The sequence below is a fragment of the Puma concolor genome, chromosome B1 (assembly GCF_028749965.1).
Source record: "Puma concolor isolate L17-30 chromosome B1, mPumCon1.1.hap2, whole genome shotgun sequence".
In the NCBI taxonomy this organism is placed as follows: Eukaryota; Metazoa; Chordata; class Mammalia; order Carnivora; family Felidae; genus Puma; species Puma concolor.
Genome location: NC_141670.1, coordinates 88407258 through 88651050, shown reverse-complemented (window position 1 = coordinate 88651050; position 243793 = coordinate 88407258). Strand labels below are relative to the sequence as shown.

General features: G+C 37.5%; 2 protein-coding genes across 3 annotated transcripts; one reads left to right on the top strand and one right to left on the bottom strand.

The window, feature by feature from the left end:
• Positions 1-363: 363 nt before the first annotated feature.
• Positions 364-126060, bottom strand: SLC7A11 (solute carrier family 7 member 11). Of its 2 annotated transcripts, XR_015250217.1 has the most exons (13): positions 125188-126060; positions 121049-121175; positions 116151-116266; positions 107821-107946; positions 104233-104332; positions 96642-96686; positions 69725-69848; positions 67731-67834; positions 66735-66831; positions 65077-65226; positions 63404-63581; positions 35353-35469; positions 364-602 (listed from the first exon to the last, which is right to left on the bottom strand). XR_015250217.1 is itself a non-coding variant. In XM_025921735.2 (12 exons), exons 1-12 carry the CDS (start codon positions 125462-125464, stop codon positions 52656-52658), a joined length of 1512 nt encoding a protein of 503 aa, XP_025777520.1. In that variant the 5' UTR covers positions 125465-126060; the 3' UTR covers positions 50196-52655. The 2 variants fall into 2 exon arrangements, 1 of the variants encoding a protein (XP_025777520.1); XM_025921735.2 differs by lacking the exons at positions 364-602; positions 35353-35469 and adding an exon at positions 50196-52723.
• A 36749-nt stretch (positions 126061-162809) lies between these two features.
• Positions 162810-170988, top strand: LOC112858826 (manchette microtubule inner protein 1). Its single transcript, XM_086702956.1, is given in 9 exon segments — positions 162810-162881; positions 169059-169145; positions 169148-169214; positions 169217-169283; positions 169285-169561; positions 169563-169729; positions 169731-170197; positions 170200-170776; positions 170778-170988. Coding segments are annotated over 9 exon segments (1992 nt in total).
• The last annotated feature ends 72805 nt before the right edge of the window (positions 170989-243793 follow it).

The following is a 243793-nucleotide window of genomic DNA, read 5'->3' as shown; positions in this document are numbered from 1 at the left end:
CCGGGGTGAGTGGAAAACATTTAGAAAAGCTTTGATGAAGAGCGATAGTGAACTATGCATGAATAAATGATGTACTAGTGGAATTGAGGACCACTTCCTATCTCGCCGCCTAAAAAGCTGTTTCAAAATAGTCACTAAAGTTGGGCTGATAGATTTTTCCATTAGGGGGAAAAAAAGAAAGTATATACTAAATCCAGCTTCCCCAGCCCTGGTAACAGCCTTCGATGTGATTATGCAAACAACAGATGCAAAAGGAGATTTTAGCCACACACCCACACACATAAAATGCACGAATACCTTCTTGTAGTTTTAGTAAGTGGAATAAAATATTGCAAGAGGATGGAATGATTGTGGCAGATGGTAAATGAGTCCCAGGTTTCAGTGTCTGGGGCAGCTTTAGCTTAGGCTCTGCGGTGTCTTTGATGGCTATTTAAAGGAACTGGAATTTCACCACCCATTAAGAGTACAGATCAAGCCTCAGCTTCACCTTGGTCTTCCGAGGCTTGTCTCTTTCCGCAGAATCTTCCAGATGCATTCTGTAATGACACTGTATCAAGCCACCGAGATCACCCGCCAAAGCCCAATCTGCTACCGGAATCTTCCTAGAAGAAAAGGATGTTTCATCAGAAGCAGTCATTCATCCTAGCCCACACCTCGCCTGCTTCTGATCTTACACTGTTAAAAACATAACACACTGGAGGAAGATTGTGCTATATTTCATGAGTGCTCTGTGCCGCCACCAAGGGACAGTTCCATCTGTTATTTGCTCTCAGCTTTGCTTACTGATAAAACAGGAAGGACAGCTTGCTGATGGGCTCTTTGAAGCAAACGGCTCCTCTCTTTCCTGCAATTAATGTTTATAAATTATTTCTACAGCGGATGGCACCATGATTTCAAAATTAGTTTCAATAAATTAAGGGCCTGCATTCATTACAAGAGTGGCTTGATTACAATGCAACTCGTAGAGTTTAGAACGCGCCCCGCCTTTTGCGAAAATTGCTTGATGACATCCAACACTGCCGTTAATTCTGTTCATTATCGACCCCTCACAAGAAGATCTCAAGATCATATGTTCTGTTGTTGAAACGTCATTTTGTTCAGTATATGCAAATGTCAGTTGTTCACGGAAAACAGGATTCAGGGTACTGCAAAACTTCAGACTCCAGGTTAATAGCCCTTAGGCTGTAGCAAAGTGAAATGGCTTATGGGAACAAAGCACAAATACGGGTGTGTTTGCTTTTTTGGACTGATTACTCAGTTATTCCAATCATCCAGCATTCTTTGGGTAGAGAAATAATTGTATATTTTCTGGCCTCTGCACTATTTTGAAAGGGATTTTCATAGACCTAGAATATAAATCGCTTTTTTTTTTAATTGGAAAACATTCTTTTACCTTGACTTGTCACGTTTCCTTTATTTCCTTGTCTCAATATCCATGACCAAATTTGCCTGCATTTTTTTAAATAAACTAATTATATTCCCCTTTTATATGGTGGTATGTTTTCTAGGAAATAGTGACTTTGAAATTTCTATTAGGCTTGTCACTTGAAAGTTTTAGACTAGGAAATTTAACTTTCCAAGCAACACCTACCAGTTAAAAGTACGAATAAGAAAAAAAAAATGGGCTCATGATTTCTGAGGACTAGCGATTGAGGAGAGAATCCTTTGAGCAATGTAACAGTCTATAAAGAGATTCTGAAAAGCCCAGGGAGGCCACTATCTCTTCATCTTTGTTTGAAACTGAGAAATAGAACTTTTGCAAGGAGGGGGCATCAAGAGTAGACAGGAATACCAAGATCGTTGGTTAAAGAAAATAATACAGCACACCCTGAAAGTATGACTCCCTAGAAAATATTACTAATGAATGAGTAAATAAAAGAAAGAATTACTAGAACATAAAGGTAGAAAAATAAGTAGGAAGCACCCTCCTACTATTAACAGGGTGTATTTGGGAGAAGTAATTTTGTATAAAGGAAACGCAGGCCAGTGGTGTTGCGCAATTTGTGACCATTTCATTTTATTTCATAATAACTCATGGAAGACAAGACCTGTGTTGCTTGTGCCCATTGCTCCGTGAGAGTACTTTAGAAAGCACAGCAGCTGATTGCACAAAATAAAATCTATTACATTTTTTGAAAGATTCACTTGAGTGGAATTTGAATTAGGACATTCTTGGTCAACGCCATCATTCAATGAGAGATAAGATAAAGCCCCTTGAAGACGGGGCCATACACATTAATAAGGAGCAGAAAAAACAAAACATTCAGAAGTTTTACTTAACATTAAATCTGGGTCATCCTTTTTTTTTTTTTTTTTTTCTAATCTTCCAAGTAGCCAGCTGTTCTTCGTAGTCTGGAGCGGTATTCAAAACGGCACTGATTGAATGAAGATGTAACGAGAAACTAATAGAACACAGTTGTGAAGAGACTAGGTAGAGTACAATTAGTTTTCTTTAAATGCCTTTCGGTGAGATTACAAGAAATAATTACCAACAAGGTAATGCTGTTGTTAAAAGGAACAAGGGCATTATTAGTCTATATGTGGTGAATAAGAACAATGACATAATTTTCCTATTGAATATAGTCATCTCTCTTTGGAGCAATTTAGATAATCCAGGAGCCATTGGAATGATTAGACATTTGACAAAACACTCTGGTCATTTTATAGTCCTCAAGTATTTGGGGAGATAGAAGTATTGACAAAGGTTAGAGGAGAAAATAGATTAATGCATACAATATGTTTCCAGGGATGGGGTGAACCCAGAGGATATACTAAGGAGCTCCTACCATGTAACAGCCAGCAAGAAGTGGTAACTCCGCATCTTTCATAATTCCTAAGAACACCCACATGAATAAAATTGAGAATATAATATGAAAGGCTGAAGTAAAATCTAGGGAAATGTACACAGGACCTGAAAGATTCCAGCCTTTTTTCTGAGTCTTTGATAAACATATATACTGTCATGTTTCAAACAGTTGATGGCCATCCTTCTTACAGACCTGTTTATTATGATCAGTCTCAATATTATTCCCTGTGATGCAGTTTAGAAAATAAATTTGTGCATTTAGTAAATGAACCAAGTCATAAGCAACTGCATTTTTGCTCCATAGTCGGTTGCTTTGATTACTCGTACACTTAACTAGTCAACTTTAGAAAGGAAAATGTTCATTTTCCTTTGATGGAAATCAAGTACTTATTTTTAGAAAACTAAAAACAATCAAGGCATCCATTGTGCTCTTTTCCCATGAAAGTTGACTGATGTTTAAGAGTGACTAGGACCACATAATGACTGGCTACTAGTAACAAGTGGCTTTCTTTCAATATGGAATTTAAATGAGTTTTTAATAATCTATTTTCAGAATATTCCATATTCTAATAAAGTGACATAGTGAAAATGGGCAGCACAAGAATAGTAATCAAGAGAAAGGCTAGATGTTGGGGCGCCTGGGTGGCTCAGTCGGTTAAGCATCCGACTTCAGCTCAGGTCACGATCTCACGGTCCGTGAGTTCGAGCCCCGCGTCGGGCTCTGGGCTGATGGCTCAGAGCCTGGAGCCTGCTTCCGATTCTGTATCTCCCTCTCTCTCTGCCCCTCCCCCGTTCATGCTCTGTCTCTCTCTGTCCCAAAAATAAATAAAAAAAAACGTTAAAAAAAAAAATAAAAATAAAAAAATAAAAAAAAAGAGAAAGGCTAGATGTATAAATAAAGGCGACATAATAAACAAAATTGTGTAGGCATTAAAACTACCTATCATATGGGGCACACCTGGGTGGCTCAGTTGGTTAGGCGTCCAACTCCTGATTTCGGCTCAGGTCATGATCTCGCAGTTTCGTGAGTTCAAGCCCGCATCAGGCTCTGCTGACAGCTTAGAGACTGGAGCCTGCTTTAGATTCTGTGTCTCCCTCTCTCTCTGCCCCCCCCCCCCACTCACACTGTCTCTGTCTCTCTTAAAATAAATAAATAAACTTAAAATTTTTTGTCTTAACTACCTATCGCTTAAATGGGTATTTTTCTTCAAAGTAACCTACACAAAAGTTATTACTCCAATAATAACTTTGTTCTAAGTATTTTTAAAACACCATTTTTGGAATCAACTCTGTACATAATACCAGTCATACAGAAAATCGGGCACTGTCACTTCCCGTATCCCATATCAAGCCATGGAAGAGCTTGAATTCCGCCTCCTCTTTCAATATATCAAAATAGATATTCTTTACTCAGACTAGTTACTGCCTCCTCATTTTATTGACAGAGCCATACAATTATATTGAAGAAGTAAAAAATAAAACTCTTAGAACTACTTATTTAAATACAGATTCATGGTTCCTAAATTGTTTTCATTCTAGTTTGCTGAATAGATGACCTGACCGCCCGTGAGTCAACCCACTAATCCACTCCTCCTTGACTATTGATCTGGTTACACGGGGCTACTCTGTATCACCAGATAAACATTTAGGAAGAAAAGTGGCCTACACTGTCCGGCCTAAATGTCACAATCTTGGGGATGTATTTTGATCTGCAATTGCCACTTTAAACCAGTTCAATACTAGTGCAAATTCCGCCGCCAGTTTGGGACTATTATCATTCCTGGCATAGTTGTTTACAATCCTAAGAATGGTCATGTTCCTCCATTTAGGAGGACAGCAGTCTGAGGATCAAAAGCTCTTAAATTACCAGAATTACATCCTGCCTTACAAAATGTTCTAAAATAAAAGGGCAATATTTAGTATCATAATCCCTCTCCAAAATTATCATTGCATTCCTGCCACTATTGTTTTCAACAAAATCCCTTGCCTTGGAAAGGATGGTGGCAAATGGGACTTTAAAAAGTTTGTAGGTTAATTGCATGTATTACATGTCTACTGTGCGCTCTATTGACATAAAAATAATTAACCGTTTCTAAAGAATTTGCTGTGGTCCAGGCACTATTCTTAGAGGTTGTATAATCCTCATTTCAGGCCTTGTAAAGGAACCATGCTGGGCCTTGTTTTAAAGATAAGGAGATCAAAGTTCAGAGAAGTTAGTAACTTGCCCTAGGTTTCCTGTCTAAGAAATGGTAGAACCAAAATTTAAACCCAGGTCTAACTCCAAAGTTTACGTTTTTATTAACTATTTCTGAGAGTTATATTTGACTTATCCTTGCTGTTGAAGTTTTAGTAGGAAAAAAATCTCAGTCTCTGGGAGCTAAAATATATAAACTGCTGTATATGAAAGTGTCTGTCGGCTGAAGAAACACAATTTAAACAATGCTTAAACCTGACACTAAACTCCACGTCCTATTTCGCGTTTCAAAAATGATTGAATAAATTCCTTTCCCTACTGGAATATCACCAGATTGGCACATGATATATCTGTAATCTACTGTCCAATCCCAAATGGCCAGAGGACAAAGGTTGCTTTCATGGCATTTCTAAGCCAAAGCTGAAAGGCCAAAAAATCACTGGAGAAATTTGCTTTGGTGAGATTTCGGTTCAATTTTATTCTCCCTTGAGGTTTCAACAAACTTCAGATAATCATCTTGAACTTGGTGATGAACCAAACGCAGATTCAGAGTATGGTTTTCTCAGAGGGTCAGCCCTTCCATTTAGAACACGGCACAGCTTAAAGTGATGAGCCAAATGGGTCAGATGTTCAATACTTGGCAAAAGCCTCAGCTGTCATATTGAAACAATGTTGACAAGATGGCAGGCTTTAAAATAAATCCCCCATGGAGGCTGTTGATATCATTCTCGCTTTCCCTTCTGTCTCCTATCCAGTCTCGCTACTTTCTGGAGCACATGCCAATCGGGCAGATCATTTACTAGGAACTACAAGGACTGCACAATATTCCAATATTTATTCCAGCAGCAGGTGCCAATCATGGGCGTATACATGAGGGGACATCCTTTATTCCCCTGCATGAAGTAAAGTGTGAGGCTTGATGCACATCTGCCCAAGCTATCAGAGGGCAGCCAAAGCCACCGCAGTCCTCACTCACCAGCTCTTAACCCTTTCCAGTCAATTTTATTGAATAAAGCGAGCACTGAGCACCATGAGTTTTTCTCCTAAACGATCCATTTTGGCAAATGCACTGAGAATGTTGATTAATTTCAGTTAGGTAGTAGAATCAATCCATCTTTCTGGTAAGCAAGAAGCTGGCTTACTAACTTTGAGTTACACATCATATAAGGGATAGAGATATGGATTAAGTAACTATTTGTGTGATAGCATTTCTTTATAATAAACTGATTTGGACTGCTTCAAATATAGCCTACAAGTTTAGCCCCAAGCATGACATTTAAGCTTTTAATTTCATGAACTTTCTCACATGTGTGCCCTAATCAATTATAGATAGAAATCTAGGCGCCTGGGTGACTCTGTCAGTTAAGTGTCTGATTCGTAGTTTTGGCTCAGGTCATGATCTCATGGTTTGTGGGTTCAAGTCTGACAGTGCAGAGCCTGCATAGAATTCTCTCTTTCCCTCTCTCTCTTCCCCTCCCCACCCCACTTGCATTCTCCCTGTCCCTCTTCTTCTCTTAAAAATAAATAAATAAATAAATAAATAAACATTTAGACAAATAGAAATATAGCCACACTGTGAGGAAAATTAACATTTGATACATTACTTCTCTGTTCTAAATTGATCATTGGGGTGCTTGAGTGGCTCAGTTGGTTAAGCGTCTGACTTTGGCTCAGGTCATGATCTCACTGTTCTTGGGCTCAAGCCCCACATGGGGCTCTGTGCTGACAGCTCGGAGCCTGGAGCCTGCTTCGGATTCTGTGTCTCCCTCTCTCTCTCTCTCTGCCCCTCCCCCACTCGTGCTCTGTCTCCCTCTGTCTCAAAAATAAACATTAAAAAAAATTTTTTAAATAATTGATCATCTTGCAGATATAAGAGAATAATAGGAGAATAACATAATGCAGGAGAAAAATACAGTGCCAGTAAATATAATTTGATATTAAGATGAGATTGTTTTAAATGACTCACATTGTCTTTGCCTTTACAGTCTATATAATTGCCAATCGATCTATTTTTCAGTTATGAGATTTTGAAATTGGTATGTAGATATTTCAGTAAAGTTATTGGGGTAGCCGAAACCACCAGAACATCCAGGTGAATAGCTTTATTACAATGAAAAGTTGGAAAACTACTAAAATGATCAAGGGGAACATTGAGAAAGCTCTCTTGCCTTTTTTTTTTCTAAGTTTATTTTGAAAGAGAGAGCATGAGCGGGGTGGGGCAGAGGAGGAGAGAGAGAGAGAGAGGGAGAGAGAGAGAGTGCGAAAGAATCCCAAGTAGGCTCTGTGCTGTCAGCACAGAGCTGGGCTTGGGGCTCCATCTAAAACACCTTGAGATCATGACCTGAGCCATGATCATGACCTGATCCGAAATCAAGAGGCCAATGCTCAAGGTGACTGAGCCACCCAGGTGCCCTGAGAAAGTTCTCTTATATTAACTCCACCTTTAGACTATTCATCTTATTAGTGTTTTCAGATTACTGCAACCACGGACAATGAAAAAGGTAGCACTTGAAGGGGCCACAAGACGATCTGAGTCAGTCATTTACAAATGGGTGAGAATGCTTCCTTCCAAAGCTACTGTCAAGGTGCTAAGAAGAGAGAGCAGGGGGTTGCCCACACCTGCTTCACTCAGAGCCACTCCCGTTCTCCTCCTTTGTGTTTTGTTTTGTTTTGTTTTGTTTTAAGCAGGGTCCTCTTGGAAAAATAAAATAGTATCACTAAGGGAAAAATTAAAAACCATGGAACCTGAGGGTATTATGGTAAGTGAAATAAGCCAGGCAGAGAGAGACAGATACCATACGTTTTCACTCATATGTGGATCTTGAGAAACTTAACAGAAGACCATGGGGGAGGGGGAAGGGAAAAAAAAAGTTACAGAGAGGGAGGGAGGCAAACCATAAGAGGCTCTTAAGGACTGAGAACAAACTGAGGGTAGATGGTGGGTGGGGGAGAGGGGAAAGTGGGTGATGGGCAGGGCGGAGGGCATTGTTGGAATGAGCACTGGGTGTTGTATGGAAACCAATTTGACAACAAATTATGTTAAAAAACAAAACAAAAAACCATGGATCTTGTCTAGGGTACTCCTCATTTTGTAAGTGACTAAACTGAAGCTGAGAAAAGTGAAATGATGAGGCCAGTGTCACCCCCCCCGCCCCTGCCCCGCCAGTTAATGACTGTGTCACCACCCCCCTTCCCCCCACCCCCTGCCCCACCAGTTAATGACCAGGTCAGAACAGTAGCAGCTCTCCCCACTTCTGACGCTAGAACACATCAGGCCCTTTCAGAAGACCACGGCTTTCCTCGTGTTGTTGTTTCTTCTGTCTACATTTCCCAATCCTCTTTTTCTCCCAGATGCACCCTACTCATTTTTCCAGCATAAATCCACAGAGCCCTTTTGGAACCCCAGCCAGTTTTATTCACTTACCAAAGTCTGAAGCAAAGTACTGGAGGGGTCTGGCTTAGGTGTGAAGGCAAATCCAAGGCTAGAGTGAAAATGTCACTTCATTTCAGGATCACCAGTACTATTGTGATCACCATGACTGCGTCACCATCAACATCTTCATCATCGTCCCCTATGTTACACTGCACTCCCTAGTGGTTTATTAACATGGATGTGACTTCACTCGATGACGGTCAACAAATATTTTTAAGTATCTTAATAAGCCAAATGCTAGGAAAATCATTATTTGTACTTTTAATTTTTTTTTTAATGTTTATTCATTTCTGGGAGAGAGGGAGAAAGAGTGAGCAAGGGAGGGGGAGACAGAGGAGCCAAAACGGACTCTGTCCTGACAGCAGTGAGCCCGAGGTGGGGCTTGAACTCACAAACCGTGAGATCATGACCTGAGCTGAAGTCAGACGCTCAACCGACTGAGCCACCCAGGCGCCCCTGCTTTGTGCTTTCAGATAGACTGCTTTGTAACCAGCCACAATTTGTTTGGCATGTGCAATGGCTCTCATAAAATCGATTTTTAAATCTTTTAAGTCATCTGTTGTTATGCCTCCTGTTGCTTTTTTTTGAACAGGGATGTGTTTATAGAAAACAATCTGCAGATTACTGGTTAACAAAACTAGACATAAAACCAACACCCTCAACCACAGAATCCAATGGCAAAAAGTTAAGAGCTAAAAGCAGAATCAGCTGCCGGCTGACTGCAGGAGTGCTATAGCCTTGAGTGACCTCCCTGCAGCTCTTGATGCTAATGATCATGCCCTCCTTCCTGAACCTTCCATCCCCTTTGTTTTATATATCACTGCTCTCTTCATAGCTCTTTGAAGCTTCCTTCCAAGTGCCATTTTATGGCTTTTCTGACCCTCCACATATTTTCATACTTTTGAGTATTTGCTCATGATCGTCTTTCCTTTCTTCCTCTCTGCTTGAACGTCTCATCTTCCAAGATTCATCTCAGATACCACTTCGTTTCTAAAGTCTTTCCTGACCATCCAGACTGGAATGATATGTTCCTTCCTCTTTTCTTTTTTAAAAACGTGTTTAGTTTTTCAGACAGGTAATTCATTCACATGATTCAAAAACCAAAAATATAAATAGGCGTGCAGTGAAGAGCCTGTTTTACACCACCGTTTTCTGTCATCCAATTTTTCTTCTTGTTGATTGAGTTTTGTGTTTCATAAAACACTTATGCATAAATAAGCAAAGATAAACATAATTTTCCTCTGGTTTTACAGAAATGCTGCATACTATACAATATGTTCTGCACACTGCTTTTTTCTCACTTAATGATAAATGTTTTGGAGAGCGGTAGTTTTATATTAATACATAAAGTACATATTAATACTTCATTTTCTTACAACTGTATGGTATTTTACTGCAGAGTTATTGCATGATGTACTTAATCTGTCTCCTCCTGATGGAGCTTTGTTTCTAATTTTTGCTATAATGAGCAATAGTCCTATAGCAATTAATAGCCTCATAATATGCCATTTTGCAAATATGGACTATTATACCTACAGAATAAATTGGAACTGATCTACCAGACAGTATGAAATTTTCATAAACATTTCCCATCGCCCCGTACATACGTGTGTATAGCAATTTATACCTTCTGAAGAAAGACGTGAAGTACACATTTAACCCATATTTTTGATAGCACAGGGTTATCAGACTTCTGTATCTTTATCAATCTTGATAGGTAAGAGATCTTATTTCAGTATAACACTAATTTGCATTTCTTTTATTATGATTAAGGTTGAGTACCTTTGCACAGTTCTAAGGATCATGTGTATCTTCTTTTTAATTAATTGTTTGTTTATATGATTTCCACATTCTTCTGCTGGGTAATCTGGCTCATTTATGGATGCTCTTTATATATTAGGGAAATTGGATCTTTTTCTGTTATATGAGCTACAAATGTTTTCCAGTTTGTGCTATTTGCTTTTAACTCTGTTTATAGTAACCCCCTTCATTCTCTAGCTGCCTATTAACCATTCATTTATTACTGAACTCTTATTATGTCATAAATGTTTCTATGTTTGCTATTATATAGGCACAAATATTGTTGCTATTAGGCTTTGGAAATCTCAAGAGCAGATATCGTTTCTTATTCAGCTGTCTTATTCAGGCCTCTCTTCATTACCACAATGCCAGGTGCCTAAAATTCAGCAACAAATTTTCTGTGAATGAATCTTCAGTGTTTGCTTATTTTTTTTCTTCTGGGTTTAAACTGATGCTAAATCGGAATGATTAAATTGGTGTTAGCTACATTTAACAGCATTTACAGCACTGCTCTGTTGTGGCTCTACATCTCCTTTCCTGATTCTATGATACTTGAAACAATTTTTTTTATATTTATTCACTTTTGAGAGAATGAGAGAGAGAACAGGGGAGGGGCAGAGAGAGAGGGAGACACAGAATCCAAAGCAGGCCCCAGGCTCCGAGCTGTCAGCACAGAGCCTGACGTGGGGCTCGAACCCATGAGCAGCGAGATCATGACCTGAGCCGAAGTCAGACGCTTAACCGACAGAGCCACCCAAGCGCCCTCTGTTCTGTGATGCTAAACTGAATAATAACAAGCAGCAATTATTTAGAAGACTGACTTCTATCTGGAGTACAATTCAAAAAATGTCATGACTGTGTGTGCGTGTATATATGTGTATGGGGTAGAGTGGAGGAGGCAGGCCCACATAACCATTTATGGTCCTAAATTTCTTTTTTTTAGTCTATAAAATAAAATAAAGTTTCATTTTTTAGTCTATAAAATAGGCTTTACCAGAGTAAAGCCTCCTGGCTTGGTCCTTTGTGCCAAGATCCCTAGTCCCAGAAACCTGTTTAGAAATGGTATCTTTGAAGTAAATTAATAGAAAATTCAAGAGATTAAGAGACCAGCCTTTCAATGAATCCAACATCAGTTAGAGCAAATCTGTTTGTTCTTTGTGTTCTTCCTGGCGTACCCTAAATACAAATTTTAGGATATCTTTTTATAGAAAAAAGTGAAAATTTGATTTTTTTTTTTGGATCAGCCACTTCTCATTTTATTGCTTCTCAAGTGTTTCTACAGTTGATTGAAAACACAGCAACTCCTCAGGCTGTCTCTAAAATAAAGGCTGTTATTTTAGCAGGGGTGGAAAGAAGGTATGGAACCCCCACGCACATGGTCATCCATAATTGTCTCTTTGGTTCAGACCTCGATGAGGAGCCAAGATGTCTGCTTGCTTTGTTTGGTTTTTAGGTCTCCGTGCTAGCCTGCAGTGGCATAAGAGCGTTCACCCTGACTCACCTTCCCTTTGTGTTTCTTTCTTTCTTTTTTTTTTTTCCCGCCACTGATGAGTGCACAAAAAATAAACAGTTTTCCTATGGTGCTTGATAGCACTCAAATGTGCCAGGGCGAGGACCCCTTTTCTAGAAAATGAAATAAAACATATGGAAGGAAACTAAGAACTCTTGTCAAAATTATTCCACTGTGAAATTAGTTACATTCCACAAGAAAATATAATCATGCCAAGGGTTTCTGTCTTCAGTGACTCTCATATAAACTGCAGCAGGGAAAAAAAAAATCTGGTGCTCGGCTTCATAAGCTGTCAGTGCCATTGGCTACCTAAACCCATTCATATTTGATTATTTTCAGTCCACTGCAACTTCTATACAGCCCTGGTGGATATTTCTTTGCTTCATTGAATAAAACATTCACATCAGTCTATGATTGTGTTGCCGTTGTCCTTGCTATAATTAACACAGCAGCAGATTAAAAAATACTACTTAAAATAACTGGTGTACAATTCACTTCCAAACAGAACACACATAAAAAAAGATTATCCAACAGAGAGCTGCCAAATGTACTGTAAACTGGAAGGGTTTCAATATCCTTTAAACACTCGGCTAGAAGCTAACTGAACCACATCTCTGCTGTCAGTAGAGCATGAAACTCTGAGATTTGTTTCAGTTTCCATCCAGTCTCTGCCAGTTAAAACTAAAGACTTCCACCGCGTAAATACATGTTTCCATTTTTGCTGGCATTGTCTGCTCTCTTTTATAAGCAATACATTTCCCTTTCAAGGATGCTTGAACCTTTTATGAAGATGACAGTCTGAAAGGCACTGTGGCATAACAAACTTCCTCACTTTCATCATCATCCTCATCACCACAGTCTTTCTGGTGCACACACAGTTGTGAATGGCACCGTAAAGAAAATCTAATAGACCCCATCCTTTCCCCAATAAGAGTGTATCATGGAAAACACACACACACACACACACACGCACACACGCACACATGCACCATCTAGAGAGGGAGAAATGCATGCAAACAGTAGACCCTGCTCAAAATCCTCTGTTGGACTCCCATTTCTTATCAAATCAAATACAATTTCCTCAGCCTGTCATTCAAAGACTTCTACTATATGAACCTAGATTATCTTTGCAGCCTGTGTTTTACCAATCTCCTGAGTGAATCTCCTATTCCTAGTAAACCAGATTACCTGCAGTTCCTGTATCATTGGTCTGGTTTCCATTATCTGGTCCTGCCTCCCAGATAAGCAGAGAATCAGAGTCCCAGAGTCAACTCATCCGAAGTATTGGTGCTGGCTGCCTGCTTCAGGGGAAGATGGGGAGAGGGATAGGGAGGAAGAGGTGCTCCTTGTAGTCTTATCACGAGGCAGCTAGCATGCCACTAAGGGCATGATCTGAGTCAGATCATCTCTCAGAGCTGCTGATAAGAAAAATCAGGCAGACATCTAAATAAGTTATGGGTTTAGATGAATGCTACAGAAATAAGGAGTCTGTGGTGGAACCGGGAGGACAGACGTAGGACAGGAGACATGTTTCAAAGTGGAGAGATTGAGACGCAGTCTAACACTGTATAAAGGAGAGGGGAAATGAAATGTTTTTTCCTACAGTGGCTGCTTCTCTGGGTGGCTCAGGACAGAGAGGAAAGAATGTGAGTGGAGCTAAAAGCCACTTCAGTGCTTGATACATTCTTTCTGCATGGAACATTGCCCCCCACTAGTCCCACGCACATCCGTGATTCAAGACCCACCTCAAATATCATCTCTTCCATGAAAACTTCTTCTACCCTCTCAAAAGAGGCCCTCTTTGCCTCTCTGCCACTCCATCAGACATGCTGATAATACTTGATGGCCTTCCTGAGGCAGATTGTGGATCACAGTCTTTGGCATATTTGTCTCATATCTTTACTATATTATAGGCACTACAAATTATGGATCTGCTCTTTGTAAATATCAACTGTAGCAACTACAAACTCTGACGTATAATCGTTGCTCAGTAAATACTGTTAACATTAACTAACATCTGGATGGGGAACAAATATTTGCACAATCTATGGAACAAGGAAAAAGGTATCAAGGTCCAAATATTTCTCTGGATGCTTTCCTAGTTGGCCAGTATCATTGGCATTCCTACAATATGTTTTATAGAGATAGCTGGATACATTTAGCTTATATTCAATATTTACTTACAGTTCCGCAGGGGCCAATTTGCTAATTTGTCAAAATAAAATTATCCACCATAATCTTAAGGGATATGGAAGATGTTGGAATAAATATTACCACAGATATATAGTAATGTCCACTTTCATATTCTCTTCAGTTTTTCTTGGCACAGCCAAGAAATCATTTCATCCCAACTAAAAGTCTGATACCAAGACTAATTTAGGTTATGTTTTCATTAAAATTTAGTTTGCTTTTCTTTTTTTTAATTTTTTTTTAACGTTTTATTTATTTTTGAGACAGAGAGAGACAGAGCATGAACAGGGGAGGGTCAGCGAGAGGGAGACACAGAATCTGAAACAGGCTCCAGGCTCTGAGCTGTCAGCACAGAGCCAGACGCGGGGCTCGAACTCACGGACCGTGAGATCATGCCCTGAGCCGAAGTCAGCTGCTTAACCGACTGAGCCACCCAGGCACCCCTAGTTTGCTTTTCTTAATGTAACAATCTTTTTTCACTATATTATCCCTTTATTAAGTTCACCATTTTGGAAGTATATGTTTGAAATCTATATTTTAAGGAAGGAAAAATCTCGCAGTATCCAAAATAAAATGATCCTTGAATGCTCCTTGTGTTGGTTGCAGAAAGATTGAGGATAAAATTTCAGCCAAGCTCCTAGCAAAGTCTGTTGGGTATTATAAAATATATTTTATGATTAAATATTACCCCCAAATTTATCTCATTTTTCCTACTTACTTTCCCATTCTCCAATTTTCTTAATTAATAAAAATGGTATCTTGGGGCACTTGGGTGGCCCAGTCAGTTAAGCATGTGACTTCAGCTCAGGTCATGATCTCACAGTTTGTGAGTTTGAGCCCCGCGTCAGGCTCTCTGCTGACAACTTGGAGCCTGGAGCCTGCTTTGGATTCTGTTTCTCCCTCTCTCTCTGCCCTTCCCCCACTTGCACTCTCTCTTTTTCTCTCTCAAAACTATATAAACATTAAAAAGTTATAAAAATAAATAGTATCTTATAAGCCCCTTTCAATACTTTTTATGTTAACAACAGTATTTATACTAAATACATAAAATTAAAGTGATCCACTATTATTTACATTTTGACATCCTGAAGTCATATATGTTACACAGAAGTATAATGTTATTATATAAGAAAGAAATTTACCCTTTTAAGTACATTTTCTTGAAAGTAGAATGAATTCAAAACCGGCTGAAAGGTTCAGGAAAAATCTGTTGGTCTCCTAATTTGCTCCTAACATTGAGGGAATCCATTTATTAATTTTATCTCTTACTTTCTCCTCTAAAGGGTAAGATAAATAAAACTTTCATCTGCCCATCTACCTTACTTTCATAATTCTAACATAAAGTACATATAAAGGTGAGAAATCTTGACTTTCAAAATACTCTGTAATAGTTACAGAGCTGAAAGATGGTAAGAAATGCAGAGTGGTCATATTCATTATAGAACTTGCTTTCCAAGGCTATGGGAGTGCATCAAGAAAATAAACCATAAATATGACACATTCTTGGCTATGCAGCACTTAAAAGACCCTTTATAATATGTAGTTATTCCACTAAACTAAGATGAAAACTTCAGATGTGGAGCTGATTTACAGCATTTTGTCAAACCTTTTTGACATATATTTTGCTTTTGTTAGTTCACATTTAATGGCTGATTCATTTCTAATTAAAATGCTCAAAGATTTGATATTTTGACTAAAAACAGTCATCGGAAGGCCAGCGCTAAATACGAAATTTCACCAACGCGAAGTCCATCCTTTTTTAATACGTGCAAACAAACTCTCCACGAGCCTGTTTATGAACTGGTTATTTACATGTGTGGAAAGTGAGCAAATGTTATATTACTGCTGACTCTGAGGAAGGCACTTGCTGTGTGGGCAGAGAACGTCGAAGCCATTTGTGAAGAGAAGAGTATGTCACCGAAATTAATGTAGTAGACTAGCCTCATAAGTCATCTCTGCCATTCTGCTCCACCATACTGCTGGCAAGAGTGGAGGTCAATATTCCATGCATTTAGAGCATACAGAGCATATTTATTGACTTCGGGACTCACATTCCCTCGTGTAGTCAGGATACAAGAAGACTCAGATTAAAAACTTTTTTAAGAAACCCATTATTCAAAGCAATGAATTAGCCATTAAACTTGAACAAGTATTTCAAAATTTTCCTTGTTTCTGAATGCCATGAGTCACCTGCCTATACAGAGGAGGTGGTCACCTACGGGCTCAGACTTTAGTGCCCTGGTATATGTTCCTCATCCAATGTGATAAATTGTTTTCTTTTCCATGTGTTCATTGAAGCGTGTGATCTTTTCATTTTTCCCCCAAATCCTTAAGGGAACACGCCTTTCCTTTGCTCAATTAGACTTAAGATTTAAACTCCAGGGCATCTCGTTGGCTCAATCAGTTAAGCATCCAACTCTTGAGTTCAGCTCAGGTCATGATCCCATGGTTGTGGGATAGAGCCACACATTGGACTCTGCACTGAGCGTGAAGCCTGCTTAAGATTCTCCCTCTCTCTTTCTCTCTCCTGCTGTCCCTCACCTCCTTCCCTCTGACTCTAAAATAGTAATAAAAAAAAATAACTCTTTACGCAAAGGAGTACTTTAAGCATTGCGGCCATGCTCACAAAAAGCAGAAAGTGAGGGTAGTACGTGAAGAATGTTAAAGAAAAGGAGACAATGAGAGTGTCAAAAACAAACTTCAAGTGATCAGTGTTTTGTTTCTGTTTTGCTTTTTACTAAAGGTAATGTGGACCCAGGATAAGGACTGGAGAACTTTTCGGGATACTTAGATTGCTAATTGCCACTTATAGAAAGTGATTATGACTGCTCATAAAAATAACTGATTATTGAACAAACGGACACTTTCTGGCCCTGTGAACCAGTTTCCAACAATGAACATATTCTTCGTACTATTTTGTTCCCCATAGATGCACAAAGAGTTGCTGTTTCAGTCTTCTTGCCCAGGGAATCAGTCATTCAGCACATCCATATGGTGCCCTAGATTCTATTGAAAAGTCAATGAATCATGTGGGTAAATGGTGGTGGACGACTTCTATGTCCTCATTTTCGCTCCCGTTAGTTGGGGTTTTAAAACTTCGGGTTGAGTTAATTTTGATTGCTAATTATTAGGTCTCTGTAGCTGATTAGAATTGTCGGGAAGGAGCTGAGAGGATGGTAGAAAAAAATAAAGCTGGGAAAAAACTCAAGGCTGGTACAGGGATGCAAGGTTCCTAGTGCTCTACAGAGATCTATGCATGTGAAACCTCTTTCGCAGAAGTCTTTGCTTCAGAGTCAAAGTACTCCTCTAGCAACTTCTTTAAGCTGATTAAAAAAATACTCATTGTAGCCACCATATGTTTTCACTCTTACATGGATCCTGAGAAACTTAACAGAAGGCCATGGGGGAGGGGAAGGAAAAAAAAAAAAAAAACAGAGAGGGAGGGAGCCAAACCATAAGAGACTCTTAAAAACTGAGAATAAACTGAGGGTTGATGGAGGGGTTGGGCAGGGAAGGGAAAGTGAGTGATGGGCATTGAGGCGGGCACCTGTTGGGATGAGCACTGGGTGTTGTATGGAAACCAACTCGACAATAAATTTCATATTAAAAAAATAAAAAAAAAATACTCATTGAGCACCAGTTACACGGGAAGCACTGTGATAGATTTTCAATTATGAAAATATTAAAAGAATATGATTGCCATCCTCACAGAGCTCGGGGTCCCCGTGAAAGTCACCATGAAAGCTGTATACCTGAATACACGCTACTATAATAACTGATGGAAGTTTACGAGTGCAATAGAAGAGGCTCGGGGCTCTAGATGGAAGGGCCAACTGGAAGAAGGAACAAAAGAGACAGTAAAAAAGGTAACATTGGAGAGGAGTCTTAAAAATGTGATTGGGAAATACAACGTGATTCTGACGTGTGAGAACCAGGGAATCCCTTCCAGTGACTCACTAACTGAAGGTACCATAATACAATTCTGGGTTTATGTTTCCATCCCCTGTGCGTTTAGCTGCTTCCTGTTTCTATTTATGCCCTGTTAGCTCGTTGGATGGAATCTTGCTGCCGTGCATTCATCATCCTTGCACTTCTTTTATTTCTTTATAATAAATGATTCAATTTCTGTAAACATATTTTCTCAAAGGGCTCTATTTCCCTATCATTTTATCATCTTTAGGCTCTTCCCTGACCATTTGTAAGCTCTTTAAATTCAGTGTAATGATGCTCTCAAAAGGGCAGAGGGATCAGACCCGGGGCAGATCAAAATTGGTTTTTGTTCTCCCCTATAAAGTATGGTTAAAATAAACATCAAGAAAATCTATGAGGAAATGAAACAGAGAAGAGATCTCACAAAGCCAACTGAAATGAAGCAGAGAGTAAGCCCTGTTTCTTCAGCTTGTTGAAGGAACACTATCATCGTGGAAAGGGTGGGGACCCTTCCACTGGGAATCTCTCCCACCTTTTCTTGTCCCTTGGCTTTCTATGTTAAATAAAGGAGCCAACTCTTGGCGCCCACCTCAGGCCTGTAGTCAAGTTGCATCCATGTGCTTGTCAAACTCCATTCCGACGGAACACAGGGGACTAATTTAGCTGCCGCAGCAGACAAGAAAGAGGAGTGGAGTTGCCGGAGAGGCAAGAACACATGAGTGTGTGGAGAGCTTCCAGAAGCAGGGAGCAGAAGGAATCAGGCAGAGCACAAATGTCACAGTCTGGAACAGAATCATCTCTGCATGTTCAGCATGCATTCACGACCCTTCCCTTCTGGCTCGTTTATTCTTCAGTAACTCCACTCTAGGAATTGATGCTGTATCACTTCCATTAGTTATATTTTTATTCACCCAAAACTACTTTTGCTCTCAACCCTCTCTTGGCATAAGAAACAGGATAGTAAAATGGCCACTATTCTCCTGAAAAATTGATTCCATCTTCAGTAGCTTGTTGAAAGGCTGACAATAATTCATTCCTAGCAGCCACTTCTAGGAAGTCAGGGAAGGAACAGCCTATACCGCTAAGAAGAAAGAAAGGTAATTTCTCTGTGACTTTTAAGTGTATGAAAAGAACAGTCTCTATTGCAGTATTGACTGTAAGCTGCACAGACAATACATTGTTTTGAAGATCGATTAAGCTTTCGAGTGTTGCTATCACTATTATTAATTGATGGCATTAGCAACTTACTACTTTACATGACATAAACCGAGCAATAGCAATAATCTAATAAGCCGAACTAAATTCGGTTATAATTTGTTCAGGTGATCTTAGAATGCTCATGAAAATGGAAGAAAAAATGGATATTAAATGGCATAGAAATCTAGGCATCCCGATTTTCATTACTACTACACTAGCAGAGTTGGACTTTAAATTGTCAAATTGTAGGGTAGACTTTGGTTCCTAATGTGTTCTAGTTTTCAAAAAGGTAAAATTTTCTTATGCTAAAATAGTCTGCAAATACTGGAACCCCCCCACCATCTTTATGTATCCTTCACACACACACACACACACACACACACACACACACACACCAAAACAAAAACAACCAACCAAGTTTATTTAACCCCTTTTCACATCCTTTGTTTTTTGCTGCCTACTGGCACAAATTTGAGCTGAATTTTTAATCTATCAACTTGAGCAAGTATTTTCAATCATTACCAAGCTAAGGTGAAGGTAGCTGAATGTGACACAAGCAAACAGAATGGAATAGTAGAAGCACCCAGAACTTCTGTCATCCTAAAGCAAAGGGGTCCGCTCTCACCCTATTTGTACCTCTTCATATTGCCTACTACTGTCTATGGCATGTAAGAGTTTCTCAGAATTTCTGGGTGAAATTGGTTAAAGGTAAGTATTGTGCTGTAAAGATACAGTAAATCACAATTTGTCCCCCACCCCTTTCAATACAGTCTCTTGGGAAGCAAGAGATCAACCTCCCTCTTCAGACTAAGCCTTGAGAAGTAGATTTGCTAAGGTAAATGTCAATAAGGCTAGTTCCAGGATCAAAGGGTTTTAAGTATGAGATCTGACCAGCAGTTTAGTCAAAATGTCTCTTCAAAGAGGAATAAGGCTGAGCAGAAAGAGCCCTGAGGTAGGCGTCGACTGATGGGACACTGCCCCGACTGTCATACTGAGTGAATCTCTCAAGAACTCCGGTTCTTAATTTACTCATCTGTAAAATGAAGCAAAAGTTGAACCCCAAAATCTATACATGTCAGGGTGGGATTTTCTAACTCATCTATTACTTTTCATCTAGTAAATGCACAAATAGAAGAAGTATTTTAACAGAGAGCTTTAAATTTATTTAAATTTAATAATGTAAGTATTAAATAATAATTTAATTATTTAATTAAATATTTAATTATATTAAATATAATTATTTAATTATATTCAATATAATTATTTAATTATATTCAATATAATTATTTAATTATATTATATTTAATCATAATTGATTATATTTAATTATTAATTAATTAATTATTGATTAATTATATTTAATTATTTAATGATCTCAATAACTGAAATAAAAATAAAGTGAAAATGGGTACCTTCATTTGACTCTTTGCCCATGGTCTTTTCTTTCTTCATCATTTCCTTCTCCTTTTTCTTTTTTCACCATTAGAACCTGTGGCAGTGTGTGTACGAGCACATCTGGTCCCAGTTGGGCTACCAGGAGGGGTTAGTTTCTTGGGCTTCCTGCAAGCGTCAGTCTGTCTGCTTGCACCCATACTTTCATGCTTTTTAGTAACTCCTTCTCTAATTCCCCAACATCCCTCTTCCAGAACATCACTCCCTCAGCAAAGCCCCCATATTCTTCCATAGTCTAATATCTTCTCTAAATTCTACTAAATCCTTTATGCCTAACTGAAAGCCAATTGGTACAATGGCGTTTTAGAGCATGTCGGTCTCCAAATAAAATCTCTGACGTTTTGCACCACATTTAGTCCCTACCTTTAAATCTCTTTATTCTCCATTTACTTTGAACTTCCCTGACGATGTAATACATGCAGAATCACTGCAAACCTACACATCTATTCTTTATACCACGTGGAAGACAAGGTCTTGAAGACTGCTTCCTGCTAAAAGGAGTACCTCACCCATTCTGAATAAGAGAACAGAATTAAGTATGAAATAGAAACACTTCTGGGAAGTTGTCTTCTAGGACCACTCGTACAACTATTCTGGAAGGAAGGAAGGAAGGAAGGAAGGAAGGAAGGAAGGAAGGAAAAGAAGCCAAAAAATGGCCATCATGTGGAGCTCCTGTAAATGTCCCCAAGATCTTCACATCAAAACTCATTCTTTCTCTTCTAAGAAAAATTATAATGAAATGCAGAAAATTCTAGGAAACTGAAAAATAGCTATGAAGAAAATAGGTGGTTAATGGAAGTCAGTGTAAGAAAATGTAAAATATATTTAAGAATAAAGCTAACACTGTATTTTGATTGGCAAATAGATGTCAAACTGTTAAATGGCACAGGAAACATAATCGCTGGTGGAAGTGAGGGAAGGTATGACTAACTACTTTGAAAGCCACTCTTTGACTTCTTTGTCCTATTGTTTTTCTAGTCCACTTCTAAATGGCAATACCCTATCAAATGCCCAAGTGCAAAAATCTGAGTTCAAATAATTGTCAACACTCATCTGGATTCTTTTTTATTTCATCTTACATTCCTAAATCACATTTATTTCATAATGCTAAACTCAAGCCAGATGAAATCCCTTGACAAAAGAATCGAACAAGTCCAAATTGATCTCTTAAGTGGATCAATAGAAACTTAACTGAAATGGATTGGGGATTTTATCAAACTTGATGTACTAGAACACTAATAAGATCACTTCCAATTCACACATATAGAACTAAATTTTCAGCACAAGTTGATCTGATTACTAAGGATGAATGGTCACCTTTAATAATGGATTAAGGTGGTAAAGAATTCTCTTTTGATACAAAAACACTAGTTTTTTTTAAACTCTTGGAGATTGCAGATTGCTTTAACTTTTCTTCTTATCCCAAATTTTACTCACTTCTTACATGGTCAGATTCAACCTTAGAATTGTTTTAATTTTCATAATTTCACCTGACTATTTTTGTCAGAAATATTTTCTGAAGCATTTCAGAGGAAATTGTGTAACAGCCAGAGAAGCCAGGATGATACAGATTGCTCCAGTAAACCACAACAACCCTAAAAGCAATTTGTAAAATAATGCAAGTATTAGCAAAGCTGTCAGTATGGCAGAGGATTATATGTTTGAAGTGTTAAGTGTGTCCATTCTATGATCCTTAATTTGATAATTCAGATACATATTCCTCAGAAGATCTGTTACATGTTAGGATTTATTAATATTATTCATAAATTGTATGCATGAAAACTTGGTAATAAATCTTCCATTTGTTTGGGGTAAAGATTTAATGTTGTGACGAATCAAAGCCAAAGATTGTATCTCTATGACAAAATACCAGAATCTACCTCCAACCCATTTGAAATATTGGAAGAGTCATTCATTTTAACTTCTATTTCTTCATTTCAACATTGGGTGACTAGCTTCTACAATTGTGTCAAGTTTTGACTACAGACTGTTTTGAACAAGTTTTACTTTTCTTCAAGAAAGAGAAAGCGTTGTCATGAAGTGCTCAGTTCCTGGGATATTTTATTGGACATTTTATCAGTGAACCCACGTGGGTATACCTTTCCTAGAGCTTTTTTTTCCAGAATCATAAAATAATGTCCCATGACCTAAAACCCTTGAGAAAATCAGTAACTCCTTCCCTTTCACTCTCTGTCTCTCTCTGTCTCTGTCTCTCTCTCTCATGCCCCCCACCCCTTCTGTGTGTTTCTCTTCGGGTCTTTGACTCTATTGACTGTATCTCTCCCTATATTACCTCTGTTATGCAAATAGATACAAAAATAGAAAACTTCTCTGTGCCTAAGAAAACATTCAAACAAGCAGCCAAGGCTTGGTATGTTGTTTCCTGCACTCTCTTCTGCTTACTGGTGGGTATGCTTTTGATTACAAATTCTTAAACACATTTATGCTTCAATAAGCAAGTAAGAAGAAAGGACAGGTAGTCTACTTCTAGGTTCTAGAACCTAGATAGTTTAGCTGGACAAACCACATCTAAAATGTTCAACTATTTGGTTCAGGATAACTCACACAAATTCTATGTTGGAGTGTGAGTCTGAAGCCCTGTAATCTCCAGTATTGTTTTGTTTTGTTTTGCTTTTTTCCCCTGGTGGTAGCTTCTCTGTTTATCTTTCCCCGGAAGTGCAAAAAAAATGGCTGATTTGTCTAGTGTAGATTTGGAGTATTTCTTGAGTGTGTCCCTAGCACTATTACCACCATAAGATCACACGAATATCTTTCAACACTGGGAATTATGAAAAGTATAAAAATGAACTAGATATTATATATACTCAGAAATGACCTTGAATTAGTTCTGATTTTCCTGATGCCAGTTTCTCCTAGCAGTACTTTTTATTTTTTTCTTATGTTGTTTTTTTTTTACAATTTTATTGTATTTTTTTAAGGCACAATAATTATTGTATTTTGTTCTGAATGTGACAGTAGTGAGGGGTTTGTTGTAAAGTAAAATTTGGAAAACTACAAAAATAAGAGAAATGAAAGCTCATGTATAATGCCACAAGACAGAGACAATCACGACATTTTAGAGAGAACATACTATGTGTTAAGTCTAAAAGTTCTGCAGCTAAAGTGTTAAATAGGAAAATAGGAAATTTCTTTCTACTTCTAGACCAAAGCACAAATAATGGCCACATGTTTTGCACAGTAAATGTAGGGAAAAGCCACCATCTCAAAAACAGGCAGAAAGATATTCAAGAGACAAAGAATAGTTACCTCAATTTTTATTAAGGATAATTGGTTCTATCCCATTTCACACACCTATCCTACCTGGTTATGTGGGAAAAAAATCCAAAAGGGGGAGAGTAGGTAAATATAAATGGTCCAGCCATCTATAAGAAAGAAGATGCTTGAGTTGACCCACAGCACCAAACCACTCTAGTTCAGCACAAAGAAATCCCCTAACCATTTTCAAGTGGATGATAACGCATCTTTGGCTTCCAGCAACATACCCTCTAGGGGCTCATTAAATGAAGTATTTCCATCTCTTCTTGAATCAGAAGTTAGGAGGTTGTGTGGCTAAAGAGGATTTGAGCTCCTTTGAGAGGCTGAAACCATAGCATAGGATGTGACTTGAGTATGGATGATTAAAATCGGAGTCGTGGTGAAAGTTATTTAATAGGAGATACTGGAAGAAATGATAGACGAGGTCGCTGTTTACTGTGAGATCAAATGTTATTACTTCCCCTTTTTCAGTGTCCTTCTTGAAAGAATGCTTCACATACTCACTCTGCTGAGCTTGGACTTTTTTTTTGGCCAATTAAGTGTGCATGAAGTGATGTGAGTGGATGAGATGCCGAGGCTCTAAGAACCTGTGTGTGGCTTGCCTTGTCTCTTTTCTCTCTGCAGTGACAACTTTCCAGAGAGAGATGTCTCCATCACTCTGAGTTCCAGAGGAAATACAAGAATACAACTAGTGCTAAACAGTGAAGGAGAAATAAACAGTAGCATAAGAGAAATAATAATTTATCATTACAAGTTAACAAGATTTTTGTGTTGTTCATTACCGCAAGGCAGAATAACCTCTTCTGATGGACACAGACCAGGTGCCAAAGCTTTCACAAAACGATGGGGGATGTAATAGAAGACACCAATAATGAGGGATAGAGCAAAACAGAGCTGTGAGAACTGAGCCTGCCAAAAAAGATTTTCTTTTTTACATAAGAGTGAAAGACACGTTTTTGGAAGCTGCACAGATTCGGGTTTTGCACTATTTGATTTTGATTCATACATGACTCTTATTCAACATAATATTATGAGAATTCTTCACATTTTAAATACTTTGGGAAAGCAACATTTTTAATGGTGATGTTCTGTATCATTGATTTACTTATTGTGCTAAAGATATTTAGGTTGCCTCCTATAATTTATCATCGCCAATGATACTATAAAACATCTTCATTTTGACACTCAAATTTTGAATGTAATTTTATAGCTTAGTTGACTCTAGATTTCACTTATTTAAAATATCTTTTTGTATTGTCCTTTGCATGAGACTGTAGCTCCTTATATGCACATATTATGTTCATTATTTTCTCTTAATTTCCCTTGATACTTATTCCAGTAAATTACACAGAGCTAATACATATAATAATTATAACTAGCCAACTAACCCAATAGAGCAAAAACATGTTTTTCTCTGACTCTGATAGGGACAACTGAAAGGATGGTGGACTGTTTTCTTAACAGTAGCTGCTAAATGGGTGATCTAACTGCATAAATGTTTACATGTATTTGAGGAAAGCTAATTCTAGCATGTGGACTGAGTTTTACTCTGCATTTGACATAGATGGCCAAGGTCTCATCAGAATTCTTTGGAAGACAATTGAAGGAAAACAGTAAAAGCCAATATTTTAATATATCCAATTTCCTATTTCTCTCATTCAATAACTTAAAGCTATTAAACAAAATGTGATTTCACAAAACCAAGGTCACTATGAATCCAATTGTGAAACAGAAAGGTAATGTAAATAAAAGAAAAACTAAGGTCTCTAAAATTAATCACCTGTAAATGGTACATATTTATGCAATCTACATAATTCTAAAAGGGGGTCAAGGGAGATAATTTAGCTTTGCTCAACTTATCTTGTATGCTATACAATTAAATCTACAGTCACCAAATGTAATGTATGTAGGAGACAGAGTGTGGGCAACAGTCAAAAATGATAGCCAAATTTCTGACATGAGCAATAAGATGAATGGTGACATCATTCTCTATGAGAGAGAAACCCACGCTGAGGGGTTTAGTTGAAGGGAGAAAAGTCTCATCTAGTTATGGCCATGCATAAAAATGTGTTTGACAAATGGATAAACACACATATGCACATCAGTGTGGTAGCAATTTCATACACTTATCAATCTAGTTGGTGCAGGCTCTCATTCTGTTCATTAGCTGGTTCCATCCTGAGGTTTAAACTTACAAGAGAACAGAAAAAGCAGTGGACAAATAGGAAACTGTTTACCAAGGCAGTAAAGTAGTGAAAATAAATGCTTACACAATAATATGCTTTAACTCATTTGGAGTAAGTGCTGGCCATTAACTATAGTCAAAACAGATACCATGCTGTGAATTACAGGGTCTTAAACATCCCTTTAACTGATATTTGACTTGTTAGAATGTAATGGTGGGTGGAGAGGAGACTATCACAATAAATAATAGAAGATAAATTCTAGGCCTGTCAGCAATGATTTCCTATGTGTTATTTTCACTTAAACACTGAAGGAAATGACAAAGGCATAAATAGAATGAAAGCCAACTTAATGAAGTCTTTTTTATACAGTTAGTAACACTGAATTTAAACCAGCTTCCAGACAAGACAATTTTGGCACTTAAATCAGACCTCAGGACTGGTTTCCTGGGATCAAAACTGAGATGCGCTGCCAGAATTGTCTTTCTTGGAATGTGTCAAAAGGGTCAATGTCTTCATAGCATCTACTTTCTGCATTTTTCAACTTGATGGTGTCTGTAAAGTCTTTTTCAATTTATAAGGTTTATTCCATAGTTTAAGAAGATGTGCTCCAGATTAGTGCATACTTAGTTACTTCAGAGTTTTGAAGGCAGCAGTAAATCTAACATAAAGAAACACTATAGACTTCCAAAGGTTAAGGGTCCTCCAGTACAAGGTTGTCTGCCTTTCAGCTTCTAAAAGTAATTCTATCCGAACTACCATCAATCTAAATTTACACTGTCACTGCAAAATGAAAGCAAGTCAAAGATTAGGGTGTGTTAACCTTCCATACACTAATAGTTGTCTATGAACAAAAGTTGCTTCAAGGAAGGCAATTAAATGGTACTGGATTAATCCATTTATTCAACCATTTTATTGAGGATTTATTTAATGCTAGACACCTTGCTAGACATCATGTGCTAATATAATCAAAATATTAAATCCATCTTCCTTGTGCCTCTTAGGAACCTGGATGTATGGCCTGAATCACAAACTCTAAAATACTAGTAAAGTCAAGGTCTTTCTCACAATTGCTAGGATTCCAGAGCCTTATTTTTTCTTGGTACCATCTACATCCAGACCGATCCATATCTGAAACTTAAACTTAGTTTTAACAGGAAATACACACACACACACACACACACACACATTGGCCTAGTCTCAAGTTCAGTAATGCTGTTAAACACGTAGTGCCCACAAATATAGAATGATATGGCAGAACATATAGCTTCACCTGGCTCCCCAATTCCCTCCGTCTCTCCCCATTAGAACATTCCCCTTTCCTGCACCTTCCTTCATCTCTCAGAACCAAAACAAATTATTTTTCTTGTTACATTCTTAATATCTCTGCCTATTTTACTGGAATGCTCTAACTAAAAACCAAGTCTCTCTCTAACTTGTGACACTCTATGTCTCAATCATACCTCTAAGTTATAGAGCAGTGTTGTTCAACAGAACTTTCTGCAACGTCGGAAGTGCTGGATATTCATCTTGTCCATAGAATAGCTACTAGTCATATATGTCTATTGAACATTTTAAATAAGGCTAGTAGTACAAATGAAGCCCTGCATTTTTATTTAATTTTAATTAATTACAATTTAAATAGCCATCTGTGGCTAGTAGCTCCCAGGTAGGACTGCACCACTCTAGCTGAAGTAAGCTCCGCCAAACAATCAAGTACTTGCTTACTAATTAGGGCTGTATTAGCAACCAAGTTATTAGGCGTATCTTCATAGACTTCATTTTCTCCATATTAAATATGCTACCCTCTTAATGAAAAAAAAATACAAAGGGCTGAATTATCAAACCAGACTTACATGAATTAGCATTTCAAGCTTCAGGGGCACCTGGGTGGCTCAGTCAGTTGAGCGTCTGACTCTTGATTTTGGCTCAGGTCATGATCTCACGGTTAGTGAGTTCAAGCCCTGCATCAGGCTCTGCACTGCTTGGGATTCTCAGTCTCCCTCTCTTTCTACCCCTCTCCCTGTTCACTATCACTCTCTCTCAAATAAATAAATAAACATTAACATAATTTAAAAAAAAAGAATTTCAAGCTTTAGTAATAATTTTGAGTTTTAAAATTACCCATGGCATAGGCAAAGCAAAGTGAAGTCTAAGATCCCTAGTGTGGCTCCCGGTGCTTCCTCATCATATCAAAATAACTTCTGGCCTTGATTATACATGAGGTCACTACTAATGTATGTTTTGACACTGCTTACACAGAAGGAATCTATTTTAATTATGAAATATCTGCATTTTATACTAAATAGGTTTTTTGACATTTCCTTGAAGCCATGCCCACACATGCATAGATTCCAATCTCTAAAACTCCACAGACTGCCATAAGCAATCATTGACAGGCCAAGTGGGAAGACGACAAAGCACCATCCAAGATGCAGTTCCAGAAGAGAAATGAAAATGAAATCTTAATATTGGCTGAAGATTACCTATATTGTGGAGACCTAGAGTTTTGATGTCCAATATGGAAGCCACTAACCACATGCGACTATTGAAATACCCCTTGGAAGGCGGCTAGTTCAAACTCAAATGCACTGCGAGTGTAAAATGCCCATCAGGTTGTGAAGATGTAGTCCCCCAAAAAAGTAAAATATTTCATTGATAACTCTTATAGTGATTGAATGCTTACATGAAAATATTTTGGATATATTTTGTTAAATAAAATTTATTCTTGAAATTAATTCCACTCTTGTTGTTACTTTTTCAACGTGACTACAAGGACATTTAAAATTACATATGTGGCTTGCTTTTTTAACTCATATAATACTTTTATTGGGCAACACAGGTCTAAAATGTCCCATTTCAAATACCCTTGGCCTATTATAGTACAAAGCCTCTTCGTGATAGCTTCAAATTCTCAGTATATTACATTTTCGTGGCACTTTTTTCAAATACCTCCTCCGCACACACTGTTTCTATTTTGCTCTACATTAGCTCAGCCAAAAATTCATAGCTTTTATCAGTTATTGAAGAGAAGGTTTTATAAGCATCGAAACATTATTGACAATTTAGGCAATTGTATGGCAGAGTTTTGTCATACAATCTGCCTTCTCTTTGCGATCTTTCTTTCTTCCTTGATTCTTTGTTCTTTCTTCTTTTCTCTCTCTCTCTTTTTGCCTCAGGAACAAGACATTTATCTCTCTTTCTCATGCATAGCAGTTTAGGAAGCATCCTATTTTGCTTGAGCATGCTTATGAGGTCTGTCGTCTCTGCCTGAAGACAGGCAGCGTTCTCCTTAAGACAAAGTCTAGTGAATACATTTCCCTTCATCTTTTTACACTTGGCAATCCAAAGGTGAAAGTCACTGGTATGATGTCGAGTGTGTTTACAGAGTAGAGAGGGATACACAGAGGAGTTAAAACAAAAATGAAAATAGAGTGTGAAAAGGACCATGAGAGATAAAGATGCTCTGAGAACCCAGGGGACCAATAGCACGCACCATCAATTATCCAGATTGATAAAAGTAATCAGTAGCCACACTGTTTTTGGCTACATTCACAGGATGCTCAGCCAAACAACCATGTGACATTCATCATTCACTCTACCTCAAACTCTCTACTCTAGAGGTTTTCCAAACATAAAGGCAGTTTTATCACAAAACCCCTTACTTAAATTAAACCCCATGAAAAAATATTGCAGACCAATAACTCAAATAAAAGCAGCCTCTCTGATTTTGGTGACAGGCTTGGAGTCCCATCTACTCCCTCCTCTCTCTACCATGAAGTATAGTGACACCTAGTGGGACTTTGGGGGAGCACAGTGTCAACACCATTGCTCTGATCTCTTGGCTGCCGAGATCCTCTCTTCTCCTGATGTTCAGTTTCTGACAAGTCCTCCCCAGCCAACACGGAGAGCCGCCCATTTTCCAAACACCTCTAAATGCTAGCTTGTCATTCTTGTGCTTCTCATTCTCAGTCTCTTCCTGTGTATTTTCATCCAACATGAATCCAACCCTGCTCTCTGGAGGCTGGGAACATGCAAATCTAAACTTCCAGTGCAGTTTTCCTCCAGGCTTCGGGTTCGGATAGCAACATACCTGCTGGAAATCTCCTGTTGGCTTCCACAGGCACCTCAACCTCCACGTGCTCCACGTGGAGGAAAAGGCTTTTCCTCCAGTATTCGCCATTTTATTTTATTAAAAAAAAATTTAATGTTTATTTATTCTTGAGAGAGAGAGAGAGAGAGAGCATGAGTGGGGGAGAAGCAGAGAGAGAGAGAGACAGAGAGAGAGACAGACAGTATCTGAAGCAGATTCCAGGCTCTCAGCTGTCAGCACAGAACCCGACTCGGGGCTCAAACCCATGAACCGCGAGATCATGACCGGAGCCAAAGCCAGAGGCTTAGCCGACTGAGCCACCCAGGCACCCCTTGTGTTCTCCATTTTAGTTGGTAACATTTCTTAAAGTGAGATAAGTTTAAACACCTGAGAGTTTTTACTTTCTTTTTCATTCATCCCACACCATGTTCGTAAGAGACCAGTCCTCTTCAATACTTTTTTAACGTGTTCCCTGCAGTGGACAGAATAAGGGTCTGCCAAAGACGCTTGCATCCCAGTCCCCGACACCTGTGAATATATTACCTTACATAACAAAACGGACTTTGTATATGCGATTAAGTATTTTGAGATGAGATTATTCAGTATTATGTGGGGGAGCCAGATCCAATGGGATCCTAGTCCTTACAAGAGGGAGGCGGGAGTGTCACAGCTGCAGGAGATGTGACAACAGAAACAGAGGTCAGAGCGATGCCGAGAAGTGGCAATGAGCCAAGGAATGCAGGAAAGCCAGGAAAGGCAAAGAAACAGAGTCTTCCCTAAAGCACCAGGAAGAACACAGTTCTGCTGACCTTGATTCTAGCTCTGTAAGACCCATTTCAGACTTCCGACCACCACAACTGTAAGATAACACGTCCGTGTGGTTTGAAGCCACTAAGTATGCAGTAATTTATTATAGCAGCAATAGGAAACGAATACATCCCCTTATCTCTATCTCTAAGTCCTGCTCCTTGGCACTATACATGTTGCACGATGGCAGTGCACATGCTGAAACGTTTTCCACAATCCCAACCCTCCCATGACCCTTTGTTCACATCACCTTTAATGCTCAGTTTATGAATCAATCCTCCAGGATTTCATCTCTATTCTCCTTAACTGGAATTCGGTGTTACTATTAAATGCTCCCCTAATGCCCACACATGCCTCTATAAGGCCCTTAAAATACTGTCTTGTATCTGTTTATGGGTCTCTTTCATCATCAGACTCTTAATTACTTGAGAAAAACTGTGCTTTATCTTTGACTACACAGCACTCAACCTGGCACATTGTGGTTGCTTATTCTTTGTTGAATGAATTAAATTTTTGAATTAAACTACATAATTTGCACATTTATAAAAATCATTTTCTAGCAAAGGGAAGGGACTTATTTAACAGCAAATTGAGGAACTATGATAGAACTAACAATATGGAGGAACTATGATAGAAACATATGCCACCAGTAAAAGAAACTTTAATGTATGTTATAAAACATCATTATTTATTATCATTCATTTATTATATCATTCATTTATTATAATCTGGAAAATTCAGCTAAGACAGGAAACGTTGTATAAAGCAAATCAGGGTTGCAATAGTCGATTTCCAGCTTAAAAGCGTAAATTACCTTTGCACTTGTATAATGGAGATAAGACTCCCATTTGATGAATGAAGGAAAAAGATTTTATTGGATAAATCAGTAATTTAAAATCCATATTCATATTGGAACTCAAATGAAAGTCAGTGAAATGATCTTCCGTTGCCACATTTATTTTATCATGTGGCTAAAAGGTTATTACAGGTAAATTGTGGAGAATATCTGGGGTACCTGAGTGGCTCAGTTGGTTAAGCATCTGACTCTTGGCTTTGGCTCAAGTCATAATCCCATGTTTGGTGAGATCGAGCCCTGCTTTGGGTTCTGCACTAACAGCACAGAGTTTGCTTGGGATTCTCTGTCTCACCTTCTGTCTCTTCCTCTCCCTTACTCACTCACTGCCCCCCCTCCCCCATCAAATAAATAAATAAACTTCTAAAAACTTTGTGGAGAATATCTTGTGATTCATATGACATTAGTACTTAAAAATCACACCACATGGAAACTTCCAATTATTAGGTTAGAAATTCTGCCAGGCAATCTGAGAAGCCAGAAAGGTTGTTATACACTTGGTTTTTCTCTGAATCCTCAATAATAGTAGTGAATTCCCTGGACAGTGAAATAGCAGATAGCACTAATCTATGGATAAAATAGATTAACCATCCTTATTCTTCTTTATTTTATCCTCTCTTTTATGAACCTCAGATGCATAAATGACTGAAAAAGTTGGGGTACTTTGCAACACGCCTTGACAATGATCTCACTGGGACACGCCATTCTGTCAAGTGCCTTGACATCATTTAAATTTCCTGTTAAATAACTTCCCTTCCTTTTTAAAAACCGATTTTAGTGGAACACAGTGTTGCCTTATTATGGTTAATTCACTCAAAACTATTCTCTTTTAAAAATACTATTGGGCTGGTCCTCGGTTCATGATCCTTCACCCAATCAGTGGGTGCAGTTCATCTCCTGTTTTTGTGGCCGCTGTCCTGATGTACTGTGCTTGTTATTTTCTGCTGTACCGACATCTACATTCCCCTCGCCTCCTAAATTTCCTGCTTAGAATGCTTCGCTGCAACCCAAGAGGGCTGGATTGTTGTTTTCTTCACTATCCTCTCCTTCCAAGTATTTCATACATGGCTTCTACTCAGGAGTTTCTTAGCAGGTTATTTTTAAGATATACAAACTTTTTTTTTAAAAAAATGTGTATTTACTTTGAGAGAGAGAGCATGAGCAGGGGAGGGCCAGAGAGAGGGAGAGAGAGAATCCCAAGCAGGCTCACACTGTCAATGCAGAGCCAGAGGTGGGGCTCCATCTCAGAAGCGTGAGATCATGATCTGAAACTAAATCAAGAGTTGGCCACCTAACCAACTGAGCCACCCAGGTGCCCCAAGACACACAAACTTTTTAAAGCTATCCGTTTATTATTGATTTCCAAATTTGCTATATTATTGTCATAGTCTCCAAGATATTGATTCCTTGAGATTTAGTAGGTTTTCATTGAGTCCCAATAGAAACTCAGGTTTTATGAGTGGTCCATGGATACTCAAAAGTAATATTTGCCTAATGGGTATTACATATATATAATTTTATATATAACATATACAACGAATTATATAAATATAATTATATGTAAATATATGATTACTTATACACAATTGTGATTTTCAAACATTTTTTTAAAGTTTATTTATTTTGATGGGGAGAAAGAGAGAGAGAGAGCGCGCCCATGAGCAGGGGAGGGGCAGAGAGAGTGGGATAGAGAGAGAATCCCAAACAGGCTCCATGCTGTCAGCACAGAGCCCAAGGTGTGGCTCAATCTCCCGAATGGTGAGATCATGACCAGAGTGGATATCAAGAGTCGGCTGCTTAACTGATTGAGCCATCCAGGTGCCCCATGATTTTCAAACATTCTGTATCTTAATGTCTTATGGGTTTGAACTAAGTAACTTCTGAGGAAGTGTTAAAATTTCCCACTAAAAATGGCAAAATAAAGGAAAGAAAGAAAGAAAGAAAGAAAGAAAGAAAGAAAGAAAGAAAAAAGAAAAAGGGAAACTCTGAGACCAAGAAACTAAGAGGAATCTGGAATCGTTAATTAGAAGTAAAGTCATTTTGGGGTACCTGGGTGGCTCAGTGGGTTTAGCCTCCAACTTCAACTCAGGTCATGATCTTGCAGTTTGTGAGTTCAAGCCCCACAGCTTGAACTTGTCAGCTGTGCTGACAGCTTGGGGCCTGGAGCCTGCTTCAGATTCTGTGTCTCCCTCTCTCTCTGCCCCACCCCTGCTCATGCTCTGTCTCTCTCTCTCTCTCAAAAATAAATAAACATTAAAACTTTCTTTTTAAAGAAGTAATATTATTTTTACTAGCTTCATGAAAGGATGTAGAAATGATGCCTGCAATTTGGCCTGAATTGCCTTACTATTAGCAGGACTTTTCAGTGGTGAGAGAATGCCACAAATTATGCTTCTACTCCTAACATCTCCCTGCAACTAGGTAAGAATTGTCCAGATAAACACTAGTATGTCCCGTGACCTATGGATATCCTAAAGAATCAGTAAAACTCATCATCAATACTCTTATTGATGGAAGTTTCTTTGCTCTTGCCCAGTAAGCAAGGAAATTTCAATACTTCACAAACAGACTAAAAGATAAAACTTTTGGCGTTTGGAGAATAGGAATAATTTTCAATGTTTTTGTTTAAAGACATCTAAAATGTGCCAAACACTTTGTATGTGACTTTCAACAAGTTATTTGACTGCAACTTACCTCAGTTGCTTCCTGATAATGTGGACCTCATAAAGTTGTCATGAGGTTTAAATGAGTCGGTATATACTTAGTGCTCAGAGCAGTGCTAAAGGCACACAGTATACGTTTGTTAAGCATTAATTGTTTTTATCTTATCTCTGGCTGCATTTGATTTTACTTCTAATTAACTTCCTATTTTTTTTCCAATGTCTTGATTTATTCATGCTCTATACGCATGTACATCTGAGTATGGGAGGGGGACCAGTATATATGCATCTACAGGAAACCTTTACGAGTTGGTACAATCTCTGGGCATTCTGCTACCTCAAAAACCATTTACCCCTTCACTTGTGAAGGGACTTGAGGGCTATTACTGAATTCTTCTTGGTGTTAAATTTTACAGATGTTACCTATAATTGTGACAAAAAGATTTGTGGCTTCTCAAGGTACCTGGCCAGACAAAAGATTTGGGTCTCTGTGGTTGGGTGGAGGTAGAAACTATGCCCATCAGTTAAATGGATGCTAGCTCACTTTATTGTCTGAGTGGGGCAATAGAATATGCTCTGCCACTGGGACAGCCTGATGGCTTTGGCTCCAAACTGGGCAGAACTGCTGACCGAGCTCCATGGCCAGACAGGACCACCAGCTTGGGTCTGCATATGCTCACCTCTGCCAACAGGAACACTGTCTGCCAAGGTCTGCGCGCCCGTGACTAGGAGCCTTGCTCCTCTTTTCCATCTCTAGCAGGTTTCCCTGGCGATCCCTCCCTGTGAGGCAAGACCTAAATGGGGCTCATAGAAAGCGTCTTCAGAACGCTGGTGAAACTGGGTTTTCCTTTTCCCACTAGAGAAATCATAGGCTGGGGCGGGGGGCGGGGGGACCCCCTACGTGTGGTGTGGCACTGACAACATCTATTGGAAAGTAGATGCAATCAAAACAAAATCAGTCCTCTTACCTTTCTAACGTGATTTTTCTTGGTTTTGGTCATCGAAGGGGCTGCGTCAGCCCCAACCTCAGGTTCTGGGATCTTCATAAAGGTGTCTTATCTATGGGTCGTTGCTAGTTGTTCTTTCTGTGAAGAGAACTTAAGTTGGGGCCACCTGTTTTACTATCTTGCTCTAATAAACATTTTTCACACCCAGGTTTCCCTTATCTGAAGTTTCATTACCAGATGTTTCTCTATGCACTTATAGTGATATATTGATTTCCTTAAAAGAATAATTTGATATCATCCAGGTGTGCCTAATGATAAGAAAAGGTTAATGTAGAAAGTCTATGATTATTAGTAAAACACTTTCTCAAATTAAAGCTCTCAGATTTTAGTGAGAGAATATTGAATCAAAGAACTGAAAGGGCAGAAGAAATTGAACAATGGTTCAATTTTGTAATAGGTGTTATTTATCACTTTTATTAAACTTTGTATTAGCCATGTGCTTTGCATTGACTAGGATACTCCTCACCACTCTTTATGAATAAGACCGATGACAAGTCTTATTTCCATTTTGTATTAAGAAAATACATTCAGAATCGCTAAAATGACTTGCCTAGAGCAACACAGAAAGTCAAAGAGGTCAGAGTAGAGATTCTGATTATCAAATCACTCTTAAATTTCAGGCTATTAAATCAAACCATTTCTTAGGTGAAGACAGGTTTTTTTTTTTTAATTTGTAAGTTAATCAGTCATTAAATATTTATTTTGTATCTGCTGTATAATTAACAATAAATGTTATGGTATGGAAAATATACAATGATTCTTCAGCCCTAGAAACTCATAGTAATTCAGCTTATATAAAGAAGAAAGATAAGCCACAGAAACATACAATTTAATACAGTATGTGGTTAAATGTAAAACTATGTGTTATAACTGTAAATGCACTAAAGGTCAAGAGTATTGGGCTTTGCATTGGTCCTTCAGCATCTGGAGGAGATGGTCCAGAGGGTAGAAGTTGATTTTCAATGATGTGTGTATGTGGTTTGCAATTTGAGAAAAGACATTTATGCTAAGCATACCATGCTTTTGGTTTACAAGAGTTAAGTCTGAGTAAATTCAAGGCTAGTAAATACAGAGGCGTTGATTGCATCATGTCCACTTACAGCAAAGCCTGTAAGCCAGGAAAGTGAGTCTGATCTGAATATGGAAGCCATCGAAGGTATTTCTGAAGGGAATAATATCGTCAAAGTGGCTACTGAGCAAGGTTACATCATTAGCTCTGCTAGAGTTTGAGAGGAAAAGTTTGGGATCAGCAAAATCTAGCTGATGAGCTTTCCAATAATCCAATAAAGTCTAGATTAGGATTGGAGATAAAAAGGCAGATGAATTAGAAATTCAGGAGAAAAAAACAACAGGTGTTTGTGCCTGGCTTATGGAGGATGATGACGAAGAAGAATCCTAGGGAACTCCTAACTTTCAAGTCTGAATGAGCTGATGAATAAAGGAGCATGGGACTGAAGTAGGCAGGTTTGGTGGTAAACTCCTGATTTCTTTTTTTTTTTTTTTTTTTTTTAATTTTTTTTTTTCAACGTTTATTTATCTTTGGGACAGGGAGAGACAGAGCATGAACGGGGGAGGGTCAGAGAGAGAGGGAGACAGAGAATCGGAAACAGGCTCCAGGCTCTGAGCCATCAGCCCAGAGCCTGACGCAGGGCTCGAACTCACGGACCACAAGATCGTGACCTGGCTGAAGTCGGACGCTTAACCGACTGCGCCACCCAGGCGCCCCTCCTGATTTCTTTTTTATGCAGTCAAATGCTCTATCCCTGAGTTACTACCACCCCCCCCCCACAATTTCTTTTGATGAAATGATTGGAAATTTGAGCGCATTTCCATTTATGAAGTGCTGAATTTGAGGTAGTGAAAGTTCCATCTGGATACAGCCCCTAAACATTAGATTACAGGCAAGAGCTCAGGTGAGAGGAGAGGATTCGAGACACACATTGTTAATATTCTTGGGGAGGCTGATAAATACCACTTCTCTTCCCCACCTAAATTAATAAATCAAGAAAACATAAGTCAAGATTTTAAGGCAGATAAGGGCACAAAAACATCATCTTTATTGCTGATACAGCTAATGTAAAAGAATGTGATTCATAGCTAAGGGCAAGTAGACGTTCTAATATTGAACTCTAGGATTAGAAAGATTTGCCCATCCCATTGCGGGCATTGTACCATTTTTGGGCTCTTCCCAAGGATTTCTGACTCTGTAAGGGCATGGAGCGGCATGCGGAATTAATGCCCTCTGAGATCAGGATGGCTCCCAAGAGAGAAAAGACACACACATAATTAGTATTGTTTTGTTTTGTTTTTTGTTTTCCTTTCCAAGCTCACCAGTAAAATTAGGACACGACTCCTTTAGAATGAGGCTAAGAGTGTTTCCCTAACATGGCTCCTTCCACATGGAAGTAAATATAAAGTATAAGAACAAACAACCTCTTCTCCCCTACCCCATCACATTTAGGAGTACTCTACATAGAAATGAAACTTGAGTTCAGAAAACATGTCTTTTGCACTTTGCACCCATAATCTAACTCAAGCATGGTGCCTAGAAAATGTCTGTTACTCAACGGATACTTTTTGATTGCATGAGCAAATAAAATTGGCAGTTGAAGATTATGTGACTTGATGGTTTTCCATTGAAGAAAATGTAAAAGGGAAGAGCATAGTTCCAGGGAGCAAGCTTGCACGAGCTGAGGAGGAATGGAATAAGGCAGGAATTAAAAGGGAAAACCACAATGGGAAACTACTGAGACTTTGGATCTAAGACGAATGTCTGTTTGGGACGATGACCCAATGTATGGTAGTCCATTGATGCTAGCCTCTATTTCTCATATTTTGTTCAAGTTGGCAGCTACCCTGGACCTGTGGTTTCAGGTATGTGGTAATTGTAAATATGTCCGGCGATGATTGCTGTATTGTCTTCTGCTCCCAGAAGCAGTCAAAAACATACTTTTCAGCCTTAAAGGTTGTGATGAAGTATTATATCCTAGTATCTAAAACTCTTTGGGCTGCAAGGAACAAATACCAATTCAAGTAATTAAAGTAAAAGAGGAAACATGATAAGGAAATAACCATGTCTTAAAGAATCTTTTATCAGAAATGCAGTTTGAACTGGAAACTACAAACTTTGAACTGGAAAGCTACAGGAAACCAGGCAACATTCTCTCTCCATTTCTTATCTGTGTGCTCTGTGTGACTATTATTTCTTATCTCTGTGCACTGTGTGACTATTATACTATTATAGTTCTGTTCTTCCAGGTACTGGCCTCTGCTATACAATACCTAAATTTATACATCTCTTCCAATCAAGAGGAAAACTCAAAGACTTAAATATTTTGTTGGGGTACTGTGGAAACCTTCAGGGCACATCCTAGAGCCCTCCTAGGCAGAGAAGAAAGTCAGTGCCCAATCCAGTTGCTGAGAATAGTCTCCAATCCTGCCTGACCGGCAAGCCTGGCCAGACACTCTGGGCAACTGTGGAGCCCACCCTAGGGCCTTTCTCAGGCAGAGTCAAACCAGCAGACTTGCCCGACTGCAGAGCTTAACCTCTGGCTTTGTCCGCAAGGGAGCCAGCGACCCCAGACAGACTTGGACCTGAGCCAACAGTATTTACCCATATAACCTGTGGTGTCTTCCAGGCACAGAGCCCAGCCAGTAGCTCCACCCAATCATGGAGCATAGCCAACAGTCCCACCCAACTATAAGGTACAGCTGGGAACCCTGCTTGACTAGGGACCCCAGGCAAAGGCCTTGCCAAAGAGTGGATCACAGCCAACTGACTGCCTAATCACAAAGCCCAGCCTGCCGTTCAGCCTGAACACAGAGTCTAGCTAGTGGCACCATCTGGCTGGGGAGCCTAGCCTGATGACCATAGATTCAAAAATTCTCAACAAAATACTAGCAAACCAAATTCAACAGCATTAAAGGATCATACATAATGACCAAATTGGATTTATTCTTGGGATGGAAAGACAGTGTAATATAAGCAAATAAATAAATGCCATAAACCACATTGGTAAAATTAAAGATAAAAATCATACGATCTCGATAAATGCAGAAAAAGCATTTGAAAACTGAACATCCTTTTATGATAAAAACTCTCCACAAATTAAGTGTAGAAGAAACATATCTCGGCCTATTAAAGGCTGTAATGTGACACACCATAGCTGTCACCTTTAATGGTAAAAGGTGGAAAGCTTTTCTAAGACCAACAACAATTCTCACCATTCTTATTCAGATTGGTACTGGGAGTTCTAGCCAGAGTAATTAGGCAAGAAAAAGAAATGAAAGTAATCCAAATCAAAAAGAAGTAAAATTCTTTGTCTGATGATGACACTGTCATACATTCAGCAAACTCTAAATACTCTGTCAAAAAACTATTAGACCTAATAAATTATAAAGTTGCAGCATACAAAATAACATAAAAATCGGTTGCATTTCTATGTACTAACAACAAATTACCTGAAAGAGAAATAAAGAAAACAATCCTATTCACAATAGTATCAAAAACAATACTTAAGAATAAGTTTAATCAAGGAGATGAAAAATTTGTACACTGAAAACCATAAGACAATGATTAAAGAAACTGAAGAAGACACAAATAAATGGGAAGATACCCCATGTTATTGGATCAGAGGGATTAACATTGTCAAATGTCCCTACAACCCAAAGCAATCTACAATCCCTATCAGAATTCCATATCAAATGGAATCATACCAAATACAATCCATATCAAAATTTCAATGGCATTTTTCTATAGAATTAGAAAAAAAATTCTAAAACTTGTGTGGAACCAACCATAATAGATCCTGAATAGCCAAAGCAATCTTGAGAAACAAGAACAAAGCTGGAGGGACAACCTGTCTTGATTTCACACTTTATTATGTAGCTTAGTAATCAGACCGTATGGTACTGGCATGAAAGCAGTTGCATAGACCAATGGAACAGAATCAAGAGCCCAGAAATACATCCATGCATATACGGCCAACTAGTATTTGACAAGGAAACCAAGAATGCTCAATAGGGAAAGACTATCTTCAATAAATAGTGCTGGGAAATCTGGACAATCACATGCAGAATAATGAAATTTAACCCCTATCTGGAACCACTCACAAAAATTAAATCAAGATGGATTAAAGACTTAAACGTAAACCTTGAGGCCATAAAACTCCTAGAAGAAAACAATAAAAAATAATTCTTGACATTGGTTTTGGCAATAGTTTTATTGCCAAAAATAAAGTGACAAAAGCGTATTAAACATGTGGAGCTCCATTAAGACAAAAAAGCTTCTGCACCACACAAGCAATAAACAACAAAATGTAAAGGCAACTTGTGAAATAGGAGAAAGTGTTTGTAAACCATATATTTGGTAAGGGACTAATATCCAAAATATGTAAGAAACTCCTATAAATAGCAAAAAAAAAATCCATTTTAATATCCATTTTTAAAATGGGCAGAGTACCTGAATAGACATTTTCCAAAAAGATACACAAATGGCTGATGGGTACATGAAAATGTGCTCATCATTCATCATCAGGGAAATGCAAATCAAAACCACAATGAGATACCACCTCACACCTGTTAGAATTGCTTTTTTCAAAGGGACAAGAAATAACAAGTATTGGTGAGGATGTGGACAAAGTCCTTGCACACTATTGGTAGGGATGTAAATTGGTACAGTCACTATGGAAAACGGTGTAGAGATTCCTCAAAAAAAAAAAAAAATAGAACTATAATATGATCCAGCAACCCCACTTCTGGATATAACCGAAGGAGATGAAATCAGAATCTCAAAGAGATAGCTACACAACCTGGTTCATTACAGCACTACTCACAATTGTTAAGACATAAAAACAACCTAAGTGCCTGATGGCAAATGAATGGATAATGAACATGTATAGTTGAAATTTGCTAAGAGAGTAAATCTTAACAGTTGTCACTGCGAAAAAGGTGGTAACTATGCAAGGTGATGGATGTGATGCCTAATGTTAATGTGATAATCATTTTCACAATATATACATATATCACAACATCACATTATATACATTAAACTTATACAATATTATTTGTTAATTATATCTTAAGAAGCTAGGGTGGGAGGGATATCAGATAATTCCCTGTTTTCCATGTAAGTGTTTTTAAAATGATATCAAATAATGTTTATTTTTCTAATTCTTTAAACAAAATTCAGGTTATCTTGCCAGGAAAGTCACTTGTCATACATTGTGAATTATGAAGAGTAGAAAAAACTAAAAATTCATTCTATTTCTATAGAACCAGGAAAAAATTGAAGTAATTTACTTCATTGGCATTTTTCATATTAAAACATTACATTCAAATGAAGAATTTTTTTTCTTCTAAGATAGTAACTCTGTTTAATAATATGTCATGCAAGGTATTTTTTTTAATATTTTCATTTGGGCAAAAAAATACATTTTAGAAATTATCACTAGGTTAAAAAACTATAGGGGTGCCTGGGTGGCGCAGTCGGTTAAGCGTCCGACTTCAGCCAGGTCACGATCTCGCGGTCTGTGAGTTCGAGCCCCGCGTCAGGCTCTGGGCTGATGGCTCAGAGCCTGGAGCCTGTTTCCGATTCTGTGTCTCCCTCTCTCTCTGCCCCTCGCCTGTTCATGCTCTGTCTCTCTCTGTCCCAAAAATAAATAAACGTTGAAAAAAAAAAAATTAAAAAAAAAAAAACAAAAAAAAAACTATAGCACCAGAAAAATATTTCTCAAAAAAAAAATCACAGATTGTCCTTGAGATAAATGTTGGTGAGCACTCAGCAATGTGGGTCGGATGTAATCTAACTTGGAGGAGAGGAGGGAAAACATGCTAAGGAGAGAAAACAATAAAATTTCTGGAAAAAAAAAAGATTTCCTGTATTTGTTGCTTATGTAATTCCTGCAAAGTGTATGTCTCAAGCTTATTATTTGGTGATATAAACTAATTGGATAGAATATAACAATAATAAAAAAGAAATAGGGGTGCCTGGGTGGCTCAGTCAGTTGGGCCTCCAACTTCAGCTCAGGTTATGATCTCACCTCTCCTGAGTTTGAGCCCCGCACTGTGCTAACAGCTCAGAGCCTGGAGCCTGCTTCAGATTCTGTCTCCATCTCTCTGCCCCTTCCCTGCTCGTGCTCTGTCTCTCTCTCTCTCTCTCTTTCTCAAATATGAAAAAAATAAAATGAAAAGAAGTAAATGGAAATGATTTTTTACTATTTGAAATGATTCTTTTCAGGGATTTTAGGAGAGGATAAGATTTGAAACTTTGGTAAACTTGAACGCTCATATTATAAGTGAATTTCATTTGTCTCTGCCATCTCCATTATACTGGGTAAAAACCAAAATCTTGAACATTGACAAATAAGTCCTCCACAATTACTTCTCTCTTAGAGGTGCATTATTGATGTCTCCGTGCTCTGGTTGCACTGGTCTTGCTTTTATTTCCTTAGACAAGCCCTACTTTTTCTGGCTCAGGCCCTTTATCACGCAGTTTGCTTTGCCTACAACATTCTATATCCAGCCTCCACTTTACCTGGTTAACGCTCACCCATCCTTCAATATCATTTCATACTGCATCTTCAGGAAAGCCTTCCCAACGTCCTAGGACTCGATCACATCTGGGTATACTGTTTATGGCACCCGAGGCCCTAATGTTATCAATACCTTTGAACGATTAGGAGAAAAAAGTAGCGCCCCAACTTCATGAAGCAGACACAATGCAAACTGCTAACCGTTTTCTATCTCTAGCACCCCTTACCCATTATATGGCTGGGGAGGTGCTTCTGCTCTCTCTACTTCCTTAAGCAAGAAATTCTGAAAGAAACGTAGCAATGTGGGAGTAAGAAGTAAACGTAAGTTTAAGGCAGAATCCAGAAAATGAAACAAATCTTTATGGTGTCTTTAGCCTTTAGGAAATGGAAGGAATGATGATCATAACATGTTGTTGTATAATTACAATGTTAATTACTGTGACAAAAGCAAGATTTTCTTATAAGAAAAATTAAAGTGAGAGGAAAATAACTGGCTTGCTCACACTTTTCTAGGGTTATACTCATTTATACTTAGTTATTTTATTATAGCCAGAGGGTATTTCAATTTTTGTAGTATTTAACCTGAATTAACAACTTTGAAGTCCTGCTTCACATCTTTCAGAGATTAATAAATCTTCAAAGCTTAAGTTTTAAAAGGTAATGAATCCTAATTACATTTTTTGTTTCTGAATTCTTTCAAACATCAAACATTTTTTGAAAGCATTATCCCATGCCTGCTGGTGACCAGGTGTTCTTAGGCTTAAGACTATAAAAACAACAAGATGGCTATGAAGACTTGATTGTCAAAGTCAGAGCTCTAGGAAGTCTGCAAATATAATCTTTAGGGCATGTGGAGGCACCCCATCCCAGCTTACGTATTGCTTATTACAGCTTATAAAGATCTCAAATCTTTATAAGTTAGACAGAGGCTACAAATTCAAGTAGAAAAATTTTAGATGTGTTTCAGCAGCAAAAGTCTTTGTGAACCTAAACCAGTATATGTAACAGCCTAATGAGCGTTTAAAAGCAAATTATTATACATTATGTATTCTCTCAATTTTCCATATTTTTTATTAAACATATATCCAGTCATATTCATTAATTTTAAAGTAAGTACATCTACATATCCCATAGGTTATATTTCTTTTCAAAATTGTTTAAATTTAACAGGCGCCAAAGTTATTAGTTTAATATTTTTATTGTTTTCCCAAAGCATTTCACCAGGGAAAATGTTACTCAATCTCCTGTGTCTACTTCAAAGAGAGTTTTGGTCATCAGAACTTTAGGTTCCTTTTGCTCTACATTTCTGAGCATTTTTTAAGTTATTATTATGAAAATAGAAACACATAAATAATATATATATATTATTGAAAATATAAAAGCCTAAATGTCTTTTCATAGGAAAAGTTTGTAGTATAGGTCATTTCACTGTTTATTTCCTCCATCAAGACTCACTTACATGAACTGGGGGTGGAACAGGGGGAGAAGAGAGAAAAAGAGAGAATGGGAGGGGAGAGGAGGAGATGATGAGATGGGAGAAGAGTGGAAGAGGGGACAGAGACTGAACCTCTCTAGTTTTCTTACATTCTGAAGTTAAGGTATTCCATAGAAATATTCTTTCCATAGAATCTAATGGATTACTTAAATTTAGAGGTAATAAAAAATGCATTTAAGAAAAGCTTATCATGAAACCTAATGAATAAAAGTTGTTCATTCATTCATTCACTGAATATATTAATTTAACATTGAATACCTATTATGCTTTAGTCAGTGAAAGACAAAAACACCAAACACACACACACACACACACACACACACACACACACACACACCATTTCAAATTTAGGCAGAGAAGGGAGTCAAGTCTATTGATTACAATGGTGTAATGAGTTCTACAAAAAAGGTGCATCCAAGATGGTGGAGGTATTCTGGGATCAGTCTTGGGGAAGGTTTCTGGAAGAGGTGACTTTTGGACTCAGTCTTGAACACTGGATAGAAATTTGCTATGTGGAAAGCAGAAGATAGGAATGGGGGAGGAAAATATAATTCCTGTAAGAATCCACAGTATGTCGAATGAAATAATAGCATCTTTTTGTTGCTGTTGCTGTTAAACTACTGATAAAACATTTACTATGGCTGCAGAGAATGTTAGAAGTGGTCATTTGTAGCTGGAGAAAGAAGGGTGGAAGATTATGGAAAGTCCTGCACTGTGCAGAGGCTTTTGGATTTTATCCAGCCAGAAAAATAAATAAGTAAATGTGAAACCATGGAAGACTTTTAATATATTTGTGTTTCAGAAAGAACATCCTGGGGCAATCAGAGTCAATGATTGATAAAGTCAATCATTAAAATGAACACCTTCGATTTAGTGGGATGTATACTGCTTTAAAATTAAAAAAAAAAAAAGCAAAGCAGGACTTTTATTATTCAAACTATAAAATGTTTATTTCATTTCTATTTAAAATATTTTCAAGTAAAAATATGGACAAAAATACATATATGAAGGTTGAAGCAACTAGAAGCATGACCGGTATGCATATACATAAATACAATTGAAATTAAATTCATTGCAAAATTGAGTGACATCATATTGCACCAAAATTTATTCCATCCAAAACACATGTGTCAAGACATGTTTCTACCAGATGAAAGCACTCTTATTTCATAGTATCTTACCACTTATACAAATAGCCCATAAACATCATCTGGCAGTGTGATTGCTGCAGCAGAACTCTCCCCAGAGGGAAATCATTAAACTATAGAAAAATTCATTTTATTTCACATATGATGCTTATATGATGGCATAGGCATCAGTGCCAGAGAACCTTAAGCAATACAACACAATTCACACATGAAAGTCCCTTTACACCATTTATATTTTTATATCAAATATCTAAATAAATCAGTACTCCTAATATGGTTGGAATACAGATGCAGAAAAGGAATTTTGTTATTTAAGAATTTATAAATATAAGACGTTGTATAAAATTTGTATAAAAGATGCACAAACCCCTCTACCAAGTTTTATCATCATAACGCCAGAGTGAAGAAACCCCACCACAGGTGAGGACCATTTAGGATATTGAGGCTCATTCTTCCTCAGCTGGATTTCTCTGTTCTTGTACTTTAGATCACCAGACCAAACCCTGTTCCCCCTGCTCCTTACTTAGAGGAATGGTACAAGGTCACGACAGATGAATTCCAGATTCAAGTTAAGGGATAGAGCTGGTCTGTAAATTACAATTTAAGCATAGATCAAAGAGATGGCTGCCAGCACAACCCTCCAGAGTATTCTACCATTTTTCACTGGGCTAATTGATTCCATGAGTGCAAATTATTGATGCTTGCCATAGAATGTCAGAGGCATTTAAATACATTCATATCCAGTACCTAATAATGTGTTGATACAAACATACCAACACACATATTTTCTACCCCTTGATAATTGAAGAAGAAGTCACCGTTACTAGGTCAGATTTTAACACAAAGCTCACTAAACCCATTTCCTATAAAGTAAATACAGATACACATACAATAAGAAGACGCAAAAAATTCATCATGAAATGAATTCTGAGTCGATAACTAAACACTATCTCTACCAGTGCATCACTACCATCTAATCCACTCTACGATAAGTAGAAAAAAAAAATAAGTTCTATGAAATCTAGAGTCAAATCTTCGTCAGAAAAGTAGGGCAAATTAAGTTCGCCAAGCATTCAGTATGAGAGGCCATTTGTCTTGCCTTTTTCTGACTTGTACTTATTATAAAACCACAGGTAGCCAACAGCATTAGTAAAACACAACTACATGTCTGCTCACCAATTTGGCACAGAGAGAAGACACTATGTTTCATGATACTAAGCAATGCGCTTTTAACACGACTGATGCGTACATTTGCAAACTTCTCAAAATGTTGAGGGTACCACTGAAAACTCATTACTATTGTATTGCAACCCATCTACAAAGAAATAGAAACTTGAGGCCCATGCCTGTGTTCAAAATAACATTGGCCCCAAATATCCTAAAAGAGTAAAGCCATATCTCACTCTCTGTACATGGATAGCGTCAAAAGAAGAATCTGGTTTTCAAGATGTAAGAATCAAAAAGTTTAGATCCAGATTTACAGCATTAGTAATAATCCTAAAGGGAAACTATTAGGTAAAAAACTTCTCCAGGGAGAGGATAAAAAAAAATACAAGACTACTTAAATTTTTTGGAGGATTCTTGTGGTTTGTGTAATAACCCTAGATATGTATTGTTCTTTTGCTTCCAAAGCAATTCAAAAGTGCTATATGGTAGTGTTTGAAATCATTAAAACACACAGTTTCATGTAGATCACCTCTATTCTGTGAAAAGCATACATTCATTTGAAACAATCTGTTTTATTTCCCCAAAGCATTATTTTACTTGAATATAATATTTCTTTATATTGCATTAGTCAGTATATGGAAATTTGGAATGAAGGAGAAATTCTATGGAAAGAATAAATCAGAAATCCTTTGAAATAAGACAGTTCAAACCTAGAACCAGGGAACCACATTGCATTGCCTCCAGGTGTGATTACAAATGAGCTTCTGAGCAAGTGCTGAAGACGGTTAATTAGTAGGATAAGTGAGGTCTATCTTCACAATCCTCATGCAAGTCAGATCCCTCACAACCCAACCAATTATACAGATGCAATACCCAAAAGCCTAATGTTTTCCCACAAGACTCTGTGCAAAATACACTGTCGCCCAAGGTGCTCAAAATACAGTCACTTCTGCAAAAGACGTAACTGTGCATTAGTCTTTTATGTTTCTCTAGCGTTCTGCATGACCTTTAGAGGCCTCAAGAGGTAATAAGGACTCGGCAAGCAAGTCTGCTAACCAATAAATTAATTCACTTGAAAGTCATGCTTTGAAAAAAGTCAGTAGTGTGTATGTTGAGGGAAAAACAAGTATGTTCACTTTCAAACCAGTGCACCCATCTGCATGGCTCTCAGATGCCTACTGCTCCACAGTTTTCTTGAGAGATTTATACCATAAATGTACCCTTGATCCAAGAGGTTGAAATACACACATGTAACAGATAACTATTTCATATAACTACCTCCCAGTGATATTTTAAAGCCAATGGTAACAAAGAGATGAGAAATGAGGACTTCCGGAATGTAAGCCACGTGGTAATTGTATAAATTCAAATTAAGACTCACTCCCATCGAAAGGATATCATGCCAAAATGTGACAAAATAAAGGAAATCATTGGCCCATTAAAAAAAAACCCAGAATGATTCAAAAATATCAAGCTAATATCCTTAGAAGTTCTAAAGAAGGACAATATCTCACAACATGGAAACCTGGAGAACTTTCTGTGAGACCATGATTTATGCCTTTGTGACTTTGTATAGGATCTAAATATAGGCCAAACATTTTTTAGAAACCAAATAATTTGAAAATGCAACAAAAAGAAGCAAGGATTATCTTCAAAAAAATGGCTCTTAAAATACCTTTTTAAGTGCATTAATAATACTACCTAGAGGTTACACTTTTAGGTATTATATATATTGAGATACACGTAAAATACTGTTTATGAGAAAATAAACCTAAAATACACTTATAGGTAATCAATTCTTTTACCTTATATGTAAAGTATGTAAACAGAAGCTGTCAAGATGACTCATTATCTACTCTATATCCATCACAAGCTTCTTGCCAGTTACACAATGTCATACTTTAATTCCTGACTTTGAATTGTTAGCAAGTAAAATGCGACTCTGTAAACATCATCAGCACCAACATACAGCATATCATGTAGGGTAAAATGAAGCACAATTACATTTAAGTAAAATCAGTCTTTTACTCATCTGCACCCAAATCCCAAATCTCTCGAGAGTTCTTTCCTAAGAGAGTTACAATGAAAACCCCACTCATTGTTTTTCTATCACTCAGAACTGAAATGTAAAAAAAATGTCAAAAATGAACTCCCTCCATTTATATCAAGTAATATATATTATGAGAAACTCATTTGTAGTTTTATATAGAGATACTTAAATTAACTCAAAACTTTATTTAAAAACATTCTATAAACGGCCCATGTTTATTTCTAACAGAAAAAATAATGGAAGTTATTTTACCTTACTCACAAGGATAGATGCAGATTTTGTAGGGCCAGAAATGTATATACTTTTTCTGATCTCCGTCAAGAAAATTAATGAGAAATTCTTAATGCAAAATTAGGTACAGACTTGAAAGGGGCATGTCTAAGTGAGGGCACTGAAGCTACATCCCATTAGCTACTCGGGATATCCACCTTTCCACAACAATTAACATCCAACAGTTCTCTGACTATGCTGCACAATAAATTACACCAAAATATCATCACTTCCAGTCACGTGCTATCTGCCATTTCCTGCTACTCTGACGTTCAGTATTCTATCTTTTTATAACCTCTACCTCAATTATAAGAAATCCACTATCGATCAAAGATGCCCCCTTTCTTGGTTAGCACTACATTCATCTATAAATAGAGAGAAAATAATGAGTTTCCTGATGACTGATTACAGTTCATAAAAAATTATGTTAAGTAATTATACTCGTGTTAACCATCTGTTAATCTATCAAATAGCAACTGGAGAAACAACTCTACTAGACACATAAAATAATCCCAAAATTTGTTTCAAGGTACATATTTTAGTGTTCAAGAAACTGCTATGCATTGCTAACTTAACCTAAGAACCTGTCCTACTTTTGTGCCAGCAGGGATGGGGCAGATACAGTATAAACACATGCGTGTATTTGTGCGTGTGCACACTTAACATTATGTTCGGTATGGAGTCTGCCATCTTTTCTATTCCAAGTCTTTAATCTCCTAGAGACAAGAACAAGGTCTACTTCTAGGTAACCTAATCATTTACAATAGTCCAGTTTTCTTCATTTGATCAAAGAAAAATCTCGGGAAAATAATCCAACATTTTTAAAAATGAGTCAAAAACATTTAGTGAAATATTCAAAATTATGTAAGGAGGATCAGTCCATTTTTTACTCAAACTGTTTTAGTTTTAGGAGTCTTCACTAGATCTGTTTAATTCATAATGAAATACTTGAGACTATGTTCTCCAAAGAGTATACATTTGAAAGAGAGTATATTAGTTGTCTTAAACTGTATGGGCCACTTTGACTTTTTGCGTTATAATAAATTCATAATATGTATATAAACATTTGAATATCCACACTGGTATAGGTATATTGCATATAATGGTTTATATATAATTCTCTCTATAAATAATTTTAAATATATGAGAAAGAAAATTTTATTTACCACAAATAAAAATATACATTTTAGTGTGCAGGTGAGTTTTCAACTAGAATTGGCTTGATGTGATACCATCTGAATAATAATTAATGAATATCAATTTGCTGATTTCGGAAACCTTGCATCTTGCTGTGATGTATCCTAACAGTGAGCTGAAGAACAACTTAATCTTCATCACTTTTAAAAAAACTACTGGCTGACTTTCTCTGTGGTTAAAACGTTTTGACGGTAGCATTAGAAATTTAACAATGCAAAAATTAGTTTTGAAAATTATGGAAAAAATAATGGATATGTATCCTAGTCAGTTTGTATAATGTTATACTAAAAAAAAATTTAAAAAAAGATAAACAAAATGAGACCTATATGCCACGGTAAGATATAGGCACATTATCTCAAGAATAATCAAGAACTACGCAAACCTCTCCATGAGATTTTATCAGTTTTCTTTTCATTAGGGAAAAAAAAAATCTCAAGAAGAGTTTTGTTTATATATATGGGCCTAAACTCTAAATAATAATAATAATAATAATAATAATAATTATAATAATAATAATAAAGGAAAATAAAGAAAATGTGTTTTTACCTCAGTAACAATATAGTGGGGAGAGATACAGACAAATGGATACAGGAAGCAGAGGCTACAGATCAAAATTTGAAAACCATATGGTAAGAGAAGAAGGAAGGAATTTTTATGAATTCACTTAGAGACCCAAACACAGGATTGGCTGAAAAAAAATGTCCATCTTGGATGTGTATTAAATGTTATCAAGAGCAAAAATTGAAATTAGTGAATTGGAATTGCCTCATATTATAAATCATAATTTCTACTTTGGTCAATTGTTTATGAACTATCAGCTCTTGATTATCTTAATCAGTGTAATTCTTTCCAAAATTGTTACTTTTAAAATTAAAGGATAAACATACTCAGGTATGATGGACTACTTGATCTTGGTTGTATGTAAATAATAATTTATGCTTTCTACCATTATTTGACACTTATTTGAAAATTCCACAATATTTTCCAAACTTAGCATTAAAACACCTGTCTGAATACACACACACACACACACACACACACACGCACACACTTTCACCTTTTGGTGAATTTGTTATCAGTTATCTTTTTTGCAAGTTGAATGATAATTAAGGTGAGGAAATTACTGACAAAGTTGAGATAAAGAATGGGAAATTTTTAGAAACATCAGTTGTAAAACTTATTTAACTGTGACATTTTCTTCCTCAATTTTTATGTAAATATATGCCTTTCCTAATTAATCTGGACAGTTATATCTGAAGAGATATTTTAACAGAATATAAAATATATAAAGGAAAGGTATAAACTGTCAAAATTTATCACCATGTAAAAATAACTATGAAATTTTTAAAAAATGTTCATAATTACTAACACTGCATATAGATGGGATTATAGTGTTGGACATAATATTTTGGGTATTTTCTTTCTTGGTGATTTCTGTCTTTTATGGACATGGCAATTTGAAGATTCAAAAATGCACATGTTTAGATATGTTATCAAGGGGCAAATTATTAGCGAAACAAGTGACTGTGCTTAAGATGATTTAATACCAAACTGAGTATTGCTTAGTATTAATACCAAACTGGTATTTAATACCAAACTGAGTATTGCTAAGACAGATGCTACATCCTTTCCTGATCAAATGGGCTGCCATGAAAATAAAGTGGCCCATAACCATGGAGCTTCCTGATAATGAGTGAAAACACCCTAACATCATCAATTATCAATAATTTTTAGACATAATTCCTGGATTTTTCTCATGAACAACAGCCCCTAGAAGCTCTTTAATGTATTCATTAAAATTGGGCATATCGCCCCTGCCCTTTGTTCAAAATGCTCTGGGTAAAATTCATTACAAGATGGTATCTAAGTTAGTATCTATGGGGAAGCAATACAATGCTGATGTGAAATAAATGTCTTCCTTTGCTTGGTCCATAATGATGACGCATGCCTTTTATCCCCCAGAAGAATAGAAAACACTTTTCACAGTATAGTCAACTACAGTATGCAAAAATTGTCTGTTATAGATCCCATATATACAGAAAACATCTTGGTGTTCAGTTTGAAGGTTCTTAGCCATATGTTATAAAGACCACTGAAGTAATGTTTCATGCAGTAGTCTTTTTCCTCTAACTTCATATAGGTATCAGGGATTCAAAGATCATGTGAGCTCATGGAAGGCTTGCATATCCACTTTCTATAACTACATGGAGTTATAACTAAATTTCTTAGAAACCAGTTTGAATACACTAAAAGATACGAATAGAAATAACTGATTCCTTTAGTCCATCACCAAAGTTGAAATCTTCTGGATTTTCATAAAATGAAGTGAAGATCCACATTTTGTTTCAGCCCTTTGGGCAGAAACAAGGCCAAGCATAGATTGCCAAGATTTCAAATGCATTAATTCATAATTTATGACAATCTTCTTCTGGTACAACTTCCAGTATTATTTGTAATGTTCTGGTTATTCTGTCTACAAAGGAATAAAGAAGAGAAATTAAAAATGTACAGAAATCAGAAATGTATAAAAACAGCAACATGAGAATTATTTGGGGTTGAATACTGAAAATACACAACCGCCTATTTCACAGAGCGCTTTCAAGAATTATTTACTTCATTAGAATCCCATCATGCTCAATTAATTTATTTGTCACTTCTGCAACTTCCCATGATGGCTTCTCGGCAAGAATACATTAATATTTTGTATCCAAATAGGAACTTTAATTCATAGACCAGGAAGCCGAAAATATTTTGAGGCAACAGAAGGAAGATATAAATAAACATTCAAAACTACACTTCATATTCGGTTTCAAATTGTTTTGTTGTTTTAGTACCTGTGAGATTACAACCAATTCCTCAGCAAAATCAAACTGACTCATACTGTAATGTCCAGTCTCAAACTTGTAGACTATTACTGAGTAAAACATCTTATGTCTCAGGGCTTTATTACTTCATCTGCAGAATGAGGGATTTGGGAGTGCCATCAGCAGCATGGAGGGCTAGGAAGTCCTAACACTTGCCTCTACACACACACACACACACACACACACACACGCACACACATGCACATACGCACGCATGCACGCAAACTGAAGAGACCCAAGAACAATAAATAAACAGCTACAAACTGAAGAAAACAGCTCAGGGAGATTTCCAAACAACAAAGAAAAAGGAACAAAAGTGTGGCAGAGCTCAAAAATTGATGTCTACATAGAAATGTAGAGAAAGCATTTTGCCTATCACCCCATCCCCAGTCAGAAGCTGGAGGACCCCAGCAAGCCTCATCCTGTGAATGACTGCAGCTTTTGCTACTGAGGTCTCCCACAGTCCTCAGTGATGCTGGTCCCAGATGATGCAGCATCCTAGAGTGCCCCCACTCCTCATCTGCTCCCTGAGGCTGGGGCTGCTGCTGAGGTGAGACTTGCCTTTGCGGGCTTTGGCTGTTGATGTACCTACCCCGCTGTCAAGCATTGGGTGCCACGGCACAGCACCATGCACTAAACTGGAACTGCCACTTTTCTTGGCCCGCTCTAGCCCCAGAATGGGGTTTTATCCCATCATTACTCAGGCAAGCTCCCCTCCATTAAGCCCCAACCTCAGAGTCCCTAGCTACTTTTTGGCTATCATTATTGGGACTGTGCTATTGTAGCCCTGAGCCCTCCCCTCACAACTCGCTCAGGTCAAGACTCTGAACTGTCATTGCTGCTCAGAGACGGACTCTTACTGTGCTGCCCCCTGCCCCCAGGTTCCAGGTCCTGGCTCTGATTCATCATTGCCAGGGGCACTGCCACTACCCTAAGTGTCACTCACTCCCTGTGTCCCAAGTTACACTTTGGCTACCATTACTGGGGCTGTTCCACTATTGCTCTGAGAACTCCCATCCCAGGACTCTGAACTGTCATTGCCAAGATGGGCATTTGCTTCCCTGACCCCTGTCCTGTGGGTTCCAGGTCACAGTTCTGACCTATCATTGCTAGGGGCACTGCTACTACCCTGGGCCCTACCCATCAAGCTTCAAGGCAGAGCTCTGATCCATCACTGCTGGGACAAGGCTACTGCTGCCCTTAACCCTACCCCCCAGGTCTCTGGTTGTAGTTCTGAAATGTCATTGCCAAGGCAGTGTTGCTACTGCTCTGTGCCCGGATCCCTGGGTCCCAACATGTGCCTTTAACAGACCATTATCAGAGTTATGCTGTTGCTATTGTGAGTGCACTGGTGCCAGAGTTGAGATTTTCACCACATCCTCAGGCTGTGCTACTACCGCACTTTGCCCCTCTGGGCCCAAGCCACCACTGCACTCTGTTATGCCAGGACCTTTGTCACTGCTGCATTCCCTCCTGCCAGCAGGAGCCACAGTTGGTGAACTTTTGAGACCCAGGTACCAGCTGCATGGGATATCTGCAGACGCCCACACTGTAGACATCAGTGCTACAGCCACAGCAAGCGCACCTATGCCTCAGGTTCCAGGCACGGTGGTCTTATCTGAGGATGCCAGCTCCAATGCTACTCTGGGGGCTCTGAGTGCCAGCATGTCAGACCAGGTGCCAAGGAAGGACTCCTTAACTAGAATTTCCTTCTGTGGGCAAAAAATCCCACTAAGGCTATCAGCGGACTTCTTGGCAGAAAACTTGCAGACCTGAAGAGAATGGGGTGATATATTCAAAGGTCTCAAAGGAAAAACAAAACAAAACAAAACAAAAAAAAAACCAAACAACAAAAAACTGCCATCAACCAAGAATACTTCATTCAGAAATAAAGAAGAGTAAATATTTTACCAAACAAAAGCTGAAGGAATTTATAACCGATAGACTTGGCTATAAGAAATGCTAAAGAGGGTTCTTCAAGATAAAAAAAAAATAGTAACATGAAAACATATGAAAGTGTAAAATTCACTGGTGAAGGTAAATATATAGTCAAACTGAAAATACTCTCGTATTGCGATGGTATTGTGTGAATGACTTTGAGATTTGAAAGGATTATGAGAGACTTCTATGAACCATTATATGCCAATAAACTGAATAACCTAGAATAAATGGATAAATTCCTGGAAACATATGGCCTCCTAAGATTAAACCATGAAGTAAAAAAATCTAAACAAACCAATACCAAGTAAGGAGATTGAGTCACTAATAAAAATCCTCCCAACACAGAAAAGCCTGGGAATAGATGGTTTGCACTGGCCAAACATTTAAAGAAGTATTAACACCAACCCTTCTCAAACTGTTCCAAAAAATTCTAAAGGAAGGAACACTCCCAAATTCATTTTATGAGGCCAGCATTATGCTGATACCAAAGTCAGACAAAGACATTATAAGAAAAGAATACCACAGACCAATATTCCTGATGAATACAGATGCAAAAATTTTCAACAAAATATTAGCAAATAAAATTCAACAACCTAATAAGAGGATCATTTACCTATCATTAAGTAGGCTTAATGAGATGCAAGGATGCAAGGATGCAAGGATGCATTAAACATAGTACTGGAAATCCCAGCCAGAGCAATTAAGCAAGAAAAAGAAATAAAAGGCACTCATATCAGAAAGATATAAAATGATCTCTGCTCACAGATGGTGATCTCATATATAGAAAGCTCTAAACACTCCACTAAAAATCTGCTAGAACTAATACATGAATTCAGTAAAATTGTAGGATACAAAACCAACATATAGAAATCAGTTGCATTTCTATACAGTAACAACAAATTATCTGAAAGAGAAATTAAGAAAGCAATTCAATTTACAATTACATCAAAAACAATAACATATTTTAGAAACAAATTTAACCAAGGAGGTGAAATACTTGTATACTGACAATTATAAGACATTGATGAAAGAGATTCAAGAAGATACAAATAAATGGAAATATATCTCATGTTCCTATACTGGAAGAATTAATACTGTGAAAATGTCCATATGACCCAAAGTAATCTACAGATTTAATACAATCCCAATCAAAATCCCAAAGACATTTTTCACAGAAATAGAAAAAAACTATCCTAAAATTTGTTTGGAATAACAAAAGACCCTGAATAGCCAAAGGAATCCTGAGAGAGAAGAATTAAACTGAAGGCCTCAAAATACTTGATTTCAAGCCATATTACAAAGCAACAGTAATCAAAACAGTATGGTAATGGCATAAAAAGAGGCACATAGGTCAAGGGAACAGAATAGAGAGCCTATATATAAATCCCTACATATATAGTAAACTAAGTTTTGACAAGAATGCCAAGAATGCACAATGGAGAAAGGAGAGTCTCTTTAATGAATTGTTCTAGGAAAACTGTATATCCACATGCAAAAGAATGAAACCCTAGCTTGGGCCCCTATCTTACGCCATTCACAAAAACTAACTCAAAATGGATCAAAGATTTAAGTGTAAGACCCAAGATCATAAAATCCCTAGAAGAAAACATAGGGGAAAAGATCCTTGACATTGGTCTAGGCAATGATAAGTCACTAAAAGTACAGGCCACAAAAACTAAAATAAATGTGGCTATACTAAACTAGACAGTTCTGCACAGCAAAGGAAATAATCAACGAGTTGAGAAGACAACTTACTGAATGGGAGAAAACATTCACAAATCATACATCTGATAAGGGACTACTATCCAAAATAAAGAACTCCTACAACTCAATAGCAAAAAAGAAAATAATCCAAATAAAAACCTGAATAGACATTTTTTTCAAATGTCATACCAAGGTATAGGAATGGCTAACAGGTAAATGAAAAGGTATTCAACATCAATAATCACCAGGGAAATGCAAATCAAAACCATAATGGGACATTACCTTACACGTGTTAGGATGTTTTTTTTTTTTTTTTCAAAAAGACAAGGGATAACCAATATTGGTGGGGATGTGAAGGAAAGGGAACCCTTATACACTACTGGTGGCAATGTAAATTGCTATACCCACTATGGAAAACATAATGGCAGTTCCTCATAAAACTACCTATGATCCAGCAATCCTATTCCTGGTGATTTGTGCAAAGGAATTGAAGTCAATATCTCAAAGGAATATCTGCATGCATACCTAAGTTAATTGCAGCATTATTCACAATAGCCAAGATATGGAAACAACCTAAGTGTTCATCAACAGAAAAACGGATAAGAAGATGTGATTATACACACACACCCATGTAAACACACACACAATGGAATATATTCAGCCATGAGAAAGAAGGAAATCCTGCCATTTGCAATAACATTATGCTAAGTGGGATGAGTCAGAGAAAGACAAATACTGTATAATATCACTTATATTACAGAATCTAAAACACTGAACTTGTTAAAATAGATGGTAAAAGGATGATTGCCAGAGTTTAGGGGGTCAGGGAATTGGAGAGATATTGTTTAAGAGTACAAACTTAGTTATGGAGATCTAATGCAAAACATAGTGCTTATAGTCGACAATATTGTATTGTAAAAATTTCTAAGAGACTAAATATGAACTGTTCTCAATAACAAAAAGAAATGACAAAGATGTGTCATGATAAAAGGTGTTAATGCTAGTGTGGTAATATTGCAATATATAAATGTATCAAACCAACACATTCTACATCTGAAACTTATACAATGTCATAACGTCAAGTATAACTCAATTAAAAAAACAACTTAACTAAAAGAAGAAGGGGCTTAGATTAGAAAGTAGTTCCCAAAATGTAATCACTGGACTGGGATCACTAGCATAGGCTGATATACCAGAAGTGCAACTTTTCAAAGCCTTATTCCAGACCTACTAAGTTGGAAACTGAAGGTGGGGCCCAGAAATCTATGATTCTACTAGACACTAAAATATAGAAACTAGCAGGCTGGATGATCTCTAAGGTTATTTTATCTTGGCAATCCTAGAACTCAGCAATGCTAGTTTCTCAGCGTGTTAGTTCTTGTTCATCTCTGATCTTTGTAATCAATCCCTACAGAACCTCTTCAAACTGTACTGATGCTGGAGCCTCTAGAGCCTATCTTCTTGATAGTTTCAGACCCACATCGTCTCTCATCCAGACATACAATCTTTCTCCCCTTTCATGACTTGTCAACTGTAATAGTCCCTTCCAAGCAGTATTTCATGTCACTGCAAAAGGTATATTTTTTATCCTTTGCTTTGCAATAGTGTTCTTCAAAGTTGTTTTTCTTCACGCACTAATTTTTATAATATACATTAATTATAAAGAGCCCAGCACAGTTCTGGCAAAGGGTAAACTCCATGTAAATTTTTCTTGAATAAATTACATTTGTTAACAGCCTATTCTACACTGAGATGTGTGTGGAACACAAGGGAGTGCTCAAGGGTAATAAAAATCCATGTTTATAGAAAAGGGAAGTGGTAAAATTACCTAAGAAAAATAGATTGTGGGAAGGTAAGTACCCATCAATAGAATGGGATATATGGCTTTTGTAAGCAGAGAAGGAACCAGGGCTATCTGGTAGGTTGAAACAGTAGGAGAGTTCAGGCATCTGCAATAGTGGATTGCAAAGCAGTGAGGTGAAATTTACATCCTCTCCAACTCTTCCTCCCATGACTGGCGTGTGTGTGTGTGTGTGTGTGTGTGTGTGTGTGTGTGCGCGCTCACTTCCATGCATGGGGGGGGGGGGCGGGGGGAGGGTTGCCTACTCACATTTATGTACTGAACAAAAGCCTTTTCCAAAAGTCTGTTTCTGCCTTCTGGGACCCCCAGCCCTTTGCTTTCTTAGACCTCTTACTTACCCATGTCACAACACAGCATCAGTTTCAGAGAAAAGGAGAACAACTTAGAGATCCTGATGCTTTGCTAGTGTAACATTCTCCTTTCTGAAAGCTCAATTTAGATCTTCTATTCAGCAGCACACAGAGGGGCAAAGAATCTGTCTTCTGGTTCTGCACACCCATTCCCTTCTTCCGTGTTCAATCAGTTCTGTTACATTCTCTCCTCTGACTCTCATATTCTCTCCTGGGATCTCAAAATTTGAATAATTGTCATCATAAAGGAGGTTTGGGCAGAAGTGACTGATTTTGGCCTGAGTAAGCTGTTAGAATTAAACCGTCTTTTCCTTCTAGGTCATCTACATCCATGGGGTCAGACAGAGATACTCAGCAGACCCAAGTAACCCGCTATAGAAGCTTCCTGCTTGCCCAGAAAAGCTGCAGAGCATGTGGAACTCAGCTGCATCCATGCTCATTTAAGGCTTTGCCTTTGGAGATAATCAACTCCATGACACTATCCTTTCAAACAAAGTTGAGCCAATGAGTCTGCATTGGGTGTTTTCAGTATCTGCAAGCCCCAAGAGCAAATAGCAATTGCAGTATTTTTAGCTTTACTTTTCACGTTCAGTCATTTTTGAAATCAGCTGAAACAACTAACCTTGGAAAAGCTGATTTACCCAAGAACACTTGGTACAAGTATGGGGACCTGTAGCCAAAACAGGCTAAGTCTGTGAAGTATTAGCACAAAACCAATCTTCTCCACAAGCCATAGTAAAAATAACAGTATGTGTGTTGTTTTTTGTTTGTTTGTTTATTTGTTGTTTGTTTTTGTTTAAAAAAAAAAAAACAGCTTCCAAAACATTTCTCATGCATGGTTTCATTTCAGCCTTACAGTGAAGATGGTTTGGGCCCCTGAGAAATGTAGGCAAGCTTAACTAATTTAAAATATGGCAATGCAGTCTTCTTGAACAGCCAATCAAATGCATTACACAGCTTTCAAGGAGGTATCATAAACGAAGCTATCGTGACAGACTGTAAGAAGCATCTGCTTTTAGAACCCCAGAATTACAAAGTCCTTGTCTACAAAGATGGACTAGGATCATTTTGCTGGTGCTCCCAAGTACCCTTCTTCGTAATCAAAGATGTTGCTTAAATACAGTCGCCCTCCATATCTTGCCCTGACAAGAGGAACCAACTTCCGGTCACCCCACTCATCTCAGCCCTGACACAGTTGGGCTGATAAATAGGGGCAGCCACGTAAAACAGCTGCTGGTGGCCCTAGCCAGGGCTGGCCACGTCTAGCTACCTCTGTATATTTGAGTATGTCAGTGGGGTGTCTGCCCCATTTTCCTTGGGTGAGAAGCTCATGTTTCTATAAATACATTTTAAAAAATGCCCAGAAAAATTCACTACTCTGTCACAGATGGCAGAAAAACATGTTCTGTGTATCTGACTATTCCCTTAAGAGCACATTTTCTTTTCACCCTAGGAATGCTATCAAACAAAATGTGGTTCAACACTGGCATCCTGTGGCCAGAGAAATTCATCAAATCTCAGAAAATCTCAGATCCTCTGGTTCTGAACATTCCTGGCTATCTGTACCGCGTGGCTTTTTTCACCATTTTCTGAAGGCTGTTCGGTCACCTCACACTGTTTGCAGAAGCACCTTAGGCAAGATGTATTTTGATCAGCTATCATCTCAGAAGGCTAACCTGTTCATGTATATTAGGGTGAAAATAAATGACAGCAGAAGGTCTAAAGAATGTTACCCAACAACAACAACAAAAATTTGATATCAAATCACAGATGCTCTCCAAGTTCACACGGAGTTTTTTTTCCTAATGAGGAGGCAGTTGGGAAAAGAGGCAAGGTAGTGGGCAAGACTCTGCTGTTTGTGTGTCTGTGTATGAGTGTTTTGTTTTGGCCAAAGGCGAGGAAAATACTTGCTATCGCAGCAATAAATATTATGAATTTTCTTTATTTTACTACAAGAATGCCGCCTAAGAGGAAAATCAAACAAAATTATGGAGGATTGTTGTTTTTGCTACTCACTTTCAAGGCAGCTATAAAGATAAAGGGTTACAAGGCTCACAGTTTAAAGGCAGAATTGCCATGCTCCCCGGTAAGACTTAATGGCATTTTTGAGATCCAAATAACCATTAGGGGACTACTGCATGGCGGCTGCTTTCACAAATGGCTACACTAAATTTGGAGTCCTTGGAGATGTTTGAAACATCATTAGAGACAGAAAAACAACAAAAAACTTCAGCATCACATGAGCGTGGAAAACCATCAAAGAGGGGTCAAGTGTGAAAAGTGGAGAGCTGGTATGCACTGACAAAGAAATGGTGCAAAATACGTGCATGTTAGCAACAGGAAAGGGCACTGAGAGTTGCCTGCCTCCCAACAGGAAGAACACAATCCCTACTATGTGGGGGAAAGCATGGAGTTGGCTCTTTCATCATGCTCCTTCTCATCATAGCCCAACTGTAGGAGTACTAGCTCTTTCTTCCTCAGTTCTCTGGCTTTTCCATGGTGCTCAGGGGTTTGAACTGTCTCTGGCCAGGATCTGAGATAGACCCAGTCCTCACAGTGATGAACGCTAATTCGTCTTAAACGTTGGTCATCAGGATGGTAGTTATTGTTCAACAAGATTCTTTTTCCTTTCAGAAAAGTTTCTATATTTGCTGCCTACCATGGAGAAAACGGAACTAAAAATATCCCACAGAAAACTGGTGTGATCTAACAAGAAATCGAGCTTAAATACCCTGCTAGACAATCAGTGTGCCCGTGTTAGCCTTGAGGAACCCAATTTTTATAGTAATACCTCTTCAGGGAATAGTGTTACCAGCTAGAAAACAAAATTCAGATATAAATAGCAGTGTAAGGTCTAAATATACCAAATACCAATTAAAAGCTAATAAAGAGTAGTATCAAAAGTCTATTTTAAATGGCTGACTTCTAAATGAGTTTCTCTAGCACGCTAGAGAGTCAATATGTAGACATATTATTGCAGGGGTTTTTTTGTTTGTTTGTTTGTTTTTGAGTTTTAATAACACTGACATTATTTGTTCACAATTTTACCAGAGATATCAGAAATCTCCCTGAACTTTTTACCAGGTTTTTAAAAATTAATTACAGTAAAAGAAGTAAATTCAAGCGGGTGAGAACAAAAGTTGTTTTCTAAACTCCCCTAACTCAGTAGCAAGAACATGGTTGTTCCTCTGGCTATCTTTTTCACTTCTCTCGTGTCCTTCAGGTGCCCACTCTAGAAAGACCATGGACTTTGACGTCCAGCAGATGTGGGTTCAAATCCTGGCTCAATGGTTTAAAATCTTTAACTCAAAAATAAATTCTCTGTCTCCCTGAGTCCTGTTTCCCATCAGACATAGGACTAATAAGCACCATCTCACATATGGAGCTTGTGCAAGACAGAACAAGATGAGGTAAGGAAAAACCTCAGTCAGCAGAGCCCTGACAGATAGGTAGGCTGTCAACAGAGGCTGTCCTAAGCACCCTTTCTATCTACTCTCCCCGATATTTCCTCTCCTATATTTCCTCTCCCCGCAATTTACCTGGTCCCTGAGACCTTTTAGGTTTTCCTCTTTAATATCTTTCACTTTCTCTTGGACCCTGCCAGCACCGTCCATGATCAGAGCCTTCTCAGTCCTTATGCAGGGTTACCGTGGTAACTACCAATCCTGGGCCCTTTCAGCCTTGACCCTCTGTAATCCATCCTCACTGTACCCACAACGATTTCTATAAAATACAGCACTGCCTGAATTTGAATTCTAGCTGGTCTACCTAATATCTGCATGACTTGGAACAAGTTATACGAATTCTTCTACTGTATAACTCAGTATCTGGAAAATGGAGATAATGATTTTTCCTACTTCAGAAGGTTGTGACAAGGATTAAGTAAGGACATATATGTGCTAACACATAGAAATCACAACATAAATGTGAGGTATAATTTGTCTCTTCATTGTTCTTGCTGTTCTTACGACCCTTTAGCGATTCACCATGCCTATGAAATAGGGTTGTGTCGTAATCATGATATTTGAGCCCTTTGTAGGGCTCTGCCTAACTCCCTATCCCTCAGCAAGAGCAGGTTATGCTATAGAATCAATAAGCTGAGCTCAAACCAGAGTAAAAAATAATTAGGTTAGTAAGGGATTCGAGAAAGCAATTAGGTCATTTATAGAACTGCTGATAAAATTCTATCTAAAAAAGCTCTCTTAAGAAGTGATTAGAGCAGCTCAAACTAAATATCCTGAAAGGATTGAGTGGCTCTACCCTAAACATCCTTCCTGCTTCTTCTTCTCCTAGTTCTAATTAACATGTAATAATGTATTTAAACTAGCAGTTACCTTACTTATACTTTTAAGGTGCATGTGTGTATGTACACATAGACGGGTCTTCTAGAATATAGTCTCTCAAGAGGTCCTGAAACTGTGTAAGAGTCTTACCTGACATTCTTCTAAACCACTTGGGCTTCTTGTCCCATATGATAAAGAGATAGTATGCAGGGACCCCAGTCAGAGTAATGATGAAACCGATCCCTGTACTAAATGGATCCGAATACAGGGAAAGGGCCACCATGAAGAGACACGTGAAGGAGAACAAAGCCGGGATGAACAGTGGCACCTGGAACACAGCACAAGGGGGAAAAAAAATCACTTCAAACAGTTCCAGAGACAGAAGATGGGTTCAAGAAGAGTGCGTCGGTCAAGTCATACGATCAGACGATCCCCACTGGTCGTGTGAGCAGGTTACAGGCACCATCCCACCTTACCGTAATAGCAACAGATCTTTAATAGGGCACAGAGAATGTAGCAAACCTACTCCCTTAAATCTTTTAAAAAAAATCTTTGAAAAGAACAAACCTAGGATGATGAAGTATGTTTCATGAGAGATGTTTTCTTTGAATTGTTTCACTAGTTAAGTACCAGTGTGACTTATGTTTTTGATTTTAAAAGGTTGGCTCTTTGATAATTATGATTAGAATCTGCTTGAATGTAGAGTCAAGAGCACGGGCTGCTTGTTACGTGTTAAAGCCTTTCAGTGCATATTGATTTTCTTTGGGAGACTCACAATAAGAACTGACAGGAATAAAACAGACCAACTCCTATTCAACCGCTAATAAAGATGTTGCCAGCATTAGGCAATGGATGTAATTAGAAACAAATTCTGACAACATGACTGACAACATTATCTGTGTTATTTCTTAAAAGCAAATAGATAGTGAGGTCAAATCAATCCATGAACGTTCAAGGCTAAAGGAGATGAGAAACATATTCATCAACTCTCGCCAAAGGAAATGCTTAGTCACAGTAAAGGGTATTCTATTAAGGATATGTTGGGGCGCCTGGGTGGCGCAGTTGGTTAAGCGTCCGACTTCAGCCAGGTCACGATCTCGCGCTCTGTGAGTTCGAGCCCCGCGTCAGGCTCTGGGCTGATGGCTCGGAGCCTGGAGCCTGTTTCCGATTCTGTGTCTCCCTCTCTCTCTGCCCCTCCCCCGTTCATGCTGTGTCTCTCTCTGTCCCAAAAATAATAATAAACGTTAAAAAAAAAAAAAATTTAAAAAAAAAAAGGATATGTTGATACAACTTCACCTTCCCTCTTTATTTTACATTTTTATTCCTTCTAGAATATACCTTCTAGAATGTATAAGAAGAGCAACATAACAAGTCATAACAACTAAGAATACTTAAAGTGCCTGTTTTGTAAAGCAGCATCCTTTTTAGAGTTTCAATTAGTGACAATTCCATATGTATCTGCCTCTGTCTTTCTCAGCATGGCTATCCACAGTTACTCAGCATAAAAACACAAGTATCCCATACTTTGAACACATCAGGTCATTAGACACATTCAAGAGAAAGCAACATGACAAATGCCCTATGTATCTACCACTTTTCAGAAATGTGACATATAAAGTTAGGCACCACACATAAACAACTTGCTGAATTATTTTTCCAAGCTAAAATAAATCCGATAAGAAGGCACTGCCTGCAAGAGTTAAGCATTTTATTCCAGAGGATGCTGCCCCCCGCCCAAGTTCCTCATCATCAAGTTATGACTAAGGGAGGACTAGGTATTAGGGGAAAGATTTATGTAAACCCATCAAGATTACTGAGGTTACCTTGAAAGGACGATGCATCTCTGGGCGTTTGTATCGAAGATAAATCAGCCCAGCAACCGCCAGCCCAATAAAAAGCCACCTGGCAAAACTGAGGAAATTCAACAGACTGTAGAGGTCCCCCGAGAAGAGCATTATCATCGTCAAGGGGTGCTGGGGGAAGGGGGAGAAAAACCACACTCAGTGAGTTAAGAGAGAACACAGCTGATAACAAACAATAACATCACTACAAATTATGATGATCTTTTTCCTGATTATTTATACTGATAATCTACCACACTGATATTCTGTATTTTCTGCTCTTATACTCCATTACGCACCAGTAGCGGCATGAGAAGAACACCATTACCACTTAATCAGAGAGAATTTTATGTGGATGTTTAGTTTTTAGTCGGTTTATTTATTTATTTTTTTCATTTGAGAGAAGAGAATGTGTTTTCAAAGAGTAAAACACCGGATAGTCAATGACTTAAATTTAAAGATCTAGAGACTGAGAGGATTGGTAAAGAACTAATGCCCCAGATCAAAAGTGTACCCAATTAGAAAACGCGCAGAGGGCTCTGTAAATGGTTTCTGAGAGGCCCTTGGCTATGCACATACATGAAACACAGCCACTTCTAGGGGATTCTGCCGTCTCCCGAATGCAAAATATTGACCTTTTCTTCCTCCACACTTACTCTGCCCGTGTGCTTGCCATGTGTGACCCTCAAGACTGCAGAAAAGAATGAGGCACAGAGATCAGCTTAGCAATGTCTCTGCAGCTGCACATGCCAAGGACAGCACCACTGATAGCAGAGGCTTAAAATGAAAGCCCTCTTCACCGAATAATACATTCTGTTCCCACAAGTGACGTTAACTTCCAGATTCGGCACAGAGAGGATGCATACTTTACAAAGAAATTTCAAGGAAACATTCTGAAACAGATTAAATGCATAGAGCAAAGTGTCCAATGTATTCTACTCTGCTCCCTGACAGCAGATTCCATTTGACAAAAATGTTACAAAGTAGTAAGTAAAAGTGAATATAACATTGCCAATGGGTATTTGAGGACTTTTATACCTTGCACAGTCTTCTGTACCCGACCCTTCACAACTACTTTTCTCTGCATGATGAATTCTATAACTCACATCTCAGGTTTGGTGCTTTTATTTCTTCCCTTTAGAGGTGCACTCAAATATTTCCCTTTTTTATCACAGAATCACTCCACTGTCTAGGATTTCATCCAATTTTGCCTCTAATTTTGCGTGCATTTCATTATAAGGGGCCTATGATATGACATCTTGGTGCTGTTGGACTGTGGCTTTTAGCTCCACTTTCAGTATGTAGAAATGGGACTCATTCTACATTCTTTTCTGTGAGACTCTGTGTCAATGACAGAAGCCAAGGTAATCACTTCCCTTAGACCTCACACATTTCTACAAAGGTGCAAAAGAAGTGATGTGGTTATTGTCCCATAGCATCAAATGCGCATCAGAAATACTGAATAAGAAATACTGGGAAGCGATGGAAAATATCCTGCCTCTCACTCTCCACCAAGATATATATAGATCCGATTTAGCAATGAATAGAAAGTAAAGCACTAGCTACAGTCTGGTTTGAATTCCTCTTTGCTAACCCATTATTCAAGCTTCTATCTAGGTATACTTTTTAATATGCATTACCAAAACAATAACAGCTGGCAGAGGAGTGTGCTTGCGGACATGAATCATGGAGAGGATTTCTGGAAGGTGACCCTCTCGAGACGCAACATAGAATAACCTGATGGGAGAAAAATGTGGATGGAGTTGACTGGATAATTGATCATTTCAAAGGGAAAAATCCAGAAACCTAAGAGAACACTTGCATCTAATTTTATACCATATGGTTTGTCATTTCTTAGGAGATTACTTCAGTTTCGCTTTTCAGATAAGGCAGAGACTCAAGAGAAATCTGACTTCGAATTTCAGAAAATCTACCAACACATTACATTATGCTTTGAGGGGAAACAATAGCAACATTCGACTCAGCATAGCTCTCCCTACATGTAAATAGCTGACGGTGAATCTAGTTCTAGATTCTTAGTATTGTATGCGTGCTGTCAATCCAATCCAGCCCAATACACACACCTACACACACATACGCGTGCACGTGCACACAGACATGCACACGTATGACCTTATATTTGTATTTTTCTGATTGGATTTTAATCTTATGTTAAAATAAAGGGGACTTTTGCATCAAAGAAAACAAAAGGGATGCACGTGGTGGGGTAGTGATTTCTGGCGTCTCTGGCTTTACTTTTTCTCTTGTCACCTTTAGAGAAACAGAGATTTTATCACCAGAAATAAAATGCTGTTGTTAGACTCTGTAGACATACTATAAAAAAAAAAAAAAAAAAAAAAAAGAAGAAGAAGAAGAAGAAGAAAAAGAAAAAGAAAGAAAAGAAAAAGAAAAAAGTTCCCTGCCAGGCTTCAGTGTAGGCTATGAGTAGACAAGCAGTGCCCTCTACTGGGCAGAATGAGACATGCTACTGATACTTGGACGAGGACTTCGATCTTACATGTCTCTTTAAAAACAACAGGTTTGGAGGCACTATTTCTTTTCTTTTTAAGCCTACTCTTATCACATCCAATCTCAAAAACAGAAATGCATTTCTGGAAATGCTTGAACTCGCTCACCTGGAGACAGCAAACACACCACCATTCATGGAGCCAAAGCAGGAGAGGGCAACAAAGATCGGAACTGCTAATGAGAAATTTCCCAGTAGCCGCTCAGAAAAGGTCTAGTGAGAGACAGAACGAAGCAAATTAATGCTCTGCCAGAAAGTGGAATAAAATGAAACAATTTAGTCCAAACTCGCTCTCTGACTTTCTTTTTTAGTCTGGTGATACGTATATGCTTTATAATCTTTTTTTGTGGTGAGGGTCAGGCTAACTTCTTAGACAATAATCAAAAGCAGTATCGTGGCATTGCTTTTTGCAAAACTATGGCCAAAGGTCTAAATAAGCACCTTCTCTCTACTTCCAAAAAGCAACGATCCATTTATTGACTCTTTATTAACTACGATGTCTATCATCTCTGATTCTGGTAAGTAAAAAAAAAGCTCGGTTCAGAAGTTCTCCCACTGGAGACAGAAATCCTTCAATGCCTTCTCTTCAACCTGGAAAGCCACATTTTTATAGTGAGGTACAAATGTACACTGAGAAGTATTACAGATAACTTGTTTCATATCCCAATCCTCCTGTTAGGACACAAAGTATAGTGAGAAATAATTGATGACTTAATCGCTTATCTCACCTATATACGAGCAGTTCCAAAAATCTTGTGCCTAGAATAATCACATTAGCTGAATCTCTCTGTATTGAGTCACTCCCTCCCTCTCAGGGATCTGCCAGTTCCTTCTGTGGTTTCCCATAAAAAGGCTAGAATACAAATACAAGCTTGAGAAGATCAAGCCACAGAAAATATGAAAGATAAACAAAACTTCCAAAATGTCCTTTCATGCCATAGTATATGCAACACTGCAAATTTCCATGAAGGATGTATTTTCAAAAAAAACCAAAAAACAAAAACCCAACAACCACTATGTGGGATTCTTTAGTTGTCCTTGATGCAGCTGGTGCTATGTAATTAATGGGACATGTTGCACTCAAAGAGTAAGTGCTGCCCTTTGTCTGGGAAGATGAGATGACTGACCCGACATTAGCAAACTTTGTACATTTGGTTGTCTGTTAGGACTTACAGCAGCGGCAAAGTCTTGTTTTAATACAGCGAACACGCACGGAGGTTCACACGAAATGAGATAATTTGTTCCCTGTGGATGTTGCCGATATGAGGTAATAGTGACTATTTTAAAAGGAACTGACATCTAGCGATGGGAAGTTATATTTTCACCCTTCATTGTTATGAGGTCACAAAGAAATGCTCCTTTACCAGCTAAGTTTTGATACAAAATAAAAGTATGTGTCACAGAATAGCATTCCTGTAACATGACCTTTGAGAGCAAAGATGGTCCTGAGGTCAAATAAATTTTGGAAAGTGTTGTAAAATTATAAGTATCCACTTCTTAGGGAGTTAAAATGCACATTAGCATCTTTAGTATTCTGAGAAGTGCTAGAGCAATGACATCTGCTTAACTTTGAATAACTCAGTATTTCCTAAAATTAATAATATCCCATTACTGGTATTCAAAAGGATAGACTAGAAAAAACAAATATGTATGGTCCTTTGGAAATTCTTAAGTGGTACTTTGGAAAAAAGATTTGAACTCAGCATTTGAAAAGTTTATGAACAGGAAAGAATAAAGAATAAATCACAATTTGCATGCCAGAAAATACATTCATTTAAGTTCAGTAACTGCCCACCTATCCTTAAAGTCACGTTGGAAAAGTATCTTCTATTCAACATGCACATGTGGAAATGTGTTTCCCAGCACGTATATGTGGAAATGTTTTACAGGAAATGAACAATGCAGGAAACCATATAGGACTTTGGCTGTCTCAGTTAAATGGAATTGCTAAGGTGTGTTCTAAATTTTTTATATACTCATTATCATTCAGGTCAAGAAAAGATTACTGAATTTCAAAACACTTTCTGCTGGAGGGAACTACTGTAAAATTGCATCAACTCATTAACCTAAATTCAAATTGGCATGTTCCCAACTTGGACTTACCACTGCCACTGCATTTGAAAGCAACAGCTCCTCAGCACTAATGGTCGTAAAGTAGGCCACATTTGTTAGCACGTAGCCGGTGGTGACGATGGCCATGGATATACAGATTGCAAGGGGGATGGTTCTGAAATGCACAAAGGAATTGCTTATTAGTCATCTTTTGTTAGTCATTCTCTGAAAGCAAAGACGATAGGATAACAGGCTGATTCAGACAAAGACTAAAATGGTATACACGATAATTACAGGATCTGTTGTTGTATGTGTGTTTTACTGGGGAGAAGTACTACATATTCCTCTGTAATTTGATAAGGTCCATGGGAGCAGATACTTCATTTGTCTTCTCTACTTCTCTACCCCCAGAACAAATGGGTCTATCCCATTCTGGTCCCCCGTAAATGCCATAGCAGTGTCTCTCACACTTGAGCATACAGCCACCTCCTGGAAGGCTTCTCAAAACACAGTTTGCTGAACCCACCTTGAGTTTCTGATTCAGTAGGATTTGCATTTCTGACAAGTTCCTGGGCAATTCCCATGTGACTGGCCAGGGGACCATTCTTTGAGAACCATGGTCCTCTATACCTCTCTAATACTAAGTTACTGCCTTGACACCTTTCTAACACTAACCTTCAGAAAGGTCTTTCCCATTCAGTTTTTCCCCTTCGGTAGCTTCCCTCATCAGCAAGTAAGTTGCACGCTTTTGGAAGCATGAGAGCAAGATATATCTCCCTTTCTCAATGATAGTAATAATAATTTTATATGTAACACAAAAAGCACAGAAGTGCCCACAATATTGACTTTGCACTGCCCTGCTGTGAGTTCAAAGGAAGCTGAAGATCATGAGTATCTATTAAAGCAACAGTGCAGATAATCCCATGAAATTAGAGGTGACATGCTGTGAAGTACATATGACTGGTCAGTGCTGACACTCGTGGCATCAAGAAGAACCCGGCACAAATGCAATGTTATGTCTTCATTTAATGCACTGGGAAAGCCAGGAGTTACTGACCCTAATAATTTGATTCCATGTTACCGATACACATTACTTGCTTAACATAATCACCTCTTCAGACTCTTTCCAGTTCAAGCAACTTAAACCTTCAGCTCCCTGCACAAAGGCTGATGGGTTTTTTTTAGCCATAGAGCTTATCAGCCCTCATGGAGCCTTAACCCTGCTGGGTGCCACTAATGAAGATCTCAATATAATTTCTTCCAAGATGAAAATACAGTTCGGAACTTGGAGGTGGGGGTGGGGGGTGGGGGAGGCAGAGTCTGCCTCCCTCCCCAAGCTGGGTACGTTTAGCACACAGAGACCCAGCTCATTATGCTGAACAGCACTATCCCCCGTTGAGAACAGGCAAACCTCACCAGTCAGCAACTGCCATTCATTATGCTGCTTGGAGCCTGACACTTCCCCTGATCCCCAAAGCCTTAAGCCTTGATGGGGAAACACATTGACCTCTAAATCCTGGCATCCTAATATAAAAGTAGCAGATGTTCCCTTTCCCCAGCGTGAAGAGGGTCCTGTGGAATTTTCTGTTAACACCATAACATGCATTGCTAGTTGTGATTGATAAATGCTACATTTAAGCGGAGGAAATCACTGGGCCAATTAGATATAAAGGAGTGAATGACATAAGACATATTAAAGATGAATTGTTTCTTTGAAAGAAAGGCTACATGCAAACGCAAAGGACTAAGAAGGCGAACGTGAAGGTAGATGTGCAGCTTTTCAACCACCCGCTATATTATTTTAAACTTGAGTCTTTTCCATTTTTATAACATCCCAAATGGTGTGTTAAGCTCTTTCTCTGGGGGAGAGCAGTGGGAGGGAGAAGGGGGGAAAAAAGATTCTCTTTTCCTTGCAAGAATGAGATTAAGAAGTGTAAAGTTCCTGTTAATAAAAATTGAGGTGACATTGTTAGGTGCAGAGGAGTCACTAACCTCTCCAGGACAGGTGGTACAGTCACATCATATGATGCTACAAATTAGCAGGGAGAAGGCAGTCTGAGATTTGGGCTGTGGCCCTCCCCACATAGAATCCAGTCTCTAAACTCTGCTCTTCCAAGGCTGCCTGTTTCCTGCTTAGAGATTATGGTATGTCTGAGGGAAGTTTTCTAAATTGACTTTAGCAGAAGGAACACTAAAAAAAAAGAATGCAACTTTTTTTCTCAGCTTGTCAACAACAAAAATCACAGCAATAGCTGCCGCCATTAACTTGGTGGGTATTATGTGCCCAGTATTTTATTAGGTGCTTTACATATTCGCCTCATTTTATCTCCCGAATATCCTGTGAGTTCGGAACATCATCACCATTTCATATGTGAGGAAATGAAGTCTTGGAGAGTTTAAATAACTGTTTGAGGATAGACAACTGGTAAATGGGAACCCAGAATTCAGCTGATCCATGCTAGCTAAAGTCAGAGCATTCTAACCACTAAAGCGTACTCTCTCTCATGCATGTGGACCCTCGGCCTCTTAACTGTTCATTTTCAGAGAAATCATAATTGCTGAATATAACGTTTATTGCAAAACTCTTCTCAAGTCTGTATGTCTCATGCAGTCATTGAAAATGCAGCTTTATTTACTATAAGGGTGGGGAAAAAAACTTATTCCATGATTTTTATAATTTTTCTGTACAACATGAACTGGAATGTCAAGTGAATGTTTTCAGAAGTTTCAGTGTTTAGAAATGGGGTATTTTTTTAGATTTAAAAGACAATAGAGGCTCACTTAATACATTTCCCTAGACAGGGGCACCTGGGTAGCTCAGTCAGTTAAGCATCCGACTTTGGCTTACGTCACGATCTCACGGTTTGTGGGTTCAAGACCTACGTTGGGCTCTGTGCTGACAGCTCAGAGCCTAGAGCCTGCTTCAGATGCTGTGCCTCCCTCTCTCTCTCTCTCTCATTCTCTCTGCCCCTCCTCCCTTCCCCCACTCATGCTCTGTCTCTCTCTCTCTCTCTCTCTAAAAAATTAAATAAGTAAATTTCCCTAGACAATTTTCATAGAAAAGGAGGAAAAGCAAGCATGTCTGCCAGAGAAGCCAAAATGTATAGATTATTAACAATTTTACTATCAGCTCAGATATACTATATAGAGACTAGACCGAAAAATCAAAGGCGCTTACAGCAGAAGACAAAAGTGAGAGAGGGTCCAACCTTGTGGCAATGCATAGGTCCAGAAGTAATTCCTCTCTGAGCAAATTAGGCCATGAGAGTTGGAGGGCGTGTGGCAAAAGAGCCACTATCTTCTGTCCTTAGGTTCCATTTCACTTTGACAAAGGGAAGGAGGAGAAGGGTTTGTGGCTGCCTTGGCATAAACAGCAATCAATTACGGAGGAAAGCAGTTGACGTGTTCAGAAGGGCTTGGCACCGTGTGGTTAACTCCTGAGTTTCAAGCATCAAAGCTTAAGAGCCACTGGGTGAGCTGATAAAAGCTATTAGGCCATGCCAGAGCAATCTTTCTGGAGGCTTTAGATGCAGAGGGCAGATAAGCACGGTTAGCAACTCCAGATTAAGGCAAATGGCACATGATAATAAAACGAATTAAAGGAACTAGCAGACCACTGGTATTTCAAAGCCTCTGTGTTCTTGTGAGGTATCCTTCAATTCTAAGTGCAACAAAAGCACTGTCTTTAAGCTGAAGAAAAATGACTCACACCTATGAGCTCTACTCTTTTTCAAATGTTTATGCATGTTTGTGATGCTTAACAAAACACAAATGTATTTTGAAGCGTTACTCCTTAAGACCTCTAGTCATTGTACATAACCTTCTCAATTAAGGGCCATTAAGTATGTGAGAATCCAATAATTTTATTAGCTGCACTTAGTTTTCAGCCAAAAGGCCTTGGAGAGTCTTCTTTTCCCGCGGGTTTATTTTAAATTGGCACCTATAACCAGTCTATGTCACACATGGATAAATATTTGTTTTATTTGAAATTGTGAAATAGAACTGTCTGGAACATCTGCTTTAAAATGCTTCATTCTAAGGAATAGACTTCCCCAGGAACCCAAAAGGTCCCCAAAGTAATGGCTGGTAGCTTACATTTGTGTAATCTACAAAGCACTGACAAATACATTTTATCTTCAAATATACACATGCCATTTCAAATCCTTTGTGGAATGAGAGTATAAACAAATAACAAACAAAATTCACAACAACCGAATGAAATAAGTTCCTGAAATGATTCCCACCATTTCCAAATGAGGAAACCAAGGCTCAGAAAGGTTAAGTGCTGTGGCCAAGGCCACAAAAATCCTAAGTGGGAGGGCTGCTACTTGAACCTCCCAGCTCCAAGTTTCACATTCACGGTATATCCTGCCATGATATCATGGCTGCTTTGTGCCTACTTTACCTCCCTGTACAAGATCCCTAGGATTCTTACATGCTGACAAAGATGTGTTATATTTTATATAAGTAGCACAAATATCAGAAGGCTGAATGTAACAATGCGACACATTTTAAGCCAAGTGTATTTCTTCATGCACCAAACAGTGATCACAAATAAACTTGCAAATAATGCAGCATAGAACGCATGTTTTAATATGCTTTGCAACTGTATGACAGAGCGTCAGAAATGACCATTGTTTCCAGTGCTTTACATTGGCTAAAAATAAAAACTCTTGCTACAAACACAGAATGAGTAAATCTAGCTTGATTCTCCAGATACCTGAGGATACCTGAAGGTTATAGGGATTTCTGATTTTCAAACCATATGAGTAATTCGGCAATCCCTTGAATTTGGGATAGTCCTAAAATTGTTTTATAACTTGATCAAAATCTTCTGAGATTTGTGTGAACCAAAATAAGTTTCACACAATCCCCTGTGTTGGATACACACAGTGGGGACCACAGAACTCACTGATCCTAGGGCATCTAAAATTGTCTTTGAGCCGTGGAACTGGGCATGATGACAGTCAGTTCTGTTAAAGCCTACTCTTTTGTGTTCAAGAATCTTCTACAGAAGTGATTGATGCTTCACACTTTCTACTTAAAAATCATTAATATTTTAACATGCACTTGTGACATGCAGGAGAAAGGAGGGAGGGAGAAAAGGAAGGATTAAGAAGAACAAGAAAATGGTAAACTTCTCAATATGTGAGATAGAAAAAAAAACTAAAACATTAATTTTCAGAATATTTTAATTCTATTAATAAACTATGCACTATTTATTTATATATAATTGAAACATAACTGTGATTCATCTCAACATCAAGTATTCGAAATTATATTAAGTACCAGGGGCGCCTGGGTGGCTCAGTCGGTTAAGTGTCAACTTTGGCTCAGGTCATGATCTCACAGTGTGTGAGTTCGAGCTTCACATCAGGTTCTGTGCCAACAGCTCAGAGCCTGGAACCAACTTCAGATTCTGTGTCTCCCTCTCCCTCTGCCCCTCCCCTGTTCATGCTTTTTCTCTCTCTCTCAAAAATGAATACACATTAAAAAAATAGTAATAATAAAAAATAAAATTATATTAAGTACCTTTTGATTCCAAGTTTTTATTTTAGAATCATACTTGCTTCACATTTTCTTTATAATTGCCCTATGAAGGCCTTGGAAGCTTTTCTGTAGAACTGACACAGAAATGACTCAAGCATCTCTTATTTCCCTTTTTTGTATCCACTGATCAATGAATTAATTAATTTTTGCTGAATCACTCTGTTTACACACTGCTGTTAATTTCATCTCACTCCTCAAACTTCAGTCATACGTTATGGACAAAAAGATAAGTAAAAAGTATACCTTAAAGAAAATCAATCCATATTTTTCATTCACATGGTTTTTCTTCTATACATTTTTATACACTCTCCCTGATTCCTGCTCATACCGAACTCTCCAAAGAGCCCTGGACACGTAATTGTACTAGCTGGCTATGTGATTTCTGACATTTCTAGCAGGGATTGAATTACAAATAAGTGTATTTGATAATTTTCCAGGACTCGAAACAATTAGATTACAGATGGCTGGAATCACAAATTCCTTTGTGTGTTTTCAATGATTTTGCCTCATTGTCGTTTAGTGCTATTGCTGTATCTCTAGTTATCCACTGTGAGTGGGAATCGGGCTGTTAATAACATGAAAGAAATGCACTTGAGGAAACATAGTAAGTAGTGGGGGGAAAGGTGTGGGTTGTCACTGAAAAAAAATGTAGCAAGAGGAAGAACCATGTTCATGTTCTAACTTAATGACAATTTCTGGGCCAAGGATGAACACAGAGATGTGACAAGCAGATTGTCATATAAAGGTACACGGCGATCCCACTGACTTCAGGCATTAAACACCTGCCCTCTGCTCCTTACAATAAGTATCACAGCAAGGCTATGGATGTTTTCACTGAGACACTTTAAATTTCAATACCGCTGAGGTCTAATCTAAATCTCACCATTCTCCATTGTCCACAGATGAAGAACTCCATAAACAGAAAGAGAAGACAGAGAGACCTGTAGAGAGATGTAAGAAATGAACAGACACAGATTAAAAGGCGGCAGGGCTGAAGAAGGCTCATGGGAAAATGTAAGGAGAAAGGTACAGCGAAACCAAATAGAAAAAAGAACATGGAAACTTACAATTCAGAAACATACGGTGATAAGCAATCAGAAGAATTGGTATAAGCATTTAATCCCTAAAAGAACCCTTCACTTTTTTATCCTATTAGAATAAATTCATCACTAAATAAAATTATTCAGCAAAATGTAGCTTGAGAGTAAATTTTCGTTTGCCTGAGTTTCATACAAAAAAAATTAACATTGTCTACATCTCATTTTTTTCTCATTTTCTAGAGATTTATGGTATGTCTTCTAGATATATTACAGTTATTAGTATTTATCGTGAGTAAGCATAACAATATTAGTAGGCACGTCTGAACGTACAAAACCAAAATTGGTTTCCAATAAGATGTTAGCAATTAAACTACCAAAAAGATACATTATTTAAATAACAATGAATTTCACACTGATGTTCAATTCTTATTTCTGTTACACTGTTTTTACAACCCGCCTTTTAAAATTTCATTATTTCCCTCAGGATTTGGCCTGACATACACTAGAAGAATGCAACATCTCAGTGAACTGTTCTATCATAACGGAGTTCCCAAGATTCAGATGTATGGCTGAAACATTTAACTCCCTACCACAATTTTGTGTCCCTCTTTCCAGAGCAGAAGTTATTCCCAAGAAGCAGCTACCCGGATAGGCTACACTTGCCAGACTCTCCTGTATCTAGGTGGGAATGGGACTCATTCTTGGTGTCGATTGATGTGGCAAGTAAAGGCCAAGGTGATTATAAGTGACTTGACCTGACACCCCCCTCCCTAATGGACAGCCATGTGCAGAGAATCCATACAGTGGCAAAGCCACACTAAGGAAGGAAGCGAGGTCACAGAATCAACATGTGTAGGAAAGCCCACCGGTTAGCGAGGGACACCAACTGGAAATCAAAACCGAAATTTTTGATGTTTTAAAGTCCTTGAAAATTTGTCATTTGTTTGCTGTAGCAGCTGGCATTGCCCTAATAAAGGAATGAAAGGCTGCTCATTATATCAAGATCTCAGTTAATTAGTTCATATAAGACTTAAAATTGGTCATCACCAAATTGTATCCTACATTATATTGTTGTATAATATATAAAATTAAGATATAAAATCCTTAAAATAAGGTCCCAAATTATAAAAATCAACTAAAAACATTCATATCTGAAAATAGTAGGATAGGGAAAATTCATCATTATTCAACAGGGCAAAGATAGACCCCACCGCTCTCTACTTTAAGATACAAAATCCCCTACACTTCTGCCAGTTGCCACCAATTCAACAAAGGTCAGAGCACAATTGCCTCTTGTTTTGACCAAGGACATATAATAAGACAGTGCAATGTTAAATAAATGTAATCTTATGCCAAGAACACGGCAACATAAAATAAATATACCCACTTTGGCATAGTAAATGGGAATTAGAGTCAAAACCCACTCAGGCCATAAACACATACCTTAGAAGGAACTGATACTATTTCTCTTACTCTGTGCGTAAGTCAGGTCCGGTCACACTTCTGATCAGTCACACGATAAGAAATGGAACAGGTCAACCTGGAAACGTTCAACCGTGACGAAAAACTACTGCTTCTACACCAAAAATTGTCTGCAACATTTCCGACCAACAGTGACAAAGCTAATTATTAGTAATAATTTCACTTTGATATCTGCTGGTCAGGTAGATAACTGAGTTTCCAGTTGGGTGTTCTGGGAGTCAGAACAGATACTGGACAACTGGTAAGATGACAGACCCCTCCCTGGTCTCACTTGCTTCAACCAGATCAGTCCTCTTTTACCTACTTTATGCATTGATATTCTGCCACACAACAGAGGCTTTCAAATAGTTTTAACATCACTGCTCTACAATCTACAAGTCAAATGATGTCTTTGGATCAATTTTTTTGGATCCAATACTGGCTTCTTAAAGTACAGTTTTGAAAATATATGAATTGGTTTCATAAAGGAGCCATATGTGACTGATTATATAGGTATGTGTAGACATATCCGACCCTATAAAGTTGAAAATAATTTTTTTACTGCAACAAGTCCCTATTTATACTCTTAGGGTGATTGAGGGAAAAATTCTTTTTTAAAAAATTAAGTTTATTTATTTATTTTGAGAGAGAGAGAGAGAGAGGAGAGCCAGGCAGGCTCCACACTATCAGCACAGAGCCCCACACGGGGCTCGATCCCACGAACCATGAGATCATGACCTGAGCCAAAATCGAGAGTCAGACGCTTAACCGACTGAGCCACCCCGGTGTCCCGAAGGAAAAATTCTTAGAGGAGCCAATAGCTATGGCCTGGCTTTAGTAAGCGGCAAATCCACATGGTAGGGCCACAGAGAACATGACACAACAACCTGAGGGAGCAGTAGGGAGAGGCAAGGATGAGAAGAAGTAGGGTTGAGGGGCTAAGTGCCTCGCCCGCTGAGAGAGAGAATGCGCCACCGTCAAGAAAGTGGTGATGAAGACGCCAGATTGGAACTGTTCACAGCTCCCTGAAGAGGTCACAGAGGTCCACAGAACAGCAGAATCGCCCGCAAGCCCTCCCTCTCCTCTCCGCAGGCTGTCTATTCACAAAGATTCATACGCTCAGCAGAAATGGAAATTTCATGATCTTTTATCTTTCTGCTCAAAAGTTAATCCCCTCCAACAATGAGCTTTTGTGCTTTAGTTTATATTTACTAGCGCCTTTTCTTAGGCTACAAGCATTCATAGGCAAACCTCTCACTAGGGATAATTTTTTCAAGTCAGATACACTGGGCAGTGACTGAGGGACTAGGAAAATTAAAGTCATCCTGACATTTACCCACCCTCTCCTTCATAATTTCTCTCTTGGCCCTATTCCCCAAATACCTACAACCAAGAAAAAAATTGTACATACCATCCCAGGTGTAAATTTTCTTTTAGCAACATCTTTTCTCTGGAGTTTTACCTTTGATTTTGTTTTAACTTCATAGAATTTTGAAAATTTTTCTGGACTCCAATCCTAAGGTGGAGTCTAGTCACATTCCAGTCACTATAGCAAGGGACTCAAGAGATCACTGGATCTCTCAAGGTTTAAACTTCCTTAACAGTTAAAGAGGCTATTGAGTTAATAGAGTCTAAAGTCCATTTTACTTGAAAGTTCATTATTCAACCACTTTGGCAAATAAAGCTAATCCATAGAGATTGTTTAACAGAACACTTTAAAAACTCAGTGGAACTCATGTACCAGAGCATTCTAAGGAAATGCCTGCCTTTGCCTTGTTCTGTCATTCAGAGGAAGAAATAGGATGCTGACTTTACAATCTCTTCTCCTGAACACTGAAGATTATGATTCTATTCTCAACCAGGAATACCAGCACATCAAAGCACCTTCCATCATTAAAACTTCAAAGTGTCAGCCTGGCTGAAAAAAATTGATCATTACAAAAGATCATTTAAAGAAAAAGTGGTCCGTCCATTCTTCCAGATTCTAAAATGGTATCTGTGGATCAGGTCAGACCTCTGGAAGGCCACATTACAAGGTCATATTATCCTAGGCACTCATGGAATGTCTTTGCAAGTCACTATATTTTATGCCTCAGCTTTTATCCTAACTTCATTGCGAACACAGTTTTAAAACCCATCTGAATTTTAGGAGGACATTTGTAGCAATATTGTCATTTGCATCCATCAAGCTCTTTATAAAGACTTCATTCATTTCATCAATGTTTATCAAATATCTTCTTTATGCCAGACATTGTAAGTACAGGGATAACGACATCAACCACAACAAAAAGTTTATTCTCTCGTGGATGGAATCTAAAATTCAAAGAAGACACAGAGGACTCCCCATCCCCCATTCTTAACATGGTTGCCTCCTTCCTGTCAGTTAGGCTCATACCAAGTCTCCCCCTCAGAGAAATCTTCCCTCCTTTTCCTAAGTATGCCTCCCCCAATGCCAGAACTACCCATTTCCTATCATTTTCAATATGAAGAAAAACAAAACAAAACGTCTTCTAACTCCTAATAGTTTTTTCAATATCTTTATGCATTCATAATACACCAAATCCTACAAAGAAATGGAGGCCATTCACTGAGCAACACGAAGTGTCCTCAAAGTATTGCCTCTAAATCTCTAGTGCAAACATTTTTTAGAGCTGTTGCCAGGACTGTTCGTCATCCTCAAAGATACCTCTGCTTTTTGTGTAGCTTGTAACCACATAGGGAGAGAGTTCCTGGCCTCCTTGGTTTCTGGGTTTTGTTGTTGTTGTTGTTGTTTTGTTTTGTTTTTTGTTTTTATTTCTTTTTGCTTTTTATCAATCTTTTATTTCTAAGACATGTGGTTCATTAAAACAGTGAGAGAAGGTAAGTATTTCGGAAGATACAACTTGGGATTTAAGAAATTTTTTGAATAGAATTTTGTTTACAATAGTGATGGGAGGACTCATAAAACTTATAAATTTAAATTCCTTCAACCAAACTATGTTATCATCTTGACTCTTTCTTTTACCTTGTTTTCACAGCCATGAGACCAAAACTGCACAATCCTCCCCAAAGAAGACTTGAAAAAAATTAATAAATCAAGCCATGAAGAGAAAAAAGGGGGAAAAAATGTTAAGAGGCAGCTTTAACACAGAAAAGAAATATTTATTCTACCAAACCCTCATGAGAATTCTAAATTATTAAATCTCTGAGTTCACCTGATTTATGAACAGGGTAACACAGCCCCTAGCCAAAATCATTTTTAATAAAAAGCAGGAAACCTCCTGAAGTTCATCTCAGATTTAATATCAAACACAGCAGCCACACATGAACATTTCCCCATAAAACACAAACACAGCACAGCACAATCTTCTGCCAGCCATCAGTAGGGCGTCAGCAATACAAACAAACAGGGTGTTTGAACCATGGGAGGGATCAGGCCTCACAATCTAGACAAGGCAGCCAATAGAAATGAAACACAGGCTGAAATGATGTCAATGAGGAAGGGAGAGGAGTTCAAGGAAAACTCATTTCTAAATATATTAGAGCAGTCAGCTCACACTTCTGGTCAGAACACTGAGCTTCCTGGTTGACTGTGACATTTGAGAGAGCAGCACAAGTGTATTTTCGTGTTGAATTTTATGCATAAATTTAGAATATACCAAAGGAATGGAAACCACCACGAGAAAACAAAGGCTAGTAATTAAATAATCCAACATTGCCATTCTCATCCTGCAAAAAAAGTAGTAAACATCTAAAAGATGCATAAAAATATGATTCAAATATTTTCCAACAGGTATTTGGTTCAAAGGTAAGAAAGATGTCAAGGGAAAAAAAAAGTATCTTATTCTTTTTCATGTATGTTTGCTTAGGAACTGTGTTTATTACCATGTTTATAACCTATGTGGTAAGGGATTTCTTCTCAGGAATATAAATTCAACTAGTTGGAGATATATAAAATAATTAACTTCATCCATATTTAAACCCATATAGGGAAGTTTCAGCAATTATAAGGATCACAAGGAAATGTTTTTTTTCATGTTTCCACTGATATTTCCATTAATGTTTTGGTATTTGATATTCAGTTAAAAAATATTCTGGAAAACAGAAAATCATTATAAAAAGTACTCTGTTAGTAGAGTACAGGGATTAAAAAAGAAAGGCCAAAAGGGGAAAAGTAAGACTCATATCACTGGCAGATGCCTTGTAGGTTACTTTAATTAGTTAGTATTTTCAAAATCTGAAAGAAGAAAACAAATTAATAATTATAGAAAACAAACAAATAATAAATATACAGGGAAGGAAATTTTGGGACTATAAAGGACTTAACCATACATGTAGAATAATTTGATTTAGGGCAAATTATATTGTAAAATAATGCTACCAAGATAATTTGAAAATTATGAACTTTAAATTTCTAAGAATGATACAGTTTTTCCTCATATTCATGAAAAGCCACCTCCGTATAAATATGTTATACTAATTTATTCAGGGAATTTATTATTTATATTAATTTGTTCAGAGAAAAAAAAGTAATAATTAAGGCCATCTTTCTGTCCAGATAACAATATTAAAACTTTCAGTAAAAATTGTATAGTAATTGGCTGATGTATCAATAGAAAGACAAGTAGAACAGAATAGATCACTTTGAAATACAACAGTATATAATGTAAAAACAATATATAACAATTGTCATACTTTATGAGTATTATAAACTAAGTAAGTAAATATCATAAACTAAGGGGTGATATGACTATTCAGTAAATGCTAGGATATTGGAAAACTGGCCGGCGGGGGGGGGGGGGGGGGGGTGATTTAAAAGCCTACATTCATTATGTCATGCTAAAGAAATCCATTCCAGATAAGTTAAAAGGCTTAATGTCAAAAAGAAGAAACAAACAGAAAATATGAGTGATATTTAAATGATCCAGGGATGAATAAAGATTTATGATATCAAACCAACATACAGAAATATTAAAAAACTCATATTTAAATGTAATCAATATAAATACATAACTTATTAAATTACTACATATAAATTCAAAGTTCTATAAGCTAAATCATAAAGAAAATTTAGTTACATGAAAAACTGAGGCCAAATTTTGCAATCAATATAATAAGCAATTAGTACCCATAATATATAAAGAATTCTGTTGGGGCTCCTGAGTGGCTTAGTCAGTTAAGCATCCGACTTTGTCTCAGGTCATGATCTCACAGTTTGGGAGTTCAAGCCCCGCATTGGGCTCTGTGCTGACAGCTCAGAGCCTGGAGTCTGTTTCAGATTCTGTGTCTCCCTCTCTGTCCCTCTCCTGTTCACACTCTGTCTCTCTCTCACTCTCTCTCTCTCAAAAATAAAATAAACATTAAAAAATTAAAAAAAAAAAAGAATTCTGTTGAATCACAAATATTCATGCCTCAAAATGGCAATCACATACAGCTACTAAACTTGGGACAAGTATTAAGCCTTATATATGATTTAAAAAATGTAATTTAAAACAATGAGCTATCACTTTTGCTTTTCAATTAACAAAGATTTTTGTAAATTATAGTCAATTCTGATTAAGTGTTCTTAACTACTGCTGTTGAGTGAGGAAACGGATGTACCCAATTTGGAAAGCAACTTGGCAACACAAAAAGAGACTTTTTTGAGAGTCCATCACCTTTGACATAGTACTTCCCTTTCAGCAATCTTCTTAAAGAAATAATTGAATATACAAAAAGATTTCTATATTAAATGTATAATACATCACTTTCACCCTAAAAGAAATTGGAAACATTTTAATGCTCCCAGAAACATGAGTAATTGTTGGTATACCTACCCAATGAGATATGATACCACCATTAAAAATGGCGTTTACAAGGATGTTAGAGATCTAAGAAAATCCAATGAAATGACATTAAATGAAAAAAAAGCAGTATAGGTCTAGATGAATAATAAGTGCAAAAAACTTGGGGTGCCTGGGTGCTTCCATCGGTTAAGCATCATGGTTCGTGACATCGAGCCCTTTGACGGGCTCTAAGCTGACCAGCGTGGAGCCTGTTTAGGATTCTTTCTCCCTCTCTCTCTGCCCCTCCCCAACTTACTCACACTCTCTCTCTCTCTCTCTCTCTGTCTCAAAAATAAATAATAAACCTAAAAGAACAAAGAGCTAAAGCTGAGCAAATCTAGAGGCAGACAGACTTCATGGCGCCATCGAGCTGCGGGGGGGGGGGACACAACAGTGAATGACACAGATGGAGTCCTGTGTCAGTAAACCCCCTGACCCCCACAGGGGAAACAGACAGTAAATAAACACATAAATCTATAATGTAATGCCAAAGTTACAAAGAAAAATGCATATGTGCATTTATCCCAATATAATGCAATACAGACGTGCGTGGAACAAACACACGCACATACACCCACGGGGGGAGGGGAAGCAAAACATCAGAGTAACAAGTGTTTTTATTTTATGTAATCATGACATAATAGGTGGTGTTACTTTTCTTCCACATAATTTTTGGTATTTTAAAATTTAACTATTATTTATTATTAAAATAAAGGAAGACAGACCACACACCATCATGAAAAAATACTATGAAAATCAGAAAGTTTTAATTTTTCTAATAGGGTACAGGATACATAGAAAGAAGCTTCCCTTTCAATTACTTGATTAAATGGATCACCTGACCGTAACTGCTAGGTGGAAATTTGTATCCTAGACACTTAAAAATGGGACAGACAAGATGTGTCTGTTAGGAGAAATATGAGAACAAGATAGTCAGGATGTCCTGTGCTCTGGGCTGCCTCTTGGATGGGAGATGTGGAGCTGGGAAGGCCGGGCCAAGAGGTGAGGGAAGTGTGCAGGGAGATGCCTTAGAAACAGCAACACCGGGAGCAGAGGTAGCCTGTCTTTTGGAGAACAGGAAACTCTGGCCCTGCCTGGTCAGACTTGCATCATAAACTTGATGGTTTGAAAGCACCTACATATCCAGGCTGAAGCTGTCTCTCTCACTGCAGTTCAGAGTTCAGGTTGTGGCCCAAAAAGACAAAGGGCTCCGTGTACCAGGGAGGGACGTTGCTGAGTTCAATCTGCAGCTGTCTTCTCTCGGCATTTGCCACTGATCACCTCTCCTTGGCCAGAGGCCGTGGCATTAAGAGGATCGAATAGCTAAACACTTACGTACATTTAAAATACATTTAACCTTTCTTCCACCGGACCCTGAGCAGCTACAAAACAGCTTTTTCGAATCATGATCTCCTCTTGCTATCTATCTCACTCATTTCTTTTGTCATTTTCTGGCTCAAAATGAAGTTAATCGTGTCTTCTATATCAATTTCTCTTTTGCTTGCCTCAGGCCAGAATATGGGAAGTGAGATTTTGATTGTTTGACAATATCAATACAGAAAAATTAAATATTGTTCCCCCCAAAGAGATATCAGAACTATTTTAAGAATCGGTTTTATCTGTAAAAATGTTAGAGAAAATAAAAAGTAGCTATTTCCCTACAGGATCCTAACATTTCAGCATTTCCTAGTCATAAAGTTTCTGTTTTAATCTTGTAACCAAATGACCTTCAATAAACGACCTGGAATAGATTATTTAATTCAGCTAGCATAGGACCCCTTTCATTACGTGTTTGAAAAACAGCTTTAGAAAGTCGAATGCAGGCAAATGTTAATGCTTTTATACATTTTAAAAGGCAGTTTTGTTCCATTCTCAAATAACATACAGGTCACTCCTAATGATTACATTCTTCCCCCAGCTAATTTCGAGGCTACAATCTTGCCATATCCATCACTCTTAGATCTGTAGTCAACAAGGCTAAATGTTTGAAAAGAGGACTAGAAAGGGATCAGTATTTTAAACATAAACAAATGTAAACGCAGACAAATTAATCCATCTCTCTGGCTTCAACTCTTTATCTTTACAATGAAAGGGATAGGAAATTTGATGGCTACTTTCCTCCTGATTCAAAAATCCCAGGCCTTTGTGATATATTTTCTCAAGGTCAAGTTCACTGTGTTTTTAATTGTAACAGTGAGTCAGTCTAATAAACTAGGCCAGCCATGCCAGCATGTGAATGGAAGAAGGTAAACGAGTGGAGAACTAGTTATTATGTGCACACAGGTAACGTGAAAACTGAAACAACTTGGAAATTTAGAGACATCTTCGCGTCCCTTGCTATCTATCCCTAAAAGAATACCGTGACAGTAGAATGTCAGGGAAAAATTAAAAGGTGACATCATGAAAGGCCAACAGGAGAGATACTTTGGAGGAAGTGAGACATGAGGGGTCTATATAAAGCTGTGTGATGAGGCAACCAACGAGGCTCTAGAAATGACTCTGCTCACAAAGTCATGCTTTATAATCTTTAGTCTCTCTTATTTTGTGATATATGAATATATGTCAAAAGCTTTAGTGTAACATATTATGAAATATCTGAGTGCTATGCCACAGACTTAATTTCATAAATTATCTTCCCTGTAATATTGCATATCTCACTATATGAAACGGTGGCCATGGTATTTGATCACTGCATTCTCAACTATTATGCATTAGTATCGATTATTATAAAGCTTTTGCCACAGATAGCTCTCCCTATCTGTTCCACACATCTAACTTTAAAAGAGAGAAAAAGAGAGAGAGAGAAAATGAGAAAAGGGACAAATGAGAAAATGACACAGTAGTAAACAGTTATCCGGGTAAACCATCTGACCATTAAAAGCTATGAGCATGCCTCCTTAGAAAACCAACAAAGCACTATATGTTTTTGAAAAACAACCTCCAGTATGAGAGATTAGAAATGCCTAACTCTGAGACTGAGAGAATTTGTGATTCCAGTGGCAAAGTATTTCAAACAAGGGTGTCTTTTACCTTATAATGATGGGATTTCAAACCCAACATTTAAGTAGTGCAAAAGAAAGAAAGAAACAAACAAACAAACAAACAGTTTGGCCAAATTCACAAATCCTGATCTGATAATCCCTCTTTGATTACAAATAAGCTAATGACATGTTTCATAACAAAAATAAGAAGTAAATTGTTTATCATTAAACAAGTGTCCTCACTGAGCAAAGTATTGTCAGACGCATCGGTATATTATTTCTAATTCTCATAAAAACTCTGCAAGGTAAGCATTAGAATATCCATTTAACAGATGACTAAAGCAATGAATGTATATATTTTAAAGTTATCACAAATCTCTCCCCCTTTCTCTTTCTCTCTCTCTTTCTCTTTCCTCCTTTCCTCTCCCTCTCCCTCTTTTTTCTCCTTAGGTAGGCAACATAAAATATTTATTATTATGAATAAATAAATCCATCTGGACTGTTGGAAATGTCTAATGCTTAAAGTAATAGACCTATCAGAGAAGATACCTCTTTACATAGGCAATTCCCTCATAATATATATCTAGACTCTTGAGACAAATAAGAAACACATAGAAAAAGACTAGTACTAACAACAACCTGCAGCACACAAGTTTATAGACCATTTTATACCTTCTAGACACATATTATAAAGAACAATAAACAAAAGTCAGGATTCATCATCACACACATTTGATAATTTGATACTCTACCATTCTTTTTCCAAAGCTGAGAAGTCAGAGGCTCAGAGAGGATAAATAATATAGCTATGATCACAAAATTACATAACTCTAGAACCAGAACTAGAACTTTAGTCACTAGACTCCAGGTACAGAACTCTTTCCACAACACCAACGTGAATCTCACTGTGCTTGTTGGTTCCCAGCCCAAATCTTCTCCTGTAATGGCATTGCTATTTCCCTCTCCTCCTTAACCCACCCTTTCCTCAAATACCTAATATGTGAAAGTCACGTTTTTGACACATCTTGTTTGAAATATTTCCAAATTTGACTTAGGATTCTATTTGACCTTAAAATTTAAGAAAGGGTTTCCTTTATCTCCCTAGCATGTGACATCCCCCAATAACACAGACCATAACACAGTACATGATGCCCCACATTGGTTCGTATATATTCACTGACTTAAATGTAGAACCAAAATATAGAGTTAGAAGCAAACTTAGGCATTGGTCTGCCTCATTTTTCCACCCCAGTATCTATAGAATCACGGCTAAATGGTAAGTTCTTTTTTTCTCTATTTTGGGATTTCCAACGCCTAATGCAATTCTCGTTTCCATACTTTTGAATATAATTTTATCTGAAAATGAACTTTCTTCTCGTTTAACTTGATTTCAATTGTTCTTCCTCTGTCATAGAGAATAAATGATCCCATCTTTTTCATTAAAAGAAAAAAAAAGAAGACAACTCTATTTTTTCAAGAGTATATGAACACCACGTTGACTCATCCATGTTCTCCAAGCAGTTTAGTTCATATCTTTGAGCTGGGACAATGTGGCCATTATGATGCTATTTGCCAGAAAATTCTATCACATGATTTGCCATGTCTGACTATAATAATGGGTTATGTCCAGGGGGCAATTAACTTTTCACAGACATTTGCTTTTATTGAAAATAAACATAAAACAAGACTTAAATGTGACCTTTTAGATTAGAACTCTCCTTAAACTGTACATATGTCAAAAAAAGGAAAATCCACTGAAACTGCCATCAGGTTCATCTTCCCTAAACACAACTTCATATACCAAAAACTTGTACCATACCTCCACTCACCACATCCCATTGGCTGCTGGATCAGGTCCAAAATTCTTCTAATGGAGGCTCATCCCATACCAGCATCCACATCGTACCGCCATTTTGTCTTCTACTCTTCTTTACAATCTTTTGCTTTAGCTAGAGCAGTCTACACATTATTCCTTGAGAGCATGGCTTTGTGTATGCCCATCCCCTGTTGAAATAGTTTTATTTCTCTATTCTACCTTTGTAAATCTTACTCTTCTTCCAACTTCCTCTTCCACAGCAAAGTTACTTTCTTAGTCATTACAACACTTTGTACACCCATGGGTCACTTCTGCTTTGCCTCTCAAAGAGACTAGTTGACATGCTGGAAAGATTATGAGCTCGGAAGCCAAACGATCCATGCATTATATCACATTATATCAAACATGGAGTATAATCCTAATCTTCTCATGTACTAATTACAGGGCCAGGAAAAGTTACTTCACTTCTCAAAGCTTCAACTTTCTCAACTGAGGAATGGAAATAAAATACATCATCTTATTAAAAAGAATCTGAAGTGCTACCTTGTAATCCATCTATCACTCAGACAACAAACACTGTTTATATTTTTAATGAAGGCCGTGCATTTTTAAGTTAGGCATAAATCTTAAAAAAAAACATATGGGGGGGGCGCAAACTAACACCTGTGTTCTCCTGTTTTAGAATAATCCCATAGCTTCTTTTCCGGAAATAAAAATAAAAATTTAAATACATGACACCAGCCACTCAGGTCAAAACCTTCTTTGGCAGATTTCATAAAGGAGTTTCTTGGTAAGATCGTGAACCTAAAAATAAGTCGCTGCAGTGGAAGTACAAATAGTCCATCCATTATATCCGCACCATCAGCCAGCAGTGTGGCGGTGACAGTGTGGGTGTGGGCATACAAATATTTGGTTTTGAAGGAAAAAAAAATCTGCCAAGAAATATATTCTGATTATGATGAGTGAGCATATTGCCACCTAAGGGAGATCAGAGACTACTAAATAAAAAGCAGTTCTCATCATCTTTTGAACCTTTTAACTACTAATGATTGGGTTCTTTGCTGATGATGCAGAACAACTTTTCAAGCTGATTAATAGGTCATGTGTGTAGAAGAGGCACCCCTGTTCATAAAACAATTATGCTAATCCTCTCATTTTTTTTCAAAAAGTATGAATATTGTAATCTTTCAAGAATATGGGTGTTGGTTGCAGATGGCATTTGTGTATTACTTGCCGAACTCATTAACATTTTTGAATTTCACATATTTTATCCTCACAACCCCATGAGAACTTTAATATGGGGATTATCACCCTCTATTTAAAACTGGTAAACAAAGATTCAGAAGCAACGTGGAGGCCTGCCCAAGGTCAAACAGCTAGTTAAGAGGAGACAGCATTAGAATTTTGATTTTCTAAATGAGTACTCTTTTCAAAGACTCAGTAAGTAAATATTTCCACAGTTCATAAAAGTGAAGGAAATCTTTCTTTACTGGAAAGTCTCAACTTCATTTGACTCATTTTAGATGTTTACATTGGCAATACTGTTTTAGCTTGTGCCTATACAAATTCAAAAGTTGCTCATTTTCCTGAGTAGATCGATAAACTGAGTCAATGTTTGATAATGACTAGAACAAAAGTAACAAAACCATTCTTGTGTTTGGCCAGTGCAGATATAATGGCCTGGATGCATATTGTCTCTGTGCCTAAAGAACAACACAGGGTATTCTATTTTTGTGAGGATCTTAAACAACGTTGTATCTGAATGAATGCCAAGCAGCAGGCCACAGACTAGATATTAGTGGTCTAAGAAGTTTTTCACCAAGTATAACCCAGAATGTATAAGGTATTTATGAGCCACTTTATGGGTACAAACATTAATATTCAAATCCAGGCACAGAGAAAAGTAGCTGATTTCCATAAATGAGAATATGGATGAGGGGAGTCGCTAAAGTGTGAACTCAAAAACAGGAGACAATGTAATGACTGACGTTTACTTCTGATTGCAAAAGTAGTTCCTTTCAGATAAAAGGATTCTAACTCTGTAACCTCTGACTTAATGTCATTCAATTTCTCATCTGGGTTGTACCTATTATAGTCAAAACATTTGCCCTACCCTATGTATGCCACCCAACCAACATTCATCAAACCTTAAGATGGTCATAGAAATTAGCAGGTTCCTAATCAACATGTGAAAGTTAAAAATAATTGTAGCCCAGGTCAGGGAAGTTATAGTCAGATTCTCATTTTATGTTATATGAATTACATCTGTTTAAAGATATTATAGAAGACATTCATGCATCTGGTGGAAAGCTAGATTACATAGTATTCAAGGTCCCCTCTAATTCTCAAATTCTTTGATTCTACTCATTATACCATTTGTGGTCTCTTATTTTGTAAATAATGAAAGGAAACAGAAACATAAAGTAAAATTAAGACAGCCGCTGTTACTGTACCTAAAACATGAGTTCATGATTCTAAACTCAAAATATAAGCTCCAATAAAATTCAAATTCAAATTTAGATACAAGTACTACGAAAGGATGTAAAACAATCAAAAGCATTGACCTTCAAATTTTTGGGCCACACAATGGGGTTAGCATCCTTAATAAAGACACATGTGAAACTGAGAAATGCAAGAATTTCGATCCTAGGGAATATCAACTACATGTCCCATCAGTGAGAAATTTTTAGACTGAGCAAAGGCAAGGAAGAGTAACTTGGTAACCTTGTTCCCTGAACATAGAACCATCTCTTCTCTGTGACGTCTGGCCAGATACCGACCAACTGCCTCAGTTGCTCAACCAGTATAATTGTACACATATTTTGAAATATATTGAAAAATGGATTCACAAAACTTTTTACATGTATTTCCAGAAGAAATGCACAAAATTGAATGAGCTTAACTTAGGTATCAATTATCAATGATTAAAGAGAAGCACTGTCACATATTAAGATAATTCTAACAATTCCTTATTGTTATTAATAAAGTGATGCCTCATTTTGCCAAAGAAATCTTTGTTAAGTTGGGTATAAATTCAATTTATGTACTAACTCAATTAGCATAAAATGAATGAATCATGTTTGAGAGATTCCTCCAGCAAATACTTTTACAAATTAATTCTGCTTACTAGTCCAGATTTTTCTAAATGCCTTTATTTACAGTGAGGTAATTTTCTGGGAAATTAGTTTATATACCTTAAGAACATATATCACTTGAGTATTTGTAAAATAAACTCTAGAAATGGTCTAAGAATGCAGAGAACCTTGCTTTGTAATAAAAAATCATAATATTACTATAATCTACACATACATAGTCAAGACATTATATGCTATTTTCTAGCAACTGTTAGAAAGCTATAAAACATATAAAGATGAAATTTGCCTCTAATAGAAAACTGCATCCTTAAAATGCCAAAAATGCAAAATAAAAGACCTCAAATCAACCTTTAATGTTTTGTCATGCAATTAGCTATAGCACATTGGGACAAGATTTTTAGATTGTTTTGCTTTGCCGTGTTTTTTTAATCAGGTTACCAGTTTTACATGTCCTATAAGCAATGGGCCTGATAAAACAGTATGATATTATTAATAAATGCCTTTACAGTGGCTTAATACAAGTCAATAGGAATAAAAACATATATACTAAGAATTTAGAATGGCAACATTTGAACTGAATATAAATTACGTGATTATCGACCATTTATGAATCAGTCTGATCAATTACACTACCTTAAAGGTCTTTGGGCATTTTTCCCAAGCCAAGTTTCTCTTCTAAGTTATCGTTGGTACAAGGTGCGATGACTTTCAGGCATCAATTAATATAAATTGAAAGCAGGCAAAGTATTAATTAAACATGACACTCTGATTATTTAAACCTTCTATTAAAGTTGATTATTCAGACCATGCTGATAGCCTGTTCTTCAAAAATGACTGATGATATCAAGCTTTACTGACTTTCACCAAGTCTACTATTTCCAACTCTTCAAGACAGAAGGAATAAATGAAGTGAGAAGAACACTGGAACAAGTCTAATAGACAAACTGACTAATCTCAGACCCCCAAGGTCAAAGAAAAGCAATTCATTTCTTGGCTTTCATCAACACAAGACATGATTTATCAATTGAAGGGCAGGATTACAAACATTATACATCTCAATGATATGTTCTTTGCACTGTGTAACTTTGTGAACAATGATAGATTGCACTGTCGCCACACAAATAATGTCATAAGGCAAAACTCATTATATTTGCAAATAAAAACACTGATTTTTAAAAACAAATGTACACATTACCAATCATTGCTACTACCCATTTCATTTCATGGGGGGACATTTTAAATTTCAGAGATTCTATGGGATTCTATCACCTTCATGATCCAAACTTTGGACATTCCAACTCCTCAAAATACTATTTTTACTCTTAGAGAGTCAGCCACCATGCTATAGATAATTTTTAAATGCAATATTTTTATATTATTACAAAAGTTTCAGTGATAATTACTGTCATTTTACATAAATATGTTAAATGCCTCTTAAAAGATTGCTACTCCCATAGATCCAAAGCCACTCTTAGAGAAGAAAACATTATAAAAGGACACTGGCAACATTTTTAACATTATAAATGTAATCATATAGCAGGGATTTTGCCCCAATTTTTAGGATTAGTGCTTTACAAGCTTTAAAGAGGAACTGAGACCTAACAGAAGAAAGAAGTCATGAGCTAGTTATTTTGATTCCATGAATCTCTCAGTTTACCTCTCACTTGTGGTAACACTTAGGGAGCTGTTCTATAAGTCATTCTCATAATAGCAGTTCAGAAATGACTCCATAGAGTGATGTTAGGTAATCTGAAAAAATCGCCACTGAAATTAAAGTCTATGTACAGGGCAGTCAATTGTGATCATGAAACCTCATTCTACATCCTATATATTTTAAATCACATTGTTATTTTCAGTGATCTAAATTAATGATCACTTTTTCTATTAGGGCACAATTGTAGCAAAATGTTATTGCCTAGGTGGAGAAGGATAGTAAAAGGTGTTGTATGTTCAGCTGATGATTCATTTCACCAGCTGCCAGAAAGTTACACGTTGCAGCACACCTGGACACATGCACCCGTGACTGATTGGGAAACACATTTATCTTGGCACGTCACAAAGGAGATGGAATTCTAATTACTCTCCCTTGTAACTAAATACATTTTGGAGCTGTATCTACCTACAAAATAATACAAATTACACATCTGGATGAGGTTCACATAATTTTACCATCTGTTCTCTATGTTCAACCATAAATATTTCCCAAATCATTCCTTGTGTTTAAAAAATAAGATTTAGTTTTAAAAGACCTGGACTGATTGCCAACATTATAGAGAAATGTTATTTTTTTTAAAATTAAGACACTGAATATGTTGCTTAAAAGCTTGAACTTCTTTGGTTTGATAAATACACAGTACAAATTTAATCTTTACTTTTCATTAAGGGGATTTTGTGGATTTCTCATATTCTGACTTTGAGAAAATAAATTTGTTAGCTAAATTTTACACAGAATCATTCAGACAAAAACTGAATATTTGAGTACCTTGTATAACAGAACAAAAAGGTACCAGAGGTTTCCTTATTCACCTTAAGTATTAGCAATTATTAATTATCTCGATCCCAAGTTCCACAGATTCTTACTTAATTTCTCCGGAGAAGTTCCTTAGTTTAAGACCTTAAAATATCAAATTAAAAGTATTCTAGGAATATTTAATGAAGTTTGCAAAATCATAATTTCCAGAAAATGAAAACATTTCATCTGGTATAACCAGTGATAATAATCAGTCTAAATCAGTTTTGATAGCTACTTTTAAATTATTATAAACCTCTTATTTTCTCTAAATATAAAATGTTATATGAAATCTGTACATAAGAATAGGAGAGATCATAAAATACATATTCAATTTCACTGCTGAAAGTTTATAGAACAGGCTTCAACAGGTGTGAAATACTTTTCATTTTTCTTTCAAAAACACTGGAGAGAATTGGCTAGGATATTGTCGCTTAGGAAATACTCTTATGTGAGTAACATTTTATGTTGTTCTCACAATCAGGAAATATAATTATAGTAACAACAACCAATTATGTAGTGATTAAAAAGTACAGTCCCTAAACTAAGTACTTTATACGTATTAACTCATCGCCACAACCCAATGAGGTAAGTGCTACAATTATCCTCACTTTTCGAGATGAGGAAACTTCTTTGCAACAACAAAAAACCACTGAATCCATACATCACTGTTCTTTAGTAGTTGTACATACTGAATCACAGACATTATCAATGTGTGAAAATAAGACCCTTAAGAAAGAAAGAGAGAATCTTGAAAAGCATACTATTCTTGTAGAATACATCAGAAATTCAGATCAGGGTAATTATGGCATAAATAGGTTTAAAATATACTCAATATACACAAGAGTAGTGTATACACAGCAAATAGACCTATATTTAAACCGTTAAATACCATTACAGGAGAACATGAGCTATCTCTATGCCATCGATGTACCATACAATAAATGTTACATTATAGGTCACATCCACAAACCTACAGTGTGCCTTTTTTTTTTCATAAGAAATATTCTCCAATACTAGTTTTTAGTAACTAGACTCTTTAAAATGCCTTTAAACTTAAAAGACATAAACCATAGTAATCTCTTCTTTGCAATGGAAATCCAATAAATATTTTACATATATAAAATCTAGTAAGAACAGCCTTTTCTCTGTGTTGCCATTTACACACTTCTCAAAAATAGTAAAAATAGGGCAACCTTTTTATCTGTGCCATCAATAGATTTAGAGCCAGAAAGTGGCTTATCATTTCAAAGGAATGCTAGAAGATACTAGTGCCCGGTAAATGCGTGTACTGTACCACAATTCCAGTTCTAAATATGAAAGTACTATCATAAATTTCTCATATTTCTCAATAAAATAAACTTTTCACATGTTTAAATTACATATTTACTTGTGTCACGGTTGAATCAGATGGTATAAGACGTCATTTCAACCTTAGTTGCTGGTGTGCGTGTTCAAAATTCTGACGTGATACTTCGCCAGATCTAACTGGCTTACCATCTCCTGACAGACAGACATAGTCCCAGGATTTCTCAGTCCACCTTAAAGTGAATGTTGAACACTTGAGCCTCGTCTCTGATGTCTAGGCAATTTTATACTGACTCATCTTTGTACATGTTTTGTTTCTCAAAGTCTTTCTCCCTTTCCCCTTTCTCTCTCTCTCTCTCTCTCTCTCTCTCTCTCTCTCTCTCTTTCTTTCCTGTTTTTTTCCTCCCCTGAAAAATACCTGTTTATCATTTGAGACTCGGTATAGGTATATCCCCCTAGACAGAGTTAAGTGTTTCCTCCTTTACTCTCTGTCAGAGGAGTAAATAATCTATGATGGCATCATACTATGTTACTTTCATTTGTTTACACATTTGACTAAGTGACTAGACCATAAAATCTTAAATATAAGTTTTTTCGTCATGTAAGAAATTTCTACCACAATGGTTGAAATATGGTAGATGTATAATCAATGTCAGATGAATTAAATTACTTTATAATTCTTTCCATATCTTACACTGTACTTCTTAAAATTTCCCTCTTCTGCCCATAGGTTATGCTGTTTTGCTGTATAAAGTCAAGCGTTTGTATGCAAATCACAAAATTCATTTGTCTAAGTCCTGAATTAAAAATAATTCATCTTAGGAATATTATATAAATCATCATCAAATTACTTAATCACCAAAAGTATTACCTAGGAACAAAAAGTAAAAGCAATCATCTAGCTACTAAAATTTGTAAGTTCTTATAATATTCTACAGTCACTTCTAGGCTTTCATAACTAATTGTTCATTAACTGCATTATTCTCTTTAATAGAATAGTTATGAAAAAACTCACATGAATTATTAGAAATAATCCATTTTTGGAGCTCATGTCTTACAGAACATTTGTGGGCAGCTGACTTATCATATGCTAACATATGTAACATATGTAGACTTTTATGAAATTGGTTATCTAAAACATAACTATATGATAACTTTATATTTTCAGGTTATCAGATAATTTAGTGTTCAATGTGGAATATACAATAAAGTTGTTTACATATAATCTGTAACAAAGTCAAATAAAATTTTATCTCCCTGAGAAAATGATGATGATAATGATAATGATGATGATGATAAAGTTAATTAGCCCACACTAAGGATCTTCTTTAGGTCTACTTTTTCAACTCTATAATCTTACATTTTATTCCTCATAAATATTTCAGAATAAATATGGCCACTTACTTCTCAGGATTTTCTACTTCTTCCGTAACAAAGTTGAGATAAAACCTAAAAAGATATAAATGAATTATAAATTATAAATATATTTTATGACTATAAACCAAAGTTTCAAGTTTTAAATATCTACAATCAAACTCAGAATTATAAAAAATTATAAACAAATAATTATTGTGAGATGAAAATCTCCAATACTCAAAAGCCCCAACAAATCATTTTTCTATTAAGCCATATTTCTTATTTTTCTTATTTTTTTTTATTTTTTGTTTTTTAAATGTTTATTTATTTTGAGAGAAAGAGAGCACATGGGGGAGGGGCAGAGGGAGAAAGGGAAAGAGAATCCCAAACAGGCTCCACACTAAGCATGGAGTCTGACATAGGACTCAATCTCACAATCGTGAGATCATGACCTGAGTCAAAATCAATTAGAATCAGGTGCTTAACCAACTGGGCCACCCAGGCTTCCCCAGTTATTTTTTATTTTTTAATATTTTTACAGAGGTATAACATATGAATATTTAAGTGCACAAATCTTAATCTATAATTTGGTGAATTTTTACATATTTATATACCCATGGAACCAATAAAAAGATCAAGAGATAAAACATTCCTAGAACCCTAGAAGGTTTCCTTATCACCTTTTCTAGTCAATATCATCTCTTTCATTCTCTTGTAAAGGCAACCATTATTCTGACTTTTATCACCATTGCTAAGTTTTGTTTGTTTCATCACACTAGACTAATATTTGCCTGTATAACTATTATACAATATTTATTATTTTGTGTCTGGCTTTTTTTTGCTGAGCTTTGTTTTCATGAGCCTCACCCATGCTGTTGTATGTAACAATAATTCATTATTTTTATTGATGTTTTCTATTGTACTGTCACACTATACATTCTACTGTTGATGGTTTTGGATTACTTCCAATATATAGCTATTATGAATAGATACCATAAATATGCCTATGCATGTTCTTTTGGGGACCAGGCAATCATTTCTCTTCGGCAAATACTCAGAATATAATCACTGAGTCAACAAGTGGATGTATGTTTACAGTCAAACTATTTTTTTCCATTTTTGCATTCCCAGCAATATAGGAGATTATCACGTGTCAGCCACTAGGGAAAACAAAGTGGAAAATCCACACTAATTCTCCTCAAGGAGCTCATAGTATATACAGTGGAGCATAGACTCGTGCAATGTAGCATAGGAGCCAGTGCTGGAGTGTGCACTGGGTACCATGGGAGCCAGAGGCAAGGTCTAACCCAGACTGGCAAGTCAGGGAAGATTTTCTAGAGAAGCCATCACCCAAGTTGAGTCCTCAAAAATGCTTAACGTCTAGCCCTAGTGAAGTGGTGTAAGAACATTCCAGACTGAGTATAGCACACAAGCACAGGGGTGGAAGCCACAGTTTAGTATTTTGCAGCTCAAAGTGTGTCAGGGGTAGTGAGAACAGACTTTAAGTACCAGATGGCCTTAGGCTTCAGGAATCCAGATTTTAGTAGTGGTGGCAGGTCAATCAAAGCTTATAGGACAATAGAAGTGTGACAATAGCATTTCTCAGTTTTAGAGTTCATGGCTTCATACTTGCACACAAGGGCAAGTAGGAACCGACAACGGGATCAAAGTTAATAGATTCTTAATCTTCACTTCTTCCTTTCAATTTACTGTTTTCTGGTATGTGCCTCTCTAGATCCTCAAGTCACAAGACTATGAAATTGCATTTTTAGACATACAGTCATTACATTGTAAGTGGATAACTAAACAGCAGAACAGTTTGGACACTTTTCCCAAGTCCTGAATGCTTTTCTGGGTCCCTTACATGACAAAAAGTATTCTAGGCACAAAATAGTTCACTTTCAAGTTTGACAGGATTACAAATATCCCCCTAAAGTTATGGCCCTAGAGAAAGAAATTCAGATTCCTTTCCTTGACTTTGTGACTCTACTCACCCCACCCAGAAATGTCTACCACCTTGCAACCTTGACTTCTTTTTCCAATCTAAAGGGATTGCTGGATACTCTTTTAAGCCCTTATAGTTCTTTTTCAAAGCTCTAAGATGTATGACCGAGGCAGACTCCATCCTCAAACAAGCATATATAGATAATTTAATTGCGAAGATGGGAAAGCTAAGAAATCATAACGGGAGAGCTAAACATATGAACACAAAGACATTTCTCTTCTTCATTTCATACATTTAGGGCATTTCCACAAAATAAAAGAAGTCATATTTTCAAAACACTTTTCTCTTCTCTTATTCCATGGAAGATAAAATAGCTATTAATATAGGTACACAGAAGCTTGGGTCTATAAGTATGAATTTTCTATAACCTAAAACCAAATGGCTAGAATATTAGCCCAACAGACTTTAATATCAAGTATGTCATAGCTTAAAAAAGAATGAGAAAACCTGTCTTATCCCATCTTTATAAAAACCCACCTAAATTCACAAGTAGAAAGTTGATGTTCATGGTTGTTAAACACTAGACAATAAGCTCCAAATGGAGTCACTTATGCTAAGCTCCACAACACCAAACCAAGGCAATTATAGTTTCAACTCTCCCAGTAATGGAACTTTAAACCAGCCACTCAGGAATCACTTGATTAGTACTAGTTAGGTAATCTGCCTGATAGATCTCTGTCATTGTTTAAATGAAAGTAACCTTGCAAAAACCAACTGCTTTTTTGCCTACACTAACTTCTTTGTTCCTGCTCCCTTCTGCCTATAAAAGTCTTTCATTTTGTATAGTTCCTCTGAGCTCCATTCTATCTGCTAGATTAAATACTGCCTGATTCAAATTGATTTTTGCTCAAATAAAGTCTTAAAAATTTTAATACGCTTCAGTTTATCTTAACAAGGTGAAGACATCTAATATTTTAAGGACTGTGTCTTAAGTAGAAACATTTGAATAGCTGACAGAACAGTAGCAATAAAGGTGATCTACAAAGTTAGCAGCCAAGGATATTTTTTAATGACTGGAGAGTAAGTTTCTAAAAATAGAGGCTGTAGTTATACCAGGAAGGCAAGTAACAATCAATACTTATATCTGGAATATGCACTCTGAGGGATTTCATGTGTTTGTTATAAGGCCAAAGCAATGGGAAATACAGGAAGAACATGCAGGGGAAAAAAAGAAAAAAAAATCCCCCCAAAATGAAACAAAACACACACACACACACACACACACACAGAGAGAGAGAGAGAGAGAGAGAGAGAGAGAGAGGTTTCCAGGCTTCTCACGTCAAAAATATCCAGTTCCTTCTTAATAGGTGTTTTAGAAACTGGTGTTTTCCAACAATGTTTACAGCAAGAAAGGAAATATTTGTGGGGGGGGGGGGGTGGGGGAGGCCACAATTTCAAATATTTGCCATAGCTCCAGAGAATAGAGAAAAGGAAAAGGCTGGGTGGGGGTGCAAAGGAGAAAGCTTCCTATTTTGGTCCAAACATTCACATCCTATGGGAAATACACCTTTAGGCTCTCCTAGTTTCCAGCAATGAGTCCATAGCATTCTCCTTGCTGTACATCTCCTCAAGGCCTCTAGAGAATGTTCACAAGATCTATTGTTTCAGCTCTTCCATAATTGTGTATAAAAAGCACCACAAAGCTGTGAATGCATCCCAGTACCCAACTATGTGAATTATTTTAAAAAGACGCTTATTCTTTAGATTAGATTTGACACAATGGTACAAAATAATCCCAGCAGGTGCTTTCGAAAGACTAAATCCACTAGAGGATAGGATTTAAAAGGGAGAAGAAAGACACCGGAAAACTTTCTATTACGCAGTTTAAAAAAAAATCCCACCAAGCAATATTTAGCTTTGGATCAGGATATGGGACTGAAATTGGTTGAGTTCCCTTGGGCCACAGGGAACACTGGCAGACCTATCTCTCTGAATGCAGACATTGGCGATGATATTAAAGTTGCTCTGACCCAACTCTGTGACCTGGCTGGGTTAATGATTTCTTTCCCCCTAATCATGTTTCTGTGAAGGAGTTTTCATCATTCTAAAAAGGTTCTGCACTCCTCATGGCCAAAAGCCTACTTTATTCAGACCCAAGGTTTGGCAGGATCTTTTTCCCATTCACCATGGAGGAGTTGAATTGCTAACAGAGCAAGGCCTCCTGGACAACAAAGGTCTTGCTGCTTTAACTTACACCCTAGGTGGTTGAGTTCTGATGACAGTGGCTGCTTCTGTCTGACTTATTTGCAATGCCCCCCACACTTTTTGTTTGCATCAAACGTTGTCACAGCAGCAGCACAGAGAGCAGAGGCTCATTTACAGTGCCTCATTTATAATTCCACCACCTAGTCTTGTAATTATACCGTGAAAGACAGACAGAGGTCAGAGAGGCAGGATCACATTTGGGAAGGGAATAAATACCCCTCTCTGTGAACTCTTTTAGTCTCCATCTTGTTCCATTTACAGCCAGATATTAACTTTTCCTCTGGAACTCCAAACCGACAGACTGTTTCTTCTAAACACAGCTTCCTTTTTCTAAGACTGATGGCCATAGATTAACAACCAGATTATTTCTGCCTATCCACAAAGCAGCATTTAGGTAGCATAAAAACCTTGTTACAGAAATACAGTTACTTATCTGTCTCTCCACAAACCACTTGTATCAGATAACATTCCATTTAAAATCCTGGCCTTAATTTCTAGTACTAGAATTGATTCCTTAAGAACATGAGAAAATCAACAGTTTTCTGTTCTTTAAAATAGGGAGTGGATATGAGGATTATATGCGTAAAAGTATAAACAAAAGTTCACGTAAACCCCACTTTCCCTGTAAACAGAAATTGAAATAAACTTCTAGGCCCAAGATAGGGCCACTCAGTCCCCAAACACCAACTCTGGGATCTATCTTTATTTCCTTGTTCCTTATTCATTTTCTAACTTTCTCTTTCTTGTTCCTTATTCTTTGAAACAATTCTAAGAATTCTAATTAATTCTAATTTAAGCCCATCCTATAAAAGTTCCCTGTCTTCCATCCCATTTTGCACTTCTCTGGACTCTTGAAAGTGGAGACTGCCCACTTCATGAATTGCTAAAGAAAGTTGATCCGTATCACTTAAATTGCTTTCTTAAATCCTTTTAACGAGAGGCACATGTTGGGTTCAGCATCAATCAAACAAAATATTCAGATAATAAGATAATTCAAAATGAAAAGAGTGAGAGAAATGGAGAAATCGATCAGCTCTCAAAAGCCTACAGAAGTGGAGAAGGTTTGCTCTACATGAAGCAGGTGACCTGAATATTTGGTGCTGGTAGTGGGAGAGTGAGTTGTGTAGAAGAGTATTTTAAGATTCCGTGGGAACAGATGCATGGTAGTCACAGGCAAAAGAAACTTCATTCAATAGAATTAATCAAATCTCCCTTGTGACTATCTCCACATTCCACATTCCTGAGTGAATATTGCTGGGCTCCCAACACTTGGCTCTAGCTGAAAGCTTCTATCACTTCCCCACTTCACTCTGGTCTCCGGGTGCCCTTCCCAGTAGCTTGGCTGCTGCCCCAGGGCACCAGAGCTTTGATCCAAGCTGAATGGCCATAGAATAGTTGATTCTGCTACGAACCCTGTGATCACAACTCTGTTCTCTCTGCCCAGCATCACATTGTGCTTTGGACAAAAATAAAAAGATTTCAAACATACTGTGTGATTCAAGATTAACACACACAATGGCTATAAGAATATTTCTTGAATATACAAATATTTTACACTATACTACTTAGAGCTACAATCTTTGAATGTCTTTCAAAAGCTAGGTTAAAGTTTTTTTTAAGTTCCTGTACCCTCCTGATTTTCCTCTAATGCTATATTTTCATAATTCATTGAGATTTATATGGTAAACATTCCATTTATTTTGAAATACATCTTTATATTCCATGCACTAGCTGGAAGGTACGAATCTAAACAGTAAAGGAATGAAAGTACATTTTATTTGCATTTGTAATGCAGTTACATAATTTTTGAGCTAGTGTGGTTTCCTGATACTATTTTTATGTTTACAGAACACTCTCATAGCTAAAATTGTACAACTAGTAGCTCCAAAAATAATAATGAGATTTTGCCACTAATTATGCCAAAACTGTGAAATGTAATTTTACTGCAAAGATTTTGATGCTTAAGCAATACTTTGCTACCTGGTGGGCTTTCTCATAATAGTCACTTCAACTGAATCTTACATCGATAAAATTTAATTAGAGAAAAATCCCATTCTTATCCATGAGTATTGTTATTCAAGTTATTGAATAAAGTAAGGCATAAATTAGAAACAAAGTTCTAATGCTTCAACCAGAATGGTTATCACAGTTGGAAAGCACAAAGGCAATGTACCCATGGCAGAGTGATTTTAATCATTTTTGCTGCATACTTTATTTTTCAAATGTGGAGGAAATTTTAAGGAATTTGTAAGAACCAGTAAAACGTAGATTATCTACTATGCCTGATGTCATTATCTTAGTTTTCCTACCCTGCCTTTAGAGTACCATTTTACCTCCTGGGTACATCTTACTTATTTCTATATCTGAATTATTTCATTCTCATGGGAAAGCAGAGAAAAATCAATTAATCACTATTCACAAACAACCTTGGAGCTTCAGCGGAAAGGCCTTTTGACAAGCAAAGAACTCATCTCTAATTTCCCATGGCACTGTTATGTCCTCACTGATACAGACTTCTAAGTGATTTGTATTGGTTCTTAATGTCAGCAAGCCCTCTTGCTCATAGACCCCAGCAGTTAAAACCGGAAATAGATAAGACCATTTAACTCATGCTCTAACTAAAACCCATTGTGCTTATTTCTTATCGCACTTTCTTGAGGCATTGACAAAGACATTTTGCAATGACCAGAACATTCTAACCACCAGACCAGAAAAGCCCTGATAGCAACAGAATGCCTAGAAGACCACACCCCACACATCCCCGTCCCTACCCATGATCATGGACTGAAAACATACCCACTGTCCGCTCTTTTGCACAGATGCTCCAACCTCTCCCTATAAAATTCTGGGTGTCCTTCTTACCAGTGGAGAGGTGGATTGTTAACGCTTGAGCTTGTCACCTCCCCCCGCTGCCAGCACCCAAAACAAATTTCTCTCTTCCTCTTTTCCAAACCCTCATTGCATTTGGCTTCTCTTGTGACACGTTTATCCAAGTTTGTTCGGCAACAGTGTTGGCAAGCTCAGCCCAGAAGGTGTACTTTCAATTTGTCCAGCCCCCTCAGGAGTCACCAGGATGGAGTAGTTGGTCTTGGCAACATGCACCAGGGCTCACCCATTTGTTTCCTGACTTAATGGCTGTGATAGATCTTTCAGTAACATTAAGGCCCACATTTGTTTGTTTTTTTACAACACCAGGCTAAATCTAATAGTCACCTTGACTGAAAAACTCAGTTATGTTTACTGTTAAGTCATATGCACAGTAATTGCCCTGGTGGAGGAAGCCACACCATCTTTCTCACTTTAAGAAAAAGTAGATTGTGCTGGATTGTGGTTATTCACACTGTCTAGCACCTTGCTTGGCACTTAGCCAAACTACTTGAAGGAATTAATGAACCATACAAACCACCAGATCTAGAGATGTCAACTTACCAGCCAGCGTATGCATACATCCCATAATAAAAAGCCAGTGGCAACCCCATGATACTTGCATCTCTTCCTGAAAAGGCATCTTGAAAGTGTTGTGTTTGCCCTGCAATGAGAATAGAAAGATTTTAGGACTTTTCAAAGAATAAGCCATAAACATGGAAGGAAATGGGAGGGTTGGGGATGAACTATGCTGTTCCAGGTCCAGATTTCTCACTCCCTGCTCATTGCCAGATTTATCTATTAATACTTTATCCATTCTAGAGAAGGAGGCCCAAAAAGTATATGGATCACCACTAACACTAACTACTTCACATTTCTTTTCTAATAAAATTATAGCAAAGAAGAAAATAGCGTTTAAAAACCATTTCCTTGTTTGAGTGTGCCTCTGCTCTTTTAGAGTTTGAGCATGAAAGAAGACTAAAGAATACTCTGTAAGCTATAGTTCATAGGAGTATAGTAGAATTCTTTTAAATGAAGATAATGTAAAGCTTGTGTTGGGAAGCTAGAATTTCCTCCACCCTTCCATATCCTTCTAGCTGGACTAAAACTTAAACTGACATGAGGCAGATTAACAGGAGAAAATCAAATTTAGTAAACGTACCTATGGGGAACCTCCACAGACATGGAGATTCCAAAGACAGTGAGACAATATGACACTTAGATGAGCTAAGAAGAGGGGTAGCATTCTGAGGATACAAAGGGGAGAGAGACATTTGAAGGAAGGTAAAAGGAGATGTTTGGAAAACAAAAGTTGCCCTGTTATGCAGATGAGTCTCTTAAGTAAAAAAGAATCTCTGTTAATAGCTCTCTTCCTGGTATAAGCAGGTAGCTGAGGGGGATGGGGTAAAAAGTGTTTCCTGAATCTACTGGGTTTGGATTGTTCTTAAAATAATGTTCATGCCAAAGTGTCTCATCTTGCTGGCAGACTGCTCTGTCTTCTATACTTGGAAAGAAATATCGACAGGTCTACTCTCAATGAGGAGGTAGCAAAAAAACCCAAGAACCACCTTCTCATATCATTTAACTTTCTTTCTTCTTTCTGTTTTCAACCTGTAATCTATTAGGCATCCACCATTGTTGGTAAACCCTGTGGGCCCAATCTGGCCTTTCAAAGCTTCCGTGTTAAATAAAATTTTATTGGAGCACAGCTAGGCCTACTTGTTTGTGTATTAGGATTGATATTACCAGTCTATGGCTGATTTCACCCTGCAACAACAGAATTGGGTAGTCGTGACACAGACTGTATAGCATGTAAAGTTGAAAATATTTACTGTCTGGCCTTTATGGAGAAAGTCCACTAATACAACGTCTTAGAGAATGACGTAGTTTCCTTTTACAAACACTGAAAAGGAATTATACTAAATTTTAAAATGGATAGATTTTAACAAATTATGCATCAACATGTGGATTGAATGCTTTAATTCTTAACATTTTTCCCTACTTCATGAATGATACTGGGCCTTTTTCGTGTGTATCTTTGGATAACTACCAAGAAAAACCCTACCAAAATTCAGATTTATTCAGCCAATATTCAAAGTTAAATACAAAAAAAGTCTCTTTCCCAAAGAAAATAGCAAATGAGATCACCCAAAGGGGAAATGTGACTTTGTTTCAAAATTGGTCTTCACTTAAGTAAATAAAAGGAGGATGGAAGTTGGATGATGTATGTGATTACGACCCTCTCTTCACTCAAATCTCAATTCTTACCTGGGTTGCCCAGACAACAATATATATTAATATAATAAGTATGAGTTTTGAGACTAAAAATGGAGAAAGTTGAATTGTGTGCTAAATAATTTTTCCCTCAAAGTGTCCAGTTCCAAAATATAGTTCATTTAAAAAAAAAATGACACAGTGAATTTAGAAATGCCTCATAGAAGGGAAATATAAATACTGGGGCTCAGATAAAAATATCTATTGAATATTCTTTTATCATGACCTATTGTCTCCTTGGCCAAAAGAGATAATATTCTAAGAGTACAGTACTGAATAATCAAGAAGAGAAACTAAACTTTGTTAAAGACCAGGTCCTAAAGCATAAATCCTAAAAAATGTCATTTTTAAAATACTACAAAAGACAGGTTTTTCTAAATTCAGGAATATTTTGGCTGCATAACAGAGGTCTCAGGAATATGAAAATCATAATATCCAAAGGAAAGTTTACCAAATCCTCATAAATAAATATAGACCACACAAATATTTTCAAGATCTTATTAGAGTGGAAATAAGTGCATAATCTGTATCGATAAAGCTTTTCTCTTCCTGGAGTTTCAAATTAATGTGAAAAATATGTGATTAAGTTAGAAAGAAAATCAACATTTTGTAGTAATAGAGTAAATACACCTGCTAAAAATGATCTCCAAAATATTAAAATTTACTTTAAATGTAGTAATATTCTTATGGTATTTCTCTACTAGGTGAACTAGAAGAGGAAGCCTGTTCACATTAAGCACCGATAGCATAAGTACTAATTAAAAGATTTCAAGTGTCAAAAACGATCCAAAAAATACACTCTGATCTCTGCTCTTAAGGAATTTGCAATAAAATAACCTTTGGAAAACCTCACTTCATACATATATCAATAGGTGGGAAAAAAATGACTATAGTCTTATATTACACCAAAAAGAAAAAAAAGATCTTAGTTTTAAAGGATAGTATATCATCTTTTGGAACCTAAACTAGAACTAAAGTAGGGTCAACAACTCAGAGTCTCTGCACTTTCCACAAATGGAAGAAACCCCTTACAGAAGACTAACGAGTTAGCCCAGAAAAAGAAAGCAGCAACAAAACAGATTATTTTCTCTGTATTTCTAATTGATCAGATAAAATGAGCAGGCTAGCTCTATGGGGACCAATGTGAATTGGGAAAGCGAGCTCATGTCTTCTCTTTCTTTAGTGTAAACCATGGCATTAAAATCTTTATCGTATCTCCTCTGAGTTGGCTGAAGTTGATGGATTTGATGCAAACATTGAGCCAGGACAGTTCCAAGATCTTCTATTCATAAATGGACAATTAGCAGCTCCTAATTATTGTTAATGTAACAATAAAAATTAAGTTTTACAACTTTTTTTTGTCAGATAATATTTGGTTTTTAGGAATGCTAGTCCCATATCTGACTCCCTTTCTGTCAAGACTCTATTCTCAAGATAAAAGCAGTAATAGCCATAGAGTAAGAGAATTATTGGTCATCTTTCATCATTTTCCAGATATCCTTTCTTCTCTAGTCTTTATTACTATCATTGAACTATTTTAAAGTAAAACTAAGAGGATATAGGTATCTGTAGTTAAAACTAATTGCAATTTTTTTTTTCCACTTTGAGTTTCACTCCAAAGAGTTTATAGATGGAGAGAACTCACTAATGCCTTATTTTGTTGCTTGGCCCAGTCTTAATCTTCTTGTTGCCATTCAGCTGTAAATACCAACACACCCCAATGCAACCGTCTTTCAAATCAATTAGATGACAGTATAGAGTCTAAGTTCCACAAGCAGAGACTAATTAAGGGATTCTGCTAGTACAAGCAAAAGTTAGGGCTAGAAGAGATCAAAAGCAGATACGTATTTTAAAAAGCATTTACTTTCCAGTCCATACCTTTAATTAGCTGCATAACTCCAGGGACTATAATTATCAGAATTGCTGTGAGCTTGCAAAAGGTTAGGAAAATCTGGATCCGGGCACTCCAGCTGACACTCATGCTGTTTAGGACCATCACTACAGCTGCAAACAAATAAATGAAAGTTACAAAAGGTGAATTCTCATTGGCATGAAGACATGAAGACCTCGCTATTCAAAGTGCCATCCATTAATCAGCAAAGTTGGCATTACCTAGAGGCATTTTGGAAATGTGAAATCTCGGGCACTGTCCCTGACCTAATAGATACCTTTCAACAAGATCTCTAGGTGGGTTTTATGCACATTGAAGTTTGAGATGCTCGAATAAAACCAATGGACAGTAAAAATTTATCTCATTTTTTGTATATGTCAATAAGATTGGGCATATATTATAGTTTCCTAAAAATCAGATAAAAGTATCTTCTAACAAAACCCTGAAGTCATCACAATATTCAATCAAATTGCTGAATATGACTTTCTAGCTTGGTAGGTCAGACAACTATTTCCTCCTGTGATGACGTTACCCATATGCACCTGCCAGTATGGAACCACTCAAGAAGGGATGAGATGTCAAGAAGTTGGCTACAACTCTATTCTTCACTCTCAAAACTAGTCCTATCTAGCACTCTTTGGTTTTCCTCTCCAGTTTCCAATCAGCACATGAACGACTGACTTTCAACCTTCCTTAAAAATATAGGCTTCCAGGGGCGCCTGGGTGGCGCAGTCGGTTAAGCGTCTGACTTCAGCCAGGTCATGATCTCGCGGTCCGTGAGTTCGAGCCCCGCGTCGGGCTCTGGGCTGATGGCTCAGAGCCTGGAGCCTGTTTCCGATTCTGTGTCTCCCTCTCTCTCTGCCCCTCCCCCGTTCATGCTCTGTCTCTCTCTGTCCCAAAAATAACTAAACGTTGAAAAAAAAAAAATTAAAAAAAAAAAAAAAAAAAAAATATAGGCTTCCAAAATGTGTTTGGGGACTTGGAAAAAAAAAAGTTGTAAGTTAATGAGTCCAAAAGAGTTCCCAGTCTAGGACACGCCTTGGGTGTAAAGCCAGCAGAATTTCCCCTTCTTACTGATGCTGTCTAGTTTCCTGAGTAGCACTCAACTATCCACTTTTCCCATGTGGTAGACCATAAGAATCTGGAGACTAGAACAAGTATATTTGATCTGTATTGCTTGTGTTCAACTCTATACTTGACCCAGAAAGATAATCAACACAGTTTTATTGAATAAATGATTGAGTTGGATCCTTAGTTAAAAAAGAAAAAAGAAAAAAAAACTACCTTCCGGCAAGAATGCATGAAATGAATGATGATACTCTAAGACTCTGCCTCCTATCCTCTGCTGGAGTAACTTCTAGAGGTTCTTCTAGACCATGGAATTCAACTTTATGTTCTTTCTGATAGTTAATATTCAGTGTTAACCACCCCTCCAAAGCTGTTTCATACCTGATATTTGCAGTTATTATCGTTAAGCTTTATTTTTAAAAAGGTGTATCCCTCCTAAGCAAATAACACAAATGTATGGATATACTTCTCAGGGGATAAAACAAAACACAGGATTTTTAGAATTCAAGTTGCAATAGGAAGTATTCATATTCTACAGTAATCGGTTATCTCCATAGTTTCCACTGCTTCATATAATCACTAGCTCATTTCAGAATTTTAGAATCAGTGAAATGTTATCGACATACAACATATACAGTAATGGCAAAAATTTAAAAATAACCTAGACCCCTAAAGGAAGACTAAAGTACACTTTTTTTAATGATTTGTTATGTAACCATTTAAAATCATGATGCAGTTAAATATGTATTGCACGAAAGGATATTCATGATATATTTCTGACCAATACAGCAAGTTACAGAGAGAAGGATGGATGGATGGATGGATGGATGGATGGATGGATGGATGGTTGGATGAATGGAGACATAAAGGCAGAGAGATATAAAGGTGGGGAGGGGAATCTGAAACAGTGTTTACCAAAACATTAACAGAAGGTATTTATAGATGATGGAATAGCCAGTAATTTTCAATTTGTATTTCTTTTTCTACATTTAATAATTTTTATAATGGACCTGCAGCTTTTTAAAGTGAAAATCAATAAAGCAATTTTCATTTTTGAAAAATCTCAAAGATGAGAAAATAAGGGATCAGGAGATCCCACACAAAGTTAAACAGGAGACTACTAATGAAGAAATGTCTCAAAGGAGTAATGATAAGAATGATCAGGAAGGCTGGAACCCCATATAGGATCCATGTGAGGCTAAGGGAAATATTTTACCTATGTTTGAAGCTAAAAACATGAAGAAAAGTAGGTCCATTGTTAATGGCAGAGTGCATTACTTTGTCAGAGGAAGGATAAAAAATAAAATTATTTTTCTTTCTCCAACATAAAGCACTTATATGTTGGAAATAATTTAATGCAGCTCTGTTCCCCACTTCATCATCCACTTATCCCTTTCTTTTTTTCTATACAAATGACTGTGATAAATGAGTCATCATATGAAGAGCATTATTTAGTTAAAGGGACAACACTGACCTAAAAAAAAACTGGACTCATGTTCCTACCACCAACAAAAGAGCACTGCTTTCTTTTAAATAGAGCTCCTAAAACCTGAAACACTATTTCTGAAAGTACTCCACAATAGAAAAGAGTTGTATATAGGGAAAAAAGTACAAAGGAAAGAGAAAGAGAAAGAGGGGAAGGGAAGGCAAGGGAAGGCAAGGGAAGGCAAGGGAAGGGAAGGGAAGGCAAGGGAAGGGAAGGGAAGGCAAGGGAAGGGAAGGCAAGGGAAGGGAAGGGAAGGCAAGGGAAGGGAAGGGAAGGCAAGGGAAGGGAAGGCAAGGGAAGGGAAGGGAAGGGAAGGGAAGGCAAGGGAAGAGAAGGGAAAGCAAGGGAAGGGAAGGCAAGGCAAGGGAAGGCAAGGCAAGACAAGGGAAGAGGGAGGGAGGGAAGGAGGGAGGAAGGAGAAAATAAAGGTGGATGGGAGAAAGGAGAGAGGGAAAGAAAAGAGAGGGAGGGGGGAGAGAGAAAGAGGCATTCTTATTTTTGGAACCTCTATCTGAGAAGAGGAAAGAGGATTTGTTACTTTCATAAAGAGTGTAAGTCTTAATGTCTATTGAAAGAGAAAAAAAGTGAGCATTTGGGGTTTTCTTTTATACTTTGCAAAGTGTTCTTAGAAAAATCAAAGCAATCTTATGAATTGATAATCTCACCTTGCTTTCCTCTCAGGCAGCTGAAGAAAAAATTCTGGTTAAAACTGATTTCTCTCAAAGGTTTCTCAAAACCTCACATTATCTGAACATGCAGACATTGCACTCATTATTTGGTACACCAAATTCCAGCTGAGATGTACCTTTATGACCCTGAAGGATAAGGCTTAACAAGTAACAAGGCAGCAAGTACAGAGGCACTGTGAAGGTCCTCAAGTGACTAGAAATGCTGCTTCATCATGTGTCTTTACACAGAAATTTAAGTCTACATATGTTGCTTATCCAACAATATTGAAAAGGGGATTTGGGATTCACTAAATGCAAGAGCTTTCTGTGTTTCTGAAACACATCATATCTTCTTTGTTTTTATACAGACTATCTACCCACATTGTAATAAAAGAAATTTGAGTAAGTTCTGTGGTCCTACTTAGCTTTACTTCATTTGAATAATAATTGTAAATTTCACAATTAGAAAATATTTATATCAACTTTGGCTTTTTCTCTTGCCCAAATGAAAATACCGTGATATATAATTTTTATTTACTTACTTATAGTGCAGTCTGCTAAGAACTGAAATGCAAGAATGAAAGATAGACAGATAGATAGGTAGACAGACAGACAGACCAACCGATCAACTGACCGACCCACCAACCAACCGGCCCTGGAGATAAGACATACATGTTTAGAAGGGAGATGTATCTGAAGAAGATGTTTAGGGGAACGCGAAGGACTTACACTGGGATTTAAGGACTGACAAGGTTTTCTGTCTGCACTTCTCTATTCAAGTCTATCTTTGGATTTGCAGAGTGAGATTACTGAAGCTGGGTATACTGGGTTTTCTCTCAGGTTCAGGTTCTCTCTGGCTTCTGGCTTCTGACTGTTTCATGCTAAATCGATAAAATATAGGGATGCTGCATGGTGAGTTAAAGTCGATCAGTCCACTGGTTTTCATAACATCTGCCTGAGTTACCACTCTCTTTGTTAGCATTCATTGCCTGAACGTACTAATTTCAGAGAGGATAAGCCCCTCTAGCTATAAACATCTTTAAAAACCAGAGAGATCTAGGATCTCAATGCCTGGGATAAAAATGCAAGCATCAAATAATTGTAAACTATTACTATATGGCAGATAATGTACAAAGACTTTACGTGGATAATGTTATTTAATCCTTATCTCTCTATGATGTGGTCACCATCATTGCTGGCATAATTTTTCAGATGGGCAGCTGAAACTTGAGATAGCATTTAACTCGCTCATGTTCACACAGGTAAGTGTGAAGATAGGATTGGAGCCTAGGTAAACTGACCTCAGAGTCCACACTTTTACCCCTAGCTCACAGGTGATAATGCAGGAATAGCTCAAAAGACATGATCTCACTAATATACCTAGTCCTTTCAAACTCCTAGTGGCTCTGCCTCTCGCTGTTAAGGTTCGTGTTTACCTTGGCAGCAATTTCCCACATTTTGTTTGTCATCCTCCAGAAGGATATGGTTATTGTTTTTCAGTCCTTATACATATCAATACCATGTATACCTACCTAAGAACTCATTGTCTTGGCAATTTAGCTATGGTGAAAAAAGGTGTAGGCATAGCCAGTCTTCAGAATATTTAAGCAAAACCACTCCACAAGCTATACTTGAAATGCTAGCTCAGAACTGGTCCTGGATTTTCTTTCATGCAATTCAGTGATGGCAGGAAAACAGTTTGGGAAAAGAAAGTACAGTCATATAGTAATGGAAGTGGCTAATTTGTTCTTATAATGCACTCACGGTGTTATTTTCTTCCTTCCTCTAATTATTCCCGCAAGGTATGAGAAGCAGGGTGGGGCTCTTTACTCACCTATACACACTAAGCCAGGAAGGAACTTGGGATTGAAGATTGTTAGGAATGGATCTGGCACTAGATTTCATATTTTAAAGAAAGTATTTTTACCATAATATTCTGCCATTGAATTGTATACCTACATAGGGAATAGTTTCAGGAGACCAGAACAAAAGACTGGATATCATTTTAAGTATTGAACATCCTTCAATTTTTACCAAAGCCACAAGGACAGTGAAACTTGATGGTGTCGCACAGAAGGGAGTAATGTCACACTGGGCTAGCAGAGAGCACCTGATGAGAATGCCTAAGATTTCCCAGCTAGACTTCCCTGCGCCTGACACGTTTACTCGAATGGAAAGGATTTGGGATAAGCAAAACCTTTTCATTTTTATTAATTTGACAGCAAGGAAGCCCAGTACTTTAAACAAAGGGCAGATCGATTAGCATTCAGTAACTGCCCACTCCTACCCCAGCGTCCCTTCTCAAATGCTTGGTCAACATTTCACAAAACTTGAAATCTTTCTTTCTGTGACTTGATTGTAGCAAGATCTTTCAGGTTTCCTCTCTTTTCTACACTTGAACACTTGAACAACCTTCCACCCTTAGCACATACTCACATGTAACAACTTGGAATGTGAAAGATTTGCCCCCCGGTACATTTCTCCTTCTCTGTCTCCATCTCCACCCCTGGTTGGTTGCCCCATTAAAGCTAAATTCTTCTTAAAGTTAGTTTCAGGGTCCCAGACAGACCACTGATTTACATTACCTACCACTGAGTCATAACAATACCTTGTTTTCTCTTTCAGTGAAATCTCCAAATTATAGGAACCCAATTCCTCACAGTCTCAAGCTTGCAAATGGAACATCAAAACTTCTAAGCTGATGTTATAAACAATGGCAAAAATGGAAGAAAATGTCTAGGTTCATCCAAGATTAACACAGGCTTTGTGAACTATTTTACCACCAATCTCTACTACTGGAGTTTGGTAAACTGGAACACACGTAGTTATCCTTCCCTATAATAGTGACAAAATTTTGGTCTGTACAGTGTCCATTTCCTCCTCCAAAATACAGATTTTCCCTCCAAAAAAGTATAATAGCATTGGGATAAGGAAAAAGAGTCATCTAGACTTACCAAAATAGTAATATATTGCTGTTATCTATCTCATTTCAAGTCCAAAGCAGGTAATATTTATAGATTTATGTTTACATAAAATCTACTGAACCCGTGCTAATTCTAACCTTTATTTAAGTTGAGAAATATGTACGCCCACATGAGAGATACCTTTTAAAACTTTTATTGTAAATTTACAAACCTCTCAAAGAGATGACCTGTGTCTTCTTTTCAAATATAATAATCACGGTATGATTCTGCCTCAGTTATTTGAGGGACAAGAATATAATGGTTACAATAATGGCTATTAGTCCAATCTTTCAGTGGGACACCAGATATATTAAGTACTTTCTATGGGCAAGGCACTTTGCTAAAGGCTTTAAAAACCTGATGTAATTTCACCTCTCCGCAGCCATCCAAGACAGATTATCTTTTCACAGGTATCTTACTAATAAATAAAAGTAATGCTTAAGAAGGTTTAATATTTAGCTCCAAATCACACAACTAAGACATTGTGACACTAAGTTTCAACTCCAGGTTGTTTGCCTTCAAAGCCTAAGCTGTAACTACTATGCTAAGATAGTTCATCCCACAAAAGCTCATGGTATTAGTTCTGAATATCACATTGAGCAACTGTATTTCATTTCCCACCATTGTCCTGCTGCATGAGAAAACTGAAGACGTGTAATCCTCCAGGTTTAACAAGTAGACTTTTCTGCTAGAGAAAATTTCGTAGATCTCTCCACATAAAAATCAGTCAACAAATATTTATTGAACACAAACGCCATACTAGGAGCCATGAAAAGGGCTGGAAATATGGCAGTAAAAGGGCCCCCGGCCTCATGGAACTTCCAATGATGTTTTCCCACAAGAGTATAAATAGCTACCATTTGTAATTGTTCTGAATAAATTGTGAGCATGACCTAAACACTACACATACATTGTCTCAGTGAATATCATTCAATCCTCACAAAACACTCTCTGAGACTCCACAGGATCTGCAGGTAAGAATACTGAGATGTGAAAGGCTAAATGATTTGTCCCTGAGTTTCACATCTACAGTGTGCATGAAGGGCATGATGAGTTCAGTTTGCCATTACCTCTCCCAAACTCAGATATATGTACTTTGAGTATTTTTCTTTGTCTTTCTTCAGAGATTTCACAGAAGAAGAATAGGTACATGTTTGGTGGATAAAGTAGGAAATCCAGGATGAACCTAAGTTCAAAAATACATGTAGCTACACTAGAGATATTTTTACGTGTAATTCCTGCATACGAACCACTCACCGTACATCGATCTCTTCATCGTTGTACTGAAACACCTTAGACACGCCTAACTGAAAATTCTTCATAAGTATGCAATTAGTTATTCCTGCGTTGCTTGCTATTTCCAAATAGTTCCAACTTAATCAAACATGATCATATTGATTCTTCAAACTGAGTCAATTAACATCTGGAAGTATTATTGTTTCCCATACTATTCGAAGGTTTGGCTTCATATCACTTAGGTAATGTTGTGCATGTTCCCCTTTTCCATTTCTTTTAAAAACTATCCAGAATTTGGGCACGGTGATAAACGTGAACAAATTTCTAACTTGGAGATCCAATTTGAGAAGTGCTACTAGTAAGCGAATATGAAAAAGAAGACTTTTTATCGTGACCATCAACGGGCAGCTAACACCGTAACACTGAGCGTGACAGTTTGCTAACAGTATAAAATATATCAACACAATGCACACACCCTACACATGAACAGCACTCCGTGACAATGAGTTATCACGTAACATGTTATCAGTGAGAAAGGATAAAATTCTAATTCAAAAACCCATGAAATAATTGGGTTTTCATCTGTAAAATTCTCTTCTCATGTACTCCATGAGAACTGTTATTTTACTAATAAGGTTGTTTTTGTTTGCCTATATCAGAAGATTGGCCATCATATCTATTGACCCAATGCAAAACTGACATGTAATGTAATACCAAGGATCACTCCAAATCCTTAATCTTTTCTTTATTTTCCAACATAAATTTGGCAAGGAACTGAAGGGAAAAGAGCATGATGTGGAAAGCAGTCCCATCATATATGTCTAAAGAAGCTTTGTTATCAATCACTTTTGCTCTTTTTTTTTTTTCTTTTTCATATTTAGACCTATGATACTCACTTATGCCCACGGCTGTAATGAGCTTGATTGCAAGTTCAGGAATTTCACACTGAATAAAAAATGGTTCCAGAATGTAGCGTCCAAATGCCAGAGAAATCACAGCAGTGGCTGCAGGGCTGGAAAAGAATATTCAGGTTAACAAAGGAAAAAATAAATAGCATCTTTGCTAAACTTTTTCTACCTTGAGGTAATGTTATTCAACATATAGAACATGTTAAATAGGAAAGCCTATAGTTTTCCAAACTCCACATTTGATTAGGTTGTCACAGATAGTCCAAATGAAATATTGCCTATAACTTTGGTGGCTAGCTTACATTTCACATATTCATGGAAGCAAGACTGGGTGCTATCAGTTTTGCCCCTGATCTCCTATATTTGACTTTTTTTTCCTTAAAAATTTAGTTTATTATTTGAGATCCTAGCAGAACTGGGCTATACAAGAAGCAGTCTTCTTAATAAGTCAACAACTAGGGGTGCCTGGGTGACTCAGTCAGTTGAGCGTCTAACTTCGGCTCAGGTCATGATCTCACAGTTTGTGGGTTCGAACCCCACATTGGGCTCGGTGCCGACAGCTCAGAGCCTGGAGCCTGCTTTGGATTCTGTGTCACCCTTTCTCTCTGCCCTTCCCTACTCGTGCTCTGTCTCTCTCTCTCTCTCTCTCAAAAATAAACATTAAAAAAATAATAAGTCAACAACTAAACTCCAGCCACAGCATGAATGGGTTAAGGGTGTAGATCTAATGAGTTGGAGCCCAGTCAAGAAAATGAATACAAAACTCAGATTTTTTAAAAAAAAAAATTTTTAATGTTTATTTATTATTGAGAGACAGAGAGAGACAGAGCATGAGCAGGGGAGGGGCAGAGAGAGGAGGAGACACAGAATCCGAAGCAGGCTCCAGGCTCTGAGCTGTCAGCACAGAGCCCAATGCGGGGCTTGAACTCACAAACCATAAGATCATGACTGGAGCCAAAGTCGGATGCTTAGCCGACTAAGCCACCCAGGGGCCCCCAAAATTCAGATTTAAAAATTAGTATTAATAAGTATTCATTGAAAATACATGCTTATGTCCTTAACATTATGTTCTTATTTTTCTAGTACAGACAAAAACGTGAAGAGGCAAGTGATTATTCTTAATTTCTTAGAAATATTTAGATGCAAAGTAAAAGTCAAAAAGTAAAAATGCTCTTGTAATTTTATACAACTGAGAAAACATGAATGAGAAAATGAAATAAGTGCAGGTTTATAGTAAATAGGTAAGAAACCATTCTATTTTAATTCTTCAAATATTTCTATGAGAAAATTACATGTGCCTTTAAATACATGTATGTATGAGGGGCGCCTGGGTGGCGCAGTCGGTTAAGCGTCTGACTTCAGCCAGGTCACAATCTCGCGGTCCCTGAGTTCGAGCCCCGCGTCAGGCTCTGGGCTGATGGCTCAGAGCCTGGAGCCTGTTTCCGATTCTGTGTCTCCCTCTCTCTCTGCCCCTCCCCCGTTCATGCTCTGTCTCTCTCTGTCCCAAAAATAAATAAACGTTGAAAAAAAAAAAATAAATAAATAAATACATGTATGTATGAATATATATTCTTTAAATACACAGGCAAGTTCATGAAATTATCTAGTTTCTCATGCCATTCTTCTCTTTCAGCTTCTCTTCCCATAGTTGCCCAACACCTTAGATTGTCAGAAAACAACCACAACTACGTTCCAAACTTGGCCTGCTTGTACTCAGTAGCACCATACTTTTTTTTTTCATTTTCTTCTTTTCCCAAGGACCCCCTCTTCTCCCTTACCCCAACAAAAGACTGTTTTTCCTGTTCTTCATCATTTGTAAATTTTTGATGTATAAATTAAAATCTGATCACCTTATTTTAGTGCTTTCAAAACATGCTCAGAATATGCAAAATCCTTCTGTGAAGGCTCCATCTAGTCTAAGTGTTCCCTTCCTCTTAGTTTACTTCTTCTCACTGGAAGGAGCTGAACACCCTTTACCGGGAGCCCCTACAACTCATTGGTAGTTTTTTACACCCTATATCTTTGTTCAGTCTTTCTTGGCCCAGGGAAATTCCTTTACCCTTCCGGTTGGGTGAGAGGTCTCTGAGTATACTCCCTTATGAAGGCCCATGGCTTCCCTTTCGCTGATCACAGTAGCAACTTTATCTTCACTATGTGATTTCTTGATTGATAACTCTTTCCCTAGCATGACACTGAGGATCATGAGTTCAAGACTGTGTCCATCTTAGTCACTATTATTTGCCAGTGTTTAGTATAGTATCTATCATAAGTAGAAACCAAATAAACATTGAATATATGGTTAATGTGTGAATTCAATCATCTAATGACCCTGCTATGTACTGATATATGGTATTTATTTTCTTGAAATCTGTGCTCTACAGATTATTTCTGACAAGAGTGACTTACCCTCAAGCAAAATTTTAAGTATTTAGGCATCCTGGGTGTTATGAGCAGATGAGAAATATTAAAGTACCTAGGTATCTTGTCACTCCAGAAGTCATTCATTACTCTGTTTATTTAGAAGACCAACCAGGCAATGGGAGTCTCTTATTACAAAGGAATATATGAACCCTTTAAAAAAAGCTTCTAGAGTATATCTGGATAATTTCCTCTGTCAGTACACACACACACACACACACACGCATACACACACACCCCATGAAGCAGCTGTTTTGCAATGTAAATAACATTTGATTATGAGCTACCCGGAAGCAAGAATTGTGGGTCATTCCACTTACAGTCTCTTTAACTTACCATTCACCACTCAGTAGCTGTTTAAGGAATGAATAAATAAGTGAATGAACACTGTATCTGTGCTATTGTGAACACAATGATCACGTTCATCACAATGCCCAGTAATTAGCTAAAGCCATGCGACATATACCTAGCTGAAGAGGGATTCAGGTGCAGCTATATCAGGCTCCAAAGCCCACCATCCTAACAGCCCAGCACCCTGAATAAGTAGTGTCCTCACTTAATGCTTATTTATTTTTGAGAGAGAGAGAGAGAGCAAGGGAGGGGGTAGAGAGAGGGAGACAGAAGATCAGAAGTGGGCTCCTTGCTGAGAGTAGAGAGCCCAACAAAGTGCTGGAACTCGTGAACTGTGAGATCATGACCTGAGCTGAAGTCAGATGCTCAACCGACTGAGCCACCCAGGTGCCCCAAGTGTCTTCATTTGAATGCTGAGAATGTCAAATCCAAAATATTGTAACCTTAAACTTTCAGTCAAAAAGAATTAAATTATTCAAAAAGAATTTAATATTGTTGTTCAAAAAGAATTTACTGTCTGTAATGCTCAGGACACTGATTAAGAAGTATAATGGTTTCAAAAGTGTGAGGCTTGGTCTTATGCACTTAAAATGCCTGTAGTTCTAATGGGTAAATAGAACATAGACACCTGACATATTGGGGTGCCTGGGTGGCTCAGTCGGTTAAGCGTCCGACTTCGGCTCAGGTCACGATCTCGCGGTCCGTGAGTTCGAGCCCCGCGACGGGCTCTGTGCTGACTGCTCAGAGCCTGGAGCCTGTTTCAGATTCTGTGTCTCCCTCTCTCTCTGCCCCTCCCCCGTTCATGCTCTGTCTCTCTCTGTCCCAAAAATAAATAAACGTTAAAAAAAATTTTTTTTAAAAAGACACCTGACATATTAAGAACAGAAGATATGTTGAATGTCAAATAAAAATGGGAGACTGATTTTTTTTTCAGAAGAATTAAGAGAGAAAAGAAATAGAAACTAGGGTAACCAGGAAATTAACTGTGGAAGAGGTAAGATTTAGGTTAACCTTTGAAGAGTAATATTCAGATAAATCAAAAAAGAGCAGAAGGTACATCCTAAGCAAATCCCAGCTTTTAGAAAAGGAACAAAATACTTCTTTAACATTATTTTCGTTATAACAGGTTTTAAATAATGCAGAATTGTCTAAAATGAGAACAGACTTAACAGAGAAGTAAATACCAATCTAAGCTCTTTGTTAAAAAAGAAATGCCTATGACTATAAAAATCATGGCTAGTGTTAAATCGCTCTGCATTTGCCACTTATGCCCCAAATATTAGGATAAAAGCTCACTGGCGCTCTCAGCTGTGTATGTCTGATAAGTTTACAGTAAGAACAAGTTTCTCCAGTTATTACCGTTAAGCTCTACAATCAGGATGTGTAAGTCACATCTTATGGTAGCAGTTACCTTAAGGAAGCGTGTTACTCTAAACTGTACACATGACATCACAGGTTTCCCACAATGTGAAAGGAAATTTGCTATTCAGAGTGACTTAGCAATATTTGTTTGGATTTTAAACGAAGACAATTTTTTACAGCAATAAAACGTTTTTTTTTTTTTTTTTTGGCAACTATAGTTCGCTGATTTGCTTGACAAGAGGAAATGAGTCATTCATGTCAAGTCATTTTTGTGTGCAAAGTATAAAACTCAGTGACACACTAAGTTGTTAGGCACAGAAGTTTCCTAGTCACGACAACTGAGGAAAGTTAAAAGACAATGGAATCTACAAGAAGAAAAACTCCACCTACTAGCATAACATTTAATTTTGTCTGGCCAGTCAAAACGCATGATTTATCAAGGTGGATTTTGATGCTTCATATCCTTTCGAGTGAACATACTTTCTAGAAATGTCAGAAGATAATTGAATATTAAAGAAAATCAGACACTTTAAAAGTTTGGCAGGAACGGAGAACTATTGCCAGTGAGAAAACTGCATTAAAAACATTGAGAGAGGTATCTTATCATAGATTTCACATCCTGAAATAGACATGTTTACAACATAGTCACATGACACACATATTTCTAATCAGTTAAAAACAATCAAGATGATTTAAAGAAGGGTGTAATGAATGGATTTATTTTTCCTTAACTGTTTTCTTATCTATGCTCTCACCGTATTATGAGCAGTTCCACCCAGACTCGTACGAAAGCTGGTAATGGGCCAAAGACTTCCAGAATGTATGTATAATGACCACCAGATTTCTTTATACTTGTTCCCAATTCAGCATAGGACAAGGCTCCTGTGAAGTATTCATAATAAAAAAGGTACAAAATTAAAATATTAATTAGTCATCCGAAGGTAGAGTTGATGCAACGATATTTATGTTTAGGTAACATGTTACTACATCCTTTGGTCTGAGTGAGCTGTTTATTTCAAGAGAAGTAACAGTCATCTGATTGTTAGGAGCCATCAAATTCCTTTTCTAACTTCCGCATGGTTGAGATCTAGTTCATTCTGTTCAAACAATGTAATTTTATTTGAAATGGTAAAGACAAACTTCTAAAATAATATCATATTATTAAGAATTATGAATCTCAGGGGCGCCTGGGTGGCGCAGTCGGTTAAGCGTCCGACTTCAGCCAGGTCACGATCTCGCGGTCCGTGAGTTCCAGCCCCGCGTCAGGCTCTGGGCTGATGGCTCAGAACCTGGAGCCTGTTTCCGATTCTGTGTCTCCCTCTCTCTGCCCCTCCCCCGTTCATGCTCTGTCTCTCTCTGTCCCAAAAATAAATAAACGTTGAAAAAAAAAAAAAAAAGAATTATGAATCTCAAACCTGAGAAAAAGAGAAGATAGATGCCAATAATACCAACCTATTTTTAAAGGAACTACACACCAAGACAAGGAATTATCCCAAGTTGACCTTATTATATTAAGAATCCTTTTAATCAATAGTATTTCTGTTGCACATCAAAATTAACAAAATTTATTTGTGCTTCAGAAAAGTATAGACTCTTGGCCTTGCAAGACTTCATTTAATTTGTAGGATATGGTTTGTCAAGAAAATGAATTTTGACTCCAATATTCTATTTCTAGAAAAGATTTTCTTGGATATTTTTTGAAAAGTACACTTCTGAGTAGTTAAAAGAACATACTGTTTAAAAAGAGATGCTATAACTTATGTATATTAGGTAAAATTAATTATAAACATTTAGCCATCTTAACATTTAGCAATGCAATCCACATGGGCTTGAGCAAGTTATGTAACCTCCCCAAATGTAAGTTTCTTTATCTATAAAATGAGATCTCAATTCTTACCTCATAAGGGAGTTGTGTTTATAAATGCGATATTGGGCTCCAAGGACAGTACTGGGCCTGATACATTGAGAATACCTCATGAAATATGCCTACTAATTTGAGCAATTAACTACCAAGAAAATGAAAAATACATCTTGGTACTACGTGAAAAATTCTATTCATTCTGCAAAGTACTCAAATGTAACACAAATTCTTGCTTGAACTACTTCAGAGACTAGAAGTGTGGGAAATTATTATAGTAAAGCTTCATGCAGAACTGTCAACATGTATAAAATTTGGATATTCAGTTATATCTTAGTACCGTTGATCCTATTCCCAAACCTAGCTCTGTATCAGAATCACCTGAAAGTAAATTTCCACGCACACAAAAGCATACACACGAAAACAGAATCTAAGGCCATACCCTACAATTTGTTCACTACCAAGTCAGTCCAAACTCTCCAACAGAGAGAGCCAAACAAGTCTATTATTTTAAATTTTGTATAGATGATTTTATTATTTTTTTAAGTTTTTTATTTATTTTGAGAGAGATAGAGAGAGAGAGAGAGAGAGAGGGAAAGCAGGGGAGAAACAGAGAGAGAGACAGAATCCCAAGGAGACTCCCATGCTGGGCTTGAACTCATGAACCGTGAGATCATGACCTGAGCTGAAGTCAAGAGTCAGATGCTTAACCAAATGAGCCACCCAGGCACCCCTATACAGATGATTTTAAAACACCTAGTCTGCAGATTAATATTTAAGGACCACTAATATAGTTTGCCTATTTGTAACTAATTGTAACTGGTTGCAATTCACTCTGTTGGAAACCAGTCGCCATGTTGGTAGCCTGTATAAAAGAGCTTCCCATATAAAATGTTATTGGAAAGTCTTAAGTACCTCAGAATTTATTGCCAGACAATCAATACCTAGACCTGTGTCTGCTTTGCTGAAACTCCAGGATGGTTGCCCTGGGTTTAAATTGAGTTCGGGAGGAATGAGATTTTCATTTAAAAGTCTCAAGCTCCATAACCATTTTACCCAGATGAAAAAAGTTCAAAACAAGATGTAAAAATCCATGTATTGACCCCGGCTTTAAAAAAATTGTAAACCAAATATACAGATTCTTTACTCGTAGTCCCCGAGTTCTAGAGTTCTAAGAGAAAGTATTTGTTTTCTTTACATTTTGCTTTGCTTCCTGTTAGGAAGGCACTCCTGTCAAAAAGCTCCTAGGAACTTAAGTGACAAATAAAATGTAAATACAGATAAGAAGATTAATACAGGAGCATGCTCCCTGGGATTAGTAATCAAAGAATATCAACTCAAATGTAACCTGAGCTAGTCCTTTTAACATTTTTTTTTTCCTGAGCTTCTGCTTGAGTTGATATACGTACGCAGAACCATATTTTCCTAGTGGAATAGCATTTTAACTAGTTCAATCCTCACAGCAATTCATTTTACTATATGTGAATAACCTTTTATTATGTATAAAAATCGAATCACATAGTGGGAGCTGGATGTATAGAAGTATGAAAAGTCCAGGAAATTGGTTATGGTTTTTCCTATCAGACATTGATTTATTCTCCATTTACAAGTACTTGTAGAAGAGTAAAGACTGAGGGTGCACAAAGTCAGTTAAGAAGAGCAATGAATAGGTTTCTCTTTGTCTATAAATGTACATGCCAGAACCATACAGAATACCACCAACTCTTTTTAAAAACCTAAAATAATTCTTCTACACATCTTTCTATACCACAGCGTTGTTTTAATGAATTTTACTTCTTCCTGATGGAAATCTGACTTCTCTAGATGAATACCCAAACCAATGCACTAAAACACCACAAGGCCTTAAGAATGAATGGATTGGTACATGTAGGACCAAGAGTTAGTACTTAGTCCCAGAGTTAGGACAAAGCTTTCTGTTAGTACCTTTAAAGAGCAGGGCCTTTTGGAATTAAAACATACTGGTTGCCACGAAAGAGAAGATACATCTTGGACATTTTCCCCCATAGTGTAGATAAAATTTTATTTTTTTGACCACTCGCCAGCTTTTGTCACCTTTGTAAGGAACTCAGGTAGCTTTCTGGTAACTTGCGCACCCCGTGAAAGGTATCTATTACCTCTTTGCTGGCAATATCAAATCAACAAAAGAGATCTAGAACTTGAAGCAAAATTAATAGTCATCCTTCTTCTACTAGTTCTGTGCAGGTTAACTCAGTGAACCGACGGGCAAGTTATCTACGTCCGCGAAGACCCACTGAACTATAAATGAAGAAAGTAGATCTGGGCAAGCACAGCAAACTAACACCCAGTTCCGGTTTTACTATTCATGTTGCAAACATTTAGGGGTGAGAGGGAGAGACGAGAGATTGAAAAACTTTGAAATGCGCTCAGACCCTTGCAATATTCCCACTTATCACAGGAATTGAGTTATGTGCCACCACACGTATTTCCACGGCAAGGACTTTTGAAATAATAGCAGCAATGGACAAGCACGCCAAGTTAAAAAATTAAAAAGAAGACGACTGCCCTCTCCCCCCCCACCCCCACCCGCGGTTTATTTTGCCAATCAAAACACTGTCAAACTTCTGCTGAATACTAAGCTCTGTGTCTAAATAGGCCATGCCGGGTTTCACTTCACAGGTGTTTCATTCGGCGGGCCAGCTGCCAAGATCCCTCAAACACAAGTCACTGAGAACAACTGCCCGGTACAGAAAGCTCGCATCTATTTTCCCGGGTCATCAAAGTGAGCCTTTGCTCTCATGGCCACAGGGAAAAGTCAGAAAAGAGTCTGCCGGAGTCAGGGGAAGAGAGTAGGGGCTGTGGAAGCAAGTCGGTGGAATGCAGGATCCTGCCAACAGTGGACGCTGTGTTTGGGTAGTTCGCATACTTCAACAAGAATCAGAGCCTTTGGCGTAGCCTTTGCCATTCATTCACTCCTTAAAAAGTACTCTTTGCTTTCCCAGAGAGCAAACTGCCCGGCTCCACAGACATACCCCCCAGAGAAGAAGCTGCACTCACCAAACAGAGACAGGACCCCACAGACTGTCCAGATAATCAGAGACATGCCCACGCTGCCCGTGTTCTGGAGCACGCCCTTAGGAGAGATGAAGATTCCTGCTCCAATGATCGTGCCAATGATGATGGAGATGCCCCTCAGCAAAGTGATTTTCTTCTTCAGCACCACTTTCTCCTGCCCAGGTGGCTCCTTGCCACCCAAAGAAGGCAGCTTCCCATTAACATTCCCCTGCAGGTAACCTCCACTGGAGATGGTGGACACAACAGGCTTTCTGACCATTGTAGTGACACGCGGGGAAAAAGGAAACACAGGAAAAAAAAAAAAAAAAAAAAAAGCAACAACAAAACCAAACAAAACCAAACAAAAACAAGAACAAAACCCAAAACTTTCCACTTTGGTCTCTCTTGGTGTGACTGACCAAATCTCTTCCTCTTTGCTTTCAGATTGTCTCTCTCAGGGCTATTGTGTTCACAGGTAAAAACTCAAAGGTGCCTTTTTCTCCTTCCCAGCTCTCTGATTACTGCTCAGAAACACCTGTGTGTTCATGGTGCTCTCGCTCCTCCACCACCTCCGACTCTACCTCTGCGGCTGCGGCTGCTGCTGCCGCCCTATCATTACAGACCAGCTCAGCTTCCTCATGGGCTGGTATTTAAGCTCCTGCCTGTCACACCAACTTATTCCAGCTTAATGATGATGCAAATTCTCCAGGTTTGCATCAGCCACATGAGAAGGCTCCAGCATTACTCAGCTCTTTTTTTTTTCCCCCAAACATTAGCAGCATGTTGCTCAACTGACCTCAGCTTTTCAGAGAACAAAGCACACACTTAAAAGGGATCTTAACCAATCCAGGAGGAGTAAATTCGGAACAGACCTTCCCAGAGATTTAAAGCAACTCCTAGTGAGGGACAAAAGCGAAGAGTGAGGGACTCTTCGCGCGGAAAAGAAAATGAAAAATGAAACAGGAAATGATCACTGCTTTACGAGGAGTTTCTTTTTTAACTTACGTATAAAGACATGTCACGCACAGCTGTTTTGATAATAGAGCGTAACCCAAAGCTGCATTCTTTATAACAAAACATTTTGAGATTTCATGTTTTCTGCTTATTTTTTTTTTTTTTTTACTTTGGGTTTCTGAACAATACAGTCAAGCGAGACTGATTCTGTATGGTTGCTGTCAGACATACCACTGTGAGACTTATTCAACATTAAAAGAGAAAAATTATTTCTTGCTACCAGTAGTAAACTTGTATTTAAAGTCACTACCTGAGTGTGACAAACTTAAAAATCACAGTGACTCCAGAAAACAGCTGTTTTCTGATTCTCATCAGCTCTAGGTGTTGTCCTAAAGTAAAAGATACATATTCTTCATTTGCATGTTGTTTCATTGAATTACCAAAAAAAAAGTAATTTTAAAATTAAGCAGTAGTTACAATGACATAAAACTACGCATATAGCAAAAACTTAAAAAGGAACACATAGAATAATAGTTTGGGAAGGTGATGTTATTAGGTATGATTTTTTTTCTAACATGTATGAAGTATTGTTGTATCATGATTATAAATTTAAAATGAATTGGAAATATAAGCTAAGATTAAAATGTTTACTTAAAATGGTAAGAAAGGCAAAACACTTTAAAACCCTACTAACTTTCTGAATCTAGTGTCCCTAAAACAAATACCAACAGAAAAGGAATTCTACCTTCCCCTATGATCATCCGTCAAGTTTCTCAAATTCCACATATGAGTGAAATCATGTGGTATCTGTCTTTCTCTGACCGACTTAATTTGCTTAGCATAATACCCTCCAACTCTGTCCATACTGTTGCAAATGGCCAGATTTCATTCTAGATGTCACTTTTGGCTGTGGTTGTAGGTGGTTTTAGATGCAGTGGGAAGAATTTGACCTTATCATTATCCTGAAGCTACGTTTACAAACACCATTAAATACACTTCGAAATGTCTGAACAAGAATAACAAACAAAAAAACTTGTGTGCAAGAGGTGGGGGATGAGGTGGGTGGGAGGTCCAGAGGATGCAAGAAAGAAATAGCCACTAGGAAAGCAGCGTGGAGAAAGAAGGTCAGAACCAGTTTCTGTTATTTTGAGACCTGAGAAAATTATACCATGTCCGTGCTCTATCATCCAAATACATGCAGCCGTATCATTTCCTTTTCATATTTTCCACCTAATTCCTATATAATTTGCTTTAGGTATCCCAAATCAGGGTTTTTATACAGCCCAAATAGTTTTTCCCTGTCGTTATGCCTTTCATAAAGTAAAAATGGGTAGTTTCCCTCATTTAACCTTGTTGATATCCCTAAAAGAGACAGCTAAAGGAAAATTCTCCTCCTCCTCCTCCTCCTCCTCCTCATTCTCCTCCCTACCTTTTTTCCCCTCACACAAGTGAAGGGAGAGGCTTTTTGTCTCCCCAAAAGGAAAATAGATTAGATTAGATTAGATTAGATTAGATTAGATTAGATTAGATTAGAATAGATTAGGACTTAAAAGTAGAACACTGGAAATCCCAGGGAATAACTTTTTATCTGTACCTCACACCAAACCACACTTCAATTTTAAATTTTGTGCTAAATGACTGAATTAATAAGCTGAGACTAAGATCGCACTGAGACAGGAAGTTAGACAAATTCTAACAGAAGAAAAAATGTTTTTTTCAATATTAAATAACATTCTCCTCCTTTTCAGTATTTTAAACATATGTACAGAGAAAACTTGAAGTCAGACTAATGGCCAAAAGGATTATTAGTGTCATGTAAGAAAGTCATATTCAAAAATTCTGCAAAGCTGCAGACATGAGCATACCTCATCCAGCCACCCACAAATTTGCAGAAAATTCAGGTTACACAGTAAATTTTAAGTTATCTTCAATATTAACAAACCCTTATAATCAACAGTCCCAAACTTATAAACTAAAAATTTATAGTCTTCAAATATGTGTGTATCATAAAAACGAATTCCAAGCAAATGCATTTATATTCTTCCACCTGCTTCAGTCCTTATTTTAAGCATTCCTGTCAAATCAGGAGGTTATCCCAGGTTATCCCTATTTACAAATATTTATTTAGTGCTTTTTGTATACAATGGATAACCCCAGATCTCTAAATTATCTTATATAAGAAGCAGATGTGATATACTGTGGTAGCTTCCCTTTTCTGGTAATAATTTCTGTCTCATGATTATAAATATGGACACGTAATGACTTGGCCAAAAATAATCCTAGGGGCGCCTGGGTGGCTCAGTCACTTAAACGTCTGACTTTGGCTTAGGTCATGATCTCATGGTGTGTGAGTTCGAGCCCCACATTGGGCTCTGTGCTGACAGCTCAGAACCTGGAGCCTACTTCAGATTCTGTGCCTCCTCCTCTCTGTGCCCCTCCCACGCTCATGCTCTGTCTCTCTCTCTTTCTGTGTCTCAATAATAAATAAACGTTAAAAAAAAAAAGTTAAAAAAATACCCTTCCTGGCTGGAGGGTTTAGGAATGTGACCTGAGCCAGGATATTATTAAACAAAATTAGATTTATCTTTTCTCAACTATTGGAAGTTGTAAAGATGTGACCCAGAACAACTGGTGGCCATGTGTCCTGCCATGTTTAGTAAATCCTCATGACATAAAAGAGAATATGCAGAGATAAGAGACACTTACAAAATCCCAGCATCATCAAGGCCAGGTATAGTTCCTAAGGGACCCAGATTGGCTCTAGATCCTGAAGATCTTCCTTCAATTCTATAAGCTACATAGTTTTCTTGTTAGATAAGCTACTTCATCACACACACACACACACACACACACACACACACAGCAACAGGAATGGTGTAGCTAAATGTAAATGGCGTATCATTAAAGCTTCTAAACTGGGTTGGTATATAATATATGATAGTCATTAGACACATGTGGTTATCAGCATCGGAAATGTGGCTAGTCCAACTGGGATGTGCTGTAAGTGTAAAATATCCACTAGAATTTGAAATCTTGTTTTAAAAAAAAGAACAAAATAATCTCCTTAATAATTGTATTATTCATATTAATTTCACCTGTGTCATTCTATTTTTTAATGTGGCTACTTAAAATCAAAAATATATATGTGGTATAAATTTCTTGCTCACATTATGGTTCTAATAGACACTGCTGATCTAAAAGAAAATATAAAACATATTCTTCAACGGGCGTAAGCAGGGATTTCTTAAAAGGGACATACAAAGTACTAATCATAAAAGAAAGATATATTTAAATATAGTAAAATTAAGAATTCAGCTCATCAAAAGACATGATTAAATGATTACAAAAGCAAACCACAAAATAAGAGAAAGTATTTGCAACTGGCAAAGATCTCATGTTCAGAATAAATAATAAATTCCTACAAATTGATAGGGAAAAGACAGACAACCCAATAGAAAATGGGCAAGAAATATGAACAGACAGTTGATAAAATGGTCAATGTATTTTTAAAAAAACTGCAAAACCATACTACTCATTAGGGGGATTAAAACTAAAATCACAATGTGATATTAATTCCTATCATCATAGTGGCTCACATAAGAAAGAGTGACAACAGCCAGAGTGTTAAGAGTGTGGTGCAATACTCTGCTGGTGGGAGTACAAACTGTTGCATTCATTATGCAAAATCGTTTAGTATAATCTACTAAAGTTAAACATACACGTATTCTTTGACCAATAAATTCCATTCCCAAATTCAGGATATCCATGTGCAAAAAGACATAGATGAAAATATTCATAGTAGCTTTATTTATAATAGCCAATAATAAAAATAACACCAATGTCCATAAGGGTAGAATGGGTAGATGTATCCCTTATTCAGCAAAATACAAGACAACAATAAAAGAGGAACAATGGCTGTGTACAACAATATAGATAACTCTCATATAATGTTAGGAGACATGCAAAATAAGATACATACTATATGATTTAATTTACATATTTAAAAACAAGCAAATGACTCTATGGGTAAGAACTCTTATGATTTGCTTTGGAGATAAGTGGATTCTAGTGATTGAGAGAGGGCACAAAAGCAGTTCTAGGGTCCTGGTAATGTGCTACTTAACAACCTGTGGAGTGATTACATTCATTTTTTAACTTTGAGATAATTCACTGGACTGTACACATATATTTTTGTACTTTATTTATATAAAAATTCAATTTATTAAAACAAACATTTTAGGTGAAATTTTATGATATCCTGTCAAAAGCAGACCAAGCAGGGGCGCCTGGGTGGCGCAGTCGGTTAAGCGTCCGACTTCAGCCAGGTCACGATCTCGCGGTCCGTGAGTTCGAGCCCCGCGTCGGGCTCTGGGCTGATGGCTCAGAGCCTGGAGCCTGTTTCCGATTCTGTGTCTCCCTCTCTCTCTGCCCCTCCCCCGTTCATGCTCTGTCTCTCTCTGTCCCAAAAAAAAAAAAAAATAAATAAACGTTAAAAAAAAAAAAAAAAAAAATTTTAAAAGCAGACCAAGCAGACAATTAAGCAAAACTACAGAAAATATGAAGAATATGATTAACAACCTTAGGACAGTAGCTCTGTAGAGAACTTCCTGTCCACCAAATAGAAAATACAGACCATTTTGAAGTATATATAAAGCTTTCATTAAAAAAAACCATGTCTAAGATACATGGGAAATCCTAATAAGTTCCAAAGAATTAAAATGCATACTATACACCCTTGCCATAATGCAACAAAATTAAAAATAACAATTGTAAAACTAAAAAAAATACATCTTGTATGTCTGGAAATTAAAAAAAAATATATACACACACACATATATGTGTGTGTGTATTATATGTGTGTGTGTGTATACATATATTATCAATTTACTTTTACATTATATGTGTGTGTGTGTATATATATTATCAATTTATCATTACATTAAAGAAGAAACATAAGAAAAAATCACAAAATACTTAAAATTAAATAATAGATATATGTTCAAATTTGTGAGACTCAGTAAAAAATTATAAGAAGAAAATTTAAAGCTGTAAGTTGCATTAATCAAAATATTAAGAAACCATCATGCACTGTTAGTGGGAATGCAAATTTGTACAGCCACTGTGGAAAACAGTATGGAGGTTCCTTAAAAAATTAAAAATAGAATTACCATATGATCCAGTAATTCTACTACTGGGTATTAACTCAAAGAATATGAATACACTAGGGGCGCCTGGGTGGCTCAGTCGGTTGAGCATCCGACTTCAGTTCAGGTCATGATCTCATGGTCCATGAGTTCGAGCCCCATGTTGGGCTCAGTGCTCCACAGCTCAGGGCCTGGAGCCTGCTTTGGATTCTGTGTCTCCTCTCTCTGCACCTCCCCTACTCATAGTGTGTCTGTCTCTCTCTCTCAAAAATAAATAAATATTTTTTAAAAATTTTGAAAAAGAATATGAAAACACTAATCCAAAAAAAGATATATGGATCTCTATGTTTATTGCAGCATTATTTACATTAACCAAATTATGGAAACAACCCAAGTGCCCATCAGCAGACGGATAAAGAAGAGATAATATGTACACACAATGGAATATTATTCAGCCATAAAAAAGAATGAAATTGGGCCATTTGCAACACCATGGGATGGATCTGGAGAGTATTATGCTATGTAAAATAAGAGAATGACAAATACCAGATGATTTCACTCATATGCAGAATTTAAGAAACAAAACAATGGAAGAAAGAAAAAAGAGACAGGCCAAAAACCAGACTCCTAACTATACAGAACAAACTTATTACCATAGGGGAGGTGGAAGGGGGGATGGGTGAAATAGGTGAAAGGGATTACACTTACCAGGATGAGCACTGAGTAATGTATGGAATTATTGGATCACTATATTGTATACCTACAAGTAATACAATACTGTATGTTAACTATACTGGAATTAAAATGTTTAAAAATCTTTAATAATTAAGGGCGCCTGGGAGGCTCAGTCAGTTAAGCATCTGACTTTGGCTCAGGTCATGATCTCTCGGTTCATGGGTTCAAGCCCTGTGTCAGACTGTATGCTGACACCTCAGAGCCTGGAGCCTGCTTTGGATTCTCTGTCTCCCTTTCTCTCTGCCCCTCACCTGATCACACTCTGTCTCTCTTTCTTAAAAATAAATAAACATGAAAAAATTTTTAATAAAAAATAAAATTTTAGGGGCGCCTGGGTGGCGCAGTCGGTTAAGCGTCTGACTTCAGCCAGGTCACGATCTCGCAGTCCCTGAGTTCGAGCCCCACGTCAGGCTCTGGGCTGATGGCTCAGAGCCTGGAGCCTGTTTCCGATTCTGTGTCTCCCTCTCTCTCTGCCCCTCCCCCGTTCATGCTCTGTCTCTCTCTGTCCCAAAAATAAATAAACGTTGAAAAAAAAAATTTTTTTAAATAAAAAATAAAAAAATAAAATTTTAAAAATTAAAAAGAAAGATTTAGGCAAATAAGCCAATTATTTAACACAAAATTTGAGAGAAAAAGACTATATTCAAAGAAGAAAAATGATAATTCTAGGAGTCAGGGAGGTAAGAATAAAAAGGCAATAGGAAACATTTCCACCAGCAAATTTTAATTATTTGTAAAGACTAATACAAATAAAAGTCTAACAAAAGTGAGCAAGGAAAAATTAGGGAATTAAGTAAATCTATAATGAAACAGAGAAACTATCTGAGAGAGCTAGAGAGTTTTTAAATAATAAAGAGATACAATTACTACGTGCCAAATAATATGAAAACCTAGTATAAATGGACATATTTCTGGAAAACAAATATTGGACTCTGAAATGGCACTAGAAAAAATATAAAAAATGAGTAAGTAAAAAAATTAAAAAATTGAATAACAAAAGTGGTACTCAAGGATATGCTTGACTCAAAAAAAAAAGAAAAAAAACAAAAAACAAACAAACAAAAATGAAAAAACTAGGCCTTTGTTTTACATGTAAAACCTACCACAATTTCAAAAAATAAGTAATCCTTTCTTAGAGAAGTTATTTAAGAGTCTTAAGAGTTCTTCCTGTAGGATCAGGCTGGAACTTTACATGAAATTGTATCTTTGTTTTCTTTTCTCTCCCTGACCGGCTTTCTGTATTCCCTTACAAGTAGTCATTAAAACATTCTTTAGTAAATCACTTGCATATGATTCTTTATCTTACAGTGTTTTTATGGAGAATCTGACCTAAGATGGTGGGTATTGAAAGTAGCCTATAATGCAAACTCTAAGAAAGAGGTTTGTAGTTTACTCACTCACCTGTCAAATGGCAGTAAGGACCCCAAGACTAGTGGCAAGTAGAGTCCTAATAGCCCCTATCAGGCTGCTGTATTGCAATTACTAAGACTTTCATTTGAGATGAACTGGGATAAAACCAGTTGGAAAGGGATGCACTGCCTTGCACAAACTCTTTGGTATTTGAAAACACTAGAAGCATTCCCCTTAATGTCAGGAATAAAACAAAGAAATTCACTGTCACTGTTATCATTTAACATTATCTGTTTGGTACTAGCCACTGCAATTAGATAAGAAAAAAGAACTTATACATTAAAAACATGAAAAATCAAAAGGAAAATTTCTCACTATTTTATAATTACTGGAAAAAACAAAATGTTTAACAACAACAATGAAAAATCCCTACTATAATCAAAGTACATGTAAGGTAATGAATAAAAATAAATCCATAGAAAAGCAGATTTCATATATATGTATATATGTAAACAATTATATAAAATAACCAAAGTACTTATGTCATTTATGATAACGAGTTTAAAACCAAATAATGAAATTAACAAGAAATTGGTAAAACCTATATTTAAAAAATCAGCTTGATCAAATAAAAAGATATTGGGATTTTCTCTCCCTCTCTGTCCCTCTCAAAATAAATACATAAATTTAAAAAAATGAGGCATCAGTAATTTAAAAATACAGTGATAGAACAGAATATAAAACACAAAAATTGTCCTAAATACATTCAGAGCTTTATCACATGATAAAAACATCATCTCAAACCAGAGAGGAAAATATGAACAATTCAATAATGATGCAAAGAAAGCTAGATATCTAGTTAGAAAAACATAAAGTTGAATCAGTTCTACACACCATAAACAGAAATAAAATCCTAATAGTCCCAGGGTGTATGTGAATGTAAAAATGAAATCACAGAAGTCTTGTAACAAAACATAGTATAATTTCTATAGAATCTAAGAGTGCAGAAAGTTTATCTAACTGACACAGAATTCAGAAGCCATAAAATGATGATATTAAGAAGATACAATTTTAAAATCCATGTCACAAAAAAATCAAAAAGTCAAAAACTAAAATGGGGATGATATATTTAATATTACAGCTAAAGATCTAATCTCTTTAAACTTAATAATTTTATACAAATCAATAGGAAAATAAGATATCCAGTGCAACAGAAAATTAGCAAAGGCTATTAATAAATTATTCACAGAAAAGGAAATATAAATGCCTCCATACATATGAAAAGATGCTCAAGCTTACTCATATTGAGAGAAATGCAGTTCCATAAATCAAGGATGTATTCAATGATAAGTAGAACTGATCAAATAGAGAAGCTTTCTTGAAGCAGCTCTTATTGGCCAAACTTGGAATAATTTGAGCATCAGGAAAGATAATGATGGCAAGGAAAAATAAATTTTTAAATAATTTTTAAATCATTAAAAAAATGATGATATAGCTTTCCTAGGAGAGAAAGAGAGAAGAGGGAGGAGAAAAAAAGGAAAGTTTTTCTTTAACAACTCACAGCTAAAATATGTAAAAAGAGTGAAGAATTAGAAAATCAATCATTTTGCAATTCAATGCAATAATTGATTCAGATAAAGATCACCACTGGGTGAAACCATGTTGAAAAAGAGAATATTCACATGATCTTGAATTATGTTTCCAAATATTATTTATAATATTACCAAAATGACTCAGGAATAGAAATTTTGACCTCTTTAAGAGTTAGAAACTAATTAACAGCTTAAAAACTCATATATGAGAAATGAACAGAAAATATAAAGGTAATTTTGTAGGAAAATCTACATTCAAAGAACACATTTTCTGTCTTAAGCAAACTGTTACCCAAAGTAGCAAAAGAGAAAAAAAATCTCAACTCTTCTTATAAGTTAGTGTAGTCTTGATATCAAAAAATAGACAGTGAAAATAAAGAAGATGAGAGTCTGGTTTTACTTGAAACAGGTAAGTGCATGCTAAAGTATTCACATTAATGATGAAAATATTATTAAACTATAGTCAACAATGTATTTAATAATTCATAATAATCAAGTCATGCTATCTCAGTAATATAAAGTTAGTTTAACAATGAAAAATCAGTGCAATTATTAAATTATGTAATTAGTGGATGCTAAAAATTATAAATTTCATTTCCTTTGTATATGTTATTTTTACATATGCATATATAGTAAAATAAACACATACATATTCTATTCAATGTTTTATTGGAATTCCTAACCAACAAGAAAAGGACAGAAAAAGAAATTAAAAGTATAAGAATTATTTTTTTTTAAAAATCTTTGTTATTCACAGATGACATTATTATCTAAATAGAAAGCCCAAGAGAACCTACCAATAAATATATTAAAAGTAATACGAATGTTTTAGTAAGGTTGCTGTATAGGAAATCATTATAGAAAAAGTTTACATTTCTAAGCATAAAGAATTATAAAATATACTCTTTTAAATAGTATCATTAATTGAAACTTGCTAAATGATGGCTCTGCGGCAGAGAACTAAATAAGCTAATATATGGAAAAATATATTGTTTCCATCTAGTGAACAATCAACAAAAGTGTTAGTAAGAAGAGGATTCAACCAACTGGAAATCATGACTTATTATAATAACAAGGTAATTCGAGTCATGTGATGTTCGTTCCAAAAAAAAAAAAAAATAATAAGTAGACCAATAGAAGAGAACAAGGAGTTTATAAAAAAGACTTAATTATATATGGAGCTACTGGCATATGGCAGTCAGCATTACAGAAGAGCGGAGACAGCGTGGCCTATTTAAGGCACAGTGTAGGAAAAGATGTCCGTGCAGAAAAAGTTTAAATGATACCCCTACCTCACACCACACACACACACACACACACACACACACACACACACACACAAACACACACTTTAGACAGATAAATCCCTAAATAATGAAAAGCAAATTTAAAATATATATCTTTTTTATAAGAATATATAGAAGTAAATTTTGTATCACCAGTTAGTGACAGATTTCTTACACAATACAGATATCTACATGACTTGTTTTCTCACCTAATAAGTTCTCTGCTCTAATGTCACCTTATCGTTAAGGCCATCTTTGTCCACCAGATATAGAGTACTAGTCCTCATACTTGATGCTTGATATTCTCTATATTATTACCCTGCTTTGTTTGTCATCATAGAAATTATACCACTGCTCAAATGTGAGTAGGGACTTTATTGTGTTCACTCCTCTCTACCCAAGATCAGGTACCTAGCACATAGTATGCTGTCAATAACATTTGTAGAATTACAAAAATTATTTAAAAATTAAGAAAAAGATTTCTAAATTTACCACAGTGAGTTGAAATTTTTCTGTAAAAGTCTTCACAAATGTAGAAATAGGCCATATCTGAAAGATCTTTTATATTCCCCATCAGAGAAAGATTTCAAGTTCAGAATATATAAAGATATGTGCAAATCTATAAGAAAAGGAAAACAAAGGTATGATTTAATCAAACTATACACAGAAAAGAAAATCTAACTGGCAAGAAACATGAAAATGTGTACCACCTTAGGTACATGACTACTTTACTGACAAATGGCAATAAGAAATTTGCCACTTCCAGCACCATTTGGAAGAATCAAATGAGGTTTACCTACCTGAAGCATAGAGGAGGAAGCAAGTATACTCAAGACATTCCTTAGAGATCTCAGCTATATTCTCCAGCACCAATGGAGGTTCTAGTTGCCCGGTTGCAGAACACAACATATAAATGAGTGAGGTCCCCCTGACTTTCTGTTAGCATGACATCTACTCTCCAGACCTCACCTGACCTAAATAATCCTGAGTAATTCTACATGTAAACTAATCTGGGTAAGTGCCAAAACCACCACATCTGGGCCAGGTTTATCTCATCAATCTCAGAAGTATACAATCTACAATTTGATTGCAATTTACCTACATTATGCCTAGACATGAAGAAACTTCACCCAACTTCCTCACCCACCCTAGGCTAACATAGTCTCATTCAAAATAGAGTCAGAAGAAAAACACATTATTCTTGAATACATGTGAAAGGGTTACCACAGTTGACCACACACACTAGGCCATAAAACAAACCCCACAGCTTTTCAGATGAAAGGCATCATACAGGTCATGTTCTCTGCCCACAACAAAATTAAGTTAGAAGCTGAAAGCAGGAAAAAATAAAATCCCCATTAAGAACTCATTGGTCACAAAATGCATGGTATGAAATTTTAAACTTTGTAGAGATTAATAAAAATCAAAATGCTGTATTTAAATTTAGACACAGGGGTTAAGGCCTCACTGAAGAGAATGTATGGCCTTAACAGCTCATGTTGGAAAAGAAGACTACAAAATTAAGAAGTGTCTAATATAAAGAATTAGAAACAAACAACAAGCCCAAAGAAAGTAAAGGAGATCATTAAAATAATGAAATCGAATAGGACCATGTAATTGTGAACTTCCATAAACCCAAAGTCAGATCTTTGAAGGGTGACAAAATAAAAGCAAACTTCCAGGAATATGAGGCATAAAAAGAGACAGGGAATACGTAAATAATATGGACGATAGGGGTGCCTGGGTGGCGCAGTCGGTTGGGCGTCCGACTTCAGCCAGGTCACGATCTCGCGGTCCGTGAGTTCGAGCCCCGCGTCGGGCTCTGGGCTGATGGCTCAGAGCCTGGAGCCTGTTTCCGATTCTGTGTCTCCCTCTCTCTCTGCCCCTCCCCCGTTCATGCTCTGTCTCTCTCTGACCCAAAAATAAATAAAAAACGTTGAAAAAAAAATTAAAAAAAAATAATAATATGGACGATAAAGAAGACAGAATACTAATAATGCAATTGAAATTTTAAAATAAGTGACTATTATCAACAACTTTATTCAAACTTAATGAAAACCTAGGCGACAAGTTTTTCGAGAAAGTCAACTTAACAAAACTCACCTGGGAAGACAAAATGTCTGAATGGCACTGTAACTACTAAAGAAATTGGAACGCTGCAAAAGCATAACAAAGTAACACAGATCAACATGGTTTTCCAAGTGAGTCTTACAAAAGCTTTCAAAGGTTAGTACAGCTGCCAATTTGCACACCTTACAACCCACCAATTCGAGTCATAGCAATTTAGCTAAGAGAAAGGTTTACAGATGTGCACTATGAGATGTCCACAAGAACAATCAGAAAGCAAAACATCACAAACAATTCAAATTCCTTTTGCTGGAGAATATTTTAAAAACTATGTTTTCTTGTGGCACCTGGGTGGCTTGGTCGGTTAAGCGTCCGACTTCGGCTCAGGTCATGATCTCACGGTCCGTGAATTCGAGCCCCGCGTCGGGCTCTGTGCTGACCGCTCAGAGCCTGGAGCCTGTTTCAGATTCTGTGTCTCCCTCTCTCTCTGCCCCTCCCCTGTTCATTCTCTGTCTCTCTCTGTCTCAAAAATAAATAAACGTTAAAAAAATTTTTTTTTAAAAACTATGTTTTCTTCACACAATGGACTGTGATTATGATGAGACTATAAACTGCTTGCAACAACATGGATGAAGCTTACATAATGTTAAGTAAAATAAAGTCTCCACAATCACTCAATATGATACTGTCTTTGTGAAGTTCAAAAAGCAAACACACAACACACACATGCGCACACACACACACACACACACACACACAAATACACAATTCCTAAAAAAGCAAGGAAATGATAAACACTTTTAAATTCAGGGTTATACGGGGCGCTTTGGTGGCTTAGTTGGTTAAGAGTTCGACTTCAGCTCAGGTCATGATCTCGTGGTTTGTGGGTTCGAGCCCCAAGTGGAGCTCTGTGTTGACAGCTAGGAGCCTGGAGCCTGTTTCAGATTCTGTGTCTCCCTCTCCCTCTGCCCCTTCCCCGCTCACACACACTCTGTGTGTGTGTGTGTGTGTGTGTGTGTGTGTCTCAAAAATAAACATTAAAAAAATATTTTTAAATAAAAATAAAATTCAGGATTATATGATGCAAAAAGAGAGGTTTAAAAGTTCAAGGGTGTCCATGGCATTATTTATAAATAAACAGGCAAATAAAAATCTGATCATGCATGGACTATTAATGATTTTGTATCCTGAACCTAGGAACATGATAAATGTAATTCCTTCTGCTTGAGATCCTCAAGGAAATAAGAGAACGTAACTGTACCTTCTGGTGTCATAGTAACAAATCTTAACCAGCTATTTTATGCAGGGAAATGAGAGAAAGCGGGGTTCATGTTTCACCCCTCCCAGGCTGGCAAATATCGAAGATGGATAACACCCACATGCTGGTGAGGATATGAGAGAAAATAAACCTTCATGTTGATCTGAGAGTGTAAATTTATACAACAACTTCAGAGAACTATGTAGAAATATCTAGAAAAGTTAAAGTTGCACTTGCCCTATGAGTTATGAATTTTATTTCCAGAAGTCCGTCTTAAAGAAATTCCCAAGCAACTGCCCAAAGGAAGCAAGTACAAGGATCTTTCCCTGCAGTACCGTTTACAACTGCAAAAATGTGGAAATGCCTCCTGCATTCATCATAAGGAAATGGATAAATTGTAGTTTATTCCTATAAAACGTAATACAACTGGGAAGAGTATGAACTAAAGTTGCATGCATCAGTATCTCAAAAACACAAGCTCACATGAGAAAAAGGCAGTTGCAGTAAGATACACAAAGTATGATACCATTTATGTAAAGTTTAAAAGTACACAATACAATTTTGCATACTGTTTATGAATCTATCCCATGCGTAGTAAAAGAATGAAAACACACGTGGGGATATAACTAACTCTAGAAGAGTGGTTACTTTTTTTTTTTTAAATTTTTTTTTTTTTCAACATTTATTTATTTTTGGGACAGAGAGAGACAGAGCATGAACAGGGGAGGGGCAGAGAGAGAGGGAGACACAGAATCGGAAACAGGCTCCAGGCTCTGAGCCATCAGCCCAGAGCCCGACGCGGGGCTCGAACTCCCGGACCGCGAGATCGTGACCTGGCTGAAGTCGGACGCTTAACCGACTGCGCCACCCAGGCGCCCCAAGAGTGGTTACTTTTGAGGAGGCAAAAGAAAAAAGGGTTACAAGGATGAGGTTTTGTGGGGATCTTTAATGTTTCATCTCTTTCAAATAAAAATAAGGTATGAACTTAAGGAAACATGGCAAAATAATATGTTAAATCTAAATCATACATCCCATCCCATATTTATTATATATTTTCTAACTTTCTCTGTAGGTTTGAATTATTTCAACAATAAAATTTAATTGAATTATATAACGAAATAATTTCATACCTCAGACTCTACCTAAAGTCCCAGTGAGCACCATCAACTCCAGTAAGAATTCATAGCACACACATAAGGGAATCACTGGAATCTTTGGAATAATACGATGTGTCCAGTCTTGCCTGTAACTCTTTTACTCAACTAAGCCTAAATTGTGACATGAAAGAGATTTGGGGAAGAGTACTTAATGTTCTATAATATAAATTCTTATCAATCATCAGGGAATTCCAGAGAGTACTCTTTTGTAACAGACGGTTGACAAACAAAAATCATTCATATATGAGCAATTCCAAAACACCCAGGGTACTTAAAATCTTCAGATTTTTGTACTGCAATTTTTTTGAGAATGTTTGAGCTCCAGAGAAAATTTCAGAAGCAATGAAGGAAAATTATAAATATAACTTATACATTTAAATATGGGTCAGATGTACAACTGAACCACCATGATTCTTATGGTATTTCCATTTCAAGAATTGACACTATAAAAAAAAAATCATGTGCCTTGATTTCAATCATGATCATGAGTCATCACAACATAGCTACAGGCAAGTCTCAACTTGGATTTCCACTCCTTGTCCTTTTAAGAAGCAGGAAATCTTATAATCTCTGAAAAGGATACACCCTTCATTACTACTGACAGCATCTCTGTAATATGACTTATGTCAACATTCATGAGAATAATTTGTTAGAGGCCCTGTATCTCATACTTTTTACTGGGGTGAAAAAAAAGGCTTATTAAAGGAATTTGCCAGAGAATAGTTGCAAATAAAATAAGTTTTCCTGAAAGGAGGAAAGGGTGGAATCCTGTCTCTAACATAAATAAATTCACATACTTTATCTATTAAACAAAACAACTAACAAACTGCATTCAAACCTAGTTCATTCAGTTATGAGTTGTATGAAAATCTCAATGTAAGATTCAGGGCCAGAAGTTACCAAAACAAGTTCAATAAAATGGCTGACTCACTATAGCAGGTGTCACAAAGAACAATAAATAAATAGTCAAATCAAAAAAACATAAAATTCTTTTGCTAAAATTGAATTACTTTTCAAATCTGTTTCTGTTAGTAAATTTTTAATTAATTTTGCAAAACAAATACTTTTTCCACTTGAACATCATTTGGAGGCATATAAATGAAATACAAAGTCATGTCCTGACTGTATACAGCCACTTTGGAAGACCCAGTACAACTCACTGACCTCTTCAGTCTATGCTTTTCTCCCATGCCTCTGTCCATTCATTTCTTCCTTCAGCAAATATTTGGTAAATATTTACCACGTGCTGCACATTATATTAGGTGAGAATATTTAGTGGATGATGATGATGATGATGATGATGATGATGATGATGGTGATGGTGATGTGTTATGTGCCAGGCACTGTATGAGCACTTTACAATCCCTACCTTCATGAAGTTTACAAACTAGTAGGGGAGAAACAACTAATAAATTGATTATAATGATAATAAATACTAAAAAGGAATCCCATTAGAGTCAAAATGACAGGGAGATGATCTGAGATTCAGGGATGATGTCCCTGAGAAGGCACAGGAACACTCCTAGTTTCCACTAATCACCTTATCTTGTTCCAGTTGTGTAATACGTCTTGTCTCTGGAAGCCAATGCTGTTCCCCTATAGACTTTACTCAGCCCTTTCTTCCCTCTTACCCCTTTCTTTCCCACATCCTAATCTGTTCTACAGGTGAGCCCATACTTGGCCTCCAGCTCCAAATTTTGGCAAATATACTTCATCCACCTAATATACAAAGATTCATAATGGGCACTCGTGCTGTTCTTTTCTGTCATATAAGTAAAACCAAAGAGAATGCGGTAATTGCCAATGGCAAGCTACCTTTTCCCCCAAATTCTTACATGTAACTCTGACCTGTCAATGTGTTCTTTTATTTCAAAGAAATAAAAGGGCACAGAGGAAGAAGGAATGAAAGAAGAGAAAGAAAAAAAGAAAGAAAAGGAGAAGAACATCACCAAGAAGTTCATGATCAATTTTAAAAGCATAGGAGAACTTTGACATTCCTTTCCTCGCTTTCATTGTTCTTCTTTCCCTTCTTCCTTTCACCTTTTCCCCATGTTCGTCTTTATCTCCTGTGGCTTTCAGTAAACATACATGAAAAATTTAAAACTTATATCATGGTATTAATATAATCAGAGATCCTTCCTCCATAGATTGCACAGCAATGCAATAGTCAGCCCCCAGATGCAGTAAGTGCTTCATGATACTGAGGTCATCTGGTCCCTTAAGTAAAACCGACCAAACCTCTCATTTCCTGTATGTTACAGATTTGGAATGAGACGAAGGAAGCATTTATGTTTCTGCCAACTGTCATCAGCACTGTTTATTCTTCTGAATTTTATATTACTGTCCTTCTTTTGCTTATTATTTTATTTTGATTCTCCTCCCCTCTTCACCTCATCCCATTTGGACTCTGCCCTAACCCTTTCACACACACCGAAATGGCAACCTCTCAAACTTGTGTATTTTACATGTGTCTAGCAGACCAGAGTGAAATTTTGGTGCAGAGTTGGAGGTGGGGGTTACCTATCAGGGCAACATAGAAAACAACTTGAAATTAAACATTAGATATACCTGTTTTTAAAATCTCTTAGCCATTCTTGACACTGGAGAATTTGCCTGGCTACCTTCCTTCTGTGTAGGAAGTTGCTAACTGTCTTGTCTCCCCTCACTTAGTTTCATCTTCTCTCTCATTGTCAGGCTGCCTGGAGAAATTCAAACTTCTTAATTTGCCATTCAGAGCAACTAGTTTGCTTTTGCCTTACTCCTAGCCCAGCCTACTCTTACACCAAGAGACATCATTCCACAAACCAAATAGCTCCTCACAACACTTAAGAAATTCATTTGTTTCCCTGAAGAGGAATTCTTAAGCTAACAGTTTATTTTCTCCTCCTAACTATAATTTGGAAAGCATTATTGTAAATAAAAATAAAGCAAAAACAAACAGAAGAAATCAATTTTAAAGGAGTAATGTTGAAAGGTGAAAGGTGCTGTCATAAATATGCTTAAAAGTTCTGACTAGTACCTTATAGTAACAGTGCTTTATTAAAATAATTATAATGGAATTCTCTCCAACAAATACAAATTTATAGATAGCAGTATACGTGTGTACCAATCAGTTTCGAAAATAGTAATAAAAGTCTAATATATGGCAGAACACAATGTGAGGACAAAGAAAAAAGAATGGTAAGTCTTTGGCTAACAGGCACACATAAGCAGAAACCTCAGGAATACAGGCATAGATATGACCCCTGAGAGTTAAATATATTGTGTAAGTCTATGTGTGGAGGGGTAGGGAAGTTTTGGTTGAAAAGGCAAGGATAGTAAACATGAGAACTGCTGAAGTAGCCACTCGAGCGACAATCATGCAAAACATATCAATGTGGTGCACTTGTTTTGCCTTCTTGGAAACTCTAAGAGAAATTTGACTGATTAATTGGCCAAGTTAATGAGCAAACTGCAACCTAGCAGTCTGTCCCATCCAACCCTACAATGATCAAATGCATAATGTCTTTTGGAAGAACCAAGAAAGAAAGCCAGGCTAGGGCTAACCAAAAGCATATATCCTGTCCTAGGAAAGTGTCAATGAATCCAGAACCAACACTTTTTGAAAAAAAAAAAATTACAGGAAAAAGTATCAAGACTCTACAGGTGTTCATGAGAAGGCTGAAAAGGAAGGGAAGATGAGAGAGTAAAGCTGACTCAGAGCATGTTTGAAATTTTGAAATAATGCAGGTAGTTACGCTACGCTTAGGATTACACACTCAAATGCAGCATGATTGACAATAACTTAAATTTGCAAAGCTCTAAATTGGAAGCAAGTTTTTAATTTGGCAAAGAGACCGTTTCGTTCCACGAACGTCAAGTCAAAATGTAGCCATTTTAGTGAAGCCATTTTAGTGAATGTCTGCAACATTCAGTGCATTTGTCATAAGTACTTATTTGACCACATCTTGGTCATTTAGATTTCTTGATAAGAATGGTAGAAACTTTGAGCAATTATAGCTTCGAACTTTTGGTATTCAACATGCCAAAGAAATAAGGGTTCAAACTGTTCCTGTTGGTGTCAAATATCATTTTCGAATAAACTGAGTCAACACTAGTTTGCACTTTAGGAAAGCAGAAAGGAAGAAAGGGAAGGAAAGGAAACAAGGAAGGAAAAGAAAGGAAGAGGAGGAAGAAGGGAGGGAAGAAAGACAGAAGAAACTCATCCTTTTAAAAATATACACATGACTGCGTGTTTTGTGGTCATTTGAACTGAGAATGCCACACGAGGAAAGTGTCCAATTACAAGAACTCATTTTCCTCTGACACATTTTAAGTATAAGAGGGAAAGAAATTGTAATCAACCATTTTTATTATTTTGGCAGTATCAAAATATTTTTGGTTTCAAAGATGAAGGACAGGCAATCTGTGGCATACAGAGCCTTCCCGAGAGAACAGCTCCAGTGGCACACTTAGAAAAATGATAAATTGGGAAAAAATTATTGCTGGCATCCTTTAGTCATCCTTTGCCTTCCTTTTAGCTCAAATGTTTTTGTTTTTGGTCTATTGAAATCCCCCAACTAAATCCACTTTTCACTAAAGTGTCCCAAAACACAAAATAACCCTTTCTTCAATGAAAATGGCCATTCTTTTAAGTATGATATAACAAAAAAAGCAATCGTATTGGAGACACTCATACTAAGTATGGACTGGGCTGATACAAGCCCAAACATCAAAGGCATATTTTCTAACTAAAATCAACTGATAGTATGGTATGTGTAGGAAGGTCTTTTTATCTATTTGTCTGGTTGGTTTGGGGGTTTTCGTTTTGTTTTGTTGTTTGTTTTTGCTCTTTTGTTTGGCATGGAAACTTCCAAAGCACCCCTCGCTTACTCTGATAGAGTAGTTTTATTCCATGTATTTTAAGAGTAATTACACAACAATTCAACAGATTTTCTTAAGTAGACTTCATGCCCAGTGCAGAGCCCAACATAGGGCTTGAACTCACAACCCTGAGATCAAGACTTAAGCTGAGATGAAGAGATCAAGAGCCAGCCGCTTAACCAGCTGAGCCACTCAAGCACCCCTCAATAGATTTTCTAATACGTTGTTAAACTTGCTAAAAACCAACAACATATCATTCTGTTTGTCCCACACTGGCTTTGTCTTGTCTCCACAGTATTCCTCCCTCTCTTAATCAACCCAGGTGCTACTCGGGACAGGTAGTGAATTTTCAGCCCCACTTACTAAGGAGTTAGGATGAGAAAGTCTTGTCCCATTTCCCCCACAGGCCAGTATGAGTAGATCCTGTTCATCCACAGGTCCATCCTGTTACTGAAGTTCCAACCCCATAACATGCTAGCCCAGTCCATATGAGTAATTTTCTATCTGTTCCTCCACATCTTCTCTTCTGCTATAATTAGAGCCCGGCAATGACTGTGTCTCTCTTGTGAGCCCTTGTCTTTGCATCACACTCAGAAGCCAGGGTTCTGTAAGCATCTCACCTACTACCATGAGCAAATCAAATATACTCAGCCCCAGGCTCTTTATTTGTCACATGTGGCTAACATATCCTCATAAGGCTATTTAGAATACTTGACCAAATGGACACAAATTACTCAGCACAGTGCCTGACATACAGTAAATGAAATAGCTTTGACTTCCCTTCGAAATAAGAGAGGTCTGTCTTAAGAAAATGTTATGTATAAGTTTGTACTGGGACAGTAGTTTATTAAGTGTTCATTAACAATTCTAGTTTCAAAATCCGTAAGTAATGTATATTTGTTTTTCCTGTATTTATCCAAAACCTGTTTTAAAAAAAGAAAAAGAAAAAACACTCTATTCCAAGATTTTCAAATATTTTAAATGATATTAGAAGATTCTGGGAAGAGATAGCAGTGGTGGCATAGTTTTGGGATCTCCCTAAATCCCCCATAAACAACAAGCAAAGACTCAAAGCCCACAGACAATATCTACAACAAAATTAAGTGACAGAATATCCTTATAAATCTCAAACTATGAGTCATTGGCCACAAGCCACCCAAAGTGGAAAGAACCACATAACATCAGAAGCTATTAAGCAGAAAATAGAGGTAAGGCACAGGGGGTTCTGAGGGCCCTGAGAACTGGAGAAACCAAATATTGCCAAGAGGTATTCATGGAAAAGCTTAGTAGAGCCAGCTGTAAGCAGCCACCAAAACTTCAAGGGAGCTCTTCAGCTTCCAATCTATGGATGAGAACAAAGGGGCCATAGTAACGTGTGACTGTGCTGAGTTATCCAGACCCTGTGGACTCCTGAAACTAACCAAATGAAGCTACCTTCCAAGATGAAACCCTGTACTAAGGAGAGACTCAACAACAGAGTGTAAAATGAAGAGGAAAGGTGCCATAGAGATGGCAGGTGGGTAGGAAGAGTGTAGCTCTTCTACATAGGGAGTTCAGGGAAAATCTCACCTATAAGAAGACACTGAAACAAAAACCGGAGGGAAATAAGGGAGTGTGTTAGTATCCTATGACTGCTGTAGCAAGTTACTACAGACCTACTGGCTAAAGCAACACAAATTTATTACCTCACATTGCTGGAGGTCAGAAGTGAGTTCAACAGCTTTACTGGGCTAAACTCAAGTTGTCAGCAGGGCTGGTTCTTTCTGCAGGCTCCAAGGGGACAAGCCATTTCCTTTGCCTTGTTCAGCTTCTGGAGGCCACCTGCTTCCCTTGCCTCATGGCTGTTTCTGTCTCACTCCAACTATTGCTTTGGTCATCACATCTACACTCCTCTCTGATCGCCTGCCTCCCTGCTGTAAGAACACTTGTGATTGCATTGGGCCCACCCACATATTCCCAGATCATCTTTCCATCTTAAAAATCCTAAACCACACCTTCAAAGTTCTTTTTTGCAATGGAAGATAACATATTTACAAGTTTCAGGCTAGGATATAGACATCTTTGGGGCATATTATTCAGTCTACCACATGGCGCATAAGAAGACTAACCTTTCTGTATGAAAAGCAAAGTAAAAGGTGCCTTCTACTCTCTTAAAGCAAGAGAGTCCTTATGTTCATGTTTCCACTAGGATTTAAATTAAATTAGTTCCTCAGGGCTCTCGAAAAATGTTTAATGTTTTGAAAACAATCACTGCACTTTGGGTTTTCACTGTCACTGGAACCTGAACAGAAGACATGTGAAAGAGAAGAAATTTAGATTAAAAGCGATTCAATCCATTTGTTTCAATCCATTTCAAAATCTGCTCTTTTCCTGGCAAGACTTAATTAGTATACCGAATTTTGTGTCAAAATGAAAAAAAGAAACACTGTACATCAAAAACCAGCATGTCTGTTTCACCTGTACTTGCTAAAGACTGTCAAGACATAAAAAAACATATATTTATGAATCGATGTTTGAAATATCTTCCCACTGCTGAGCATTCATATGTTAATTTAAGTAATTCTCATATGATTTGCTCTAGTCACTCAATGGGACTCATTAGCCCTGTAATCTTAGTTGCTTACACTAGAAACTCATTTTCAGGTCTGTAAAATGAGGATAACATATGTACCGCTCTTACATTAGTAAGGATTAAATGAGATGATGTAATGTGAAATCTATGCAAGATTTAGCCAGAAGGGAAAGTTAACAAATATAAGTAACTACTCTTATCATTTAATCTTCAGTTTCACATTTGAATATTTTAAATAAGTCATCCCCCCTACCCCCGCCAATAACCTTCACGGATCACTGAGAACTTGAAACCCAGAAGCCAGAGTGATTGTGGTTAAGTTAAAATATTAGGTCCTATCAGATCTGTCCTCTGGTTTCCATCTCACACTAAGGGAAAGCAGAGATTCTTACAATGGCCTAGAAGTTTCTGCAGCTCTCTGGGGGCAATTACTCCTCCACCTCCTCAGTCCTTTCCCATGTTGCCTTTTCTGCTGATGCTGGGGATGCCACTTCCTTCCCGCCTCAGGACGGTTACCCTAGCGCTTCCCTGTCTGGAACACTTAGCCCCAGGAATTTAATGGCTTCTTCCCTCTTTCAAGACTTAAGCAAGAGGCTTTCCCTCTTTACCCAATGAACATTTTCACTTTCTGCTTGGTTTTTCTCCAAAGCGCTTATTCCATTTATATTATATGTTATAAATTACCTAGTTATCTTATCTATTGTCTGTCCTTTTCACCCATATATAAACTCTAAGAAATCAGGAAGTTTTATCTATTCATTGCTCCATCCCTTTGCCTAGAACAATGTCACAGAGATACAAGATATTCAGGTGCCCTGTTTAAATTGATGCTTTCATTTTTGTTCTATTGACAGCAGACCAGAGCCCAGTCATTCACTGCAATCTTCTACCATCATATGAATAGTGTGCCCCCCTCTGCTATCCTCCTTGGCAGAAGCAGGTAGTTTGTGGGCTTCCAAAAATTTTTATATGTACTTAGATTATATACTTTACTTCTCAATTATCACAAAGCAAGACCAAACATGACTGGAATATCTTCTCTAATTAAAAGAGCTGCAAACTGCTCATTGTAATTTGATAAATTTTTCTTCTCCCTCAGAACTGTCGTCTCCTGCTGTTAATGTCCTACTCTGTTTAATCACGTGTATCCCCTTTGACGCTCACAATGACTTTACAGGGGATATACTATAATCTCTACTTTACCAATGAGGGAGTAGAGACTAAAGGAACCTGACAGGTGGTTAGAAAGTCCCATGAGGAGTGGTCTGAACTTAGAGATGTTTCACTCCAAAGTCTATGTCCCTGGAACTCTGCTATAGGGCCTCTTCAACAGAAGACTGGGCATTATTTCAAAGAGTCTTGAAGTTTGAAACAGCATTATTTTCTTGAATCCTCAGAGACAGATTAGTATTTGAAATATGTGTGAAAGTATTTCTATTCTGCACAATTTCCCATAAAGACGAATGCCTTGTTTTTATGTTTTTATAATATGTGCAAACTCCAAATATAGCTTTGCAGCAAAACATTCTCTTTATCACTGTAGAAGGCAGTCATCACTTCTGTGTTAAAGGGATAGCATAAGAATCATCAGTATATCCACTTAAAATTTAAGTTGGATCCAGGTAGAAACTGACTTATGAAATTGACTAAGTTATTGAGTCAACAACTGGCAGAAAGCCAGTCTCAAAAGAATCCAGACGAGAGTGAAAACAAAAGAAAGATAGGAAAAAAGCCCATTTGAGTCAATATCGATTCTCTGTACTAAAAAAGAAATTAAAATAAAAATGGAGAAAACATCCTGTGTGAAGGGGAAAAAACTCATCAGGATGAATACCAGGTCTCATATAGTGCTCTCAGAGTTAGAGTTGAATTGCCATCAGTGGATTTTGGAGGGGTTCATTATTTTGACAAATCAATGTGCATATTGTATGATGTTAAAGAAAAAAATGCTTAATCAGAAACAGCATTACTTGAAGCCCAGCCAAGAAGGTTACTAGTTTATAAGAGCACAGCCTATATTCTATTCCTGCATTTTTATTGACATCATTATTTTGGCCTCACAAACATTTTCTAAAATTTATTCCAACTTCTTCCTTTCTTGGCTTTCTGAAAAGTATCAAAGCTCAACTTCTCCACTTTTATAATATGCTCTTCAGCTTAGAATATTATCTTTAATAGTTCTCTCTTTAAAAGTTGCAACCTAATCATAACAGAAAGAGACCATCATGTTGATTTTACTATATTGCATAAATCACTTCCAACAATCTCCAAGGATTTTTGTAGCTTGGGATTCATATCATTCCCCTGTTTTAAAAAATCTAAAATATACCCCTAATATTTGCCCGATTATAGTTTTACTGAGGATAGTAATCATGTGCCTAATTGGCAAATCACTTTATCATGTTCTTCCTACTGTACTTGTTGATTAATAACTGTTTAGTTGACTATATTATAATATACAAATAAGTGAAAACTAGAAAAACTAAAGACTTCAAGGTAACAATTATACATCAAAAACCACAAAATCTAATATGAAAGACTAATTTATTTCTTATCCAGAGTGACTATTCAGGAGGAATTGCCCTTTTCATCATTTGCAATTGATACAGAAACCAGTTCATGTACGTTATAGTAGAATCACTATACCAGTCTTACTTAACCCTAATTCCTCTGTGTTACAGACCAGGGAGATGTGGAGGCAAGTCGTACCTTCAACTGAAGTCATTAACTTCCAGTCTCTTAGAATCAGCACCTGTTCCAAATGTTGGAGAATGTTGGCCCAAACTGTTTCTGCAGAGTTCTGTTATGAAGATTGAGATTTTCTGATTGGCCTTGACACAGTGTGAAAAGACATTCAAAACTACTGTGGACAAGGGGTGGAAATTTTTTTTGAGAGAGAGGGAGGGCACGTGAACAGAGGAGAGGGGCAGAGAGAGAGAGAGAGAGAGAAAGAGAGAGAGAGAGAGAAAGAGAGAGAGAGAGAGAGAGAGAGAATCTTAAGCAGGCTCCACTGCCAATGCAGAGCCTGACTCGGGGCTTGATCTCACTACCCTGGGATCATGACCTGAGCCAAAATCAAGAGTGAGACGCTCAACCAACTGAGCCACCCAGGCACCCCCAAGAGGTGGAAATACTTAAGGGATCAAGTAAATTCCACCAGAATGTTAATAGGTTTTATTATAAGTTACATTTATTTTGAACAGAACCAACTAGTCAAAACCAAAAATGTACTCATTAGAAACCCATTTTCAAGGCATATCTGTGTGCAGTGAAAATAGGTACCACCTGAAACACAAAGAACACGTAAAAATAGTTGACCTACAAATGTGAAGCATCACAACATGGATAGGTGATTTACTTTAACCTTCAGATACTATAATGAGGCTTAAATTCACAAACAATTCCAGCTGTAACTGTTAATTTACTCTTTTGATATTGGTGATATCACCACCCACAATGACTTACTAGATTTGGATTAAACATATGTTCACTTTAATTTGAGGACCATCTCACTAAGATGATCCTAATTGCTAATTTTTTGGCAATTTTGCTACCTTCACTTAAGTGCTTGGCATTTAATTGTCTACTTAATCCTCCTAACAAGAGCATTAGAACTTATCTCGAGGGGTTATCTTGAGGGCTATTGAGTTGATATATGTAAAGTGTTTAGATCTTGGCTCATAATAAGATTTCAAAAAGTGCTATTTGGTAAGCGGAATTATTATTCACATTTTAAAGTTAGAGAGAACCCCTAAGGTTATAAAGCTTCCAGAATCCATGTTCTTGTCCACAATTCTGTGCTTAGTGTGAATTGTATGAAATTAGAAATCATGAGTGTAAGAGAGGACACCCATATCTTTAACATCCAATTCCCTTCCCCTACAGTTCTATTCGCTTGATATTACTTTTCACTAACCTCCATTTCATACCCTCTCTGATAGCACGTTTCCTTGCTTCAGACAGACCTTTGAGTCTCTCTGTGCACAAGCTATTTCTCACTTTTGGAACGATTTCCAGGGAAGCATATCGCGTCTTATGTCTAATTATTTGTTTCAATATCTACCTATTTCTGAAGCTTTCTGAAGCTTATTTCATCTTTTTTCAATCTCTAACCTATCTATATAATCCCTGACCTCTTAATATTCTTCATTTTTCCCCTTTGTATTGAGAAGTATGCTTGGAAACACCTCTATTATTCTCTCTATTGGATTCTTAGGAAGTAGAAACTGTATCTGAAGTCTAAGTTGTTATTCTCTACAAAGTCCCAATTTACTATAGGTGTAAGCTTCTAAGGATGCCAGCATTAGGAAGCTGCAATTTGGCCAACATGTTCCAAAACGATACTCTTATCAAGGAAAATTATTTTAAAAATTTGATCACAATATCCAAATTCCTAAATATACTAAATATTGTACAATTGTGAAAACTACTTTTCTCTCCATTGAATAGGTCTGAAGTTCAAAAGCAAAAGTGTACATTCTAGCCATTAATATATCGTATATTGTGTGTCTAATAACTGAAGTAGAGCGTGCAATGACTCAAGGAAGGCACAGTGTTCAAATAATAAATCACCTCAGTATTTAGAAAGTATTGTGCCATGAATCAAAACCTTCATTAGAATCATAAGATATTTCACTTACATTACATCACAGTGACTGTGAAATATTACACACATTTTCAATACAAAGTTAGGTAAAAATTTCCAAATACTGGATTTACATTTTGTGCATATTACTATGTCAGTCCTACATCCTAGAAGGATTCCTACAGTAAAGAGTGAGTATGATTGCTGAAGAATAGCCCTGCTGCTCATTCTACACCAAGCACTAACGGGATATCAGGCAAATGATTTATCTTGTCTCCATCTCAATTTTCTCATCTACAAAATGGGCGGGTTGACACAATCCTGACTTGTTTCTAAATTCTATCAAAAATCTCTATATATTCCACATAACTTTCAAAAGATTGGTAAAATATTATTCATGAGAATGTCTGAACTTTGTTACCAGACGGCATATTTAATATCTATGATGTTCATACTTTATAATTGAACTTTCATAATTGAAAATTAATGCTACAGTGCTACACTCAAGATAAAATTATATTTCATGCTATGCTACTCTAAGCAGTTTCATAATTTGTAATAAAACATTCAGCATGTTTTTGTAAGCATTTCCTTGATCTTTATAGAAAAATAATCTCCATATTAAGAAAACTTTAGGGAAAAAAACTGATAATGTACAAATGTTGCACAGAACTTTCCATTGGGTATTTTTTAAAAAAATTATATATATATATATTTTTTTTTAACGTTTATTTATTTTTTTGGGACAGAGAGAGACAGAGCATGAACGGGGGAGGGGCAGAGAGAGAGGGAGACACAGAATCAGAAACAGGCTCCAGGCTCTGAGCCATCAGCCCAGAGCCTGACGCGGGGCTCGAACTCACGGACCGCGAGATCGTGACCTGGCTGAAGTCGGACGCTTAACCGACTGTGCCACCCAGGCGCCCCAAAAAATTATATATTTCTTTAAGTGATTACAAAAATTAATTTCAGAGACACAGGAGTGTTTTATTCTATTATTAGGATGCAAATTTTCCTACCAAATTGACCTCCCCTTTGCTTCTGGGGGGCTCTATTTTCTACTTTCAATTTAGAAATACTGCATGAGGTAGGAGACATACCAGAAAGCAAACACAAATGTATCGGAGTAAATCATACCCATTTCCAAGCATGGATATTGGCACAGTTTTTATGAAGGCTATGTTTCTTTATAATGATCTCTACCCATATCAGTTCTGCTTATCAGTGCTTTTAGAAAACATATTCAGACAGGAAAGATATTCAACACTGAAGACCAAGATGCTAGGGAAGAAAAATGACGTACTGCAAATAATTCATTTCAGATAATGCTGGAGATTTATTCAACCAGACGCTCCTGAGTTCTGAAGTCTGACGTCTGAGCGAGACAGTAGCCATGGTTATCTGCCTCTGCGATGGCTGTCAAAAACAATAGCTTTTAAACACTTTTTTTAATGGAAGTGAAAATATCAGGGAGAGTGGAAATCAAATTATTATTATTATTATTTTTTTTTTTTTTTGCTTTTCCTTTCAACCACTTTAAAACAGATTCAGAGGTCATTTTGCTAAGGAATTTGCTAGTGACATACAAATAACTTCATATTCAAAGTACAATGAACAAAGATGATATAACTATAAACACATCAGCTCCCTTTCTGGATATTTCCTGGTTTATCTCATCACTAAATTTTTGCTTGGTTTAAGCTTGATGATTCCCGTTTAGGATACTTATTATATTGAATGAAAACATGATTTGAAAGGGAGAGCCAGAACAAAGATCGAAGTCACAAAGTATAAGAAGAAAGCTTCCATTTGGCTTACTGCTTTTCTTTCTTCCGTATTGATCTTTATTGTTTACTTACAGACTTTTAGAGCTAGAGAGAGAATGACGCAATTATCTAATTCAAATGTCTATTTTAAAGCAAAGGAATTATTGTTTCATTAATGAAATGTAAAAATCATTGCTGCACTACAGTAATTCAATATTTCCTATTATGAATGTTTCTTGGTTCTATCCCTAATATTGCTATTTATTCCAAAGAATATTCTTTTCAGCAAAGTAAACCTTAAAAGTGCATAGCAATTGGAAACATTAGTTTTGAATATATTTCCAAGTAACACTGTCCACTTTTGAAGCCCAATGCTTGGGAACACATGTGCAAGTTTTTTTACAGCTACTCAGTGACCTTAGGACAGGTCACACCTCATCAAGCTGGTGACATTGTATGCTGTTCAGTGTCAGGCCTGCTGAATCAATCAGAAAAGACATAAACTGAAATATGGACTGTGTCTTGCTAGAATTAAAAATCAGATGTTACATCTGTTTTTTAGTTTGACATGTGCCCTTGATCTTCAGTTGTGAGAGCAACTTTGTTATATTTTTTTATGGTTTAAAAAGTATTTACAGGTGTTAGACCTCAATAATTTTAAGCAAAGGGATTATTCCTTCACAATTCAAATAATCTCATAAATAAAATGCTGTTTATAAACTGCACCTTATTGTTACAACTGGACTAGCCTCATAAAATAGGAAAATAGAGGTCTAGTCTTTTATGGTCCAATGTTTAAAAATTTATATGTACAAATATATGTAGATATTTATTGTTTATATTTATCCATCCACATTTCAATATGTATTAATTATGTGGCAAACTAAAGATTAACATATTGTGTGTATTAGTCAGAGCTTGTAAGCTAAACACAAAGTTTGATCATTTGTAGACTTATGAACCACAAACAGGCATATACGATAATCAGAAATGGAGTTTTGTCTCGTTCTTTGTTCTGCTATTAGTCCTGGAGAATTCATCCAGAATATCAAAGTAAAAGTTGGAAGGAAAAGGTAACCAGGAACTACCAACATCTGTGATCCATGTCTCCATTGTGGAGAAAAAAAGTTTTAGTGGAAATTTATAGGAAAATATCACTGTCAATAGCATAACAAACAGGCAGGTAAGAGTGGGAAGGGAGGTGAAACTTAAGGTAACACTATATTGAAGTAAATCTTATCTTACATTTTATTCCACTGGATTTATTCAAGCCTATTTATGAGTATTCTTTATTGGCCTTAATTTTTATCCCCAGTAATAACAGTCTTCAAACATACTATTTGCTAAAATCTGCATGGTTCTAAAGTGAACTATTTTTAGAAAACTACGTTCAACTTAATGGGAATAATTAGAACCATGAGGCCTCCAAGAAATGTTTTAATCCATTTAAACCTTTGTGAGTTTTTAAAATAAGAACTCCTGCTATGCACAGATTATTGGGTCAATATTTATATTTAAATAGGGAGAAATATAATTGTAAAACACAAACATAATTATGTTTGGCTACAGCATTTTACATTTTCCAAAATGTTTTAATGTACTCCGCCTGATTGGGATGTCACAACAACCATATATTGTAGGTAAGTGAGTTATTATTGTACTCCTTAAGCATCTCCTGCATTGCAATTTCCCTCCCTGCTTTCATCTAGCACTGTATTTATTCTTTCCTCATGACAATGAAAGAAAAAAGCCTGAACTTAACCTGCCCGGGAAGTCATGTATATGTGCCCCAAATTATAGTTGAAGTCTTAGCAACCTCATCTTGATCTCTGTTTTAAATATCTGAACACTAGTACGACCAGTTGTAGGGGAAGACCATTCACCGCTAGTAGGGACATGATATTGGTTTCATTTACATGCCTGGAAAAAAAAAAGAAATATTTTATATGCATATCATATATGTAGCACACATCTGCATATATGTATGCTATCACTATTTATAAATATAGAGGCGCCTGGGTGGCTCAGTGGGTTAAACATCTGACTTCGTCTCAGGTCATGATCTCACGGTCTGTGGGTTTGAGCCCCATGTCGGGCTCTGTGCGGACAGCTCAGAGCCTGGAGCCTGTGCCTCCCTCCCCCTCTCTCTGCCCCTTCCTGGCTTGTCCTCTGTCTCTGTCTCTCAAAAATAAATAAACACTAAAAAAGTTTTATAAAAATTAAATAAATAAATAAAAATAAACTACAAACTTACAAGTGCAAAATGAGCAGCAGAATTCAATAGGATGAGGAACATATTATTCCCAGAATCGAAGAAGTGTCTTTTTGACTTTGGTATTCTACCCACAATTGGGCAGAATAAAGAAACAAGAATTTCAATCTGAATTTCCTCAGATGCTGGCCTCGCTTAAAATTATAAGCGTTACCAGCTCGTTCAAATGCCTTGACAGTAAAATTACCAGTAGTCCAAAAGTGATTTCAAGATCTCAGGCTTCATCTAGATGTAGACTTCATCTAGATAACTAAAAATGAAACTAATATCGAGATGTGCAATACCTAAACAATATTGGCCAATACTATTCTCAGGGCACCGCTGATGGTTTCAAGTTAACAGAGAGACAGTCTGAAGCTTTCTGGTCCCAGTCGTCCTGAGGTTTCCTATATTAATCATGAGTCTGGCTAATAGAAGCCTGGGACTCAAATATTTGCAGTATATGGGATATCATCCCCAGGTATCAAGTTATACCTGTAAGGTTTACCTGAGAGCTGGAGGAAAAATGAAACTTGCAACTTTGTCTTTCTAAATACCTACTAAAGCCTGTGGGACTAGGGACGGGGGGCGCAAAAGGGCCCAACATTCACAGATGTTAAGTCCCTGAGAGATCTTATCTTAGAAAGGCTGAAGACAGCACAAGATGCCGGATTTCATAAGAGGATCTGAGCATGACAGGAGAACTCACCATATCCAACCACCCAGGAAGTATTTTGAGCGCTCCAGGATGAAAGGGTTGGGAAACAGAGATGGGTTTAGCATGAAGCAAATGAGGTTTAAGCTTTGGGGGCCCTCAACGTGCTAAGAGCATCTAAAGAAGTGTTCACACGGTCATGAATTTTTGGAAATTCAGCAAAAATAAGATATTTAACCCTAACCATTAAAGACTACCATTTCTTTCCATCCCAGCCTGCTCTGAAGTTGGAGTCATTACAGGCACGTTTGAGATAGTGAAATAGAAGTTAAGTCAGGAATACATTTACAGCAAGCTTAATGAAGTTTAATGAGATACATTTCTTTGGTTCGCAGGCATGTATGCCTTAGGTTATTGTCAGCTGGGAGAGGCTTTAAGGAACACACTGTTGTGTAGACACACCCAGTTTCATAACACAAGCATACAAGTCCAAAGGTCAAGTCACAATGTGAGCAAATGCTATAGCACCTGGAACCAGAGCATATGGGTAGAGAAGACGATGTGAAATGTACACAGCCAGAAGGTAGACTGTGGGAAATATCCTAATCGTTAGATGAGTTAAAACTGTAAACAGAGAATTTGATTCACATTGATATCTAGTCAAAGAATTGACTTGTGTCAAGAATATGCTTTCTGGATACAATTATAAATGCACTATGGTGGTTTTCTTAAATTCTAAAACCTGGCATGGTGGTAGCAATTGTAAGTGGTGAAAATATCTCTAAACACAAATTTTAATCAACTATCTCAGAGGAAGGGCTGAATTAGCTTTCTGTATCGAAAATACTATATTTCTTATGTAAAGAAGTATTCAAAGAGTATGAGCCCAAGAGGAGAAGAAAATAATATCTTAGAGGTGTGGAGATTTTGTGATATCTTCGTCATTAGTCAACTTTTTCAAATGTGATGTGGGTTTTGAATTCTATAACAATAGTTTCTTTCATAGCTAAATCTGCATTCATACTTTTGTATCCTTTTCTCAAAGAGTTTCTACAAAATTGAATAAACTTCAGACTCCACAAAACTTCTATCTTCCTCCAGGTGGTGTATTAATAATATACTGATTTAATTTATACCTGAATCAGGCTGTTGAATAAGGCTCTTCCAATAGTTTGAGATTTCTACTAACACCAAAGCTGAGGACTATTGGTGCTAAATAGCACACATTGTCGAGACTGCCCACATACACATCTCCATGTGCCTACTGAAGGTTCTGTCTGCTGCTGCAAACATTATATACCCTTCCAGGCTTAGGTAAAATCAGACTAAAAAGTTCAAAGAGAATGAGTAAGAATCAAGAGTCATTAGTCTAAGGAGAGACTATAATGTGCTTTTCTCCTCCACTTCAAGTCCACCTTCCAACCCTTCTCCACCTCACCCCCAGCATCCACAATCCCGCCCAGACAGGCTGACCAGTATGGGTGCATCGACAGGTGCTCATGCCCTCTGGCTCTCTTATGGAGAATGAACAGGAGATGGGAAAGAGGAAGGAGAGTTATGGTGTTACCAAAAGCTGGCTGTTCCTAGCAGTGAAGGACACAACTCATGTTGGTTACCTTCTCTACACAGCTCTGCCTCCAGCTTCAGTTACCACTTTCTCCCTAGTATTTCAGTCTTGGGGATAGTTGTTGCAGTTTTGGAGTGGTGGTGGGGGTCCAAAGCCGATGGCCAAGAAAGAATTCTTGAGAGGTCTTTGGTGCAAAAAGATTACTTTATTAAAGCATGGGGACAGGACCCCGTGGGCAGAAAGAGCTGCACTGGGGTTGTGAGGAGTGGCTGATTATATACCGTGGAGTTGGTTGGGGAAGGGGGCGGTAAAGACAAAAGGGAGGTTTCCAAAAGGACTTTCATATGCTAAAGAGGACTCCTAAGATACTAGAGGCCTAGCTATTGTAAGGCTAAGATATTTTTCCCTCTAGCAAAGCATTAACTTTTAAAAACAGTAGGGAGTTTCCGGGGAAAAAAAGTTCTAATCCCCTCCCTCAAGTACTTGTCAATGGCAGAAGGTTATAAAGAAATTTCGTTTTCTCTATATTTTCTTCTTGCCTTTGTTCCCCACATCACCATGGAGGGGAGGGTGATGTTAAGGCTCCAGGAAACTGAGTCTATAGGTTTCTGGATATTACCTTTTTTCTTGTAAATCATTAAAATAGTTGCAAACTGATGGAGACTAATGTCCTGTATGACTTTGGTCTATATAAGTTAACCATTTGTTTTTCCATTTCCTTTGTTCTTGGGCAGCCAGGAGTGCCTGAGAAATATCACACCTATCCCACTTGGTGGGGAAGGTGGGGGTTTGAGGGGTGACAGCTTGCCTTTTGCTCCCTCATCAAAGTGACTGTAAGAGTTCAAGGATATTGAATTTTCCCTTTTGGTTTTCTTATATCCTTCCTGTATCTTTTTAAACACTCATTTTTTTCATGAATGAGTGAAATTTATTGTTTAACCTTGATCATTTTATAACAAGCTTTTATTTTCTCATCCTTAGGCTTTCCCAGGTGAGTTCTTTTTTCTAATTTTGTGTGTGTGTGGTGAAATGTACAACATTGACTACCTTAACCACTTTTAAGTACACATTTCAGTGGTATCAGTTTCATTTGTATCCATTATACAACCATTGCCATCATCCATTTCTAAAACACTTCACATCTGGAAAAACTGAAACCGAATACCCATGAAACAATAACTCCCCATTTTCCTTCCCCCCGACTCCTGGCAACCATCATTTAACTTTCTGTCTCTAAAAAGGCAATTCATAGAATGGGATAAAATATTTATAAATCATTTATCTGATTAGGGATTAATATCCAGAATATATGGAAAACTATAAAAACTCACCAACAAAAACACAGACACTTCAACTTATAAAACAGCAAAAGGCTGTTTTGAATAGACATTTCTCCAAAGAAGACACGCAAATGACCAAACAAGCACATGAAAAGCCCTTGAACATCAGTAATCAGTAAGATCATGCAAATCAAAAACCACAATGAGCTATTACCTCACAACCCATTAAAGTGGCTATGACAAAGAAAAAAAAAAAAGGTACAGGTGGAGATGTGGAGAAATTGGAATGTGTGCACTGTTGTTCGAATGCAAAATGGTGCAGCCACTGTGGAAAACAGTATTACGGTTTCTTAAAAAAGTTAAAATACAGGGGCACCTGGGTGGTTCAGTTAGTTAGGTGTCTGACTCTTGATTTTGACTCAGGTCATAATCTCACGGTCGATGGGTTCGAGCCCATTGTTGGGCTCCACACTGCCAGTGCAGAGCCTGCTTGAGATTCTCTCCTTCCGGCCCTCCCCTGCTCTCTCTGTCTCCCTTTCTCAAAATAAATACACTTAAAAAATACATAAATAAAAATAAAAATACAATTACCATATGACCTACCAATTCCACTTCTAAGTATATACTCAAAACAATGGAAAGCAAGGCCTCAAAGAGACATTTGTATGCCCACATTCCTAACACGTTGTTTATGACAGCTAAAACATAGAAGCAATCCATGCCCATTGATAGATGAATGGATAAACAAAATGTAGTCTATACATACAATGAAATATCATTCAACCTTAAACAGAAAGTAAACAGTTTGTCTCTTTTCAAGTTTTGTAAACTGCTTCTCATTTGACCATTTTGAAAGTGGTATCTACTTCCTACTGTCACTTAAACTAATGTCTACCAAAACCACGTGAGGGGGTCTTCAACGTTTATTTATTTTTTTGGGACAGAGAGAGACACAGCATGAACGGGGGAGGGGCAGAGAGAGAGGGAGACACAGAATCGGAAACAGGCTCCAGGCTCCGAGCCATCAGCCCAGAGCCTGACGCGGGGCTCGAACTCACGGAACGCGAGATCGTGACCTGGCTGAAGTCGGACGCTTAACCGACTGCGCCACCCAGGCGCCCCACGTGAGGGGGTCTTCAAGAAAGCTAATCTCTTTGAGTGGTTATCAGTAAAAAGGGGAAATGGATCTTTGAATAACTTTGGATTTCCAGTTTGTCAGTGGCCTTGCTGATCTTCCTTATATGCTTCCGGGTCTCCTGCCAGAAGGGGTTCCTCAGACCACTCAGAAGAGCTCACACAGGAACACATTCCCTGCAGTAGGGAATTGAGCGCTGGGGGGTCACCAGCAGAGCTTCCTAAGAGGATGCATGTGCCGTAGGAGAGGACCGCGATTTGAGCTTCTGTCACTCGCAGAAGCAAAGCAGAACCCCGAGAATCAATCAAGAAGAAATTGCTTATTATGTGCTCAGTTACACAAAAGATATTTTTCTCTGTCCTTTCCTCCTTTCCAAGCTCCAACACTCTGGAGGATCCAGAGGTGATAAGAGTAGGTATACCAGATAAAATACATGATGCCCAGATCAATTTGAATTTCAGATAAACAGTAACAACAATGAGCATAACTGTGTATTATGAAATACTTGGATTATACTTATAATAAAAATAATTTGTTTATCCGAAACTCAAATCTAACTATTTTTCTTTTGTGTCTAGTTTTGTTTTTGATAAATCTGACAGCCCAATCTAAGACGAGGAGACAGTGTCTCAGGATTAGAGCTTTCCCACCCCTACCCCAAACATCATTTTTTTTAGGCTGATCAGTAAGGGGAGGACAAAAGGAGAGTTTTAGATCAGAAATGAGATTGAAATGCTCAACTATTCTGGACCATACTAGCCTTTTTTTCTATGAAATGGAGAAAGTTCTAGAGTCTACATAAATCTCTTTAAATGGTGACAAGGAGAAAAGTAACACATATTCATGTTTTTGGGCCCCACCCCACCAATTTCAGGTTTGCCCAACAAGAAAATTAAATTCAAGAGCTTGATAAAATGTCCAAATACAACCTTGGGTTGTCATTAATTCTACTGTGAAGACTGTCTATCTACACACAGACTAACGACTACTATCCCTAGAAATACATACAATGTGTTTTTGAAATAATGGCTGGCTGTGAAAACAGATGTAAGAGTTTTTATGTGGGTTCTCAGACATCAGTGCAGGCTTGGGAAATACCAGATAGCTGAGATGGTGATGAAAATGGGGACTTTCCAATCCCTTCTTAAAAACCCCTGTGCAGACCTAAAGTACTTGGCTGGAGGTTCAAGTGGAATAATATGAATGCAGCTTTGATAGAGCTTGCTGACCATGCTGATTCCTCTGCGGTGTCCAGGAACTCTTATAAAGAAGGATGTATAGAAAGTGATCCTTAAATCCCACCTCAGATGCTCAGTATTTTTTAAAAAGACTGAATGAACCTCTTCCTAAAGAAAGAATATCTCTGTAAGAATGTCCTACATCTCAGAACCTGGCATCCCTCCCTAAAATGGGCACACCACCAGAAACACAATCTCATTTCATAGAAGGGACAGAAAAGTGTGCAGTCCAGTCTTTTGTGGTAACCAGGAAGACATAAAAATATAAGTAATTCTGAACTTGTCCCACGGGGAAGACACTTTGCAGCCCTAGTTAGAATAGGTTGTTTAGATGTGAGCCCGCTCTTCTCCTGAAGTTAATGAAGCTTATTTGGGAAGAGGGAAGAGGGAAGAGATAAAAAGTTTTTACAGTCACCAAGATCTGTGGCAGGGCTATTTGGTGATGATTTCCATGGCTTGAGACTCAGTAAATCAGACAGGCAGACCCTGCTTCTATGAGAGTGAGTGCTCAGGTATCAGAGGCCAACTTGGTAGATCTTATGAACTGATAGGATTCTACCTGAGAGTGAAAGATAATACAGAAGGCCTAACTCGTAGGGATAGAGATACATTGTCTTCCACAAGCTTGTCAGAGAAGCCCTTTCTGAGAAGGTAGCATTTAGGATAAGAAGTCAGCCTTGCAAATAGCAAACGGGAAGAGGAACCCAGACAGTTGAAACAGTGCAAGGTAGGATTCAAGGTCAAAAGGAGCACGACATATTTGAGGTATGAATAGAAGTCCATTGAGTGGGAACGTGGTGAGAGAGCAAATGGCTCAAAGGAGTTAGGGAGGTAAGTTAAAAGTCGAGCAAAAAAAAAAAAAAGAATAAATGGGCAAATAAATGTGCGATTACTATAAAGCATATTTGCATTCCACTTATCAGTCAAATTCGGGAAGAAAGGATCCTCTAAGCACAAAGTGAGTAGCAACTGTTTTATACAGAAAAGGAAGGCAAAAATCAATCCTCAGAACCTGCAGAAATAAAAGAATTTAAAGTCTTGGAGAAAGCCAACACCAACGTGAGAAGTAGATACAGGGCTTCGCAGTAAGGAAGATACCCTTCTCCCCACCTTTCAAGAAAGCTGATGAAGAAGAAATTTCCCCCCAAGGTTCCCACACTGGGAAAGCACCAGTACAAAGAAAAGCCCCCTTGTTTCTTTCCATGGACAGTGGAAAGTTTCTGCTTTGTTTTTGCTTTTGTGTTTGTGTGTGTGTGTGTGTGTGTGTGTGTGTATTTTAGTGAGATAAAAGCTATTTACTGACACTGAGTAAAACATATACAAAGAATTCTGAGGAACAAGCTGAAAACTTTCCCTTGCTTATTTTCTCACACAGAGACCCATATTGCCCTGAAGGCAGGATGTACTAGTTTTCCTTTCTGGAAAAGCAAAGAGGCAGTAAGCTTCACTGAGAGAGCAGATTTTGTCCTTAAAGACCTGCAGGGCAGAGATCCTTCTAGTGAGTGGTAGTAGGTATGGTTGCCCCCAGTGCCAAGACAGACAGGGCCAGCTAAGGGAATTGAGGGCACAGAATAGTGTCCATAAAACTTCAAGAAGACCATGGCTCAAAACATGTTAAGGGATATCCTGTGTGCTCAGGATTTTCTTACCAGGGAAAGAACACCCCTTAATTGGCTTTTGAGAAGACAGTAGTCATTCCCACTGACAATAAGTAAGTATGACAGAGTCATAGTGAGAAGAATTATTTAGATAACTATGACCATAACTGTCAATTTCTAGACTAAGTAGAATTTAGTCTTCAAAAAAGAGATCTTTCAATCATGAAATTTTGGAACTGGAAGTACAAGTCATTAATCTCCCTATTTTTCAAATTAGGAAAATGAAACAGAGACAAAGCAGGTGATTTAAAGACAGCTATAACAGGTGCAAGGTCTATGAGTTTCATGTGCTCTCCCCCTCATTCTTCTTACTGCTCCCAAGGGCGGTATAAACGAGACTCCTAAGACCTCCGAAGAGTGTAAAGGGAGTCCAAGCACAGCATGCCTATTCGTGAATTTAATCAGTGGAAGTTTTCATCTATTTACTTCTTGCAAGAGAAAAACTGGGGCAAGGGTATGCTTAACATCTCCTTCTTTGAGAGTACATAGCCATGTGTACGTGTTGCCTACGGAAGTCTACCATAGCTAGCTCAGTGTACTTGGAGCAGAAGTGAGCATTGATCAGAGGAGAAAATGAGTAAGACTCTGGACTCAGAGACATAGGTTTTTAACAATGCTTTGCCAACAAAATGTACTTCAGAGAAAGTAGTTGTTCATTTTTAATGAAATCACCCTTTTATTTGAAGGGCAAATACATCCGTTTTTTAAGAATAGAGAGTAAAAGAAAAATTTAAAATATAAAGAGCTTAAAAAGGGGCAATAATTCAGAAATAATTACCAGGATCAGTAATTTTAAGAGTTTGGGAATCTGCATATTTCTGATGTCAAAATTTCAAAGTGAATTTTAGAACTCCTGTATCTCAGAGCCTATTTAATACCTTTGCAAATAATCAGCTCTTGTTTTTATTTGTATTTCACTATCAAGAACATGCTTTTCTCCCTTGAAGGTGCAATTAAAAATAATGATAATAATAATAATAATATATGAACTGCTGTTTTAGATAGTGTGATCTCTTAAAAATGTTATCATCTCTCTGACTCACCCTATTCCATTTCAATCTATAGTTCTGTAAGCAACAAAATGATGTGGTTGGCAGAATAATGGACCCCCAAGAGAGTTCTAGGTCCTAATCCTCCGCACTTGTGACTATGTTACTTTACATGGCAAAGGGGAATTACCTGTGCAGATGGAATTAAGGTTGTTGATCAGCTGACTTCAAAATAGAGGGATTGAGACACCTGGGTGGCTCAGTCGGTTGAGCATCCAACTTCGGCAGGGGGCGGTCATGATCTCACAGTTTGTGAGTTTGAGCCCTGTAAATCGGGCTCTGTGCTGACAGCTCAGAGCCTGGAGCCTGCTTCGGATTCTGTATCTCCCTCTTTCTCTGCCCCTCCCCCCACTCATGCGCGCGCGCGCGCGCGCGCGCGCGCGCGCTCTCTCTCTCAAAAATAAATACGCATTTAAAAAGTTTTTAAAAATAAAATAGGGGGGTTATTCTGGATCATCCAGAAGGGCCCAATTAATCACAAGGGGTCCTTAAATGTAGAAGAGAGAAGCAGAAGAGTCAAGTGTCAGAATTACACAGTGTGAAAAAGACCTGCATAGCCATTGCCAGCTTTGAAGACAGAAGGGGCCCGAGCCAAGTAATGTCGGGCATTGTCTCCAAGAGCCTCCAGAAAGGAACTCAGCCCTGACCTCATCTTGATTGTAGCCCAGCGTGACCTACATTGGACTTCTGACCTCTAGAGGTCCAAACAATGAGACTAAGATGATAAACTTGTATTGTTTTAAGCTACCAAGTACGGTAATTTGTTACAGCAGTCACAGAAAACTAATATACATGACAAGGGAATATAAAATCACCCAGGTTTGCAAACAATATTAAATAAGTTAGAGTTAAGAAAAATAATTGAATTTGGAAATTAACTTCTCCACAATTTCATGCCACACTTTCCAAAAGGAAATTAACAAATTCAGCTTCTAAAAAAACATGAAAGTGGTGTTGTTTGCACAGAATATACAACTTGTTTAATGTTATTTTACCCTAACCATATTCTCTATTCTTCATTATGATTATTCCTTTTAAACTTCTGAACTGTCTATTATAAATTTAAAAATAAAACTAATCTGTACCATTTGAGTTAAGTATTCTAATCAATCACTCAGTATTTGTTGAGTTCTCTCTGCGCAGCTGTTCTCAGAGAATTTACTGTTTATGTTAAGAGATTAGTTTTTATTTTTTAACATAAAAAGAGTGGTACAATAAAAGTAGGAATTTTACAAATGAATTAGATGGGATGATTTGAGAATATTCTAATAAATATTCATGGCACTATTAACAAAAAGGTATTTTTATTCAAGACTTTAAGGAGTAGTATAAAGCTTAGTCTGAGATAGATCTGCAAACTTTCAAAAACCAGCGATACAACAACAGCTCTTTTAAACATGTGATATAAATATCAGTGCTTAATTTTTAGAAAAATAGTTTGATTTACATTTGTATTATAAAATAATGAATATCAATCATTATTAATAAACACATATGACTCTATTTGAATAGTCTTATCCTTAAAAGAGAAAACTTAGCATTACTCACCACATACTACAAAATCTCTGATTACTTGGACATTTTTTGCCTTCACATATGTTGTGTTTATTATCGCTATCCTTTATGAGAATTTATTTTCAAATTACAAAAGCAGCACATGTTCATTTTAAATAGAGAATAACATAAATATGGTAAAAGAAAAAAATGACAAATCTTGTCTTCTCCAATCATTGTCTCCATTAAGATACCAATATTAATAGCTTGGCATATGTTCTTATTAACATTTTTGTATGTTAACATAAACTAATCAATGTGTGTTCCTAAGTATTAGAGGGTGTTATTGTTGTTTTTACAAAAGTATGAACTTTCACTATACAAATGAGTCTTTTCTTGAGTCTGTTTTCCTTTTACTAATGTTTCACGGATGTCAGTATTGTCACTAGCTGCATAACATTCCATAGTTTGGACAGTAACACAGCATAATTTCTTCAACATTTCTCTATTGAGGAATATTTTAGATTGTTTTCAATTTTTATCACAGAACACAATGTTGATTCACATGTCTTTTTTGTATACACAAAATATTTACGGCTTATGTTTTTCAGATAGATTCTACAAAACACACTGCTGTGTTAAATGTACACTCTTAATTTTAATAGGGGCACCTGGGTGGCTCAGTCAGTTAGGCATACGACTTTGGTTCAGGTCATGATCTTACGGTTCGAGGGTTCAAGCCCTGCATAAGTCTCGGTGCTGAGAGCTGAGAGCCTGGAACCTGCTTCAGATTCTGTGTCTCCCTCTCTCTCTGACCCTCCCTTGCTCGTTCTCTCTCTCTCTCAAAATAAAAAGCATTAAAAATGTTTAATTTTAATAGATATTACAGATTAAATTCAAGAGTCAGATTACATTCCCAGAGTTGTGGCAATCTGACTCACAGACAGTACATGAAAATATGCAACTTTTTACCATCTAAATAACTGGATGTTTCAATCTTCTGATTATCAACAAACTTATGGTTGAAAATGGAATCTCATTGATCTTTTAATTGAATTTCACTCAAATTAAGCATCTCTTCCTATATTTCTTTTCCATTTGCATTTCTATTTCTGTGGAGGCCTGATTTTGTCTTTTGTTCCGTTTTTGTACTGAATAGCTTTTCCTTTCATTTCATTCTTAATTGGTAGGAGCTTTTAATATTTAAAGGTATTTGTACTTATTCTACCGTATGTCTCATAAATATTTTCTCTCAAATAATTTTTATATTTTGATGTTTTATTGTGTCTTTTTCCACATAGAAAATTTTAATTTTTATATAAAAAAATTGTCATTTTTTTACTTCTGAGGCACCACTGTAATTTTTTATTGAGAGGAAAGTAGTAATTAAGCACTTTGCATTAGTCCTACTAGTTTTCCATTCATTTCTTAATTCACTAAATTCAATATTAAAAATATCCTGAAACTTACTTACGTACCAAACTCTCTAACATTATAGTTTACCAAGAATTATTTTCAAAACAAAGTAATTCCTAAATTTAAAAATTTCTAATTTAAAAATTCCTAATAATTTTTTAAATGACATACATCTATAGAATTTGAATTTAGAGAAGATTATCATCTTGATTGTTGATAATTCATATTTGCTGAGTTAGTAGCAGTGTCACTGGCTAAATTGCTCCCTAGAACATTCAGAATATTCTGTCATTATCAATATGAAATGTTGCAGCTTTAAAATAAGACACAATAAACACATGTATCCATGTGTTTGTCTGTAAACAAATGAATAAATGTAGAGATAGATTAATAGCTTGGAGCCAGGTAAATTAGCAGGGATGGTAGGGATAATATGTGAGAAAAATTCAGTTTAGTGTAAAATTTTGCCATATTCTGTTACCTGAATCTTCCTAAATCTATCTATCTCCTTTATGGTAGTATGAAGGTCTGAACACCATTACATGAGAGATTAGGAATTGGCATCATTCTGAAAACCCATTACACCGCTGTATCTCATTCAGTTGAATAGAATGCAAAAGGTCGGCCTGACATTCACATTCTCTTTTCTCCAAGGAAAATCCACTGATTTCAGAATTCTCATCAATCAGCTCTAGAAGCTGAGCAGAGCTTTTGACATCTTTGTGAAACAAAAGGGTATAAGTCTTGGACTTAAAGGTCCTGGGAGTACGCGGCTACCTGAAGGACAGCACCATTCTCCTAGTCTGCCCTGGGGTGTGACCTGGAAGCCACGGAGGTGCTGGTCCTGGCTGGATACCGCGTGCAGAAGGAGAACAAGCTGAGTCTGGCACCCCCGGGGACCTGGTCTGGCAGGTGTGCAAAGGGCCCGCTCCAGGCTGGCTGCCCGGAGAGCAGAAGGATCTTGTGGCCTCTTCCCCTGAGCGCTTGGGCAGGAGATCCCAGAGACTCAGCCCAGCACCAGGGAGGTACCCTCACTCTGCATACAGCTGAGGTTGCCCGGCCAAATCTTGAGGTCCCCAATGATGCTGCAAAGTGAACTTCAACTACAACCTGGAGCAGGCAGATGAGCTAAAGCTGCAAATTGAGGAGATGGTGGAAGTGATAAAGGGGAATGGGGGTGACTGGTGGCTGGGGAATAAGAACAAGCAGCTGGCAGCCTTCCCATCCAACTTTGTGGAGTTGCTGGACAGTGGGCTCCTAAGCCTCAGGAACCCAGACATGCCTTCAGTCAGCCCTGGTCTCCAGTAGGCCGCCCAAGCTGAACAGCCTGACCTATGACAGCCCTCTAGACTACCTGCAGACAGTCTTCCACACTGAGATCTACAGGGTCCTGTCCAACTACCAGCCTGAGGCCCCGGAGGAGTTGGTGCTGTGGAAGAAGGATGAGGTAAAAGTACTGAGGAAGACCATGGAGGTTAAGGAAAGTGGTATCTCGGGAATCAGCTCCTACTAAGGAATCAAAGAAGATGCTGCTCAGAACAGCCCTCCCTACAGTCAAGAAGCTGGTGACAGCCCCCCACTGGGCACAGCACAGCCAAACCATCTGAGACACCCAGTGGAGCCAGTTAGGAGTGCCCATCCCAGACTCAGGCTCCAGTGGCAGCTTCCTCAGGGGGGGTCCAGGCCACCCTGGCAGAAAGGGATTGAAAACCCAGGCTTCCTGGCAGTGCTCTGCAACCAATCACGAGAAAGGGCAGAGCAGCCTAGCAAAGGCCCCTCCTGTGAATAGAACCCCCACTCCAGAGAAGACTCTGTCTCCAGATAAGGCCCCCACCTCAGAGGAAACCCTGACTCCAGATAAGGTCCCCATCTCAGAGGAGGCCCTAACTCTGGAGTTCAAGGTTCTAGCCCCAAACAACCCCACCCTGGAGGAGAGCCTGATTGGACAAGTGCCCCCAGCTCAGACAGTGTCATTTCTGGGGATGAGGCCCCTGTCCCAGAAGTCCCACCGGAGGATGAAGCCCCTAGCCTAAAGATGGCCCTTCTTGGTGACAAGACCTCCACCCTAGAAAAGGTCTCGACCCCTGAGCAGGTGCTCTCTGAAGAGACCTTCACCAGAGACAACACTCAGTTCCATCACTTCTCTCTGGAGCAAGCCCTGCCAAAGTTCAAGTCTCTTGTAGCCAATAAGACTCAATCCCAAGAAGTCCACATGCCAGAGGAGCCCCACCTCTGCATGATGATGCACCATCTCCATCAGAGGGACAGCCCCCCCTTCCAGTCTAAATCCAATCCAGGGTCCATGCCTGCCCTTGAGAAGGCTACAACCCTCCTCTCCAAGGCACCTGGGAGCATGAGGCTACCTCGAAAGAGGCTGTACTCCCCAAAGAGGAAGTGCCCCAGAGAGAGCAGGTATCCTACTCGAAAGAATCCTTATCCCATCAAGTCAACTCCAGACCTCGAAGACACTCCCACCCTACTTTCCTTGGTCCCTCAAAATCTCAGGGACAGCGAACGTGATAGGTGATATAATGAGGCTACAGGAGGAGATGCAGTCTTTAAGGAAGTGTGGGAGCAGACAGGGAGTACAGCTAGAGAGGAAGCTGGCCGACATCTGGGAGGAGCTGAAGACCGAGAAGTAGAAGCTCGAGCTGCTGGAGGTGCAGATGAAGCAGGGAACTCAGGAGTTCAGGATCCAGGGCTCCATCCATGCACAGATGCAGAGGCCATGAGGATGGGGCAGGGAGGGACTAAGGCAGGACTATGGGGGGGTCACATTCCGGCCACCTCCATCCTTGCACACAACTTTGAGAAATGCAAAAACCTGCCTTGTACGTGGAGGGAAAAAAAAAAGACAGGAAGTAAAAAGAAAAGATTTTAAAACAAAAGGTCCCAGTAAAATCTCTCAAGCTCTAGATTAGGAACCTAAAAGCTATGGTTTAAAAGAGTAAATAGGAAACGTGCCAGCCCTCATAAGGGCTGCAGCTACCTTCAAATGAAATAAGCATGTTTAAATAATCTAGCAGGATTCTTATCCACCTGACAGAAGTCAAGGTAAATCATCTCTGAGTAAAGATAATTGTGCCTTAAGCATCAAATTATTTTTACAGATTTTCACACCAATATCCAATTCTCAATCACAAATAAGCACATGAAGAGATGGATTAACTTGATGAAAAACAAACAATAAACAGTAGAAACAGATCTTCAGAGATAAGCAGATAAGCAAAAGAGACTTTAAAAATGAATATGTTGCTTAAGTTCAAGAAACCAAAAGACAAGAATAAGAATACTGCAGAAAACTAGAAAGTATTAAAAAAATAATAACCAATAGAAACTCTAACTGAAAGATACAAAACCAAAATGTAAAAGTACTGGATAGATTTAACAGCAAATTAGACACAACTGAAGAAAGAATTAGTAAACGATGAGGCAAGCTATAAAGAAAATAAGCATCTGAAAGCATGGAAAAACAAATGGAATATACAGAAGAGAATACAGAAGACATAGGGACATGGTAAAAAAAAAATTACATGGTCTATTATATGTGTAATTGGAGAAGAAAGAGGTAATGAGGTGAGGTAATATTTGCAAAGACAACAGCTAAGAATTGTTACAGTCATACATTTCTACAGTCTCCAATTGTTACGATGCATTGGTATACTATAAATCATAAAAGTGAATGACTTCTAGTTATATCAAAATAATATGGATTAATCTTACACACTTGATATTAAGGAGAGGCAGCCAAATACAGATATGATTTATACAGATAAAGTTCAAAAACAGACAAAATTATGTTATAATGTCAGAAGTCAGAATAGCAGTTATCTTTAAGACAGAAGAAGAAAATACTGATTGAAGAGTCATAAGGCAGGCTTCTGAGTGCTGACAGTGTTCTATGTGTTGACCTTGGTGTCAGTTACCCAGGCATATTCACTTTGCAATATATATATAAATATACATAGTTTACATTGTATAAATTTGTTATACTTCATATAAAAGTTTAAAAATAAAGCAAAATAATAATTATAATATGCTTTTGGTAGAGAAAAATATTAATTCTAAAAACAAAAATAAATTTATTTTTGTAATATTTATTTATTTTGAGAGGGAGAGAAGGAGGAGAGGGACAGAGAGAGAGAGAGAGAGAGAGAGAGAGAATCTCAAGCAGGCCCCACACTGTCAGCACAAAGCTGGATGTGGGGCTCAATCTCACAAACCACGAGATCATGACCTGAGCAGAAAGCAAAAGTCAGACATGTAACCCACTGAACCACTCAGGCATCCCAAGAAATTTATCATTTTAATATGGTTCTTAAATTAAGAATTACATTTCAAGATTTACATTTTAAATATGTAACTATTAGTAAGACTATAGACTGTTCCACAGTTTCTGAATTTAGGACTCCTCTGATGAAAAAAAAAAAAGGTTTACTACAGCTCACTCTAGCAAAAAGAACCTTTGTAATTATACTTATAAAATTTTTCCAGTATTTTTTATTTTTCTGATTTCCAAAATGGTCAGATAGAATATATAAATACTGAAAGCTGCGTGTGAATGTCTTTCCTTTTTCAGAAACATGACTTCTATATACTAAGTAATATATATGCACAAAGAACCTGCTAGTCATAATATCCATTCTGGTTCAGATTCAAGGCAGCAAGTTATAAGAGGGATCCCTTTTAAATTATCTGATTAAGTTAACTGAGCAAATCTTGATTGCTTGCTTGATATGGAATCACTGATATACAAAAATTTTGTGATGAAATCTGAAACCTTAAATTATATTTTAATGAGACTTGAAGAAAGTATATATCTTCACCAATAGTTGAAACTATTTAGTGATTTTAACAAGATATCAATATGCCAAACACAAAGAAAATATGTGAAATCTCATTATTAGGTGTGAATGCTAAAATTGAGGGGTCATTTCATTGTTTAACAAATTCTTAGGAACAGGAAACCTAATCATTTACAATGATTACTGTTGATAATCTAAAGCATGAATTACTCTGAGACTTGCCAAGAGAGATGTGAAAAGACATTTCTTCAATCAAGTGTAAGAAAAGCCATAGAGATCAACTTTAATAATAAATAAGTGTTGAAATGTCAAGAGAAATGTTATAAAAACTAATCTATATATCTCTGCACTATTTTTTAAACTTCTTTTCATGTAGTTTTATCCTTTTAAAGAGGGCAACTTATGGAAGAATAACAAAATTGAAATGTACGTCACTGAAAATTTTTTTCATATAAATCCATGAATCAGCACGTACACAGAGATACACTTATATCTGTATCATTGCACTTAACACATCATCCTAAAACTGTATATTTATTTATTCCCCCAGTGCATTGTAAGCACTACATAGGCAGGAGACAATATCTTGTTTACATTCCCAGGACCTTACACAATATGATGCTCACTAAACACTTGCTGCACTTAACTGAGACTTAAAAAAATAGTCTTATTTCAGCAATCCCCCCAACTTAAATTATAACAGCAAATTTACACTAGTGCCCCATTTTATTATTTAAAATAAAGAGCAGAGAAATAAGGCCTGTGGGCAGAGACTATTCTCTGCTTCTCAAAATTCATGCCCTTCCTCATTATTAATAATAGAACTCCAATTTTTAGCTGTGCACTTGCCATCCAGTAAAAAGACCTTTCCTTGCTTCCCTTGCAGTTTAGTAGAGTCGTGTTAGCAAGGCCATTCAGGCAATGAGTACTTTCAAAAGGAGAAGGCAAGTAAACAAATTATATATTAAAGTACAAAATATACATGATAAAACTAAGTATATTATCAAATTCAGAATGCTCTAATACCACCATATGGTAGTGTGTTAACCACCTAACTATATAAGAATAAAAGGACAAGCTATTGTAACTATAGCTACAATAATTTGTTAATGAATACACAATATAAAAAAAGGTAAATTGTGATATCAAAAATATGTTACATGTTAATTGTGTCTCAAAAAAATAAGAGAAAAGTTAAAACCAAAGGTACAACAGAAAGAAAGAAAGAAAGAAAGAAAGAAAGAAAGAAAGAAAGAAAGAAAGAAAGAAAGAAAGAAAAAGAAAGAAAGTCAAAGTGTAGAGTTTTTGTATATGACCAGATTTAGGTTGATATTAACATAAAAGACTATTATAGCTACAAGATATTTATGTAAACCTGATGGTAACCACAAAGCAACGACTTACAGGAGATCACAAAAGATAAAGAAAGTGAATCAAAGACCACTATGGAAATTCCCTAACCCAAAAGGAAGGCATTAAGAGAGGAATAAAGGAACAAGGAAATTTACAAAGCAGCCAAAACAATAAGATGGCATTAGTAAGTTCTTACCCATCAAAAATGAATTCGATTCTCCAATCAAAAGGCATAGAGTTGTGGTGCCTAAGTGGCTGTCAGTTAAGTGTCCAACTCTTGATTTCAGCTCAGGTCATGATCTCATGGTTGTGCGATGGAGCTTTGAGTCAGGCTCCATGTTGGATATGGAGCCTGCTTAAGATATTCTCTCTCTCTCTCTCTCTCTCTCTCTCTCTCTCTCTCTTTGTCCCCCCTCCCTCTTCCTCTCCCTTTCCCTCTCTCCCCTGCACCTCCCCTGCTCATGTGTTGTGTGCTCTCTCAAAAAAAAAAAAAAGTCATAGGGTGTCTGGATGAATAAAAAACAAGACTCAACAAAATGTTGTCTACAAGACATTAACTTCAGCTTTAAAGACACACATAGATTCAAAGTAAAGTGATGGAAAAAGATATTCCATGCAAATGGGAACAAAAGAGAGTGGGGTAGCTATACTTGTATCAAACAAAAAGGACATTAAGCCAAATAATGCAACTAGAATAAAAAAAGATAATGATAAAAGGGTTAATTCATCGAGAAGATAAAACAATCATAAATACATATGCACCCAACACTGAAGTACCTAAATGTATTAAACAAATACTAAAGGATATGAAGTGAGAAACAGATAACAATATAATGATAGTTGGGGATTTCAATACCCATATTCAACAATGGAAAATCATCCTGACAGAAAGTCAATAACAAATATTGCAATTGAACCATGTCTTAGACCAAATGGTCCTGACATATGCAAAACACTCATCCAACAGCATCAGAATAAACATTCTTCTAAAGTGCATACAGAATATTCTCCAGGATAGATCATACAATAGGCTACAAAACAAAGCTTCACAAATGAAAGAACATTAAAATAAAATTAAGTATTTCTTTCCAATTTCAATGGTTTGAAAATAGAAATCAATAATGGGAGGACAGCTGGAAAGTTCAAAATATGTGTAAATGAGACAAAATATTCTTGAAAAGCAGATTTGCCATCAAAAGGGAATTTGAAAAAATCTTGATAAAAAAATCTTGATATAAATTAAAATGAAAACACAATATACCAAAGTTTATGGAATTCAGCAAAAGTAATTATACATGGGAAGTTTATAGCAATACATTCCTACAATTTAGAAAAAAGAAAGATTTCAAATACATAACATTACATATCAAGGAACTAGAAGAAGAAAAACAAACTAAGCCCAAAGTTAGTAGAAGGACAGAAGTAACAAAGATCAGAGCAGAAATAAATGAAATAAAGACCAGGAAGACAATAGAAAAAAAATCAACAAAACTAAGTGCTAGGTTTTTGAAAAGATAAACAAAATTGACAACAAAACTTTGGATAGACTAGAGAATAAGAAAGAAAATACAAATATTTAAAATAAGAAATGAAAGAGAAGACATTAAAACTAAAAACACAGAAAAACAAAGAATTATAAGAGACTATTATCAACAATTATACTCTAACAAATTGGATAATCTAAGAGAAATGGATAAATCTGGAAACATGGAACCTACCAAGGCTGAATCACAAATAAATAGAAAATGTGAAGAGACCAATAACAAGTAAGGAGATTGAAGCAGCATTTAAAAATATCCTAACAAAGAAAAGCCCAGAACCAATCCTTCTCAAAGTCTTCCAAAGGTTGGAGTGGGGGGAACACTCTCAACTCATTTCCAGAAGCCAGCATTATCCTGATACTCAAACCAGATAAGATCACTATAAGAAAACCAAAGGCCAGTATTCTTGAAATATATAGATTCAAAAACTCCCCCTAAAATATTATCAAACCAAATTCAAGAGCACATGAAAAGGATCATACACCATGATCAAGTGGGATTTATCCCAGGGATGAATGATGGTTCGTCATAGGCAAATCAATAAATGAAATACACAGTTAATAGAATGAAAGATAGCAATCATATAATCATCTCAATATATGCAGAAAAAGCATTTGTCAGAATACAACATCCTTTCATGATAAAAACTTTCAACAAATTGGGCATAGAAGAAATGTACCTCAAAATAATAAAAGTGATACATGACAAGACCACAGATAACATCACACTCAATGGTGAAAGACTGAAAGCTTTTTCTCTAGGATCAGGAACAAGAGTGTCCATTCTCACCATTCCTATTCAACATACAACTGTAAGTTCTAGCTACAGCCATCAGGCAAGAAAAAGAAATAACAGGCATTTGAATTAGAAAGGAGGAAGTAAAAGTGTGTCTGATTGCAGATATGATTTTATACTTAGAAAATCCCACAGACTCCACCTAAACTGTTAGAACTAAGCAACAAATTCATTAAAGTTGCTGGAAACAAAATTGACATACAGAAAACAGTTGTATTTATATACACTAACAATAAAATATCTGGAAAAGAAATAAAGAAAACAGATTCATTTATAATAGCTTAGAAAAATAAAATAATTAGGAATAAATGTAATCAACGAGGTGAGAGTTCTGTATACTGAAAACTTTTGAAACTTTGAAAACAATTAATGTTGTTAAATGACCATACTCCCCAAAGCAATCAATCTATAGATTCAGTATAATCCTTATCAAAATTCCAATGAAATTTTGTATGGAACCACAAAAAAACCCAAATAGCCAAAACAGTCTTGAAAAAGACCAACACTGGAGGCATCATACTTCCTGATTTCAAACCATACTTTAAACCAATAGTAATCAAAGTAATGTGGTACTGGCATAAAAAATAGATACATAGGCGAACTGAACAGGGCTGAGAGCCCAGAAATAAGCCTGCACATACAGATCAACTAATATTTGACAAGGGAACCAAGAATACTTGTTGAGGAAAAGATAATCTCTTCAATACAGGGTGTTAGAAAAACTGGATAATCACATGTAGAAGAATGAAACTGACCCCTACCTTATATTATTCACAAAAATTACTTTGACATTAATTAAAAACCTAAACATAAGAGTTGAAACTGTAAAACTTCTAGAAGAAAACACAGGGAGAAAACTCCTTAACATTAGTCTTGGAAACATTTCTTTGGATATTACACCAAAAGCATAAGCAACAAAAAGAAAAATAAATATGTGAAACTACATCAGACTAAAAAGAAAATAATTCTGCTTTTGCACAGCAAAAGAAACAATCAACAGAATGGAAAGGCAATCTACAGAATGGTAGAAAATATTTTCAAATCATATGTCTGATAAGGGGGTTTAAATCCAAAATATATAATGAACTCATACAACTCAATAGCAAAATGCCAAATAATCTCATTAAAAAACAAGCCGAGGAACTGAATAGATATTTTTCAAGAGAAGATATACAAATGATCAACAGAGACATGAAAAGATGCTCAAATTTATTAATTATCAGGGAAATACAAATGAAAACCATGATGAAATATCACCTCACACCTGCTATAATGGTTATTACCAAAAGACAAAAGATAACAAGTGCTGGTGAGGATGTGTTGGAAAAAGGAACACTTGTAGGCTGTTGGTGAGCATGTGAATTGGTATGGTCATTATGGAAAAAAGTATGGAGTGTCCTCAAAAAATTGAAAATAGAACTACCATGTAATCCAACATTTCTACTTCTGGGTGTATATACAAAGGGAATAAAATTAGGATATCAAACAGATATATGAATATCCATGTTCACTGCAACATCATTCACAATAGCCAAGATACAGTAACAAACTACATAACCATCCAGGGATGATAGATAAAGAAGATGTGGTATATATGTAGACAATGGAATACTATTCAGCCATGACAAAAAAAGGTAAATTTGCCATTTGTGACAACATTGATACACCTGGGTGCATTATGCTACGTAAAAGAAGCCAGTTGGAGAAAGACAAATACTGTATGGTCTCACTTACATGTGGAATCTGAAAAAGCCAAACTCCTAGACAGTAGAAGGATGGTTAGAGTAGAAAGGTGGTTACCAGAGGCTTGGGGGTAGAGGAAACAGAAAGATGTTGATCAAATGGAATAAAATTCCAGTTATAAGATGAATAAGTTCTGGGGATCTAATGTACAGCATGGTAACTATAGTTAATAATACTCTATTATATATTTGAAAGTTGTTAAGAGAGTAGATCTTACATATTCTCACCACAAAAAAAGAAATGGTAATTATGTGAGGTGATGGATGCATTAACTTACTGCTACTCTGGTAATCATTTGGCAATATGTATAAGAGTATCAAATCAACATGCATTACACCTTAAACAAAATGTTTATATGTTATATGTTATATCTCAGTTATACCTAAATAAAGCTAGGGGGTGGGAAAACCATCTGAAATAGATAATAGCGCCATTTCCTATACTACAAGTGAGGAAACCAAGGCACGAAAAGATCAAATAATTTGCCACACGTCATCAACTCAGTGAGTGGTAGGTAGATCTGGGTTTTGAACCCAACAATCTGGCTCCCAAGTCTGTGCTCCTAACCACTATGACTGTTCTAAAGTATTTGGATAAGGAAAATGTTTAAAATGAAACAAAAATAACTCTGAAAAAATTTCAAGTTGTATACTTCTGACTTGTACATATTTCTGTACGTATGTTATACCTCAATCAAAAGATTTACTTTAAAATCTGTTTAGGGGCGCCTGGGTGGCGCAGTCGGTTAAGCGTCCGACTTCAGCCAGGTCACGATCTCGCGGTCTGTGAGTTCGAGCCCCTCGTCGGGCTCTGGGCTGATGGCTCGGAGCCTGGAGCCTGTTTCCGATTCTGTGTCTCCCTCTCTCTCTGCCCCTCGCCCGTTCATGCTCTGTCTCTCTCTGTCCCAAAAATAAATAAACGTTGAAGAAAAAAAAAATTAAAAAAAAAAAATAAAATCTGTTTAAAGAGAGAACTATGGGAATTTTTATTGTGCTAGGTATAAGAGGAACATAAAAACAACGTTGCTGGCTTCCAGTGGATTCTGGGCTACTCGTATCTGAAACAATGAAGGAATAATAGATGATGGAAGAGCAAGGTTTCAGACATGGAAGGAGATAGGCAAGATGATATCTTGGTTGGAACAGCATTTTCTTAACCAAAACAACAACAACAACAACAACAACAATTTTTCAAGATCAAAAGATCATATATATCTAAAGATGGAAGAAAGAGCTTGTGCATAGAGGAAGACAAAGTTAAAAGCAAGAGCCCTCATGATTAGGCAAGAGGTGAGTCTAAATCCTATAAAAGGGTCTAGGGCAGGGGCTGGCAAAATATGACCCATGTAGCAAATTCATCCCACTGCCTATTTTTGTAAGTACAGCTTTAGTGGAACACAACATTGTCCCTAATTTACATATCAAGCGGTTGGGACAGAGACTATAAGGCCTGCAGAGACTAAAATAATTACTATCTGGTCCTTTACAGAAGAAGTTTGGTGACCCTTGATATAGAAAAAGAAGTTAAAAATTTGAATAATCCATGATTTTTAATAAATTCTGTGGAATGAGATCCATCTAATTTCCCTGAAAGTCCAACATGGCTAACTTTCTCTAGTCCTTCGTGTAAGTGTGTGTGTGTGTGTGTGTGTGTGTGTGTGTGTGTGTGCGCACTTAGTTATAAATACACATCAAAATTCAAAGCCACTTACTGTTAAATTACAAATGGGGATACAGAAATAAAATGTTTTAAGTAAAATGGAGATTAATTAGGAATTCAAATGCATTAACACTATGTGAATGGTCAATTAAATAACTAATTATGTTGAAAAATTAATTGCCTGCTAAAGTAGATGACCACACCCCACCACATATCCTTTCTCAGCCCACACAGGTGCTCCATGTCTCCTAGACTTCAAAATGATGTGGCATTCATATTTAATGGCTGAAACAACTAGACACATTTTTTATCATTTAATTATTCATTCTACAAACATATAACAAATGACAATTTTGTGCCAGAACTATGTTTGCATTTAGGGATATGGTGAACAAAGATGGTTAGGGACCACCAAAAAGCTTTCTCTCTTTGTCTTTCTGCCTGTCTCTCCCTCTCTCTCCTCTCACCCCCTATCTCTCTCTCATAGGTATCATTCCAAAAGCTATGCATCCCTATAGCATTTGGTTTATATCTCTATAATAAAATGGAAATGGAAGTAAAAAGAAATGGAAATGAAAGAACTTCCAACAACTGAGGTTGAAGGAAGACTGCTTAGTTTGTAAAACACTTGTCTGGGCCCATTGGTTGTACCCAGATTGGCTCTCAAAATGATGTGGAGGAGAGAGGTTGAAATTAAAATAGGCAAATTTATTCTCTATGGTCAAGTATCATCAACTTTTGATTCTACCTAGTGACTTGGAAACTTTCCCTTAATGTTTAGGAAATAAGAGACAGAAGGTAGATTTTTGTTAGCATCAGGGTGAACCTCAGCAGTATGTGAGAAGTCAGGGTTGCAAAGAAATAACCTAATGAGCGAGTGATTTCCATACACCAGGAATGTCGGACCAAAGTAAATAATTTTGCAATAACATCTGATATTCAACTTCAGGTAGACTCTTATTCTGTACTACAATGAACTTCCATTGTTTCTAGATTTTTGGTTACCCAACACAACACCCTTGTGTTAGTGATTCTTTTGAGGAATAAAGGAAAAATATCCACACTTAGAAAGAAACAGGCAGAAGTGATCCAGATTAGAGCTGTTGAAGACTGCAGGTGGGCATCTGCTAGGAGAGGGCAGGTGCACAGCAGGCAGGAATCCTTAGAAACACTATAAATGACACTGAACTTCCCACGGTGTGTGGGCGGGGGTCTTGAATTGTTTTATTGGGGCATAAAAGAAAAAGCACCCAGGAAGCCTTGAGGACTTGCAAACTTTCAGCTTATCATTACAAATCTGATTTTTGCCTCCTGTTATACTTATTCAAATCACATTGGCCTCCCCCAGTGGAATGTAAGCACACATATTTATCTTTATATTTCTCCTGTACCATGCTTAGCGATTGTAGAGAAGGGGCTCATTAAATTAAGGAGAAAAAGAATTTCAGAAGCAGCAGGAAGACTGAATAAAAATGAAGATCTTTGTTTCAACATAAGAAGCAATAAAGAATTGGCTGAGGGCTAAATAAATTACTTTTGTCTAGTTGCATTTCTCCAACTGAAAAGAGTTTCCCCACAGTTAGGACTGGGGGAGGGCTGTGAGAAGTGCGTCAGGGAGTGGGTGTTCAGAGTGGTTGTGAATGGAGTTAACAGTGGAAAGAACTTTTTCTGTAGCAAAACCTCAAGAGAGGGAGAAACCGGGAGAAAAATAATTTAAGGGAGGGGAATACATTTGCCTCTTAGATAAACAGAAAATAGATATCCCTAATGCTAATTTTTTACTTCTTCTGTGGATCATATACAATATGGACCAGAGGTTTCTCAACCAGACTGTACCATAAAATCACTAAAAAACTATGTGGGTTTATTGAAAAGATATGCTCAGGCTCACCCTCTGGAGATTCTGATATTTTTGGTCTGAGGGGAGCTGCGAAATCTGTATTTTTAGTACATTTCCCACAACACATTAAGATCTTAGAGGAAAGTTTCTCCTCCTATGGATCTTTTTAACCCTGAGTCTGCCTTGCTTACTGAATTAATTAGTAATGTGTTCACCATGTAATGCCTATCCCTTGCCTTCATAAATTTGAAAATTGTCAAAAAAATTAGTTGAATCTAATCTAAATTTTACCTTGTTTTCCTTTAAATAAATCCTTGCTATGCCAGTATTATATGTACCTAATATACTCTGCATCCCATCCAATAAGCAGAAAACTTAGAGAATGAACAAAATAAATAAGGCTCTTGGCTAAGAAAAAGATCAGTAGCAAAAAAAAAAAAAGAAAAGAAAAGAAAAAGAATACTGAATAAGTAATTGTTTATTATATCCTTAATGGACAAGATATCAGCACATAAAAGAGAGAAAATAATGTTTTTATGTTTTGGACTTTCAATGTATAATTCCATTCTTTCATTCTCCTTAAATACTATAATAGATCAACTGATTAATTGTTCAATCAATAGATATAGTGATATCAAAAGGTAGAGACAGAGAAAGTCAGGTAAAAATCTTGGCATTTAAATCATGTCACACAAAAATCCAATCACCAAAAAAAAAAAAAAAAAAAAAAAAGAAGAAGAAGAAGAGGAACAGAATACAGATTTTCCAGTATAAATTCTTCAGCTGCTGCTTTACCTTAAAGGTAATAATGCCAATTTCTGGCATATAATCACATGGTTCTGGTCCAGATGATAATATAATAAGGGCCACGTCAGTGCCTTCATTTGTCATCTGTTCATGAGATTGTAACTTAGAGCATCAGCTTTGTCCAGCGATTAAAATGAAAGGGTACAAGCCATTTTTAAAGAAAGATAAGAACAGGAAAACTGTTGGAAAGCTCATGTCTGATAGGAGATAGCAGAAAAGTTCAGAGTCCACACATTACCCACAAATGTTGTGACATAAGAGTTCCAATGTCGTCTATCACTCCATTGAAAAAGCACAATCCTGGAACACTTCTCCCACCACACAAAATTATCTATATAACATTACCACCCACGTTTCCTTAATTCCAAGTTATATACTCTTCATTTTCGTGCACACACACACACACACACACACACACACACACACACACACTGTCTGAAAGAGAATGGATTTTATAATTGATAGGCATATTTAATGTAGCTTATTTTCCACAAAAATCCTTAATAAGTCAAAGGTATATTTTGCAAACGACGGCATATTCAGATTGAGAAAATACTGCATGTGCATTCCAAAGTTAGTTAATGTTTGTTTTTGTGTTTAACTGAAACTGTCCTACACTGATGCTATGAGCGTAGGCCTTGTGAAAGAGGAAATTTCTTGGAAGTCAGAGGAAGAATTAGAGTTCTTCTATCATCTATGATATCAAGAAGATGTCACCTGTGCGCTTAGACCAAGGCCAATTAATTGAACAAGTTATTGGACATTCCAAAGGTCACAACTGTTCCATTACTCCATTTAGCTCCCAACAGAAGAATATGACCCATCCTTGCTAAACCCACCAAAACTGACCAAGACCAGATGAGTCACAAAAACAAGCTGAAAGAACATTTGAACAGTTCTAAAATTAACCAATGAATTAACCCACATTCATTTCAGAGAGGAAGAATAAGTATTTTATAGGTGTGCTGCAACCCACTCTTAGGGATTCTCTAGATCTGACTGCTAAATTTTCAGGAATTTTGTGAGCTAGTTGTTAAGTTGTGGGTAGTTTGAAATCGGCCATACTGGGAGTATCTCCAACATGGAAATCAGTAAGTGCTACAAGTCACAGCTTTTTGTACCCCCAGAGAGCCATTTTCTTGCAAACCACATGCAAAAACATGCAATAGTAGAATATTTGCGTTTTACGAAAAGGTAAAAACTATCTTTTATTGAAAAATATTTGCTTTAGGACAGCTGTTTCTCTTTTTCAAAATTTATTAACTTTTCGTATTTCCATTTTTAGAAATTACCTGGAAAACATATGAAACTTGATTGATGCGACAGAATTATCTTTAAAAGCAATATTTTAGATTAAAAAAAACAAGTTGACCTAGTTCTCACCTAGCCAGCAACCCAATGTCATTTTTAACCATCAGTATTTCTGAAAACATAAGAAGTCTTCTCACCCTAAAGCCAACAAAAACTATTGACCTAAATTAAAATTAAATTACACACACACACACACACACACACACACACACACACACACACACACACACAGAGACACGAGCCATACTGTTCCAATCCAAACAGAGTGATTAGAATCCACAAAGAAGCCACCCCGCTGGGTGTCTGAAATCCACAGGGAAGACAGTAGGGCTCCCAGCAGGCATAACCCATCTAAACATTGTCTGCCTGCCACAAAGTACAAAACAATATTCCCTCACAGCTGAAATCTGTCTGCTCCAATGGAAACAAAGGCCTCTGTGAACTCTGAATTGGGAATAAAGGAAACGTGTCTGATTTTATCTAAGATGCTTATACTTTTCACATGTGAATGCTTTGAGAAAACAAATTTAAATTGTTTTACTATCAAAACATTTAGAGCACTGAATTTATTCCAAATGTGGACAGAAGTGACTGATGACCGTCAGTCTTTTTTTTTCTTATTATTTTCATAAATAGTGAAGAGTCTATTTCTTGAGAGCATATTAGCATTCGTATCATTGTTTCTGATACTGAAAATTGACCTAGTCTCGGGTCATCTGATTAAGGCAAGGGAACCTGTGCAGCATATTGGGAGAAGGCTATGGCCGACAAGAGCGCATGAACAAAATAGGAAAAGAAACAGCCCTTACAAACTCTTCATAAGCTTAAGACTCTAATCAACTCTTATCTCACCCTAAGCAAAAGCAATGAGAATGGCAGCTCACAAGGAACTCGATATTCTAGTATGCCTATTTGGTTAGGAAAGAAGGCACATTGGCAGAATAAATACAGGTTTTGAAGATTAAAGTACCTGATGACATACCTCCGCTTCCGTTTTATTTTTATCTCTGACTTATTTTTAAACCATGAGTTTTCAAATTTGACTGTTTCAGGTGCACCTGGGTGGCTCAGTTGGTCGAGCAGCAGACTTCGGCTCAGGTCGTGATCTCAAAGTTTGTGGGTTCGAGCTCCAGGTTGCGCTCTGTGCTGAAAGCTCAGAACCTGGAGCCTGCTTCGGATTCTGTGTCTCCCTGTCTCTCTGCCCCTCCCCAGCTTACACTCTGTTTCTCTCTCTCTCCAAAATGAATAAACATTAAATTTAACTGTTTTCGTTTGGTCATGAATACTAAATATCCATATCCAAAGGTCTGCTCTAATGCGGACTAGTTTCCTTGCTGTTCCTAAAATACTTCATTTTTCTCTTCATTTTTCGTTTTTCTCTCCCACCTCAGAGCCTTTGCATTGGCTCCAACTTCTATGTGGAACGCTTTTCTCCCTGAGATCAGGATGGCTCATTCCCTCACTGCCTTCAAGCTTTTGCTTAAATACCACACTGTGCATGCTCTTCCAATAGAAAAGAGTAAATTACATTCCCTTCCTCTATCCAACATCTCTTGTTTCTCTTAGCCTTCCTCCATAGCACTTGCCATCACCTAATATACGATATAGATACTTTTAAAATTTTTGTTGTCCATTGTCACGCAAGCAGGATCATTTTCTGTTTTATCCACTGCTATATGCTGAAGCATCGTCCATATGGAGTGATAGCTTAATTAATAAACCTTCAATAAATGAAAAGACCACAGGGGCCAAAGGAACCCGCCTGTTCTCTAATAGCTTTAACATTAATTCATTGCAAAACCACAATCAGAATTACTGCAAACAAACAGAAAACCTTGTGTTTAAACATAATAAACACTATTTCTGCACAATCCTTTTAGTGAATCTTTACTATTGTTCGAATATAAGGAGGAAAAGGCTTTTTTTTAATATCACCAAAAGAAAGCTATTTACAATTTTAGTCTAGCATTCAATCTATAAGGGAACAAAAAAATTCTATGGATCAAATCTTTACAGAGTGGAAAAATTAAATGAATCAACAGAACATTACAAATACTGAATTTATTTTTCCATTAGAGGAAAGTGTAAGTATTTTGCAAGTATAAACTGTACATTAATCTATAATTTGATTCCCAGGTTCTTAAAAGGAAGAGATCTGAATTATATACGTAGCCCACAATGATGGTTGAGAATTTTGTTCTCATAAACTAACTTCTGAGGTGGATAATAAACGTTTCTAGAAGGTAAGAATAACCACTATTACCTGAGCACTTTCTATGTCTCAGGACCTGTACTTGCATTAACCCCTATCCTACAACAATTCCACAGAGCAAATTTTCTTTCCCATTTTTATAGATGTAAAAACCAAAAAACACAAAACACACACACACACACACACACACACACACACACACACACACACACACACACACACTAGAGGGATTAGGATTTGTGCACTGATTTAACGTTGAAGCTGTCAGGGAACATTCGCATTTCTTCCGACGCTATGTTGTCGTGATGAGCACCGGGTGTTGTATGTAAGTGACTAATTTGGCCACCTAAATGGTACACCTGAAACTGAAGTGACTAATCTGACCACCTAAATGGTACACCTAAACTAATATTGCACTGTATGTTAACTAGCTGGGATTTAAATAAAACCTTGGAAAAAGAAGAACAAAAAGATGATTAACTGAGCCGTTACTACATGCCAACATTTCTCAGGCACTCGACAGCGAATAAAACATAATGATGCCGATATAAAAAAAAAAAAGTTGAGTGGGGCGCCTGGGTGGCGCAGTCGGTTAAGCGTCCGACTTCAGCCAGGTCACGATCTCGCGGTCCGTGAGTTCGAGCCCCGCGTCAGGCTCTGGGCTGACGGCTCGGAGCCTGGAGCCTGTTTCCGATTCTGTGTCTCCCTCTCTCTCTGCCCCTCCCCCATTCATGCTGTCTCTCTCTGTCCCAAAAATAAATAAACGTTGAAAAAAAAATTAAAAAAAAAAAAAAGTTGAGTAAATAAATAAATAGGTGAGGGGAGTGAAAACTCTTTGTTACAGAAGAATTCAGAAAAATTTATGTAGATATTCCCCTCTCCAGGAGGTGGAACTTAAGTCCCTAACCTTGAGTACGGGCTCCCCTTACTGCCTTGCAAAGAATAGAGTATGGAAAAGGGAGGGAAGAGGAGGAGTAAACTTACGGTGGCGACACCTGACAATACTTTCTCAGCCAGGTGATCAGGGTGTACATCATCAATAAGTCATGCTCATAGTGTGTGTACTTTTACGTGCTGAAGAGAATGCCACATCACCTCCATGCTCTTCCTCCAAAAACATGTGACCCTGGTCTAATCATAAGAAAAACCTCAGACAAATCTAAACTGAGACACCATACAAAATACCTGAAAAGTACTCCTCAGAGATGTCTAGGTTCTACCACACAGAGAAAGTCAGAGAAACTGTCACACAGAAAGCTGGGGCGGCATGACAACCAAATACAAAGCACATCCTGAAACAGAAGACACACACTAAAGAAAAACTGGTGAAATTCAAATAAAGTGCAGGAGTTGAGTTAATAATAATATATTAATATTGACCTTTTAGTTGTGACAAATGTACCTCAGTAATGTAAAATGTTAGTAGCACGGAAAACTGGGAAAAGGATAAACAGGAATACTCTACTGTTTTTTACAACTTTTCTGTAAATCTGAAACCATTCTAAAATAAAAGGTTTTAAAATGTATATATTCCAAGTCTTACACAAAAATACAAAAGGACATACACACTCCCATCCCTGCCCAAGCCAATTAGCATCCCCCAACAACAGAGTGATATATGTGTGTAGCCCAAGATATTCAAACTGGAGCCCTCGTGAGTGTGGTTTGCCTTGGATGAGTGGGGATGACTATTGGCTAAGCGCAAGTGAGAAGCTGGAAAATATAGTTACCTGGATGAAAAGTGTTGGTTTTCTATTTTCAGTGACAGATAGGAGCTACAGCATCTCAGTTGAGCTCTGGAGCAACAGGTGAGCTCTCTTTCTCATGAATCAGAAAAGGCTCATTAAGAATTTCTGCTACTTGAGATAAAAAAAAAAATCAAGAAGGAGTTACTTTGGAGTTGTTGGGAATAGAGTCCAAAAGAAGGGAGCTCTGGGAGCAGGAAGACAAAATTGCTACAGAGCTCTCGGGATCTAGGGGCAGAAAAGCTTGTCTGATCAGGGGGATGTGGCTCTGAGGGTTCTGAGGGAGAGATTCCTCATTGAGAGGGACCGAGGTCTCAAAGACACTGTAGTTTATGGGGTTTTGTTGCTGTTAATTAAATTTCTCTCTCAAATCCATATTAAGAATGTATGCAAGTTAGGATATATCTTTTCCCATATGGGACAAGCCAGTGAATTTTTATCCTCTCGTAAGTTTCAATCTGTGTCACTGAAATCTTGAATGTAAGGAATCAAGTATAATTTTTCAATTTGGAAGAAGCCCTACAAGGAAATGAAGCCAATAGGAAGCAACGTTACGAGGAGTAAATGTAATTTTTGCCTTATTTCATGTCTCTTGCCACTGATAAAAAGAAGAAATGAAAGCAAATTTTTTAGCTTGAAAATGAGGTCTGTCCTTCCGAAAAAGAACCTAAAGGAGACACATGCTTCAAGCAAAATAAAAGGTATATACTCTTCTATTGGGATCTGGTCACTGACTGTCCTTACGTATGATTGCCTTCTCCTGGTATAATAATTTATTGCCTATTAGTTCACTATTTTGCAGTCCCTCTTTTCTCTCTTTGGCTGCATGGGTGACTCTATTAGTGGTAATGAACTGTGTCGTCGGTAATCACACCATCAAGACCCATTTACCTTAAGCCCCAAAGCTTGAAACCTTCTCAGCTCTCAGTCCTGCAAAGAGAAAAGGAGCAATGACCTGCAAAAATAGAGACCTGAGAACCTCTGGAGATATTAAGTTTAAGCTTAATAGTGAGTCATTAATAAATAAGATGTGGTATAATTATCAATATGAACCACATTTAATAATTAATACCTTGCAAACAAAAGAGAAATGAAATACCAAGTGGAATTAGACAGAGGTTATATTCGGTTCCCCTTGAAGATCCTGCTTTGAAGGGGAAATCACCAACTGTTTAAAATGATGAGAGAGCCATCTCCCCAAAGCTCACGTAGTGAGCCACTTAGCAAACAGGCTTCCTCACCCTCATCCATCTGTGCTCTTACAAGCTTTACCCATGCTTAATTCTAAAAGTATAACTCCTCCTATTTAATTACAACTTTTCACCTCTCACTGAAGTATTGAAAGGTGTTGGTAGAAGTATGTGATTTACAAAAAAAAAAAAAAAATGAGCAGGAGAAGTAGTGAAATACAATCTCTTTCAGAGGTCATTCTTATCATATAAGACTCTTAGGCTACCGTTTGATGACAGTAACCTCCGGGTCCTGCTGACAGTCCCGAGTTTTGACGACCTATCCTTTGTTGAATGAACGCAGGGAACCAATAATTACTGAGTGATTCACCAAGGTAGATAGTCACATTGGTTATCTGATATAATTCTCTAAACAAGCCTGTGAGCTCACGCTTATTAATATCAATTAATAGTTCAGAAGTTTCAGGCTAAGAGAGGCCAAACCACTAACTTAAAGTCAAAAGTGGTGGATTCGGAATTTGGCTCCTGATCTTTCCAATCCCAAAGCCTATCATTTTTTTTTCAATTATGGGTCCTAAATCTATTTATCTATCTATCTAGAATATGAAGGCTTCCTTGATGCTTTGTAACTGGCTATATCTAAAATAATGTTATGGTTATTTATATAACCTTTTATCAGTGCCCCATAATATTTAGCAGCTTGTCAACAGTTGGGAGAACAAAGGATCATAGTACTTTCCAAGTCCAAGTCTGATTCAGAAGGAAATCCAGTTATTGTCCAGCACTCCCAGCCAATCAAGTGGTGATGAAGGGAGAGAAACAGGCTTTCACCATCACTCATGAACTCAGCCATCTCATCTCAGTCCCCCTGCTCCAGCTCTACCTGGGGTTGGAGGGAAGGGCTATAATTTCTTTCCATAATTTTTAACCTCACACTAGCAGTTCTAACCCTTGTCATGAAATATGTTCACTTCGCCCTAAAATGAAGTCACAGGTGCCTGAAGACATGTTACAGGGTATCCTAATGTAATGCGTTTCTTTCTTTCTCTTTTTTTTCCACTGTCTTCTGCTAGAAGTAACAGAAAGCCAAACACTTTCCAGGACCTGAGATTTTCTTAGGAATGGAATGTTAGTTTAGTCATGAACCAATAAGTTTATCATCTGTGGCCTCAGTGACCCCAATCTCACTTTCTCCCAAGAGCATCTTCTGGTGTGCTATAACCACAAGTACGTAATACATGCTTTTTAGACTGAATAAATGTGTTTGTATTTCAGATTTTGTTGAAAATATTCATTAGTTTCTGTTCACATTGCCTAAAAATTACAACCAAATTTTACTGAAAATGCATTTTTTTAGCTTAAAGATTAGGATTTATTTCTAACAATTGTGGAGTATGAGAAGGGGTCAGCCAATACAGTTCCTGGTAAGAGCTCTGTTCATTGGTTGCAAAAACTGCCTTCTCTTTGTGTTCTCACATGGCTTTCTTCATTCTTGTGCATGGAAAGAGAGGGATCAAACCCTCTGAGGTCTCTTCTTATAAGGACACAAATTCTATTGGATCAGGTCCCTACACTTATGATTCGTGTTACCTTAACTACTTCCTCAGACGCTCTGGGTTGATTTAGGGCAAGGCAAATATTGGTCTTGGTGTGTGGGCATTTGATAGGAGGTGGATGGAGCTACAGATTGGGATTGCTTGCTTTGCATAGAAAAGATGAGTTCCTACGAAAATCGTTAACTTTAAGAACTAGATGAGAGGGAGCCCAGTTATCCTGGAGAAGACCTCAAAACATTTAAGAATTGGTAGAATTTCTGAAAATGGGTGTGAAGGTAGAGATAAAAAGAGAAGGGCCAATTGAGTGTCTATTTAGAGCCCCAAATCCTCTCTTTGCCTCAGTTCAGAGAACACATTTTTAAGGTTATAATGATGCTGGTGATGACAATAATAATAATAATAATAATAATAATAATAATAAATAGTAAAATAAATTGTCTTAAGCAGGTTTGTTTTTAATAAAGAAATTTAATACTTAAGTATTAGAAAAAGGACCCAATGCTTATTATAGTCAATGATTTCTCTCTGAGTTTAACAATACAAGTAAGTCTTAGATTTTAGAAATTTCCTTGTCACAAGGGTCAAATAGGCAACTAGCATCATCTATTATGATTAGAAAGAAAATCAATGAGAAACACAGGACATACAAGTTTGGCATCAACTTGTCAGAAAGAAGTTATCTATTCAAACAGAATTGAATTCAGATCCACTATATATACAAGCTCTCTTCAGAAGAGCTGCAAAATAACAAATTTACCTAATTTCGGGAAATGTCCTCACTACTCTGTGACCTATTCGAACTCTAGCCGTCTTTCAAAGCTCTGGGTCATCACATTTCCTTCCCAAAGTCATTGGCTCCTATTCTGGTTCTTTCTCCATTTCCTAAACTCCATTAAGTGCAAAGTTGTGCCACACAAATTAACATACAGCCCAAGTTTATATCATACTGTAAGATGATACAAATATCTTCACATGTCATTCTTATCTCTGACACAAGAAACTGAACCTCTTAAATGCAGAAGTTATTCTTCTATTTCTCCGCTGTAGCTAACACTGAGCTGGGCACATACTACACTCAGCACATGTTCATAAACTGACTACGGATCTGCTGGTTTTCTATATATTGTCCTGCTTTGGGCATGTTTTTGTCTTTCTTTTTTTGGTTGTAAGTTCATTATTTTTTACTGAAATTACAGTTACTTAACATACAATGTCGTATTATTTTCAGGTGTATAATACAGTGATTCAATACTTCCATACATCACCCAGTGCTCATCACAAGTGCCCTCCTCCTCCCCTATCACATTTTTCACCCATCCCCCTGCCCACCTCCCTTCTGGTAACCATCAGTTTGTTCTTTATGGTTAAGTCTGTTTCTTGGTGTGCCTCTCTCTCTTTTTTCCCCTTTGATTTATTTTCTGATCCTGACATTCAAATGTTTTTGCCTTCCCTTTTGATCAATCCAACCACTTCACATTAAAATCTGTCCTTAAATCCTGCCTCTTCCAGGAAGCCCATCTGATGCCCCTGTGAATAGCAACTTTCTTCTAGCAGCTAGAAGTTAAATGTCACTATCATGTTTCGAAACCCCTATTACTTCATTGTTTTCCATTGTATATCTTATTTTCCCAAGTTGATAATAAACTCCCCTAGCCCGGGGGATGTGCCTTCTACTTTTTTTGTATCCTCCACAAAGACAATCACATGAAATGTAAGGAAATACAGATTCATTTGGTTTCTGATGTATATGCTCTGTCACCTTTTGTGGTTTCTTCTATCCTCAATTAGCTGATCCATCATACTCCTTTCTCTCTCTTTTTTTTTTTTTTTTAAGGAGCGATTATTTTTTACTTTACAACTTAGCCAGAAAAGGGATTTTATTAAATGGTTCAGACTATTGGATATATGCCGCCCATTTCTCTTTCCAATACAGTGTTTTTAAGAAGTTCCCACTTCCTGAAGATTTTCTTTGGTTTTTTAAACTTCTCATTTCAATTTTTCCAAGTAGGTCACAGTTCCTTTTCTTAAATCAAGTAACCAAATGATAGACTTTTCCCCATTATGGCCACAATATTTAGATAGATTTAATTAGGTTGTGATAATTACAAAAAGGCACTGGTCATGAATTACTGTACCATTCCCTTTCTGTTCCTTATATAAACTGATTGTATTTGTCCTGTGGGTTCTGAAAGTCTTATCTAGAGAAGTAGCCCTCTTACCAAATCATGAAATCACAGAACCCTTATTTTTAAAAAGGTAACATTTTATCCCATTTTTAGATCCATAGATAAACTATTACAATGAATACATTTTTATTATTAACTGTGTGCTTATACAGAAAAACATAAACTATCTTGAACTTCCTAAAAGTTATTAAAATTAAGGTTATAACTAAAAGTTTTATTTGTTTTATCTTATAGAGCCCTCTAAAAGAAGTATATTCGTCAAAAATATTTAATATTCATGTATAAAGCAAAGGAAGAAAAAATAGAGTATGTATAAATGTTAGTGGATATGAATTTTATTGGGATGGATTTATATTTTTATCATCATCTGCCATAGAAATATCACTATTTAATATTTTAAGATTTTCAATAAGGAATTTGGATAATACACACACACATAATTGCCAGTTACTTAATCTAGACAACTGAACTTTCATTTTTGGCTTAATTAAGACCTGATCATAAACCAATATCTCTTCCAAATGCTTTATTAGCTAAGACAATACATTCTTTCACTATCAATAACAGTGATTTATAGATTTATAAGCTTTTCTCTGTTGTAATGGTACTTGTTTTATAAATAATACATGCTTTCCTCAAAGTAATTATAACTCTAGAAAAAAAAGCGTGAAATGATTTTGTAAAAACATAAAGAGTAGAAAATTTTGGAAAACATAATATTGAGAGGAATAAATGTTGGAGATAAAATGCATTTTTCTTAATTAACTATGAACTATGAAATATGAATCAAAGGCTTCTTTGAGTGCCTTCATTTATTTTTTTTTTAAAAATGGAGTCAGAGAGAGAGAGAGAGAGAGAGGGAGAGACTATATTATAATAGGTAAACATGTCTGCCTACCTTTCAGTTGCCAGCCAGTCCCCTTCACCATCATCTCATCCCCTCAGTGTCAGCTCTCTTGAACCCCTTTCTCAACATCTTAGTTTCTCAAATTACGTTTAATTTGAGAAGAATAGTAAAATTATTTCTTGACCAGGAAATCCATTGAAAGAGGCAGATGTCATTAGAACTTAATCTAGCAAATGAATATTCAAGCGTCCCGATGCTAAGTGATGAAAAATCCTGGACGTAACCACATGCGGTCTGAATTCTGAGGGTGTCTCTCCAGCTCAGGAAGGATTGCTGCTTATTGCTCTCTGTGAATCTGTCCTTTCCTGGCACCCCTCGGCGTGTCGCCTAGGCCTGTGGTGACTTATGTTTTCCACGATGCTGAAGTGAGTTGGAAAAATAATATTCCCACAGATCTCAATGAAAAATCTAAAGACGGAATCTCATTTACATGTCTTTTGACTCTGTATATACAGTTTTATACGCTCCAAATTTCCTTCCCTTCTTGTTTCCTCCCTTCCTTTTACTTCTTTAGTCAGATTCAACTCACCTCCTTTGCCGGGAAGTCTTTGCTTACCATCCCACGCCAGGTTACATATCGTGTCTCTCTTCCTCTGTGCTCCTGCGCATTGATCTTTCACGATGCTTACTACTACTCTGTAGCTGCCTGCTTAGTTGTCCATCCTTCAAACCATTCTGCCACCCACACGGAGGGGTCCAAGTTGGTACTCTGTCTGGGAGTGCTTTGTGTCTCCACTGGGTATCCATCATGGTGCCTGAATTATAAGTTTCAGTGAGTGAATGAATAGCTGTATTTGCGAATAGCTCCCTTCTTCTCACAGGACAGTCTAGACTTGTTAACCTGGTCCCATACTGCCCCCCTTCGTCCTTTCCCTCTTTATCTCCTATAACTTTCCTCAAGTTGTCTGGACACTGAAATGGTCTAGTCATCTAGGACTAATCCTTTCCCACATAAGCTGAGCAGTATTATACCACAGACCGGTAACAGTCCCACTGAAATCTTTTCTGTACAGTGTGCAGTGAAAATCAAGATTGGGCCCAAATGTTCCTGCCTCAATGCTCCCTGGGGACCTTGTTCATAACACTAGTAGGGCACATATTACTAGCTATCACACGATGTAATTCATATATCTTTCCTATCGTGCTGACCTCTCCAATGAGAAAGAGCTGTTTGGTTTTCTTTGTACATTCAGAGAGCTTAAGTGATTTGCTCAAGTTCACAGAGCTGGCAAAAAAGCAGAGGCAAACCCAGGTATTCCGCTTGCAAGCCCAGTACTTTTAAAGTATTTCTTCTGAGCTCCCTTTCTCTGCCACCTGCCCAGGGACTTTATTACTTTTAATAATATTACCATAATGCCACACCCCCACCCTGTACACACACACACACACACACACACACTGCTCTTTGCATCCTCTCCTAAAGTATGTATCTCAAATAACTCTGGAAACCAAAAATGAATGTAAGTGGTAAATGCAGTGGCCTTTACTGGGAAGTATTCTAATGGAAAGCCAGACACTAGCATATGTTCCTCAAGCAAAGTTCTGTTGATATTACCTGCCATTGTTACGCAGCTTCCTTTGTTGGTGTCTCCTACTCCTAAATTAGAGTTCTGATGCACAAGATGAAGACTGATGAAGGCTGACTACATTGTTTTAATACCTCTTCATGGAAAAAAAAATTTTTCTTTAATTTGCCAATATGAAAAACATTTTTGGAAGAGAAACTGCCTGTTAAACTATAATGAAGCCCACTGTCTGGTATATTTTCTAGAGCGTGGACCTCTTTCACATTTGCTGACAGAGTTCAAATACTCAACAGAGAGCTCTGGGGGCAGGAGTGAGGGAGGCAGGACTTACTTAAGTAGGCCAAGTCGGCTTGAAATAAGTATAGTCGGAGCACAGGTCTTGGAACCTGAGGCTTTCTGAACTGTAATCCTAGCTCAGACACTGATCCCTCCTGTGACCCAGGATAAATTACTCCACCTTTTTCCCTTGGTCTCCAGAACCTCTAAATAGGGATAATAATCCTGACCTCAGAGTGCTAATGTATGAATTAAACATCTGAAAGGCCTGATTTTAAAGACAGACAGAATGAAGCATCTCATTCCTTACAGATACAGTAACTCTCTCACCTCAAGTTACCAAGAACTATTTCTGTGAAAGTGGCAAAAGATGGCTGATTCTGGCATCCAACTACCCTGAAAGTGTGGATGCAGCCTCAAAAGGAAGTCAGACCCCTCAATGAAAGAAACATGAGGCTGGAGGCTGAAAACTGAAAACCAAAATAAAAACCAAACAAAACAAAAAACTATTGACTTCACCAAAACCACCATGCTTTTCCATCAAACACTCCAGAGAGTGTTTGAGCCTGAAGGTAGTCAGCCTTCCTGAGTCCTATGTCTGCACACTGAGCTTTGGTAGTGTATTTTGTTGTTTATTTCAATAGTTTACAGATATATTTATTTGGAGAACGAATGCAGTTATAATCACTAATAGTTGAAGGGCCAGACTTTTCAATATCTAGAAGTTCTCTCAAAAGTGCCATTTTAGATTATGCAGAACAGTAAGATTCTGTAACCTTAGCAAGACAATTAAAATATATAGAATTAAGTCACTTAAAAGGGGAAAGTTTTCTAGAATATAACATATAACTCCAAATCCACCCAATTCAATATTAATTTGGCCCCAAAAGATCAATTTCCCCATAGGAATAAATGTAAAAGAGGGGAAGGGTTAACTAAAGCCAGTAATGTGTTTAATTTCATATTTCTTTTCCTTCTCAGCATTATCTCTCAAATCACACAGAGTCTCTTCCCCTGTATACAACAGAATAGAACATGGTGGTTATTTGTCCATTGAATCAGTTATTTATCACTGCATAACAAATTGCCCCCAGAGACAGTGGCTTAAAACAACAACATTTATTATCTTACAGTTTCTGTTGCCTGGGAATCTGGGCAGGGCTTAGCAAGATCTCTGTATTAGGGGCCTCTCCCAATCAAGATGCATTGGCGGTATCAGGGAATTGTAATTATCTCAATATTCAACTGGCAAAAGATCTACTTTCATACTCACTTAGAACATGGTTGTTGGGCTCAGAACTTAGTGGGTTCTTGGACTGACGGCCTCACTTCCTCACTGGCCTTTGGCCAAAGTCTACTCTCAGTTCCTTGCCACAGGGGTCTCTCCACAGAACAGCTCATAACGTAACAGCTTGCTTCATCAAAACAAGTAAGCAAGAACTGGAAAAGGAGACTGAGATAAAGACAGAGCCAGCAAGACTCTATAAGTCAGTCTTCTGTAACAAGTTTAGCAGTGACATTTCAATTATTTTGCCATATTACATTAATTAAAAGTGAGTTGCTAGATCTGGCCCACGTTCAACAGGAGGAGATTACACAAGGCTACGACTACTAGAAGGCAGGGATCACTGAAGGTCCTTTTGGAAGGCTCCCTGCCTCAGACTTCTGCATGCCTTATTTTACATCTATATTCCTTTCCAGCATTATTGATATTCAAGAGTGTTTTTCAGTGTTAAAAGCATAAGCTTTAATACTTAGTAAATACTAGTATGACATTATTATAAGGTGTAAAAGATCTTTTATTTTTTTATGTTTATTTATTTTTGAGAGAGACAGAGACAGAATGCAAGTGGGTTAGGGGCAGACAGAGAGAGAGGGAGACAGAAGCAGAAGCAGGCTCCAGGCTCTGAGCTGTCAGCACAGAGCCCGACACGGGGCTCGAACTCATGAGCTCTGAGATCATGATCTGAGCTGAAGTTGGATGTTCAACCGACTGAGCCACCCAGGCACCCCAGTGTAAAAGATCTTTTAAAGTGTCATGCTGAATGTTAAAATAACAGCACAAAGTCCTCCAAATCACACAGGAAAGTATAGGAACACTGCTGTATCACCAACAAAGACAATAAGGGATCTATGTAAGGGATAAGATGATATTGCTTTATGGGATGCCTGGGTGGCTCAGCCTTTAAAGCGTCTGACTCTTGGCTTCGGCTCAGGTCCTGATCTCACAGTTCATGAGACTGAACCCCATATTGGGATCTGCACTAAGAGCCTGGAGCCTTCTTGGGATTCTCTGTCTCCCTTTCCCCCTCCCCTGCTCATGTACACGCATGCTCTCTCTCAAAAGAAATAAACATTTAAAAAAACATTAAAAAAATTAACATTACTCTATGACAATAGCATCAACTCAGTTTACAACTAATTCAAATGTGCTTTTGTACAATGGCTCTCAAGTAATGCAATTCTTGACAATTGAAAAATAAAAAGCTTAGATTTGCATTAGCGCATGCCCATCGAGACTTCAATAACATGTCATGTCACATTATTTCAAATTTAAATAAAATATGTCCAACTCTATATCTCTGTGTGTACATTTGTGAATATGCTTGTAAAACTAAAGCATTTATTCTCTCAATGTTTTTATATGGAGGAATGTATTCAAAATCTGATCCATTAGCTCATTTGGACCATGGTGTTACTGCAAAGTCATATGCTTGGTATTCATGTAGGTTACCTAGGTTTGCAAGAGAAAAAAAAATGTCACTGAAAATGTCACCTCTATTAGTGGATAGATATATACATATAACACTTTGTATAACATGTATTTGTGGGTATGTTAATAATATGGACAGATTAGACAAAAAAAATGTATTACTGCTTTTATGAAAAAAAACTCAAGGAACATTACCTATAAAGAGAAGGCCAACATCGTGATTTATATGTTCCTCCTCAACAGTAATCATTTGCTTGGAAAAATAATACTTCCTTAAAAATGCAATTTGACTTTCACTCTGATATTTTTGAATACATATTTAATTGTAAATGCTACTTTTTTATATTAAATATAAATTAAATATATTAATAAATTAAATATAACTTATCGTCCAATTGGGTGTTCCATACAACACCCAGTGCTCATCCCAACAGGTGCCCCCCTCAATGCCCATCATCCATGTTTCCCTCTCCCTCACCCCCCATCAACCCTCAGTGTGTTCTAAGTATTTAAGAGTCTTTTATGGTTTGCCTCCTTCCCTCTCTGTAACTTTTTTTCCCCCTTCCCCTCCCCCATGGTCTTCTGGTAAGTTTCTCAGGATCCACATAGGAGTGAAAATATATGGTATCTTTCTTTCTCTGCCTGACTTATTTCACTTAGCATAATACCCTCCAGTTCCATCCACGTTGCTACAAATGGCCAGATTTCATTCTTTCTCATGGCCAAGTAGTATTCCATTGTATACATAAACCACATCTTCTTTATCCATTCATCAGTTAGTGGACATTTAGGTTCTTCCCATAATTTGGCTATTGTTGAAAGTGCTGCTATAAACATTGGGGTGCAAGTGCCCCTATGCATCTACTTTTAATATGCTTACTGAAAAAGTCATGTTAGACTTGAGTTGTGGCATACACTACTGCTCACTCACCTTTCCTTTTACAAAAAATGTCTTCCTCTAGGGGCACCTGGGTGGTTCAGTCGGTTAAGTGTCCAACTTCAGCTCAGGTCATGATATCACAGTCTGTGAGTTCGAGCCCTGCTTTGGGCTCTATGCTGACAGCTCAGAGCCTGGAGCCTGCTTTGGATTCTGTGTCTCCCTCTTTGCTCCTCCCCCACTCACACCCTGTCTCTGTCTCTCAAAGATGAATAAATGTTTTAAATGTCTTCCTCTATTCTGAAATATTTTATATTTATTATTTCCAAACACGTGGTTGTTTAGATCAGCCTCAGCTTGGTGGCCTCAGATACGTTACAAAAGACAGATTTCATTTTTGTGTCATCAAAGAGAAAAGCTGGGTTTTTGTAGGAATTTGTCTCAAACTTTGTATATGATGAATCAGCTTCTGACTCTGCGGGAAAAGATTCCCTCCCACAAGGGTTTCAAAGCCTCGTTTCTGAGTCTGAAAAGCAGAAGCTCACTGTGAGCCAATAACTTTAAAGGTCGCTGCAACTTAGGCCATGTTAATTGAGGAACAGTAACTCAAAACAACAAAAAAAATTAAACTGACCATTCCTGTCTTCTGTTCACATGACAGACCATATCTGAAATAAAATGTTCAACTGCGGCATATTTCAAGTGGGATGTTGATACATTAGCATAATTGTGGTCAAAGGCCACAGGATAATAATTCTAAAAAACATAGTTGAGGAAGCTGCAGGTGTTGCATTAGTTTGATGGGACTGCCATAACAAAGTGCCACCACAGATTGGGGGGCTTAAATGAGAGAAGCTTGCCACCTCATATCTAGAGGTTGGATATCTGAAATCAAGGTGTTGTTAGGATAGGTTCTTTCTGAAAACAGTGAAGAAACTATTCCATGCCTCTCTCCTTAGCTTTCAGAGGGTGTCATCTCTGTTCTTCATATCACCTTCCCTCTGTGTACATGTCTGTGCTAAACTTCCCTTTTTATAAGGACATCAGTTATATCTGATTAGGGTCCACATTAGTGACCTCGCTTTAACTCCATCACTTCTGTAAACGCCCTATCACCAAATAAGGTTACTTTCTGAAGTATTTGGGGTTACAATGTCAACAGACAAATTTTGGAGGAACAAAATTAAATCCATAACAGATGTCTCAGTAAGGAAAGTATCAGGGGGTATATAATAACTATTGTCAAATCTCTGAAGGACTGGGCTGAAAAAGAGGGATGAGGCTTTTCTGGCCTGCTCTAGAAGACAAAACTAAAATGAATGTATAAACTTAGGGAAATAAGAAATTTCAATTAAATATAAGGAAATACATTCTTTGAGAAGCTATATAATATCCTGTGGGAAAGGCTTTGGTTCTCGCAGTCGTCAATACAAGAATGGAAAACCTCATCACTAGTAACTGCTAGCTATGGACCTTGGACTGCTTTTTTAATTTCTCTCTGCCATGGTTATTACCCTTCAGTAAAACAGAGATAATAACACCTACTTCATATGGTTGCTGTGAAAGTAAATGACATGATGTATATTCAACTTCCAGCACAGGGCTCAGCCCAGATTAGAACCTCAGGTAAGGTGGTCATTAATATCGTTATTATTCCTACTTGGAGTTTTCTAATGACTGTAAGGTGATGAGCTCATCCTGAAGAATTAAAATCGTGGCTGGAGGGTCACTCTTCACAGATATTATCACAGGAAGTCTTATTCTGTTTGGAATAAGTTAGATAGAGGATTTTTAAGGTCACTTGTAAGTTAGCATTTTGTAGTTCTTGAAGATAGATGATAAGTTGGAAATAGATTCAGCAGCCCCAATTTTACATCTCCCCATCACTGCTGGAACAAAAACCTGAGTTGCCATAGTTTACTTTGTTTGTAGCAATCTTCAACTGCTTAATTTCATAACTTGTAGCAGTATTTTCCCCTGTCATGTGTTTGATTAATGTTGAAAAATATCTGTACAAATACCAACTCAATTTTAATGTAGTCTTCAATACCAAATATTATCACAAAAAGCAACCCTGAATATTCTACTGATGTAGCTCCTTGGAACTGAATGTGTGCCTCTAAATGCAAGTGCACCGTGTGTATATTAGAATAATACAAATTAACCTTGTCCTCATGCAATTACATAGAGAGAATGCATCATTCATTCATGTGTTAATGCCTAAGTCACAAGATACACTTTCATACCCTGTTAAAGTGCCCAGAGACTGTCGTGGGCACTGGAAATGCAAAAGTAACAAAATAGATATTCTCACTTTCAGAAGTTTTCAGATTAGTAGCAAAATAATCTCAGTTGGCTTTCAAATACTTAAGTAGTGTTGCTATGAGAGTGAAGTGTAGATTATTAAAGGCGTAGTGAGTATGGGCACCACAGTTTTGATGGTCAGGAAGGACTTGGCAATGGAAGTGTTTCTAAGCTTAGACCTACAGTGTTAGCAGGAGTTCACAAGTGAAAAGGAGGTGGATAAAGGAATTCTAGAAAAGAAAAAGTGGGTGTGACTGTTTAGAGTCACAAAAGGTACTGCATCATAGGAGCAACTCCAGAATCTACCTGGGGTGAGAAGCAACAGGGGCAGAAGAAGATTGCACTGAGCCCAGGAGTCAGAAGACCTGACCTTGTCATTAAGTAGTGGTGCCCCTAACTCCCATCCATGAATGCAGATGTCCTCAGTAACAAAAATGCCAGCCAGCCTCAAAGTCCATACATTATTTACAATCTTTGATGCAAACAAATTTTCAAAGATCATGGTATACTCTTACAATGAGATATGGAAAGAATTGTGGGTTGTTCCGTGTTGAACTTCGAAGAGCCAAATCTCTTTTTCTTCATCAGTGGCTGCACCGTGAAATTGTAAAGAACTGAACCAAGAGATACTTCTGTCTCTCAAGAAGGAATTTAAGATGGAGTTACACAATCAGGACTGGTTTTTCCAATGGAGAGATGAATTGGGATGGATTTGTCTTGTTAATAGGAGAGGTTCAACTATCCAATGCTCTAAAAAACACCGAAGACAGAAGCCAGATCACAGAGACCTGACATACAGTGGTTCCCAAACTAGTTAAATATAAACTTGGTAATTTTTTTAAATACTTTTTTCAATACGATTCCCTGGTTTCAGCTCTGGACAAGCTGATTGTGTTATTCTAGGTAGAAGCCCATTCATCTAATGTACACTCAAGTTGGGTTGACAGACCAAGTTCATGTCCCTTCTATTGGCCCTTTCTTATGTTTCCAACTTTGTCTTGCTTTGACACATCCCTCTCTTCTTGCTTCAACCATACACAAGTGGTCCTAACATATCAGATTGTTTCATGTTTTCATGCCTCTGTTATCAATACCCCTTCTGTCTTAAAATACTCTTCCCTGAGCCATGCCTGTCTGTGTTCTGTTTCACACATAACTGCACACACAAATTTCAGGAGTCATCTCCTTTAAATGTCCCCCATCCCTCCCTTGTTTAAATGTGACCAGTTGCTCCTTCGGTGTCCTTAAGGTCACCCTTATTTGTCATGTAATCTGTAACACATTTCTGTGGTTACTTTTTATTTGATTTGATTATTATCTTTTTTTTTTTAATTTTTTTTAACGTTTATTTATTTTTGAGACAGAGAGAGACAGAGCATGAACGGGGGAGGGGCAGAGAGAGAGGGAGACACAGAATCGGAAGCAGGCTCCAGGCGAGATCATGACCCGGGCTGAAGTCGGACGCTTAACCGACTGAGCCACCCAGGGGCCCCTATTATCTTTTAAAGAGAGAGCACAAGTGAGGGAGAGGGGCAAGGGGAGAGAATCTTAAACAGGCTCCACGTTCAGCACGGAGCCCCACGCAGGGCTTAATCCTCGACCTTGGGATAATGACCTGAGATGAAATCAAGAGCCCAATACTCAATGGACTGAGCCACCCAGGTGCCCCTCTGTGGTTACTTTAAAAAAAAAAAAAAAAAAACACTTCTTTTTCCTCTTCTACAGTGTTTGATACAATATGCACTCAATGAATGCTTGATGAATGCATGAACGGATAATGGATGAAATACAATATAGTAAGTATAGTGCTTAAAAGCATGGATTCTGGGGTTAGACTACCTGGTTTCAAATCCTCTCTCTACCACTTACTTACTAGCTGTGTGAATTTGGGAAAGTTACTTTAAGTCACTGCATCTTAGTTTCCCAATTATAAAATGAAAATAACAATAGTACCTGCCTTATAGAGTTGTTAAGAGGTTTTAAATGAGTTAATATTTGTAAAGCACTTAAGCATGTCTGGACCATAATGTTATATGTGTTTGTAAAATAAATGATTATGAGAGTAGGGAGGATGAGTGCTTGAATCTAGATCTAGATACAGTGATGAAAAGCAAAGACAAATTCATAGGAGAGAAAACTGATGAGACTTGATCACTGACGAAGCAAAGAAGTTAGAATCACTCTCAGAATTGTACTGCAGGTCACTGAAAGGGGTAGGCAGTCTTCTTCCATTAGTTTATGATTTCTTTTTTTTTTTTTCCAACGTTTTTATTTATTTTTGGGACAGAGAGAGACAGAGCATGAACGGGGGAGGGGCAGAGAGAGAGGGAGACACAGAATCGGAAACAGGCTCCAGGCTCCGAGCCATCAGCCCAGAGCCTGACGCGGGGCTCGAACTCACGGACCGCGAGATCGTGACCTGGCTGAAGTCAGACGCTTAACCGACTGCGCCACCCAGGCGCCCCAGTCACTACCTTTTTAACTTGAAAAAAAAACACTAAGTAAGCCATTAATTTGGATCTGTTGTGGTTTCGCTTTTAATTATTTGTTTTTATTTTGGTTTTGCTTATTGCATTTCCAAACGGATTATTGTAAGGTAATGGCTCTAAGTGAAGGAAATTTAAATGACTTTGGCTTTCCAGGGTGTGTCCCAAAACCCCACTTCACACAGACATCTCTCCTTTTTACTCTTTCTGTCTTGAGAAGCACAATGAAAGATAAAATGCAAAGGAAGGTAGTGTGAGTAGCAAAGACCACAAACCTAGCCCCATGTAAATTAAAATGCTAAAAATAAAAGGATATGTGCATATTTAAAAAGTATTTTCCCAGGGTGCCTGAGTGCCTCAGTTGGTTAAGCGTCCCACTCTTGATTTTAGCTCAGCTCATGATCTCAGTTCATGAGTTGGAGCCTTGCATTGGGCTCTGCATGGAAAGAGGAGAGCCTGCTTAGAATTCATTCTCTCTCTCTCCCCCTCTCCCTCTCTCCCTTCCTCTCTCTCTCTCTCTCTCTCTCTCTCTCTCCCCCTCTCTCTCTGTCTCTCTTTCTCTCTATGCCCCTCCCCAACCTCAAATCATTTTTTTTTTAAAAGAAGTATTTTCCCATTAAAAGCAGGAATGAACCAAACATTCATGCTAAAGAAATAAATCCGGGGGGAAAACATTCCTGAGAATGTTCATTTTAGGTTTTTTATATCAAATACTGTCAACAACCTAAATAGTGGTGGATATGGTTTAAAACAATGTAATATACTAGCTAGGTAGAATATTGCACAAATTTAATCTTGATATAATGTTAAATTATAACACTATATAGTATAAATGTTAATCTCGAATAGATTATAGCAACAAGGAAAAATGCAAAGGCTATAAAGTGAAAAAAGTAGACAACAAAACTTCCAGTCCCAGACTACAATGCAAGAGAGTTGATATTTCTGCCCTTTTCCCCAGAGCAGAAATGCTGCTGCTCAGTCCTTCCCAGTCCCAGCATGATCACAGGTTGATGCTCAACCAATTCCTTAGTTATCTCTCAGATATACTTCAAGAGAAATACTACTGGCCTGACAAGTTCCCATTACATCCAGCTTCCTGACATTAATGGAATCAAAATAGTGGACAAAACCCATCCCAATTCCTGATATAAATGTAGTATTATGTTCCACTCTGAATCTCCAAGCCTACCCCCTACCCATCATATCTCAAATAGAGTACCAGTGTGGTCCATTACCAGAAAGGCTAGGATAATCTTCCTAAGCAGAGGTTATACTAAGAGAAATAGAGGGTCCATGGGCCTGGAATTCCTTCTCCCCTTGTCTATCTCCTCCCCACTTTCTTCTTCTTCTCCTCAATCTTTTTCTCCTTCTTCTCCTTATTCTTTTCCCTTATTTGTTGGTTGGTTGGTTGGTTGGTTGGTTGGTTGGTTGGTTGGTTTTAGACAGAGAGTGCGCAAGCAGAAGAGGGGCAGAGAAAGGGAGAGAAAGAATCTCAAGCAGGCTCCACACTAAGTGCAGAGCCTGATATGGGCTTGATCTCATGACCCTGAGATCATGACCTGACCTGAAATCGAGTCAGATGCCTAACTGACTAAGCCACCCAGGCATCCCTTCTTGTCCCCTTTTATATCTATCTATTCTTTCTGCAGAATCTTAGTTCCAATCTAATCAGGCCAGGGAGGTTATCTTTTCTGGAAACCTTCCACCCTGAAATGATCAAAGTGGACCCATGGGTCAGTGATCCTATAGTCCTCTGAGGAAAACTTTTTTCTAGTGCCACTTCTTCAGAGTGGAATCTGAAGACAAGAAGACAAATAAAACTCCCTCTTGCTAATATTAATCTTCTGTCATGATATAACTGGATGTCTGCTACTTTTCTATAATTCTCTTAAGCTCCATAAGTGAGAATGGGGAAGAATAACAGGGATGTTAAAATATACATATTTTTGGACAAGGCTAAAGTCTTCTATTGAAAACTGAGGACTAGAAATGTATATAAACCCTTTGTTCTCCAAATACTGTTTTTCTTATCTCACAACCACAAACTTTATGGTAAACACATGACCAAAGACAGTGGTCATCTGGGCCAGTGTCAGATCACTAAGGTGCTTCTTAAAATGCAGACTCCTGGACCCCACTGCTAACCTACCGTGTCAGAAGTGAGAGGGGGATGAAATGGAGGTGAGGTGGCATTAAGAACCTGCATTTTCAACAAGTTGTCTAGGTGATCCTTATGAACTAGAGTTTCGGCATCACTGCAAGCCCATTTTCTTCCAGTCCTAAGAAGAATGACCCACAGCCTCCAAAGCATCCCATATTACCTCCATAAGCCTTCAAAACAGACAAGGATTGAGGAAAATGGCATCATTCTTCCTAATTACTCATTTCCACTCCCCTTTCTAAAAGAGGATTACATTTGCCCCAGTTTTTGCCTTGTAACTTGCAGTGCTTCTCTTTGGGAAAAGCATACTCCGTTGCTACCTCATTTACACCACACTTGACCATGTGACTACCTATGGCCAATGCAATGTAAGCGCAGGTAATCTATGTGAAACCTGGGCAGATATTTCTAGCACCACTGCACTGCAGAGGTCTGCAGGGCCACATAAATGGAAAAGGTCACTTGTTCTGGCCCAAAGACGATGCAATAAATGTACGTGGCCATTCCCAATGAAAGGACAGACCCAACGTGTGCACAGTTACATACTAGTCTCACCCTGCTATAGCTCCCCGGCCTGCACTGTCTCAAGGACAACAATGACAGCTCTAATCTGTCTTCAAAACACTGCAAGGAGGGCTTATTTGCCCAGCTCGTCACACACACACACACACACACACACACATACACATGCAGTTTGGGCAAGAAAGGATACCACTGGGCAGATTGCCTTCAAATACACAATCTATCTCATTTCTTCAAGGCTTTCCCTGTTTGCTTTTCCAAATTCACCTTCTCATCTTCCATGGCAACAGGACAAGACAGAATGGTTCTGTTTTAATATTCAAGAGCTGTTGCTCACGGACAATGTAGTGCTGTTCAGCAGAAAAATCCCATTCAGCACACAAAAAATTCCTTCAACTTCCCTCCTCATCACTTGTGAATTAAAGATACGCTGTACAATACCTTTGCCAGACCCCTGATTTCATCTTCCTGATAGCGTTGGCTACAAACACAAAGCAGGATAAAAAATAAAGTGTATGGCTAAACCATTTGCTATCTACTCATTTCTTTCTATAAATCACCAAAATGACAGGATTCTGAAATAGATATATAACATTAGCTTGATAAATACCATTTGTATCTGAAGTCCTATATATGGAAAAGAATTCCCATGAGCTACCTTTCTTTAACATCGGGTCCTCTAAAGTAAATAAAAACATTATGCAAATTTAAAAAAAAAAAAAAAGAAGAATTCTAAACGATGCTGGAAACAAGTGTGATTAATATGCTGTAAACATACATGCAAATCTACTCTGTACCTAGGTGACAAATAAGTCACATGGAATTTTGCTAAAGCAATTATCACATGCCATTCGTGCTTCATGATTAGCCTGGCATCATTATATAGTATAAAGTCAAATTATCTCTGTTTGATAATAAAAAGTCACTAATTCTTCCAAGTGTAATTAGAGTCATGTCATTTGGCACAATGTGTTTTTTTTTTAACATTTTATTATTTATTTTTGAGAGACAGAGAGAGACAGAGTATGAGCAGGGGGAGGGGCAGAGAGAGAGGGACACAATCTGAAGCAGGCTCCAGGCTCTGAGCTGTCAGCCCAGAGCCCGACGCGGGGCTCGAACCCACAAACTGCGAGATCATGACCTGAGTCGAAGTCGGACACTTAACCGAAGGAGCCACCCCGGGGCCGCTGGCACAATGTGTTTTAAAATGGTACGTGACTACCTTCAAAGCCCAAAGACTTATCAAATATAATTTTTCAAGTGGGCTTAGAGCTGCTAACATAAACTAGAGTTCTTAATTCCCAATATATTGTTTCAAATGTAAAGAAGAGATAATTCCTTAATGAATAGGGCCATTAAGAAGTCATAATCAATCACCAAGGAGAATCAAAGATCCCTTTGCTCCATGACTCAAGTCAATTGAGGTAGAGGTAATAATAGTGACAACCCTCCTTGTTACTTCACTTAGAAGCCCTTGATGCGGCTGCACTATTTCTAGTTAACTCTTACAAGGATCCCAATGTAATCCAAGAGTTTCTGAGGCTGTGAATCGAGATTGGAAAACAAAGGAGTCCTCAACTCCAGGAGATGCCTCCAATGGGGACAGTTCTGGGCCAAGAAAACCAGTAGAAATCTGACAAATGATTCAGATTCTTTCCCCTTCCTTCCCTAACTGCAAGCATCCAAGACATTCCAAAAGTTTTAGAAGGCATTCACTTGGTCCAGCATTTCCTGGAGTACCTCAGATGGCCCCAGTATTGTTTTCTAATCCCAGGGAACATCCAGATTTCTGGAACTGACAGGAAAGGATACAAGCACCCTGATTATGGGCTGGACTATGTGCCCATTAGCTCAGACTTGCAGTCAAGCAGATGCCCGGGTAAATCCAGTCTCCCCAAAGTTCAGGGGTACAAAATGTCAGGCCTCATTCATCGAACTGGCATCACCCCCACAGGCACCTTCATCCCACACGTTGATGGGGACAAGGATGCCCTCCATTTCCCAGAGATTCTTTTACTTCCCTCCCACCTTCTTCTTATATCATTTTCTTCCCTAACCCCCTCCAAAATATATGACCATAATAAGAATGCCATCTAGACTGGTTAGGGCATTTGTTCATTAAAAAGCCAACTCTCAGCTAAATGAAGAGCCAAAGATCATTAGAGGTGACAGAGCATAGAATTTTTGAAATGAGTACCTCCCATAAGGCCTCAAATATCACCTTGGCCGTTTACGACTCTCTTGGTGTGTATTTTATACACCATTTATTTAAAACAGCTTTGAGAGAAGGTCATTCAGGTATTTGGATGTGGGTTAACATCTAAAATGAACCATGGTTTATTATTCTTCTTATTGTCCACTTAGTAAGGATAGTACAGTAGATGGTTGAAGACTATGGCCTCATTTGGGAAAGTGCAAAAACAGCACTTTTCTTCCATTCACATTAGAATGAATATCTTGATATTTAAGGCTCTAGCCCTTTAGGAATGAACGGTGATTTTGTGCATATAGTACATCTGTACCTCATCCTTCTAACTCTCGAGCATAATACCCTAGCTCAGACAGAGAAGAGTTGCAGAAAAAGGACATTAGTGTCTGCAGCAGTGTTCTGTTTAAATGAATTGGATCTATAAGACAATCTTATCAAGCTTGTTTTAGAGTAAGTGGCAGCTTTATGTTGAAGAACAAGGGGAAGTAGTGAAGCTTCATAAACCTGCAGGATTTTTACAAGCCAAGATAGATGGTGAGATAATGAGAACAGATTTACTTGTCAGAGGCTCTGATGTCAAGACCAGAGTTTTCTATGATTTTCAAAAGGCATACTTTTTAATACATTCACAACGCAATAGCACTCAACAGCAATTGATGATCCACAGAAATGTGTGTAAATTAATATTGAAAAGAAGCATCTACTGAACGTCAGCACTGCCTGTAAGTAACAGGAGAGGGACTTAAACGCTGTGGTGTTTTTGAATGTTATCTTTTGCAAGCCTATTTCAAGTTTGTTCTCATTATGCTGGAACTAATTGAAGGGTCATACATAGAAAGAAAAAGCAATTGGGGCGCCTGGGTGGTGCAGTCGGTTAAGCGTCCGACTTCAGCCAGGTCATGATCTCGCGGTCCGTGAGTTCCAGCCCCGCGTCGGGCTCTGGGCTGATGGCTCAGAGCCTGGAGCCTGTTTCCGATTCTGTGTCTCCCTCTCTCTCCGCCCCTCCCCCGTTCATGCTCTGTCTCTCTCTGTCCCAAAAATAAATAAACATTGAAAAAAAAAATTTTTTTTTAAAAAATAAAAAAAAAAAAAAAAAGAAAGAAAAAACAATTCATTTGAGAGTCTTAGCAGGATTTTTATGAAACCTCTTCACAGGTGGGAACTAAGACGATTTAGTAACCATATGACCAAAGATGAAGCTCCATCATTAAAACATCTTTGAGCAGAACTGAGAAGAATAAAATGGTTAAGACTAAGGGTGTAAAGAGGTTAATGGTGGGATGCCCCAAGAGTATGCTTTAAAATGGTTAACGTTCAATGAATTTATTAACCTGGGAAAAGAATGGATTGTGAATTGAAAAGTTTGCTGGTGTTGCAAAAGTGTTAAGAGAATTCGGGAATGAGAGAATTTGAAGAGCTACCAGGGGCCATCTGATCCCTTTTTGTGATGTCCTGTGGGTGAAGCCCATAAACAGGCCTGATGGAGAATGCTTTTGCATTAAAAGACCACCCGTGGGTCTCCTACAAGAGGACCAAAGAAAGGCACTTTAGATTCTTTAAAGAGGAAGGGGGTAAAGGGTACTCTTGTCAGAACTACACTAGAAAAAAGAAACATCTAAAGTATTGGTTGCTTACATAAATGTAACCATCTACATTGACAAAACAATCCATACAGTAACTATTAGGAATCAAAAAGAATCTGGACAATCAGCTCAAACTAGCTTAAGAAACGAACAATGAAGGAAAAAAAATATTATTAGTTCATGCCAGTGTATAAACCAGTGTCGCAGACATACGGTGAACACCATTTTTCACTTTGATAAGCAAACTTAGTACAATTTTACTTAAAAATGTAAAGGGATTTCAAACACCAGTCCCTACTATTTCCCTCAAGACCAGTACCCCCAGCTGCTCGAAATGGAGCGGCAAAGTGAAATTAACCAACTCCCTTGAAAGGCTGTAGTGGTTCAGCTTCAGGGGGCTTGTTAATTTCTCTTCTCCGGGGGTTCCAAGTGAGGCCTGAGAGCAGAGCAGGGAGGCAGAGTGAAAAAAAGAGAAATTAACAAGCTTTCTAAAGTATTGCTACCCCCACTCCTTTCCAGGGAATTGTTTAATTTCACTTTGTAACTCCATTCAGATGAGCTCAAATTTGAGATAAGCTCCAATTAAATAGAGGGAGAGGGGAAACAAAGGCAAAAGGGTAGGAAAGGGAGGGAATGGATAGAATTTAAATCAATGACCTCAATTCAAAGCATTCCCCTAAAATACTCAAAGCACTTCATGCATGAAAAATCTAGCCAGGGTTAAAAAAAAGTGTTGTTGTTGTTGTTTTCAAATTTTTATTAATGGTAGTCTCCTTTAGAACCTTGGTAGCACTTCTGAAATACAAATATTTTCTACTTTACCTGAATAATAGGGTTAAAGGCTATTTGTTTATATCTGATCTGTATAACACTCATTCAGTCTCTTCAAATCTGCATAACATGACCACCCATTTCCAAAAATAAGGGGGTCATAAGTAGAAGAGATATGAAGGGAAAAGAGGTTTGAAGGAAAGAGTGCATATAATTTACCTAAGGATGAGGTATCATTCTTTTTTTCAAGATGTTGTGAAGGGGATAGGTCAATACATGCATTCAATTTATAATATCACTAAATAATGGACAAATTTTCACTTAGAAACCATAGAATATGTAAAAAATCACCGAAATATATAATGTAATGCAGCCCTTAGCTTAGTAGAAATAAGGGCTCAATAAAGTACCATATCTTAAAATTACTTGACCATAATCTATAGACCACTTGTATTCATGCTTCTCTTCTATACGGTTTATAAAACTCTTTCTCTACAGAATACTTCACCATTGATACATTTGACTGAAACCAACCAATAATAGTGAAACAAGAATATATGGCTCAAAGTATTTTTGTAGGCACCATGACAAAAAAAGAGAAAGCACAGCTTTGATGCTAGATACAGCAAATAAAATCTAAGTTGATCATTTTCTAGGTGGATTCCATATGTGGCCTTAGGCAAAGTACTAGGCTTTGCAAAGAAAGAAATTTCACCTTTCAGAAAATTAGGTAATAAGATCCATAGTAAGATCTCTCCATCCAAATGAGAGACCATTTGATTAGAAGGTATGTATGTAAGGTACCCAAGACAATGTATATCAAGGGTCCAGCAAACAGCAGCTATTGTCATTATTAATGTTTAATATAGATAACCCTAAAGCCAAAAAGTAATTGAAGAGATCATCTAGACTAGTTGTTCCCAAAACTAGTTTTACATCACTCTAAAAAGGTTCTTTCTCAAAATTATTAGATCAGAACCTTTGTGAATGCTGTCCACATATCTATTTCCAGGCCAACATATTATTTTTACTAACAACACTTAGATAAGTCACTTCACAATATCTTACAGTGTCACACCATCTGTGATTGCGACACAAACATTAGAAACCTACAGTTCCTACATCTCAACTTCAGCTTGACTGTTATACACTCTGCCTCTATGGTCAACTACAACGCAATGTTCATTGTGTTCTTAGAAGTCTGCTTAGTCTTTTTTTTTTTTGAACATTTTGTGGTTTGATTCTACACATGTGGAAAATCCCACTGTCCTCTGTTTTCTAAACCCCAGATTCTCCCAGACAGACAACACCCAAACACATGTTTTGCCTACTTCCTATAGATTCTTCCTGTAACTTTGTCACGGTTTTGTTTATAGAGACAGAGTTAAATCAGGAACTCAGCTATACCAGCTTCAATGAAAGAACATAAAAAGAATGTTTAACTTGTAAACCTGTACATCTAAACAAGATAGATTAACAGGGACCATATTTATCCTCCTATCTGAAACAACTGAAAATCTGGACAGAATATATAAAAAAAACAGTTAAGACATTAAACATCAGGGGGTCTGAACTAGAGGGGTTTAGAGTATGCTACCCCCAATATGCTAGTTTGGAAATAGTGACTATTTTGAACTAAAGGCATACGAAAAAACAGCAGATAGCAAGAAGGGCATGCTGACTTTGCATTTTCTCCCTGAAAGCTAAAAATCCCAAGGGAAAGATGCCTCCCTATCCCAGGCAGAAAAGAATATTCTTACCATGAGAGAGGGCTCCAAGGGCGCCAAGGCCAAGAGAAATCTGTACAGACAAACCTCGTTACAACGACCCTACTCTTCCATTAGTCTCCCCATGTACATTAGTTACTTTTTCCCCATTACTACTCTTTGTTCAACCTAGTATATGAGCACTTAAGCCTAACCTCTTTTTTGGGTCTTCGTTTTCCTATTGGAGATTCACAAGTACATGTAAAGGTAAAACTGGTATAGTTTCCTCCCGTTGATATGTCTTATTCAACTTAATTCTCAGGCGCAGCTGGAGACCCTAAGAGGGTAAAGGAGAAGTTTTACCTACCTTCACAACAAATGACTGTGCTCCCTGAAAAATGGGAAATAAATAAGGTAATGTTTACAATGTCCATCCTACTCTCACAGAGTTTCCAGGTCACAATGAAGGGAAGGGGAAGCCAGGAACTAAAAAAAAGTCTAAGTCACACAAAACACAACAGAATTGAATTAGAAATCAGCAACAGATCTCTGGACAATCTCTAAATATATGGAAACTAACCCTTTACTAGGTAACCCATGGGTCAAAGCAGAAATCAAAAGTGAAAATAGAAAATATTTTGAACTAAATGAAAACACCGATATATCAAAATTTATGTCATGCAGCTGCCTCAATACATGAGCACTAAACATACAGCACTAAGATGCCTATCTTGGAAAAAAGAAAGGTCTTGGTTTCCACATGAAGAAAAAAAAAAAGAGCAAATTAAATCTAAAGTACTCAAAAATGAGAAAATAACGAAATATCAGAGTGGAAATCAATGAAAAGGAAACCGGAAAAACAAAAGTGAAAAATCAATTGCTGAAATGAAAATCTGGTCATTTTAGAAGCTTAAGAAAAATCTACAAATCGCTAACCATACTGATCAGGAGGGGGAGACATAAATTATCAAAGGAGACAGAATTGAGACAGATGGTATCATTACAGATTTTACAGATATTAAAACAATCATAAGAAAATGTTACAAACAGCTTTATGCTAACACATCTGACAACTTAGATAAAATGGACAAATTCCTTGAAAGACACAAACTGTCAACACACGCTCAAGAGTGAATAGCTTGAATAGCCTTCTATAAAGAAATTAAAAGTGAAATAAAAATCTTCCCACAAAGAAAAGTTGCAGGGAAGGATTACAAAGGGACATTGGGATATTTTTGGAAATTGATGGATATGTTCACTATCTTTATTATAGTTACATTTTCAAAGGTGAATACATATGTTGAGACTTAAACTAGATTTTATGTATGTGTGGTCTATTGCATGTTAAAGAAACTGATAAAAATGCGATGCAAAAAATTCTGATTACATTTAGTAAGTCTGTGATAGTTGGCAGCCTGTGCACTCAGGAGGACACAAAAAATGAACAGTCAGAAAACATACAACTCAAATCTTGATAAGTGGTCCAAAAGAGCACCTTCAACCAGAGAGTACAAATTCTTCAAGTTGAATGACATCTTAGCTCTTCTAGAAGTATTCTTTTCCTTCTTTGGGTCATATGTGATTATTTGATTATCTAGTAAAATAAAAAAATCTAGTACTTTCAAAAACCTTGTGTTTCCTAGTGAAGAGAGAAAAGTGTCTGAAATCGATCAGAGAGTAATACTTCTAGGTCAGGGTGTGGATAGCCTGTTTCTCCCAGTCACTTATCACTAATATCTGCCCCCACTTCTCTCCCAGGCCTTTGTGATGAGTGATTGTCTTCTGCCCTTTTTATTTCTTGGTGCCTCAGTATCTCTTCCCTCAGCTTGCTATCGTGGGAACCTATGTTACCTATTTAGGATCTAAAGAGAACAGGTAGAATAGAAAAAGGGGCAGGAGAGTTCTTATATAACGGGCCCCAGTATAGCTGTGTTGGAGTTGAAAGCAGAACCTTTCCCTTATGGGAGCATTAATGGGTTCCTGGGAGACCCTCCTTACAGAATATCTTTCACCAGCAGCTCTCAATGCAAATACTCCTTCGATGCTTGCTCAGAACTCTTCAAGGTTTTGGACGCATGACTGTATACTTCTAACATCTTTCTTCTGAGTTTTCCTTGCCCTTTCAAGCACTCCACCTGAATAAAATTTAAAGTGATGCTCTACCATTTTTCTCTCATGTGACTCACTTTCTGTCTGTGGAAAACCTCCTAAACTTTGCACTCGTTATGAGTGCAGTGACATGCTGTGTTAGTTTTCTAGGGCTGCCATAAACGACCACAAACTGGGCGGATGAAAAGAATAGAAATGTATTGTTGCACAATTCTGGAGACTAGAACTACAAAGTAAAGGTGTTGGCTGGACCATGTTCGCTCAGAAACCTCTAGTGAAGAATCATTCTTATCCTCTTCTATCTTCTGGTACTTGCCAGTAATCCTTGGCATTCCTTGGCTTATAGATACACTACTCAAATCTTTACCTGTGTCATAACATGGCCATTTGGTGTCTCTGTCTCTTCTCCTTTGTTTATAAAAACACTAGCCTTATTAAATTTGAGCCCACCCTAATTCAGTATTACCTCATCTTGACTTGATCACCTCTATAAAGACCCTGTTTCTAAATTGGGTTCCGCTCCCAGGTATTGGGGTTAGAACTTCAACATAGCTTTTGGAGGGGAAGCAATTCAACCCATAATACATACAAACCATTCCAAAGGTAGCCCTATTCTCTACTACCATCAGAACCTCAAGCCGATGGGATTTCTCAGGCATGAGACAAGCGGCAATCCTCAGTGCCCTTTAAGCCTCCAAGTGGTTGCATTAGAGCTCCTCTCATTACATCCAACGTGGGAGGAAAACACCTCCTTCCCACCCAACATCCACTTCCTTTAAAGTCCCACATAGATGGTGCAGCATTTCCTTTTGGAACATGGATACGGTTAGCACCTATTAGGACCTCAGTCCAAAGGGAAACAGAAATAGCTCACTATTTCATACACAATTATAAGAATAGTTTAACAATTCTTCTGTTAAGGCAGATGCAAACTAACCACATCTGGGATCAGAAATTTCATTCTCAAACTTTAAACTAAAAAACAAGCGTTGCCCAAAGTCAGAGTTTCTGCTTTCTCTGTTGCTTCCTCAATGGGTGAAGCCCAAATGATCGTCGTTAAAAGTCGTGTGGTATTCCTGGTTTATAAAAATGTGGTGAAACTACGAGTAATAAACCCCCACCATAACTGAAATCAATAAATCGTGCAGCAGGCCAAGGTTAGTCGATAGCCTACACAGTCATCCCTTCAAATGATTTTTGTTAAACAAATAGTAAAATTTGTTAATTGGACATCTTTCACCTAATTGGCTTGTAGGTAAAATTCTGATGGGAATAAAAATGGCCAAGAATGAGCATTTTATGCTCTTCAGCAAAAACCGAAGGAAGCAACTTAAAGGATAAGAATGATCAAGAAATGGAATCAGTGTTTTAAGAATTATTGAATACATATTAAAAAGTAAAAAGTAAAAAGCAAAAGTGGTTTTATTTCACATGACTCATGAAGACAACTAAGTTTTGTAGGATCTATTCCTTATAAGGAAATTGTTAGTGGCACACATAAAAGCTAAGATTAAATGACTGTGTTTGCAATCACTCCAGTTATAGAATGTACATGCATATCACACACTTATTTTATATATATATATTTATATATTTTATATATATTATATATATATTTATATATATTTATATTTATATAGTTTATATATATTTATTTATATTTATATATGTATATTTATATATTTTTTATATATTCATATATATATTATATATATATTTATATATATATAATATATATATTTGAGTTTGTAATGTAATCGCATATGTCCAAACTACACCACTAATTATAAAAGCTACTTTGTGTTACTGAAAAACTTTTTGCATACATGCACAGCAATCGTTCTTACCTACAGATTACCTACATTTATACACACTTGCCTTACACTGATACTTTAGAATATGCTTTGTTCAGTCCTCCCTGCTTAGGACTTTTTGCAAGTCAGACCAGCATCAGTGACTTCCTGTGACACATACATGGTTAGAATTTCAACATATTCTTAAGAAAACAGGGGCGCCTGGGTGGCGCAGTCGGTTAAGCGTCCGACTTCAGCCAGGTCACGATCTCGCGGTCCGGGAGTTCGAGCCCCGCGTCGGGCCCTGGGCTGATGGCTCAGAGCCTGGAGCCTGTTTCCGATTCTGTGTCTCCCTCTCTCTCTCTGCCCCTCCCCCGTTCATGCTCTGTCTCTCTCTGTCCTAAAAATAAATAAACGTTGGAAAAAAAAAAAAATTAAAAAAAAAAAAAAAAAAGAAAACCTAGCCGTGACACCGTCTCACTTCTTTTTTTTAAAAAAAAATTTTTTTTCAACGTTTATTTATTTTTGGGACAGAGAGAGACAGAGCATGAATGGGGGAGGGGCAGAGAGAGAGAGGGAGACACAGAATCGGAAACAGGCTCCAGGCTCTGAGCCATCAGCCCAGAGCCCGACGCGGGGCTCGAACTCACGGACCGCTAGATCGTTACCTGGCTGAAGTCGGGCGCTTAACCGACTGCGCCACCCAGGCGCCCCGACCCTCTCACTTCTTTACATCACCTGCTCCAACCTCTGGCTCTTTGAGACTCTCTAGTGTCTCAAAATCTGTTACCAACAGGCTGTACTTAGTTTCTATTTTATGAATGAAAGTTGTCAAACTTTGATCTCAACTCCAGCTCCATTATTCTAAACTTTCTATAACTTTGAATGAAATTGCAAAACATATGCAATGGTGAAGGAACAAATACTCAAAGCAATTCAGGATTCACTTCTGTGCGACTAAATGGACAACCTTTGGAAATTGGGGAGTTAAATACAATTGTCTTTTCCATTGTCCGTTCACATTTACTTTTCCTAAGCATCATTTTCTTGTTGCTATCTGCCCTCCTCTGCCAGCAAAATGCTTTCTATTCTCCAGAAGTATGGTACTAACATGATGGTCAATGTGAAAATGACCCACATTTATTTTCAAGAAGGTTTCTATATCTGATAAGTTATACCTTAGGGATACTTATGTTTCTAAATAGTACTACACAAAAGGCAGAAACTCTTTAAAGATGGGAATCAGAACAAAAACTCAATGATGGAATTTGGGGTACACTCTCAGCCCCATTTAGTCACACAAAAAAATCTAATTTTAGTAATTTTAAGAGCTCTATCCAACAACGTAACAATTCTGTACCTTATCCTTTTGGAAGCTTCTCCTTTTCCTCCCTTCTCCCGTTTCGGGGCTAGAAATCTGAAATGCATGAGTGGCTGACCTCCTCTCCCTTCCTAGCTCCCGCTGTTCTCCTCACTCATTGCTGCTCCTTTGATGGCCCCAGGGTCAGGCCCTGGTAGCCAGAGAGGATTAAGAGGAAATGGTTCAACTCTACCAGGTTGGTGGAATTACCGTCAGGGAACTTTGGGTAATCGATGGTCTCACTGGTGGTTTTGCAGACTCAATTTGAGCTCTTCTGATGAGGGTCCTCACCTACAAGTCACTCCTGAGCAAAGCTGCCTCTCCAGGTGGCCGCTTACAACTCATCTGTGCTTCTGGTGGTCCCCTCTGTTGAGAAGTTCCCTCCGTCCCCTCAGTCAGTCTTTTTGGGGAGAATCCCTTTCAACCTGACCTACAGTCGGTTCTCCTGAGCAGAATTCAAATCTGGAGCATGTGCAGCTCCTTCCCAGAGATCTTCTTTTGCTATCAAGTAGGGGCAGCTCCAGTCACAGCTATTCATCATTAGACTATTTAAGAATAGCTCAAATCTGGGGCACCTGGGTGGCTTGGTCAGTTGGGCATCCAACTTCAGCTCAGGTCATGATCTCACAGTCCGTGAGTTCGAGCCCCACGTCCAGCTCTGTGCTGACAGCTCAGAGCCTCCTTCACATGCTGTGTCTCCCTCTCTCTCTGCCCCTCCACCGCTTATGCTCTTTCTCTGTCTCAAAAATAAATAAATATTTTAAAAAATTAGAAAAAAAAAGAATAGCTCAAATCTTGGGACGCCTGGGTGGCTCAGTCAGTTAAGCGTCCGACTTCGGTTCAGGTCATGATCTCACAGTTTGTGAGTTTGAGCCCCGCGTGGGACTGTGCTGATAGCTCAGAGATTGAAGCCTGCTTCAGATTCTGTGTCTCCCTCTCTCTCTGCCCCTCCCCTGCTCACTCTCTGTCTCTCTGTCTCTGTCTCTCTCTCAAAATTAAAAAATAAAACATTAAAAAAAAGAATAACTCAAGTCTTCAACATCAAGAGCTTGACCAATTCATGCCAGAATCTTAACCTGATCCTTCCCTGAAGCCTTCAGGGAGGAAAGTTCTTAATTATTCTTCCCCATCCCAGTAACATGTAGAAAATGCTCTCCAAAGAAATGTGTTTCCTAAATCCTTTCAACCTCCATCTTTTATATTGCCTGTGGATGGGTGATGGCTGATTTGGGCAGACCCTGGTTATGATCTCCCCCTTCTCAAGCCTAGTTCCTTGATGCAGAATATTTTGGGGGCGCCTGGGTGGCTCAGTCGGTTTGAGCATCTGACTTCATGTCAGGTCATGATCTCACTGCTTGTGAGTTCAAGCCCCGCATCAGGCTCTGTGCTGACAGCTCAGAGCCTGGAGCCTGCTTCGGATTCTTTGTCTTCCACTCTCTCTGTCCATCCCCTACACGCATTCTCTCTCTCTCTCTCTCTCTCTCTCTCTCTCTCTCTCTCTCAAAAATAAATAAACTTAAAAAAATTAGAATATTTTGTTCTCCAACTTGGAAAATACCACTGAACATCCTGTTGCTTACCTAAAATGTTTTAATAATTAAAGCAGTTCAGAAAATGTGACTGTCAACTTTGTGAACATATAAGGAGTCCAAGCAGAGGCTAGATCTCTATCTAGACTGTCAGAGCACAGGTAAGACTCTAGCATAGACTGGGAAGTTAATGAAAACTTAATGATCCACAGGCTGCCTCCATCTCGGATGAGCCGAGGGGTTCCCCCAGTTTTCAAGGATAGAGGAAAGAACATCAACAGAAAACCAAAATACCATTCAACTCAATAAACATCTCCACGTATCCTACTTGGCTATCATTCATTTGATCTCTTCTCATTTTGTTTGAATTGGCATATCATGATAGCACCAAGCTTGTTATTTCAACCTTAACATAAAATCCCTAGAGGGATAAAAAGAGAATTCTGGGTTGTGATACATCAAGGATTCAGATAATCAAAAGAACTTTAAAAATAAACAGTAACAACATTGGAGTAGTTAAGTAATGTGGACATATTCAACATCGCTCTATTTTAAAATAATTATGAATGATTACAATAATAACAATTAAAATAATTTCGTTCTCTCCTTCCTTCCCCTCAGGCTCTTTTGTTTTAATTGCACTTTGGTATTTTCTTTCTCAGGCCAGATATTAGCAAACACAATCAGAGTCCTCCTTGCCCCCCACAAAGTTGCTTCGGTTCAATTTCTGTTCAGTAACTAAAATAAATGTTTAAACTCTAGGTTAGCTCTTTCCTAATCCTCTTGCTCTGGTGTTCATCATCACATGTGCTTTTTTGCTTCTTCTGAGAAAACCTCAATGCAGAACTCATTACTTCTCTGAGTGGTCCTAAGGAATACACACACACACACACACACACTGGAAGTGAACAATGTAGAATCAAACAAATTAAAACCCTTAAGATACTCCTGCCTCTACTGTTCTCTTTAGCTAAACCTCCATGGAAGATTTTTTTCTTCTTTTGACCTCTCCCTTCCTTTCTGTAATACCTAGACTCTGGGTTCTCTTCTCCTCTCTCCCAGATTTTCCTCAATCATTTCCCATTTTCCCCTCCTTTATATGCGCAACAAACCCACTGCGCCTCAGCATCTCCTGTAAAATTTGTACACCCAAACACATCCCAGTGACTATCTGCAAATAAAATTCCCTTATAACAGCTCCTGTCTCCCCGAGAATACAATTTAGTCCCCACCTTTGATTACTAGAACATGCTCACCTGGCTTACCCTTCCTCATCCCTAGAGGTTTATACAGCTAGTCTTTTGAATGAGATGTTCTCCCTCTATTTGGATATGCAATCTGATTGAAATAATGCGAATTTTCTTCATGATTTGTTTCTCTGTTCTGTCAACTGAAATCTAATGGATCATTTCTGGTGTTATTGTCTACTGTAGTCACAACAGAGAATTCAATAAGATGACACGAATACATGACAAAGGAGGGCCTGACTTAAGCTGTGGAAAATGAAATGGATGATGCCACCACTGTGCTGGGCTCTGCATTTCAAAAGGTCATGAGTTGGCAAGCCCTGGACTCTTCACCAGCAGGACGCTTTTCCTTTCTGGGGTGCCCAATTCCCATGGCCCTGAAGGATTACATTCCACAAGACTATTTTTATTTCCATCTATACATCTAGAAACTTGTTTAGATGGAAATAATGGCAACAATGATCCAGGTAATTATACCTTGAATTTATAGAGCACTTTTCTGAGGAACTTAGAATTCTTCTTGAGGATCTAAGGCTCCCCGTCATTTTCCTTCCCTAAGTATCATAATCCAAAAAGAAGTGATTGCACCTATAAATGCGGACTTATTTCAAATGGTTAACCCTAAATACAGAGCACTAGAAAATTCCACCCATACCTCGCTCCAGGAATGACTTAACAGGAAGCTGGCAGCGAGTTATGATGCTTATGGTGGTTGTAAAGTAGTTTACTTTCTGCCTGAGTAAGACATTAAGGCATGCGTCAGGTGTCATTAAAGAAGGTGTTCAGCAACTGTCAGCCTCCAAATAATTACAGACCACGGTTTCTTTTAAGACATGCTCCCCACTTTCCACACTGTGGTAACTGCCTTACACCACCTGTTCCGTCAGCACTGCATGGAGAGAATTTGAGGGGCAGGCCGGCTGCTCACCTGAGGTTAATGATTACCCTGTGGCTTTTCTCTATGGTTTACACATTCTAATGTTTTCCTGCTGTATTATCACCTGGCAACCTCCACAGGGAGAGAAAGAAGTACACTGCAGGTCCAAATTACCCACAGACTTCTTCATTGACATGTGTGTATGGGTATGTGTATGTGTGTGTATGTGTGTGCACAGCCAAAAATGTTGTTGCAGTACCTTTAAACCAAGTTGGAAAAGAAAGAACCAAAGGTAAGGACATTTCTTGAATCAGAATCCTCTCTCTAAAGATATATTGTGGAACCACTGAAGGGATGTCCTTCCAGGGGTACCAACCAATGTTCATGTGGGCTTTCTGCATGGGACAGATCCTACTGCTCTGTTGCCTTAAACTGATGTTTTGAAATGTGCACATAGGCATAAACACACACACACACAAAAGCACACATATCAAGAACCTGCATCGGTATTCCTTAATACTGCCTTTACTAGGAAAGCACAGGTCTTTATGTGGTTAAGAGACTATAATTTGAGCCCGGCAAGGCTGCTCGTTATGTTGAGTAAATGAAAGCCCTTTTAGATTAATAGGTCTGTGTGTCTTCCTTCATTTTGCAAGGGCACAGCCATGCTGATTCCTGAACTGTAGCAATTTAAAGAGAGCAAGTATTAGCATCAGCTGAGAGATATGAGTCATGATGCAATTTTCTACAGATCGCCCCCATTTGTTCAATCTTCTGCAACCTCTCCAATTCACTATGTCAACACCCATCTCCTCCAGACACTTCCAAGAAAAGTTCAAGCTGGATTTCTCAGTAAATATAAAAATATATGAAGGGGTCAGACTTCTTGCCCAACAAGTTACCATGTTTGGTTTAGTACATATTAAAACTCCCTGAAATGGTGTTTTGGGGTTTCTTGGGACATTTCCTTCCTTAGGCAAATGCAGTACAAAAAAAATTGTGTATTTCCCCACCATGCATCCATCCTATGATTCAGGTCCATCCACAGGAAAACAGCTGTCCTGCTGTGGCTTCCCGTGCCTGGGTCCCTAATGAGGCTCTGCTAATTTCCAGTTCCTATAAGGGGCTCATTTTTTCACTACATCTTATGCTTACAGCTGTGTGGCTTTTGGGTTGGGATTCTTTTTTTTTTAAAGCCATGTCTAAAGGCAATCCATTTGATCAGAGAGTAATATCCTGACTTCCTCTTTTATCATTTCCCAGTCAGACTCGGGCTGCAGGTAGAATCCTGCAGTTACTTTGTTTAACATTAAAAATAATTTCATTTTCCTGCCAAAAGCTGGTCTTACTAATCATGTTGCTGCTTAGGAGCCTGGAGAATCATGGCTTTCACCTAACTTTAAGTAGTGAGAAATGGCAGATGATCCTAATTAAGAAAGAAACACGGACAGGGAGAAAGACTGTGATATAGAACAAGAAGAATAACAACTCTACGGTAGTAGCTATTTCCATAACCCAAAAGAGAAAGGGAAATTGTCAAGGCAGCAGAATTGCTTTCAAGAGAAGTCTCTACTCCAAGGCTAAGGCAGGGATGCAGCTAAATTTACTCAGAACTACGACTTCTTTCTTCAGCTCAGTTGAGAAGTTCAGTTTAATCTAGTACTGCCAAACCACTAGGTCAGTAGAAAACACCAGATCCTGAAGGAAAGATGACTTGTATTCAAGAAGCAAAAAGGATGCATTCGATTTGAAATCAAAAGATCTGAAGATACTTTTCCGTAACTATTATTTCTTTTCTCCAAATCATCACTTAAAAATCTTCCATTTTAGACTGAGACTTGATGTAGGAAATGTCAAAACCTGCAGTACTGTGACCTGGAACAGTTCATAGCCAGCCTTTTATTATTATTATTAAGGTTTTTAATTCCTGTGCAGTTAACATGCAAGGCTATATAAGTTTCAGGTGTACGATAGAGTGACTCAATTCTATACATGACTCAGTGGTCGTCACAAGTGCGCTCCTTAATCCCCATCACCTCTTTCACTCATCTCGCCACCAACCTCCCCTCAGGTAACCATCTGTTCTCTCTAGTTAAGAGTCTGTTTCTTCATCTGTCCCTTTTTTTTCCTTTGCTCGTTTGTTTTGTTTCTTAAACTGCATATATGAGTGAAATCATATGGTATTTGTCTTTCTCTGATTGGCTTACGTCACTCAGCATTACACTCTCTAGCTCCATCCATGTTGTTACCAATGGCAATATTATATTCTTTTCAGGGCTAAATAATAGTCCATTGTACATATGTATACCACTTCTTTATTCGTCAATCAGTGGACACTTGGGCTGTACCACATCTTGGCTATTGTAAATAATGCTGCTATAAATATAGGGGTGCGTGTATCCCTTTGAATTACTGTTTTTGTACTTTTGGGGTAAATGCCGAGTAGTGCCATTGCTGGATAGGAGAGTAGTTCCCATTTTAACTTTTTGAGGAAACTCCATACTGTTTTCCACAGTGATAGTCAGCCTCTTGACTTGGGTGTCTGATGCTATTGCCAAACGGTTGAGTGTTTATTAATTATATATTAATTGTTAATATAGGGCGGCAGGATATGAAGGCTAAATCTGAACACAGCATAGAGAAAATCCAGGAATCGCAGCTAATCAGAACCTATTTGTTTGTACAGCTCTCATAATATATAACAGATTTTCTATGTATCTGTGATAAAGAATAAGAAGTAAATTTATAGAATTTGATAGATAGGGCATGGGTTTTAGGCTCAGACAAACCTATGTATATGTAAACACATAAAGACTACACTGCCCACTGGGTACTTGAGAGTGTTAACATTTGGTATGGTTTCTAACCGGTAGAGCCAACACTCAATGACCCAAGAATGGAAGCAACTGTGGAAAAGACCTTGGCCAAAACAATGTTGAACACCAAGTATCTCTCATTCAACACTGAAAATTTACAGATTTATTCTCTAAAATTCAGAATTTAAAAGACTCTTAACAGAGTCTAAAGGACTTCCCCAGAACAGAGTCAAAGGTCCTACAACTGACTAAAGATATAATTCAAGTTCTGATTTGTCCAGAAAGGAGAAGAGAAATAATTTCAGTTCAGCTCCTATTGCATACCAGATATTTACGTACAGCCCATTTATTTCTCAGTGTAGGGCAGGCATTATTGTCTCTATTTTACAGGAAAAATAATTGACACTGATAGTAATAACACCCATGTTTTTTGTAATTACTATTACAGTTAACATTTGGAGGAACAATATGTCAATTACTGTACTAAGTGCTTTAGATGTATTTCTTATATAAACCTCCCCAATAAAGCAAGATATATTTTTATTCTCATTTTAGAAATAAAGAGGGGCACCTGGGAGGCTCAGTTGGTTAAGCATCTGACTTCGGCTCAGATCATGATCTCGCTGTTCATGAATTCCAGCCCTGTGTTGGGCTCTGTGCTGACAACTCAGAGCCTGGAGCCTGCTTCAGATTCTGTGTCTTCCTCTCTCTCTACCCCTCCCCCACTCACACTCTCTTTCTCAAAAATAAACATTAAAAAAAGAAATGAAGAAATTGGGGCTCACAGAGTTGGAATAACTTGCCTAAGATCACATAGCAAAACAATCAGGTCAAGATTAAAACCCCAGTGACTTCCACTAGGCCACAAATACCTGGGAGGCAGATATAATATACTTTACTCGCTATAAATCTTAGCATTTTTTAGTTACCATTTATGTGAAATATGGTACATCTCTCTAAATTACTGCTAACTGCAATAATTAAATGCTTATAGTATTCACGGGAGGTGGCGGGGGGGGGGGGCGGTGGGCAGGCAATACTGAGAGTATGAACTCTAATGTCAGGTATCTGAGTTTGAGCCAATGGGGTGCTTAGTTGTTAGTGGCAATTTAGAGAGGTCTACCTACTTTAGTATAATAAATAAGAAGCTTTGTGTACACAACTTCCCTAAACATCTTACCAAGAAATTTAGTGGTGATATAAAAATTTCTTTGAGTGCCAATAAATATATTTTTGTACTCATTTCCCTTTGTCATTTAACCTGAATTTTATTAAAGCATAATTATTGACTTAATTATTAAAAGTTGTTTTCAAAAGTGGGGCCTTGAAGATTTTACATCAGCCAAGGTCACATTTCCCTCTTGATGATGCCCTAGAAAAGTTATGAAATGTCTTAAAATCTATAAATTATTTTTTTAATCCTACAAAGAAGTTTGGAAATATCCTCACGTTGTCCTAAAGCATCTATAGGATTTCAAAGTGATTTTGCCACACACGTTTTCTAATGTAGGTTTTGGAGTCTTTGGAGCTCTACTTACTGGCTGTGTAACAGGTCCAGGAACTATTAGAGCTCATAGGTATCAGTGTGCACCTCTCTACTTCCCAGCATCCCTCACAGGTTGACCATGTAACTGACAAGACACAATGGAATATGGGCAGAAATAATATAAGGCCAGGCTCCTAAAATACGCCAAGTAATTTTCCAAATATACTCTTCCCAGTCCGTGCATCAAGAAATGAATGTCTCATAGATAGGGAAATCACATAATAGAAAGACTTAGATCCCTCAGTAGTCACTTGGATTAAAGCCACCCAAATAGGAATCTCTGTACCAGTATTATAGATAAGAATTAACCTTTACTGGGCTAAGCCACAGAGAATGGTTCAGTAACAGCCAGCCTTATTTATATTGACCTTGGATCTTGGAAATTATGGTATTTACTCTCTACTTCATAAAGGCCCTGTGAGGATGGCATGAGATAATGAACTTTAGGTGCATGGCAATTATCTCTCTCTTTCTATGAGTTTGAGTTGTAGCCTATAAATTTTTGTCTGTTAGCTAACAAATGTATAAAGTTAAATATGTGCTTTATGGCATATGTTTATATAAATAAATACACATGCACGCGTGCACACACACACACACACACACACATACACACTTATCTCACCCAGTCCATACATCCCTCTACTGCTAACCTATGGAAAGGGGACAGTCTTTAGGATGACCATTTGGTGGTTTACCAGAAGGCAATAAAACATGAATTTTAGGACAATCTTTTCATGCTCATGGCAGACTCCCCACCAGCATTTTTCCTTCCTGGAGCAACAGAAGACTATGATTCATATAGAATCATGAAATCACAGAAGTCACTTGATTTGATATGGATCAATTTTACATATGATTCATGGAGAATTATAGAATGACCAGGCACAGAGTGAACCTAATGTAGCTTCTTACATTGAAAGCCCAGAACTAACATTCAGGTCTGTGTATCAAAAAGACTGCCCTCAATAGAGAGCTACCGTAACTGGTTTCTGGGACTTTTATAAGTTGTACCATACTCAACTGAATCAGCTAACTGAAGAACTCTAACAGTGGTGGTTTCTGCACCAGATAGTAAGGAATAGGGGGAATCAAAATTTTAGAGATATCCCAATACTTTCTCACCAGAAGTTAGAACAACTGAAATATACAGCATGCTTGAAATCAGTTGTATCTATAAAAAGAATATTACTGTTGAAGTCTAGTGCATTAAATATTTAAGCTATATAGACACTGGGTCAGATTGGTGCAAGAGAAAGATTTAAACTCAGAGTCACAATCTGTCTTAGCAGTTAATCTCTATATGGTCCTGAAGAAACTAAACCAGGAATCCCAGGCAGGCTAGAATTTAAATCTCAACTGCCATGAATTTTATACACACACACACATACACACACACACACGAATATTCAGCCATTAAAAAAGAAGGAAATCCTTCCATTTGTGACAAGAATGAACTTTGAGAGCATTATTCTACTAATGCTTGAATAAATTAGACAGAGAAAGAAAAACATGGTATGATCTCATTTATATGTGGAATCTAAAAAGGCCAAAGCTGGAGCACCTGGCTGGCTCAGTCAATATAGCATGTGACTCTTGATCTCAGGGTCAAGAGTTCAAGCCCCCCATTGGGTGTGGCATCCACTTACAATTTTTTTTGAATTTAAAAAACCAAAGTCATAGAAACTAAGAACAGATTTGGTTGTTGCCAGGAGCAGAAGATGGAAGTGAGAGAAATAGGTGACATTGATCAAAAGGTACAAACTACCAATTATAACTTGTAAGTTGTAAGATGAATAAAGTTCTGGAGATTTAATATACAGCACAGTGTATATTAATAGTTAATTAATTTTTATAGTTAAAATATAGTGTAGTGTAAGTTATAGTGTAATTTTTATAGTTAAAAATACTGGGGGCCCTGGGTGGCTCAGTCGGTTGAGAGTCCAAATTTGGCTTAGGTCCTGATCTCACAGTTTGTGAGTTCAAGCCCCACATTGGGCTCTGTGCTGACAGCTCAGAGGCTGGAGTCTGCTTCAGATTCTGTGTGTCCCTCTCTGTCCCTCCCCCACTCACACTCTGTCTCTCTCTCTCTCTCTCTCTCTCGGAAATAAAAATCATTTTAAAAATACTGTATTATATACTTGAAAGTTGCTACGATTTTTAAAGCTGTTACCACAAAAACAAAAAATTGTAAATATGTGAAGTGATAGATGTTTTAATTACCCTTATTGTGATAATTATTTTGTGACACATATATATGTAAGATCACTACATTGTACACCTTCAACCTATATGATGTTATATATAAATTATATCTCAGTGAAGCTGGAATAAATACATTAATTAATTAATTAATTAATTCCTAAATACATTCATTCATTCATTCCAGGTGCCACCAGTGACTCATCCCTCCGAGCTAAATGTCTTTCTGATATCTCGTACAGATCAAGTTTCTTGTTCAAGACTTTATCATTGTCTGCTTTATTATTCCTTAGGTTTTATTGCTTAACTTGTTAGCTTGGCTCCTAGGTTCTTCAAATCTAATTTCTGAAGATGGATGGAAGCTGAAAATATACCTGTGACCCTCGCCTCTTGACACGCTGCTCCCTGAAATCTTTTCCTTCCTGCATTGCCGTGGTTTGAGCCATCTAGTGCTACATAGGGATTAAAAGAAGCAGACGCATGAGCTCACTGCATGAGATGATGCAAAGTAAGGAGATGAAGACAAGTAATATAGGAAAACAGCACAAGCTCTCACAGTAGTGACAAAAGTGCGTCATAAAAACTCTGAAAGTTGCCATCCCTCGGATTGGAGTCTGATTCCCACCTGAAAATTTCAAGAAGCAGAGTGGGGCCGGATAGCCATTCCAGGCAGGAGGAGGGAAGGACAGGCAGCAAATTTCACTTGACTGGGCTCCGAGTCATAATCGACACCAAGTGTGCAAGAATCTTTTCCATAACTAGATGTGGGCCACATTAAGCTCCTCTGTTAGAAGGTCACCCCAGGACAAATAGGCCTCAGCACAGTCATGCTTCAAATACGATGGTGCTCACTTCAGCAGCACACATACTGAAACACGATAGCGTTTCTAGAATCAGAGAAGAGTATACCACTTACATCAGAGGAAATACAGGCAAGAGCTCCCCGTTGTTGAGAGTTCTCAGAACACTCACGGCTTCACTATCCAAGAAGGAAGAGGCTTTTAACTTCAGTTAGGTCCTGAGAGTGTGAAATCAGATTTTGTATTTACTACTAATAATGTAAGAGATGTCCAACCCACATACCTCTTCCTCCACCCTGATCAGAAGGCACAGAGACCACAGCTCCTAAGTTGAGGGAAGAAGAGCCAGTTCCAAAAGGAAAAGGTGACTGCATAAACTTCCCCAACTGCTAGCTTTCTACCAGTTGGTGAGAAAAGGAGAATAACTGTAATTGGACTGGAGCTGGATGTTTTGTCTGTCATTGGGAGCTAGACAAATTCAACAGATGCCTAACAGGCAGAATTGACAGCTCCTGATGGACATTTTAATAGGTAGTGAGGAAGAGAGGGTTTGAAGATTATGCCCGGGTTTCTATTTTGGGTAATTCTCTCCAGCTCTGTTTGATAATCCTAAGACTTTGTATTATCTTAGATTGCTTAGAAAAGCCAAAGGACCTCTAGAGTTTCCATGGAGAGTGGAGGAAAAAGTAGCTCCAGATAGCAAAGTTTTAAGGGAGTGTAGAGGACCAAATAATTACTCTGTATCCATAGTTGTGCATATTCTGTGTGCCAGACACATACACAATTATTTCAAATGGTTGTCCAGTGAGAGGGAGAGGACATGACCGCTAAAGAAGCATCTTAGAATCTTGGAGAAGGTGAGTGAAAATTTGCATAATTCAAAATGCCTTTAAAAAAAAGGTTCTGATCCTCCCGACCCAGATAAGAATCACAGCAGTGACAGATGTGGAGTCACTAAATGATTACAAACGGAGAATAACATAAACATATTTGTGTTTTAGGAAGCCCACCCTGATGCTTGAATGGAAAATAGAGAAGGACTAACTCTGGAGATTATAAACATGAACACTTGTTGGGAGATAAATGTAATTGTTGGGGTGACAAATGATGGTAATCTGAGCTAAGGTAAGAATATGACAAAGGGAAGAAATTCAGGGGATATTTAAGAGGCAAAATTAATTGGACAATATTGGACACAGGTGGTAGGAAAGAGTCTGTTTCATAATGATGCTCAGGTTTCTGACAGGGGTAATCTAACTATATTTTTTTAATGTTTATTTATTTTGAGAGAAAGAGTGCAATTGGCGAGGGGCAGAGAGAGAGAGAGAGAGAGAGAGAGTTTGAATCCCAAGCGGGGTTCACGCTGCCAACACAGAGCCCAATGTGGGGCTCCAGTTCATGAACTGTAAGATCATGACCTGAGCCAAAATCAAGAGTCAGACACTCAACCAACTGAGCCACCCAGGTGCCCCAATTCTAACCATATTATAGTAGAGGTCCCAGAGATGTGAGCTGAGGTTTAGATGAAGGTGATTCTTACAGTTGTCAAGTTAGAGCCAGTCTTAGGTGAGCATTCCACTGTATCATAGGACTACATCCTATCACCTTACTATGGTAGACAGAATAAAGATCCCCCCACCCCCATGTCTATGTTCTCACCTTAGAAAATTTTAGGTTATATGGCAAAGGGGAATTATGATTCAAGGTTTACCCAGGTGACCTTGAAATAGGAAGACTATCCTGGATCATCCAGATGGGCCCACTGTAATCACAAGGGCCCTTAAACATGGAAGAGGAGGGCAGAAGAGTCAGGGCCAGAGTGACACAACATGGGAAAGACTTATAAGCCATTGCTGACTCAGGGGGCCAGGAGCCAAGAAACGCTGACACCGTGAAAGCTGGAATAGGCAAGGAAACACATTCCCCTCGTCTAGAACCTCCAGAAAGGAATGCAGCCTTGTTGATGCATTGGTTTTATCCCAGTGAGACCCATTTCTGACTTCAGACCTCCAAAACTATGAACTATGATACTATATACTGCCACTGTTAGAGCAACAAGAAGAAACAAATACACTTGCCATTTAACCTTCTTTAGCAAATCACTGGCCTCGGATCTACATCCCTAATTTGTTTACCTCTAATGCTTTTTGCTTCTCTTAACTATTTGCCATTTGCAATTTGTTTTGAAAAGTATTTATGAGCTGGTTACTATGTGCCTACAGCTGCATGACTACCGCTATAGTAAGTAACACAACCAGGTGTAGGTGTATTCCCCATGAACAGTCAGGCCCATCGAATTATCGCAATACAAACAAGAAAGAAAAGAACACTTTGTGATAGTCATTTTTTGCCCTGCTTATCCAATCACCGTTCAACTAAAACATTCCTTAATAAATAATTGAGTTATAAAATTTAGGCAGCTTTCTGTCACAGGTATGATACTTATTTTGCTGTTGAATTAATTAATGTTTGGGAAATGCCGTGTAAATGTTAGCTATTACCCTTTTCTTATCTATAGTAAGTACGTAACCTTAAATTTACTTCCAGGCAACAGGAAATCCTGTGAAATACATGTGGTGATGATGGATGAACGTTATTTGCCCTTATGACTTTATCTATGACCTGCATATAATATTCAGAGCTTGAAATGATGAGGATACTATCTCTCAGGCCTAGCTTAGCCCAACACTCAAGAAACATAAATGTGAATGATTTTGGCTGGAAGACTTAAAAATGAATATGAAGCCATTACTTACATCTTTCATATAACTTTAAAATGGGGGGAGGGGGGGAAAGGTGGGGCAAGACTCTGTTAAAATTATGTCTTTTGGGAAATGAAAATATTATATGTAGTTACATAAAGTCCAAAATGTATTTCCAAATCAAGATAAAGCACAGATAATTCGGATTCTATTTTAAAGTCCTAACTGGCCTAACATTAGGTTTATATTGCAGCTCACCCCCCTGGAAGATGGTTCCATCTGGAAGAGTATATTATATTTATTGTACCACTGCCAGATGTTCCTAGAAGTTAACAGAAAAGAGCAATGGGCCTCCAAAGAGAGAAGCTGTATCATAGTCTTCATAGGACTAGGAGTGATAAGAACATTACGTTCTTGCACGAAGTGGCAGCCAGCCAGATAGGCAGGGGACCAAAGACTGTGGCCTCTGGGTTATCCTTAGTTTATAACACTACCACCTAAAAGGACAAAATGTGAAGTGGGTCAGGAAAAAAAAAATGCATGAATTATATAAGTGAAGGAAAGTAAAACTTGATTCCAAGCACAAAGCAGGCTAGAGATACTCCACTCCACAATTCCAGAATCTTCTACCCTAGTCTATGCCCTTAAGCTACAAAGACACCAAATCCCCTCTGAGAGCGATACTAGAAGCTGTAATTTGATCAGGGTTGAGATACCGTGGTTATAAATTGCACACGAAATAACAAATATTTAAAATATTTGAAAATTGCTTGTTGTGTTTCTTAAAATTGAGCCAGATGCCATAAGCCTCAAAATGCAGGGAAATTGCCATCTCCGTGGCAAGTCTGTTTGTACAGCAAAACCTATATTTGAGCATCTCCAGAGAACTAAGGTGTAATCGGCCACAGCTGTGTAATTGAAGACAGTCTGATACACGGGACTATACAAGTTATTTTCAACGAGCAGAGTTCAGGATATTTTTCTTTAAGAATGAATGTGCAGAGTTCTGGGTTATAATTGTATTTCTACCACACTAAAGGAGCTTACTAATGCTAACACTGTGATAAAAGCAGGGCCTGAAAGGGACCGTCCAAATGTATGAAGTTGCACCTCTACTTGACAATGTAATTTTTAACCAGCTTTTAAATACCATAAGCTAAATTCACCTGAGCCCATTTAAACAGTGAATCCTAGGTTGGAATGTTAATTCAAATGTGTGCTTTGCAATAAGTAAATATCCTGAACTACATCGCCTTCCTGTTCATGTCATCAGCCCCTCCCAAACCTTGAAATCGAAGTTATTTCATGGTGTATTTGGAAGAATATTGTTTTCTGTCTACGGATACATGATTGTTCCAATCGTTCATGCAGACTCTCCTGCAATACTCAATATTTGGAATCTTCCAGAGCTTATGCTATCTAGAAGCTGTGTAGCCGCATTTCCACTTTACTAATTTGAGAGTACATGATCTTTCCCTGAATTTTCTTGGGTGAATTGACCTTCCACCAAGTATCATCAAGGAGATTTGATTCCTGGATCTTGCCTTAATGAATAGCAGTTCCAAGTAATTGGCTATGACCCACACCTAAGTATACCTCTGAAGTAACCTTAGCACAACTGTAGATGGTAAATATTCCAATTCCTTCTCTACTGTAGGAGAAACTAGCTAAAAGGATCTAGTCACAGGATCACCAGGGACTACTAAAGACCTTCCAGGTTTTTGGTGGTCATTTAAATAACACCATATCATTTGTAGGGCTTGGAACAGTGAGGACTCTCTATTCTCCATAAATAGACCTTGAGCTTTAGATGCACTATCAGGGAATGTGGCTCTTTACATAGTCCCCTTTCAAGGTCAGTATCTATGCAGCAGAGTAACCTCTCTAAGAACAAAGCTTGGAAAGAACTCACATGAGGAAGTGAGAAGAGGAGGCTAGTAAGTCAGCTGCGCCGATGCCACAGGGAGATTAACTGGACTTTTATTCCCTTTTGTATTCCATTGTTTTAATTTGAAGCCTTGTTTGGGTACAATAAAATCCCTAATTTGAATAAGGCATAAGTGTTTTAATAACAGCACTGTTAACAGGTTAGAATTAGTTCACATAGAATTAACCTGTAAGCTTCTTTGTTAGACGGTGAATACTGTGAGGCAGAGACACATTCATTTGTTTATGTACACAACTTAGCGCGACCTTTGGCAGATAGGGGGTCCTAGGGAAGTGTTTATCAATTTGAGTTTTTGAAAAGATGTCCCTTAAGTGTCTAGTGTCTATGTTTTCCTTAGCATGTACATTTCTTAGTCCCTGGAAACTTACATAATAAAGTATAAAACAAATATTTAACATCACACGCAATGCTACAAGACTGATTATACCATTTCTTAGTTCTTTTGTACCTTTCATTTTACTTAATTAATCGATGTGAGTAAATGCCTCAAGGAAATATACATATTTAAGAATTTTGGACACATTTAGAATGTTGGCATATTTATAATTTGAGACATACTTAAGAAAGTGAAATTAGACACATCTTAGACATATTTAAGAATTTTGGACATATTTAAGAATATGAAAATTCTCCTTAGCCTCAACAATTTACCACGGTTGGAGAGCAACATGATATAATGGAAAACTATTGGTCCCATTCAGGGGTGTGTTCATAGTGGGTACTCAACAAATGCCATTAAGTGCTTGACTGTTAAAGGAATAATGGAAGGTTTTGGCACTCAGTGAAAATGAAAGCCTAATTAATGATGCAAATGAATTTCTGATCAACATGGGAAAAGTACCAGTACTATTAAATCCTGCATAGTTACAATTGTGCCCACATTCTCATTCTTCAGTTCTGTTAAGAAGATTCAGAATCCGAGAAAATGCGCAAAAGATTCAATAATATGACTCTAAGAGCATGGTTGTCTTGATTCCCCTCCACCCCCCTTCCTTCAGCCCCAAAGAGAAGTCCCACAAAAATATAAGACTGCAACTTTGCCCGCATCAGTTACCTCTCCTCTGCCTAGCTTTTCTCTCATGGAACACAGAGGCAGCTTGTGATTTAGATCCCTTTCTATCCAGCTCCGTGCAACTGAGAAACCCCTTAGGAGGAGGTCAGTGAAGAGAAGAGGGATCACTGTGCCTCCAGCTTTGCTCAGCCAACAGACTGCAACGGCTGAGTAGTCCAGAGTGAAATGATCATGATCCAAACCTGAAAATCCCCATTAGTAAAAAATGTGCTTTCCTTTAGGGGTGCCTGGCTGTGGGGCTGCTCTCTGTTAGGCAGGCTCTGAAAACCTCCCTCCCTGGGGATGTCACATGCCAGGCAGCTCTGCTCTGCTCTAGGGGTAGCACTTCATATGCTCTCAGTCAAGATAAAATCTGGGAAGATGAAAAAACTGAAGTATTTTTGACCTAAACCTCCATAGAGATCTGGAAGCGGTCAGGTAAGATGCCTGCAGCCCTGGGCAATGAAGCATCCCCTAGCTTAAATAAGGGATGAGTGGTAGGGCAGATAGATATGTGGTTATTCTTGCCACTGAACTTGATTAAAGAATTTGGGTCAGTTGGATGCTCAATTTGTTTCCATTTTGTTGGACAACTAAGTAGAGTTTATGAGGTTACTATATTCTCTACTTTTAACATACATACATAAAAAGCATAGTTACTCAATGTCCAAAGAGGAGACTTTCAACAAACCCCTTATACAGTGGAGCCCTGCAGAGACTTTCAAGTGCTGATGGTGTTGAACATAGCAGGTCAATATCCATGAAAGTTAGACAGCCCTTGAAACAGTGAAAGACACTGTGAGTTACTGGTTCAGAGCATGGCTTTGCATATATACTGTCAGACTTGAAATCCTCGATCTTTTCTACTCAATAGTTAGATGACTACATAAATTATTTAACTTCTCAGTGCCTCAATTTTCTTATCTGTAAAGTGGGGATGATAAAAATGTACCTACTTGACAAGAATAAAAGTGAACTTGGAAGATGAACTTGGAAGAGTGTATGAACTTGGAAACACTTAGTGCCTAGTAAGTTTTAATATTAATATCTTAATTGGCATTTAAACATCTTGTGAAAAGGAAATATTGAAAGAATATAATGTCTAAATTCTGAGTTCTTATTGAAGGATGAGAAAGTTCATTTGAAAATGGTCTTTAAAGGGGTGCCTTGTGGCTCAGTGGGTTAAGCATCTGACTTCGGCTCAGGTCATGATCTCATGGCTCATGGGTTCAAGCCCTGCGTTGGGCTCTGTGCTGATGGCTCAAGGCCTGGAGCCTGCTTCAGATTCTGTGTCTCCCTCTCTCTCTGCCCCTCCCCTGCTCACTCTCTGTCTCTGTCTTACAAAAATAAATAAATGTTAAATTTTTTTTAATAAAAAAAGAGAAAATGATCTTTAAAAAGAAAAAAACAAAAACCCAAGAGCATGAAAGGGAGTAAGAGCCAAGGCTACTGTGGTTACAGATTATATGCAAGAAGAAAGGTCCCTAAATTATGGCAATAAAGTTAAATGTGTATTTCATGAACAATTGAAAAATTCTGTGATTGAATCAGCCATTCATTAAATTTTAAATTAAGAAGAAGTTTTACACAGTAGACAGCCATCTAGACATCTACAATGAGGATTTTTTAAAAAACAGTTAATTTAATTTTCACATAATTTCTTTATAAGATTAATATAAATGCCTGTAGAACCATCTATGTACATTAAATTTTATATAAAAAATTAAGCTTAGATTAGGTATTCCTAACACATCAAGAAAGTTGTCCATATAAAATATACCCTTGCTTTCAACATCTAAATAGCTTTTCCAAGAGAGAAAGAAGAAAAATTCTTGCTCTTTTTTAATGTTTATTTATTTATTTTGAGAGAGAGAGAGAGAGAGAGAGAAAGAGAGAGAGAGCACATGTAGGGGGAGAGGCACAGAGAGAGGAGAGAGAGAGAATCCCAAGTGGGCTCTGCAGTGACAGCAAACCATGAGAACATGCCCTGAGCTGAAATCAAGGGTCAGGCGTTCAACCACTGAGCTACCCAGCCATCCTGAAAATTTTTTGCTTTTTAAACGTACCCCAAGGTAGCATAATGTTATTCTTTCCATTTAAGATTTATTTACATATTCATTCTATGGATGATAGAAATAGATCAATTTCCTGACTATCATATTAGGATTGGCACAATCCAAGAGTATTGTAGGAATTTGAGACATTTAAATTCATTGACCACGAGCCCTAATTTTCAGGTTTTAAAACTGAGGCCCATAGAATATAACCAATTTGCCTAAAATTATAAATAAAATAATTCACGAGTATGGTTGCTTCACACATAGAACTTGCTCTCACTTAAGGAGGACAATACAACACTGCACTACCAGCGTATGAGTTTTCTAGAGCTGTCATAACAGATTGTCATAAACTGGTGGCTTAAAATAACTGAAATGTATTTTCTCATGGTTCTGAAGCTAGGTGTCCAAAGTCAAGGTGCAAGCAGAACTTCATCCCTAAGGATCATCCATCTCTTGGGTCTTCAGCTTTGTGGTGGAAGCTGTCAACCTTGGTTTGTGGCTTTCTCTCTCTCTGTTCCCTCTTTAGTCACCTTCTCTGAGTGGGTCTAACTCCAAACCTCAGAGACCAACCAGATAATTATGAATAGATCCTCCTCTCAAAATCCTTAACTTCAGCACATCTTTTGCCACATAAGGTAATATCCACAGGATCTAGAGACTAGATTGTACACATATTTGCAGGATGAGGGAAGAAGGATGGGAAGGGGTGTGGGGGGCAGGGCATCATTGAGCCCACTTCAGCCAGGCAGTGCTAATGAGCCTGTGGATACTTCTAAACCAGAAATTCCATCTCTGAGAAGCTTCAGGTGATACAAGCTTAAGAAATTACTGTCCTTTACCAATTGCCCTACAACTCACTTCTCTTAATTAACTGGATTGTATAGAACTCAGAATTCTATCAGTAGCAAACCATTTTTATCTAAATCTCAGAGTCCTAGTTAAACTTGACATGTGTATTCTAGTTAAACATGGCAGATTACATGCATCCGATGATCTCCATGTATTCCTGAAACTCCACAAAGAAGACTGTTAAAGAATAAAAACATACAATGTCAAAGATTACAGTACAGGATACCAAAGCAGAAGAGATCTATCAATCAAAGTCTGGAAGATGGAAAGCAGACGGACAAGTGATGACTGACTTAACAGAGCAGGGAACAAACAACCCTAAGTTTGCAAAGCAAGAAGTGAATAATTCGCATATGGATTCATACCTAAAAATCCCATAATAGCTGAGGAGTTGAAGGCAATAATTACCCTCAAAGGCCAAGTGAGAGGTAAAAATTCAATAATACTTTATCTGCAACTCCTAAATTCAAAATTCTGAGAAGTAGAATTTTTTAAAACTCAGGTGGCAGCAAAACTTGACATTATGTGAACTAATTTACTATCAAAGTGACTTAAAATGTGTAAAACTAATTATAGTTTTTATTCACTCCCCTTATGTGAATATTCATGTTTGATTAAGGAGGCTGTGTTAAGCCCCCAAGGTAATATATGGGCCATGCACTATATTATTATCTGAAATCTTTAAAAAACTGTATAGAATTGCCTAGCACTGGCACAGAAGAGGAAAAAATATAAGAGAGGTGGGGGGGGTGGATTTTTGCGCTCTTTCTGGGGGTTTTAAATTCTCTTTTTAGCTCCTCAAGCCTAAAGTTTCCTCGGTCTGCACCATAGTGCTCACTTTCAGGGTTCTAGCTCTGTTAGATACAAGCCAGGGGATACCAGAGGGGAAAAAAGGAAAACTCAATGTTGATTCAGATAAACATCGCAGTGAACGTAGGAATCATTAGGGTGACAAAATCAATAAAATCGGAAATAAAAGAGGAGACATAACTAATAACACAGAAATTCTTAGGATCATATGAAACTACTATAAACAATTACCAACAAATCAGAAAACCTAGAAGAAATGGATAAATTCCTAGAAATATACAATCTATAAAGACTGGATCATAAAGAAACAGAAAATCTGAACAGACCAATTACTAAGTAAGGACACTGAATTAGTCATCAAAAACTTCCCAACAGAAAAACAAAAAACAAAAAACAAAAAACATATCCAGAGATGGCTTCTCTGATAAATTTTAGCAAACATTTAAAGAATTAAAGTCAATACTTCTTAAACTCTCCCAAAAAACATGAAGAGGGGGGAACACTTCCAAACTCAGTTTATAAGGCCAGCCTTACCCTGATCCCAAAGCCAGATAAAAATATTACAAGAAAAGAAAATTGCAGGCCAATATCCTTGATGAACATAGATGCAAAAATCCTCAACAATGTATTAGCAAACTGAATTCAATAGCATTTTAAAAGTATTATATACTATCATCAACTGGGATTTATTCCTAGGATGTAAGGATGGTTCAACATCTGCAAATCAATGTAATACACCACATTAACCAAATGAAGGATAAAAATTATATGATCTCAATAGATGCAGAAAAAGCATTTGACAAAATTCAACATAATTTATGATAAAACCTACCAACAAATTAGATATAGATGTAGTGTGTCTCAACATAATAAATTCCATGTGTGACAAACCCACATATATCATACTCAATGGTGACAAATTGAAAGATTTCCCATGAAGATCAGGAATAAGAAAAGGGGTCCACTCTCATCACTTCTATTCAATATAGTGCTAGAAATCCCAGAGAGAACATTTAGTCAAGGAGGAGAAATCAGACTGATAAGTCATCCAAATCAGAAAGGAAGAAGTAAAACTGTCTCTGATTGCAGATGATATGATTTTATTTATTGAATCCCCTAAAGACTACACACACACACACACACACACACACACACACACACACACACACACACACAGTTACAACTAATAAACAAATTCAGTAAAATTTAGGATACAAAATCAACATATAGAAATCAGTTGCATTTATGAACACTAATAACTAATTATCTGGAAAAGAAATAAAGAAAACAACCCCATTCATAATAGCATCAAAATAACAAAATACCTAGATGGTGAAAGATGTGTGCACTAAAATTTACAAGACAATCACGAAAGAAATTAAAGAAGACACAAAATTGGAAAGTTATCTTATGTTCATGGATCAGAATTAATATTGTTAAAATGTTACTTCTACACAAAGCTATGTATAGATTGAATGCAATCCCTATCAAAATTCCAAAGGTATTTTTCACAGATATAAAACAAAACAAAACAAAAATCCTAAATCTCATACAGAACCACAAAAGACCCTCAATAGCGAAAGCAATCCTGGAAAAGAAGAACAAAGCTGGAGGCATCACACTTCCTGATTTAAAACTTTATTACAAAGCTATAATAATCAAAATAGGATGGCACTAGTATAAAAACAGACATAGACAATGAAACAGAATTGAGAGCCCAGAAATAAACCTATACATACACAGTCAACTAATATTTGACAAGGAAGCCAAGAGTACTCAATGGGGAAAAGATAGTCTCCTCATTAAACGGTTTTGGGAAAACTAGATATTCACGTGCAAAAGAATGAAATTGGCCCCCTATCCTATACCATTCACAAAAATGAAATGGAAATGAATTTACAGCTACTATAGAAAATGGTATGGAGTCTCCTTAGAAAATTAAAAACAGAATTATCCTATGAGCCAGTAACCACCCAGCAATTCAGGGTATATGTCAAAAAAAAATGAAGTCACTATCTTGAAGAGATATCTACACCTCCATGTTTACTCCAGCATTATTTGCAATATCTAAGACATAGATACAACCTAAATGAATGAAGAAAATGTGGTATGTACACACACACACACACACACACACACACACACACACACACACACTATTTAGCCATTTAAAAAACAAACAAGCAATGCTGCCTTTTGTGACAATGTGGATATACCTCGAGGACACTATGCTAAGTGAAATAAGTCACAGAGAGAAAGACAAATACTGTGTGTTCTCATCAATATGGAATCTAAAAAAGCCAAACTCATAGAAATAAAAAATAGAATGGTTGTTGCCAGGGGCTGGAGAATGAGGAAATGAGAAGATGTTAGTTGAAGGGTATGAGCTTACACTTATTCATAAGAATAAGTTCTGGAGATCCAGTATACAGCAAGGTGACTACAGTTAACAATACTATACTATATACTTGAATGTACTAAAAAAATGTATCTTAAAGGTTCTCAATACAAGAAAGAAATGATAGTTATGTAAGGGGATGGAGGTATTAACTAACCTTCTTGTAATCATTTTGTAATACATACATGTATCAAATCATCACATTGTACACCTTAAACTTTTATATGTTATACGTCAATTATATCTCAATAAAGCTAGAAGAGAAAAAAAAAGGAGCAAATTTGGGACATCCCATTTCCTGATTTCAAACTATATTACAAAGCTATAGTAATTGAATTAGTATGGCATTGGCATAAAAACAGGCATATAGATCAATAAAACAGAACAGAAAACCCAGAAACAAATCGATGCATATATGCTCAATTAACCTTTGACAACGTTGTCAAAAATATACAGTGGAAAAAGGATAGTCTCTTTAATAAATGATGTTGGGAAAACTAGACAGCCACATGGAAAAGAATGAAACTGGAAATTTATGTTACACCACAGACAAAATCAACTCAAAATTGATTAAATACTTGATCTGAGATTATAAACTTCTAGGAGAAAACATAAGGGATAAGCTTTTTGGCATTGGTCCTATGATTTTTTTCTTATTTGACACCTAAAACAAAAGGAACAAAAGGAACAATAAACAAGTGGAACTACATCGAACTAAAAACCTTCTGCACAGCAAAGGAAACCATCATCAAAATAAAAAGGCAACCCGTGGAATGAGAGAAAATGTTTGAAGACCACATATAAAGGAGTTAATACACAAAATATGTAAGAAAACCATACAACTCAATAGGAAAAAAAAGTGACAATAATGTGGTTAAAAATGGGTAAAGTTTCTGAATAGACATTTTTCCAAAGAAGGCATACAAATAGCCAACAGATACTTGAAAAGATGCTCACCGTCATTAATTTTCAGGGAAATGCACATCAAAATCACAATAAGATATCCCTTCAAATGCCCATTATCAAAAAGACAAGTATAACAAGAACTGGCAAGAATGAGGAGAAAAGAGAACCCTTGTGCACTGTTGGTACGAATGTAATTTGGTGCAGCCACGATAGAAACGGTATGGAGGTGCCTCGAAAAATTAAAAATACAATTACCGTATGATCCAGAAATTCCACTTTGGGTATATATCCAAAGTAGATGAAATCATGATCTCAAAAAGATATCTGCACTCCCATATTCATTGCAACATAATTCATAATAGCCAAGGTATGGAAATAACCAAAGTGTCCCTTGATGAATGGATAAAGAAAATGTGATGTGTGTGTGTGTGTGTGTGTGTGTGTGTGTGTGTGTACATACATACACAATGGAATATTATTCAGTCTTTAAAAAGAAATAAATCTGCCATTTGCAATAACATGAATGAACCTGGAGGGCATTATGCTAAATGCCAGACAAAGACAAATCACTTACATATGGAAGTTTTAAAAAATAAAAATTAAAACCAAAATTTAACTGAACTCGAAGAAACAGAACAGTTGGGGTGGGAGGGACAGGGGAAATGATATTTCCACCTAATATATTAATTTCAATAGCAGCATGTAAACACATAATCCTTTAAAAATACTATCTCCCAGGCATCATAGAAAGCTATTGAAGGACATACCTTAAGAAAACCAGGGAGTAAAGAAGAAATCATGAAATCAAAGAAATAGAGTCAACAGGAAAAAAGGAAACTGAAATTTCAAAGATAATATGTCTTGGAATAACATTATCCTGAGAACAATCTTAGAAGCATCCAGTCTAGACCAGCACAAGAGAATGACTATTCTACTGAATATTGAAATATTATTATGTTTTGACCACATTGAAAGTGCCATAGAAAACTAAGTAAATAAAAAACAAGGCAATTATTATTATTATTTTTGAGAGAGAGAGAGAGAGTGTGTGCATTGGTTGGGGGGGGTGTTGCAGATAGAGAGAGATTGAAAGAGAGAGAGAGAGAGAAAGAGAATCCCAAGTAGGCTCCGTGCTGTCAGTGCAGAACCCAAGGTGGGGCTGGAATCCACGAACCATGAAATTGTGACCTGAGCCCAAATCAAGAGTTGGACGCTTGAGTGATTGAAACGCCCAGGCACCCAAGGCAATTATTATCTTCAATAAAACCAAAAGGTATATAAGAAAGGAAACATAATAATTGCAGTAGTCCACATGGCTTTGCCATACACAAGATTTATACAGAAAATGAAAGCATCAAATATCAATTTGCTATATGGTTAATACATTCCCAAGAAGGGGGAAATGAATTATGGGACTGAATATAGGAGATTATGGATTGGTGTGAGAAAATAAAATTTTCCAGAGTAGAGAGTCAAAGATACTCTTTAAAGTTTAAAATAAAGAAACTAGGGGCGCCTGGGTGGCGCAGTCGGTTAAGCGTCCGACTTCAGCCAGGTCACGATCTCGCGGTCCGTGAGTTCGAGCCCCGCGTCAGGCTCTGGGCTGATGGCTCGGAGCCTGGAGCCTGTTTCCGATTCTGTGTCTCCCTCTCTCTCTCTGCCCCTCCCCCGTTCATGCTCTGTCTCTCTCTGTCGCAAAAATAAATAAACGTTGAAAAAAAAAAAATTTTTAAATAAAGAAACTAGA

Excerpts from the sequence above, each read along its gene's own strand:
- SLC7A11 (XM_025921735.2), bottom strand. The coding sequence starts at position 125,464 with ATGGTCAGAAAGCCTGTTGTGTCCACCATCTCCAGTGGAGGTTACCTG. Across the intron at positions 67,835-69,724 it reads TTTCAAATGCAGTGGCAGTG|ACCTTTTCTGAGCGGCTACT; the intron begins GTAAGTCCAAGT and ends GTCTCTCACTAG. Across the intron at positions 66,832-67,730 it reads GGTGTGTTTGCTGTCTCCAG|GTTATTCTATGTTGCGTCTC; the intron begins GTGAGCGAGTTC and ends TTCTCCCATCAG.